Source organism: Stenella coeruleoalba (genome assembly GCF_951394435.1).
Source record: "Stenella coeruleoalba genome assembly, chromosome: 9".
Classification (NCBI taxonomy): Eukaryota; Metazoa; Chordata; class Mammalia; order Artiodactyla; family Delphinidae; genus Stenella; species Stenella coeruleoalba.
The window spans coordinates 99024445-99241306 of record NC_137155.1 but is presented as its reverse complement, the minus strand read 5'-3'; the positions used below and the strand labels follow the sequence as shown (position 1 = coordinate 99241306).

At 59.7% G+C, this 216862-nt stretch overlaps 11 protein-coding genes and 1 long non-coding RNA gene across 37 annotated transcripts; 6 read left to right on the top strand and 6 right to left on the bottom strand.

Moving 5' to 3' along the window:
- The first annotated feature begins 6146 nt into the window (after window positions 1–6146).
- On the top strand, window positions 6147–23915 carry GBX1 (gastrulation brain homeobox 1). Its single transcript, XM_079931776.1, has 2 exons — window positions 6147–6817; window positions 23341–23915. Exons 1-2 carry the CDS (start codon window positions 6292–6294, stop codon window positions 23898–23900), a joined length of 1086 nt encoding a protein of 361 aa, XP_079787902.1. The 5' UTR covers window positions 6147–6291; the 3' UTR covers window positions 23901–23915.
- LOC307191627 lies at window positions 21122–26064 on the bottom strand. Its single transcript, XR_013829810.1, has 3 exons — window positions 25482–26064; window positions 23833–25361; window positions 21122–22647 (listed from the first exon to the last, which is right to left on the bottom strand). It is a non-coding gene; the product is annotated as an uncharacterized lncRNA (long non-coding RNA).
- A 1047-nt stretch (window positions 26065–27111) lies between these two features.
- Window positions 27112–83828, bottom strand: AGAP3 (ArfGAP with GTPase domain, ankyrin repeat and PH domain 3). 8 transcript variants are annotated; one of them, XM_079931229.1, is made up of 18 exons: window positions 55520–56528; window positions 54281–54339; window positions 53934–54021; window positions 53665–53750; window positions 53378–53519; window positions 52835–52969; window positions 52568–52695; window positions 50780–50938; window positions 47225–47317; window positions 42689–42793; window positions 36121–36289; window positions 33052–33171; window positions 31409–31546; window positions 29443–29597; window positions 29269–29359; window positions 28868–29090; window positions 28041–28296; window positions 27112–27886 (listed from the first exon to the last, which is right to left on the bottom strand). In XM_079931229.1, the coding sequence occupies exons 1-18, from the start codon at window positions 56427–56429 to the stop codon at window positions 27680–27682; spliced, it is 3264 nt and encodes a 1087-aa protein (XP_079787355.1). In that variant the 5' UTR covers window positions 56430–56528; the 3' UTR covers window positions 27112–27679. The 8 variants fall into 8 exon arrangements, with proteins under 8 accessions (XP_079787355.1, XP_079787356.1, XP_079787357.1 ...); XM_079931232.1 differs by lacking the exon at window positions 55520–56528 and adding an exon at window positions 83186–83815 and having other exon boundaries at window positions 27113–27886; XM_079931234.1 differs by lacking the exon at window positions 55520–56528 and adding an exon at window positions 54456–54529 and having other exon boundaries at window positions 27114–27886.
- Window positions 83829–86548: 2720 nt separating this feature from the next.
- On the top strand, window positions 86549–89202 carry TMUB1 (transmembrane and ubiquitin like domain containing 1). 2 transcript variants are annotated; one of them, XM_079932294.1, is made up of 3 exons: window positions 86549–86639; window positions 87520–87938; window positions 88236–89202. In XM_079932294.1, exons 2-3 carry the CDS (start codon window positions 87550–87552, stop codon window positions 88585–88587), a joined length of 741 nt encoding a protein of 246 aa, XP_079788420.1. In that variant the 5' UTR covers window positions 86549–86639; window positions 87520–87549; the 3' UTR covers window positions 88588–89202. The 2 variants fall into 2 exon arrangements, with proteins under 2 accessions (XP_079788420.1, XP_079788421.1); XM_079932295.1 differs by lacking the exon at window positions 86549–86639 and adding an exon at window positions 86714–87166.
- A 133-nt stretch (window positions 89203–89335) lies between these two features.
- Window positions 89336–93954, top strand: FASTK (Fas activated serine/threonine kinase). 5 transcript variants are annotated; one of them, XM_079932116.1, is made up of 10 exons: window positions 89336–89489; window positions 90286–90708; window positions 91206–91385; window positions 91505–91644; window positions 92475–92688; window positions 92790–92949; window positions 93168–93259; window positions 93355–93469; window positions 93543–93657; window positions 93750–93954. In XM_079932116.1, the coding sequence occupies exons 1-10, from the start codon at window positions 89408–89410 to the stop codon at window positions 93855–93857; spliced, it is 1629 nt and encodes a 542-aa protein (XP_079788242.1). In that variant the 5' UTR covers window positions 89336–89407; the 3' UTR covers window positions 93858–93954. The 5 variants fall into 5 exon arrangements, with proteins under 5 accessions (XP_079788242.1, XP_079788244.1, XP_079788241.1 ...); XM_079932118.1 differs by having other exon boundaries at window positions 89336–89495; window positions 90226–90708; XM_079932115.1 differs by lacking the exon at window positions 89336–89489 and adding an exon at window positions 89537–89744 and having other exon boundaries at window positions 92790–92943.
- A 107-nt stretch (window positions 93955–94061) lies between these two features.
- Window positions 94062–110237, bottom strand: SLC4A2 (solute carrier family 4 member 2). Its single transcript, XM_079931977.1, has 23 exons — window positions 110098–110237; window positions 107740–107853; window positions 105913–106078; window positions 105513–105751; window positions 105314–105432; window positions 103527–103759; window positions 103285–103427; window positions 101675–101855; window positions 100244–100379; window positions 99982–100147; window positions 99728–99842; window positions 99422–99606; window positions 99113–99338; window positions 98748–98963; window positions 98517–98665; window positions 98191–98385; window positions 96257–96517; window positions 96054–96143; window positions 95686–95852; window positions 95094–95347; window positions 94827–94996; window positions 94387–94560; window positions 94062–94289 (listed from the first exon to the last, which is right to left on the bottom strand). The coding sequence occupies exons 2-23, from the start codon at window positions 107788–107790 to the stop codon at window positions 94209–94211; spliced, it is 3717 nt and encodes a 1238-aa protein (XP_079788103.1). The 5' UTR covers window positions 107791–107853; window positions 110098–110237; the 3' UTR covers window positions 94062–94208.
- Window positions 110238–112013: 1776 nt separating this feature from the next.
- CDK5 (cyclin dependent kinase 5) lies at window positions 112014–115917 on the top strand. 2 transcript variants are annotated; one of them, XM_079931660.1, is made up of 12 exons: window positions 112014–112139; window positions 112737–112825; window positions 112917–112984; window positions 113116–113176; window positions 113275–113331; window positions 113988–114083; window positions 114220–114294; window positions 114429–114525; window positions 114698–114767; window positions 115276–115336; window positions 115448–115528; window positions 115643–115917. In XM_079931660.1, the coding sequence occupies exons 1-12, from the start codon at window positions 112103–112105 to the stop codon at window positions 115727–115729; spliced, it is 879 nt and encodes a 292-aa protein (XP_079787786.1). In that variant the 5' UTR covers window positions 112014–112102; the 3' UTR covers window positions 115730–115917. The 2 variants fall into 2 exon arrangements, with proteins under 2 accessions (XP_079787786.1, XP_079787787.1); XM_079931661.1 differs by lacking the exon at window positions 114220–114294.
- A 1102-nt stretch (window positions 115918–117019) lies between these two features.
- ASIC3 (acid sensing ion channel subunit 3) lies at window positions 117020–120916 on the bottom strand (the record flags this gene model as incomplete). Of its 4 annotated transcripts, none has more annotated exons than XM_079932216.1 (11): window positions 117020–117214; window positions 117310–117368; window positions 117586–117657; window positions 117759–117838; window positions 118045–118136; window positions 118430–118577; window positions 118680–118736; window positions 118831–119032; window positions 119187–119314; window positions 119507–119657; window positions 120383–120916. In XM_079932216.1, 11 exons carry the CDS (start codon window positions 120914–120916, stop codon window positions 117079–117081), a joined length of 1659 nt encoding a protein of 552 aa, XP_079788342.1. In that variant the 3' UTR covers window positions 117020–117078. The 4 variants fall into 4 exon arrangements, with proteins under 4 accessions (XP_079788342.1, XP_079788341.1, XP_079788340.1 ...); XM_079932215.1 differs by having other exon boundaries at window positions 117020–117191; XM_079932214.1 differs by having other exon boundaries at window positions 117020–117191; window positions 117586–117838.
- Window positions 120917–122794: 1878 nt separating this feature from the next.
- Window positions 122795–139158, bottom strand: ABCB8 (ATP binding cassette subfamily B member 8). The gene is made up of 16 exons (XM_079932212.1): window positions 138994–139158; window positions 135076–135388; window positions 134585–134740; window positions 134414–134508; window positions 134159–134264; window positions 133139–133300; window positions 132956–133041; window positions 132733–132830; window positions 132191–132296; window positions 129086–129119; window positions 128732–128868; window positions 128443–128537; window positions 128164–128297; window positions 127314–127461; window positions 125687–125937; window positions 122795–124997 (listed from the first exon to the last, which is right to left on the bottom strand). The coding sequence occupies exons 1-16, from the start codon at window positions 139086–139088 to the stop codon at window positions 124872–124874; spliced, it is 2142 nt and encodes a 713-aa protein (XP_079788338.1). The 5' UTR covers window positions 139089–139158; the 3' UTR covers window positions 122795–124871.
- A 193-nt stretch (window positions 139159–139351) lies between these two features.
- Window positions 139352–149045, top strand: ATG9B (autophagy related 9B; the record flags this gene model as incomplete). Its single annotated transcript, XM_079931969.1, is given in 20 exon segments — window positions 139352–139356; window positions 141463–141731; window positions 141734–141958; window positions 142073–142116; window positions 142119–142126; window positions 142270–142326; window positions 142518–142679; window positions 143192–143196; window positions 143199–143326; window positions 145084–145315; window positions 145318–145364; window positions 145368–145818; window positions 145958–146142; window positions 146323–146532; window positions 147129–147353; window positions 147505–147638; window positions 147819–147884; window positions 147886–147910; window positions 148707–148830; window positions 148917–149045. Coding segments are annotated over 20 exon segments (2730 nt in total). The 3' UTR covers window position 149045.
- Window positions 149046–150538: 1493 nt separating this feature from the next.
- NOS3 (nitric oxide synthase 3) lies at window positions 150539–168552 on the bottom strand (the record flags this gene model as incomplete). The annotated part of the gene is made up of 26 exons (XM_079931148.1): window positions 150539–150717; window positions 150805–150999; window positions 151351–151499; window positions 152316–152437; window positions 153454–153541; window positions 153631–153841; window positions 154493–154665; window positions 155215–155402; window positions 155518–155596; window positions 155724–155856; window positions 157611–157785; window positions 157890–158006; window positions 158597–158664; window positions 161510–161614; window positions 161854–161998; window positions 162175–162248; window positions 162375–162569; window positions 163077–163178; window positions 163671–163845; window positions 163949–164088; window positions 164289–164430; window positions 164523–164614; window positions 166183–166345; window positions 166558–166706; window positions 167006–167123; window positions 168395–168552. The coding sequence occupies 26 exons, from the start codon at window positions 168550–168552 to the stop codon at window positions 150556–150558; spliced, it is 3618 nt and encodes a 1205-aa protein (XP_079787274.1). The 3' UTR covers window positions 150539–150555.
- A 13417-nt stretch (window positions 168553–181969) lies between these two features.
- Window positions 181970–216051, top strand: KCNH2 (potassium voltage-gated channel subfamily H member 2). Of its 10 annotated transcripts, none has more exons than XM_079931218.1 (15): window positions 181970–182416; window positions 185182–185412; window positions 200789–200953; window positions 202306–202749; window positions 203343–203554; window positions 207904–208332; window positions 208845–209232; window positions 209561–209760; window positions 210249–210501; window positions 211496–211689; window positions 211935–212034; window positions 212673–212945; window positions 213022–213208; window positions 213543–213720; window positions 214947–216051. In XM_079931218.1, exons 1-15 carry the CDS (start codon window positions 182341–182343, stop codon window positions 215073–215075), a joined length of 3459 nt encoding a protein of 1152 aa, XP_079787344.1. In that variant the 5' UTR covers window positions 181970–182340; the 3' UTR covers window positions 215076–216051. The 10 variants fall into 10 exon arrangements, with proteins under 10 accessions (XP_079787344.1, XP_079787352.1, XP_079787348.1 ...); XM_079931221.1 differs by having other exon boundaries at window positions 182008–182110; XM_079931220.1 differs by lacking the exon at window positions 181970–182416 and adding an exon at window positions 183690–183732.
- The last annotated feature ends 811 nt before the right edge of the window (window positions 216052–216862 follow it).

The window sequence follows — 216862 nt, the reverse complement described above, 5'->3', positions numbered from 1 at the left end:
CCCCCCTGGCCATTCGTTTGTTTAGCAGAGGTTTGAGTGCCTCCTGTGGCCTGGGCGCCGGCGACACAAAGGCCTGTCTCTCTGGTCCCCACTAGAAAGTTCACTCTAGTGGGGACAGAGACACTAAGCAAACAGATGGGAAAGTAGCAGAGTGATAAGCCCTTCGCAGAGGAATTCCCCGGTGATTGACCAAGAGTGACTGGGAGCTATTTGAGTTCAGGTGACGTGGAAGCCTCCTCTTTGAGTAGGTGACATTTAACCTGAGGCCTGAATGACAAGGAGGAACCAGCCGTGTGAGCGGAGTGGGGAAGAGAGGGGAGTGACATGAACTGATTTCTGTTTTCAAAGATGGCTCTGGCTGCGGAGTGGCTTGGCGGAGGGGAGGGGAAGGGAGGGATGGGGGGGAGGGAGAATCAGAGACCAGTTAGGAGGCTACTGGAGCAGTCCAGGCAAAGATGGGAAACAGTAGGTGAGACTTGGGACTCTTCCTGGAGACTCATTGGGACTTGTTTTTTTGTTTTGTTTTTGTTGTTGTTGTTTTTATTTTTGGCCACACTGCGCGAGAATGAGGGATCTTAGTTCCTGGACCAGGGATGGAACCCGCTGCTGCCTGCAGTGGAAGTGCAGTCTTAACCACTGGACCGCCAGGGAAGTCCCTCAGTGGGACTTGTTGATAGAGTGGATGTGGGGGGCTGAAGGAAAGCATAATGCAGGATGACTCCCCTCCCCTTTTTCTTGGTGGAGCAAAACTGGATGGATGGTGGTGCTAATTACTAAGGCGGGGAAGATGAGAAGAGGGCAGGTGGTGAGGGAATCAGAAGGTCTGTTTGGGAGATGTAAAGTTGGAGCTGCCTGTTAGACGTCTCAAAGAAGCTGTGTTACATGGTCATTTGGATCTATGAATTTGGCATTCAAGGATAAGGACAGGCCTGGGGATATAAATAGGGAGAAAATGCATGTGTTTGCATGTGAAAAATGTTTAAAGCTCTGTCCCAAGAGAATCCTGACTCTCAAGGGGAGGACTTTCCTGAGAAAGTCCTGTTTATGCATTTTGATGGAAATTCTAGTTAATTCCCATCCACGTCATTCATTTTGCGTTTGCTGAGCCCCATGGTTTAGGCACTAGATACACAGCTATGAATGAGACCTGCTCCCACCCTCAGTGAATTTTCCATGTAGTCTGAGAAACAGGTGTGTGAATAACGAGTTCGAATACAAGGGGGCAATGAAGTGAATGCAAAAGACATGTGGTAGCAGGAGCTGAGGGCCTGAGGGGGAAGACAAGGATAGGGGCGGGGGCCTGGGAAGACTTCACAGAAGGTGGGGTGCCTCTCCAAGAGTGATTAGAAGGGGGAAGTGTTTCTGACCATATCTGGAGAGCACTGGTTCCTTGCCAGATGCCTTTTTAAGGAGGGAGGGCGTTAAGAGGAGAGGGGCAATATGGAGTGGTCAATATGAGAGGCTGCTGCCCAACTTCACGCATTCTCCCCTTAGCAAGGCAGTGTTAGGAAGGTCCCTTCTGGGGTTAGACATCCAGACACTCTTACAAGCCAGGGCGCTTCCTCCTCAGCCTCCTGGCTGCGGGTCCCCGCGGGCCCAGAACCTCTCCCCGGTAATTGCTTTCCGTAATGTGTTTGCTCCAAACCAATTTCACGCCTCCGTGAGGACTCCGCCCTGCACTGGAGGCGCGGACCTCCCCAGCACCAACCTACCCGCGTGTATCACGTGCGCACACACAATCGGCACACATTTAACACGATACACACGGTTCAAGTACCTGGATACAACCAACATACATGAACCTACGTGTGTGCATACTAGACTTTAAGACTCTCGTGTACAATCCCCCTGCCCAACCAGTGCACTCACAGTTAAGTCCCCTGCAGCGCCCAGCGCGCTCGCCCTTGGACCGCTCACCTGGTGGTGTTCCTTTGCCCTCGGCGCGTCTCCTAGACTAACGCCAGGGGGCGCTGCAGTACTCCACAGCTCTTTCGAGGTGACGCAGTTGCGCGCTGCTGCCACCAGAGGGTACCCGCGGCAGAGCCCGACGTTCCCCACCGTAAGTGGACACTGTCCCGCCAATGAGTGAGGCGAAGGTATATTTGGATTTGACGTAAGAATACTTCGTTCTTTCTGGGTGCTGGTTTCCAGTCTGTGAAGGGGAGGCCAGATGATGGGGTCGACATAGGCGCAAGCAGAGAGGGTAGATTCAAAATAAAATTCCTCTGTAGGAGCATTTCCCCAACTGGTGGAGTAGTGAGATGGGACAAGCCAGCACGTGGGCAGTTAAAGAAGCACTTGTAGCCTTCCATTTTAGACAGTGAGGGGAGGTGCTTACCTACATGGGCCTGTTCAGGGTTTCAGTAGGAGAACCGCAGAGTTTTCTTCTCAGTAAAGAAAGGAGCCAGCTCTGTTCAGGTTTATGGTGACAGCTTCTGTCCTTGGTACTGATGGGAGAGTAAGAAGCACTGGAGAGCCACTGACTTGGGGAACTTCCATAATTGACCGCCCTGCTGTTCTTTGTCAGTTTAGTGCAGGAAGGACTCATCTGGAAGGTTATTTCCTCATATTCACTTGATCCTTGCACTGGCTGTCTGACAAGGCAGAGTAGATATTAATTGCTGTCTCTCTCATGGATGGAGAAGTTAAGTCAAAAAGGGACCAAGGTCACATGGCCCAGAGAGGGGTTAGAATAGGAACTTAACTTCAGGTCTTTTTACTCCAGCTAAGGCTTTTTTCCTTTTACCATGCAGCCTCAGTTCCACGGTCCATGAAGGGGCAGGGACAGGAAATGGGCTGCTTCAGTTGCCACTCTGTATGTGAGGGTTTTATTCTAGTTTAGCTACTGAATGTCAAGGACTGTGCAGAAGTTACACTTCATGACCCCAGCACGGCAAGGGGACAGATCCAGGACGAAAATGGATTATAAAATACAGTACCTAACAAACACACACCACCAGGGCAATACCAAGTCCCCGAGGTCTCACGTGCCTCATTTCAGAGTTGGTGGCCCACTGAGATTTGTTGGCAACAAGCTTTAAGCCTGTACTCTCTGTGCCAGCTTGCGCAGAGAATTCCACTTTACTGAGTATAGTTCTGGGCAGTAAGCTCTTGGCTTGAACTGGGTGACACACATCTTCAATATCAGAGGGTCTTTAACCTTGAGTCCTTGACAATGCATGATCCATTCTATCCCACCAAAGAGTGACAGGCCTATTAAAGTGGCCTTTTACTGGGGGGGCTAGTGGGAGGGAGGTGTTTCAACATCCTTTTGAGCTTTTGGAATTTTGTACTAGGTGATTTTATTACCTATGCAAAAAGTGAATGCAGTTGCTTTAAAAATGGCTCTTCCTTCAGCTTTATTTGATTGGTGGTGTTACCGCTCATACAGCTTTCATTTCAGTGATTGTGGCCCGAAGTTCCCTTGGTAACTTTTCCAGCCAGTAAGCCTCTATTATGTACCCAACACTGTAAAGCCACCACACCGAGTACCGACCTCTCACTTTTTAAGTAAAGTACACTTTAAAAAAAATTATTTGTTTATTACTATTTTGGCTGTGTTGGGTCTTCGTTGCTGTGCACGGGCTTTCTCTAGTTGTGGTGAGCAGGGTCTACTCTTGGTTGCAGTGTGCGAGCTTCTCACTGCGGTGGCTTCTCTTGTTGCGGAGCACGGGGTCTAGGCACGCAGGCTTCAGTAGTTGTGGCGTGCGGACTTAGTTGCTGCGCAGCATGTGAGATCTTCTCGGACCAGGGCTCAAACCGCAGGGCTCGAACCCATGTCCCCTGCATTGGCAGGCGGATTCTTAACCACTGTGCCACCAGGAGAGTCCCTACAATACACTTTTTTTTTTTTTTTTTTTTCGGTACGCGGGCCTCTCACTGTTGTGGCCTCTCCTGTTGCGGAGCACAGGCTCCGGACGCGCAGGCTCAGTGGCCATGGCTCACGGGCCCAGCCGCTCCACGGCATGTGGGATCCTCCCGGACCGGGGCACGAACCCGCGTCCCCTGCATCGGCAGGCGGACTCTCAACCACTGTGCCACCAGGGAAGCCCTACAATACAGTTCTGAAGTCTGGTCTTCCATACTGGTACCGTGCAATGCTTGGTTAGTTTTACAAAGGGTTCTGAAGAATATCTTTAGGAGGATGGACAAGGGTTACCGTGGTCCTTTAGGATACTGTTCCCAGACCTGAGTTAAGGCACCTCTTCTTTCTCCCTGGAGCCATCTTCCCACCAGACTTGTCTCTCAGAAGTTTCACTGAGTTCAGTGTAGAGCCCAAGATAGATCAGGACTGCATGGAAACCACCCTCTTCTCCCTTTACCTCTCTGATGCACTGTCAGTCAAGCATAACCAAAGAAGGTTTCCTTCTAGGGTCCCACCCTCTTCTGTCCCACTCTGGTGACAGTGTTTTTCAGGGTGCTGACTTCAATATGTCAGCCTGACATGAGTGGTGTTCACAGGCCAACACAACACTCCTGATGTGAACAGAGGTCACCGAGATGCAGAGTTCCTACCTGCCCCGCTCTCTCTTGGAACGCTGAGACTCTGGTGTAGGTTTTCCTCCTCACCTAAACCAAATAACTTCTGTTTAGATTGCCTCTTCCTAAACTTGCCTGGCTATTCATTTCAGCTTGCTTGGCTCTCCCTGGCCCCGCCTGCATAACAGTTTCCCAGTGACCAGATGACCCTCATTTAGCTGGCCAGCTTGCTCTGCGTCCTGAAGCTCCGGTCACCCTTCTTATGTTGACTTGCCTGTCTTAAGTCTTTCTTGCCCACTGACCTGAGGCTGCTATCAAGCAAAAGTGCCCATGACTTTTGCCTCCAGATTGACAAGTCTACTTCTGGGAATCAGGAGGACGGGGAGGGTAAAAGGCGCCGCCATTTCTGTGTCGGAGAATGGGGGAGGTGAGCAGAGTCATCTGCAATTAGCGGCTAATTAGCGCTGCTGACCCTTGGGGCTCATCAGCGCTCCTGGGGCCAGCCCCCAGCAATCAGCCAGGGCAGGTCGAGAGTGTCAGGCCCGGGAATGAATAGGGCTCATCAGCGGCGCTGGAGTCGGGGAGCCAATCAGGGAAATTAATAGCGGAAGAGAGGGAGAGAGAGCGAGGGAGGGCGACCGAGATTGACAGACAGACAGACAGACAGAGATACAGATTTAGGCGAGAAATGAGGGAGTGGGAAATGGGAATCATCAGATAGGAACAGGGATAGAAACGAGGGCAGGAAAGGGAAGGGTGGGAGGAAGATGGAGGGAGAAGGGTGAGAGGAATGGTAAGTACTTGACTTATAGTGAGGGCACTCGAGGAAATTACCCGCAGAGGCCAGAGTGAGGGACTCAGGGAGTGCGCGACGGAGGGGGAGTGAGGAAAGGCCAATGCCAAGAGGCACCAGGGGGAGAGTGTGAATGCGGGCTACCGAGGAGGAAAAGGGTCCGAGCCGAGTGGCCCAGAGCCGCCGCGGCCGCGGAGGAGCGCGCCCCCTGCCGTCCCCGCCTCGCCGCCCCGGGGGGCGCCGAGGTCCCGTCCGCCCGCCGCGCCTTGCTCTCGGGCCCGCCCTGTCGTCCGCCCCAGGGGCCGGGGAGGGGGCGTCGGGGGCGGGGGGCACGCTGGGGGACTGGGCCGGAGTCCGACGGAGGGCGGCGGCCCGGGGCGGGGGTCTCTGTGGTCCGGCCGCGCCGGCCGCCCGCCCGCCGCCGCCGCCGCCGCCCCGCCCTCGCTGCGCTCTCCTCGCTGGCCGCCCCGCGCTCGGTCCACGCCGGGCCCAGCTCCTAGTCCACGCCCAGAGCTGGGTGGGCAGAGTGGGGGGCGGGCCGGCTGGAGGGAGGGGCACCGGCCCAGCAGCTGCCGCTGCCTTCTCGTCGGCCGCAAACTTTCACAAAGCGGCGTGTCCGGCCTCATCAATCTCCATTAATAATAGTTGGTTGGGCTGCGGGGGGCGGGCGGGGGTCCCGGGCCGGCCGGCCGGGCCGCTGGGAACGGCTTCTGCGGAGGGAGCGGGAGCCGGGCGCGGCGGCTGCGGGCGGAGGGAGGAAGTGAAGCGTAATTTGAGGAAGATGGATGAGTCCGGAGGGCGACACCCCCAGCCCTCCCGCTCGCCCGCCCCCTCCCTCCTTATGAGAGAGAGAGGGAGCGCGGCGCCGGAGCCACACTGCGCCGAGCCCGCGCCCCGCCGGCACCTCGGCCCGGGAGCCAGGGAGCGAGCCCTGCGTGTCCGCGTGGGGCGCCCGAGCCGCGGGGCGCACGGCGGCGCTCGGAGGGGAGCGCCCTGGGGCGGCCGCAGCTCCGGGCACGATGCAGAGAGCCGGAGGCGGGGGCGCCCCCGGGGGCAGCGGCGGCGGCGGGGGCCCGGGCGCTGCCTTCTCCATCGACTCCCTGATCGGGCCGCAGCCGCCGCGCTCGGGCCACTTGCTCTACACTGGCTACCCCATGTTCATGCCCTACCGGCCCCTCGTGCTGCCGCAGGCGCTGGCCCCCGCGCCGCTGCCCGCCGGCCTCCCGCCCCTCGCCCCGCTAGCCTCCTTTGCCGGCCGCCTGACCAACACCTTCTGCGCGGGGCTGGGCCAGGCCGTGCCCTCGATGGTGGCGCTGACCACCGCGCTGCCCAGCTTCGCGGAGCCGCCCGACGCCTTCTACGGGCCCCCGGAGCTCGCTGCTGCCGCCGCCGCCGCCACTGCCACGAGAAACAACCCCGAGCCGGGCGGCCGACGCCCGGAGGGCGCGCTGGAAGCCGAAGAGCTGCTGCCCGCCCGGGAGAAAGTGGCAGATCCCGCACCGCCCCCGCCTCTGCACTTCTCAGAGACTTTCCCAAGTCTGCCGGGTAAGTGCCGGGCGACCAGGGCGCCGGGCGGGAGGCTCGTTCACCTGGAAGTCCCAGGCAGCCGCCTGCTCGGAGTCTCGGCACCTGCCTGGAGCCCTGGAATCCCAGACCCCCGGATGGCGGGTTCTGCGGAGCCCCCTCCAATTCCGCTGCCGACGCGGCTCCCATAGACCCCAGCACCGCCGCCCCGCCGCGTCTCCAGAGTGCCTGCAGCCTCACCGGAGACTTAACATCGCTCCCGCCAGAGCAGTGCCTTTCCTCCCAGCAGTCTAGTCCTCCAGCCTCAGCTCCTGCGTCTCCTTTTCAGAATCCCTTCATTTTTCTCCTCTGCTGGGCATAGAGAAGCTGCCAGTGTGGGATTCCTGGGGACACCAGCAAGACCGCTGGGTGAGGGTACAGTGGGGCAGCTGTCAGTTCATTAAGGGCTTCTGAAGAGACGATTGTACTGACCGCAAACGGGCTCTGTGAGCGCAGGGGCAGAGGGAGGGTCTTAGGGTGGTGCTGACGGTGAGGGTGGCTGTCTTTCTCTCACAGTTGTAGAGGTCACTTTTTATTGGCAGATTTAGAGCTAAGCCTTGAGGAACCAAGTAGGGGTCCTAAGGGAACATTAGCTAGCAGGGGGCCTAGCACTGCTGGACCAAGGTTGACTGGGAGGCCAAGAGAGAGGCTACAGGCTGGGCTGAGTTGGGTGTGGCCCAAAGGCCTGGAGTCCAGAATCCAGCTAAGATTCTGGAACCAGTGAGATTCAGCTAAGAGATATTCAGGAATCCTGGACCCTCCATAGGAGGACTCCCTCTCAATAGAGGCAAGGTGTTTCCGAACTGAACCCTGTTGCGAATCAATCTAAACAGGCTTCCCTATTGATCCTTAACCTCCAGAAGCTGGAAAAGCTTTCCGCCACCCAGGAGCAGATGCAGGTGTGCTGAGAGCCAAGGCTTACGCAGTTTGGCGGGTGGCCCCCATTTAAGAAGAAACGGGCTGCCTGCAAGTGTGGCGACCCTGAAGAGCTCAAAGCTCGTTAGCGGCAGGAGGAACCTGCCTCTGCTTAACCCGGTTAGCAGGTGGAAGTGACCCAGGAGGCCTGGGGGCTGACTCTAGTGGAGACAGGGAGGAAAGCCAAGAGCCCTTTTGTCCTTTGCCAGCAGAGAGCAATTCCTGAGGATAGGTTCCTGGGCCCTCTTCCAGACCCCAAGGGCTGCTGTAGAGTCCGCCTTCCTCTTCTTTGCCCCTCTAGCCCTGGGCATTTTGGCTTTGGGGATTCAGCTGTTGGGTTTTTTTGTACCTGGTTGGACCAGGAGGAGCCAGTGACTGACGTCTAAGCAGCATCTCCTGAGGAGGACCCAAAGGAAATGACAGAGCAGCAACTGGAAGGTGGGAGGAGATGCCCACAGGATGAAAGGGGCCAGAGTGGAGGGAAGGAGGGGCAGCTGGCAGGAGGATGGGAAGAGGAAAAGATCAGCGGGATGTTTTGAATAGGGTGGTCCTAAGGCAGAAAGGGAAGCGAGGCAGGCGTCAGAGGGATGGCTTTGGAGGCAGTAGGAGAAGCAGACACCCGAGGAAGAGATGAGCTGAGCAGGAGGAGAGAGGAAGACACCCCAGTGGAGGGGAGCTGGGGGGATTATCCCCAGACCATGGGAGAACAAGCAACGTGTCCTACTCTTTCAGGTTCCCCTCAGTTCTTCTTTTGACCCATTCGTATAATGGGGGCTCTTTTCTGAAGCAGATAGAATATTGGCAGTAAAACCAGACATTGAGAGAGAGAGAGAGAGAAAGGAATAAACAGAGGAAAAGAACAGAAGAGAAATACTGAGGAATAGAATAGAGGAAAGGATGAACAAATGAGCTGTATACCCAGATTATCCAAAGAGCATATGAGAAAGGAGAGGGCCACCTATTGGAAGAGGCATGTGCAAGGGATTTCTAGCGTTGGCGACACGAAAAGGGAACAGTATTTCTGGAACAGAAGTGTGTGTGTATGTGAAAGAGTTCTGTCTTGAGAGGATTAGGAAGGAACTAAATACATATACTAGTAGGAAAGAAGGGAAAGTGTCAGCACTAGGAGTAATTTTTTTAAAAAGGTGTTTCAATACTGGGAGTGAGAAGAAACTGGAAGTTATATATAGAGAATGCTGAAGGAAAGATCTTCATCACTGGAGGGAATATTGGAAGCAGTAAAGAGATTGTACTTCGTCCTTGGAGTAAAGACAAGGAATTTCTTTGCTAAGAACGATGGGAAGGAGGCCTTACAGAGGAAGAGTTCTGAGAGGTGCTGGCGTGAAGGCAATCATTCATTGGGAAGAGATACACATAAAGGGTTTACAGTGGGGCTTGCGGGGCTGAGCAGTGAGGAGAGGTGTCAGAAGGAACATTCGAAGGGGATGATGAGTGGGAGGGCTTCTCTGTGACCGCAGCTTCTTATCCCTCTCAGTGCAGACTCTCAACCCTTCCTCGCCGCTCCCGTCCACCTTCCCAGTCTTGATTTTTCCCTAACGTAGTCAAGAAAAGACATGGCAATTCCAGAAACGTTAGACATCACATCAGTTTGGGGAGTGATGACACATGCATGCTGAAAGTGGTGGGAAAACAAACACTCCATCTGGGGAATTGTATTAGAGTATTTAGCATGAAGTGAGAGAGTTCTCAGATTGAATAAAGGGGTTGAAACCTCAACATAGTAGAGTTTGGAGAAGGAACGACATTTTTAAAATGACAGGGGAAGGATTGCTGTCCTAGTTTGAATGGGTGACATGAGTCTGAAATTATTAATTTACATTTGTCTAGCGTTTTACAATTACTAGCCCTTTTAATGAAATTATAGTGAAGATAGGCCAATTTGGAGAACGGTGAGCAAAGTTCTTTTTGTTGGGAATTAGAAGGACTATTTCTAAAAATTTTTCTGAGAGTTGAGACAGATAGCACCGTACTAGAACTGATGAAGAAGGAAACAGAACTTTATTATGATTAGATGGCAGGGGTAGAAGCTCTATTAGCAGGCAAAAAGAAATACTGTGTACAGAAATAATGGGGTAGAAAAGGTACTGAGAATGGTATATGGAAAATAATTCTAGGTTTGGCGTGGGGAGCAGTGGGGGTAGCTGGGAGAGGTGTCCTAGGAGGAGTGATAACAGAGAATTTTGAATTAGTAGGGAAGATTTAAGAGTATGAATCAACAGAAGCGCCCAAGGTAGTGCTGTCTAGCAAGTCATTTATGTAATTAAAATAATTTTGCTAGCCACATTCAAATAGTAAAATGAAACAGGTGAGACTAACTTCACAGTATGTTTTATTTAACCCAGCGTGTCCAAAATATTATTTCAGCATTAATCAATATAAAAACTTTCATGAGATGTTTTATATCCTGTTTTCATACTAAGTCTGAAACCCAGTGTGTATTTTACACATTCAGCACATCTCAATTCAAACTAGCCCTGTTTCAGGTGGTCCATAGCCGCATGTGGACCATATTCGACGTATCAGATCGAGAGAGTTGTAAGAACAGTCACGTGAAAGTGATGAGGGAAAAGGAGCTTTGAAATGGGTGGATGGTGAAGTCCTTGGTGTATTAGGAATACGGAGAGAAGAGAGCAGTAAGCCCCAAATGACAGGAAAAAAGAGAATTCTGCCTTGAATGGGACAGGGAGAGATGATCTTGTGTGTGAAGGTGTGTGTGAGCTCTGGCAGTTATCAAAGCTAACTTAAGGATGTGGTGTGAATACACACCACAGAGAGGACAGGTGAAGAGGATGCTGTGTGCTGGGGAATGATGAAAAGAGCTGGCCATTTGGAGAAATGCAGGAGAAAACTTTAAATTGCAGGTGTCTAGAGCAGTGACTCATTCAGGGAGAAGAGGGTTGGATTGCCTGAAAACAAATAGTTAAGAGCTGAGGGATGGTGGACACTCCATATGTAATTGTTGGACTGACGGTACAAATCCAGTGAGAGGTTGATATGAAAGATAATGCCAGTACTGAGCATGGTGGAGAAAAGAACATTTGTGGTTGAGATGGTATAGAAAAGAGAACACGATGGGACAAAGCTGGGAGATGGCAGTGTAGTGAACATTATTTTTTAAAACTAAACCGAAAAAGATGTGCTAATTTCTGAAGAGAGATTGGCAATGATAATGGAAATCATGCGAGGAGACTAGGGAAACTTCCTGGGAGCATGATATCTGAATGCTGATTGCTGTAAGTCAAGCACCTGGTTATAGCTAGCGAACATTGTAGATGACCATCAATTTCTGAATAGGTGTCCATTATGACTGTCAAGATATATTTACTGATGAGAGAAAAACAGGAAGGGGTAATGTGACATGGGATCAGAGACTTCTGTTGTTCGAAGCAGGAGGGAGCTTTTTCTTGGGAGTGATGGAGAGCATGTTTTCCTAGAGATTTTGAGGAGGAGTAAACAGGGAGAGCGATTGCTCCATTGACACATATAGAAAGGCAAATATTGCATTAACTTAATGTGATGGAAGGAACGTCTACTTAGAAGTCGTGACACATGGGTCCAGGTCTCAACTTTGTCAATCATTAGCTGTACAACTTTGGCAAGCCACTTAGTTCAATTCAGGGAACGTTTATTGTGTGTCTGTTATGGCCTTAGTATTGTTTAAAACACTACAGGAGATTCAAAGTCTTATAACTTCTCTAGGCTTCAGTTTCCTCACCTGTAACATAAAAGCTTTAGTTCAGATGATTTCTTTTTTTTTTTTTTTTTTTTTTTTTGCGGTACGCGGGCCTCTCACTGTTGTGGCCTCTCCCGTTGCGGAGCACAGGCTCCGGACGCGCAGGCTCAGCGGCCATGGCTCACGGGCCCAGCCGCTCCACGGCATGTGGGATCTTCCTGGACTGGGGCACGAACCCTTGTCCCCTGCATCGGCAGGCGGACTCTCAACCACTGTGCCACCAGGGAAGCCCAGTTCAGATGATTTTTAATGTTCCTTTCACTTTCATAGAATTAAAGCTTATTTCTCTAGACTCAGTGTTTAGTCGGGCTGTTAACACAGACTCCATGGACCTCCTGTGAGGAGATCTGTTAATTATGGGTGGGAAAAAAATTACATCTTTATTTCTACTAACTTCTCACTAAAATTTGGCACCTCCTGTAATTATGAAGGTAGGCCAGAAACCATGGTAGTTTCCCCAGTACCTGAGATTTTTGTCACCAATAGAAATCACAGATATTTTCATAGAAATTTACAATCTTTGGTGACATCTTGTTGTTTAATGATTTAGGAAAGAAACACAAATTATTCTCAAATGCATTTAAAATATTTGATAACTAGATTTTATGTAATTGGCTTCTAACGTAATCCTGTGTGTTTTATGTTATGCACCTAAAAGCATTATTCCAAGAAGGGGTTCACAGGCCTTGTCAGGCTGCCAAAGAGACCCTGGTTGAGAGAGAGAGATCTCAGAAATGACAGCGGAAAACGTTCCTGGAGGTTTGGAATGCGATCCTGAGATGCCTTGTGCCACAGTGAAGGTAGCACTTGGGAGGGTTGGAAGACAGAGGGGTCTCTGCTGTGACAAATGCAGCTATGGAGGTACAGATTCTAGATGGTAGGAGCATAATCCTTAGACTCAGAGTGATGGGCATGAATAGTCGGTACTGGGGATAACGGGAGAGAGGCAGTAATTGGAATAATGGGGGGGAAATGTTTTAATTGGAAAGAACGAGGAACATAATCTAAGCAAAGTGCTTTGCATTGACAGTAATGTTACTCTCAATGCAATACAGTGGGAAGCTACAGGCAAGGATTTTGCCTTGGAAATAATGGGGAAAGAGGATCTTTGCAGTGAAACGGATTGGGGATTAGGAAACAGCAATGAGAGAAGCAGTGGGGTAGATGTACAAAAAGAGAGAAGCTTAAATGGGAACGATGAGAAGGAAAGAGTTGGCTGGGGGAGAACTTTTACCTAGAGGGGATGGGAAATGCCCCAGGCCGGGGCCGGACAGAGGAAACCCCTCATCTGAAACAGTGAGAAGGACAGAGCGCTGTATGCCCGTGGTGGTGCCCACGGCTGTGACGGTGATAAAGGAGGCCTGGATCGGGAGTGGTAGAGAAGAGGTTGGGGTTTTTCACTGGCGATACGATCATGCTGGGAGAAAGTTACAGCTTAGAGTAATGTGGAAGAAGTTTTGATGTGCTGATTGGGAGAGTGCTAGGGAAAAGAGATGCTTGCATTTGGAGTGATAGGAGAGTGACCTTCACGAGTTGAATTAAGTGTTAGTAGGAAGAGACAGCACTGCATGGCAGGTAGTCATGAGGCAGCGCCTTCATCCCCTTCCCATCATGGAAGGGAAAGGAATACTCTTCCAGTGATGAAATGAGAAGTCTGTATTACAAGCAAATGTGGGGGTGGGGGGTGGGGGGGGCGGGGGGTAGGGGGGAGGGCTGGGGGCGGGGCATGGAGTGCGGGGGGGGGGCTGCCGGGACTAACAGAGACTAGGGTTATGAGGAGAAAGCACTGGGGGTAATGGGAGATGGATTTCTTGACTGTGAATTATGGAGGAAGTGGTATTAAAGTAGAAGTATTGGGTAAGCTGGAACTCTGTATTGGAAGCAATGGGAAGAGAAGTGATGCAGCCGTGTACTAGGAGGGAGGAGGATGACACTATCCCAAGAGGGAAGGGAAGAAGCACCTTGTGCTGGAATAGGTGAAAACTATCCTATAAATTATGCGCAGATACTGGGCGTATGGAACTGATTGGTCTTGGCCAAATCACACCTCTGTGTGTCCCAGCTTCCTCATCAGTAAACTTAGGGGTTTGAATTAGGTGATCTCTAAGGTCGCTCCAGCTCTACAATTCTGTTTTTATCTGTAAGGATACTTTTATTAATGAATTGTTCCCTTAAAAAAAAAAAGCCATCCTGAGCAAAGGGATTGGGAGAAGAGATTCTGTACTTCTCAGCGCTGAGTTATCAGGGTCACTGACGAGGAGGCGCCTGGGATGCCTACATCTTGAGATGAATTCAGGGCTGGGCTTTAGGATGGAAAAGGCCTCATCATCTGGGATCCGGATGGTGTTACCTGAGCTCTGGCCGTTTACAGCCATCATACTGAATGAGAGAAACATTTGATAAAGGCGGGGGTAGATCTTATCTAGGCCAAAGAGAGTGGGGATCAATTGTGACGGAGTTGACGTGGTGAGGAAGGAAGCAGTGCCCAAAAAGAAGACTTGTGCTGTGAAATCAGTTCCTGGTCTTCTGTATTATTTCTCCATCTGGTACAGAAGTTATGATAGGGTGACGGTGGGTTCCGGTCTCTTTTTCATTCAGTGATGACAAAGAGATGTGGTGTCGCCCAGAGGAACGAACGCAGGCTTCGGATGCAGATCTAGGCACCACCCTTTTCGTGATCTACAGCAAAATACTAACCTCTGCAGTCTCCGTTCTCTCACCAGTAAAATAAGGGCAACAGTTCTTACCTCACAGAGTTAAGGATTAAATGAGAAGATATTTGTCCAGCATCCTAAAGTAATAGGTGTGCAAGAAATCCTGTGTTGTCCGTGTACTGGAAACGGATGGGAATTAAGCTTTCCTGGGAGTTAAGCTGGGGAAGACCTCTTTACTAGGAGTTGTGATGGGTGGCACTCTCTGTACTGAAAAGGACAGATTAGAAATAGCGCTGTGTTCCGAGGACTGGTTGTATGGGACTTGCCGGGAGAGAACATTGCGTGAACCTAATACGGGTAGAGTTGGAGTTTTGTCTTTAGCTCTTTCTCCCTCTTTTCAGTTTTCCTGTCTCACATTTTGGTGAGACACTCTGTGTAGACACTCTGTGTAGACATTCTGTGTAGACACTCTGTGGACATGGCTGCCCAAAGCCCTTCTGTGTCCCACTGGGGCCTGTACTTCCCTTCTCTCTGTTAAAACAAACATAAAACCCCAAACAAGCAAGAAAACACCCCTCCTTTTTTCTTCCTCAGAATTCCTGTTCCCTCATGTACCTGATCTCAGCTCAGCGTTAGGAGCACAGCTATTGGATTAAAGTAATTCACACTGGATGGATTATGGAGATCTTTTCAAGTCCAGATACATTTCAGACTCGTGAAGTTTTCGGCGGCATTATCATGACTAATTTGAGGGATGACCTGGGTTTCTTTTTGGAAAAATTATTTCCGATGGGATTGGTATGGGAGCGAGGTGGGGAGGCTTACCCTCCCTGGAGTCACGCGAGTACTGTCCCTTCTAGTTAGAGCAGCGTCCGCAGTCAGAACTCTTCGGGTTGCTTGTGACAGTAGCTCAGCTCTAAATTAAGCTAAAATGGGCATTTATTGATTCACGTGGATCCAAAAATGCAAACAGTGTTGTTAGGTCTTTTTTTCTTGCTCTCAGTCTGGCTCCTGTCTCTTGTCTTTGCCTCATTTTCTCCTGATGAGAGGAAGGGGAGGACACAAGCATAAGCAGCGCTAAATTCTTATAATCCCAGATCAGGACCCCAGTGAATTCTAGCACGTGTAGGATCCTAGGACAGCTGACTCACTAGCTCGAGTCCAGTCCCCAGAGAGACCGGATGTGCGGATTGGTCAGCTCCAGGTCACCGTCCTTGTGGTCGTGAAGGTGGAGAAATGCAATTGACAGCCCCCCTCTACTGGGCAGTTGATGGGGAGCAGTGGCCAAAGGAAGGGGATGCCATCAGTGAACAGGCGGGTAAGTGGTGCTGGGCAGGCAAAAACAAACCCTGAACAGATGTCTATCAACCAGAAACAAAGAAAAGAATGTGCCTTTAACTCCCTTTCAGTATTAGGGAGGAAAGCCTTCTCCCTGGCTCGATAAGCAGTGCCAGGAGTGCTGGATACTGGGAGTGAGGCTCTGAGACGGTTCTGTAATGCGGAGGGCAGGCAGAGATGCCGGTGGGAGGAAGATGTCTGTTCCTCAGTGAGGCTGACTCCTGGACAAGGCAGAGCTGTCCTTGAGGGGTGAGAGGCGCTTGTACAGCAGAAGCTAGAGAAGATTGGTATTAAAACTGTTTCCATAAATGGGCAGTATTATTCTTTAAATGAGAAAATACATTTCTAAATAAAAGAAATGGTGATGGGCTTCCCTGGTGGCGCAGTGGTTGAGAGTCCGCCTGCCGATGCAGGGGACACGGGTTCGTGCCCTGGTCCGGGAAGATCCCACATGCCGCGGAGCGGCTGGGCCCGTGAGCCATGGCCGCTGAGCCTGCGCGTCCGGAGCCTGTGCTCCCCAACGGGAGAGGCCGCAGCAGTGAGAGGCCCGCGTACCGCAAAAAAAAAAAAAAAGGTGACTGGTAAGATTACATCATACAAACAAATAATGACAGAAGAAACAGCAGAAAGATTTGAAGGGAATTTTGTCTTGGGAATGATGGGAAAAATAGCCTGTGAAAGGACAAAGGTGGAGTTTGGTGAGTGAGGCCTCTTCTGTGGTGATTTTAAGAATCTCCGCGAAAGGTAAGGGAAGATGTTGATGATTAGGCTGGAGCTCTGGGTGATAAGTGAAAGGGATGCGGTCTAAACTAAAACCGGGTTTGAGAGGAAGCCCACTTGTCTGATGAGGCATCTGGGGAGGGCTTCTACTGCAGGTGGAGGGAAGAGAAGATATTGTACTGGAAAGGATGGGAAGAGCACTGATTGGAGGTTTAGGAGACCAGGATTCCAGACCTGGCTCTGTGCCTAGCTGTGTGCCTGGGAGAAATCATTTCATCTTTGTTCTTTTAATTTTAAAAAATTTTTGGCTGCATCAGGCCTTCGTTGCTGCACGTGGGCTTTCTCTAGTTGAGGCGAGTGGGGGCTACTCTTCGTTGCGGTCCATGGGCGGCTCATTGCAGTGGCTTCTGTTGTTGTGGAGCATGGACTCTAGGTGCGCAGGCTTCAGTAGTTGTGGCTCGCAGGCTCTAGAGCGCAGGCTCAGTAGTTGTGGTGCACAGGCTTAGTTGCTCCAGAGCATGTGGGATCTTCCCAGACTGCGGCTCGAACCCGTGTCCCCTGCATTGGCAGGCAGATTCTTTTTTTATTATTATTTATTTTATTTATTTATTTATTTTTAACTGCATTGGGTCTTCATTGCTATGCACGGGCTTTCTCTAGTTGCGGCGGGTGGGGGCTACTCTTCATTGCAGTGCACGGGCTTCTCATTGTGGTGGCATCTCTTGTTGCAGAGCACGGGCTCTAGGCACGCGGGCTTCAGTAGCTGTGGCATGTGGGCTCAGTAGTTGTGGCACGCGGGCTCTAGAACGCAGGCTCAGTAGTTGTGGCACATGGGCTTAGTTGCTCCGCGGCATGTGGGATCTTCCCGGATCAGGGCTCGAACCCATCTCTCCTGCATTGGCAGGCGGATTCTTAACCACTGTGCCACCAGAGAAGCCCCATTTCATCTTTTTGAAACTCAGTTTTTTCACCTGAAAATAAGGTTACTAACCTCCCATTACTACTACTAATAGGTCAGCTGTACTTCAGTGAGTTGCTCAAAGATGAAGGAATAATTGTGAGAGTGCTTGGGAAAGTTAAAGGTCATACAAGGGTGCTCTTGGCAATGATGATGTTAATATGCCATGAAAGGAGCTCTGAGCTTGGGGCGGTGGGGAAGTCGCCATGAACTTGTCATGAAGGTGGGAGTGATGTAGAGGAAGTTCTCCTGTCCATTTGGAGTAAAGAATGCTGAAGAGTCATGGGGAAATGGGAGAGAGAGAAAGTGAATTTTCCTTCTTGTACCTAAAATTATAGGAAGAAGTAGTAGCATAATGTGGGCATGAAATTAATGAGGATGAATGAAAAGCACATTGAAAGTGGGCTAGTTGCCATCAAGGACGGGAGAAAGGACCGTCTCCAAAGGAAACAAAGAAATAATTACGCACTGGGCGTGTTGACGCAATGAGGGTGGTGGCAGACATGCCTCTTTTTTGAGGGGTGACCTGGGTTTTTTCCCACTTTTTTACCCCACCCAAATTGGTTCTGTATTCAGGAAGTTGGGTAGTTGTCCGGAGAGTGGTTTGGGGTGTGTGAGGGTAGTGGCTCTTTAAATGGAGGGAAGAGAAGTCAGAACTGAGTGTAATGGGGGAGAGGCTTCTCAGTGCGTAATAAAGACTGTGTTTTATGTCAGCTGGACCACAGCAGGCTGCGTGAGGGCCGAATGGCACAGGGGCTCTGTCTAAAGTGGTTCTCCAGTCCTGGGGGTGGTTTCCGCTCCACTACCCAGGCCCAGCATCCTTGGTGACCTCAGCCGCAGACGCCCTCTCTAGATGGTAGGAGTCTGGTGCTACTTGTTCTTTCTACTGGAGAATACCTACCACGGATTCTTTTGCCCTTGATTTCTTCCCCAGTCTGACCTGACTCGTTACCAAGTTAGGGCTTCTTTTCCTCTCGGAAGGAAAGCCCCTTGCAAGGGTGCCCCTGGAGGCTGAGTGCTTCTCTCTGGGGTGGAATGACACCCCTGGAGTGGACTCTATAAGTAATCATGGTTCAAACCCTGCGATTTCTGCTTCTTAGGATAATAGCATCTACCAGGAGAACTCTGCATGTTTCCTAATAACCAGTCTGCTTCAGTGTCATTTCCCCTAGACAGAAGCCAAAGTCTTCACAGACTGTAGACTTACCCACAGGGAACAAGCTGAAAACAATGTACTCTTTTTTTTTTTCTTTTCTTTTATCTTGGGGTATAGTTGATTTACAATGTTGTGTTAGTTTCAGGTGTACAGCAAAGTGATTCAGTTATACGTATACATATATCTATTCTTTTTCAGATTCTTTTCTCATACAGGTTATTACAGAGTACTGAGTAAAGTTCCCTGTGCTATACAGTAGGTCCTTATTGATTATCTATTTTATATATAAAACAATGTACTGTTATATTACCAATAATGTTATTTTCATACCCAAAGGACAGAACCTGTCCGTTTGGCCTACCTACCTACCTAGCACAGTAAAATTGTTTCCAGTTAAACATTTTTCCTTTTGCTAGAATTTTTCTCATCAGGATCATTATTTCCCATTGAAAATTTTCTACGCCTTGTTTTGTTGATCAAGTTTTTTTCTTCACGTCAATCAACTATAGCATCTGCAGTTAGAAATGTACTTTTATGGACATTATATCTACCAGGTCCAATTATTCTAAATCAAAGGTTACAAATAGAAATTTTATCAACAAGATGCGCTTCTGTCAAGTTTTAGCCAAAACCATTTTTCTAGGCGCCATCTTTGTTTTGAGTATATTTACTATTAGTATTCATTATGAATTGGATAAAAGAAAAGAGTTTGCATTTATTTTTTAGCTCATTCATGAGAAAACAGTAAAGCTGTTTCAGGATCGCTGTATTGTAAAGGGTCGACCTGCCGTGCTGCTCGTCGGAGCCCTCACAGTAGCTTCCGTCACTTTGGGCCTTGCATTCTAAAGTGCTCCATCTGTCGGTGGAGCAGAGAACAAACAGCAGGGCTGCAGACGCATCACTGTTCAGGGTGGAAAAATGTAGGGCGTGTTGGGGTTTTTCCGAAAGCTTTTTACTCTCTTCCCCCCGTGCCCCGGTGTTTTTCTGTTTTCTCCCTAAACTTTTCAGCCCTTTCAGGTTCTCTGACTCATCATCTACTTCTTCTGCCGCTGTGTCTGCCCCCCTCGGGCCCAGTCCTCCTCCTGCTGTGCCTTTCCTTCTCCCTCCCGCTCAGCCTCACTGACGGCCCCGGACCCTCTCCTCTGAGAGCGGAGCTGTGTTTTCCCCGTCGGTTGCTTTCTTCTGTTTCCCCGCCCCCACCTCCTTAGAAGAGTTGCTTATCAGAGCCCTCAATGTCATGATTCTAAAGGCTCAGCGGGGCACTCTGCCCCTGCCACTCAGGACCCCACCGGGATCAGGTAACTGAGAGAGGTTGTGGACCTGTGCTTCTTATATGGCTTTAAAAGCGGCAGTGGGGGTGGCGCACTCGTGTGGGCTTGATTTTATGGAATCTGTCTGAGGACAGAGGGATGGATGGTTTGATCTCAGGAGGGCCCTGCCAGATGAGGAACCTGGGAACCTCATCTCGGTCATCATCAGTTTAGATTTATTGGACGCCCCCTGGGTGCTTGGAGCTGTGCTCAATGATTTCATCCTTCAAGCCCTGAAATCCAGTTTCTGCCTTTTTAGCAGCTGTTTAAAGTATTGCAACACTGGGCTGAGTTGTAACAAGCTTTTGTTATTTTTTCTGTTACTATTTACTGAAAACCGTGTTTTAAAAATCAGAAATTAAAAGTTAGAGGATTTAGTAATGATGTTGGGGGTTGTTCTTGATTTCTTTTAGCATAAGATCCTATAGATTCCTACCACATATGGGTTCCTCTACAGCGAATGTGAGATCAGAGGGCACACTGAAAAGTGGGTAGAATAATATTCATGGAGAGAATGTCTTATGCCCAGAGCTGGGGTGAGGGAGCAGGGCTGTAGGGAATATTATAGGAGAGGCTTGAGAAAGGAGGGACAGAAATGGAGAGGGAGAAAGTGCTTGGCAATAGTTTCTTTCATTCAGTCAACAAATATTTATGCAGTGCCTACTCTGTGCGGGTAACTTTCTAGATGCTGGGGATACAGCCATAAATATAAATAAAATAAAAAATGGTTACCTTCATGGAGCTTATGTTCTAATAGGAAGAGACAGCCAATAAAATAAGTTAATAAAGTTAGTGACACATACTACAGCAACAAGTAAAGCAGAGAAGGGAGGTCGGGAGTATTGGGAGTTTTAATTTTAAAAAGGATGATCAGAGAAGGTCTCATTGATAAAGACCTGAAGGACATAGGGAATGAGTCAGTGCAAAAATCTAGGTGAAGAATATAGTGTTTCAAACAGAAGAATAATTGGGGCAGGGGTGGGGGGAGGGGCAGAAGCAGGAGAAAATGTTGATGAACCGGGTAAGAGACGAGGGTGACTCGGGCTAGTTGGACATAGAGGAGGCGGTGAGAAGTCGGGTCGGGCATGGGCGGTGCGAGAGAGTGAAGGTCTGGTTTGAACAACACGGAACACGGAGTTACCATTAACCGAGATGGGAAAGACGGGGGCTCAGATGGGGAAGGACTGGCTCAGGAGAAGTCTCAGGAGTTCAGTTTGGGATACGTTACGCTTGAGTCCTGGGGAAGAGGAAAATGGTGTGGGAAAGAGCCCTTAATGACATGAAAGGGGAACCCAAGGATCTGCATCTTGCAGAAATTAAACAGATTTTGGCTAGATAAGGAAGAAAGCCCGGGGTGGTGGGAGGCGAGCATCATGAGGGGTACGTCACCTGTGGACAGTGGCAGTGGATGTATCTCTTGACAGCTCGCAGAGCTGGGTGCCAGTGGAGCCTGGGTGGGCTGTTAGCGAACGAAGCCCACCTGCCGGTGGCAGCAGCGAGCAGGGACAGCGTGGGAAGTCTGGGTGAGGCTAAACCAGGGTGCGCCACGTGGGTTTTGCAAAGGTCAGATAAAGCATGAAGCCCTCCAAGAAGAGGCAGGGGCTCAGGCATAAAGATACCCCTGGGGTGTGAGATGAGAACACTGACTGAGATGGAGGTGGGTGATCTGGGCAGGGCCTGAACACTGGCCTCTAAGGAAAATAACACAAATGTGGCTCCTGAGGAAAAGGAACAGGTGTGGCTTGCATCCGTGAGGGGAAAGGACAGCTCTGGGGTCCGGGAAGGGAACTGAAGGTGACTGGGCTGGTCCTGGAGGCCCTGAGCAGTTTTTGCAGGGGGGCAGGCAGATGGCAGGGTTTAGAGAGGAGCTCCAGCCAAGCTCTGAGCATTGGGATGCCGTCCAGCCGCGCACACACGTGCACAGCCCCGTTCTCTTATAAAGCATTTCACTGTTGCCCCAAGTCACTTAGCTCTGGGTTATAGTCTCAACCTCAGAGCGTGCTTAGGAGTATACACGTGGCATGTGGTGGTGTGGGTAGATGTACCGCCATGTCTGCAAAGTCCTCCCCCCTTTACACAGCGAAGTCCACTGGTAAGGAGCGGACTGTTCAGTTTACGGATCACCTGTTTTGTTCTCTTTTCTACTGGTTGGTTTTCTTTTGACTTTTTGTTGCTCCACTGTTTATTGGTCCTTTGGGCAGAAAACAAGGGAGTTTGTAAAACTCAAACACTGAAAACCTTCGTAATGCATTATTTGCAGTCCTGACAAAAGTGTCAATAGATAAGATGAAAACCAGTGGCCGAATTAAATTTCGGAATTATGTATGGATGAAAATGTTTATATGCCTGGGATCACAAATGCTCGGCAGTCTGCTGGGTCAAGATTTCTTCCTCCGTCTTCCTCTCTGTACCCCCCTTGCTGAACTTCTGTTTCTCCGTCTTCCTCTCTGTACCCCCCTTGCTGAACTTCTGTTTCTCCGTCTTCCTCTCTGTACCCCCCTTGCTGAACTTCTGTTTCTCCCTCCTCTTTCCATACTTCCTCCAGGTCCCTCGCTGACACCAAGCTCAGGGTCCTCAGGATTCTGAACTTGGGCAGAAAGCAGCTGTTCGTGCTTCTCAGCAACCTTGGCTGGGAAAGAGGGAGGGTGGAAAAGAGATGATGTCTTTTTAAAGTTAAGGAGAAGGACTGAAAGGGTCCTGGAGGGCTAAGTAATTGGAGGAGAAATCCGGCCACTGATAAGGTGGCGTGCAGCGGGGCGGGCTCCCTGCTTGGGCTGGATAGTCTGGTAAAGGAGAATTGGGGAGGTGGGTACAGAAACCTCCTGACTCGCAGGTGCGTGGGCAACACTTCTTGGACCCCGATTGCGGCAGGGGGAGGGACTCAGATGACCCTGAAGTTTCCATCTGGAAATGAGATTCTGAGATTCCAGGACTTCACTGGCGGTCCGGTGGTTAAGACTCTGCACTTCCAATGCAGGGGGCACGGGTTCGATTCCTGGTCGGGGAACTAAGATCCCACATGGCATGCGGCGCCGCGGCCAAAAGGTTAAAAAAAAAAAAAAAAAGATTCCAGATTTAGGGAAGAGGGAAGGGAGGGAGGCGCGGAACAGAGGTGAGCACGTATCCCTTCCCACTAGGCCAGCGAGGAGTCCTAGGAGAATAGCAAAGGCTGCAGCTGTGGTCTCCCCCTCTCTCCTGCAAAAGTGAACTCCCCAACGTTGCTCACTCCTGCCTCTAGCCACTGAAAGGACCCCAAGCCAGGTTCTGCACTGCTTCCCTCTGGCCTGCGGCTGCGCCGTCGGGGTCTGGAGGGGGCGTCAGTGAGTGGCAAGCCCTCGATGTGGGTCTGGAGAGGGCCGGAAGGGAGCGGGTAGGGGAAGCGAGGCCGCAGGGGTGGGGGGTGGCGGTGTCACAGTCCTGGGGACGGTGCTTTTCTGATCCATGCCCGTTGCCGCCCCCACTTTGCGGAGTGAAGTCTGTGCTGGTTAATACCTTTCTTCCCATCTCTTTGTCTTCCCGAACCTCTTCCCACCCCCCACCCCGGATGTCTCCCCTCCCGCCCCGTCTCATCCCCTCCACGTGTGTGTCTCCTCCCGCTGTCGTGCGGTCCACGCCTGGCCACGGTCCCACGTGCCGCCTCCAACCTGTCCGCCTTCTCCTCGCCGCCTCTCCCCCCCCCGCTGGCTCTCACTCCCCCCAGCCGAGGGGAAGGTGTACAGCTCGGATGAGGAGAAGCCGGAGGCGCCGGCGGGAGACCCAGCAGGCAGCGAGCAGGACGAAGGGGGCTCGGGCGGTGACAGCGAGGACGACGGTTTCCTGGACAGCTCTGCAGGGGGCCCCGGGGCCCTCCTGGGACCCAAAGCGAAGCTAACGGGAAGCCTGGGGACTGGAGCTGAGGAGGGGGCGCCGGCGGCGGCGGCGGCGGGAGTCACGGCGCCTGGGGGCAAAAGCCGGCGGCGCCGCACAGCCTTTACCAGCGAGCAGCTTTTGGAGCTGGAGAAGGAGTTTCATTGCAAGAAATACCTGAGCTTGACCGAGCGCTCCCAGATCGCCCACGCCCTCAAGCTCAGTGAGGTGCAGGTCAAGATCTGGTTTCAGAATCGGCGGGCCAAGTGGAAGCGCATCAAAGCTGGCAATGGGGGCAGCCGTTCTGGGGAGCCTGTAAGAAACCCCAAGATTGTCGTGCCCATACCCGTGCACGTCAGCAGGTTCGCGGCGCGGAGCCAGCACCAGCAGATGGAGCAGGGCGCCCGGCCCTGAGGGGCTCCCGGGGACGTCCTGAGTCTGCTCGGAGACTGGGCCAGGGTCCTGGGGACCAGAGGGGCTCCCGCTGTGATTCTGCACTCGGACGGCGCTCAGTCAGCAATTCACGTAGCTCTAGGGGGGCTCTCCTGGCACTTGGCCCTGAGCCACTCCAGAGACCCCCAGGACTGGGGCTTCAGGGCTAAAGGGGCTTTAGGTTCTTCCTGTCGAGGAGCTGCTGGGACTGAGTTGGACCCCTAGGGCTCGGCAGGTTCCTGGCTGACGCCCTGGAATCGCTTCTGACGGGGGTGGGAGGAAGCCGGGGTGAGGCCTAGCCAAGCTGATGGCGGCTCCTTATTTATTTTGTGTGGAGTTTGTATATATGGAGCTGTCTGCCTCTGTCTGTCTGCACCCCTGAGAGGGGCTGGGGAGCTTGTGTGTTTCCTCCATCCTCAGCCAGTTTGGTTCCGTCTCACTGTCCCAGGGTGGGTACCGCCTCGCCTGTCTATAGTACAGGACGCGCAAAGAAGTGAAGTGGAACTGTCACTAGCCCGTTAGAAACCCTTCAGCACCCACCCGTCTTTCCTGTAATCTACCTCCACTAACGTCCTCTCCCGCCGCAGGTGCTGCCCACCGTCCCCGCCTCCAGCTCTCACGCTCCTGACGCGGCACCGCTTTTCTCTTTCCCATTAAACAGGCAAGCTTCTGCATCTCTGTTTTCTGCTCTTTGCAAGAGTTTGCAGACTTCAGGTAGAGGGTTCACTCCCTTTTGTGTTCTGAGGGGAAATGAAGTACTTGACCCTAGCTTAGATGGGGCGTGTCTGGCCGTGTCTAAGTAGGTGGAGGTTATCAGTCGTGTGAGGGACTGGGGCCGGCCGGGGGCTCACCCCCATCACCTGGGAGCCCATTAATAGATCCTCTCCCGTGTAGAGGACATGGCAGCTCAGTCCACCTCTGCTGCTCTTTGATATTCCAGACATCAGGGCCTGGAGTAAAAAGACTCATTTCTAGTGCTCTAACAGCATTAATTGTGGTCTCCCCCCACCCCCGGCCCCACCGTCCATTGCACCGTTTACGAAGCTTGGGATCCCAAGTCCTCTTCTGCTATAAAATGAGTTTGGTTGAGAGGGCCCACTGCGACCTGGACGAGGCAGGAATGTCTGGCGGCTCTGGAAGGGTGTGTGCTGTGGAGGAGGCTTGGGGGTTGGAATTCTGTGAGCAGATTAAGGAACAGCGTTAATGGTGGACGAAGTAAACAGACAGACATGAGGCTTCAGGGGCACTTGCAAGAAACAGAGCAGACCGGGAGGGAGACGAGGCAAGCTGAAGCTGTGTGCCATCCCCCACCTTCACAGACGGGCTACCATCCGGGACCAGCTGTGGAGCCAGGCCGCACAGGCATCGGGGGGACAGAGTTACCACAGAAACCAGCTGAAGTCGGTATCGTGGTTAACGGGGCTTCCTGGGAAGAAACAGGACCTGCATTGAGTTGGGAGGAGAGGTGGAGTAGAACAGAAAAAAAAAATTGGCTGTGAGTGAGGCCAGGTCAGAGAGGGGAGGGAAGTCCAGCTCAGTCCAGCCCCCGGCCAGCTTCCTCACCTGCGTCAGAGGGCACCTTGCTGCGGTTCCCCATTCCTGGTTTGCAAGCCAGCCGCTGTCTAGTTGCTCACGTCTATTGCCTGCCTCTTCCAGTGAGACCGAGACGGCCCTTCCCTGGCAGCTCTTTCCTCCTAGCTGGTTCTGGCAACCAAACGGAACGCAGCCTGGAGCTGTGACTGGTCACGAGCAATGGTGGCACGGCGCCCTGGCTGGGACATACACAGCCGGGTCCTCGCTATCTTTTGGCTAAATTCCAGCAAGGCTGGAGAATCAGGCTGAAAACATGTAGTCCAGACCAGCCCCATTCCTGATCTAGATCAAGGCTGTCTGCTACCTTTGACTCACCCACATGGGGAACCTACAGGGTGAGATTCTTTTTCGGAGAGAAGCCAGGCAGAGGTCGAGGATCCCAGGAGCGGCTGTCTTGATGCCGGGAATCCGGGTGGGTCCGCACGTCTAGCTGGGCTGGAGCCGAGGCCCCCTGGCTCTGCCCCCAGTGAGGGGAAGGGGGGGCGGGGAGAACTAGCAAGACCAAGGCCTCCATCTGCCCGTTTGTCCTGCATTTACCTCTGAAGCCTCCTAAACTATACCAGGCAGCATTCAGCCACCCAAGGGGCTTCTTTTCCTTGGGGAACCTGGAGGTGATTATTGCTAGTATTTTCTGAGCCCAGGAGCCCAGTCTCACACACACCCATGGCCCTGTCTCTATTCTGCCCTCATCCTTGTTTAAGGCTCTTGTCAGCCTGGCGAAAGGACCAAGACAGTAAAATCTGGTTTCCTCTCTGAATAGCTTTACTTGGCTGATTTCCCTACACACAGGCAAGGGCCGTGCAGAGCGCCAGCCCGCCGCACCCAATGTGCAAGGGCCACCAGCAGAGCAGCTCCAGGAAACGGGGGAAGCAACGGGCTCCCTAGGGAGTAGGGACCCTAACTTAGCAGTTCTCACCCTTCAAGAACAGGTACAGAGGGGTTTCTCCCAGGTTTTATTTCTAGAATAACTAAGGGATAGTCCGAGGGAAAAGCAGAAGCTCTGGATTCTGCCTCCAGTTTGGCAAGGGGTTGGTGGAAGCCAAGGGGGCTGTTCTGCTGTCGGTGACCCACCCCCTCCCCTCTCCTCAAACGCAAAGCCTAGGGATGAGTTCCCCAGAGAAGCGCAGCCACTCAACCCATCCCGTCCTCAGGACGCTCCCCCCTGGGCACGGACCCGCGTGGCTCCCTGAACCCCTGGCTGTGGGGCTGGTTCCCAGACACCTAGGAAGGGGGGCTGTGCTCCTGCCCTCTCTGCGGGTGAACCGTGGGCAGCTCAGCTGTGCTGTGAGGTCACTGGACAGAATACTGATGAAAATGAGGAGACCCACAGAAAGCCATTCTGAGGGTGGAGGCGGCAGGGCAGGGGGGCAGCAGCAGGAAGCTTCGAGTGGGGAGCACGGAGCTCGACCCTCCTCCTGGCAGGCTCGACCCTCCTCCCGGTGCTGCTGAGAAACTCAACTACGCCCCTGGCAAGAGAGGGCTGAGAGAAACGCACGTAGGAGGCTGGGGGGGGGCGGTCACCCAGCCTCCAGCCTGCCTCCTGGACGGGGGTGGGGGGGTGGATGGGGTATCCTAAAGTAAAGTACAGCAAAGATGAGAGGACAGGGACAAAGGAGAAGAGAGAGATGAGAGGGGCATTTTCGGAACGGCAGGGAGATGAGAGGGGAGATGAGGGCCCCACACACACAGTCTGGTTTATTGGCACATCTCACACACCCCGAATATGTACACAAACATAAATATTCCAATGTACACATTTACATGGGACTCGCAGGTCACTCCCCCCAGCGTCTGCCCCACCCAGGCTCCGTTTTAGGAGGAGGCTCCCAGGGGGCCGGCACGAGAAGGCAGGAACCTGGAGGAGGGCGAGGTCCTGCCCCCCTCTCCTCACAGCACCGCCAAAGGGTCCCGTCCCTTCTCAGTGGCGCCGGAGGGCAGGGGCCAGACCCCTCCGACCCCTCCGCTGCAGCTCCAAGCCTGGCGTCTCCTCGGACCCTTCTGTGTCTCCCGTTTAGTTCTTCCCTTTGGCTCTTCCCGTCTCCTGCTCCTCCTCCTCTCCGCGTGTCCCTGCTTCTCAGTCTCTGTGTCTTTGTTTCTCCCAGCGCCCGTAGGGAGGTGGGTCCCCATGCCCTGGAGTCCTTGTGGCCCCTCTGCCCTCTTCCTGGGCCTTACAGGAGACTGGGGCTTCGGTGCAGCTCAGCGGAGGTGCTGCTGCCGTTGGCAGGCTCTCTGCTGGGGGTCGGGGCTAAGCTGCAGCCCTCCCCGGGGCAGCCATGCTGGATCAGGATGTCTGCGCACTCCTGGCTGCCGGCCCGGCGAGCATAGGCCAGCGGGGTCAGGCCCCGGGCGTCCCGGCTCCTCACGTCCACCCCGTACTGCAGAAGAAAGCACGGTTGGCACGGTTGGCGGGACACGGCGGGAAAGGTGTGGGTTCCCGGGGAGAAAAGGGAGAGGCGGCTCTCAGAGGGCTGGGGTGAGGAGGACGTCAGGGAGGTCAGGGGCACCTGCGGGGCGGGAGCCCCGACTCACCCAGATGAGCAGCTGCGTGAAGACGACGTTGGCCATGGCGCTGGAGAGATGCAGGGCCGTCCGCCCGTCCCCGTCCCCGTAGGTCTCGTTCACCTCTTCCTTGGACCCGTGGGCCAGGAGCATCACCAGCAGCCGCAGGTCGTCTTCCACCACCGCTCGGAGCAGCTGCTGCCCCAGCGGCACATCCGAGCTGGGCAGCGGGGCCAGGAAGAGCTTCTGCTCGTACTTGGCCCGGATCCAACGCTCCTTCTCCTCTCTGCGAGCACAGGAGGGGCCGGGCCGGGGGTCACGGGGGTGAAGGGGCCGCAGAGGCGAGCCTGAGGGACCCGGGGGCGTCAGGGGGCAGCGGGCGGCACAGAGGGTGTGGAAGAAGTGGAAGAGAGCTCCGGGGGAGGCCCCTGGGGGCCGAGAGGGCAGGAAGATTCCCGGCAGGGCGCGGGTGGCAGCTTATCTGGCCCTGCAGGAACAAAGGAGGCGGGGGCCCACACTGGGGGCCCACGCACGACCCTATCTACCACCCATTCTCCCCATCTCAGAGCTCAGGCCGTGGCCTTCGCGCCACAGAGCGATAGGGCCCTGCGCATGCGCCTCCCGCTGGCCCCCTGACCTGCTGATAACGCTGAGAAAGGGCCCGTTGTTGTGAGGCGCTGAGTGACAGGAGGGGGAGGGGTACCCCAGGGGCCCACTGCCCAGCAGAGCAACGCCGGGCTTTCATTAACCCTTCCAGCCCTGTCACAGCTGCCCGGCCCCACCCCCAGTTCTCCCCACCTGGCACGAGCGCCCACGTCCCCGCCCTTGCCGGCCAGCGCCAGGGCCCCCGCCCTCACCTGCAGGCGTCGGGCCCTGGCTTCGCGTAGCCGTCCAGGGCCCCCTCCCAGACACTGTTGGCCAGGGCATTGCCCATCGCAGTCATGACGGCCAGCAGCTCAGGTGGCCAGTCATCGAGGTCGAGGGAGCGGACCCGGGACAGGTGAGCCCCCAGATGCCGGTGGGTCCCCGAGCACTCGATGCACATCAGGGCGCCCAGGTTCAGGCTGGCCCAGTCTGGATCTAGGTGCGGAGAGGAAGCAAGATGAAGCCCATGGGCAACCAGAGCGAGACCACCAGGAAAGCCCTCCGTGCCGCTGTTCTCGGCCTACGAGAGGCCTCCTGCAGCGCTTCCTCCACAAAGCTGGTCGCGCTTTCTCTAAGCCACCCACAAGCCCGGCCCCGCCGGCCCGGCACTCACTGGGGGCGTCGCAGTCAATACAGAAGCTGTTGCCACGGACGGTGCGCACGGCCTGCACAGCCAGAGCTGCGTCCTGGTTCCCCAGTCGAGTCTGCCTCGGGGGGAGACGCAGGGGTGGCTGGTCAGTCGCGAGGCCAACCTGGGACCCCACCCCACCCGGGCCTCCGGGCCAACCTTGTCCTTGGCGCTGCGGCAGCCCTGCAGGCTGGCGAGGATCTGGGCCTGCACGCTCTGCACCCACAGTTCCCGCTCCTCTGCTGTCGAGGCCTCGAAGTGCCACGTCTGCCCGGTGAGGGACACCACCACGAACTCGAACGGCTCCTCGGCCTCTGCGGGCACAAGGGCGCGCGCCGGCATGAGGGCAGAGGGCCCCTGCCGGCTCGCACGTGCAGGGACACGCCCACCACCACGAACTCCAACGGCTCCTCCCCCTCTGCGGGCACAGGGGCGCGCGCCGGCGTGAGGGCAGAGGGCCCCTGCCGGCTCGCACGTGCAGGGACAAGCCACCCCAGCCTCGAGGACCGCTCTCTCCAGGGCACCTCGCGGGGAGTCGGGGGCAGAGCGCCGTGTGGCGCCCCCAGACCTCCGTCCTAGCCGCCTGCGGAGCCTGGGAGAAAAAGGTGGGCAAGCGAGGCTCTGGCATCCCTGGCACTGCTGGGAATGGGTCTGGAAAGCAGAGGGTGGCTTCCTGGGGAAAGCAGAGCTGAGTATCTGGAGGATGTGATGGGGCGTTAGGAGACGGTGCTGGGGGGGGCGGCGAAGGCGGGGGTGGGCACCATCCGTACATGTCAGCTGCAGCCGCCTCATTTTGCAGCTCATTAAACCCAATATTCCTGACGGCGTCAGCGTGGGGCTCCTGGGAGCCGGGCCCCTCCCCCGCTACCCTGGCACAGGCAGGCAGGGAGGGCAAGGGGATGGGGAGAGGAGGAGAGGTTTCCTCCACAGACTAACTCGGATGTGTGAGCAGATAGGAACCTGAGGACATCTGCAGTGACAGACACTTCCCAAGCAGTGCAGTGAAGCTCTTCCCAGCTCTGCTCCCCCAGGCCCCCCAGGAGACAGTCACGTGGATCTCCCTCCCGCCGGTCACCGCCCCGTGGGTGAACGGTTCCTAACAAGCAGTGCGAGTGTGTCGTGCGGCTGGAGAGACAGGTGCCTGTGAGGAGGCCCAAGTGAGACCACACATCCTGCCAGGGCAGCCTCCCGCCCCAGTGACACTGGCCATGCCCTCCCCGCCCACCCCCACCCCCCGCCAAGGGAAGTCCTCCTGGTGGGCTCCTGCTCTAAGGCGCCCTTAACGGAACTGTCTTCGTAGAGAAACTGGTACCTTTCTTTCCCCAGGCTCCACCATTCCACCTCACCTCACTTCCAACCATCTCTGAACTACGTAACGGTGACAGTCTGTGGGGTTCAGTTCCCTGGTACAGGTGCACCCCGTGCCGTGAGCGCTGAGCACCCCTGTGTCACCGGTTGGCTGGGAAAGGTGGCTCCTTCCCTTAGAGATGATCGCCCCCACCGAGCCACGCCCCTAACCCTGACCATCAGAGTATAAACCAGCAACTGTGCACCCACGTAGGTTAACCTTATTTAGGAGCAAGGACGCTCCAACCACTGAGCAGAGGCACATTCTGAAGATACTCGGGAAGATCAGAGAAGCAGCGCTATGATTAATAAGGGATTACGAGAAAGGACCTGTGGAAAAATAGCTGAGGAGCTGGAATTCCTCAGCCTGAAGACGACTAAGGAGAGGCTCCGCCGAACACGCACGCTTGTGAAGCACCTGTTTCGCGCCCAGCACTGCTTAAACTCAACGGGTGACACGAGAGACACAGAAAACACGGGTCCTGCCCGCACCCCCTGGGAAGAGCTGCGGGGCGAGTAGCGGCCTGCTGTCTTCTACCTTCTGTGAGAATGAAAGAAGTAAGCTCGCGTTTTCACAGGAAGGCGCTAAGTTAGGCAGAAGAAAGAGCTCTTCTAAGATACCAGGTTGGGGTGACCAGAAGCGGTGGAGCTGATTTTACTGGAAATTACTATTAGAGAGTGCTTTCAACCTAATACAGAAAGGGGGACCCTTCAGGTACTATCCCCAAGGCCCGCTGCCCGCCTCCTGTGCCCCGTTTCCCTCGCGGGTCCCCCTAACCTTCAGCAGCACCGCTGGGGCCGTCTGGTCGGGGGGTCCCGGTGCTCTTTTTCCTCCGGTGCTTCTTCCGGTTGGAGTGGGGAGATGGGGGAGGCTCCAGCTTGGGGCTGGAACTGAGCACCTCGGCTGGGCCACTGGCTGGTGAGGGAGAGGTGGAGAAGTGTGGGGGAGGGGAGGGGCCAGCACAGGCCCTGCCCGGGGTGCTGGGGGCTCCACCCTGAACTGCAGCCGGGGCAGGGGGAAGGGGGGCACTCCCGCCCTGTCCGCACCCCGGGAGGGCTCTGCCCACAGGCCCCAAGGCGCCCCCGGCCTTGGAGGAAGGGAGGGTGGAGAGGAGCGTGTGGGAACCGCAGGCAGGGCAGAGTGAAGGTGCGGAGGGAACCGGCTTCTGCAGCCTGGAGGGCGGAAGGCGGCCGGGGGCTGGAGAGCCAGCAGCTCCGCACCAAATTTATCCTCAATCACACTCCCCGCTCCTCACAATTAATAGCAGAATTAGAAACAATCAGGGAGCTGCCTAATTACTGTCAATTAGAGCGCGCTAATCAAGCTCCGTCCCCCACACCCCGCCCGACGCGCACCACTAAATGTCAAACTTCATCAGAGCAGACACGCGCCCGCCCTCCCTGCCTTCCGCCTGCCAGACTCAACAGAGGGGCCCCACCAAGGCCAGCACAGGCCGCAGGACGGTGACCCGGGAAGGGCCCCTGGCTGCCCTCTGGGGCCTCTACATCCCCCGGCCGGAGGCCTGGGCCTGGCCGGGCAGGTGACGCAGGCCCGGGGCCGTGGGCGCCCAGCCGCTTCCTGCTGTCAGAGCTCAGGCCGGGCCGGCGCTTCTGCTGGGATGCGGGCCTGGGCAGGGTCTCTGGGAGGCAAGTCGGGGAGGAGAGCTAACGCGCTGCTGCCCAGCAGGAGGGACGCGGGAGCAGCAGTGTGCCCGGTGCCCAGGGAGTCTCCTCCCTCTCACACCCTCACTTAGGAGAGGAGGGCCGGGCTGCGCCCATTTCCCTCTAGCCTTCAGGACTGCTGAGGGATGTGGGGCTACGGGTGAGTGAGGAGAGCGCGCGGAGGTGCTCGCTGCAGAGGCGGGGGAAGAAGTAAGGGGAAGACGAGGCACAGACGCTGATGAAGGGAAGCAGACCACGAGGCCAGGGAGAGCAGGCGGAGGTGGGAAGGGAGAGTTCTCGACCACCCAGACTGGGTGGGGCCTCAGCCAATGGGGGCAGCGCGGGGAAGAAAGCACCTCTCCGGACAGCTCCCTGATCCTGTCTGCGGGGACCCCTCTCCACGCGGGCTAGCTGCCGCCTTCGGAACGTGTTTCAAGCCCCCAGCCTCCGACCCCCCCCCCCCCCCCCCCCCCCGCGGAGAGGCTGATGAGCTGGCGGCGCAGGGGGCTGATGGGGATGCGACACCGCCGCCAGCGCCGCCTGGGGACAGCGGTGGGCGGGCAGGGAGCTGCAGAGGGAGGGTCTCTAGCACCAACCGCTGGCGCGGGCCTGGGGACAGCACAGGGGCAGCCACCCCAACTCCATGCCCCAGGTGTGGCACTGGCTCTGCCACAAGCCCTGGAGGGCTCCGCCGCGCCCCCTTGCCCATCTCAGCCTCCCCGGCTGCCCTCCGCTGCGGCTTCACCGGGTCCTGCATACCTGGGGGCAGGGCAGCGGCCTCACTCCACTGGTCGGCGCTGGAAACAGAGCAGGAGCGCTGATGCAGCCCCTCTGGGCGCGGGCCGGCCCAGGCTGGGCTGCTGGCCGAGTGGGGGGCACCTGGGGGGGGGGGCGGAAGGGTCAGACTGGGAGGGGAGGCCGGGGGAAGGGCACCCATAGACTTGCCTGAAAGTACAGCTACGGGCAGAGCTTGAGAAATCCCAGCAGGATACTGACCCAGGATGAGGATACTGACCCAGGATGAGGGGCTCCTGGATTCACCAGGCACCGGGCCAGGATCACTGGAGAACTGGAGGCCTCCCATGGGCCCAGACTTCACACCCCCCACCTTGTCTCCATGAACACCAGGGTCCACACCTCTGTCCCCTCCCTGTGATCAGGAGCTAGAAGCTGGGTGAGTGGGACAGTCCCCCCATCACTGCCGAGCTGCTCCCCTGCTATCCCAGCCCCTGCCCCTCCTGGCCAGGCCCCGAACCCCGTTCCAGGCCACGTATGCCATTTGCCGTGCCTCAGCTTTGCTGCCGTTCTGACGAGGAATAAGTGTATCAAATTCAAGTAATTATGTCTAATTAGTATTAGTAATTATCCTCTGGGGCTGGAGAAAATTAATCTTTCGTTTCCCATCGGGGAAGAACAGCAGAGCCAGGGGAACCGAAGGCTCTGGGGCGGCGGGGGCAGCAGTGCGCGCCCTCCCCGGGCCCAAGTCACCCATGGGGAGATGGTGGCAGCGGCCCCCGGGCCTCAGGGCCAGCTGTGGACAGCGACACTGCCCTCTCACCTCAGCCGACCTGAGACAGGGTGGGGCCTGAGGCCAGAAGGCCACGGCCGAGGGAGGTCTGCACTGAGAGCTGGGCAGCTGGCCAGGTGCCCGGCGTTAGTGACAGGCAGAGACGCGCCCTGAAGCTGAACAAGCCGGAGGGAGGGGCGAGCAGCCGACACCAGGCCCCGACCAGCCCCGCAAGCACAGGGGTCAAGTTTCTGGAATCCAAGGGACAGGAAGATGCGCGCGGAAGCCACTAGAAGGTAAAGGAACAGGCTCGCTCCGGGGACAGCATGAGACTGAATGGTGGGGGCAGGTTTTGCGTTTCTCTTGTATCTGTCATAACACCCCAGGCAGGACCAGACACACAGTTAAGTGCTTGTTAACATACGTGTGGTACCCGTGCCAGCTCCTCCCACCCTGCCTAACAGGTCCCTGCAAACTTAGCCTTTCTTGGGGTCCCCCCGCACCGACCCCCATCAGGAAACCTTCCAGGGGAGCAGCCTAGGGTCTTAACTTCTCAGATGCTGTGCTTCTCGCCACCCCTCGCCTGCTTCCATCTCCCCCGGCGCCCCGGGTTCCAGATCTTATGCCCCCCTCCCCCCAGCCCCACCCAAAGACAGCACAGGCCCAAGGTCCTCCTCAAGCCCCCCAACCCAAAACCCCGAGAGAGGGAAAGGGCTTTCCCTTTTCTTTGTTAATTCTCCCCTCATTGCGCCTGCAATCCCACAATCAGTGTGCACTGTAATTGTCGAATTTGATGCTAATGATTAATGAATTAAACATGGAGCCATCAATTAGTCCTCGGAGAATAATTCTGCATAAAGCAGCGGATAATGTAATTACAGTAACAAAGATAATGAGATGTTAACATCGCCCGGTGAGCGGAGACATGTGTGAGTGTGTGCGAGGTCGGTGCGCGGCGGAGGGGACGCGGCTCCGGTGGCGCCTGGCCACGTGTTCCAGGGACGTCGGCGAGCGTTTGCGGGTACTGGCAGTTACGTGGGTGAGTGTGCCGCGCACCCCCTTCTCCACGCACCACTAACGCTCCCCAGGTGAAGGTCTTCAGGGACCGGGAATGTGACAGGACAGAGTGTCTTAGGGCTTCCCTTCCTCTGAGGGAACAGCTAGCTTTCCCCTTGCTGCCTGCCTGCAAGGAAAGGCTCCCCTTCCATGCTCCCTCTGGTGTCATCTGAGAAACCCCAAGCCAGTCCACAGGCAGCTCCGCGAGGTCCCCAGCCCCGCCCTGGCCCTTCCCTTCCCCAGCGGCCCCCCCTGCCCACCCCCCACGCAGAACACCCAGGACCCGCCTCCCCGCCCCCAAGTGCAGCCCCACAGGCCGCTCCTGGCACCCTACCCATCTTTCTTGTCTTTCTGTCCTTAGCTTCCTTCCTTCCTTCCCTCCGTCCACTAGCTCCCTCTCTATTTCAAGGGCTTAGAGGACAGAACATAGCTTCCCAAGTCAGGCACGCGCAGGTTCAAACCCAGCTCCACCACTTCCTGTGGGATTTTACAGACAAGTTATTTAACCTCTCTGAACCTTTGTTTCCTCATCCACACAACATGGGGAGGATAGTCTCGACTTCAGATCCACTGCAGCCAGCACCCCTCCGCCAGCGGGGTCAGTGCCCGCCACCCGCCCCTCGCAGCGCCTCCAGACTGGGAGGCAGTGGTGGCGCACGCAGCAGGGCGGGGTGCCGGCGTCTCAGGGCCCTCACCTCCAACAAGGCGCACACTCAGGAGGCTCCACCTCTCTGGACACGGCGCAGAGTCCGCTCGGCCTCCAGCTTCTCTCTAAACTCAGTCTTCTCTGAGCAAAGACCCCCCCCTACTCCCGCCTCTCACTGCAGACCTAAGGACGGTTACCAGGTTCGCCCCAGGCAGCTCTGTCCCCTCCCGCCTCCCTCCCTGCCCGTCCGGCAAACTCGACTGAGATGTGGCCCTGGTGCCAGAGGGCCCCGGTGTCCCCACCATCACCTGCCTCGGCTCGACGCTGATGCCACCTGTCAGCACGAGGCTATCTGTCCCCATTCTGACCTGCCAGGCGGTCCACCGGCCGCCACCTCTACTAACCGCACGAGGGCAGCGTTGTGGCAACTGCGCTGGCTGAGCGGACCCCGAAGCAAGACACTGGGTGGCCGGCGTGTGTGGAGCCCTGAGGACCTGGCTGGGGAGGGGTGCAGCCCCACACGCCTCCCTTCCGGGCCCCGTCGCGGCGCGCCCCACCCGCCCAGACAGACGGGGCCACGGCAGCCACACGCCCCCTCCCACCTCAGCAGCCCCCTCACCTGTTCCGCCACCCAGCTGCGCGCTACTCCGCTCCAGGGCCAGCCCGTTGGCCCGGGGGCTGGCGCCGGGGGCCGTGGCCGGCGTGGCTCGGGGCAGACGCTTCCCTGGCACCTTGACCGTGGTCCGCAGCAGGTCAATCTCCTTGCCGTGGATGTTCTGCATGTAGTCCTAGGGCCACGTGGACGAGACAGAGGAAGACTCGTTAGGACGGGTCACTCTTAGGCAGCACCTCATCTCTGACCCTCCCAACTCCGGGGTCTCTCCCCCGCGCTGCTGGGGGGGGAGGGGGACAGCCCGAGTTCTGTGGTGCGCACAGCACACCTCCAAGGCTGCCCACGTGCGGCTCGGTGCGGGGCGCGGGGGCGACAGAGGGTGGAGAGCCGAGATCTGAGGCTCGGGGCTCCTTTAGGGAAGACGGCTCAGGAGGCAACGAAAAGGAGGCCACGTACTGAATGAACCAAGATGGGATTTAGGGAGAGACGGCACGTGGCCGAGGAGAGGAACCGACAGGCTCCGTGGGATGTGGACGACTGGGTTGCCCCGGGCCCCGGGTGGCTGGTCACCAAGGACTTCAGCCCTACTTTCAGAAGCTCCCACCACCACTTGGGACTTTGAGAACTTATAAAGCCTAGAGCAGCCCCCAGTCCTTAGAACGGCACCTGACGATAAATATCTGTTGAACAGTCAAAGGGAAGCCTTTGATTCTTTCCGCTGTTCTTAGGGGTACCGAGACAAGTCCGCGGTTCCACAGATACCAGTGAGTATCCCAACGGCAGGAACAGTAACAACCACTGACAACATCACATCGCCCACCCAGCCACGTGCCAGGCGTCCACTGAGCCACAGCTGTATATCGCGTCTACATTTCTTACACCGCCTCACGGGATCGTCACGACAGCTAGGAGGATGGTGTTACGATGCCCACTTTGCGGGTGGAGAAACTGAGACTTACAAAGGTTAACCTGCCCCAGGTCACACAATCAGCGGGTGACAGCCAGATTCAAGCCCAGGCTTTCTGGGCTCCCAAGGCTCTGCACGGAAGGCAAACTTCCTCCTCGGCCCAGGAGCAAACCCTGCCTTCAAGTCAGTACTGATAGGGCCCTGGAAGTGGATGAGTGGGGAGGGACCCTGAGGGTGGGAGCCACTGGGTGCCGAGCCCCACCATCTGCTGTCTCGACCTCGGCCTGGGACCGCCCCACCCCACCCCAGGGAGTGGCACCTGGAGGGGCCGGGGGGCGCGGGAGGTGGGTGACGCAGAGCACAGCCCTGCCTGCCCTCTGGCTGGCTGCCTGCCGTAAGGCCCGCCTGGCCTGGGCCCCGCTCTCCCTGCTGCTCTGATCTGTCCTTCCAGGCTGCCGACTCCTGCCTCCCTGCCCCTGGCACCAGCGAGTTCCGGGGCAGTTCCCAGCAAACGTCCTCTGTAAAATGTGGCAAAAGCTCCTTCCAGGGGCAGAAGCTGGGCCAGTGGTACCAATTTAACTTCGGACGGAATTCCACCGATCAGACTCGGGATGGGCGCCTCTGGGATGTTCTGCACCCAGGGCGCTTCCCTGAGCGTCTAGGCTCGATGGAGTCTTCGTGTCCTTCCAGGCCCCACCCCTCTCACCCTACCCACTTGCAGCATCACTCCTGGTCACCCAGGTGTTCTCCTACCTTCTCAACGTTTAGCTTCAGGGAAGAGGGACAATGTCCTCTGCTCAAAAGAGCCGATGGGGAGTGCTGCCTGTTGGGAAGCAGGGCCCGGGCGGGCTGGCAAGGGGCTCAGGGGCTGCCCTCACCCTGTGAATGAGCAAGAGGACATCAAGGAGAAAGGGTCGCCTGGTCCTGAGGAGCCAAGAGAACGTGGGAGCTTCCCGTTAGGAAGAGAAGTGAGAACAAGGAAACAGAGCACCCAGCGCCAGCCCTGCTCCTGCACTTCTGCGTCGGGCTGGACTTCACCACAGGGCGGGTCATCAGGGGACCAGCGCGAGGGCCTGTGGCAGGACTATGGCAGGAGGGCCGTGGGGAGGCCGGGGCACCGCCGATACTAGCATGCTGGCCTCACCAGTCAAGCCCGGCTCCTGGAGGCCTGGCCAGGCCTGTACTCACTCTTTACTCTCCAAGCAGCTCTGACACCTTCACAGGCAGATGGCCCTCCAGAAAGACAACAAGGGCACAGCTAGCCGGAGGGGAGGAGCTCCTTTCCCTGCAGCTTTGCACTGCGTCCGTGCCCTCCGGCCACCACCTAGTCCTGCGTGAGGGACAGTGCCGGGTGCCTGGCCTCAGGCACCCTCCGCTCCGAGGGGGTCTGCTTCATGTCTCAGAAGCACAGAACAACATCACTGAGAAGTTGGTGAGGGTGGGCTCCACCCACAGGAGGACCCCCTCTCCTCCAACGACCTCTCACCCCCGCTCTGCCGAGCGCCGCCAGAGCTCCGTCCCCCTGGTCCCTTCTCCAGCAAACTTGGCCCACCCCCCCCGGTGGCCGCTGGCCCTTTGGTCCTGCTCTCGGCCCAGCATCCACCGTGTGACGCCACCCTCCTGGCCCTCCTCACTCCAGGCCCGACGGCCCACCGACTCGGCTTCCGCACGCACCCAGGACCCTGCACACGGTCACATCTTAGCTCAGCGGCTCCAGACGACTGTCAACAGCTGGCTGGGCCGAAGGCACAGCTGCAGTTCCTTTCCTGGGGGAGGGGCTTGGGCTGCTCTAGTTCACAAGGAGGTCACAGCAGCTGCAGCAGTTTTCAGGCCCCACGACGGCCCTGGGATAACCAGGCTGGGACACGGCGGGAAAAGCTGACCCCAGGCCAAGAAAAAGAGCCACACGGAGGGGCTCTGTTCAGGGCCAAGGAGCCAGCAACCAACGTAAGGGGAAAGCACCGGCCTCTGCATCTCCGACCACCTCGGACGGGCACTGGTTGCTCGGGGGGTGTGGGGAGCAGGCCAGCACCCGGCCAGCTGCAGGCCCGGGCCCAGAGGCGGAGCCCGGCCCCAAGGAGAGTGCGGCAGGAGCTCAAAAGGCAGCAGCAGGGACGGGGCGTCCGGGGCAGAGCAACGGCGTTTCCCTCCGTCAGCAGAACGGGGGCTCGGCAGTGGCGGTGGGAGAGCGGTCACCACGGCTGCCTTTATTACCCACCATCAAACAGCAATTTCTTCCCCAGCCTCCTCGCTAATTACCCAGCCAGCGTTCTCATCTCGTTTTATTACTGGAATTAACAACGAGTTCAGAGTGTGGAAAGCTATTAAGATGTGTGATTAAGCCACATTCAATTAGTTTCTACAAACAATTTAATTGATGTTGCAGATAGAATTAACAGAAGGTGATTGTGTGAATGGCTTCGCTGGCTGCAAAACGGGAGAGGCTGTGGCGGGCTCTCTGGGGCTAGGCAGGGGCTGGGCGTGAGGCTCGAGGCCTGCCCACCAGCCCTTCCTCTGCAGCCCGGCCCGTCCCGCCAGCCCCCGTCGGGAGGCGGGTCCCCAGCACCACTGCCCTCGGGTCTCCTGGGCAAGGCCGGGCTAGGCCAGGAGTTCCCGGCCAAGCCTTCCTCTCTGGCTCCCTTGGCGCCTCCAAGGGAAGCGGGCAGCTCCGGGGACGGAGGGTCCCTGCTCACTGCTGGCAGCTGGGAAGCTTGCTCAGGTTGGAAAACACGGCAAAGGGGGGACGGAGGTGGGAGAGCTATAGCAACAGGAGGGTGGCGGCCACCAAGGACGGAAACCGAGAGGCCAGCGGCCTCTGTTGGGAGGGAACTCAGGCCCCCGGGGCCGCGCACGTGCTTTCACTGTCACCACGGTTTCGAATCTGATTCGTGTCTCCTGAATGAGAAGCGTCTACAGGGCAGGGAGGCCGCCATCTGCGCGTGCTGGTTGCTCGGGGCATCCAGCAGGTGGTGAGTTGGGAAAGGACGTGCACTTTGACCCCGGAGCCAGAGGGCAGCCAGTGAGGGGCTGATGGATGGGGAGGCCATGCTCTCAACCTCCTCACCGTGTCCTGCGGCCCCGGGGGGGGGGTGGGGGTGGGGGTGGGGGGGGCAGCAGAGGCGGCAGCCTCTTCGATTCACCTCGCAAGACAGCAGCAGCAGCCTGGAAGTGCCTGCCGCCAGACCCTGTCCCGGGCCCGACACACTGAGCCACACTCAGCTCACGGGCAGCACAGCGCTGGACAGGACTCCGAGAGCGTCTGCCGCCCAGCCGTGCCGGGCGCGCGGGCTGCCGGCTGCCCCAGCCACCCTACTTGCCCCAGTGGTAACTCTCCAGTGACTCGCAGGCAGCCCCGAAGGCAGGCGCTCCTGGCACTACAGAAAACTCTGGGCAACGCTCAAAGTCATGGGCCAAGTCATAGCCCAGCCACTGGCTGGGTGACTGATGATCCGGCAAACCCCACCGAGCCTCTGCTCTCCAGTTTGTTAAGTTGTTGTAAAAACAGCAATCCCTCAGGCCTTCACCTTCCCTTCTGAAACCACAACCGAACACAACGCCGGGCACTCTCCTCCCTGTGCCGAGACCCCGCTCCCATCCCTCTCCCTCCTCTGGGGGGGCATGGGACCAGCAGGGGGCACAGTGCGCCCAGCCGGGGGCAGCGTGAAGCAGGAGAAACGGGTAAGGATGCAGCAGAGAGGAGGGTGAAGGCCACTGCCACACAGGTGGGGAAACGGAGGCCTCAGACAGGCCAGCTCCCAGCCCAGCAGCCAGGAGGTGCCTGGTCAGGGCCACGTGCGTCCTGCCAGGGCTGTGGACGCTGGAAGCCAGGAGGGCCCAGACCCTCTCTGCTGGGAAACACTGTGGTCCACCCGCAGATGCTCCCCGCTCCCTAAGACACGGACGGCGCCTCTCGTCAGGGCTCTGCCAGTAGCCTTGCTGCCTCTTGTCCTGCGTGGACTCAGCAGCGGGATCAGGTCCTGGGCGAGGAAGAGGCCAGAACCGGGGAGAGGACGGCACCCAGGAGCCTTTGTGCTGAGTCCCCAAGGGCCCCCAGCCGTGGCCCCTCGTCTGTAACCCCCTCAGCCCCAGCATCATGGTACCAGCTCCCGCCCTGTGGAGTAAGAGGCCCTGAGCTGAGGGGAAGGGCCAGGTCCAGAGACACCCGGAGGGCCAGGCTGGGCTCTGGCCTCACTGGAAGGCCCAAACCAGGCCTGGGAGCTTTCTCAGCCGTCCTGGGCGGTGCTCTCAGGAGGGAGCTATGGCCGAACCGTGGACCCCAGCACGTCTCAGGTCGGGGACCCCTGACACCTTGTGCAGATTCAAAGGCCGGCGAGGGACCCTCGGAGGCAGGCCTGGGGCCTCCGGGCCGGGGGTGGAGCCAGCCCACGTGCTGCGCTTCAGGGGCTTCACGGGAGAACTCATCAGCCCCACAGCAGGGTGGTGACAGAGATGGATGCTGGGGACAGCTGTGCGCTGGAGCCACGCAGCGAGGGGAGGGGAGGGAGGAAGGGTGGGGGAGCGGCCACGGGGGCCACGCTACCGTCACCGTGCCCCAGCCCCTCCCCGGGCATCGGCCACACCCTTCCAGACCCCTCTGCCCTACCAACAGTACCCCCGACACTCCTCTTCCCAAGGGGGCCTGTGCAGGCCCGCCACCCCAGCAGCCCTGGCCTAACTGCCCTTTCGCTCCGCATCATCCCAGGAGCCCAGGCGTAACCCCAACGGTGCAGCTCCCAGAGACACAACTGTTGGCACCACCGACCCCCCCAGCTTGAGCAATTCCATGTGAACGGGCCCAATCCAGCTCTTAAAACAACTAGAGTATAGGATGTAGCACCTGACTCGCACACCAGCCTAGCCCAGAGGTGACCGTCCCCAGGGGTGAGTTTACTCCAAAGAGCTCGGCCGGGACTTCCCTGGTGGCACAGTGGTTGAGAGTCCGCCTGCCAATGCAGGGGGCACGGGTTCGTGTCCCGGTCCAGGAGGATCCCACAAGCTGCGGGGCGGCTGCGCCCGGAGGCCATGGCCGCTGGGCCTGCACGTCCGGAGCCTGTGCTCCGCGGTGGGAGAGGCCACAGCAGTGAGAGGCCCGCATACCGCCAAAAAAAAAAAAAAAAAAAAAAAAAAAAAAAAAAAGAATCCACCTGCCAATGCAGGGGACACGGGTTCGAGCCCCGGTCTGGGAAGATCCCACATGACGCGGAGCAACTAAGCCCGTGCGCCACAACTACTGAGCCTGCGCTCTACAGCCCGCAAGCCACAACTACTGAGGCTGCGTGCCACAACTATGGAAGCCCGTGCACCTAGAGCCCGTGCTCTGCAACCAGAGAAGCCACTGCAGTGAGAAGCCCGCGCAATGCAACCAAGAGTAGCCCCCGCTCGCCGCAACTAGAGAAAACCCGCGCGCAGCAACGAAGACCCAACGCAGCCAAAAATAAATAAATATTAAAAAAAAAAAATGAAAGGGAGTGAGCTTTCATGCAGTGTTCAGCCTGGGCCTGGGTCTCAGGGTCTGTGCAACTCCCAAGCCACCAAAGCGAGGCCCTTTCTCGAGGAAAGGTCTTTCCGAGCTAAGGTCGCTTCCCTCTGGACCTGGAGTCAGCCCTTCCACGTCCGCTTCTCATCCTCCGCGCCCAGCCTTCCCCAGGCACGGCCCCCCGGACTCACGTGCAGGCTGGGATGGTAGGTAAGCAGCCCATTGTCACACAGGGTCACGTACTTCTTCTTCCATTCCTTGTTCAGGGACTTGCCACTGCGCTTGAGCAGGATACCCTGAAGACAGAGGCCGGATCAGAGACAGAAGCCAGGCCCACACGTCACAGCTATGAAGAAGGTCTCAGTGTCCACAGGTCACAGCATCCTCCGCCCCCCGTCCTCCCGGGTCACTGTGCTTATCTGCATGGAGAGGCCACACGGGACTAAAACTGAACCAGGGAGAGCCAGGCGGATGAACCCATCTATGGAACTCGGCTGCCCCTGACCGTCCTCAGGAAGCAGCCTGGAGCCCACCTCTCTAGTTACCATGGACACCGTCCCATGGCAGGGGGGTGTCCTCTCCCCCAGGTTGGGGAACTACGTCAGCAACGGGAGGCAGGGGTTTAGATGGCCTCCCAGCAGTGCTGCTCCCACCCACCGTCTCCAGGGATGGGGTGGAACACAGCACAGAGACCTCAGGAGGGCCCGGGCCTCCTACCCTCTGTGGCAGCCCCAAATAGAGCAGAAAAGCCCCTAACTGTCCCCAGAATGGCCCGGTCTCCCCCAAGGCAGGCAGTGGGAAGACCCAGCCATACAGCCCAGCACCCAAATCTCCCGTGTGAGCTGATAAGACACTGGGCGTGGAGGTTAGATGGGCACCAGGATGAACAAGGGCTCCCCAGGGGCAGGGATTTGGGCGTGTTGTTCCTCGACCCCCTCAGCACTGCGACACTCCTGGGATGCAGCAGACGCTTGGGGAACAGCTGGTGGACAGGGCGGGGGAAGAGCCAGCCGAGACCGTGCGGTGTCGGAGGTGCTGCGAGTGGGGGGTAGACCTCACCGAGGCAGACGAGGCGTCCACCCACACCCCAGACGGCCTCTGCTGCCCTCCCCTGATGACAATCCCCGACGGTCCCTCACCCACTGGCTTTCGCCTGGAAACAGCAGACAGCACGGGAGAACGGCCAAAGATGGAGCTCAGGTCGGGACGGGACACGGACGTGCACAGGCGGCAGGTGCCCCAGGACCGGCATCACCCCTGTGGGGCCCCCTCCCCAAACTCGGGAGGGCTGAGAAGAGGCAGTGCTCCCTGGACATTCCTAGACAGAACTCCTGGGGGGCAGCCCCCCCTCACAGCGGGACTGCCCCGGCTGGGCGAGAGCGGGCAGCATGCCAAGTCCCAGCAGGTCGCAGAGGAGCTGCCAGAGCCCCTGTGCCAACCTCTCCTACAGGAGGGGAGGGCCGGGCCCTCAGACAAGCCGGAAATGGGGGTCAAGAGATTCACTGTGAGAGAGGGCGGGGGGTGAACCCCGGATCCATGGCCCCCTACCCCGCTAAGGCTTCCTACTGGAAGGCTCGGCCCTTAGGGGGATGAGGTTAACAAACAGGTGGGCTGGGATGCCCGCCCCCTCTCTCCCCACAACAGGGACTGCGGTGGTGATAACATCACAGGTGTTTCACATCCTTGCTCCCCCACTCCCTTCCCCTATCCTCATCCTCCTGCCCTCAAAGACAGGTGCAGTTGCGGGAAGTCAGGCCACTGAGTCGTAGGCCACCTAAGGACACTGCTGCTACTATCTGGCCCCCTTTTCCTCACAAAGAGCTTCTGAAGACCAAGGGTGTGAACCGGACCTTCAGCAGACGACAGGTCGGCTGGAACGGCCCAGGCCACCGCGGCCCCTGCTTCGTGGTCCGCGAAGGAGCCTTGGCGACCAGCCTCTGGGCGTGGCAGCCATCCCCTCACAGGCCAGGAACGTGGAAACAGTTCAGCCGCCGCCTCTCCCCTGACTGTGGACCACGGCCCTGAGGACTGCCGGCCAGACTCTGGAGAGGACGGCCCAGGCCCACCCCGCTCCCCTGGGAGTGGCCGCCACGGCTGGTTCGCCTGCGCCCCATCTCACTCCCTCCTTTCCCACCTGCTCCCCAAGGGCCTCTGTTCTCAAACCTTTCACACCTGAGCCCGCCCTCCCTCCTCTGTCCCTTCATCTTCACCAGGTTCCCTCCTGGTCAAGGGAAAGGAAAACCTGACTCCGTGCCCCGTTCTGCCACCAACTAGCTCTTAACATCAAGCAAGTCGTGTCACTGTCTGGGCCTCAGTCTCCTCGGAAGCGCGGACCCACCTACAGGGCCCGCTCCCCGCCCCCCCCCGCCCCCCCCCGCCCCCAGCAGGAAATCAGGAGCCAGGATGCAGAAGAGGCCGGCGTAAGCGGGAAGCGCTTTTCTACCCAGAACTCTTCCTCCTCCGTCACCTGGGCCCCTCTCGGGAGGAGACCCCGGCGCCGCGGACGACGGTAATGACGCTCCGACGCTGCTCTGACGCTCGTTAGCAGGGGGCGTGGGAGGAGCGCCGGGAGGGGGCGTGGGAGGAGCGCCGGGAGGGGGCGGGGGAGGAGGGATCTCGGCCGCTGGGGTTTGACCCGCGCCCACAGGCTCAGCCCGCCTCTCACCGGCCGGGCCCGCTCCGCCCTGCCCTACCGGCGCCTCCGTCCGGGTCACAGCCCGTTCCGAGGGAGGAGAGCGAGCTCTAGGGGTTCCTGCTCCCCTCCCTGGCCGGCCGGCTGCGCACGGCGGAGCAGGAAGCAATCTGGGGCGGAATGGGAGCGGTGCGGAGGCGACAGCCCCCAGAGGACCCGTTCCCGCCGCCGCCTCCCTCCCAGCTCCGCCAGCCGGCTTAATTGCGGAGTCCGGATTGATTGGGAATGCAAATGGCAACTGAAATGCAATCTCCACTCCCAGCAGGAGCAGAGGGGGGGAGAGGAGAGGAACGGAATGGGGAGAAGAACGGGACAGGAGAGCGGGAAAGGGGTTAGCCCGGCCCTGGGGGCGGGGGGGGGGAGGGGAGCGCGCAAGGAATGGCCACTGGCCCGGAGAGGGGAGAGTGGTGGAAGGACGCGCGGTCCCAACGGCAGGCACGCCCCCAGCCCCCGTGAGGTCGGCGCGGCTAGGCACCTGCCTCCAGCGGGCAGCTTCCTGGCTGTGTGCCGCCTCCTCCGGAGTGTCCCTGAGGTTCGGGGCCTGTGACACTCCAGTAGCCTAGCTGACCCCTTTGACCGGGTTTCACCCCCCACCTCACAGCCCCGCCTTCCCGTCCACGTGGGGGACTCAGGGAGCAGATAAATCAGACCGACCCCAGACAGGAAAGGGGGCGTCTGGGGCTAACTTATTTCAGAACACGGGCGGGGGGGTGGGGATAAGCGTTGTCTGTTAAATGTTTACATGCGCATGTGTGTGTACTCAGAGCACACGCCCCAAAGCGGGGAGTGACAGTCCCCTGCCTGGCCTGGCGAGGGCCCCGTGGGAGGCCTCGGTCAGCACGGCCCCAGAGACACTCGATCACACCATCAACAGGTTTATGGACCAGTTCTGTGCCCAAACACACACAGGGACGGGGAGGAGAGTGCCCACTGCCATTCTCCCAGGCCCTCCACGCGCCCCCGGGCAGGCTGACCCACCTAGAGCAGTGCCTGCTGGGCGTCACTGTGGTGACACTTCAGGGGAGGGCTGAAGCACAGAGGGCGCGGGGCGACACAGGGCTCCTCACTGTGTCCTCTGGGCCCCGAAACCCTTCCTGAAACGCAGTGGAAACCCCCATCCCTAACACCAGGATTCTGGTCACACTACCTACAGGCTCCAGGAGCCCCAGCCTGGAGAGCCAAACCTGACCACAGGGCCCTGGCCAGGCTGACCTCAGGTGCTCCAGCCACACCAGTCTCCTCTGTGGTCAAAAACTGACATCACAGCCCTCGTGGACACAGCATCTCTAACCACCGGCTCCCAAGAAGATCTGGGCCAAGCGCAGCATCCTGTGGGTACAGCGGACTGACCACCAGGCCGGCTCAGCAGTTCTAGAGCCCTGCCTGCCCAGCACACCAGCAACTCTGCACAAAGACCCCTCCATCACTCAACGTCTTTTTCCAGCAGAGAGACCCACGACAGGAGGTCTGGGAGGATCCAACACCGGGTGGCCCAGCCCTGCCAGGCAGTGACTCAGGAAGGAGGTGAGGGAGAGGCCCTACCAGGACGTGGCCCCTCCACTAAGTTTCGTCTTTACAAACAAACAGAGGCTCACACGGTAAGACTGGGCCAGTGAACCCAGGGTAGGAAGAGGCCTCGGTAAGCCCTTCAACGCGTACTCCTCAGGGTACTCTTTTGAGAATTCTCTTTTCTGGGAGGAGGGGAGGGAGGCCAGAGAGACCATACCCTCCTCCAGGGCCGCCCACCTCCAGAACCACCACCAGCGAAGTGCTGCTGAGGATGGCAGGCGGCTCTCTGCTGCCTCCCTGTGGTGGTGAGGAGGAACTGGCAGCGTAAGGGTTCCGGCCACCCTTCCCCGCTGTGCTGTGAGTTCTTCTCTGCAGGAGAACTCTCCTTGTTAAGGATTCAGGCCTGGCAGGGGCAGGGCGCTGGCCTCTCTCACCATCTTCCAGAGGCCCCGAAAAGAACCATCATCTAACATTTCCTGGGCTTCATCTCAGCTCCTCTCCAGCCCCAGGGGAAGGGAGTGCTGACCTGTTTAATGGGGATGGCCCGACCACTCCCGATGCTGTCCACCTTGCACTCGGCGGCTTTTTTCTCCCGGTCCAAGTCGGCACCCTTTCGAGACTGGAAGAGAACAGAAGAGGCGTGTTAAAGGGGCCCAGGGTCTGCGGGGTCAGCAGCCCACCTGGAATCCCCAGCCAGCCCTCCCGTCCTCCCTCCTCCTGGGCGGGCCCTAGCAGTGGGGCGGGGCCGGGGCGGCGGGACCGGGAAGGAACTGAGACCACGAGTATTCCAACGGGTTTATTCTTACACACGGCACCATACAGAGCAGCACAGGTCACTGGGCCGGGCCCGCCCCTTACAAAAGAGCAAGGACACGAGATACCGAGGGCGTGAGGAGCGCGCAGCCCAGGGGGCTGGGGCGTAAGAGACGGGAAGGGGCGAGGAGAGGTGGACGGTGGGGCTGAGGGACGTGGCCGGGAGCACAGGGCATGACCACCAGGGAGAGCAAAGTCCAGAAGTGAGCGGGTAGCGGCCCGTCTGCGGCACAGACACCACATGGCACGTTACGCCGAGCACGGCGGCGTAGCCCGAGGGGCACAGTGGATGGAGAGAGAGAGGAGAGAGGCCAGAAGAGGCCCTGCGCCCCTGCCGGGCTCCTGGGGCAGAGCCCGCCCGAATGCGGATCCTAGGAAATGGGAGGCCAAGAGAGGGGAAGGCAAGCGCGGCGTGGCTGCGGCGTCCGGAGCGGAGCAGGAACGGCAGAAGTCCATGCAGGAAGGAGCAGAGGAGGGGAGGGGCGGGGGAGCTCCCCCAGGAGCAGCTGGACCGCCGGCCGGCCGGGCGCTCGGACGCCCCGGCCTCTGGGCCTCGTCGCTGGCCGGCGCCGGGCGTGGGCCGAGCTCCCTTCTTCTCCATGCAGCGAGCCTGGCGCAGCGCGTCCAGCAGGGCTGGTCCCTGGCAGCCCCCAGCCGCGGGCTCCGGCGTTCCTAGCCTTCCCTGGGGGTGGGGGTTAGTTACAAAGGTTCCTGTGGGTCTCTGGAGTGGGGAGCACGGCGGCCGCTTCTCATCTGAGAGCAGTCCCAGGGCCCGGCCCGCCTCCGGCCCCGCACAGGGGAGAATGTCCAGAGGTGCTGTGTGTCACCACCTGGTCTTCTAATTTGGAAGGAGTTGGAAAGGCCTTTTTGTTGATGAAAAGTTGGAAACAGTGGCACATATCTGCAAATATCGAAAGAATAAAGATTTTGGCAAGTTATACTCAAGCCCCGCACAGTCGGTCAGCACTGGTGAGGGCAGAGACCCAGGCGGCTGGGGAGAGGCGGCGGCGGCGGGATGAAGAGGAGGGGGAGAGGGTGCGGGGGGCGGGCAGGCGGCGGCAGCGGTGGCGCCGGGCAGTCCATGTCAGCGGGGAGTGTTCTCCACTCCGGGCCCTACACCCTCCTGCTCACCCGGGCTGCCAGGAGCCAAGGGCACAAGGAAGAGGCAAAGGACCGCAGCCGCAGCGCGGGGGCAGCACAGCCAAAGGAGCGGGAAGAGGCAGGCCAAGGGCCACCGCCCGCGGCTCCACCGTCCGTCAGCACCCGCCCCGGGCCTCTCCTGGGTGCCACGGCCTCTGCCCCTTCGGCCCAGGGGGAGGAAGGTGGATGGGCCGCTGCCACCGGGTCCCCAGACAGAAGAGCCGGTCGTGGGGAGCGGGGCGCAGGCTGTCCCAGCCAGGCTGGTGAGCAGAGAGGCCCCAACCAGCAGAGGATCCCTGGGAGCCCAGAGGGGGCCCCCCCAGGACGGGAAGCCAGGCAAGAGTGGCAACAAAACGAGTAACATGAAGTCATGGGGGAGACGGGGGACGCCAGCGGCCACGTCCAGCGGGAGAGTCACGGGGGCGCCAGCCACAGAACAGGCGTGGCCCTGCTGGGGAGGACGAGGAGGGCAAGGGGGTGGCCCCGGCGGCGATGATGAGAAGGGGAGGTCCCGAGATGCACCTCTAGAGACGGACACGTCTTGAGGCTGCCTTGGGGACAATGGCGCAAGTGAGGTCACCATGGAAACAATGGAAAGAAAAAATAAGGTTGCCACGGTGAAGATGGAGAGAATGAAAGGGCCCGGGGCCGGCTGTGCCCAGGACGCGCGCGGCGAGGCGGGCTCTGCTCCGCAGAGCAGGCAGCAGAGCGCGGGGAGCGCCAAGGCGCTGGCGAGGGGGCCCTGGGCCCGGGCGGGTGGCAGAGGGAAGAGCGCGTGCCCTGGGGTGGTGCAGGACCAGCGGCAGAGGAAGGCGAGAGGTGAAGAATGGTGTGGAGGGAGCAGGTGACTGAGGCTGGATGTCAGGGAGCAGGTGCCGAGGGCGTGGATAGCAGTCACTGCAAACACAGGTCGCCCACGGGCTCTACGGCGGCGGCGGCGGCAGCAGCGGCAGCAGCAGGAGGCGTGGGCGTGAGCAGGCAGCCCAAGGCGCTGTGCGTCTCAATGGGCGTGCACGGGAGACAGGGAGCTGCGAGTCCAGGCAGGGTTGGGGCTGGGGGCTGGGGGCGGGACGGCTGTGACGCACGGTAGCAACTGGCAGCAGGGAGGGGGTCAGTCAGCATGGCCGGGGAGGGCGCGAGGCAGGCACGGGGCGGACAGAGGCAGGCAGACTGGGCAGAAGTGCGCCAGGCAGGCGGAGGCGAGGATGAATGGGCGAGGCCTGGGGAGCACTGGCTCTGTGTGGACGGGGTTCCTGAGAGCCTGGCCGGGGCCTGACCTGGTGGGCTGGACTGACAGCCACGCCCTGATGCTCAGAAAGAGGCAGGTGGAGTGACGCAGAAGGACAGGGCGATCTCCTGAGAGTCCACACGGGCAGCTCACCCACCTGTGTCTGACCCAAGACTCCCGGAATGGTCCAGCCAAGTCCCAGCTGGACGGTGAGTTTGGGGATGGGCACTGCGTGTCAGATGCAGGCTCAGGACACCTAAGAGCTGACGGGCTGGGCCCCTACGGCGGAAGGCACACGGGACCCTGGGGCTGGGGTCTGCGGGGAGGGGGAGAGGAAGAGCTTGTGGGGGGACCGAGGCAGGGAATCAGGAGACGGAGGCCTGGGGAAAGACAGCTAAGCCTTCGTTAGGCTGATGGCGCAGCGGGTGGGAAGCGTGGGAGAATGAAAAGAGCGGGCAGGTGGACTCGAGGCCTGGGCCCTGTTCATTCTAGCTCTGCCAGCAAACGCTTCCTGTAGCCTCAGGCAAACAATCTCGGGGCCTCAGTCCACAACTGCGGAATCACGGGTGCCTCAGAGTTAGAGCAGACGCGTCCAGAGATCCCTCAAGCTGGCCAGGAAGCCCTACGAGGTCGGGGAGAGGGAGGGTGTGTGTGTGCGGCCGGGAGGAGGGTCTGTGTGCATGTGCTGAGGGCGGCCCCGTGGGCTCGGAGGAAGAGTCTGGAAGAGTCGGGTGTGGACGGGGGGCACCGGTAAGGAGCCGACGGAAGAGGCGCGCGTCAGTGGGGATGGAGGTCGGCAGGTGGCATCGTCCTGCCTGCTCCCTCCTGGCCGGGGGCTGGGGGCTCGGCCCTGCCCGTTTGGTGAAGGCGGCCGGGCAGGCGGGAGGGGCGGGCACGTACCGTGAAGATGTTGGAGCGCCGCTTGGACTGCTTGCGGATGGGTGTGGGGGTGGAGGAGGCAGCGATGGTCTCGATGCGCAGCTCCCGCTGGCTGATGCTGGGGGTGGAGGGGACTGAGGATGAGTAGTCGCTGAAAGCGCTGCTGCCGCCATTCGTGGCCTAAGGACAGAGAGGGCTGCTGAGGGCGGCTCCGGGAGGGGCGCAGGGGCGGGTGGCAGGCAGGAGCTGGGAAGCCTGCGGTGCAGAGACCTGGCCGGGGGCTCGTGGGGCAGCAGAGGGGCCACTAGCTCCTACAGGTGGTACCAAGCACGGCCTGGAGGCCAGCAGGACCCGGTGGTCACCACACTGGGCTGCCCCACTAGGGCCCCAGCAGGGGCCATTCGGGGTCAGCCCGGGAGCTGAATCGGAGGCAAAGGCTAGCAGGTTGGAGTCAGTGACAGAGGCCAGAAGAGAACGAACTGTGGAGTCTTGGCTCACAGGTGGGTGTGACGCGAGGTGGCAGGTCACCCTGGATGAGCTCCCCAAGTCAGTGACAAAGAGCAAGGCTGCAGGAGGCCAGGGCGGGCCTCAGAGTGCAAGGGGAGGATGAGGTTTGCTTCTAGGCAGTGTGGGTGACAGGGTACAGGATACAGGAGGGCCGGGGCAGAGAGCGGAACAGCTAAGCTAAGACTGCTTCAGAGGAAGCAGCAGGTAAGGGAGCGGCGGCAGAGGATCTCCGCAGAGAGACAGCAGGTGCTCGGCAGTGTCCACTCCAGGACTCGGGAAACGCAGTTTGACAAGGCCACCCGCTAACAGCCCATCGGATGATCACTAAATAGAGAACGTGTCCTGCCCTGGCAGCCTCCTCGAATCCTAACCCGTACAAAGGGAGCAAGACACCTGAGCTGCTGCCCCCCGGTGGGCAGGGCCCCCGTGCACAGCTGGTTCTGCAGCCGAGGCAGCGCCGCTCAGAGACAGTGAAGAAAGACCTTCCGTGCCTCCTTTCTTCCACGGGGGAGTGCTTACAGGGGAAGCCCTGACGCCGTCTAAAGTGCTAAAGGGAGGGCTCTCTGGAAAAGTCATCAGGCTGTCATCAGGACACTGGTGGGCCAGGGGGCCTCAGAAAGACGATGGCCCTTGGCAGAAGTAAAGGAGTGGCTGTCGGCTTGACCACTCAGCGCGCACACCTGTGATGGCCCAGGGCTTTCCGCCGAGCAGGGACTGAGCGGGGAGATGCAAGTACTGGCCTGCCTGCCAAGGGCCAAAAAACAACCAGGCAGTAGGCCCAGGAAGTGGGCGGGTGTCCAAGTGGTAATACAGGAGAAACCCTGGCAGGACCCGGCTCAGAACACCCCCACTACCCCACACGTCACAAATGCCACTGGCCCTTGCGGGTAAGTGCTGCCCTTCTAAACGCAAACACCGAGAGAAGGGCCAGCAGGTGAGGGCCAGCAGGGACGAGCTCAGCTCAGAGCCTCCTGAGAACGGCTGCACGGGAAGCGGGCACTGAGATAGCGCTAACGTGGGTGACCAGAGCAAATGCTTAGGCGGCCTCAGCTGCTGCAGAGCTGCGGGGCAAGGAGAGTGTCGAGCAGGGACGGGAACTAGCGGGAAGGCAGTCACCACGGGGTACAGAGGAGGCCAGGCCAGTCGTGCAGGCTAAGGGAACTCGAGCCAGTGCTTTCAAACCATCTGCAAGGCGGCAAGACCAGACGAGGTGGGGACAGGCAGGCAGACAGACAGAATGGGAGGCAGGGCCGCGGCGGGCGGGGCGTGCAGTGGCGGGGGGCGGGGGGAGGCTGCCCGCACCTGGTTGATATGCACGGACGGGATGGAGGCAGCGGACACGGCCGAGTGGCTGGGAGAGTTGGGCAGTGACTTGCAGGGCCCGATGGCCAGCTGCTGCTTCTTCCGCAAGGCCACTACCTTCTGGGCCACTGCAGGGGACAGCACAGTCAATTACCCATGTGGGGAGGAGCGAGGAGCCCAGCTTAGAGCCGCCACCCCCCCACCCCACCCCACCCCACCCCCGCCTGCCTGACCCCCTCTGGGGGAGCGTCCCTGGCGCCGAGTTACCGTCCTGGAAGACGCGCTCCACGTTGAGTCCGTAGGTGGCGCACGTCTCGTAGTAGGTGCAGCGCTTCAAGTCTGTGGACAGCTTGCGGGCCCTGCTGTCGTCGATGACCCGCGGGTTCGCGGCACTGATGGCGTCTGTTGGAGACGGGAGAGTGGGGTCTGACTCAGCCTGCTGAGAAGCTGAGGCTGCTGGCCGGTGGGCCGTTCGGTCAGAGGGTGGCTGGGCAAAGAGCCCGGGCAGCGGACGACACGGAGCACGAGAATACGGGTGTCTGGGCCTCGTTCCAGCTCTGCCACCGACTCACTGAGTGGGAACGAGCCAGACACTCTGTTTATGCATCTCAAAATGTGGACACGACCACCACACGGATGGCAGGATCTTAGCTGGGGAAGACCCAGTGCGTACGGGGCAAAGAGGAGGCGCCCGCTCTAGGGCAACACGAAAGGGCTGGTCCAGCGCCAGGAGGACGGGGCAGCCAGGCTTTCTCGTGCCTGCCACCTGGGGGCCCAGAGCCCCCGCCTCACCCCTGCTGGCCCGCTCACCCTGCGTGCCCACCAGCACCATGGGCACCTCGCTGGCGTTGCGGAAGCTGCAGAGCCGCAGGAAGTAGTTGTACACCGTCTGGAAGCTGATTTCATCCTCCAGGCTGAACACAAACACCACCGCGTCCACCCAGGCAGCAAACTAGGGGGGACCGAGCACAATTACCACCCTCACCTGGGCACGGGCGAACTGCGTACCCCTCTCCCCACACGCAACCTTGCCCAGTCCCAACTGGGAACCTCAAGAAAGGGGCACCAAAGGCCAGGGCTGGGGGCAGGGGCATCACCTGGAGCTCAGGGGGGCCTCCTTCATCTCGGATCAGCAGCAGGTAACTCTGGCCATCCACCACAATCTCCTTCTTAAACCGACCCCCTAGGACAGAGTTCACGGTCAGGCCCAAAACCAGAAGAGCGAGCCCACGGGGGCCTAGCAGAAAAGAAGTCCACAGCTTCCAACAGAGAAGACGGGAGCGCTGAGACAGCCAAGGGCTGCAGCCCCCGCACAGACAACCGGAAGGAGGGACGGCGGCCATTAAGGCCGGCCCGTAACGCTCACCTTCTGGGGACTCCTCCTGGACATAGGTCCCCGTCAGATAGCGGTGCACCAGGGCCGACTTGCCACTAGACAGGTTCCCCACAATGCCCTGCGGGACAGGAAGGCGGGAGAGCTGCGGTCAGAGGGCAGGACGGAGGACACGGGGCAGGAAAGGCTGATACGTTAGCAAGGAGAGGGGCCAGTGCTGCGGATGGGTGAGCAAAGAGAAACAGGGAAGAGAGGGGTGACGGGAGAGACCAAGCCTAGAGACGGAGGGGACTGGAAGCGGGGGAAGCAACGCCGGCCCACCACTCCAGCCCGCACCCCCAGCCCCTGGGCTGCCTGGGCCTCCCATGGGCCTCACTCACCACTTTAAGCTCCGGCACCGAACGGCTCAGGGTCCACTCCTGGCTGTTCACAAAGGAGTCTGCGGGAGAGAAGGCCGCCTGTCAGGACTGGGGTGGGACACACACCTTTGCTATCCACCACCTGCTGCCTCTGACGCTGCCCCTTCACAGGCCAAGGCCAGAAAACAGCACTCACGCCCTGGTCTCCTGGGAAGCAGCAGGAACGTTTTGCGCAGCTGGGACAGAGCGATGCCAGCCCCCACTTCCACTGGCCTGGCCCCGATCCCTCCTCTTACTGCTACAGCAAGGTGCGTAGTTGCTACCTCGAGCCACGCTCGGCCTGCCGCCCCCCACCTGGTGAGAGGCCTCCAGTGGGTCTCAGCCAGACCCAAGCTGGGCGGCAAGGCTGCAGCTTCTGCTGCGAGTAGGAACAGCTCACCCTTGCAGGGTGCGGCCACCTACCGCATTCCTGGAGGCTGAAGAGGGAGGAGCCCTTACCTGGCCCTGTTCTGTGAGAGGCAGGTCCAATGGGGAGCGGCCCTCATCCCCAAGCTCCTCCTGGGCAGGAGGCCACCACCCTCTGTGTCCCAGAGACCCACCTCCGGGGCTCCTCCTCTCCAGTCCATCCTCAGCTCCTGCCGGGCTCCAGCCACGCAGAGCCCCCCTCTCCTTTATCCTCTAGGTTGTAATGGACATCCTGCGATCGGCTCCGGGCAGCTTGGGCCTGGGCCAGCCTCTCTGGCTGGGCTTGCTCCCCCTCCCCAGGCTGTCTCAAACAGTGCTTATGACGGTCGGGTCCACAAGCATTCCCCAAACTCATCTGCACAGGCAGCTAGAGGTGAGGGCTCGAGCCTCGCCTGGGAGCTAGAAATGCTGCTGTTCTAGGCTCCCACCCAGAGCCCGCTGGCTCCGAGTGCGTCTCCATCCCTCCCCTCCCGGGCCCCAACTCCTCAGGCACCCAAATTGATAAGGGGCCCTTCCGACCCGCTCTCATTCCACCACGCTAGGGCCACGGGCGGGAGGTCCTGCCCCGACCCACCTGGAAGGCCACCTCTGCCACAGACACCTTCTCCAGACCCACCGGCGACCCCAGAGCCTTGCCTGCCCGGCGCCGATCCCACTCGGCCAGCCCCGGCTAGCCCCCAGGCCCACAAGGCACAGGCCCGCTTCTCCCAGGTAGGTTTCCGGTTTGTTTCACACCCGCCCTCAACCCCGGACTCCAACTAGGGAGGCCACGCAGGCCGGGGCTCTCCCCCTTACCGCTTGGCGCGCCCAGAAGCCCAGGGGCCGCGGCCGCCCGGCGGCTCCACAGCGGCTCGGGGGGCGCGGGCGCGGGCGCGGGCTCCCTCCGGCGGAAGCGGCTGGTGAGCAGCCTCCAGAGGCCGGCGGCAGTGTGGGGCCGGCCCGGCTCTGGCGCGGTGCTCGGGGCCGCGGCGCCCAGCAGCAGGTCGCGGCGGCTGGAGAAGGCACCCAGAGAGCTGGCGTCGCCGTCGCTGCGGGTGCGCGCCCGGGGCAGCAGCCCCGACTCTGCGCGCCGGATCTCCTGGCCGCGGCGCAGACGGAAGCTGAAGCTCTTCCTCAGCGCCGACAGGCCGCGCCGGGGGCCCGGGGAGCTGCGCCCGCCGCCGCCGCGTAGCACCTGCCAGCGCTGGCTGCTCCACAGCGAGGCGCCCCGCAGGAAACCCGCGCTGCCCGCGCGGCCCAGCCCCGCGCCAGCGCCCTCGGCCTCGGCCGCCAGCTCCAGGCGGTTCACCTCCAGGAACGTCATGCTGGTGGGCCGCGGCGCCTGGGTCCGCCGGGGGCGGCTGCGCCGGGCCGGCGCGGGGCTGGGCGCGGGGCTGGGCGACGGGCTAGGCGCGGCCGAGCCGGGGCGTCCCGAGGACGCGGGCCGGGGAGCCGGCGGGAGGCCGTCGGGCGGGCCGCGGCGGCCGAGACGCGGGCGCAGGAGGCCGAGCAGCAGGCCGCGGACGCCAGCGGCCGGTGGCCCCGGGCCGCCCGAGCACACGCTCTGCGGCCGCGCCGGCTGCTCGCGCACGGCGCACAGGGCGGAGGCAGCGCGGCCGGCCGGGGCGCCGTGCAGGTCCAGCGAGTCGCAGACGCTGAGGGCGCGGCGGCAGGCGGCGGGCCGCTCCCGGCTGCGGCTGTCCCCTGGCGGCCAGCCCCGCTCCATGCTCAGGGCCCGCGGGCGAGGGCCAGGCCCATGGTGAGGGGCGCGGGGCTGGGCCCGGGCCGGGGCCGCGGCCGAGGCGCACTGACCTCCGGCCTCTGGGCACCTGGTGTCGGCCGACTGAGTCCCTCAACGCCTCCACCTCGCAGCCGGCAAGCCCAGACCTGGAGAGGCCGGGAGCCAGCCCAACACCGAGAGAGACGTGGCAAGCCTGGCCTGGAACACCCAGGAACGGCGGCCGCAGGGGAGCCAGCCTGCTGGGGCAGCCCCCGAGCCCTGAGAAAACAGGAAATTCCAGCCCAGGGCTCCTCCTCGGTTGGGGCAGGCAGGTGAGGAGATGTCATTAAGAGCAGGCCAAATAAGTAACAGTCCTCGGCACACCACACACTGAGTTCGGTTTTGGAGAGAAGCAGGCCATTTGCTCTTTCTCCAGGGAAGAACCAGAAGGCGACCCACCAGGGTGGGAGTCAGTGAAAGCCTAAATTATGAGTCAGGAGTTATGCCGACTTCGGGCCTCAGTCTCCTTATCTGGAAAGTAGGGAGCCTCTACGAGGCAATCCTGTCTTAGCTTGGGAAACTCGCAAATCCGAGTTGCTGTATGTTTTAGTCAGCTCTTCTGTTAATGACCGAGGCTGTCTTCTTCCCCGGAGATTATAAAATCATCTGTAGTAGGTTAAGTGTTGTCCTGCCCAAGGGCAGCAGAAAATCGAAAGAGAACCTCTGGACCTGGACCATACAGTTCTGGACGAGAGACTCACTTCTGAGCCCCTGAAGTCTCCAGCCTCCACCCGCTGGCTGGTTCTCACCTCCTGTCCAGAGGCTGTGCAGAGGTGAAGCTTCAGACTGCAGTACTGGTTGGAGCCTGACGCTCAGCACCGATGCCCTGTGAATTTCACGTGTGTGGGCTGCAGCAGACAGTCAGTAAATGCAGGGATGACTTCAGGACGGGGGCAGGGGGCAGGCAGTTGCCGTGCTGTGCTCTCCACTGCAGTGTATACATCAGTCCCCTCCAAGGCGCTGGAGATGAGCCAGTTTACCATAATCCACAAGGACCCCAAGCAGATCAGGAGAAACCAGTTGAGGCAGGTGGCAAGGATGAGTGGGGCTTGCCTTTCCTTTAAAGACGTGATACACCCCGGTTTCCTCCACCCCCAGTCCAACCCAACTCCCAACGTTCCTGTCCCTCTCAGCTTTAGAATTCCAGGGTCCTGGTCAGAAGCAAAGTACGAGATAAAAGTGGCACATTCCTGAGGGGGCTGGGGTGGGGGAATGCCTGAGAAAGGCAGGGCCTCTCCATCCTAGGTGCTCCTGGGGAACCCAGAGCTGGAAACTCCCAAGTCCTGGGCTGGATCTCCCAGGCCTGGAGAGGCCCCCGGGGCTGATTGCGTATTTTCCTGGGACTAGTTATTAACAACAACGAGGATGACTTCTTCCTCTCCGGGATGCACACCCCCACGTAAGAGTCGCTCCTGCACAAGAGCCTTTCCCAGGCTCCTTCAGGCGTGGAGACAGGAATGCAACCCAGGAATCCTGACTCACGTTCCCAAGTTTAAGTCTCCTACGCTGAACTTCCCTATCTTCGTATCTGTCTCTCTGTCCTCTCTCACACGTAGGGGATTACCCCTCCCCCAGAGAAGAAGCCTGCTCATTCCAAACCCTCCCCCCAAGCCAATGAAAATGCAAGCACAGGACAGCAGCTATCAGAGACAAGTGGGGACTGAGGGGGGACGGGGGACAAGGTGCCGAACAGGGGATGGGCTGCTTCAGAACCCAACTGGCTAGCCTCAGGGGGCGAGAAGCAGGCTGGGATAGGAGAGTAAAAGGCCCCCAGTTACACACACACACACACACACACACACACACACACACAGGCTACAGGACATGCAGCAGTGCCCAGTCCAGGAAGTGAAAAAACATGCCACATTCTCAGAGGACACACCAGCGCCTGACTCCCCTTGTACCTGCAGAATCGGTCCAGGCGAAATGCTCAGACTGGGTCAATCCCAAACCTGGGACAGCTTCCTCTTCCTCATGGGGCTGCCTCCTTCCTATTCCTGCTTCCTAGAAACCTTTCCTGACTCAGGGAAACTAGACAGAGAAGGGCACCTGCCTGCACATAAATGTCCCAGGACATCAGCCAAAGACCCCAGAAAGGAGATCGGTGCAGACACACACCTGTCTCCTTGTTGGTGTCACACACACACACACCCCCGCCCGGGTCAGGGACAAGGTCTCTGTGTTCCATCTGCAAGATTCTACTCCAGAGACATGTGACAAACAGCTTACTACTCAACACAGCCCAAAGGAAACTAGGACAATCCTAAAAAGCATCGGGCTGGGGCCACGTAAACCGTACAGAAATCCCATAAAACTAGCCCTAGTGTCATTTCTCTGACTCTTAAGGTCATCAGAAACACCAGGCTGAACCTGTCGTGTAGGGGCGAGACCCCACAGAAGCTTCTGGGGGAATTAAAGACGCACTCTCTCGCAATGCCTGCAGCGTGCATCCTGGGTGAGGATGGACACGCTTCCCTGGAGGCTGAGCGCACAGAGGCTGAGCACTGAGCACCCCCTTCTGTTCTGAGCGCAGGCAAATCAGAAGGAGAAGGGCAGTCTCTAGAGCTGGCTGAGCTGGACTGGCTGCTCGGACCTGAGAGAGGAGGGCGCCTGCGTGTGCAGCTGTGGCCTGGGGCAGCAGGGGTGCACCGCTGAACCCAGGGTGTCTAGGGAGAAAGAGAAAGACCCCTGCATAAAAAAGGCATGAGCTGTGAGGCACTGCACAGAAGCGGTGCACTGGTGGGGGGAAAAAGAAGGGCGGCCTCTGGCGCAGGAATCCCACAGAACCTTGTACCTAGTCTCCCTCAAATATTTGCTGGGTGATCCATTGATAAGTGTCGAGGCGCGCCCTGGTGAGGCCGCAGCAGCCGCAGAGAGCCTGTGGAGGTCCTTCTCAGAGCCCAGGAGGGGCTGGCTTTCTGCTGGAAGCCAAAGGCTGCGGCTTCCTCCCGCCGCCAGAGTGGTCCCAAGAGCCTCAGGGCCCTCCGACGCCGGTCGGCATCTTCTTGCCCACAAGGTGGCAGCAACACATCTTCCTGCAGCCAGGTGGCCTCCGGCTGTGCGGCGAGCAACGCGGTAAGGACCCCAGCAGTGGCCCGGCGGTGAGTGGCCACGCGGGTTGGCCAAGCCCTTCCATCACTGAGCTGAGGGAGGCGACGAGTGTCACACCCGGAGGATCGCAAGGCCCGCAGGTCTCTAGCAAGCTCTGTCCTCTCTGCAGGTCACCGGGTTGGGGATTAGGGAGTCCGCAGAGACCCTGGGCCGCCCCCGCCAACAACCCACCACTCACACGGGCGGCCTGCAGGACCGGCCTCCTTGCAAGTTTCAGGAGTTGTCCGCAGCCGTCACAACATTCGTCTAACACTCATCCCTCTGGGATATTTTTCTGGTGTGTTTAATGCTCCCCCGCTAGAACTCGGCAGGGCACGCAGGTGGTGTGCAATGATTCTGTGAATGAACGAGTGAATGAATGAATGAACGTGCATCTTTGCTGAGCATGAACTGTGCGCCCCACCTAGTGGTAGCTCACGAGCTCTAGAGCACAGGCTCAGTAGTTGTGGCGCACGGGCTTAGTTGCTCTGCGGCATGTGGGATCTTCCCGGACCAGGGCTCGAACCCACATCCCCTGCATTGGCAGGCGGATTCTTAACTACTGCGCCACCAGGGAAGCCCTCATCCGTCTTTAAAGGTTGTTCTCTACCTTCAAAACTGAGCAACGGTCCAGCCAAATCCCATGAGCTAAAAATCTGCCTCTTCCAGTCCAACAGGCTTTGAAAATGCCTTCAGTCCATATCAGCAGCATCAACAGGCTAATGAACGTTTGCTTCATCTTTCTTACAGAAGTCAAATAGTTTCATAAAGGGACGACAACACAGTATTCAAATAATTGTGCCGTTTCTGCTGTAAGACGGAGGAGCTGTGCCCCCATCTGGGAACCCCAGTACAGATGCACAAGCTCTGGGTCTCAGGGCAAGGGGGACTGAGGGTCAGTGTACACTACTAAGAATAAAGACAGGTAGTTTGAGAGTCTAACGGACAAAAGTTTAAAAGCATCTGAATTCCAGGTGGGTGAGGGATGGATTGGGAGTTTGGGATTAGCAGATGCACACTATTATATAGAACAGGTAAACAACGAGGTCCTACTGTAGAGCACAGGGAACTATATTCAATCTCCTGTGATAAACAATTGTAAAAGGAGGGACTTCCCTGGCGGTCCAGTGGTTAAGACTCCGCGCTTCCACTGCAGGGGGTGCGGGTTGAATCCTTGGTCGGGGAACTAAGATCCCACACGCTGCTCAGTGTGACCAAAATAATAATAATGTAAAAGAACATGCAAAAGAATATATGTACGTATGTAACTGAATCACCTTGCTGTACACCAGGAATCTACACAACATTGTAAATCAACTATACTTCAATAAAATAAAGTTTCAAATTAATAAAAGCATCTGATTTCCCATCATCAATTTTGAAAGTAGGGCCTACACTGAGGCCCAGGGCTCTGCCCCACTGGCAAGGCCAAGCCTGCCCATTGCCCCGAGCATCCAACACACGTGCCCAGACCCCGGGAGGCCTCTGGATGGGCTCCCCATCAAAGGAAGCCACAGACCTCTCAGGCCAGACCCAGGTTGACACCAGCAGGGCCTGGACGTGGAGGCTACCTCCCTCCCCGCCGCCAGCCCAGCGGGAGTCGTCGGTGAGCACTCAGCTCAGGCCCGCTGCCACCACGAGCCCTCCTGGACGTCCCGGCCTCCTCTCACTGTCCCCAGTTCACCTCGTGTCTTCTGTAGATGCTAACATCTAATCGGCTCTCACCTCATGGGGGCCTGAGCTCCTGGGCACAGAAAGGTCACAGATACCTGCCCCTGTGGCTCAGAGCCAGACTTGGCCAGTCCTGGGGGCGGCAGAGCCATTTTGGTGCCCTATACACCCAAGGCAGCAGCCACAGGGGACGGCACTGGTCACCCGATAATAATGGCCACTTCCTGAACATGAGAGGCTCTGCTCGGAGCACTTCACACACACAAAACCACTTAACCCCTCTGAGAAAGGTACTGGTCTTCTTTTTTAAAGAAATATTTATTTATTGGCCACGCCTCGCGGCATGCGGGATCTTAGTTCCCCAACCAGGGATCAAACCCGTGCCCCCTGAAGTGGACGCTTGGAGTCCTAACCACTGGACCGCCAGAGAAGTCCTGAAAGGTACTGTTTTGTTTGTTTGGTTGGTTGGTTTTTTGGGGGCTGCGTTGGGTCTTCATTGCTGCGCGTGGGCTTTCTCCAGTGGTGGCGAGCGGGGGCTTCTCTTCTTTGCGGTGCGCAGGCTTCTCATTGCTGCGGAGCACGGGCTCTAGGCGCGCGGGCTTCAGTAGTTGTGGTACGTGAGCTCAGTAGTTGTGGCGCACGAGCTTAGTTGCTCCGTGGCACGTGCGATCTTCCCGGACCAGGGCTCGAACCTGTGTCCCTTGCATTGGCAGGCGGATTCTTAACCACTGTGCCACCAGGGAAGCCTGAAAGGTACTGTTAATCTCCCCGTTTTACAGATGAGGACTCTGAGGCACAGCGGCCAAGTAACGTGCCTAAGGTGAGGGCTGGTAGGTGGCTGAAGCTGACCTTCCAACCTAGGCCACCTGTCTGGCCCCGAGCCCTGAGGCCTGCTGAGCCCTGGTACCCACATCGGGGCGGCCCAGCCTTGCCCTTCCCAGCAAGGGAACCTCCTTCCCAAAAGACTCCCCAAGGTTCCTCGTCACCCACCTTCCAAACAAACTCCTGCCCCCAAATCCCACTCTCCCAGCCCTGAATCAGTACGAGGGGCTGACACTGGTTCATGAGCCAGCCCTGCTAGGTACGCATGGCATTCACAAAGGAGAAGCCACCTCGACAGGCCAAAGGGGCGCTGTCTGGGGCTGAGGGGCCCTCGGCACACCTCACGTTCACGCCATTAGACAGAGCCCAGAGCAGCCAGCCCGGGCCCGAGGTCAGACCACCCTCCCGAAGCGAAGACACTTCCCTGGGCGACTGCCATCTTCCTGAGCCCTTCAGGTACCCAGCAACATGTGACAGTTAATTTCCTACTGTGAGACACACCTTTCCCACCTCCCCCCGCAGGGGGTCCCCTGCCCAGCGCTGCCTGGGCCACACAAGGACTGGAGTGGGGTGGGGACAACCCGATGAGGCCCCTGGGGGCACAGGGCTACCCCCGTCCCATGCAGCAGGTCCACCTGCACACTCTTCTGCTCAACACCAGCAAGCATTCCCAGTCCCACCAGCCCTCCCGCGTCACAGAGCGACTGGGAGTGGCAATCAGAGCTTTGGCGCCTGGCGGTTGGGTTTCAGACTTTCCTCTTTTTTTTTGAATGTAAAAAGGGTTTTATTTGGAATTCCCGGTGGTCCAGTGGCTAGGACTCCGCTCTTTCACTGCCGAGGGCCCGGGGGCCCGGGTTTGATCCCTGGTCAGGGAACTAAGATCCCGCAAGCCACGTGGCACAGCCAGAAAAAAAAAAGGTGGGGGAGGGTGCTTGTATTTGCAGGGGAGCAGGACTCTAGTGGCACAAGCCAAATGCCACGTCATCGTCTGACTCCTCGGCCTCCTCCCCCTTCTCATCTTTCTGCAGATCCTGGGGCAGTGGAGATGGCCACAGCCCCGGCAGCGGGAGCGCCGGCCAACATGCCAATACCCTGGGCAATGACGCCCTCAATTGTTCTTTCCGTTCAGCTCACAGATGACCTTGTTGAGCCGGTCATCGTCCGCCTCAGTGCCGCGCTGTCCAGGATCTTCTTGATGTCCTTGGCGCTGGGGGAGGTGCTGTCCCCGAGGGCGGCCGGCAGGTAGGAGGCGACGCAGCGCATCTCTGCGGCGGCGAGAGACCTTGCACGGGCGACCTCAGAGGCATCAGGGACCCAGGCTTTCCTCTTAATTCTACTCTCATCTGTCTTCAGCCTGAGGACTCACCACCCCACCGGCCCGTCAGCTCTCAGGCCTGGGCCCCCGGGCCACACCATCGCTGTGAAACGGCGTCAGGGAACCCTGGTGACCGCATGGGCGCTCAAGGGAGGCCACCCAGGAGGGAGCCCCGGAGGCCACGTGGCCGACTGCAGCCTCCCCACAGCCCTCGGCTGCGAGATGAGACGGGCGCAGAGGTCAAGGCCGTGTGCAGAGCTGCCGTGCTTCGAACTTACGCCACAGGCAGAGCCGACCAGGAGCCCCCAGCAGAACCCCTGCGCAGAGAGCAAGGGTCCCCGGCCCGTCAGCAACAACTGGGCAGTGGGGACGACACGCAGGGCAGAGGTGGAGAGGTCCCTGCAAACCATCTTCACAAACGCCCGTCCACAGCCTGTAGACCCCACGTGGGCGGGTCTTCTCCACCTCCCCTCCCGGCACCTTCACCTGTGCTCCTCTGTGCAACGGCCTCACTCAGCCCACCTCCTCCCCGAGGCCTCAGACCTCAGCCACCAGCCCTCGCCCCAACCTCGCCGAGCCCTGCACAGCTTGGCCGGGCAGCCGGGGAAGCCCACTGGCCATGGAGTCTGCAAGGAGCTACGGCCGAGCCGCAGGGGAAGCTGTGCTGGACCCCGGGAGAGGGGGAGGCAGGACACAGTTTGCAACAAGGTTCCTGGATTTAAAGGATAGAGAAGATCGATAGATTCACTGCATAAAAATAAGGTCCTGAATGATTTTTTAAAAAATTGTAAAAAAAAAAACCCACAAAAAAACCTAAGAGAAATATAACTAAAGGGAAATCAACACGTGGACAAAAATGGGACTATGCTGATGGGTTAATATCACTAATACATGCAAAGCACACAGATGTCGCTAAAAAAAATAAATAAAATCTTGACAAAGTAAAGAAAGTACAAACAGCCAATTCACGTGGAAATCACTCGCTCTCACTTGGGACTCAAAGAAACAGAAATTAGAAATGAAGTTCCAGGGCTCTCCTGGTGGCGCAGTGGTTAAGAATCCGCCTGCCAATGCAGGGGACATGGGTTCGAGCCCTGGTCCAGGAAGATCCCACATGCCGCAGAGCAACTAAGCCCGTGCGCCGGAACGACTGAGCCTGTGCTCTAGAGCCTTCGAGCCACAACTACTGAAGCCTGTGCCCTCTAGAGCCCACATGCCACAACTACTGAGCCCACGTGCTGCAACTATTGAAGCCCACGCGCCTAGAGCCCGTGCTCCGCAACAAGAGAAGCCACCGCAATAAGAAGCCCATGCACTGCAATGAAGAATAGCCCCCGCTCGCCACAACTAGGAATGAAGACCCAACGCAGCCAAAAATAAAAAAAAATAAAATAAAATAAAAATGAAGTTCCACTTCTCACCTACCAAAGCCTTAACATGACTTTTGTGTCCGTGAGGCCCAGTGCTGGCAAGCGTGCATGTGCCCAACCCCCCTCCCCAGCAGCTCAGCCCTTTGCCCCTCGTACTAAATTAGCCACAGGGACTCCAACAGAGACCGTCTGACATGGACACAAAGGTTTAGGCCCAAAGAAGTCCAGCTTCCAAAAAAGTGAAATCAACCAGAGTGTCCACCAATACGGAAACAAGGGAGTAAGCGACAGTGTCTCCAGATGGTGGGACATCATGCAGCCACTTAAAACAACATCTGCAGGGGCTTCCCTGGCCGTCCAGTGGTGAAGCCTCCACCTCCCACTGCAGGGGGCACGGGTTCCATCCCCGGTCGGGGAACTAAGATCCCACATGCTGCACAGCACAGCCATAAATGAACAAATAAATAAGTAAATAATAAAATAACATCTGTAGAGACTTTTTTACCCAGCACAGCAGCAATACTTGTGATCATTTTTTTTAAAAAGCAAGATACAAAACTGTACGTAACATGGACCCAGGTAAATAAACGCAGGGAAAAAGGAACATATCAAAAAAATAAATAAATTAATTAAATAAATAAATAAAAAAGGAAAAAGGAACATATCAAAATGAGGACAGAGGCCAACGTGGCGGTTAGGACCTGCAGTGATTTTTTTCTGCCTCTATTTTTCTGCAAAATGTACATTTCACCCTGTTTCCTAAAATGTTTATAGAGGATACACTACAAAGAAAACAGAAGAAACAGAAGAGTGTTTCACCTAGGGATGAGGGCTGGGTGAGGGAAGAAATGGCGCGCCAGAAAAACGCGTGGGTTTGCGCTCTCCCGGCTGAATCCGGGCCCCCAAAGGCCCCCGAGCCTCCACACCTGCAGCGGCTCTGGGTCACCACACAGCCTGACTGGGGTTCACAACAGCTTTCCAACTCCAGCTCTGCGCGGGACACAAAAGAAGAAAGTGGGCTGGGACTCGTCTAATAAACACGCACTTTGCCCTTCTTTTTAGAATTATATTTGACAGTATAAAAGCACATTCACAACATGCTGGGAAAGCTGCTTTTGATCCTCTGCCCCCTTCCCTTTCCTTCACATGGAAGCTTCCAGAATGAGTGTCCCCTCCCGTCCCCAAAGCCCCAATGCTAGGACTTGGACTTAGCGTTTCACCACAATGCCTGGCCTGGGAGCAAGGAGCCGCTGCTAACACAATACGCTGGCAGGCCTCCCCAATCCCTGGGTACAGGCCTCACTCATCCGTCATCCAGCCGTTGCCCTACTGAGGGCCATTCAAGCTGCTTCCTTTTTTGTCTTTAAACCTCTACAAGCAAGGCTGTAATCAACACCTGTGTACCTATGTGTTTTCTTTCTTTTTCTTTTTTCATAAATTTATTTATTTTTGGCTGCGTTGGGTCTTTGTTGCTACGCGTGGGCTTCTCATTGTGGTGGCTTCTCTTGTTGCGGAGCACGGGCTCTAGGCGCGTGGGCTTCAGTAGTTGTGGCTCTCGGACCCTAGAGCGCAGGCTCAGTAGTTGTGGCGCATGGGCTTAGCTGCTCCGCGGCATATGGGATCTTCCCGGACCAGGGCTCGAACCCGTGTCCCCTGCATTGGCAGGCGGATTCTTAACCACTGCGCCACCAGGGAAGTCCCACCTATGTGTTTTCTTTCCACGGGTTACATGCCCCAAAGTAGAAAAGTTGGGTTCAAAGAAAAATATGAATTTTTCATGTTCATGGATAATGCCTGATTACTTTTCCAAATAGGAGGCAGCAATTCACTGCCCCCCCATTCCCCCACCAGCAACATATGGGAACACCCACTGCGCCACTCTCACCAGCATCGAGTCATCAGCTCACTTTCTGCTACTGAACGAGGAACCCAGTACCTTGCTCTTCAGATCTGTGTTTCCCTGATGACTCTGAGGCTAAGCATCTTTTCATGGTCATCAACAATTTCCATTTCCTCTTCTCTGAATTGTCTGCCTGGTCCTATTCTTTGTCCACTTGTCTTTGGGTTTTTTTGTTTTGTTTTGTTTTTTGCTTGCACCGGGTCTTAGTTGCGGCACACGGACTTCTTAGTTGCAGCATGCTAACTCTTCGTTGCGGCATGCATGCGGGATCTAGTTCCCCGACATCGAACCCAGGCCCTCTGCATTGGGAGCATGGAGTCTTACCCACTGGACCATCAGGGAAGTCCCTGTCTTTGGGGTTTTAAAAACCTTTTTCTTAACAGTTTAGAGGAATTCTTTGATAATAGGCATCTTAACCATTTATCTGGCATATGTACATGGCAAGCAAATTCTCCTACTCTATTCTACAAAAGTGTAATTAAATCTGTTAATTTTATAATTGATTATAACATCTGAACAATAAGAACCACAACAAAAATCCATGAAACAAGAGTGTTCCTAAAAAAAGGCAAAGGGGGTGGGGGCGGCCTTCTTGACAGAAGAGTACCAGCTAAGACTTGCGGAAGGAATGTCCAGATGAGAAAATCACCACGTGGCAGCCCCAACAGAACAGATTCAGGCACGATCACTGAGGCACTGAAAACCACGGACTGAAAGTTGTGGGGAGCAGTTTCCTTCCAAGGCGCAAAAGTCTCACCCTACAGATTACTGATGAATTACAAAGGGGGAGGCAATGGGCCTTCAGGATTAGGACATCTGGTAATTATGTCCTTAACATCACTAACAGCAGGGCCTGATGTGACACAATAGGAGGTATTCCTGTCAAAAGGGTTTAACCTGGATCTCATCAAGCCCCTGAGCTCGCTTCAGGTCATAGGCAGCAGGCGGGATACAGGCACAAGTTAAATAACACCAAGCAGCCTCAGCGCCCGAATCAGAGCGCAACCTTCTACAGGAAAACTGCCCCCAGACGCTTCAACAGTCTGTGTGATAAACCGGTCAGAATGGCCGTCATTAAAAAGTCTACAGGGCTTCCCTGGTGGCATAGTGGTTGAGAATCCACCTGCCAACGCAGGGGACACGGGTTCGAGCCCTGGTCCGGGAGGATCCCACGTGCTGCGGAGCAACTAAGCCCGTGCGCCACAACTACTGAGCCCGTGCTCTAGAGCCGGTGAGCCACAACTACCGAGCCCACGTGCCACAACTACTGAAGCCCACGCGCCTAGAGCCCGTGCTCCCCCACAAGAGAAGCCACCGCAATGAGAAGCTCGCGCACCGCAACAAAAAGTAGGCCCCGCTCGCTGCAACTAGAGAAAGCCTGCGTGCAGCACCAAAGACCCAACACAGCCAAAAATAAATAAATAAATAAATTTATATTAAAAAAGAGAAGTCTACAAATAATAAATGCTGGAGAGGGTGTTGAGAAAAGGGAACCCTCCTACACCGTTGGTGGGAATGTAAGTTGGTGCAGCCACTATGGAAGACAGTATGGAGGTTCCTTAAAAAACTACAGATAGGGCTACCATGTGACCCAGCAATCCCACTACTGGGCATGTACCCTGAGAAAACCATAATTCGAAAAGATACACGCACCCCTATGTTCACAGCAGCACTATTCACAATAGCCAAGACATGGAAGCAACCTAAGTGTCCATCAACAGATGAATGGATAAAGATGTGGTATATATATACAATGGGATACTACTCAGCCATAAAAAAGAATGCTGGGGCGAAGTGAGAGTAGCATTGACAGATATACACGACCAAATGTAAAAGAGCTAGAGGGAAGCAGCTGCACAGCACAGGGAGACCAGCTCGGTGCTCTGCGATGACCTAGAGGGGTGGGATAGGGAGGGTGGGAGGGAGGCTCAAGAGGGAGGGGATATGGGGATATATGTATGCATATGGCTAATTCACTTTGTTGTACAGCAGAAACTAACACAGCATTGTGAAGCAATTATACTCCAATAAAGATGTACTAAAAAAAAAAAAAAAAGAGGGGCTTCCCTGGTGGCGCAGTAGTTAAGAATCTGCCTGACATTGCAGGGGACACTGGTTCGAGCCCTGGTCCAGGAAGATCCCACATGCCACGGAGCAACTAAGCCCGTGCGCCACAGCTGCTGAGCCCATGTGCCACAAGTACTAGAGCCCACGCGCCTAGAGCCCGTGCTCCGCAACAAGAGAAGCCACCGCAATGAGAAGCCCACACACCGCAACGAAGAGCAGCCCCCGCTCACCACAACTAGAGAAAGCCTGCGTGCAGCAACGAAGACCCAACACAGCCAAAAATAAATAAAATAAAATAAAATAATTTATATAAAAAAAGGAATAAAATAATGCCATCGGCAGCAACATGGATGGACCTAGAGATGATCATACTAAGTGAAGTAAGTCAGAAAGAGAAGACAAATGCCATATGATATCACTTATATGTGGAATCTAAAACATGACACAAACAAACTTATCTACGCAACAGAAACAGACTCACACGTAGAGAACAGACTTGTGATTGCCAAGGAGGTGTGGGTGGGGGAGGGAGGGTTGGGAGTTTGGGATTAGTAGATGCAAACCATTATATATAGGATGGATAAACAACTCCTATTGTAAAGCACAGGGAACTATATTCATTATCCTGTGATAAACCGTAATGGAAAAGAATAAGAAAAAGAATATATTTATATATAACTGAGTCACTTTGCTGCAGAGCAGAAATTAACACAACATTGTAAATAAACTATACTTCAATACATTTTTTTTAAATATTAAAAAAAGAGTCTGTGTGATGGGGAAAAGCATCACGATGGATCCTGTGCCGTCCTGATCCCATCCTGATTTGGAAAAACAAAGAGGTTATTATATAAGGCACGTGGGGGTTACTTGAGGACATCTGGTTATGGATGAGCCAGTCGACGATGGTTGAGAGTCCTCACTCATCCTTTTAGGTGTGACACTGGTACTACCTTATGTAGAAGGACTGTCTGTTCGTCGGAAATGCCTGCTGGAGTGCTTGGGGGGAAGCATCCACAACTACTGACCATCACCTCCACCAAAATATGTGTGTGTGAGAAACAGAGGGAAAGCAAATGGGGTAAATGTTAACTAAGAATCATTCAAGGTGGTCATTTTTCAAAACGAAAGGCTTGGGGAGGGCTTCCCTGGTGGCGCAGTGGTTGGGAGTCCGCCTGCCGATGCAGGAGACGTGGGTTCGTGTCCCGGTCCGGGAAGATCCCACATGCCGCGGAGCGGCTGGGCCCGTGGGCCATGGCCGCTGGGCCTGCGCGTCCGGAGCCTGTGCTCCGCGGCGAGAGGGGCCACGGCAGTGAGAGGCCCGCGTACCGCAAAAAAAAAAAAAAAACAAAAGGCTTGGGGAAAAATCTCTCTGTCTTTCCCTGTATAAATTCTGGGTTTCCTGTCTGGCTTAAGGGGATACCTCTTATCCCAAGATTAGACAATACACTTTTAACTTTCTTCTGTATTTTTAAGAGCTGTATCTTTTCCGTGGTGCAGCAGCGCATGCCGGCTCGGAACACAGAATCTGAGAAGGGACTCCCCGGGTCCGGGTCCTGCCTCTGCCCTTGTGAGGCGAGCAACCTCGGGCAAATTCCTCTACATCGCGGTGCGTCAGTCTCCTCATCTTCAAGACGGGGATGATAACACCCCAGGAACGTCTCGAGAATGACAAGCAAGCACGGAGGGCAGAGCCTGGCACACAAGCACTAACAGAAAGCTACTCTTTCGAGTTCTTCCTGAGATGCCAGATGCGATGCAGCCAGCCTTCGCTCAGAACCCTGCGGCTCCCTGGCACCTGAGGCACGAGCTGTCAATCTCGCGATGTCTGCAGCACAAACAAAGTGCTGGAGTGTGGGGTGGCGCATTTGAATAGTTTAAAAACACGCCACGCCAGCAATTTTCATAATAAAATCACGACTCTGGTAAAACAGCGCCTCGCGGTGCCTATCAAAGCAGCCAGGTACGCCACGGGGCTCCCCCCACGTCCCTCCGCGCTGGGTCACTGGGTAGAAACCCCATCGAGGCCCTGGCGTGCGGCGCGCTCTTTCGGAAATACAATTTTTCTTCGGTGCCAACTCAGCATCGCCCAGCCCATCCCCTCCTGCTTGGAGCAGAGGGACACCCCACTCAGCCCACTCCCAGCGGGGCCGCACCAGGCAGCACTGGGACCTGTACCCCCGCGTGCCGCAGAAATCAATGTTCCCCTTGATCGAGTTCAGGGGGCACCCTGGAAGGAAAGGCAGTGGCAATGCCCAAGGCACCCAGTTCAGAATTCCGAAGGGCCTCCCCCCTCCTCCCCCCACCCCACGGCTGCACACAGCTCCCTCCGCCTGGACCACCCAGCCCTCACTCTCCAGGACGGATTTTCTCTTGCAGACAGAGGGGAAGGACTCTCTCCCGTGCCCCCCGGGGGCCCTGCCCCCTCAGTGGGTCTGTGTTAAGCTGTTTGGACTTGGGTCAGGGTCTCCGTATCTATGCCATTGGTGCCCCCAGCGTGGACACAACTGACTGCCCTGAACCTGCATGGGGCCTGTTCCCCCTGCACCCATGGGAGAGACCCAGGTGGTGGCCGGTGTCCCTCCCTTGGCCTCACACCCACTGTCGCCAGGCGAGGGTCACACAGTTGGGGCAGAACGTGGCCGCCTCCCGGGGCCGCAACCCAGGGCAGCTTTCTCCCCGGGCAGGTCGCGGGCTTTAGGGCGACCAGTCAGAAGCACATGCCGGAAAGCAAGACATCTTGCTCTCGGGGACCTAGCAGCTCTGGCCCAGCTCTGAGCCCTGGAGGAAGAGGCCAGAGAACTCCACGCACCGCCCCTCCTCCTGGTCACCCCGGCGAGGCACAGGCTGGTGGCCCAGACTCCGCGGGGAGGCACAGGCCTCAGAGAGAGAAGTTAGGTCCCTCCACAGACAGCCCCCGCCCCACCCTGCTCTGGGGGCTGCAAAGCTCCACCTCAGGGGCCTCACAGCCCACAGGCCCCCTGTCCTTGGCTGCTCGGGGCCAGCAGGCTGGGAGGGGACCCCACGGGCAGCACCGTGGCCCTGGAGGGGACGGAGCAGTGTGATACAGGCGAGGGCTCCCTGAGCCACCTCCAGGTCCAACAGGGCCCCTGCGCTGGGTACAGAGCAGGGAGGGCCCTTGGTCCCTGGTACCTGCCAGGCTGGTACTGGGCTGGGGGCCCGAGGCCCACTGGCCATGGGCTCAGTGTCCAGGAGGAAAGCAGCAGATGAGGCCGACACCAGCTTGGGGCCAGTGGGGGGAGAGCACCCACTGCTCCAGGCCCCACGAGGGACCAGGCCAGGGGCGACTAGGGGCTGGGGAGGGACACCCAACAGACCAGAGCCTCGAACGGGAAAGGTGGGCGATGGAGCTGGACAGAGGCAGGTTTAGGTCCCAGCTCTTCTCGCAGGTAAAGGGAAGTAATGGCCCTGGAGGGACTGCCGTGCACTCAGGGCCCACTGAGAGAAGCGAGGCCCAAGGGCCACAGCCGGCAGGGGATGGGGGATACCCAGGAAGGGAGGTGAGAGCCTGTTAACACAGTTGCAGGATGGCGTGTCTGCCCCCCGCCCCCACCCCCACCCGAGAGTGACAGCCTGGGAGAGAATGAGAGCTCTGCAGGGTGACAGGCTCTGTCTTCTCTGGGTTGGCTGGAGGGGCCTCAGGACATCCCATCCAAGATGTCAGTCACCAAGGCCCTGCTAAAGGCAGAGAGCTGCCCAGCCCAGCCCACTGGCAGGTTCCCTGCTGGCTCCCCGGACACAGGTTAACCAGAGGGAGTTGGTGAACGCAGCACCACAGGATGCTCCTTCCTGGGCGGCTCCACAAACATCTCATCTCCAAGCAGAGCGGGGAGGGGAAGGTCTCCTTACTTCAGGGCCCGGAAGTGGACTGAGAGACAGAGCAAGGAGGCCAACCCAGGCTGCTGGCTGAGAGCGGCCTTATTCTGTGCCTTGTGTTTTCAGAGAGCACGTGTACGTTTACGAAATTTTCGCTATTATATACACGTCACTCAGCGTAAAGACAAAACACAAACCAAAAAAAAAAAAAAAGCTTACAAAAAACAGCTCCTGCCTAAGACACCAGGATGGGGTGAGGGGAATATTGTGACTTTGCTGGTGACACATCCTGGCACAACTGCTGTGGGTCACGGCTGAAGGGGACATGGCCGGGATCACCCGGCCCACCTCTCCTGTGAGCTGGAAGGAGAGTACCACGGTGAAGTGCAAAGGCCCGGGGCCTCACCGCCCTGCTGCTCAGCAGTGACCTTGAATCCCTGGTAGGTGGCTTCCACCGTCTCTGGTCCACAGAGCGAGGGCTGGGCTTACAGTCTGCACGGCTGGCCGGCCTACATAATCGGCACCCTATTCCCTAGTGGTCTGCACTTCACAATCCAGCACTTTAGTCCATCAAGCGTCAGGATACGCAGAGGCCAGCCAGTCCACAGACTGTGCTGTTCACACGAGCTCTGCCCAGCAACAGGCTCGCTGTCCGGCACGTCCACTCCAGGTCGGGCCCACCGGCCCTTGCCCCCAAGCAGATGGAAGAGCCTTTCCCTGCCACGTCCCTTCCCCTCACCCTAATTCAGGATTATCCTCGGGCTGTGATGCAGAGGGGGCGGGCGGGGACGTAAGCAGGGCAGAGCGGCAGCCACGTGGGATGAAACCGCCAAACCCAAGTGACGCGAGCCACGCTGGGGCCCGTGGGCAACCCATTCTCAACCAAGACACTGACTAACAAGAGCCTGGACGTGATCCACGCTGAGGCCCGTGGGCAACCCATTCTCAACCAAGACGCTGACTAACAAGAGCCTGGACGTGATCCACGCTGGGGCCCGTGGACAACCCATTCTCAACCAAGACGCTGACTAACAAGAGCCTGGACGTGATCCCCCCAACAGACACGCGCCCTCTCCTCCAGCTTCTTGCAAAAGAGCGGGGTCTGGGCTCACTCCCCACCTTCCGCCTTGAGCAAAACCGTGTGAACCTCGGTTCCAGAACTTGAGAACCCCTGGACGGGAACACGTTTCGGGGCTGAGCCCCCTCAGCAGTAGTTGTGCTTCCGGGTTTGAAGAAAATCCACGGCGACAGAAAACTACTGTGACTTCAGTAACCCTTCTAAATAGATTTATCTGCTACCCATCACCACGGCCTGAGCAGGTACTCAGGAGTGTTTGTTGAATGACTGAGTGAAAACGGCAGGATATACGTGAAAGGCACGTTACTTAAAAAATTTTAATATGATACTTTAGAAAGATGAATCCAAAAGGATATACTTCTGTATTCAATTTTTCCAACAAACAGGAATTCTTTTCTTACCTTATAGGCTAAAATTAGAGCTGTTTTTCCAATACCAGAGACACTGGCCACGCACAGCTCTTGAGCGCTTGAAATGCGGCCAGTCCAAATGGAGAGGCACTGAGCGGGTGAAACAAAGTTTGAAAACTTAGTTGAGAAAAGAATGTAAGATGTCTCATTAAAAATTGTTATATTAATTAATTTATTTATTTATCTTATTTAATTTTTGGCTGTGTTGGGTCTTCGTTGCTGCGCGCAGGCTTTCTCTAGTTGCTGTGAGCGGGGGCCACTCTTCATTTGCAGTGCACAGGCTTCTCACTGCGGTGGCTTCTCTTGTTACAGAGCACGGGCTCTAGGCGCGCGGGCTTCGGAAGTTGTGGCTTGCGGGCTCCAGAGCGCAGGCTCAGTAGTTGTGGCGCACGAGCTTAGTTGCTCCGCGGCATGTGGGATCTTCCCGGACCAGGGATCGAACCAGGCGGATTCTTAACCACTGCGCCACCAGGGAAGCCCCGTTATATTAATTTGTTAATTGTGCATTGAAATGATAATATTTCAGATACAATGGGTTAAATAAAACGCATTATTAAAGATAATTTTTTTTTGCTTTCTTAATATGGCTACTTGAAAATTTAAATTTACACATGACTCACATGTGTAATTGGTGCTGAATTAGAGGAAATACTTTAATCGACGGGCAAGCAATCCGATGAAAGCGATGCTGGGTGCCTGTGTGACACACTCCTTGTGACCAGCTGTGGGCCGGGGTCTGCTCCAATCAGCTGGAACGTCAGACAAGTCCGGACCTGGCACCCCTCCTTGGGGCCTGCCAGGCTAAACCAACTTACCCCAAACTCTGCCCTGCCAGGTTCTCCCGTTCGCCCGCTCGGGTTCAGGGAGCATGACTGGGGAGCCACCGCTGCAGGTGCCACGAGGGACGCTCCCTCCCTGAGTCCTCTCCGCAGCCCTGCAAAGGCTGGAGCTACTGTGAACACTTCCGAGGGGCCAGGGCTGGTCTAAAAGCTTTGCACGCGTTAATATACTTCACTGTCCCACCTACACAATGAGACGGGTGCTTGTTAAACTCATATTAGCAACAAGGAAGCCAAGACACAGAAAGGTTACGGAACTCACCCAACAAGGAAGCCAAGACACAGAAAGGTTACACCACTACTAAGTGTTAGGAATGTACATCTAGGCAGCCTGGCTCCAGAGCCGATGTACCCACTACCCTGTACAGACTGTGACAGAGAAGGAATGACACCAGGCTCCATCCTACCACATCATCCAGCCTAAAACAGTCTAGAAGAGTCTAGAAGCAATAACCAAGACGAGTGGGGCTTCAGAGGGACTGAAAGCCACCAAATCATCACAGTGCTTCTTAGCAAAGGGCCTTCATCTAGGGTCTGTTTAACCAAAAAAGTTCTCTGGGCAGGGAAGTGCATCTGCCCCTCCCTGGAAGAGACCACACACAGAGGAGGGGCCGGGAGCTCCCATCAGGAGCAGAGCGGGAGCCCCGAGTGGGGTCCAGCTCTCCCGGCCTCCCAGCCCTGCCGCACACACAGACCCACAGACACACACGGAGAGGCCATGACTGGGCTCGAATCCCACTCTACCAGCTTGGGCTCCAGGTTCGCAAGCCAGCAAAGCAACAAATTAAAAGGCAAAAGAGAAACTGCTGTGAGCGGGTGCACCAACAGTGGCAAGGAGGGGTGCTGACAAACAAGAAAGAGAAAGAAAATACACACTATAAACAGGCACGACAACAGCAGAGGCATCGACATCCCTCTGGGACCATGTGCTGTGGGCTCACTCACCTCGGTGCCCAGGGCCCCGGGAGGGCCAGAGTGCCGCCAGAGAGATCAAGACCCCAGCTCCCCTCCAGCAATCGGCAATGTATGCCTGATATATGTTTGCATATTAAAACTGTCCTACACAGGGGCTTCCCTGGCAGTCCAGTGGTCAAGACGCTGCGCTTCCACTGTAGGGGGTGTGGGTTCAATCCCTGGTGGGGGAAGTAAGATCCCACATGCCGCAGAGCCAAAAAAAAAACAAAAACAAAAACAAAACTATCTTACACATATTAAGAAAAAGAGTAACAAACCACGAGGAAGATGAATAAAGGATATGACGGGAATTCAACAAAACACAACAACCAAAAACATTATGCTTCATGTTGACTCTCACTAGTAATCAGATACACACAAGATAAAACAACAACAAAAATCATTTCTCTTCACCTTTCAAGTGGACAGGGTGGGCAGGGAAAAGACAATCTCTGCCCCAGGGAAACGGGAAGGGCCTTCCTGCAGGGCAGTGTGGCGCACAGAGAAAGTCCCCAAAAGGTCGTGCGTGCCCGATGGCCTCACTGTTTTCTCCCACTTGGGAATTTGTCCAAAGGAAATAATCAGACAAGTGTGAAAAGATCTAGGTACCAGGAGACTTGGATCAACTGCACGCAGCCCCTCAGCTCACCACGAGCACGCACTGGGCGCTCGCTCTGTACCACGCACCGCTGTCGGCACCCACCGCGCCTAACTCCATCACACTGTCACTACCCCTCCTCCTTACCTGAGGAAACTCAGGAACAGAGGCGATGGCCAGCTCCTGGAGGGCTCCCAGGCAGCGCGTGTCATATGCTGCGCACAAGAAGGCAGCCTCAGAACCTCCCACCGAATGGAGTCTGCCCTCCCTGGACCAGGGACCCAAGACTGAGATGGTCCAAATGCTCGAAGGCGGGGTCACAGAGAGCTGTGCAGATGAAACCAGAACTGGGTTCTAGGAGAACCGGCCGGGGGGATTGGGGGTGCCTTTATGACTTGCCCGAGTTCTCACAGCCAGTCGGCGGCAGAACAGGAATGAGAACCCAGGTATCCCAACTGCCCCGCAGGGAGCTGCCAGACGGGTGCATGAACGCAGATGTCTTTCTTGAAACTGAGACTCTGGTTCCCCTTCTCCCAGTGGAGTATTTCCCACAGAAGTCCCACTTTCGCTGTAAAACTCCAAGAGTATCATCAATCATAGCGCAGTAGACAGTAGATATATATAGGAGAGAAAGCAGATGGGAAAGACACCCATCAGACAGACAGACAACAGCAGGTACCTTGGAGAGGGGTGGGGGGCACACACATTTCTTCGACTTCCTTTCCACATTTGAATGTGTTATAACCAGCATGCATAATTTTTGTCATTTAAACATATATTTAGGGGCTTCCCTGGTGGCGCAGTGGTTAAGAATCCACCGGCCAATGCAGGGGACACGGGTTCAAGCCCTGGTCCGGGAAGATCCCACATGCCGCGGAGCAACTAAGCCCGTGTGCCACAACTACTGAGCCTGCGCTCTAGAGCCCGCGAGCCACAACTACTGAAGTCCGTGCACCTAGAGCCTGTGCTCCATAAGAGAAGCCACCGCAATGAGAAGCCCGCGCACCACAACAAAGAGTAGCCCCCGCTCACCGCAACTAGAGAAAGCCCACGCGCAGCAATGAAGACCCAACGTAGCCAAAAATTAATTAATTTTAAAAATAGTAAATTATTAAAAAAAATAAAATAAACATATACTTAAATTTTTTAAATGTTCAAATATTTTGGAGTGTTTCTTGACCAAGCATCTTTCTCCTACACACAACAGCCATGCTGCTCATAGAAGGGAGAGCCCCCCTCCAAGAGCCAGTTGGGGATTCAAGACACTCAGAAGAAAACCATGGCAGGAAAGAAGAGCTCGGGGTCACCCTTAAGTGATACTCTAAAAGCTTCCAAAAGTTCAACTCGAGGTCAAAACCTTGCCTGAGAGGCACCCAGAAGGGCTGACTGGGTGTCCAGCCTGGCCCAGCAAAGCTCAGTCGGCCCATCCATGTGAGGGGAGGAGCACGAGGCCTGGAGGTGGAAAACCAGGCAGAGTCCCCGGCTGTGCCGCTCCTGTGCGGCCTTGGGAAGTGACTCCGTCTCAGTCCTAGGAGATCTCATTTGCAAAATGGAGATGATACCTGCAAACCGGAGAAGACTGCAAAGGATTGCAGAGGCCTCGTGACCATCTCCAGCAGGCAGGTGAGGAATGTTAACTGGTGGAACACTGCGCAGCCCATGGTCCCCATCCTCAAAGCAGGAGATCCCGGTCCCCTCCCCTTCCCGCTTCCATAACCCTAGAGCTCAGCTCCATGCACCAAAGTTAGCTGCCCCTCACCCCTGGCCTGCGTGGTGGACGTTGGCTAGGCGTCAGGAGGAATGCTCTCTGGTTCAACTAATCTCGAGTTACCTGCATATTAAGAAGAGAATGGGGGCAAGCCAAAGGGACCTAAGTGGGTGTTCAGGAGATGCTGGGCGGAGACACAGGAGTTCTCAGGGCCCCGGGCCTGCCTCCCCCAAGCTAGGGCCTCCTTCCCCCTCCATTCCTGAGGTTCTGAGGCCAGAGGCCCGCTGACAGCTGCTAGGGAGGGCTCACAGTCAAATGTACGGCGTGGACACTAAGAGCTCATTAATCCACCTCTCCTGCCTGCTCTCCCCGTGGCCTTCTCCCTCTGATCCAGCCGGCACTGCACAGAGAGTAAGTTCTCAAATGCAACCGGCTCTCAAATACGACCTGCCGGTTGGCTTCTACTTCAACCCTCTCGTGACAGCCCATCTCCTGCAGGCTTAAGGGTCACCCTCGTATGGTCTTCCGGAACAAGGTGAGGTGTAAGTGAATTAATACAGGATAAAGCATTCAAAACTCCCGAACCAGGGTCCTCCCGCCTGTCCCCCGTGGACTCAACGCTCCAGGCACGCAGACCAGCCTGCTGTTCCTCGAACCCCGACCCTTGCCGCCTTTGCCAACCTGTTCCCTCTGCACGGAGCACCTCTCAGACCCTGCACCTGGCACACATTCAGTTAAAGAAATAACTGGTAGAGGAAAGTTAGGGTATGTGCCAGCCACAGGGTGTTGACGAGCGAGGACCGTCTTATCTATACAGTGCCTTCCACCTGGCAGAGAGCTGGAGCGCAGTGAAGGAGGACTGAGTGGGGGGTGGGGAGGCTGCATCTCGAGGCTGCCCGAGTTCCCGCAGGCTTGGGGTCCTGACAAGGCTTCCCCAGTCTCTCATCTCCGCCCTGCTTTTCTTAAAACCCGGCCTTTATTCCTGCCACTCCCAATCCCCCCTCTGGCACCTCCTACACGCTGATCCATTCACCTCCAGGGTCTAGAGCGCTGGCTCAGCCCCCTCTCTCCCCTCCTGCTCTCCACTGCGCTAGATGCGACTGGACCACACAGTAGGCGCTAAATAAATGTATCTGGAACAAACGCAGCTTTCCCAGGCCACTGGCACCCACACTGATATCCTCTTTTTCAGAACTCCTAGAGCTCTTCTGTGCAAAGTCCTAAATAACCAGTCCCCCACCAGGCACTCATTCTCCAAACCAGCTAATTCCCAGAAGGGGCCGGGGAAGTTACAAATGCAGATCCCTGGGCCCCCATCCCGAACCCACGGGAGGGAGCCTCAGAAACGCAGACTTGAGCAAGTCCCACAGGCGAGAATTAGCAGCAGGCTGGGGGACGCCCACCCCGAGGAGCAGGCAGAAGGGAATCAGCTCAGGAGAGGGCTTCTCTGTCTCCAAAACGCACACCACTCTGCTCTCTGCATCAGAGCGCTGTTGCTGGGATCTAGTCGCAGCACACAGACGAAACAGGGGACAAACTCTAGAGCCCTGGGCAGGCCTGCAGGGAAGCCTGCAGATGCTGAGGCTGCCCCCTCCGACTGCCCTGCCCACAGGTCCGGACCCCCTTCTCTCTTCAGCCTAATTTTGAACCAGACAGGAAAACCCGCACCTCTTTTTACCTGAGTCCTTTCAGAATGTTACCAAGCCCGGAGCCCACAGGGGCAGGCAGACGGTGCCTCTCCGAGGAATTTCACTGCTTAAAAACCCCTGGGGGAAAACCAAGGGCCAAGGGAACAAGTCACCCAGTTGACAAAGCCGGGTTCCTGCCGCAGCAGTAGCCTCCCGGGGCCACAGTCCGCTTCCAGGCCCTCCATGCGGGCCTCCCCTTGGGCAGACCTCCCCGGGCTCACATCGACTCAGGGACAAGCCTGCCTTTCCAGGCCACCTGCTGGGACCCCAAGGGCTGCTTCTCCCAACACCTCATCCTGGCTTCCGGCTCACTTGGCCCAGCACCCCTGCGTTCTGTATGCCCAGACTGTCCCCCATCTGGACCAAGGCCTGGTTCCTTCGTGTCCTCTTTCTAGGACACAGCCAGGACACCCGAGCAAGCCCCGGGAGCACCCCTCGCTGCAGGTCCCTCGCTCCTCTGAGCCTCGGTGTACCCACCAGGGAGGTGAGAGTGGCTCAAGGGCTCCGCACGCAGTAGGCTGTCTATGCCTCCGTCCCAGCTCCTGGTGACATTCCGCTCGTTCCTTAAGACCGTAGGGTGGACAGGTTTTCTCTTTCCTTGGACTTTGGTGGGAAAAGGAACTCCCTCCCTCCAGATCCTGTCCTGAAACACAGGAAAGCTCAAAGTTCCTCTGCTTCTTCCTGCCCTGGCCACGGGGTGAGAGGGGCTGACAGAAGCAGACAGAGAGAATACAGGAGGGCAAGGTGCCACCACGCTTCCTCAGTCCCAAATGCATCCTGACCGCATCTCCGCAGTCACCTTCAAAGCTCAAACGCACCCTTCGCTAAAGTATTACTGAATGAGGCTTCTTACACACTAGGAAAATGTCATCCCTTTCCCCTAAGAGGCTCACCCCTAGTAAACATAGGATCAGCCTCCCAGGCGATGAATGTGTTTATGTAACAGTCTCGACCCAAGTCCGCTGGGCCCTGGCAGGGGCCTCGGTCAGGCTCAGAGAGTGAGCAGGGAAACGCCCGCCAGAGAAGCTGCTGCCCTCCCTCCACAGAGAGAGAAGGTGCCGACGCCGCTTTGCAGGACGGCGGCAATATGGTTTGGCAGATGGGGAGAGGAAGGATATACGGCAGAAATCGGAGAAGGAGTTTTCTGGGTTTTTTTTTTTTTTTTTTTTGATGCCTGCCTACAGCAGAAAAGCTGGGGCGACAGGAGTGGGAAAGCAAGGGTGAGGTGGGTAATAAAGATGGGTTCCAAGAGAGAGGCTGGAAAAAAAAAGGGGAGAAGAAGAAAGAGGTGGGAGGTCTTGCCAAGAAAGAGCAGGGAAGTAGGGACCAGGAGAGCTGGGAACGGATGTGTGAGGAGCAGCTGGGCCCTGGTGACAATGAAACACTGGGTCCCAGGATCCGCAATGGTGATACCAAGCTTCCAGGCTAAGCAGACGGAATGTGGGGTACTTCCAAACCGCAATGGGGAAGCTGGTCACGGGGGAGGGCTCTAAGGGGAAATTCCGCCTATCGTGTTGAATTCAAGATGGGGGTGAAAACCCAAGTGTGTCCCAGGAACTCTGGCCTCCACATCACGGAAGATGCCGGGCCAGAGACCTCCTGAGCTCGGGGGGCGGGGGTACTGTTAAGGAAGCGGGAGTTAGACGTGGAATCCGGCCAATTCTGCCTCTCCCTGCTCTGGACGCCATCCCTCACCCCTCCTGGGGCTGTCCCAGCCCCTCCAAAAGGGGCTGTGAGGGGTGGGGGAGGCATCTTGGTGCTGGTCAGGAACTTACTTCCTCTGGGGAAACAGGGAAGCTGCAGGGAATGGCATTTCTTCCCCCCACCCCCCACCCCTTCAGATCTAGGAGGAAATATTGGTCATCTCCTCTCTTTGGGGCCCCTGGCTCACACAAATGCCATCTCCTGGTCCCCAGCCACACCGATGATTCAGGCCATTTACTCAGATCCATGCTAATGAGGTTTTTTTCTGCCACCTAATTAGTTCACAGTGAACTCAGCCTTCAGAGGAAAGAGATGCGATGCGAGAGAGCTGGGAAAAGGACAGAAAGAAGGCAGACGGGAATGCTACACGAAAAGAGCAGGACCCCAGCTCTAAACTGCGTTCCCCTACCCCCAAAAGACCAACTATGCCTTCCTCAGCCACGGGGACCTCTGAAAGCAGAAACGGGCTGTTCAGGTGAAGGACACCCCCAAGAGCCTCACACAATGAGAGAAAGATGGGAGTGTGGCCCTAACTCTGAGGCCCAAGTACTGGACAGGGCCCTGCCCACAACTCCAAGTCATCAGCAAAAGGCCTTGCACTCTGCCTGCATTTCCGAACCCACCACCTGCTGGTGGGCGTCCCCCTGCAAATGGAGCCGGAGGAGGAAGCAGATGGCCCAGGGCCAGGCCCATCTGCCCCACATGCGTTCAAAGGTCACCACGCCGCTGGGATGCCTGCCGGTGCTGCCCGTCCCCACCACACCCGGGGTCGTGGTACATCTGCCAGCAGCGTGCACCCACTTCCTCTGCCCCTCAGTAGCCGAAGTCCAGGGCCCGAGAGCCTAGAGAAAGGAGCGCTGGGCAGCTCAGTGGCCCGGGGTTCTAGTCTCCGGCGCCTGGCGCTGTGTCCCTGGAGGTCGGTCAGCGCCCACCAGCCCCGAGCCCGCCTCTCGAGCGGCTCCCTGGAGAGCAGCGGCGGGTGCCCGGCGCGCGGGGGACCCAGCGAAGGCGCCGCTGGCCCGGCCGGGGCTTCCCACGCGGCCCCGGCGCGCAAGCCCCGCGCCAGGCCTGGCCCGTGCCCGCCGGGCCGCGGCAGCGTGGAGGGTGTGCGTCGGAAGAGCGAGCCTCGGCGAGCGCCACCCTCCGGGACCCGCGGGCGCTGGGCCCGGGAATGCTGCCATCCACTAACCGGAGGCTCCGATCCACCGCTCCGCTGCGGGCAGGGCCGGGACAGCGGCTGAGACGCCTCTCCGGCAGCGGCCCCACCTCCCGGCCCGCCGAGGCCCTCCGCCGCGCCCACCCTACCCGGCCATGCCTGACCAGACCTGGCCTCTGGACCCCAGAACCTCTGTGGTTCAGAGCGCACCCGTCCCCGGAGCGACACCACCCTCACGCCCTGGAGCACTAAGATCAGAAAACCTGTCCCCTGGCACGGGACCTGCCCCCAGCCCCAAAGTGTTCCCGGACGAGAAATGGCGAAGCCTGGCCGCCGGCTATGCAGCGCCAGCGATCAGCAAACCGCGTGGCCCCGACCTCAGGCGCGCAAGGACCCCCAACGGGGAGAGCGTGGCCGGAACGGGCCAGCAAAGGCCCCGGCCGGCGCCGAAGAAGCCACCGCGCCCCAGCTCCCGCAGCCCCCGGCTCAGCTCACCCTCGATGGAAATGACGTGCTCCCGGATCTGGTTCTGCAGCGCCAGGTCCTCGATGCGCTCGATCAGGTCGTAGATGGCGTAGATATTGGGATGCACGGACTCGAAGCGCTGGATCTCGGCCCGGATGGCCGCCGAGTTGGAGAGCGCGAACTGCTGGGGAGGCCCGCCGGCCAGCTGCTGCGAGGGGCCGCCGCCGCCCCCGGCCCCCGGCCCTGCGCCGCCGAACTGCCCGCCGCCCCCCGCGCCGCCGCCGCCGCCGCCCCCCGGCGCCGCCAGGCTCGGCTGCTGCTGCGGGCTCTGCCCCCCGCCCGCCTGGAAGTTCATGGTTCCGGAGCCGCGGGGCCCGAGGCGGGCCCGGCCGGATCCCTGGGCGGCGCGGCGGCAGCGGCAGCGGCGGCGGGCGGGCGGGCGCGCGGGGCTGGCGGGGCCGGGACTAAGGAGCCGGCGGCGCGGGGCTAGTGCATGGGGCCGGGGGCCGGGGGCCGAGGCCGGGAGGCGCCGCCGCGCACGCTGTGGCCACCGCTGCCGGGCGCTTCCCGGCGCCGCGATCCCGCTGCCTGGGAGCAGCCTCCAGCGGCAACAACAACGGGACCGGGAGCGCGCGGCCCGGGCCCTCCCCCCGCGTCATGCGCACGCACCGCCGCCCCCGCCGGCTCCAGCACACGCAGCCCGAGCCCCCCTCCCCGCCGCCCCCGCCCCCGCCCCTCCTGCGCGCGGGCCCCAGCGCCCCCGCCCCTCGCTTTGCTCGCTGGCTCTGCAGCCTCCACCCCCGAGCCGCGCGCTCCAGCCCCAGCGGCCGGGCCCCTCCCACCCAGCTTCGGCCCTTCCGCCTCCTCTCCAGGCCCCACCTACACCCGCCGCGAGGGCCCCTAGCTTCGAGAGGACAGCTGCACTGCCCCCCTCCCGGCCCCGGCTGTCGCTTTTGCCTCCCTGCGCTGGTCTGGGTGGGGTGTCCGATCTCTGGGCAGCGCCCGCACAGTGCCCTGCGCCCGAGGGTACTGATGAACGCGGCTGATTGGCCGAGGAGGGTCGCCAGGCCAGGCCCAGTTGCGCCTCCCTTATATCGCCCTGCCTTCAGTGCGGCACAGGCTCCCCTGTCCCAGGGCCCTGAGGTCAACCCTAGAGACCACGCCGACCCAGGGTTCTCTCTCGGGCCCTGCCTGGACTCTCCATTGCCGGCTGCAGCACCTAGGCTGGAAATCTGGATTCCCAGATTCTATTTCCAGTTCTTCCTGAGGAGAGCTTCATCTGCGGGGCCCTTGGAAATGACACTTTAAACAACAACGTCCCCACACTTATCTTCCAGCCTCTCCAAGAAGACACCCACTGCCGGACCGGGAGAGGACCAGTGAACACAGCTGGACCCCACTGAAAGGGGGAAGGAAGAAGAGAAAGGAATCAAATATTATGCCTTCTTTCCCACTCACCCCATTCAAGACACGCACCAGAGTCCACATGACTGTCTCAATTTTCTTTGTCCTCTCTCCCTTGTCTATACCGTGTTCCTGTCCACTCCTGGGGCCAGGGAGTTCCCTCAACGTCCTAGTTCCTCTGCATCCCCATTGCTAAAGCTGTATGCAGTTCTGCTAGGCCCCCCCCCCAACTTTTCTTAACCCCATAAGAGGGGGCATTTGCAGAGCACTGGTCCCAGCCAATCAGCCTGCCAGGGCTACACCCCAATGTCCTCTGGCACAGTCATCCTTTTTACATATCCTTCCACTTCCCAGGCCAAGCTGGGTCTTTTCCCAGCAGGAAGTTGCCCAGCATTCAGCTACCTACACAACTCTACCCCAGTACCAACCCAGTCACCATTCCTAAGTTTCTTGTACCTTCCAAAGAAGCTGCTGCGAGCTAATCAACACCGGGGGCCTCCCAAACTCCTGAGGGATGTGGGTTCTACGTACCTGCTTGACCTTCAGAATGTCTTGCACCCTCTCTGGGCTTCATCTGCAAAATATAGTGGTTGAACAAATCACCTACCCTATGTTCTGTAAGTCTAAGAGCAATATCTAACATATCTTTTAGAAGCTTAGTTAGAATTGACAGCAAGCAGTTGCACCAGGTACCTCCCAGTAGAGCTGTTGAGGGTAAAGAGTCCCTCAGAAATGTTGCCCCGGCAGCCAGCACATACCTGTTTTAGCACTGGTGGGCTACTTGTCTCCTTTATTAGTATATGAGCGACAAGAGGGCAGGGATAGAGTCTGATTCACTGTACTCCCAGCATGTCAGCCAGTGCCCAGCACATAGTATACCTTTAAAAAATATTTCTAGAATAAATGAATAAATGGGAAGGAAGGAACTAGAAATAAGTTAGTTCTTTATATTATAAATCTAAACTGACTGTCCCAAGGCAACATTTGGAGTGCTTGCTCCCACAAGTAACCATTTGCTATCAGAACACTAGGGTGCATTACTTTTAATCAAGACTGGTCTATACAATCTAGGATCTAAGATCTCTGTGCCTCTCTGTGGCTATAGAAGCCCAGAGGGAGGGAAAACCCATGGAAATTAACTGGCCCGGGCCAGGCCGAGGCTCAACAACCCCTGTACAGCAATACTCTAGAAATACCTAATTTCTGAGGCCAGATTTGGGTGGAGGAAGTGTTCTAATACCAAGTGAACAAATACCTGCTGTGTGACAGATCCCCTACATAGTTTTCACACTTGTTTAATGAAACACCTAATTTTTTCCTTACAATTGTCTTACGAGGTATGTTTTAGGAACGAAGAAATTTAGGTTCAAAGAGATTCAATAGCGCACACAAGGTCATATAGTTGATAAGCACGGGATAAGGGATCAGCATTTGTGCCAGGTTCCAAAGTCCATGCTTCTTGCACAGTCTTACAGGGGCAAAGTGGAGGAGGGGACCAGGTAAATAAGGCAGCCCAAGCTGCGGTGGCCAGCCCTGAAGATGGATATCCTCAGCCAGCCTGGTGGGGCAGCCCAAGGCTACTGGGCTCTGGGCTGAAGAGTCAATTTGGAGGGTCCAGGATGCCTTCCGGCGTCCACTCTGACTTAAGAGTAGGCCGGGGTAGGGTCCACCTGAGCTCCCCAAAGGCTGCATCTCGAAACACCGGTGCTCTGACACGCTCCAGCTGACGTTAGTTTCTGGAGTGATACATGCCCTGGCTGCCCGAGGGGTAGGGGGAGGATGCTGCTGCCGCCCAAAACCTCTGCGGACTGGAACAGCCCCCAGACACGCCCCCACCAGCCCCTCAGCGATTTGCGGGCACCGAGACCGGGTAGTCGAGCCCGCACGTGGGTCCGCAGGGCGGAGGGCGGGGACTGCTCACCGCGCCGGACTACAAGACCCACAATACTCCGGGCTGCGGCGGCGGCGCAGCGGCAGCGGGGAAGGCGGGGGGGGGGGGGTGCCTTCAGGTGTCTGCGACCTCGCCACCTCCCGCCCGGAAGTGCCTGAGGGTCCGCTATGGGGCTGGCGGAGCCAGGCGGTGAGTCCCTGCGCCTTGACCGCACCCACCCCGCCGCCACCTCAGCTGGCCCCCGCTCGCCCCGCCCCGGGATCGCCCTCCCGCCACTCGGGGGTGGGTGTGGGGGGCGGGAAGATGGGAGGGGTGATAGAGGATCAGGGTGGGGAGGGCGAAGTCTCGGATTCCCGGCCGAGATCTGGGGTCCTGCAGCAGGCTGAGTTTGGAGAGGCTTCCAGAGGAGGCGCGGGGTCGGGCCGCCTCGGGGTGGGGTTTGAGTGCACCAGGAGGGGCCGAGTTGGGTGGGGGGTGGCAGCCCTCGGAGGTTCCAGTTTGCCAAAGGGCGCAGTTTGACTTTTGGCGTGGGGAAGCCTTGGGAAGCGGTCCCGTGCCGCGGGTCGGGGTTTGGGTAAATGGTAACCGGGAGGTGTGTGTGTGGAGAGACCTTTTTCCCCCTTGGAGAAACTTCAGCGACGGAAGAGTAGATAAGCTTGGGGTGAAATAGACGAAGGAGTAGATAAACTTTGGGATGACCTAGACGGGAAGAATAGGTAAGCTTTGGGGTGAAGTTTGGTGGAGGTTGAATTTAGGGGAGAGTCGCTTAGAAGGTCAAGGCCCTGACCTCGGAATAGGGTTTGGGTGAATTGGGCAGCTGGTTGAAGACCTGATCTCAGGTTACAAAAAATTAGGACTAGGGATTTGGTGATGGGAAGGGGTACGTGGGGCAAGTTTGGGGTAACTGGGTGTCAGAGCGGTCCGTGTCCCACGGTGGGGCTCGGGTATGTGGGCAGAGGTCTGAGGACTGTGGGAGAGTTGTGGTGGGGTGGGGTCAGGAGCCCCCCCGAAGTTCAGAGGGCTCCTGGCGGGTGAGCCAGCCCCTCATGGGTTCTTTGTGCCTCTCCAGCTCGGTAGCGCAGCGGGCAAGGCAGGTGCCATGGCCCTGATCGAAGGGGTGGGTGATGAGGTGACCATCCTTTTCGCGGTGCTTGCCTGCCTTCTGGTGCTGGCTCTCGCCTGGGTCTCAACACACACTGCCGAGGGCGCTGATCCACTGCCCCAGCCGTCAGGGACCCCAGCACCGACACAGCCCAGCGAAGCCATGGCGGTCACCGACAGCATCAGAGGGGAGGCCCCAGGAGCTGAGACCCCCAGCCTGAGACACAGAGGTCAGGCTGCACAGCCAGAACCTGGCGTGGGGCTCCCAGCAACACCGCCACCTCCAGACTCCCCCCAGGAGCCCCTAGTACTTCGGCTGAAATTCCTCAACGATTCAGAGCAGGTGGCCAGGGCCTGGCCCCATGACACCATTGGCTCCCTGAAAAGGTAAGGCGGGAAGAGAGGACAGGAATAAAGTGCTAAAGAGTGGGGTGGGAATGATCACAGACCTAGAAGGGCCACTGAGTATATCAATATCTGAGACTTATCCCTCCGTTTATAGATGAGGGAACTGAGGCCCCCAAATCACACACCGTATTGTTCCCCTGAAGCAGGAGGGGCCCCCTTAGAGGCCCTGACTTGGGTGGTAGGTGGAGGACAGAGGTGAGGGTGGGAGAGTTATTCCGGGCAAGGGGCCAGGATTGCCTGAGACCTGCTCTATTACCCAGGTCGCTCTCTCCTCAGGACCCAATTTCCTGGCCGGGAACAGCACGTGCGACTCATCTACCAAGGGCAACTGTTAGGAGACGACACCCAGACCCTGGGCAGCCTTCACCTCCCTCCCAACTGTGTTCTCCACTGCCACGTGTCCACTCGGGTGGGTCCCTCACACCCACCGTGCCCACCGGGGTCAGAGCCAGGCCCCTCCGGGCTGGAAGTAGGCAGCCTGCTGCTGCCCCTGCTGCTTCTGCTGCTGCTGCTGCTCTGGTACTGCCAGATCCAGTACCGGCCCTTCTTTCCCCTGACCGCCACTCTGGGTCTGGCCGGCTTCACCCTGCTCCTCAGTCTCCTGGCCTTTGCCATGTACCGCCCGTAGTGCCTCCACGGGCTCTTGGCAGTGTTGCTGGCCCCTCCGGACCTTGCTCCCCACGACACGGTGGGAGTTGCTGTCTGCCCAGGCCTGCCTCTCCGACCTGCCTCTTCCCACTACCCTGGAGCCCAGCCCTGCGCCGCAGAGCACTCCGGGGGCCAGCGGAGGCCCCTCCCTGCGACCTCCACGGCTCTGGGCCGCCCCCCGGGGCAGCTGGCCCTCAGCGCCCACCAACAGTCGGCTCCTCCGGGTCAGACAGCTGCTGTCGCTGCCTGGGCCCTAGGCACAGCCGGGCCACGCCCCTGGGCCCTTCTTAGTGTTCTGCCTGAGAATCCAGCCACCTCTAGTCCCTGACAGCTCCTTGGGCTGATTTAGGGACTCAAAGACTGAGGGGCCGGAGAAGGGGAGCTGGGAGGGGTGGAGGGGGTTCTCTGGAACATGTGCAGATTAAATAACTGTGAAGTTTTCACCCTTGGTGTATGTCTGCGTGTGCGGGCCCGGGGGCCGGGGAGCTCTTGCCCACTGGGAGACAAGGCATGAAGGGCGCCGACCGGGCACTTCGCTCTGCCCAACCCGCCCAGCCCGGCCGCTGACTCCCCGTCACCTTTTCATCCCAGCCTCAGCCCCCTAGCCCTTTGGCCCCGCCCCGGCCCCGCCCCATCGCCGCGCGCGCAGCTTCCCGGAAGCAGGGGGCGGGGCGCGCGGCGACCTGGCGCGCGGGGACTGACGGGAGCCACGTCTTTGCTGGCCGAGGACTGTGCCGCGGTTGGCGTCTGGGCGGCGATCCGGGGGCTGCTGGGAAGATGGCGGACTCGGTGGCCCCCTGATGAGGAGGCCGCGGGGGGAGCTCGGCCCCCGGGCCCCGAGACCGACCGAGGGAGCGATCTGCGCGGGGCCTGGGGAGCCATGTAGGGGTGGTGCCTGCGGGGCGGGCCGCGGGAGGGCGGCGGGAGTTGGTGTTGGCGACCGTGCCCACGGTCTCCTGGCATCCCCGGGCCGGGTGGGCGTTGGGGGAGGGCCCTGACACCGCCGACTCCGCGCCATGGCAAAGCTGAGCCCTCGGGCTCCACGGGCGCCCTCCAAGGTGGGCCCTGCGTTCTCGTTTCACGGGCGAGGAGACTTGGGCAGAGAGACGAAGCCACTTGTCCAAGGTCACGCAGCTGGTAAGTGGGAGCACCCAGCATGGAACCCAGGACCGTCCGGCTGCGGAGCCCGCGCTCCACCCTCTGTGCCGCCGCCGCCTCCTGCGGGAGGGGGAGGTGGTCGGGAGGGCGTATCGTCGCGGCGAGCTGGGCTCCAGGCTGGGCGCGACCACTAACCAGATTCGTGACCTCGGGCTTAACGTAACCCCCTCGCCTCTCTGGGCCTTGGTTTCTCCACCTGTGAAATCGAGGTAATGCCAGCCCTGCCTCTCTCCTCATAGGCCTGTAAGGAGGACGAGAGGGGATAATGCATGTGGAATTGCTTTGTAAATATCCCTACGCTGAGCACACTGAAGGATTACGATTGCTGTTTCAGAGGATGGAAGAAGGCAGAGAGGGGCGGGTTGGGAAGTGGAGCAGAGCAGTCGCAAAGAAGGGTGAACATGAGTCAGGGTTGCTCTGACCCCAGGCTCCACCGGATGGGGAGCGAGGTGAGGAGTAGATAGCTGGTCTTTCTCACCGTTGGAGAATACCTCACCCCCTTTTCTGGGCCACCCCTCAGGGTCTCCATCACCCAACTCCATGCTTCGAGTCCTGCTATCTGCCCAGGCCTCCAGTGCTCGGCTGTCTGGCCTGCTGCTGCTCCCACCAGTACAGCCCTACTGTCTGGGGCCCAACAAATGGGGAGACCGGCCTCCTGGAGGAGCCCCCCATGCAGGCCCTGTGCAGGGGTTGCAGCGGCTTCTGGAACAGGCGAGGAGCCCTGGGGAGCTGCTGCGCTGGCTGGGCCAGAACCCCACCAAGGTGCGCGCCCACCACTACCCTGTGGCACTCCGTCGCCTGGGCCAGCTCTTGGGGTCTCAGCCACGACCCCCTCCTGTGGAGCAGGCCACACTTCAGGACTTGAGTCAGCTCATCATCCGAAACTGCCCCTCCTTTGACATTCACACCATCCACGTGTGTCTGCACCTTGCAGTCTTACTTGGTGAGGACGGTGTCTGGGGGGGAGGGGTGGGCGTTAACGGAAGAATAGAGAAACAGCAGAGGACCCGAGATCGCTGACAGAACGCACCCCTCGGGCTTGCCAGGAACGGCACATACGCCGCCACACTTGCTGCTGCTCCCCTGTATCCGTGGCAGACATCACGAGTCAAGCAGCAGGTGTTGCAGCTTAGCTAGGGTGCCACCCCAGGTCCCTTCTAATACAGCGCTCTAGGAAGCCCCTGCAATTTGTTACCACTGGCAAGAGATGAGAACTCACTTGCCTTCTTTGTATAAGGCCTTCCCCACAGACTGTTCTGATACCTTAGTGCACGTGATATCTCACATTTCTCTAGTGTTTCCACGTGCTCTGTAGCAAACCTTCCAGCCCAGAAAACAGAGATGAGAAGGATTGGGGATTCATTAACTAAACCAGGACTGGAGCAGAGCAGAGCAACTCCCGGTTGCTAGGACTGCCTCCTCTGACCCTCTCCTCCTCAGGCTTCCCATCAGATGGGCCCCTGGTGTGTGCCCTGGAGCAGGAGCAAAGGTTCCGCCTCCCTCCGAAGCCACCTCCCCCTCTGCAGCCTGTCCTTCGCGGTGGGCTAAGGTTGGAAGCTGCTCTCAGCTGCCCCCGCTTCCAGCGGCATCCACAGCATCACCTCATCCGCAGCCTGGCAGGTGCTGGAGGGGGTTAAGTTTCATGGGAGGAGGGGAGCTGAGGCGGAGGCAGGTGGTGTCTGGTGGAATCTAGTTGAGGTCTGACCTGAGGGTCCGGTGTGATGAGCTGTTCTTCGCAGAGGCCAGGCCAGAGGAACTGACGCCCCACGTGATGGTGCTCCTGGCCCAGCACTTGGCCCGCCACCGGTTGCGGGAGCCCCAGCTTCTGGAAGCCATTGCCCACTTCCTGGTGGCCCAGGAAGCCCAGCTCAACAGCAAGGTGGGATTACCTCCCACCTTCCCATGCTCCTCTCCTACTCATCCCATCCTAAGACACCTGGCAGGCCTAACCCCCACCCAGCCTGATTGGCTGCTTCTATCTGTAGCAGACAACCCAGTTAGGCTCTCTGCTCTTTCCCGTGGGGTTCCACCTTTGCTCACACCCTCGCTGGCTTGTCCAGCTCCCCAGCATGTATGCCTGGGTTGTCTACACTTCTCCAAACACTCTTTTTTATTTTTTCTTAAAGAAGATGTTGGGGGTAGGAGTTTATTAAGTTATTTAATTATTTTTGGCTGTGTTGGGTCTTCGTTTCTGTGCGAGGGCTTTCTCTAGTTGTGGCAAGTGGGGGCCACTCTTCATCGCGGTGCGTGGGCCCCTCACTATGGCGGCCTCTCGTTGCGGAGCACAAGCTCCAGACGCGCAGCCTCAGTAGTTGTGGCTCACGGGCCTCGTTGCTCCGCGGCATGTGGGATCCTCCCAGACCAGGGCTCGAACCCGTGTTCCCTGCATCGGCAGGCAGATTCTCAACCACTGTGCCACCAGGGAAGCCCTGCAAACACTCTCAGCCCCTGTCTTAACTTGGTTGATCCCACTCTGCTAAGTCTTCAGGGACAGAACCCACAGCCACGTCTCCTCTGCTTGTTTGAAGACTAATCGCATGGAGCTCAAGCAATGCTTACACTGTTGAGCTTCTGGTGTGTGTGTAGAGGGATTGTCCTGCCTTTATGGTGATGCTGTGAGCTTGCAGGCCAAGCCTCCCTGAGGTCCAGCTTGTAAAGGATACTGGAGAACCGCTTCGCGCTGGGTGATGGGCTGCCCTTGCTCCGCAGGTGGTACAGAAGTTGGTCCTGCCCTTTGGGCGACTGAACTACCTGCCTCTGGAAGAGCAGTTCATGCCCTGCCTTGAGAGGATCCTGGCTCGGGAAGCAGGGGTGGCCCCCCTGGCAACTGTCAACATCTTGATGTCACTGTGCCAGCTGCGGTGCCTGCCCTTCCGAGCCCTGCACTTTGTTTTTTCCCCAGGTTTCATCAGCCACATCAGTGGTGCGCAGACTGGAGGGCTGGCTGGGTCCCGGGGAGCCAGTGGGCAGGGGAAGCAGGGTGGGGGTCTGCAACCCAGTTAGCCTTGTCCTGCTTTCCTGCAGGCACCCCTCACGCCCTGATTGTGCGGCGCTACCTCTCCCTGCTAGACACGGCCGTGGAGCTGGAGCTCCCAGGATATCGGGGTCCCCGCCTTCCCCGAAGGCAACAAGTGCCCATCTTCCCCCAGCCACTCATCACCGACCGTGCCCGTTGCAAGTACAGGTGGATGGGGCAGCTTTGGGGAGGGGAGGGGAGCGGCCCGCAAGCAGCACGGGGTAGGCCAACCCGGGGGACCATGCTCTGTGTGTGCGGCTGCGCCCTAGGCAGTCAGAAAGAGCGGAGCAGCAAAGGCATTTCCCAGGGCCGTGGAACTAGGCAGGAGGGAGCTAGAACCAGTGTCTTGGGGGCTTTCCTGATACCGGTGTTCCTCTCCCCCTCAGTCACAAGGATATAGTAGCCGAGGGGCTGCGCCAGCTGCTGGGGGAGGAGAAGTATCGGCAGGACCTGACCGTGCCTCCAGGCTACTGCACAGGTGAGCTCCGGGTGGGCCAGCGGGTGGGCCAGCGGCTCGCCAGGACACGGAGCCTCCGCTGAAGGCCAGCAGCTCTCTCTCTCCATGCCCTGCAGACTTCCTGCTCTGTGTCAGCAGCTCTGGTGCTGTGCTCCCCGTGAGAACCCAGGACCCCTTCCTACCGTATCCTCCCCGGTCCTGTCCCTACACAACCCGTGACCCTGCCCAAAGGTAAGGGAAGAGGGTGGGAGAGCCTTGCCTGCCTTCATAGACAGCAGCTCTGAGCCAGTCACTTCTCCTCCAGGGTGGTACTGATGCTGCGGGAACGGTGGCATTTCTGCCGGGATGGCAGAGTGCTGCTGGGCTCACGGGCTCTGCGGGAGCGGCATCTGGGCCTGATGGGCTACCAGCTCCTACCGGTGAGAGCCCTCCCCACGCCCACACACTCAGCTAGTACCCCTCCCCTGGCCGGCCAGGCCCTGGGGTAACCTGCGACCCTCTCCCCCTGCAGCTACCCTTCGAGGAACTGGAGTCACAGAGAGGCCTGCCCCAGCTCAAGAGCTACCTGAGGCAGAAGCTTCAGGCCCTGGGCCTCCGCTGGGGGCCTGAAGGGGGGTGAGGGCGTGCACATGGGTTCAGGATGGCCCCCCCATTGGGGGATGGACAGTTTGCACTTTGGCTCCCTCTGCTTTGATTTGTCATTAAAGTCCCTTTCCTTCCCCATCGCACATCTCGTTTCTGGGACAGAGCGGGCTGGAATCCGTCACCTCTCTTCCATTCATACCCGGCTCACACACACACACGCGGCCGGGGATAGGTGGGGGCCGAAGCACTTTATTGCGGGGGCGCTGGTAAGGGGACTTTAAATTATTCACTTAAATAAAAATGAGGAGGGAGGAGGACGGGGCGAGCACCCCCAGCCCCTGTTCCCTCTGTCCATCTGTCCCTCGGCTGTCCATCCAGGTAGCAGCTACACAGGCATGGGCATCTCGTTGTACTCGTCCACGCCCTCCCGCTCATCAAACACCGGCTCTGCCTCGTTAGCGTCCAGCTGTGGTGGGGCAGAGTCGGAAGTTGGTGCTGAGCGCGACCCCTTGGCAAGACCGAGGTGGGGGCCGGTGGGGTGGGGAGGGGCGCGGGAGCCTTACGCATTTCATCTCTCGCTCGGTGAAGATGCGGGTGAGCACCAGCATGCGGAGCGGCACCGTGAGGATGAGGATGAAGGGGAAGGCCAGGGAGGCAGCCGTGGACATGACGGCCCAGAGCACGGCCAGGCAGAGCAGCTGCAGGGCTGTGAACAGGTGCATACGGAGGGTCCGAACCTGGGGGGGCGGGGTGCAGGGCAAGACAGGTGAGCCCAGGCTTCTCTCCAGCCTCGGAGCGCCCCGGTCCCCGGAGGGCCATCAGGCCTGCCACATCCAGAGGACGACGACCCCTCTCCCCTCCACAGGGGTGGGACGGAAGCGCCTCCTTGGGTCTGCACGGGCTGAATGGGGGCTGGCCAGGGTGGGCAGATGGGGGGCTGGAGGGTGACCCACACAGACCAGGAGGGGGCAGAGGCACAGGGCCCTTCCGAGCCAGGTCTCACCTTCTTGACATAGGTGACGTCTGGGTGGTGTTTGGGTGGCATGAGAAGCAGGTGCAGCCGCTCATAGAACTGGATCCCGTTAAGGGAGGTAACTCCCATGTACAGGAAAATCCCGAAGAGCACAGCCAGGGGGATCTGCCGGAGCAGATCCCCGATGACCAAGGAGAGGCCTGGGGGAGGAGGAGAAGAAACAGCTGGCCCCAGGGCTCTCTACCCCAGTGGCCCCAAGACCCCTCCGGGAAGGCTGGGCGCAAGAGGGGAACGTACCCACAAGCAGGGCAACCAGCAGCCCCGTCACCCGCTGCTCCTTGACCTCCTGGATCTTGGGCTTGTCCCCGGGCGCCACAGCCTTGCTCATGACAGTAAGCGCGTTGGCATGCGTGACGGAGCGGACGGTGGCAGCAGCCAACCAGGGCAAGCCAAAGAGGGCACAGATGCCGCCCATGGCCACGATGAGCAGCAGGTCCAGGTGGAAGCCGGAGCCCTTCTGCAGCATGCGCTCCTTCTTGGAGATGATCAGCCTGGGCGGAGACAGGCACGCACTGAGCCCCGGGCCCAGCCTGGCAGATAACCGTGTCTTTCCAGAGTGCCCAGTCACCTCTGTCTGTTTCTGGAACCTGATGGTCCCTGCCTCTTCCGTCAGGGCGAGGGTCCCATCACGGAACTGAGTCCTATCTGGCCCTCCCCACCCTCCTGGACAGCTCCCAGCCCGTACTGTGCCCACCTGAGCAAACGTCAGTGGGATTTTCTGCTGCCTACAAAGTCAGCTCCAGCAGCCAGCCTGCCGGGGGCTCCAGCCCCTCCACGCAGCAGGCGGTCGCCGTCTGCACGGCACCCCGCCTATGCCAGGACCACTCACGTGGTGATCTGTGTCTCCATGAAGATAAGGATGAAGACCAAGATGGCAGGCAGCAGGCTGGCGACCATCATCCACACGGGGAAGGAGCTGCGCTCCCCCAGGGGGTTGATGACCCAGCCCCGCTTCTCTGGGGCTGTCACTGAGATTCCGCTGGGCACGCTCAGCTTCTGCGGGGCAGAGGGTGGGGCCGGGGGCGGGTGAACCTTGGAGGGAGTGCCCTGAGCTGCACTGGGCAGGGTGGACGCCGAAGGCGTGCTGTGGGAAAGGCCTGGTGTCTGCCCAGTTTAGAGGCAGCTCTGGACTTGGGGGCCTGGGGGGGAACGTCCAGAGTCCAGCACCGCCTCACTGCTGCGCGCGCTCCGCCGTACCTGGGTGTAGGTGTCCTCGATACTGTAATCCACAAGCACCATGATGAGGATGGCGATGGGTACCCCAAAGTCCCCGATCACTCGCCGCACCTGTGGGCGAGCACCATGCTCAGAGGCCCCACACCTCGCTGCAGCCCCGACTCCGAGTCGCCCCCCTTCCTGCCCCCAGATCTCGCCTCCCTCGGGCCCGCCAGCCCACACACCCGGCCAGGGAAGAACCGGCTATTCTTGAATTTGCGCAGGAAGAAGGCGATGAAGAAGGTGCCAGCCATGAGCACCAGCGACAACAGGGCGGTGTTGGGCTGGCCCCGGGGCCTCCCCTGCCTGGACGGCCCGGCTGAGCTCTCATTCCTCGGCCCCAGCGTGGCTGCTTCTGCTGCCCCAGCCCACGTGGCGTTCTCGCTACTGTCTGCCTCGGAGCTGTTGGAGACTGAACAGCCGTGGAGGGGATGTTCCTGGAAGATCTGGGGAGAGGACAAAGGATTCTATCAGCTTAACTGGTGAGACATCCGGGACTCAGCTATATGCTAAGTGGGACAGGTAGGGCTGGGGGTGGCTGGCCTGCCCTCAAAGAGCTTGTCTTGATTAAGAAAATGACCGAGGTGACCAGATGTGAGCACAAGACAACTAGGAATTAAGAGAGGGGCTGGTCTGGGACTTCCCTGGCGGTCCAGTGGTTAAGACTGAGCTTCCAATGCAGGGGGTGTGTGGGTTTGATCCCTGGTCAGGGAACTAAGATCCCACATGACACCCGGCGTGGCCAAAAAATTAAAAAAAAAAAAAAAAAGAGGGGTTGATCTAATTCGGGAAAGCAACTGCAAACGAGGCTCCAGCCAGGCCTGGAGGAGCAACACAGGGAGCGTGGTGGACCTCGGGGGCACATCTTCTCCTGATCCTGACACAGACACAGACGTGGGTCTGATGCCCAGACCGTGACCCTGTCTGTCACCTTGGGGGCCTTTCCCTTTGACATTCTGGATTGTTCGCCGCTTTAACAAAAGCACAGGGGCTTCCCTGGTGGCACGGTGGTTAAGAATCCGCCTGCCAGTGCAGGGGACACGGGTTCAAGCCCTGGTCCAGGAAGATCCCACGTCGTGGAGCAACTAAGCCCGTGAGCCACAACTACTGAGCCTGCGCTCTAGAGCCCACGAGCCACAACTACTGAGCCCGTTCACCTAGAGCCGGTGCTCTGCAACAAGAGAAGCCACCGCAATGAGAAGCCCGCACAACACAACGAAGAGTAGCTCCCCGCCCCCCACACAAAAAAAGAGTAGCCCCCACTTGCCGCAACTAGAGAAAGCCCGCATGCAGCAACAAAGACCCAATGCAGCCAAATAAATAAATATATTAAAAAGAAAAAAAAAGAATCCACCTGCCAATGCAGGGGACATGGGTTCAAGCCCTGATCTGGGAAGATCCCACATGCCGCAGAGCAACTAAGCCCATGTGCCACAACTACTGAGCCTGCACTCTAGAGCCCGCGAGCCACAACTACTGAAGCCCGCGCACCTAGAGCCTGTGCTCCACAACAAGAGAAGCCACCACAATGAGAAGCCTGCGCACCACAACGAAGAATAGCCCCCGCTCGCCGCAACTAGAGAAAGCCCGCGCGCAGCAACAAAGACCCAACGCGGCCATAAATAAATAAATAAATAAATAAAGTTATTAAGAAAAAAACAAAAGCACATGTTACCTTCGTTATTAAAGATATGTGAGTCACCCACCTAGATATTCAGCCTCACAGGTAATGAAATAATTGCAGAGTAAGCTCATAAGGATCCCCCTTTTCACATCTTAAATTTTTGAAAATTTATTTCACAAAAGATACTGTGAAATATATGTCTTATATGCTGTGAAGCACGCATACTACTTTTGCAAGAATGTATTTGCAAGTTTAAAAAAAAAACAAAAAAGTGAGTCTTTAAGACTGATCTGAAGCTCTGGTGTATATGTTGGTGACAGGGAGGCAGGGTGGGCGGGGAAGGGGTGGGGGCAGCAGGAAGGACCAGCCTAGGTTCTGTGGCTCCATGGGGCAGCCCGGCCTCACGCTCAGAGAACAAACGGGCAGGACGCCCCCGGCTCCCTCCAGTCCCAAAGCCCGGCCCCTCCTGGGCCAGGTTCCGTCAGGCCCACCCACCTTAACCAGCTTGTAGAAGGTCTCGTAGATGAAGATGAGAGAGATGAGGAAGGCGAAGATCTCCTGGGTGAAGCGGGAGACGAAGCGCACCAGGAAGCTCCCCTCCAGGGCCACCATGAGCAGGGCCAGCAGCACCAGCCAGAAGCCAATCCACACGCGGCCCACCAGGTACTCCAGATCGTTGCTGCTGCAGAACTGGGGCACGGTGGGCAGTCAGGCTCGGAGCCTGGGGCAGGCTAACGGGGCGGGAGTGCTCGGGGAAGAGGACGGGGAGCTGAGCTGAGCTGGGCAGGAAGGACCAGCCCGGGTAGCCCGTGGCCCCTCACCGAGAAGAAGGCTTCCTCGAAGACCAGCAGGGGCCCCGAGAAACCGATCACCAGCAGCGGCTGGGCCCCCAGCAGGCAGAAGATCACGCCCTGCACTGCCGTGGACATGATCAGCTCCGATACTCCAATCAGGTCATGCGTCTTCTCTCCTAGGGCAGCAAGAGCCAGCTCAGCGGCTGGCGGCCGGGGGGACCCGTGCGCTCCCCACCACGACCTGAAGCCTCTCCTTACCCAGCAGCCCCCCGAAGGTGATGGCAGGAGACAGGGCCGCGAAGTAGATGAAGATGACGGCGGCCAGGCACTGGGGGTTGAGCGCGTCTCGGAAGTCGCTCAGGTAGTGGGGATAGCGGCGCCGCACATCTCGGATCAAGCCCCCAAAAGGCCGGCCTGTCCGCCGAAGGGGATCGTCTTCCACCACACCTGCCACCTCTACCATCTGCAGGAGCGCTGCAACCCGGGCCTCCGTCAGGGCGCCCGTCACAGCCCTCTTCCTCCCGTCCCGCTCTCCTCCGTGTACAACAGACCACCCTCCGGCCTAACCCCCAAGCCCCCAGCCGGCAGCCCAGACCCGGCCCCCGGCCTGCACTGGCCCGTACCCTTATCTTGGGCTGACTTGGGCTCCAGCCCAGCCCCCGGGGGCAACAGCCGGACCTGCTCCTCTCGCTTCTTGAGCATCTGCCGCTGGAAGTGAGCGACGGATCGCAGCAGCTCCTCGCCCTGCACCTCCGAGGGCGGCAGCACCACGCTGCAGTCCAGGAAGGCGTTGATGGCCGTCAGCAGGTCCTCCCGTTCGTCTGCCAGGTAGGCGGCCTCGTGGAATTGCTGCCGAGGTGGGACGGGGCTAGTGAGGACGCGGGACGAGGGCCGGGCCGGGGCCAGGCTGGGCGGGCTGGGCGGCGGCTGACCTTGTCGGACATGAGGGTGGAGATGGAGCGGCCAATCTCGTGGTAGTCCATGTTGGCACTGCTCGGGCCCAGCAGCAGGAAGAGGAAGCGCACAGGCACCGGCACCTCCAGCACCGCGTCCAGCTCCGCGGCCTCCCGCAGCCGCACGAAGGCCATGGTGGGGCGGGAGAGGAACTCCACGCAGCCTGGGGGCGTGCAGCCGGCATGGGCGCGGGAGCAGCAGTCGCCTCCCGGCCCTCAGTGCAGGGGCGCCCCCGAGGCAGGCCCGGCCACCCGCACCCTGCCCCCCGAGCTCGCCCCACATACCCACAAGGACCACCGTAGCCTCGGCGTTCTCAGGGATCTTCTCCAGAAGCTTCAGCTCATGCTTGGACTTGGAGCGGGTGATCCCAGCTGGAGGCGCTGCAGGAGGCAGCTCACGCTGGGGATGCAGGAGAGCAGAGCTCAGCCTGGCTACCCCCCACCCCCGGCCCCGCCCGTTCCCGCCCGACTCGCTCCGCGGTCCCGCAGCCGCAGTGGCGGCCGGACCTGACCCAGGCAGGGTCACTTTCTCCCCTCACCTCTCGCTCCACCTCCAGCCGGGTCTCGGGAACACCTCCAATGAGAGGCTCGGTGACGTGGGGGTCGCTCTCGGCCCCCTGGCCGTGGTGATGCCCCAGCAGGGAGCCCAGGGAGCCGGCCGAGATGTTGCGGGGAAAGGAGAAGTCCTTCTCATCACTCGGGTGGCTGGTGGGGCAGCAGGCAGGAGGTGAGGAGGGCCGGCGGCCGGCACTGGGCATGGGCGGGCGCTGGGCACAGGCGGGTGGGCGGGCGGTGCCTCACCTGTGTTTCAGCAGCAGGGCCCTCAGCACGTTGGCTCTGTCCTCGGCCTTGATCTGGTCAGAGATGACCATCTGCTCCACCACCTGGTGGGCCACGCCAGGCAGGGTCTGCTGGTCCAGGTCCAAGAGCACAGCCCCTGGAATAAGGACCACCGCGAGAGGCCCTCATCCCCAGGCAAGATGCAAGGGCGGGGATGGGAGGGAGGGAGAGCGGGAGCGAGGGCAGTCAAGTAAGTGCGGCCAGGGATCGGTGAGCAGGGCCCAGCGCTGCCCGAGGCCCAAGTCCCACGGCCTCTCTGACCCATTTCTTCCAGCCCCCCTCTCCCCGCAGGAATGCTGTGGGGCTCAGCAGAGGCCAGGGAACCCCTGCCATCAGAGAGGCCACCGGGGCCGGGTCCTGCCCAGATGCCCCTTCCGGGAAGCACACAGCAGGAAGCGCCCCGGGCCACCCCCTCGGCCTAGACTGCTCTTCACTGCCAGCAAGTGCATCCTCTGACTTCACTCTAGGGTCCTAGTTCCGCCCTCTGGAGCGCGAGACAGCCGGTCTGCGGCCTCGTCCCCATGGCAGCCCTGGAGCCACCTGAAGACGTCCCCCTCCAAGTCCAGCAGCTGCTCAAGGACAGTTTCTAGGTCTCTGCACCCCGTCACTGCTCTGAGCTGCCATTTCATATAGAAATGAAGGTCCTTTCAAAAGTCACCAGGTCATTTTTCCATCAAGGTCAACTCACAGGAACACAGAACTAAAGACCCAACAGAACCAAAGGCCCCCCGAGCAGCCGAAACCAAGATGGCAAAGCCCGGCGACAAAGCACCCGCACTTTGGCGCCTTACCCCAAGCCCTCAAGCCTCACTCAGAGCCGAGTTAGTTTCTGCTAGTTTGGAAATAATTCTGACAGCAGGTTTCTGAGTCCTCAGCTGCTTAGAAGCAGGCCTGCTGACAGCAGCTGGGAGCGATTCCCCAACAGGAAGGAGGAAACGAGCAAACAGCAGAACGTCAGGCACAGCGCTCGCGAATCCTGCATCCGCGCTCATGCAGTCGTTCACACAGCCCTGCTACAGGTTAGGTCACGTTCCCCAGAGTCTCTAGAATTTCCCAAAGCGTTCCACTAAAACTGTCTGACAACACTGTAGCATCCAAAACATACCAGCTTCCGTTATCTGAAAATATCACTTAGAGAAGCTGCTTGCTGAGGATGCCAGGCAAGAGGAGAGGGTCAGTCCTGCCGTGCGTCACCCAATGACAGAGCCCGAGGAACGGCAGGCATCGTGACAGGTGATATCATGACAGGAGATGCTCCCTCCTGGGCTCTGGTGACATTACACACCCTGCTGCTCAAGACAAATGTGGGACCGTGTGGTCCTCAGAGAACAGGCTTGGCGGGCGAAGGGAACTCCTGGGGCGATGATGGGCAGGGGGTGGGGCGTGGGTTACCGTGGGCCAGGGTCCGGCGCAGCTCCAGGAGGCTGCGGAACGAGAGGGAGGCCACGTGGGGCTTCCCCCAGCGCTCCGTCTCTTCCTCTACGTCCTCCTCGAATTTGATCCAGCGCGCCGTCTCCCGCCACTGAGGCTCCTGGTTTTTGTCCAGCAGCAACTCATTCAGTTCCACAAACACCTTGGGGTGAGATGAGAGGGCATGGCAGGACGGAGGGCACAGGCATGGAGCCTGGGCAAGTTATTAACCCATCTGAGACTGTCCCTCGTCCGTGAAATGGGAGTAATACCACCCCCGTTACTAGAGTACAGCACAGGGACCTAGTGTATAGCACAGGGATCTATACTCAATATTTTATAATAACCTATGAGGAAAAAGAATCTGAAAAAAATAGATACATATGTACGTATAACTGAATCACTTTGCTGTACATCTGAAACTAACACATTGTAAATCAACTGTACTAACGATAATAATAAAGGGTTCTAGTGGGGGCTAAAAGAAAAAGTATACAAAACATTTAGCACAGTATATGACTCTTAGTAACCGTCTGATGAATGGTCACTACACACGCACACACACACACACACACAAACTGGAATTTTTTTTTTTTTTTTTGCCTCGCCACGCAGCATGCGGAACTTCCCTGACCAGGGATCGAACCGATGGGAAGTGAGGAGTACTAACCACTGGACCACCTGGGAAGTCCTACATTGGAATTCTGTAGGATTCATTTATATGCATTCAAGAACTGACAAAACTAATTGAGAGTGACCGCAGAGCGGTCACCTCTGAGGGTGGTGACTAGGCAGAGGCCCGAGGGAACTCCCTGAGTGTGGGAAATGTCCTATATCTAGGTAGGGTTGGCCAGGTATTTACACGTGCAGAGTGTCACAGAGCTGTCTGCTTAACCCGAGTGTGCTTTACGGTGTCTGTTCGACCGCAATAAAAAGGTTACCAAAAATAGCCACTGGGAGGGTCAGGGTTCAGGACCAGAGCCCTGAGGTCTAAGGTGGGCAACATCGCTACGTAACTGAGTGGCCTTGACCAGTCACTGCCCCCGATGTATGGCTGATGCCGCCTGGGCCATCATCCTCACAGGTTACGGGAGGACTGGATGAGCACAGAGGTGACTGGATTCTGAAAAATGAAACGTGCTGCTCCACGGAGCTGCCTCTGGCCCAAACGGTCTTCAAACACCTCGCTGCCAGCTGCCAGAAAACGGGCATAAAAGGGAAGCCGACCTGTCTAAGATGTGAACCAGAACCGTAAGGCCCACACCAGCAACAGCAGGTAATACCGTAATAACTGTCTGGGGACAGACGGCTACTAGACTTACCGTGGTACACACGTCGTAATATGCTTAAATGTTGAATCGTTATGTTGTACACCTGAGGCTAACATAATATTGTGTATCGACTATATTTCAATTAAAAAAAAATCAATGCTGTTTGAAGATGTGTATATTGTACTCTTGTGCAGTGTACAACCTTCAAACCATACATGGCAACCCTGGTGCTCGAGATAACCGCAGGTCCGAGGAGGGACGGGGGCTGTGGTGAGAAGACGGATGGGGAGACGCTGCCAGGCCGTGAAGCGGAGAAATTACCTCGTGGGGCTTGTGGGGGGCCCGGGGCCGAGCCCGAGGGGTGGGGCCAGGCTCTCGCCCTTCCCGGCCACTCTGCACAGATGCTTTGGCATTCTTCCGCACCAAATGTCGCCGTACCCCAGGAACGTCCTCAAACCGGTGACCTGTGGGCGGGAGGTGGAGGGACAGGGTCAAGCGCCCCTTCCTCTTACCCCCACCCTCGTTCGCAGCAGCTCCGGGCTTGGCCCAGGCCCAGCACTCACTCTTCATGAGGTCTAGGTCGGCCGTGGCCAGCGTCTGGGCCTCGCTCTCGTCCGTCGGGACCCGGGGCAGCAGTGCCTGCTCAGCCCCAGTCATGCTGCCGATGCGTCTCCTCTCCTGCAGATTGTAGCTGCGGTGCCCAGGCTGCACTTTGGCCAGGGGGCGCCCAGAGGCACCCCCGTCATCACCTCCCGCTGTGACACTGGCCACAGCCGCCACCTCTTCCACCAGGGCTCTGGACAGACAAAGCAGCCGTGAGCCTGAGAAGGCTGGCCCCTCTCCCTCGGCCGGGAGCCACACAGGAGGGACCCAGGAAGGGGACCCCGCTGGACCTCACCCCTCCTCGCTCCCCACTCTCGGTAGGTGCGGATGTGAAAGAGTGAGGATTCTGGAAGCAGACTGCCGCATCTAAATCCGGCTCGACCATTTACTGGCTGTGCCCCCCCAAGCGATTACACAAGCCACCCGGAACATCAGCTCAGCAGCACGATGGAGCTGAGGGCAGCCTTCCCAGGTGTGGGGAGAGTGAAGTCCGTAAAAGTACCCAGAGTACCCTGCTTCCCCTCCCAGGCACACCCCTAACAATGGACTCGAGGTTCACAGGGTCCCGTGTTTCTAACCAAATGTAGTAAAGTACATGGAAATGGGCCTTTGAAACTGTAGACACCCCACCCCTACCCAACAGTCAAGGAGGATATGAACCCCTGTCCCTTACAGATTCCAGCTTCTGCTCCCGTCCCCCAAGCTGCGATGCCTCCTTTCTCTCTGCCACTGCCAGTGGGTCCCTGTCCCTGCCGCACCATTCCAAACCGTTCTCCCGGCATCTCACCTCCCACAGCTCCAAGCCCCCATCCCCTGCCCATGACCAGTCCCTCCTCTGCCAGGCTTTCTCCACCTACACCTACCTTCCATGCCCTCGCTTCTGCTCGCACCCCTGCCCACAAATCTGACCCACTTTTCCAGCGCAACGCTGTGCTCTCTCTGGGGCTCCGCCACCTCCTCCTGGCCGTCCAGCCACCTGCAGGCCTGCACCCCCAGTGCAGATGGCCAACGCGGACCCAGCTCCATCCACATTGTCCTATCTCCCCAGCGAGCCTGTGCCGCCCTGGAGGGGCAATCCGCCCTTCACTTCCCCGGGTCCTTCGCACTGCCTGGCACCCAGAAACCAACAGGGAGGTGACAGTAGTGACCTTGAGACCCAGTTCAAAGTGATTTCTTCCAAGAAAGCTTCTCTGGCTAACAACCCCAAACTCCAATCACCTACTGGTACCGACACTACACCTGAACCAGGTCGTCTGGCACAGTAACTTGTTCTGATACCATTTCATGAGACCACAAGCAGGGTAGACTGGCAGCTAGCTCCCCAAGAGCAAGAGGGGGTCTCCTGTTGCTCTCACACCCTTGGGGTCCCAGGGGTGCGTGGAGGTCACCCGTCCAGTCCCTGATCCGGGGTTTGACGCTGCTCTACCTGAAGCCACGGGCGGGGGGATGGCAGGGGGTGGGAGAAGACGGCTTAGACCACACATCTCTTCCGTGCCGGGCGCACCCGTACTTAAACTTCCGTTCACACCACCCTTTAACCCCTACCACCACCTTGCGAGAAAAGTTCTATTATTCTTGGTTTATCGATGGGAAAACAGGCTCACAGACACTGTGACTCGTGCAAAGTCAAGTCGCAGCGGCAGGACTGGGATTTCTGAACCTGTCTGAGGACCTCAAGGCTCCTGCTTTGTTCCCCACCTCAACTCGCTGGTGCCGGCCCGGGAGGTCCCTGTTTGGGGACACTTACCCAGTCTGGGCCCCTTTGGTGGCCTGGGGAGCTGCCTCGTGGTGGGGCAGCATTGGAGGGGGAGACGGACTGGTTGTTTCCGCCTTCCGGTCCGCACCTTCATCCTCCTGGAGAAAGAACTAGAACAGGGACCCGTGTGAGCAGGTGAGGCCAGGCCAGGGGTACCGCAGACATCCCCAGGAGCCCCGCCCCCGCTCACCTGCACGGAAGAGGGTGTGGACGCAGGGGGCTGGCTGAGTGCCCGGGCCCCCTCGGCCTCACTGGCCTCATCCTCCTCTTCCTCGCCCTCCTCGATGGTGGGGGTCTCCCCGGTCGGGGAGGCTGCAGGGCGCCTGCGCGGCTTCCGTCCTGAGCCCTGGGGTACCTTTCGGCGCCTGGCGTCGGGAGGCAGGTGGGTGGACAGCGGGTGGTGGATGTGGTGGGAGGACTGCCGGTGGTCTGCAGGGAGGAGGGCGCTTAGCTGCCGGCGGGCACGGCTCCCCGCTCAGCTGGTCGGCCCCCAGCGCCGCCCCCCCAGGCCCCCGGCTCCATCCTGGCTCCATCCTGGCAGCCAGAGCACCCCTGCCCCCCGCTCGCTCCGCCTCCCCGAGCTCCCTCACATTCAAAGTCTGCCTCCCCGTAGCTTCGGCCCGGCTCCTCCCCTCCTCGGGACCCGGCCTCCTGCAGGATCTCCTCAAACCGCTCCACGCCCAGGGTGCGGTGAAGTTCATCCTCGTCCTGCTCAGGGAAGCCTGGCGTCACAGGGCCCAGGCTCTCTGGCTCCGGCTGTGAAAAAGAAGGGGCGGTGAGAACGCACGCACGCACGCACGCACGCACGGGAGACGCTCCTCGAAACCCCACCCCGCCTAGCGGCAGAGTCCAGTACCACCCCCAGCCCCGGCTGCCCTCCCCTCGAGTGCCAGGGACTCGGGACTCAGCACCCACCGCCCAGCGGCCCGTCCCCCGGGTTCCGGGCTCTCAGGACACTGGCTGGGAGCATTCCAGTCAGTTCTAGGGCATGTGGAAAGCGTCTGCCCTGGAAGCCTCAGCAGAAATCCTGTGTGTCCAGCCCGCAGGTCAAGGTCGGGTGTGTGATCTGGGCCGTTCACACGGCTGATAGTACTGAACGCAGCCCCTGTGCTCAGGGATGGCGACTGAGCCTGAAAAGTAACTTCTGCAGGCGGCTGCGCTACCTGACCCGGGCTTGGTCTGAATCGAACTAGAGCCCAGCTCCTGGACAGGGATGCGGCGCTTCCCCTTGGGAGTCCGGAGCCCGGGACCTCAGCCGCTGCGGGGCCCCGCCCTGCCCCCACCCTCACTCCCCCCACCTGAGTCATACTGCAGGAGCTGCGGGACTGCGGTGGCCTGGCGCTTTGGAGAGCTCAGCGTAGCTGAGCAGCCGGCCGCCCAGCCCACGGCCTTGGTCCAACCCCCCCCACACACACACCCTCCCCCTCCCCCTCCCCCCGCCGGGCGTCTCAGCTCCAGGCACCGCTAAATATTTGCTCGAGAGCTTCTGGACTTGAAGGGCATCGAGATCTCCAAGGGCAGGGGTACCAGAGCAAGGAAGAGCAAGGGGGAGGTAGGCTGGGAAGAAGGGCGGGCCTTGGAGAGTCTCGGAGGTGGGGTCACGAGCAGCTGGGGGTGGCAGGGATACTGGGCAGGAAAAGATGCAGGGGTGAGGAGTCTGTTTCTCCCCAGCCCACCTCCGCAGCTCTAGCCCGGCTCCCCCCGCACTGGGCCTCACTCTCACCAGAATTAGCACGCGGGCTAGCCCGGGGTGGGGGGAGGAGGGTCAAGAACCCCTTGCACCTGAGGCTGAAGGAGGAAGTCCATGGCCGGCAGGGGTGAACTCGGGAGGGAGGGGGAGGGGACCAGCCGGCGCCTCTTCCTGGTCACGTGCCCCGCTGGGCCAAGGTGACCAATAACGGGCTGATTATGGCACTGGGGTTAATCATTAGCCTTCCCAGGAAGATGGGAGGGGGACACGTGGGGCGGTGGCCACGTGGGGGCCAGGAGGGGCGGGGCTGAGTGGCACGTGGGGCTGGGGGTGCAGCGGTCTGCCCAGAGCTACCTTGCAGCAGACCGGCGCCGCCTCTGAGACCCAGTCAGAGGTGGGGGTCGCTGGCTTAGAGACCCAGGCTTCCCAAAGTTCCTCTCTCGCTGAGGCTAAACAACAACCCGGGTCTTCAGGACACAGAGCCTCAACTCCCTCCCTAGGACCAGAAGCTGTCTGACACCCACCCCCCCAACGGATACCTGTCCCAGACCCAGTGCCCCAGGCAAGGCCCGGAGCGGGGATGGCGGTGCCCCTCCCAAGTCCCTCACAGGCTCCCCTCCCAGGCCTCTCCGGACACACACGCCCCTGTCTGACACAGACCCGCACCCTGGCCAGAGCCCCGGGGGTAATGGTGGAGAGGGACAGAGGGGCAGCGGGCAATACTCACAGCGCGGAAGGAATCTGCGCCCGAGGCGGGGCGCCGGGGGGCGCTGCTCATGGCCAAATCCTAGCCCTTCTCGCTGTAGCTGCGGCTTTCAGGGCAACAAGGCGGCGGCATAACCTGGGGGGGGGGCGGGGGAGGAGCAATCACTGCATGAGAGAGGTGCCAGGCCTGCAGGGGCACCCCAACATTGCACAGCCAGGGGAGGGCAGGGCACAGGGCTTCACGGAAGCCCGCCGGCCACGAGGGGTCTCCTGGTTGCACAGGATCCTCCCAGACTATGAATGGCCTTAGAGTGGCCCTTGGAGGGTGGGGGGAGCAAAGAGAGTTATTTATGGGAAGAAAAGAGAGGAACAAAGAGACAGAGGCAAGGACTGAGGCAGGAGGCCACAGAGGGCCAAGGGACTAAGCAGAGTGAGGAGGAGAGAGCCGGGGATGGGAGATGCTGGGGGGAAAAAAAGGCAGACAGGAGTCAAGGCCCAGACCAGGAGAGAAAGCAGCGATCAGGGAGGGGAGACAGAGGAAGCAGGGAGGAGAGGCCGAGCCAGAAACGGGAGCGGTGGGAGCGGTGGCCCAGCGGTGGCACGGCACACTGAGGCGGGCTGAGACCAGAGAGGGCTGTGCTGGGGGGAGTGAGACACCCCTTGAGGCAGAGACGACGGGCGGATGAAGGAAGGGAGAAAGAGAGCTCTGGAGAGAGCCCAAAACAGCAAGCAACGGGGCTGTTCATGGGCCCCCTCCTCTGAAAAAAGCCCAGCCCCGAAGTGGGGGGGGAGGCTCCCTGGGGGAGGGGCAGGAGCCCAACTCCACTCACTCAGTGGGAGGGAGGAAGGGAGGCTGGCAGGCACAGGCCGGGCACGACTTTATAATGGGGGAGGGGCACGTGACGACCAGAAGGAGGGTGGGCACAGAAACTCCGAGGTTCTGCCCTCAGGAGCCGTCCAATCCCTCCCCTCCCCAAGCCTGGGGCCAGGAAAATCTGAGTGGCAGGGCTGACGCCCTCCTGACCGTGACTGTAGGGGTGTCTGGGGAGGACACCGTGCGGGGGGAGGGCAGCGAAAGAGCTGCGGTTAGGGAACCCGACCAGTGCCAACTGGGGTACCTATTCCTAGTGAGGGCAGTGCTGGGGACACCCAAGGCTCTGCGACGGCAAAAGTACCGAAGCTCCCCAGTGTGTCACTGGGGGGTCAGGGTTACCGGATTTAGGGCCAACTCGGGGGTAAGACAGGTCAGTGCAGGGTCAAACAATGTAGGTCTGGGGGTCAGTCCGGGGTGGGGAGCCCGGAGCGACACATTCCTGGCCGGCCTTCCAACTCAGCTGACTGCCCTCTTCACCTCCCCCTAGCAGGCCCTCCGCCAGGGCAAGTCTGTGCGGGGGAGAGGGGTGCTGGGGGAGGAAACCCGGTCTGGGAAGGAGTGCCGGCACCTGCCGGCGCCACACGCCCCGCTCCAGGCTGTGCCCTCAGTGCGCTCCTCCATCCTCCCCTCCTCCCTTTACCTCCGCCCCCCCTTCGCCCCCGCCCCCACCATCCCAGAACACAAAGCAGCCTCTGTCCAGAGCATCGATGCCGATAATCCGGGCTGGGGGCACATTCCGGGGACCAGCCCCGACCGGCCCGGAGGATTAGCAACTCTCCCCTGCCCAAGGGATTAGCACTCCGGACCCCCTTGGGGGGCATTAACCACCCCCCAGGTGAATTCGCACATTCCACAGCTCTTCGATGTGGGCCTGGCGGGAGTGGGGAGCGAAGGGAGGAGGGAAAAGTGGACCCTGGATTTCAGGCGGCGCCGCCCCCCACACCCAGCACAGAGCTCCCCACCCAGCCAGCCCCCCAGGAGCTAGGTCGAACTCTCCGCGCTCGCCTTTCCCATCCCCACCCAGCTGCTCCCTCTTCTGCCTGACCCCTTGTCCTGACCTGACCCGCCAACCCCTTCCCGGCTCCGCCTCCCAACCCCGAGATCGGGGGCAGAGGCTTGGGGCAACACCTAGGCAGGGCACCCTGGACGGGCATGAAGGATAGAGTAGGGGACCAAAGGGGAGGGGTGTCGTCTTGGAGTCCGTCCAGGAGTTGGGAGGGCCGGCGGCGCCTCCCAGAGAGTACCCCCTCCTGGTGGCAGGGGGCGCGGCACCCTCGCTTTAGGGAACTCTAAGAAGCGGACCCTGGATCCCGCTTCCTACCAGCAATCACTCCTCTCGCCTCCCCATCCTTCTCCCCAAGACCTCGCTTCCCCGCGCCCCAGTCTCCGCCCTTTCCTGCACTTCCACTCCCTCCCAGCTCCGAGTGCCGAGTTCCCCCCTTTCCTTTCCCCTCCCTTCCTCCCTCCGCGGCCCTGGCCCTCCCCCTCCGCCACCTCTCCGCTTACCCGCTTCCTCTGGACTTCGTGCTGCAGGGGTCTCGGGGTCTCTCCCCCTTCTCTGGAGCCCTCGCGCGCTCCCGACGACTCCCCCGTGCCCACCTTGGGGCGCGCCCCCGTCGCTCCCAACTTCTCCCAACTCAACTTTCCCCCGCGCCACAGGCAGGCCAGCCCCCTGCGTGCGCGCCCCCTGGCGCACCGTGCGCGGCCCCGCCGCAGCGGGTTGGGAGGCGCAGAGAGGGGGCCGAGACCCGGGGGCGGAGGCGCGCTCCCAGGCAAGGCCCGGCACTGGGAGCCCAGCGCCGAGGAGGCCGCCCCGGCTGTCCCTCGGCGCTGCCCAGCGAGGTTGCCGCCCCAGGCTTCCCCGCACGGACGCCCCGGGGACGTCGTTTCTTGGCCCCATTAGGCACCTCTGGGCGGAAAGGGGCCCGCCTCATGCTGGGGATCCCAGGCAGGAAAAAGGAGGCACAAAGATGATCAGGAAATTCGAAGCGGAGGAAGTTGAAATATAAATGCATCGGGGTCAAGCTTCTTTCGCGGCCGCGGGCGTCCCCCGCCTCCCACCCGCAGTTTCCCCAGTGCCTCCAAGAAAGCCCCTGTCTTTGCCTGGAGGACAGGGACAGGAGCGGGGGGGAGCGCGAGAGGGGTGATGGCGGGGATGGATGCCCATTACCCTGAACTGACTTAGACTTTACGAACCGGGGAAATTCTGCCTCCGAGAGATTCCCTGCGGTGACCTTCCTTCTCGAACCCTATTCATAGTCATCACCTGTCATTTAAAGATCTCTGTGTGTACTTCTGGTTTTCTAATAAATTATAACTTGTTCCAGATAAGGAATATACGTTTCGCTTCTTTAGTCTGCCACCGGCTGAAGCACCGCAATGTGTATGCAGAAAACGTTCAGATATAAACGAGTTAATTAACCAATGTTTAGCACCAACTTTGGTTCCGGCGCTGAGGAGTGCTGTTTGGGGCAGTTATCATCCAGGTCACGTCCCTCAAGAATGCAGTCATGAGACAGAGAGAAGCCGCAAGAAAAATCTATAATCAACTCCTTAAGGGATGAGGTCAAGGCTGCTTCAAGTGTAGCTTCTGTCTGTCCTTCTGTCTGTTGAGGGCAGTAACCAACCTGCCAGCCCTCGGCCACACCCTGGCCGACTCCAGTGGGCCCGGGCTCTGCCAGGGGTGGGGACACCCTCCCAGTGTCCAGCCAGCTTGCCTCGGGATATCAGAGTGTAGCGAAAGGCTGGAGTTGGGTGGGCTCCGAGACGACAAACGGGTCTCACAGGAGAGAGGAGTCTCTGGCGTTTGGTGAATTCAGTCTCCACTGGGGCACACCTGCCTCTCTTTCCAGCCCTGCGGTCAGCTGGTCCCTGTGAAGTCATCGTCAGCAAGATATGGCTCAGAGCCATTCCCCAATCAATCCTGAGGTCACCAGATGGCCTAGGGAGAGGTGGAAACCCGTGCTGAGATTGTCAGGGAGTCGATGGAACCTCAATATCATCAACCGGGGCAGAGCAGGGCCACCTGGGCTCAGGATGCAGGCCGCAAAAACCCAAACCTTAGAAAGCGCCCTACCCCCACCCCTGCTGCCTTCTGGAATGTGTAGTCCCGGAGAGGTCCTTCTCAAAAGAAGGTTGTAAGCGCTGAAAAGGAATAACACTAGCAGGGCACACTGGGAGCCGCGCGCGACGGCGGGGAGCCGGGAAAACGGACACGCGATGCTTCCTGGGACTTGAAGTCCAAGGGTTGACTCCGCGGTCGAACAGGAGTCCCGGGAGGCAAGTGCTGCAGAGAGCCTGAGCGCAGCCTGCTGGGGGTTGTAGTCTTCTTGTTGTCTAAGGCCCCGGACATTACTGGGAAATCTGGCGCCCTAGGACTACAAGCCCGAGAAGCCCATGCGCAGGCAGTGGGGCGGGGCAGGACCGGAGGCTGGGGTGCCGCCTCCTCTGCAACGCCGGGCCCGGAGTCTTAGAACCCAGGGCCCGCAAGGGTCCTCGCGCGGCTGCCGCGATGCAGAAATACGAGAAGCTGGAGAAGATTGGGGAAGGTAATGGGACCACGAGATGTTCCTGCAAGATCTCTTTCTGCAGACCCTTTAGCATTCCTTGCATCCCGGGCTGCTGTACCGTCAGCAATACCCACAGACTCCAGCCTCAGCACTGGCTGCAGCCCTGGCCCTGAGCTCAACACTCCTTGCAAACACCAATCCTCCCCCGTTAGCATTTCCCATAGACGCCCCCCTCCCAACCTTAGCACCCCTGTAGACCCACCTCCGACCTCTGCACGTGCTGCATTTCCCACCCCTGTCCTCAGCGCCACTTGCAGAACCTCACCCACAGTTCTCGCAGCAGACCTCCAACCTCAGCGTTCCTGCCGGCCCTCATTCCTCTCCCAGACCCCTGCTCCCTATTTTCAGACCCTCCAGAAGCTCGGCCTTTATTGTAGACCTCCTCACCCAGCAGCTGCAGCCTCTCCCTGTTGCAGACACCCTTGAGCCATCTGCAGGCTCCTCCCTGCCACATCCCCCACTTCTCCAGGCATCAGAAGTAACACACCCCCACGCTGCTTGCTCTCCCGGCCGGGACCGCCTGGGTTGGGGAAGGGTGCCCCATCCTTTCCCTCAGCCCTGACCTCCTTCCTCTAGGCACCTACGGAACAGTGTTCAAGGCCAAAAACCGGGAGACTCATGAGATCGTGGCTCTGAAACGGGTGAGGCTGGATGATGATGATGAGGTAGGACTGGGGTATTGGGGCCAGGGAGGGGTTGAGGGCCTAGGCTGGGTGGGACGTGACTGTGGCCCACCTGGCCCCCTCCAATGTGTAGGGAGTGCCGAGTTCTGCCCTTCGGGAAATCTGCCTACTCAAGGAGCTGAAGCACAAAAACATCGTCAGGTGTGTAGATGGGTGGGGTCCTCCTTGCCTGTGTGGTCCGGGGGGGGGGCTTCAGAGATGGGCTGGGCTGACACTGGGATAGTAGGTGCAGACCTGCGGCGCTGCCTGGCTGAGTACTCGCTTCTCCCTAGGCTCCACGACGTCCTGCACAGCGACAAGAAGCTGACTTTGGTTTTTGAGTTCTGTGACCAGGTGAAAGGGGGACTTGAGGGACAGTAGCCTTGGGAGGATATAGGGACCCAGACTGAGGTTAAACTCTGTCTCATCCCCCACCCCCATCCCGTTTTTAGGACCTTAAGAAGTATTTCGACAGCTGCAATGGTGACCTAGATCCTGAAATTGTGAAGGTGAGGGTACTGGTTTCCTGGGAGCTCACTGGGGCTGGGGTTGGCGTCCGGATTCAGTGGACATGCTCTCAGGCCCTGCACGGGGACACTCGGGGCACGAGGGGAGGAGAAAACCCTGGTTCTGTCTCCGAGAGCTTCCATCTTAGCAAAAGCACTTTCACGTGATCACTCTGACCTGAAGGGAACACTCTGATGTCAGTGATAGGATTTACATTTGAGAGGCAGGAAAATGAGGTTCAGAGAGATTCATTCATTGAACAAATACGTACTGAATGCTTTGCGGTGTGCCAAGCACTGTTCTAGGCCCAGGTTCCAGGGCAAAGAAGTGCTGAATGATAATACAGCGCAGCATATACGTTGTTGGTTATGATGTTCGTGCTCAAATGAGGCCAGGTAGGGGAGAGATCAGTGTGGGCTGGAAAGGTAGGAGGGCCCACCAAGTTGTCAGTTCTGGAAAGGTGGGGACCGGGGCCCCCGTTCACCTTTCGAGTACCCAGCAAAGAACGAAGTAGGTCCTCGATAATGAAGGGGTGATGCTGGGCCGAGCTTGGCGCTGAAAGACTGCTGGGGTTTCAAGGCAAAGCAGAGGGGAGCGTGACCCATCGTTGGGCCCGCTTCCAGACGGTTCGATGAACTCCTCCCTGCCCCTCCCCCAGTCGTTCCTCTTCCAGCTGCTAAAAGGCCTGGGATTCTGTCACAGCCGAAACGTGCTACACAGGGACCTGAAGCCTCAGAACCTGCTCATAAACAGGGTACCTCTGGGCGAGAGGACGGGACCTCAGGGAGGCTGGCGTGGGATGAGGGGAGCTGGACGGGAAGGCGGGAGCGGGGGGGCTGCCCTCAGACTGTGGAAGAGCCCCTCTCCGTGCCCCTCCCCCTCCCCCTCAGAATGGGGAGCTGAAATTGGCTGATTTCGGCTTGGCTCGCGCCTTTGGGATCCCTGTTCGCTGTTACTCAGCTGAGGTGAGCTGCGGGGCGGGAAGTGGGGGTGAGGGAGGGAGTCCCCAGCCAGCATCTCTCAGCTCCTCCGGGACTCCTCTGAGCGCTCTCCTCCCCAGCCCTCAAACTGGGGGTCCCTGTGGTGGGGTCCTTTCCAGGTGGTCACGCTGTGGTACCGCCCACCGGATGTCCTCTTTGGGGCCAAGCTGTACTCCACGTCCATTGACATGTGGTCGGCGGGCTGCATCTTCGCAGGTGACACGCCGGGGTCTGCGGGGGCAACTCCGTCTCCCGTTTGAGTGAACAAAGAGGGTCTGGAGGGTCCCCCCTGGGGAAGGGAGTGGGGCCCCTGGGTGGGGAGGAGGCAGGGCAGGGCTGTGGGGGGGGCTTCTTCGCCTGTCACCCCCGCCCCCCGCCTCTCTCCCAGAGCTGGCCAACGCGGGGCGGCCCCTGTTTCCTGGCAACGACGTAGATGACCAGCTGAAGAGGATCTTCCGATATTCTTCCATCTCCCTTCACCTCAGGCCCTCTGGGAGGGGATCTGGAAGCCCCTGGAGCTCAGCGTGCAGGCAGGGAGGGCGGCGGTGGGCTGGGCTAGGCCTGGTCAGGCTTCTCCTGAGGGCAGAGGGTGCCCGCCGCCAGCTGGAGAGCCTGCAGCCTGTAGGCAAGGAGGGCTCACTCCTCCAACTGAGAGCCGAATCCTTAGGCTGCAGGAGCCAAAAGGAGCAGGGGGACGATTAGTGTGGACCGCTGACCGCTTCATCAGGACCATGGACCTCAGGGTTTAGGTCAAAGTCGTTAACGGCTATACAGAACCTGGCCTGCAGAAAACGGCACGCAGCTGGGACTGCGTCTGAGGGTCGCGTGGGCCGGGGGCCGCCTTCTGTCGTGAGCTGGGGGATAAAGTGAGGGGGGCAGGGGTGGGTATGAGGAATCCCCCTTCCCCAGGGGAAGAGCCCCTCACCTGCCCTTTTCCACCTGAGTGATCCTTGACCCCGTGGACACGCTGCTGGGGACACCGACCGAGGAGCAGTGGCCCGCCATGACCAAGCTGCCGGACTATAAGGTGTGACGGGTAATGGGCTCATGCGTGGTTCGTCAGTGGCGCCCCTTAGGTCCTGGCCCTAGCAGCCTCCAGGCCCCCGCACCCCCGGCTGACTCACCCTGCCCCCCACAGCCCTACCCGATGTACCCAGCCACAACGTCCCTGGTGAACGTCGTGCCCAAGCTCAGTGCCACAGGGAGGGACCTGCTGCAGGTGACCAAGGGCAGGGTGCGGGGGCGGGGCTGGGGCCGGGGCACTTGTCGGGAGGGACCCGGGGAGCGCAGGGCTCTGGGCGTGAACCTGCCTCACCTTCTTCTGTGCGTCCAGAACCTCCTGAAGTGTAACCCGGTCCAGCGCATCTCAGCAGAAGAGGCCCTGCAGCACCCCTACTTCTCCGACTTCTGCCCCCCCTAGGCTCCAGGCCCCCGGCGGCCAGGCTGGGGCCTGGCCTATTTAAGCCCCCTCTGGGGAGGGGAGGAAAGGCAGGGATGCACGGTGTGCCAAGCTCCAGCTGTGCTGGGCCCAACCAGGGTGGAGGTGCCCTAACCCGTGTTCTTCACTCCCTCCGTGGACTTTATTTAATTTCATAAATTGGCTCGTTTCCCACAGTCTGGCTGATGTGCTGGAAAAGTGGCTCTGGGCGGGGGGGCGGGGGGGACGTAGTGCTGGGGGGGCCTGAGGCTCTGTTTCGCTTCCCCACCCTCTGCAACCCTGCTTCCAGCTCCAACACAACCCAGCTGTCCGGCCCTGGCTCTGCTACTCTGAGTGGCTGGAGGCTGGGGGTTGGAGGCTATGACCCTTACCCTTAGGTCTGCACCAGACCCTTACCCTTAGGCACTGCCACCACACGTGTGCGTATGTGCTCATGCCCTTCCCTTTCTCTGCCCAGGAGGCGTTAGGCTCCCAGTGTCTGAGAGCAAGGATGGGCTTCCACCAGAATGCGGAGAAAAGAGCCGGGCCTTTCTTTATGGTTCTTGTCCCACGTGTACCCGCCCTGCCACTTCCCTCTTCATGCCCCCCCACACCCAGGCCCTCAGGCTGGGACAGGAGGCACCCAAAGCGGTGGTTGGGAGCACCCCCTCCCCGGCTCCCTTATTTGTCATTTTCCAGTATTTAGGGTGCCGAGAAGGAGCTGAGAAAGCGGGCCTGGGCGTGTGCTTACTGGCAGGGGTGGGAAGGGAGGGCCTGGGCTCCCCCCCCAAGCTGGGGCCTGCAATTCTTGTGCAAAGGCTGCGGAAGCAGGAGCGGTTCCTGTGCGGGGCGGGCAGGCTGACACTCGGTCGCAAGTGTGAGAAAGTCGCGAATGCCTAAGACAGGACAGCAGCTTGTGTTCTTGGAAGCGGGCTAGCCACGCCAGCTTCTCCCCACCGGCTCCGCCGCTGCTTGCCGGGCTCTGGGTCGGAGCCTTCCGCCAGCCCTTCCCTGATCGGACCCCAAGGGCGGCTGTCCTAGCACCGCCGCCTCTGCCTTCACACCCGGCTTTGGGCTCCGTTCACTGAGATGTCGGTTTGACAAACTCATTCACACTGAGGTTCAAGTGACCCATGCCCGCTTACTATTCTTCTCTCGTCGAGAGATTTCTGGAGGTTAACGTTTCAGACATCACGTCTGCTGGGTGATGGCTGGCAGAGGTCTTGTGCCAGAGTAGGGCTGACTGTGGCCTGGCTGGTCTGCCTGTAAGTGGAACAGCTGAGGCTGAGGCACTAGAACTTTATTTGGGGTGAAGGTGGAAAGACACGTGCGGGCTGGCCACGGCCAGGATGTCAGGGTGCGGCCCTGAAGACGCAGACGCCCCATCTAGAGCTGGGTGACGAGGTAGCAGGTGCGTTGAGAGGAAGAGAGCGTCTTGGTGACGGCACAGGGAGGGGTGGGAGGCCTGGGGAGACACGGACCACGGCCCTGGGATGGGAGGCCTCTCACCCACTGCCCTGCCCCTGCCCTCCGGACTGGAACTGCCCCATCTCCCTTGACCTTAGGGGGCCATTTCTTGTTACCTGGAGCCCAGGCTGAGGTGGGGAACTGGGGTTCGTTGGCTGCCCAGCCCTTCCTGAAGCTGTGGGAGGAGGGTCAGAGATTGGGGGTGGTGGCGGCGGGGATGCTCCCTCCCAGAGACCAGCCAAGGTCACTGCACGCCCCTCCCCCATCACTTTTTCTCAGCTGGGTGGGGGGGTGTTCTACACTTAGGGGGAGCAGCACCCACACCCACTCCACAGCACCCACTCCACAGCACCCACAGTGGAGACGGCGGGGGAGGAGGGGGGGGCTATTACCAGGTTGGCGCTGGAGTGCCTTTGGGAGCGCTTTCGGTTCCAGAAGTATCCCAGGACTCTGTCCCGGAACACCTGGGGGAAGCAGTGCTGGAGGTGGCCAGCGCATACCTGACCCCTGGATCCTGCGGCGTGACTCTGCCCGCCTCCCACAGCTGGAGGCCAGGCCCACCCACCTCACAGAGGTAGTCCAGGATCTCAAGGACAGTGAGCAGGCTGGCGCCGATGAACAGCCCCATCTGGCCCCCAATGTCACCTGTGGAGACCGGGTCACCTGTCAGCTCACTGCTACCTGCTCTGCCCACACCTCCCCAGGCCGCAGGTTGCCTGCACGCGCACACACACACACATGCACGCACACACGCACAGACACGCACACACGCACGCGCACACAACGCACGCACACACAGACACGCACGCGCATGCACAGACGCGCGCGCACACGCACGCGCACGCACGCACCGAGCAGCTCCGACATTTCGTAGGCCTTCTTCTGCTCCACCGTCTCGTAGTTGAGGGCCTCAAAGAAGATGTCCAGCATCAGCACGTTCTCCCTGGAGGAAGAGAGGCCAAGTGTTCGCTGGACGCCCCCAGTGCCAGCTGCTGGCAGGAACAGGTGCCCCATTCTCTGGTCTCTGAGTCCTTTCGTGAGCCCTGGGGAGGGGTGTCACTGTCCCCATTTTCGGAAGAGCTGGCGTCAGAAAGGTTAAGCAGCTTGCCCAGAGTCCCCGAGCCCGGTAATGATGTGTAGCTTGGTGTCCCATCCCTGGGCGCTGCGCACGGAGGCTTGGCCCGGAGGCTCGGTGCTCGCCTTAACCCCGGGCCCCCGGCCCCCTGCGCGGCTCACGCGATGTAGGCCTCGCTGCGGTTGTGCTTCCGGGCCAGGTAGCGGGCGGCGGCGCGGCTCGGCATCCGCACCATGGAGAGCTCCTTGGCGTAGCGCGTGCTGGCGCATGGGTTGGGACAGGTGCACGCGTCCTTCTGCAGCATGGCGTCTGCGGGCCACAGGCGCCTGGGTCAGGGCCGCCCGCCCCGCGGGGTCGGGGTCGCGGGTAGAGCGGGGTGGGGACGGGATGCGGAAGAGGCTTGCCCCTTACCCAGCGCCGGGTGGGCACAGTCCTTGTACTGCTGGGGGCTGCACACCGGCGCGCCGCCTGCACGGGGGCAGAGGAGACAGCTTCAGGCGCGGCGCCCTCCGGGCCTCCCCGCCTCCCCGGACCCCCTCCTCCGCTGCCCCCAGCCCCTTACCTGGCATATGCATCATTCGGCAGCCGCACTTCCGAGCCACGTAGCGGCTCTCGCAGGCCAGGCGACACCCTATTAGACTATAGGGAGGGCTGGGGCCTAGGCTGGGCCTGGGGGGGTCCAGAGGACCAGAGGGTTCCGGCTCAAAGTCGGGGTCCAGAGAGACAGAGCTGCAGTCACCCCAGGGCGGCGGCAGGAAGCTCAGCTGCAGGCGGACAAGTTAAGGAGGCTCTGGGAGAAGTGGGGGCCGCGTAGAACGCGAGATCGCTGGGACGGTTCTGAGGAGCTGGGGCTGGGGTCTGAGGTGGCGCGGGCTCAGGAGGGGGCGGGGCCCGGTTTCGCAGGCACAGAGAGGATACTTGCTGCTTCTGGCAGGACACAAAGGTCTGGTAGCCAGGGGCCGCCCCGAAGCCCAGCTGGTCAACGAGCGGCGGCTCCTCCTGGCTGTGGATCTGCACTCGGATCCCCACCTCAAACGGCGTCTCCTCTGCAGGGAAGGGGGGACCCTGAGTCCCAAGAGGCCCCCTCCTGCAGCCCCCTCTCCCCAGGGCTGTGACCAACTAAACCCACCCACTTCCCACGGGAAAGGACAGGCCTGGGCCCCCCCGCACCTCCACTTCTCCCCAGGGCCTTCTGCACCCCACCTGCCACTCCCCGGCCTCGCCCGTGCGCCCCGCACCCGTGTCCCTCCACACGGGCAGGTACTCATCCTGCTGCACGTCCAGCAGCACCTCCAGCCCGTTGCCCATGCCGCCCTTGGGAGTGGTGAGCAGCTCTGCGCCTTCGGCGCCGGAGTTGAAGCTGTAGCACTGCCCCATGCGGGTGAAGACCTGGGGCAGGGCAGGCACGTGGCAGACCTCGCCAGGGGACCAGGCGCTCAGTGCGAGCACCGTGGGACCCCTCCCGCCCCATCCTCTATCTGGGTCTCTTCTTTGAACACTGAAGCCCACATCTTAATGCCCCGAGACCCTCCCTCAATCGGCACATGTAGCTGGACCCTCGCTGCACTGTGACCGGCTAACCCTGCCCCTTTCCCACAGGAAAGGACAGGCTTGGACCCAGTTGCTCGCTCCCACCTCCGCCCCCAGCCCAGGGCACAGCCTGCAGGGCAAGTGTTTCTTTGGAGACTGGCATGAGGAAGAGGGGCCCAGCTGCCCCCTTCAGGTCTGGCAGCATGTGGAAGAGGCAGCGGGGAAACCAGCACCCTCCCCCTGGCAGAGAGGAGGGTCTCCTGCCCTAGAACACCAGATCCCCCCACCCCCCAGGAGCAGGCTCTCCACAGACCAGACCTTGGGCCCAGAGCCAGCCGGGGTGAGTGCCCCTGGCTGGGAGGCGTGACCTTGCATGCTGCAGTCCAGCTGAGCAGCAGGGAGGGGCCCGAGGAGGACAGCTTCCTGGCTGAACAGAAAGGCACTGGTGGGGTGGGGAAGGAAAGGATCCCCCAGCATGGCTGTTAAGGTTCCCTGGCTCTGGGGGAGTGTGGGTCGGCAAGGCCCGGCAGGGACCGCCTGGCGCTCCCGGGCCCCTGGCTGGACGGATCGGGCGGCCGGCTCACCGTGGTGAAGTTCTCGGGCCCACACAGCCAGCCTCGGTAGCGGCAAGCCAGCAGCATGTCCTCGAGGGCGTGCCCGGCCCGGGCGTAGAGCCGGGCCACGTCGAAGGTGGGGCTGGGCATGAAGCCGGGTGGCGCGGGGGGCCGGCCCAGGGCACGCAGGTAGGCGGCGTGCTCGGTGGGCTCCAGGCCCAGCAGTGCGGGCCCGGCCCAGTGCAGGTCATTGGGCGTGAGGCGTGAGCGGCGCAGCGGGTTGATGTTGCACAGGGTGACGGCCGGGAAGGTGAGCCGGCGGCTCTCGCGCTCCTCCAGGGCCGTCTCGTGGTGGAACTCCCCGTAGTAGCGCACCCTCCCAGCCACCTGGTAGAGGAGGGTGGCCAGTGCCAGGAGCACGGCTGTGGTCCACAGCCCCCGGCGCACCATCGGGCCCCCCGGGCCGAAGACGTGGCCCAGGCCGTGCATCGAGCAGCTGCTGGCAAACACGCGGATGTCTGAGGCCGGCGACTGGGCCTCCTCCAGCCCTGAGGGGCGCTTCATGGCCGGAGCCCAGGGCGCGGGGGGAACCAAGCTACAGAGGCTTAGGACCTGGAGGAGAGAGGGTTGGTCCGAGGACTGGAGGGGCTGAGAGGGGGGTTCGGAGGGTCAGGCAGGGGTCACGCGGGTGTCGGGCCAGGAGAGGAGAGGAGAGGGTGGGGAGGTACTGGCCTGGCCGGTCCAGCGCGGCCTCCTCCAGGACCTGGCTGTGGCTCTGCTGGGCGCGGTGCTGGGCCGGGGGCTCCGAGGCAGAGAGCAGGTAGGGTGCGGCCGACGAGGCAAGCAGGGCGGCTCTGCTGGAGGCGGTTCTGCTGAGCCGGAGCTGCAGCAGAGGATTGGGTTTCAGCGGCGAGGGGGCAAGGGGGCTGGCAGAGCAGCCTGGGGGGCGGGGAGGTCCCTGGGGCCCCAGGCGGAGCCATTAGCGCAGCGTCGGGGGGGAGGCCTGGCTGTGGAGACCAGAGGCGCCAGCAGGAAGCCGCAGCGATCCCGGGTAGGCTTGAGGGGAGCCGAGAGAGAACTTGGGGCCGGGGGTGCCCTCGGGGCCCTCTAGGTCCCCAGCTGCAGCCCCCGTATGTCGGGCCTGAGGGTCAGTCGCTGACCCTTGGCCCCGTCCCCGTCCTCTGCCCTCTCCGCCCGTCCCCCTAACCTCTCGCGAGATCATCTGCTCTTCCGCAGAGCGGAGCTGGCTCCTGACCAGGCTGGAAAGTGGTGGGAAGTTGGCATCAGCAGACTCTTCTGAGCCCCCAGCGGCCCGGCCTACTCTGGGTGCCAGGGTCTCCTCCGGCCCCACGTGCAGAGGTGGTCTGTCCCCAGTGACCCTCTCTCCCACCTCCCCATGCTCAGGCCCTCGTGTCTGGGGGGCTGGCCTGTGCCACAATGACTGTGGGCTCACCTGTCGTCCTTCAAGTATAACACGGGTGCCCGTGTGACGCCCTCCCAGGTAACATGGATGCCCTATGATGTCACATCTTTTTTCACTTGACAACATTCTGGAGACCATGTGGTATCCAGTACCTGGAAAACGTCCTCATTTTTTAAGTGGCTGCGTAGCATTTCATTTATGTGGATGTACCATCATTTATATAACCACACCCCTGTTGATGGACACTGGGGGTTTCCAGTCTTCCATTACAAACAGTGGTGCTCTCAGTAACATCGTACAGACATAAACTCCTAGAAATAGAACTGCTGGGTCAAGAAGAGGCAACTGCATGGGTAATTTGATAGCAGAAAGTTCCCCACCGTAGGCATTACACCGCTGTGCGCTCCCATCATAACATGGAGCGTGCCTGTTTTGCATGGGGGCTTTTCTAAAGGAGGAGAGACGCTGCCCCCAAACCGGCTGGAGTGCCCTGGGCCACAGTGCCTAGCACAGCATGGCGACACTGGCCTTGAGGGGGCGGAGCCGGGGCATTTGACTGAGATGCCGAGGAGACGCTGGGGCGGGCTGGGGCGGACTCCCAGGGGCTAGAGAGGACATCTCCGAAAGGCAGAGCTGCAGCGCGCAAGGCCTCAAGCGGGACTCGGGGTTCCTGCTAATCCAAGGTACGAGGGACGGGAGGCAGCTGCAGAGCGCTGCCGCTGCCGCGGAGGACTGTCAGGGCTGCTCCTCACTGGCGTCAAGCCCTGCGTTTGCTTAAACGCTCACCCGCCCCCGTGGAGCTGGGAGTTGCACTGCAGGCCTGAGACAAAGCAGATTTATCTCCGCTAATTTATTTACTGCAGTTTATTTCTACTCCGTGCCCCTCCACAAAGCATTAGAGGCGAGGGTCCACGGGCTCTCGGCAGTGAGTGGAACGTAGTTCGCCAACTGAACATGATCACGTCGCGCTGTGATCGCCTGGCCTCCTGTCCGTCCTCCTGATGAGACCGCCGCAGGTCTCACGGGGGCAGGGATGTCCTCACCGCCCCCACCCCGGCAGACAGGGCGGCACACAGCAGGTGCTTAATGAACACACACCTTGAAGGAGTGAATAACAGGGTTTATTGCACAGATGTAACCAGCTTCTGAGGCTAAGTACTTTACCACAGATTATTCTAATTAAACTCTTAAAAGAAGCTCACGAAATTAAGTGCAGCTAGGTTTACGGTCTGCGTGGAATAGCTGCAGGAGCCAAGGCTGAGGTTAAGGCTACACAGCAAGTGTGCAGCTGACCGCAGGGCCTTCCAGCTCAGGGCTCGCCATGGATCTCACCACTTCCCTCAAGAGGGGATGCGGGGGTGGGGGGGCAGGATTTGGAGAGGCCACCCTGCAGGGGTAAGGAGAGACCTAGAATCTGGTGTCAGAAGACGTCTGGGTGGCTGGAGGCCGCGGCTGCTGCTGGTAGAGCACGAGCTGGCCTCGGCCGGGAGGGGCCAGGCAGGCCAGCGTGGACTCGGCCGGGGAGTTGAGGCCTGCCCTTGGCTGCCCTCACTAGGGAGGCGTTTAGTGGCAAAGCGACCTGGAGCTAGCCCGTGCTCTGCTTCCCGGGCCAGGCCTGCCCTGGGGTGCGACCTCTCATCATTAAGAAAGCAGCGCATGAAACCAGGGTGGCTTTGGCCCTGGGATATTTCCCTAAAGTAGCACCTGGTCCTAAACCACACCCAGAAGAGGCTGTGGGCACTCTCAGCTGAGCCGCTGCAGCCTCCTCCAGGCTGGCCTCCAGCCACAGCTGCCCCTGCTGCCAACCCCTGAAACATGGCATCGTCCTTCTATGCCACGGGATAAATCCAAAAGGTCTGGCTGGCCTTGAAGGTCCAGCATGGACGGCCCCTCTTTCTCAAGCCAGGGTGCAGGACTCATGATGGAGTCTTCAGCCCAGACGTGGCTGTGAAGGGGGAAGGTTTCCTGGTGGGATGTGACACGAGCAGAACCAAGGCAGGAGGGGTGCCCGGTTCTAGGAGCTGACCAGGGCTGGGGGCAAACCCTGGCTGCTCTTAGGTCCCCAGAAGCGGACAAGAGTCCAGCCCCACCCCATTCACAGCTTTGGGGTCACAGGGCTTGTGCCACCTGGGCAGCTGGCCTATCCTCTTTCAAAGTGAGGCTCTGGTCCCACCTGCTCCAGGGACCCCGTCTGACCACGCCAGGGAGGCCGGTCGGGCAGGGACCGCTCCTTGCCGGACGGATTTTGTATTCTGTCAGCCCAAGGGGCTTAGCATCAGCTGCTCCTCAGTGCTGTGGTGACTGTTAGCACTGGACGTCCCCCGTGGCTGGAGTTTGGGGTGCATGTCCTCTTCTGTCCCTTTCAGAGGTAAGTGTCCTCACATAGAGGGTGGCGGTCCACAATCTCACCGGATGACGGGCTCAAGGCGCACGGGGCTGGGGCAGAACCTCTTGTGGATCAGACCACAGCTGCCCGCCCCTCCTCGCCCTCCCCAAGAGCCAGGGGGCCTGTTAGGCCCCCGTCCTGTTTAGATGGGGGGAGGGCACAATCTAGAGAAAGGACTGTGTAAAGGCACAAGGAGAAGGAAGGGAAGTTGTTCCCAAGATGTGGGCTGCGGGTTTGAAGGGCTGGCTCAGTGGGTGGGCGCCTTCTCGCAGGGCCCTGAGAGGCCTGTCGGGATTCCGCAGAGGAGGCCGAGGTCCTGGTACTGGTGTGGGACGAATCCTGGGGCGAGTCCCTACTCCCACCCCCGGTGCTGACTTGTGAAAATTCCCTGCAGCTGCAGCCTGCACACCTTTAGCCTGTCGGGTACAGGGGGAGGCTCGGCAGGGCTGGGAGAGGGGTCGGGGAGGGCTTGGCAAAGGGAGGGGACAGAGCAGGGGCCCGCCGTGCAGCCAGGGGCTCTCAGCTCTGGCAGGAGGAGTGCGCCCAACCTCGCCCAGCCCGGCGCCTGGCCCGGGTTTCGCTGCGAGCAGGGGAGCGATGGCAGTAGGCCCCACCCCAGCATGCTGGCCCACCTGGGGGCTCGGTGCCCGGGATCCCCCCTGAGCTGAGCCCTGGCCCTGGGCACGGATGCACGGCGGTGACCAGACCTCTCAGGACTTGGGGTGCTGCTTCCCGTGGCCCCTGGGCGTCTCAAGAGGCGGGGCATCTAGGGCCTGTCTCCGGATGAGCTCCGAATAGAGCCTGCCCTTCTTTAGGAGCTCCTCATGGGTCCCCACCTGGAGAGAGGAAGAGGGGCAGACGGTCACCCCAACCCAGCTCAGAGTTCAGAGCCCTTGGAGGGCCAGCTTCTCGTGAGCCGTTGGGCACGGCTTCACCTAAGCCAGCGTCAGTCCTGAGGCGAGTATGAAACCAAAGCACAGCTGATTACGGATTGCCACTGGCGCATCTGTATTTGTCAGCTGAGCTAGATCGTGGAAGAGCATCTGGGTCCCCCTGTCTTTCTTACAAGGCCCAGTGCCCCTCGCCCAGCGCGAGTGGCCAGGGGGCTGTGAGCCGGGCCCCATACAGCCCCCAAGCCCTGCTGCAGACACAGCCTCTGGGCTGCTCCTGCCTGGGCCCTGATCAGGGTCCCTGGTGCGGCCTCTTCTGTGCCTCAGCCCCTGGGCCCCTCCCCCAGCAGCGAACACTTCTCTGAGAACTTTCGCCTTTGATCCTGGGAGCCACGCTGCAGCTCTACTCACTGCCCCACCCCAGGGGACAGAGGAAGAAGCTGGGGCCCCGAGAGGCCAGGGCTTATCAAAGGGCAGGAACTCCTGAATCCACACGGGTGCTGCTTTCAGACTATGAGCCCAAGGCCCCAGGGCCAGGCCAGACCCTCACACAGCTCAGCTGAGCCGCCCGTCCCACTGTGTCCGTGGCTGAAGCCGTGCCAGCCCCCTGACCTGCTCCCCGGGCCCCAGCTGACCTCGCAGACCCGGCCGTGGGCCATGACGACGATCTGGTGGGCCCCACGCACGGTGCTGAGCCGGTGGGCGATGACCAGCACGGTGCGGCCAGCGCTGGCGCGGTCCAGGGCCTCCTGCACCAGCCTCTCAGACTCCGAGTCCAGTGCGCTGGTCGCCTCATCCAAGATCAGCACTAAGGGCTGCTTGACGAGGGCTCGGGCGATGGCCAGGCGCTGCTTCTGGCCACCAGACAGGGTTGCGCCCCGCTCGCCTGGGGAGGGAGGGGATAGGGCGGGGCCTGGAGTGGCGCTCAGCTCTGCACTCGGGGGCGGCCCTGCAGATGGTCACCGGGGCCGTCTGGCGCTTCCCGCCTGGCCCCTCAGGGCCCTGCCCTGGCCCTGTGCGCATTCGTCCTGCCTCTGAGGGCAGGGTGATGCCTGGCGGCACCACGATCCCACGTCCCCGTGCAAACGTGCACAGGCACTCACACGACGACGGGTCGTGAACGCAGCGGGGCTCAGGGATGCTCAGAGGTGTCGCTGAGCTCCACCCACACACCAGGGCAGGGGCTCGGAGCCATGACGGGCCTGGGTCCCACCCCCTGCCCTGGCCCTGCAGCGCTAGCCGCCTTCTCCTGGCCTCCTGGCTCTCTGCTGCTGTGGGGACATCTAGGATCCAGACGTGACTCCTGCGGTGGGGTAGGGGGTGGCAGAACAGTGGGATTCAAAACCCACCTGGGCATTCTGGGAAGACCATATGGGGGTCCAAAATGCCCACAGAGAACAGCAGAGGTGGCAGCCTGGTTGCCAAAGAGAGCTCCAGGTGACTCTGCAGTCACAGAGCAGGGGGGCAGGCTGCAGCCCCGGGCAGCCCGCGAGTGCACGGGGTCAGGGGTACAATGCGCGCGCACAGAGAGGAGTGGGCCCGGCTCCTCCCGTCAGGGCGGGGTCCGCAGGAATCCGAGCAGTGAGTAACACGGAACACGAAGGACGGCTACCCACAGAGGGGGCGCCACTCGGAAGGCTAAGCTCAGCCAGGCTCAGGACTAGGTTTCGAGAGGAGTTGAGAACCTTGGATATGCCTGTGCCGTGAGATATGCTGGAACATTCTGCAACAGAGCCAAGAGACCCTGGACGATAAACATGAGCCCAAAGGCTGAAAAAAAGGCCTCTGAGAGGAGCACACGAAGTGCAGGCCGAAGACTCCAGTGCGGGGCCGCAACGCTGCAACGCTCCAGAACCACCAGAGCCCTCTTCTGGGTAAGTCAGAAGACAGACTGGCTCAACCAAACCCGCCCCTACGGAGAGCCAGGGGGAGCACCTTTCGTTGAAGGATAAACAATTACAAGGAGGTAACACCCCCTTGCTTCTGGTCAGGTCTTGGGTGCTGACGTGGCGAGCTCTGAAGAGTCCCCACGTCACGGATCACTTGTGCCCCTGCCCTCCGTCACGCTCCTGTCCCTGCAGGCTGCCTGTGCCTGAACTGCATGGGCCTCGTCTCCCCTGTCCCCACAGAGTCGCCTCTGTCCCACTCGGCCATGGTTGTTGTCTGGTCTTCCCCGATGCTGTGACTGTGTTCCTGCCCCCCGGATCCCAGCCTCGCACGTGGGCCCCGCGGACCCCAGCAGGATGCTGTCTCTGAACTCACCCACGACGGTGTTGTATCCCTCGGGGAAGCTGGTGATGAACTCATGTGCATTGGCTTCCCGGGCAGCTGCGTAAACCTCTTCGTCGGAGGCGTCCAGCTTCCCGAAACGGATGTTCTCCATGATTGTTGTTCCGAACAGGACTGGCTCCTGGGGGTGGGAGGTGGAGGGTCCACCGGAAACATTCTGATTTTGCCCTGAACCTCTGAGGGGCGCATCAGCAGAAGCTGTTTCGGCCAGAACAGGACCACTTGGAGGGCAGGTAGGGGCAGTTCAAAGTTACAGGTCAAACACAGAGAGGTCCATCAAAGGGGGAAGAAGCCGAGCTCCTGCATGGCATGGAGCCCCTTGAGAAAGGGAGCGGGAAGGCGGCTGGGAGAGCAAGGCCAGCTGGCCCGGCAGGGTCCCCCGTCTCTGGGGAGATGGGCAGGGAAGGGTTTTACAATTTGGCTTTCTCCTGCCAAAAGGGCGCCCTCTATCCACACATGGGGGGTGGGGGGAGGTGGACGCTCGCTGGGAAAGCAGTGGGGCTGAGAGCTTCAGAGCGGGGCTGCGGGGCCTTGGTTGGTGGGTGAGCCACCAGCAGTGCCCGGCAACACCGTGTGGGTGTCCAGACCTTCTGGACACCACAGAACCCAGGGATCCTAAAACGGCCACCCCATTTCCACCTGCTTGGACCTTTTACATCGAGGAACAGGGTTCCAAGGGCAGAGCTGCAGTCGCTGGGACCCCAGTGAACGCTGGGGACTGGTGAAGAGAGCCAGCTCACCCCCGTGCCCCCAGGAGAGCAGCAGGTGACGGGGCTGGGAAGGGGGAGGGGCCCAGGCCGCAGGGACTGAGAGAAGCAGGCACCTGGCTGATGAAGCCGATGACCTGACCCCGGAGCCAGGAGGGGTCGAGGGTGCGCAGGTCCTGCCCATCCAGCGTCACCATGCCCGCCGTGGGGTCGTAGAAGCGCTCAAGCAGGGAAGCCACGGTGGTCTTTCCTGGGGGTTCGGGAGGGGGGCATGGGTTTCTGGAGCATGTCCGGGACAGGGACGCCCCCGGTGGCAGTGGAGGGGCCCCTCCTTCCACACTGAGTGGCTCCCACAGGGAGAAGTCACAGGTGGGAGGGTGGCGGGCTCCTCTTACCTCCCCCGGACTGGCCCACCAGGGCCACAATCTTGCCCGGGGGCAGCGTGAGGGTGAAGTCTCTGAGCACCTGGAAGCCGGGACGGCAGGGGTAACTGGGAGGAACCAAGAGACCCTCAGTCAGACTGGGTTCCTGGCCCCTTGTTGCCCGGGTCCCTCCCAAAGTCTCCCTGCACCCCCAAGGGGGGCTTACTTAGAGGGAGACATTGACCCACAGGTCCCCAGACAGGCTCCCTCTCCTGCCCTCAACCCGCAGAGAAATACCCCTGCGCCCAGCACTGACGCTAACCTGAAGCAGACGTTGTGAAAGGTGATGGAGCCGCGCAGGTGCTCCCTGGGGATGCAGTGGCCGCCGGACAGTGGGATGCGCGGGCTCAGCGTCATGTACTCGAAGACCCGGCTGCCTGCACTGAGCCCCCGCACCACCTGGGGAGGGGGGTTAAAGTCTGCGTGAGGGAGGCATGGGGTCCCAGGGAATGGGCAGCACCTCCTGGACTCCCACTTGGCGGCGGGGGAGGGGCTTGTCGTATCCCCTCCGCCGGACACCCAATTCCCACGGCACACAAGTGACATCAGTGGCTGACGGGATTCCAGCCCAGGCACCGCATCCACATCCTTGGACCCACCCAGCTCTGCCACTCACCTGGCCAAACAGGACAGAGAGGTTGGCCATGGACCTGCGAGTAAAAGAGGAGGGTTGAAAGAGGGGGATGAGGAGGGCCTGAGAGAAGGCGGGCCAGCGCCAGAGAGGCAGGTCTGGGTCTCAGCTGCGTGGGGGACGTGTTGGGTGAGGCGAGGAAACAGGCGGCCGGAAGCCAAACGCAGAGGTAGTTCCCGAAAACTGGGGCCCTAGGCGCCCTGGAATCCGGCACCACCGGGGAGGTCTCCTGGCAAGTAACTTCTCCTTTCAGGGCCACGCTCCCTCCTGGCCCGGATGGGCTGACAGTCATCAGTACCTGAGGGCCGGGCTCCAGGGAGGAAACAGGGAAGGCAGGCGCAGGGCGCGGCGGGGCCGGACTCCACGCTGCCCGCAGCCTGCAGGGAGGGGCTGTGAGGCCCACCAAGAGGGTCAGACCTAGCGCTGTCCACTCCCGGGGGAAGCAAGGGCTAAGGAAGGTGGAAAAAAGCATGCTACTCCTTCTAGAGAAAGAAGGAAACAGAAGACATTGGACCACAGAGGGAACTCAAAATTCCCTGAGGATATGTCATCACGGGCTCCGCCCTGTGTGAGTAGAGGGGCAAGTGTCCATCTGTCCAGACGGTGGGTCACCTCCTCATCGTCGTGCGGGGCTGCCGTGCTAGGAGGAAGGTGAGTCACTACTCCTGAGTCACCGGCCCCCCGCTTAGTCACGGGCCAGGCCAGCCCGTGACTGTGCGTCTCCGATTGTGCATGCGGGTTCTTCTCGAAGAGAAGAGGAGGCAAGACTGACTCCCTAGGATCTCACTTCTCCCAGCACCGGGGGTGGGGGAGGGGGGGAGCCCGCAAGGAAACGCCCGGAGAACTTCCCGAGAAGAGCCAGGACAGCAAGTTAGTCTGCGCCTGAGGCCTGTGGCTGGGGAAGCCGCCCCACCTAGCACCTAGCAGCCTGCGAGACAGGCTCTCTGAAGTCTGTGACACGGCTCTGCCAACGGGCTAGGCAGTGCAGCGGGGAGGAAAGGAAAGGGTCTGGACGCAGGCCATGAAGGGGAGGGGCCCAGGGCAAGGCGAGTCTGAGGGAGCGGGGCCAGGCCTGGGACGGGGGGCTGCCGTCCGCCGGGGGAGACTTTCTGCCCCTGCCCCTGCCCCGTTGAGCACGGTAGGGTGACCGTGAAGGGAGCCAGTGGTGCTCGTCTGGGTCAGCACCGGGGGAGGGGCAGCAGGGGGCCGCCCAAGTTCCACCTCGGAACAGCCAGACCTTCTTAGTCCCAAGGCCACCAGGGATCAGTTCCTGGGCCTGCGGGAAGGAGGGGTGAGGCTGCCCAGGACAAGAGAGGGTCTGAATGGGCCCAGATTAGGAAGCACTGAGCAGAAATGGGTGGTATCTGGTCTTTGTGGAATGCTGGGTCTGGGGCTGAGAAAGGGAGTCTTTTCTACCTGCCTGCCTCCAGCTTAGCTCCATTCTGCCCAGGACAATATTAATAAGGCTGATGGTGAGGGATTCTGGAAGAAACGGCGGACACTCGCACAGGTGGTAAGCCACGGGGCAGAGCCATGACACAAGGACCGTCGGCGTCGGGAATAACGAGGAAGGGACCCAGAGGGGCGTCTGAGCTGATGTTCTATCTTCTGGACGTGGCTGGTTGCTAACACAGGTCTTCACTCTTCAATTATTTATTCTACCATATTTACGGTAATTGCTTATCTAACTTGTATTTCTTTCTTTCTTTCTTTTTCTTTTTTTTTGCGGTACGCGGGCCTCTCACTGTCGTGGCCTCTCCCGTTGCGGAGCACAGGCTCCGGACGTGCAGGCCCAGCGGCCAAGGCTCACGGGCCCAGCCGTTCCGCGGCATGTGGGATCTTCCCGGAACGGGGCACGAACCCGTGTCCCCTGCATTGGCAGGCAGACTCTCAACCACTGCGCCACCAGGGGAGCCCCCCCACTCTTCAATTATTTATTCTACCATATTTACTGTAATTGTTTATCTAACACATATTTATGTTTTATGTGTTTTGGTATACATGGTATATGGCGGGGAAACAGTGAGGAGAAACAGCAGAAGGAGCTGCTAGGAACTTAGCTTGGAAGGGACAGGGGAGGGGAGCAGGCCCACCCTGGGCACTCTTGTGGCAGAGCCAGCGGGGAGCTCTGGTGCCTGCGGGCAGATGGGATCCAGTGAGCCAGCAGGGTGGGACCTGCAGGGGAAGGTCAGGCAGAGGGTGGGAGGCCAGCTCTTAAAAAGCGTGTCGGGCTTCCCTGGTGGCGCAGTGGTTGAGAGTCTGCCTGCCGATGCAGGGAGCACGGGTTTGTGCCCCGGTCTGGGAGGATCCCACGTGCCGCGGAACGGCTGGGCCTGTGAGCCATGGCCGCTGAGCCTGCGTGTCCGGAGCCTGTGCTCCGCAATGGGAGAGGCCACAACAGTGAGAGGCCTGCATACAGCAAAAAAAAAAAAAAAAAAGAATCTGCCTGCCAATGCAGGGGACATGGGTTCGAGCCCTGGTCTGGGAAGATCCCACATGCCACGGAGCAACTAAGCCCGTGCGCCACAACTACTGAGTCTGCGCTCTAGAGCTCGCGAGCCACAACTACTGAAGCCTGTGTGCCTAGAGCCCGTGCTCTGCAACGAGAAGCCACCACAATGAGAAGCCTGTGCACTGCAACTAAAAGTAGCTCCCACTCAGCAACGAAAACCCAACGCAGCCACGAAAAAAGAAAGAAAAAGAAAAAGGCTTGGGACTTCCCCGGTGGTCCAGTGGTTAAGACTCCATGCTTCCACCGCAGGGAGCATGGGTTCGATCCCTGGTCGGGGGACTAGGATCTCACATGTCACGTGGTGTGGCCAAAGAAAAAGAAAAAAGGACCAAAAAAAAGGCTCATCGAAGAATTGTCTGGAAGGCGAAGATGGCAACTGCGTTTCCGAGTGTACGGTCAGCGAGTTAGGCTGCAGGGGCTGCTGGGAGCCCCGAGCGGGCTCTGGACGAAGGCAGGGGCTCCCCATCCCCAGCCCGGAGCTTCGCCAGGGGACCTGGTAGCTGTTCCCGCAGCAGACTGGCACCCCCGGCCCCTGGCCCAGCTGGGCCCCTTAGGAAAGGGAACGGCCCCACACTCACCTCTGCACTGTCTGGGAGGCCACCAGGAAGGACATGAGGTCTCCCCCCGTCAGCTGCTGTCCGGCCACGAGGGAGCCCCCAATAAACAGGGTGCCCAAGACCATGCCTGAGTGGGGCAAGGACAGGGGTTCAAGGAGGAAGCAGCGGAGGGCAGAGGACAGAGCCTGGCCCACGTGCTGGTCCCCAGTGCCAGTCCCTGCTGTACTCCCCACTGACTGGACTTCAGGTAAGTCACTTGAGTGGTCTCTGCCTCTGTCTCGTCATCTGGCAACGAGTGGGTTGGGGGCACCTCCACGGCTCCCTCGGGGGCGGCCCAGCAGCGCGCTGTACACGGCTCGGCTGTGACACTGGGTCTCCCTGCCCACTGCCTGCCGGCGGCAGCAGCTTCCAGAGGCCGGCTGACTGGCCCTCGAGACACATGTGAAGGACCTCGAGCAGGTGGAGAGCCGCCCGTCGCCCGCCCTGCTGGGACCCGTCCTTCGCTCCTCCGAGCTCAGCCCAAGCCACAGCCCAGGTCCCCCGGTAGGGCCTCGCTCACTCACAGTTGAAGGCGATACTGGAGAGCCCCTGGAACAAGGCGATGCCTCTGCCCAGCTCCTCTGCCTTAGAGCGGGACCCCCCCAGCTCCGCTCCATAGCGTCTGCGACAGAAGCCGAGCCCAGCCCTCAGGAAGCAGGCAGGCTGCGACGCGGGGTGGGGGGAGGTGCATCTGGGGAGGCCGCCCCCCTGCCACCGCTTTGGGCTCCACCCCCACCCGGCACTCACTCCTCTTCCCGCTGCTCCATGGCGAAGGCTCGCACGGTCCGTACGTTGCCCAGGGCCTCATCTGCCACACCCGTTGCCCTGGCGACCTGTGGGGAGTCCAGGAGTCAGGGTGCCGGGATGGAGACACGGAGGGGTGACAGAGGAGTACAGGGCAGAGAAGAGGACGGGCGGGAATGCTGGTACCTGCTCCTGACACTGGCGAGACAATTTTCTGAGAGCTGAGCCCATGAGGGTGCCAGCGCCCATCAGGGCAGGCGTGGCCACCATCAGCAGCAGGGTGAGGCGCGTGGAGAGCATGGACAGGGACACCAGGCAGCCGGCCACCTGCGTGAAGCTGCGCAGCCCCTGGGGAGCGGACAGGAGGGCGTCTGGCATCAGCAACATGATGTGGGGAACTCGGCAAGAGTCAGCTGGCTACAGCTAGCTCTCCACTCACAAGGCCAAGGCCATAGGTCTGACCCCCGGGAGGCCAACCGACAGTCCACTGGTCACAGAGCGTAACCCCTTCCTGATGCGCAGGCGTGAGGAGAATGCCTGCGGACCGAGGCATCCTCCCCCGGGACAAATCCCACTTTTATTCTCTTCTGCTCTAGAAACTGAACAGAAAGAGAATCGCCTGGGGAATTCCCTGGCCGTCCAGTGGTCGGGACTTGGTGCTTTCACTGCGGGGCCCGGGTTCAATCCCTGGTCGGGGAACTAAGATCCCACAAGCTATGAGGCGCGGCCAAAAAATAAAAAAAGAGAGAATTGCCTGGTGATGCCACCCAGGGACGGCTAGGGGTCAGTGACAACGCGGGGGGAAGAGGAGAGGACATCAGGAACAGAGCAGAAAGCCATCGCGCCCTCTCCTGCCGGCGTGCCCGGCATTCCGGGGGCAAGGTGGTGATTCTGCTCTGGGCAAGCTGGGCCAGGACAGGCTCATCTGAGCCTTCCTTCTTGGGATGGTTTTCCGGGGACGTAGGATTTCAGAACGGGAGAGAAACAGCCTGTCTCGACCCCGGACGCTGCCGTGGCACCTCCTGCTGGGAACGTCCCTCTTCCCTCACCCGCACCCTCACCAGACAGCAGGCTTCTCGCTTCGGCATGAGCCTGGGCGCAGGGCCCAAGGGTGGGGCGGGGGGTGGGGCGGGCAGGACTGGCCTGCTGCATCCGCACTAGGGAGCATGCGCGTGTGAGTGAGCGTGGGGGGCCCTGGGCGCTGACCTGGGAGATGACGAGTTTGAAGGATGATTTAAACTCCTGCACGTCAGTCGTCAATCGGCTTACCAGCTGCCCTGTCTTTTTAGCATCGAAGAAAGCAATGTCTTGTCTGGCAGTGGGACACGGGGGCAGCGGGTGGGGGAGAAGAGGGAGACACGACCTCAGTATGAGGCCCCGCCCCTAGGCATTCACCAGTCCCCCCCGAGGGCCGCTTGGTCCCCGCCACCACTGCACCCCACATCCCGAGGCTGGCAGTACCGGAGCAGGTTGCTGAAGAGGGCCCTCCGCATGTCCGCAGCCATGCGCTCGCCGATGCGGGACAGAAGCACCAGGTACCCGAAGGTCAGCAGGCCCTGGGAGAGAGGCCAGGATCTCAGGGGCGCCCGCGCGGTTCCGCTGGCGGCCCCCGGGCCCTCCCTTCTGCTGTACCTGGAGGCCGTAAAGGATGAGCAGGTGGGTGCTGAGGTTCCGGGACTCAGTCAGGAAGCTGCCCACGTGGTCCCTCGTGTACTTGGCCACGATCTCCACCAGCTGACCCAGAAGCAGGGGGATCTGCACATTCACCAGTGCTGCGCCCAGTGCCAGCTTGGGGGGTGGGAGACAGACGTTTACAGGGGGACCACGCTCTTCCCTAACCGGGGCCCTTCCTCTCCCACTATTGCCCACGCTTTGGGGGCTCCTGTGTCTCTCGGAGAGTTAAAGCCCAGCTGCCAGCCCCAGGGGACCCCTGGACCCTGTTCACCCAGCTGCCCTGTGCAGGTCCTCCTGGTGACCCCCAGCCCCACTGCTTCCCGAGGTCTCCTCTGAGATTCGGCCAGGCAGGAAAGCTGTCCCTAGGCGGCTCTGGCTGGGGCTTCCGCGAACCCCTGGCTGGGTTCTTCCCTGTCCCTGGCGTGGGGCGGGGCGGGAGAAAACCTCACCATGATGGCTGCCCCCAGGACCAGCAGATGGGGGCGTAGAAACTGCCAGAAGAGCTTCCAGTTGAAGCGGGGCTCCACGACACGGGGTCCGGAGCGGGCCGGAGGGGCCGCTTCTGCCTCACAGAGTGCCACAAGGCCGCGGCGGGGGCACTTACTCAGGATCACGGGGCCCAGGAGGACTCCCCCAACCCAGAGCCAGGCAGAGGGGCTGCGGCTGGGAGCTGGGGGGGCTCGAGGGAGGCAGGCCCGGAGCTGGGGCTGCAGCCGGGCCACGGCCCCGAGGAGGCAGGAGCTGGGGCGGCCATCGCGGGACCTGCAGGGAGAGAAGGGCACTGAGGGCTCGAGGGCCCAGCTGGCCCCCAGCTGAACAACAAAGCGGCCGAGCTCTCGGCTCAGCCCTCTGGAGAGCAGCAGCTCCTCTCGCAACGGCCCACCCTGCCCTTCTCAGGGCGGCTCTGAAGCATCTTGGTTTCTGAGACGAACACGCCCAGTGGAGAGCAATCGAGCGGTAAAGGTGTTCTCACTGCTCGCCTCTCAGACGGCGGGCCCCAGCCAGTGAGTGGCTCCAAGCCCTGCTCTCTCAGAATCACGGGACATCAGAGCTGGACGGCGCTCGCCTTACAGTGGAGAACACAGAAGTTCCCAGTGAATGCAGCTCGGAGAGGGACAGTGCCCCCCCACCTCACCAAGTCATCAGTCCACTCTGTTTGATCCTCACATCCCTGGGAGGGAGAGGCCAGTATTCTCACTTGATAGATGACAAAATCCTGCAGGGCTGAGAGCTGAAATCATTTGTCCCCAGGCAGCAGAACTAGGACAAGAGAGGAGCCCTGCTGTCTGACTCCAGAATCCAGGCTCATCCTATGCTGCCATGTGTGATGAGCCCAAGGTTATGTGTGGCAGGGCCAGGCCTGGACCCAAGTCTCTGACCACTGGTCGGAAGCTTATTATATATCCCATCGCCCTGTCTCCTTCCTGGCCTTGAGCGCTTACGTGACAGGGCAAGGAAGGAAAGGGTGACAGACGCCCTCTCTGTCAGCTGAAGGAAGAAAAAGAAATAAAATCCAAATAACGTATCTTGTCATCTTGGGATAGGCCAAGATCACCCCTTTCCTGCAGTTCCGGTACCTGCAGATGGCAACATAGGGCCGCAGCCTACTGTGCGTCAGTGCCCTGCTCTGTGGAACAGGAAGAGGGGGTGAACGGTACAGACCGAGTAACTACACTGCGGTAGTTAAGCTTTAGTGTGCGTGTGGGTACAAATGACTAACGACAAAGCTTGCCGAGGCTGGAGGCTGGGGGTGGGGTGGGGGGAGCCATTACCATCCTTTTAAAACACCTGGACTTGAGAGGGCAACGAGGACCATAATCATAACTGCATTTTTTTAATAAAAAATTTTTTTAAAAAATTTATTTATTTTTGGCTGTGTTGGGTCTTCACTGCTGCAAGTGGGGGCTACTCTTCCTTGCAGTGCACAGGCTTCTCATTGCAGTGGCTTCTCTTGTTGCAGAACACGGGCTCTAGGTGCGCGGGCTTCAGTAGTTGTGGCTCGCAGGCTCAGTAGTTGTGGCTCGCGGGCTTAGCTGCTCCGCAGCATGTGGGATCTTCCCAGACCAGGGACTGAACCCGTGTCCCCTGCATTGGTAGGCGGATTCTTAACCATTGCGCCACCAGGGAAGTCCCCATAATTGCATTTTAAAGATCACTGCAGAGGGGAGTGAGCTGGAGAATGACAGGAGTGGCTATAGGGAGGCCTGTTAGAAGCATAAGTTATCTGGCCAAGAGTATATGGTAGGACGATCAAAGATCCAAATGAGATTATTGATGAGGAGAGGCTTTTAAAAAACAAATAGATGAAAGGTTTCTTCTTTACTATGATGGCCTTTCATATTTCCAGACCCTCCTAACTACACACTCCATCTCATCCTTCCCTTGTTTCAGGGAGGCCTGGGCTTCTTGCCAACTCTATATTACACCTCCCCCGACCCCATCCACCTGCCTGTCTTCCACTGTGTTCTTTATAGCTATCCAAAATATAAACGGAGAAGCTCAATGTCCTTCTGCCCTGTGTAAATGCCCCTCTTCCTCATTAGACCATATATTCCTTGATGGCGGGAAGCCCTATCTTATTCACCACCGTATCCCCAGCACTTAGCAGAGCTCTGGTACATAACAGTGTTCAGCAAATGGTTATGTTTCTTGAGCACATGCTCTCATTAGAAATGCAGAACAAGCTGCCCTGACTCGCTGCTGCAGCGTTTGCAAAGCTTTAGACTTACTGTGGGTAACGGTAACAAATATGTTTTGCTTTGCGATCCGGCACAATGTCACAGAAAACTGAAATGCTTCACAAAACAGTACTCCCCCTCATTTTTTTTGGCTGTCCTGTGCGGCTCGCAGGTTCTTAGTTTCCCCACCAAGGATTAAACCCGGGCCCCGGCAGTGAAAGCACCAAGTCCTAACCACTGGACCACCAAGGAATTCCCTCCCTAATTTTTAAAATTAATTAATTAATATATTTATTTTTGGCTGCATTGGGTCTTCATTGCTGCGCGTGAGCTTTCTCTAGTTGTGGCGAGCGGGGGCTACTCTTGGTTGCGGTGCGCAGGCTTCTCATTGCGGTGGCTTCTCTTGTTGTGGAGCACGGGCTCTAGGCATGCGGGCTTTAGGACTTGTGGCATGTGGGCTCAGTAGTTGTAGCTCATGGGTTCTAGAGCGCAGGCTCAGTAGTTGTGGTGCAGGGGCTTAGCTGCTCCGCGGCATGTAGGATCATTCCGGACCAGAGATCGAACCCATATCCCCTGCATTGGCAGGCGGATTCTTAACCACTGCGCCACCAGAGAAGTCCCCCTACTTTGTTTTTAACACATATTCCATTATATTCACTTTTAAATGATTCAGACTCACTAAATTCACTTTATGAACTATTGTGTTGTGACCTGACGTTTTAAAAACACTACACTATGAACACACAAATAGTAAAACGTTGTTTGATGTCTTTTCTGGAGTTTCGCTCTGGTTAAAAAACATCGACACCCTTACTCTTTTCCTAAGGACTGTTTTCAAGCCTTTTAATAATTTACCATGGCCACTTTCCAGCTTTTCTCATCTTCTCCAAACTAAGGTCTAAGCAGTGCTTGGTCACTGCCAAGAACTGGCAGATTACTTCCCAGCACCGGTACTTCTAGCTGCAGCTCCGCCCATCTCGCCCTCCATCAGTCAGACGGGCTTTCCAAAGGACACAAGCCCACATCCACCCGCCCCTACGAATCTGCTGCCTGCCTGGCTCTCGGGTTCTTCACTCCAGGATTAGAAAGGCATCAGTCGCTTCTCATAAAGCATTTACAGCGGAGTGGCAGTTTCAGGGTACATGTTCGTTTCCCACCTGTGTCTTTGTCTCTTGAGACGAACGTGTAGAGAGCATACAAGAACACATACATACGCGTTACCAAATTGACTATCTCTGCTGAAACTATCCCGATTTAGTAACCATTTTTGTTCAGTTCACACTGAATTTTTGGAACAACAGCAATACTAAATGTCTCCGGACACTAATAATTTTTGTCCACATCGCCAGACCAATTCCAAGAACGAGGACTGGGGCCGGAAACGGGGGCCCGACACCTGTGCAGCACGGCGCCCGCTGGTGGGAAGAGACCTAGCGTGGTCACCAGCCAGAACGCCCCCTCCGTCCAGCACACATGCAGATACAGACGCGCCGAGCCTCCTGCTGGCACCTAGGTCTTGCTCTAAATAATTGAGGCCAATCCCCGGGGGAGTGACATTCAACCCCGGGCCGGGCCGGCCTATAACTCCCAGCAGGCGTTGCGCGAGCCTGGGACTCCATCTCCCGGCGGTCCCCACGCCCTGCCGGCCGGTCAATGGCCCGCGCTCCCAGTAGGTTTGTCCCTTTTTACCTGACGGCCGAGAATGTCTGGAAGCGGAGGGATAGTGGTGGCTTGCCTGCGACGGGGCTACCCCGAATCCCGACCCGAAATAAGTGCACCAACATGGTGGGGGTAGAAAAGGAGCAGCCGGCAACGGCAGCTTCACCCTTACTCCACTGAGGGCTCCATGTTGGCTCCGGCCCCCATCCCGACAACCCCCTCGCGACTCGGCGATGATTGGTGGAAAGAAGCATCAATTTCATTGCAAGCTGTGATTGGAGAAAACCTTGTTAGCCCCCCCTTCTGGGACTGTGATTGCAGAGAGTCACCTGCCTCCCGCCCCCACTTCCGGGCGGGCCCTGCCCTGTGCACGCCGTCCGAGTCGGCTATGGGGTGACGTTTTGAGGGTGTGCAGAGTGCGTCCCCCCGCCCTGGGGTATCCATAGTAACGCGTCAGCTGCTGACCTCCGGGCCATTCTCTTATGGGCGCTCCTGGCGGACTCTAGATGTTCCGGAGTCTCCAGGGAGTGTAGACCGCTGATTCTGGGAGACTAAGGGACAAAAACCGTTTGGAGTTTTTTCAAAACATGTGCACGTGCTTTGCCACCCACCCCGCTCTCCTAGGCGAGTCAGAGCTCAGGGGACGGCAGCCACATATATTTGGGAGAAAAAAACCCCTGGTGATTCTGATAAGCTGCCCCTACTCAATGGTTTAGAACCGCTGGCGCGACCCTAAATCCATCTCCCCCACAGATGCCTTCCTACCGCAGTTAGGCTGACTGTGCCTGAAGCTGCCACCGCACAGCTCTTACACCTCTGTTTCACTCTTAGTTATTTCTTCTGTGTAATTACTTGTTTGCATAGCTGCCTCCCCTCTGGGCTGTGACTTCTTTTTGGGTAGTGGCTCTGTCTCATTCATCCGTCCCCTCCTTCCCCTCCAAATGCCTGGCAGGGAAGAGTGTCCTTAATAATAAATTGACGTGAATTGGGGCCGGTGGTAGGGAGGCTGTTCATCGATGAATCTGGAGTGAAACTGGGTAGGAAAACGTGTCAGGATTAGTCTGAGGTTGGGCTGGGTGAGGAGGCTGTATGGGAGGGTCCTAAAGTGAGTATGGTGGAATATCAGGGTGAGTGAGGCTGGGGAGAGACCAGAGGAAACCCCACATATCTGATTTTGACAGGTGTCTCAGAGAGATCATGGGAATTTCCTAGCCCCTCTGCAGTGTGGGATTCCATTTTGGGCACCAGGAGTCTTGTTTTCATAGCTCTGCCTCCTGCTCGGGGATAAAACTATGCAAGTCCTGAGCTACCATGACAATTCCCCTCCCAGGAAGGAAGCACAGGTTCCTCCTCTAAGTTCCTCCAGTGGGCAATCTGGGATGTACTCTGTTCCTCTGTTTCCATGTCTTGGATACTGGTCCCTACATCAGCGCTTGGGCTTAAGCCCTGGAGGCCCTGACACATGGGTGGCTGAGTCAGCACCTCAGGAATGGACTTCAGTAGGAAACCTGATGATTCAGGGCCTCAAGAATGGCCTTGGACAAGCTACCATACCAGCTGCCTGGGCCTCCGCCTCTTCCTTGAGGTGGCAACAAGGAACTCAACTCAGTCAGCTCATCCCTGGGGCACCCAAATTACCTGCCCTTCCAAATGCCTGACCTTCAGCTGCCCTCTGCTGGGTCAGCCCTGATGCATCTCAGGGGGCTCCCAAAACTGGATCAGAACTTGGTAGAGGGGGTTTCAAGAGGATAAATAAGCAAACATACTGGAGCTTCCAAGGAACCCCACTTTCCTACTGTAAAATCTCCGAGAACCACCTCTCGTCCCAAATAACTGCCTCTCCTCCCTTCACTTGCTCCCTCTCAGTCTCCCCCACCCTGGCTGCAGAGTCAGACGGTCTCCCCTTTTCCATTCCTTAGCACTGTCCTACAAGCAAAACATGCAGCCGTTCTCGTTTCCTTTTTTTCTTTTTGTGTTTGGTCTTCAAGTGTTTCTCTGTGGATCACTCTGTGTGTGTGTATATAGGGAGGGGAGATAAGTTGTTTTGTTTTATTCTGAGATAAGGTTTTAAGAAACTAAAGATGTATATCTTGGCCCCATAGCCCTATAATCCTAACTAGATTCTTTCTGTCTTTGTTCTCGGCTTCTGCTCTCTGGCCTCCCGTTTTAAGTCCGCTGGGGGTCTGAAGGTGGGACTGGGGGGATCTCCTTCCATCTGCCGCTAGTCTGCTCCTGCCTCTCCAGGTATTGCCCTGCCAGGCATGGAGGCGGGGCCCTAAGAGGTTTGGCCGCGGGTTGCCCTGGAAGGGGTGTGGGTGGTCGGGCTGGTGACTGCGAGTTGGGGCGCCTGAGGCCTGCCCCAACTGGGTCACCGGGCTGTTGTTGTCACCGTCCTGGTTGCTGAAGTCCCCGCTCAGCAACGCAGACCTCTTCGGAAACAGCAGCAGCTCCCATCTTTCCAAGCTTTCAGGAGATGCCGCTGGCCTGATGGTGAGGCAGATGGGCGGGGGGTGGGGACCGGGGGCAGCTGGGGCGTGGATCCGTGCCCCTCCTCCCCGTGCCACTGCCTCCTCTTTCTCCTCCTCCGGGTCGGGGACCTGGGGGAGGGAGGGTCTCTATCTCCTCTCTGGCCCCTGCACCTCACACAAAAAGCACGCCTTCCTCAGCTCCTCCTTCAGCCCCGGGGCCCCCCTACCCAGCGGTGCAGGCCCCAGGGGCTTCTCAGCCTCGCTATAGTACCCTCCCCACTCCCGCTACCCCCGCCACGCAGCCCGGCCCGCGATGATGCCCATCTCTGCTCCCCATTCCTGGGGTTCCCACCCTGCCCCTGCCCCATGCCGATGCCCCCAGGACCCTCCTGGGCTGCGGAGAGGCCCTCTGATCCCTGAGCAGGATTCTGAGAGGCTGGAGGACTGTGACCCTGAGGGGTCCCAAGATTCAGCCCTCCATGGGGAGGGGCAGCAGCCCCTGCTTCACGTGCCTGAAGGGCTCCGAGGTGAGGGGCTGGGGAGGGCCTCAGGGCTCCAGAGTGTCCCCTGGACTGGGCCTCTGGCAGAGGCTTGAGGGCACGGAGGCAGGTGAGTCCCAACGCTCTCCCCTCTGTGCCCAGGCTCCTGGCACCACGTCCAGAACCTGGACAGCTTCTTCACCAAGATATCCTTTTGTGCTCTGCCTGGCAGAAGGGGCACGGGAGACAGGGAGACAGGGAGGCAGTGGGCTGGGGACTTGGGGGCTGAGGAGTCGGCGTCCTCAGGAAAGGCCCATCATGCCTCAGGCTTAATTCTTGACGCCCTGCCACATGTACAGCTACCACCAGAGGAGTGGCTTTGCCTGTATCCTGCTGGAGGATGTCTTCCAGCTGGGGTGAGATGCTTGTCCCAGACTCCAAGCTCTTCCCCTTGCTTCCTCAGTAGTGCCTGCTGCTTCCGGGCCTCCAGTGCCTTCCCAGGCAACCTAGGGGCTCAGCAGGATGGGTTAATCCGGGCGGGCCCGGAGGCTGGGGCAGGAGCCCTCCCAGCCCGCAGGCCTCATCACTGCACTCCCTCCTGTCCCAGACGATTCATTTTCATTGTCACCTTCACAACCTTCCTTCTTCGCTGCGTGGATTACAGCGTTCTCTTTGCCAACCAACCAAAAAACCGAACAAGACCTGGGTCGCTCCACAGCAAAGTGACCTTGTCAGATGCTAACCTACCCTCATCCCAGTGTGCCCAGCGGTGAGTGACAGCTGGTGGGGGAGGTGATGGGGGAGAGCAACTGACAAAGACAAAAGCCTCCCCTCCTTTTGTTCCTTGGTTTAGATCAGCCATTCTCCAAGTATTTAGTCTCAGGCCACCTTTGATACACTTAAAATTGATTGAGAACCCAACTCCCGAGACCTTTTGTTGATGAGAATCCTATCTAGATCCACCTTGTTAGAGATTAAAGCTGTCCCTAAGAACGGACAAACATACATTCCATCGACTGACCGTGATGTCACGTAGCCGCTGGAAAAGGCCACTGCGTACTCTTGGGAGAAGGAGAATGAAAATGGCAGAAAACCTTAATATTATATGAAAAGTTTTGACTTTGCAGACACTCACAAGGGTCTGGGGACCCCTAGGGCCCACACTTTGAGAACCACCGGTCTGGCTGGGTCCCCTCTCCAGGACCCCCTTGCTCCCCAAGCCAGGTCTCCCTTGCTATGGGGCCGCTGCTTTCTCTCTTCCGTCTGTCCCGCCTGGCACAGGATCCGCTCCTGCTTGTCTTCCTGCTGATCCTGGCGGCTGCCGTCTGGCTCTTCCAGCTGCTTCGCGCGGTCTGCAAACTCTTCAGCTACTGGGACATCCAGGTGTTTTCCAGGGAGGCCCTGCACATCCCCCCAGTGAGTTGGGTGAGCGTGTCTGTGGAGGCGTGCCATGTCAGGGGGCGGAGGGTGGGAAGGAGTAGGGAGCTGTACTGACAGAAGGATCCACTGGGAAGAGGGCAGAAGCCCTTAGAGACACCTACCCTTGGCCCCGAATAATGTTAGGAGGTGGGGTACCGCCGCTTAGAACACAAGGTTCTTCCTGTTGTGGAGCTTAGTTGATGTAGATGGTTATGGAAGATGATGCACAGTCACGTGCTTGTGGTCCAAACAATGGGTCTTTAGAGGAAGGGCAGTCACCTGACTTTCCAGAGCAGGAGGAACTGGGCTTGGGCTGGGGAGGATAGGAGGCGGGGAGGCATTCCAAACCCCAGGCAGGAAGGGGGCAGGGGAAGCAATGCGCATCTTTGGGCAGCAGTAAGGAGACTGACCCACCAGCCTGCAACTGAGTGTTCAGGCCCCCGTCAGTGAGCCCACCCCCCTTTCTGGCCCCTGTTTGCAGGAAGCTACTTCGTCGGCCCCTTCACTGTCCCTGGTCATGCTTTGCTCTTTCCTCCCCATCTCGCTCATGCTCCTTCTGGCTCTGTACCCACGTTCTTTCTTTCTTTCTTTTTTTTTTTTCGCGGTACGCGGGCCTCTCACTGTTGTGGCCTCTCCCGCTGTGGAGCACAGACTCCGGACGCGCAGGCTCAGTGGCCATGGCTCATGGGCCCAGCCGCTCCGCGGCATGTGGGATCTTCCCGGACCGGGGCACGAACCCGCGTCCCCTGCACCGGCAGGCGGACTCCCAACCACTGCGCCACCAGGGAAGCCCCCCAAGTTCTTTCTTTAAGGCACGGCGCAAAGGCTACTTCCAGCAGCCAGCTTTCTCTGCTCCTCTCAGAAGTGCAGAGACTTTGACACAGCCCTCCTGTGCAGCAAAGGGGAGAGGTTCTCGAAAGCCCACCTGAGTATGGAAGCACAAGCCATAGCACAGGAAAGAGTCGCGAGGGCTGGGGATGGAGGCAGGGAAGCTGAGGAGCTGGACCACTGCTCCTCCAGGAGGTGCCTGACCCCTCTTTCTCCTTCCTTCTTTCCCCTCTTCCTTCCAGGGGAAAGGGAGACCCTGGGATGGACTGCAGAGGCTGGCCTGGAGGGACTTGACTAAGCTGGACTGGGGAGGCTGGGTGAAACTGGGCTAAAATGAGGTTTGCAGATGAGCTCCAAGTGAGATCTGACAGCCTCCACCCCGACGGGGACAAGGCCACTGTCTTAGGAAGGTTAATCTGTTCGAGTGGGATGGGGCGGGGTGTGTGTGTGTGTCTCAAAGCATGCTGAGGTAAAAGTTTGGGGGCTTCCGGGCCCAGCGGGCTGGTACCCCAGGAACGGGAAAGAGACTGCCTTGTTACCTGCAGCTCTGAGGTACCTTGTATGTGTAGGGCTGCGGGCACGGGTGGGCGAGCGGTGGCCAGGAAAACCTGCTCTTACGGAGCTGAGCTCAGATACATGTAGAGTTGGTTTATGAGCTCTTCCTGGGAAGCACATGACTCACGGCCTCAGGAGGCGCAGGGGCCCGAGGAACACAGTTCAGAAGAGGGTGAGGGGAACTAAGAGGTGCCCCTTGTTGGTGGCAAGGCGAAAGGAGGGCGAGGGGGCAGAAAGCGAAAGGTGGCAGCTTTCGTGCCCGAGAGACACTGGGTGAGGACGGCGGGGATACATCTCTGGTCACGGGGAGTTTGGGCATCGCCGTGGAGAGGAATCCAGGTGGCTGGCGCTCAGGCGTCCCCTCTCCGCAGGAGGAGCTCAGCTCGGTGCCCTGGGCCGAGGTGCAGTCCCGCCTCCTGGCGCTGCAGAGGAGCGGAGGGTTGTGCGGGCAGCCGAGGCCGCTGACGGAGCTGGACGCCCACCACCGCATCCTGCGCTACACCAACTACCAGGTGGCGCTGGCCAGCAAGGGCCTGCTGCCGGCCCGCCGCGCCGTGCCCCGGGGAGGCAGGGCGGCCTTCCTCAGCTGCGGCCTGGCGCCCAACTCGATCTGCTCCTCTCCCGCGGGCCCTTCTCGTTCTTCCGCGGCGGCTAGGAGCTGCCCGACGCCTACAAGCGCAGCGACCGGCAGGCCGCCCTGGCCGCGCGCTGGCGGCGCACGGTGCTGCTGCTGGCGGCCGTAAACCTGGCGCTGAGCCCGCTGGTGCTGGCCTGGCAAGTGCTGCACGCCCTCTACAGCCGCGCTGAGCTGCTGCGGCGCGAGCCCGGCGCGCTGGCGACGCGCCGCTGGTCCCGCCTGGCCCGCCAGCAGCTGCGCCACTTCAACGAGCTGCCGCACGAGCTGCGCGCGCGCCTGGCCCGCGCCTCGCGCCCCGCCGCCGCCTTCCTGCGCGCCCCCGCGCCCGTGCTCGCGCTGCTGGCCCGCCAGCTCGTCTTCTTCGCCGGCGCGCTCTTCGCCGCGCTGCTCGTGCTCACCGTCTACGACAAGGATGTGCTCTACGTGGAGCACGTGCTCACCGCCATGACCGCGCTCGGGATAGTGGCCAGTGGCCAGGTGCGATGGGGGAGATGTCCGGGGAGGGGCATTCTTCTGTCCTGGGGCTGAGCCTCCCGCGCATCCCTACCCCTTCCACCGCTAGTGGCCCCCCAGCCCTGCATCCTAGCCGCACATCCTCTAAACGGCAGGCCCCTTTTCCATCCCCATCCCGCCCTCTAGGTCTTTCATTCCGGGCGGGCAGGGCCAAGGTCGTTCGCCGCAAATCCTGCTGCCGGCGGCCTTGGCGCACACGCACTACCTCCCGGAGGAGACCGGCCCTGCCGGCAGGACCAGCTCTTACCGGCAGATGGCGCGGCTGCTGCAACACCGAGCGGTGAGGGTCACGCCCGTAGCGGGGCTGCGGAGGAGGCTTGGCTGCCCGCGGTGTCTGGGGACAGAGGGGCTCAGGGCTGGCCCTCCCGGGCGTCGGGGAATGACTGCGTTGGAGGTTTCCTGCTTGGCGAGTTTGGTTGCCCTCAGCAACCCCTTCTTAGCCTCAGCCCTGCTTCCCCAGGTCTCCCTCACGGAGGAGCTCCTGTCCCCTGTCCTCGCCCCACTGTTTCTGCTCTTCTGGTTTCGCCCTGGCGCCTTGGAGATCATTGACTTTTTTCGTCACTTCGCTGTAGATGTGGCCGCGGTTGGGGACATCTGTTCTTTTGCCCTTATGGATGTGAAGCGCCATGGCCACCCTCAGGTAAGAGCCTGTCCCTGGCTGTGCGGGGCTGTGGTTTGGTAGGAGTTTGCTTGCCTCGCTCAAAGCAGAGCTGGGTTCCACCCCCAGCTTCATTGCCTGCCACCTGTGACCTCGAGTTAGTCACTTCACTTCCCCTTAGGGCCCTCATTTGTCAAATGAGGACAGTGCGTGGGACTCTTATGAGGATTACGTGAGATGACACCTACCAGAGTTCCCAGCACGTCATAACACCTGTAAATGGGAACGTCTCCGTCAGTGGACGGGGCTGGAGTCAGGCCAGCCCTGGTATCCAGTGTGAACAGGTTTGGCAAAACACTGAGGTCCCGCCGTATCCTAGTGCTGAGTCTGCACCCGGGTCCAGTTCTGCGGCTGTGTTTCTGCGTGTTCTTGAGCTAGTCCCCATTCTTTCCAGTTCACCTGGAAAGAAGGAATGGGGGGCTAGTGTTTCCTGTCCTGCCTCCCCCAGGTGGCACCCACTACAGCTATAAAAGTGGTGTTCACGGGAGTTCCCCAGTGGCCTAGTGGTTAGGATTTGGTGCTTTTTTCACTGCCAGGGCCTGGGTTCCATTCCTGGTAGGGGAACTGAGATCCCGCAAGCCACGTGGCACGGCCAAAAAAAAAAAGAGGGACAGACAGAGGCCTCACTGTCTGAGCGGGCTGAGGACGGGAAGACTGAGCTCTCATTGATGAGGTTCTCCCTGGTTCATCCACAACGGTGCCCTCCAAGCCACAGCTCCAAGTTCCTGGGGCACCTTCGAGGCCGGGTGCAACAAGATGCAGCCGCCTGGGGCGCCAGCTCGGTTCGCAGCCCCCCCAGCCCTGGGATCCTCAGCAGCTCTTCCTCCCCTCTGGTGAGTCGAAGCCTGCCTGCCCTGCTGCCTCCCCCCTCTGCCTCACCTCTTGTATTAACCCACTCACTAGCTCAGCCTGCTCTCCTGCCTTCCTTAGACCTCCGCCTCCCCTCCTGTCCTCTCTTCTGACCCTCTCTTCTCTTGCGCCCAGCTGGAGGCCTTCCCGGCCAACCTCTCGATGCAGCCCCTCGTGCCCCCCCAGGACCTGAGCCCCGTAGTCCCCTGCCCAGCTGCAGCCACGGCCAGCCTCCTGGCCTCCATTTCCCGAATGACCCAGGACTCAAGGTGAGGGGTGGGGGCCTGAGACGCAGGGAGCAGGGCTGGTGGGGCTGATCCTCCAGGAGAAGGGTGCAGGGGCATGGGGGCGGGGGTGACCAGAAAGGAGAGGTGAAGCCTGGCCCTCCCTGGGGCATGTGGGGATGGGGGGACCTGTCTTTTTTTCATCCACTGTGCCCTCTGTTCTAGCTGTGTGTCCCCAGGAGGCAGTGGGGGCCAGAAGCTGGCCCAGCTCCCAGAGCTTGTGTCTGCTGAGTCTCCACACCATTTACCTGCACCAGGTGAGTAGAGGGGTGCCAGAAAGAGAAATGCGGGGAGAAAGCAGCTGAACAAAATGGAGAGTGTGGAGGGGCTGGAGTGTAAGGAATTTACCCAACAGGAAAGAACACAGTTCAGAAGAGGGTGAGGGGAACTAAGAGGTGGCCCTTGTTGGTGACAAGGCGAAGGGAGGGCGAGGGGGCAGAAAGGGGAAGAAAGGTGCAGGTTTCGTGCCGAGGGACACTGGGCGAGGATGCGAGGACATGTGGGTGTTCGCACTCCCCTCCTGGGATCCTCTCAACAGCCCCGCCCACTGGCTAGTCACTGCTCTTTTTTTTTTTTTTTTTGTGCGGTACGCGGGCCTCTCACTGTTGTGGCCTCTCCCGTTGCGGAGCACAGGCTCCGGACGCGCAGGCTCAGCGGCCATGGCTCACGGGCCCAGCCGCTCCGCGGCATGTGGGATCTTCCCGGACCGGGGCACGAACCCATGTCCCCTGCGTCGGCAGGCGGAATCTCGACCACTGTGCCACCAGGGAAGCCCCATTGTCCTCATCTGACAAATGAGGGCCCTAAGGCTAGGGGAAGTGAAGTGACTAGCTCGAGGTCGCAGATGGCAAGCAGTGGAGCTGGGGGTGGAACGCAGCTCTGCTTTGAGTGAGGCAGGCAAACTCCTACCAAACCACAGCCCCGCACAGCCAGGGACAGGCTCCAAGCTGAGGGTGGGGGAGGAGATTTCAGCACCCTCTGCACCGAGCCCAGGGGCTGGGCCTCAGGCTGCAGGGCCGGAGGGAGCCCTTCATCCTTCTTCTCTCCATTTAGCTCCATCGGCAGCAGCAGCAGGAACTGTGGGGCGAGGCTTCAGCCTTCTCCCTGTCCAGGCCCTGGGCCAGCCCGCCGCAGACACTCTCGCCGGACGAGGAGAAGCCATCCTGGTCCAGTGATGGTGAGGCGGTCAGGGTGTGTGGGGGACAGACCCTGGGTGAACTGCAGGTATCATGGCACTGCCCAGCTGATGGCTTTTCTCACCAGGCTCCAGTCCTGCTTCCAGCCCCAGACAGCAGTGGAGAACCCAGAGGACCCAGAATCTGTTCCCTGGAGGGTTTCAGGAGCCCACAGACACCCAGAAGGAGGCTGGCCAGGCCACTAGCACTGACTGAGAGGGCTGCTCACGGCCAGTATTGTCTAACTGGGGTGGAGGCAGGGCAACGAGTAGGACACTGGGTGGACTCAGACTCAGAGGTATGGGAACGGTGATGGGGATGGTCATCTCTGGAACCTAAACCCCTGGACTGCTTGTCAAGTGTTTTTCCTCCCCCAGGTTCCCTGGCTTCTTCTCCAGCCACAGGAGATCGGATGAGGTAGAGTGGAAGGGCACGCCGAGCCCTCTTTAAAGACCCCCATGGATGCTTTAGCTGGGCGGAACTTGGGAGTCAATTAGGAACTCGCCCCGGAGAAGAGAGAAAGGGTAGGAGAGGAGATGCCCAAGGCATCGGGAAACATGTCTTAGAGACAGTCCTCACACGGAGGGGCTAAGAGACAACTATCTGTCCTGGAGTGGTCGCCTGGGAAGAAGTACCCAAGTGACCTCACGTTGGAGGGCAGAGCCAAGATGGAGGCCAAGCTGCACATAAGGGAGCCATGAGGGGCTGGACCCGAAAGGCAGTAGGTTCTTTTTTTTTTTTTGCGGTACGTGGGCCTCTCACTGTTGTGGCCTCTCCCGTTGCGGAGCACAGCCTCCGGACGCGCAGGCTCAGCGGCCATGGCTCACGGGCGCAGCCGCTCCGCGGCACGTGGGATCCTCCCGGACCGGGGCACGAACCCGCGTCCCCTGCATCGGCAGGCGGACTCTCAACCACTGCGCCACCAGGGAAGCCCCAGTAGGTTCTTTGGACACATCTGGACTTTAGGTTCCCATGGGACTTGCGGAAGGGCATGGGGACTGGGGGTGGGAAGACTAGAGAGGCCTGACGTTTTCGGAGTTCACGTTGGCGTGACATCTGAGGAAGCGGGTCTGGCCCCTTGTCCTGTCCGAAACAAGCAGTAAAGTTTGCTCACGGCTGTGCTGCACAGCTTTGCGACCTTAGTCCTGGAATCCCCACTCCTGCCAGCTGACGACTGCACCTGCTTCTCAGTCCAGATCAGGGAGCAACACAGAAGAACTGCCCGTGATTGGCTGGAGGCCACCACTGTTCTCCAGGACTCCCTGTCAAAGAATTACCACCTCCACACTGTCTGCACGGGTTCAAAGACAAAGCTTGTCATTCATTCTGTAACTGTGATTGACAGCGCTGGGTTAGGCATCTTAGTAGCTCTCATAACTTCTGATCTGGTCTCTTATGGTGAATCGTCAGTAATAAATATTTCAATGATTTAGAGATCAGGCTTCAAGATAAGATACTTCCGAGAGAGGTGAGGGGAATCTAAAATTCACCTAAATAACACAAAAGGGCTCTGGAATACCACTGCTGGGAGACGGCCTTCCAGATTTACTCAGACCTAGGGTAGGGAAACAGACCTAGACAAAGAAAGAGATATTCCCGGGGAATCAGGCCAGTCTCTGCAGACTCTGGACAGAGGTGGGACGGCACCTCGGAGGGGAGGGAGAGGTGGCTGGTTCCGGTCTGACGGCCCCTCTCTCCGCGAACTGAAGCGGAAAGCAAGAGGGCTCTCAGGGACCAGGGGTGTCTGGGCCGGGCGGGTCGAACGCCCAGGGCACTGCGCCCCGCATATGCCGCTCCTGCAAGGAAAAGCTCTGGGTGCGTATGCGGCTTGTCACTTCCTGGGTGCGCAGCGTGAGCCCGAAAATGTCCTCGTGATAGCGTTGCTGATCCTGGAGGGGAAAGAGGGCGGGAGATCAAAACCCAAGTCGGAGTTGCCAGCGGGAGTGGGGGCGGCCCCCGGCCCCGCCCCTCCGCACCCGCAGCACGCCGATGACGTCGCCGGCCTCATCCAGCTCCATGTCGCCCTCTGTCGCCAAGATGCGCTGCACCGTCTGCAGGACGCTGGTTGCCATGGTGACATCGCCGCAGACAAACATGTGGCCCCGCTCGAGGCACAGCACGCGGTGCACCTCCGCAGCCAGCTCCGACCGCAGGATGTCCTGCACGTAGGTCTGAGGGGAGGCGGGGTCAGGGGCAGACCCCGGCGGGGCACCAGGCGGGGAAGGGCGGGCCCCGGGGGGAGCGGGCAGGGCGGGTCTTGGGTGCGGGAAAGATACCCAGCGCACCCGGTGGGGCCTTGGTGCGCTGGGGTGGGGTCTCAAGGGACGGAGACAAGTAAGGGGCGGGGCATGGGTGAGGGTGGGTGAGACCCAAAGGGGCCTTGGCACGAGGGTGGAGCCGAGTGGGGGCGGGCGTCTGAGCGCCACTGGGTCGAGCGGAGGGTGCGCACTGCAGGGGGCGGGGCCGGCCTGGGCCTGGGCCTAGGCGCCCCGGGTTACCCCTGCTCCCTCAGGGTCTCGCACCTTAGGGCTGTTGGGTTCCCGGGAGAAGGCGGTGAGGACGCGGCCGAACACCCCGCGCTGCTGGGCATCCTGCACCTCCTCGCGGTAGAGATGGTCGAGCTGGGAGCACCGGCAGCCGAACACCAAGGTCATGGGGGCAGGCTGCAGCCCTGCAAGCATGACTGCGGCTTGGGAGAGCCCCCCAACCCCCTCCTGGGGACACAGCCCTAGCTGGCCCTCCCACTGGCTACCCTCACCCAGGCTGAGGGGCCCACCCTTTACGGCAGAAACAACCACTCAGCTGTTTGGCCTCTAGGAGGGTTGGGATGCTTTCACAGAGATCCTGCCTGACGCTGATTTACAGAGAAGCCGAAGGTCACAGGAGATGGTGACTTCCCTCTGGTGGCATGGCCAGTAGTGACGCTGTGCTACGCTTGGGGCTTCTGACTCCATGCCCTTTGTGCCATCCAACACTGCAGTCTGAGACTGTCTGGCCCCTTCCCTGCTCTAAGTCCATATTCTCCCACACCTTCAGTTCCTGCCCTCTACACCTTCCTCTTAGTCACAAGCTCCCTTCTTTTGATTTACCAGCTCCCCTGGGCACCCCATGCCCAAACTGAACACCCTGTAGCTTCCTTGGGTCTCAGACACACCTAAGTGACCTCTGACACAGTCCAGAGTCCACCTGGGGCATATCTGTCTTCTGAGTCCCAGCCCCATCTTCTCCAGACATCCGGGTTCCCTTTGTTGTTAATCCAATCCAACACTACTTTGTGCTGGGCACCAGGAAGCCAGACCAACAGGGCACTGCCCTTGCCTCTAGGCCTCCGACCCCCTGGTCTAATAAAATTCTTTTCACCTTTGTGGCCCTGTTCCTTGCCCTCTTTCCTACCTGGTTCCTGCCTTCTAGCCCCTTGCTCTTTTGTGCCCCTAAGTTGTGTGACTCCCTCCTGCCTTCCAGTCATTCCCTTGGGCCCCAGCCTCACCTTTGCTCTCGATGTCGTGTAGCCGCTCCTGCCAAAATCCCCGGAAGGGGGCGATGCCAGTGCCCGGGCCCACGAGGATGCAGGGCAAGCTGGGATCAGGCGGCAGCCGGAAGGAGGGAGCCCTAGCCAAGAGACCCTCCATCAGGCCCACTTTGTTTCCCCATATCCCCCATTCTTATCAGCCTCAGCAGGGTTGGGAGAGGAGAACTCAACTTCCGCTGAAAATGAGTTAATGCTTGTGTCTAGCTCACAGTAAACGCAAAGTGTTTAATAAAAGAACTCTGCTGATTGGCAGAAACTTCCTGGACCTGTGGTTTCTGGAGGTTGGGTCAAAGGAAATAAAGCTTAAATTTGAATTGAAGAATGTTTTGGTGTTTCAGTTCAGGAGATATAGAAAGTATGGGGGAGGGAAGGACAGACAGCCTTTTAGTTCATCATGGGTTCGCTGAGTGTCTTTGTTTTAAACCATAGCCTCGACATTGGCATTTGGTTTGTACTCACTAGATTGGCAGTTTATCTGTAATTTAGCCTGCTGGATGGGTTTGGGCCACTAGGCCTAGCTGGTACCATCCTGGGAACACTTCTTTGTCCCACCTGAGACTTCCAGCTCCTGGGTGCTGGATGGGGCAATTCTGAACACAGCAGGAGGGAGGGGTACCCTGAGATCCTTCCCTTTCCTCCAGTGCTCAGTGTTACTGTGGGAACCTAACCAGTTCTCCCCGGACTAAATGCGGATGGGGCCCAGTTCCCAAGCACCCTGCCTGCCAACATCAGACTGACCCCAGAGATGTAGGGAGGGACACCGTACACCGTCTAAAAGCAACAGGGCCTGCTGGATCGAATCCCAGCCCCGTCTCTGGGAACTGCAGTTTCAAGATAGGACCCTAAGTCCAAATTAATGAAAGGCCCCAAACTTAGCCAGAGTTGTGAAATGGGTGCCCCGTCCTGGATATGCTAAGTGGGGCGTCCCTGCTCCCAATCACACCTTCACCAAAGCTTCTACCCTCACCCTGTGCGACTGCCTGCCGATCCCTCCACCTGTCCTCGGCCATCCGTGATGCACTCTGCCACCCCTGCTTGGACAGACACTCTCTTCCTGGTGCCCCGCCGGCCCCCCTCCCCCGCAGTGCTCACTTACCCCCTGATGAAGCAGGGTACGGGGTCTCCAGCCTTGAGTTGGCTCAGCCACGTGGAGCAGACTCCATAGTGCAGGGGACCCAGCCCATCTAGGGGGTTGGGGAGGGAGGGGGCCAGTGAGGGGTCCATCCCGGGGTCACGGTGTGCTCCTGGCCCTGCCCCTGCTTCCCAGCCTCACCTTGAGTCCTGTATGCCAGCACAGCTACTGTGAGGTGGATCTCTCCTGGATGGGTGCTGGGTGCTGAGCTGACCGAGTAGTACCGGGGCTGGAGCAGGGGCAGCTGGGTGAGAAGCAGTGGGGCAGGCAGTGCCACGGATGGAAACTGCTCGAGCACCTCCAGCAGGGTGGGGCAGCGGAACCACTTCCACTCCTCGTAGCGCCGGGGGTCCTGGTGGGGGCAGGGGGCAGTGAGCTTGGAACCAGCTAGCCCTGCGTGATGACCTCCCTTCTTGACCCCTCCGGAGCTGAGCCTCCTGGGGTTTCTCCCCGCTCAGTAGTTCAGGCCAACAAACATTTCTTGAGCACCTTCTCCATGCTTTTTTTTTTTTTTTTTTTTTTTTGCGGTACGCGGGCCTCTCACTGTTGTGGCCCCTCCTGTTGCGGAGCACAGGCTCCGGACGCGCAGGCCCAGCGGCCTTGGCTCACGGGCCCAGCCGCTCCGCGGTATGTGGGATCCTCCCGGACCGGGGCACGAACCCGTGTCCCCTGCATCGGCAGGTGGACTCTCAACCACTGCGCCACCAGGGAAGCCCTCCGTGCTTTTTTTTTTTTTTCCATCCTTTTGGCTGTGCTATGTGGCATGCGGGACCTTAGTTCCCCAACCAGGGATTGAACCCACGCCCCCTGCTGTGGAAGCGCAGAGTCTTAACCACTGGGCCGCCAGGGAAGTCCCCTCCGTGCTTCTTTAAGGCGAGAGAATTCAGAGATGAGTAGGAACTCCAGAGCTGGGTCTTAAAGCCCCAGCACGATAGCCAGGTGGGCTCCCATCCTGGCTCGTCCTGCCTCACCGGCCCCTGCTCCCCACTGGGGTGGCCCCCACCTGGCTGAGGGTCTCGAGCTCTTGCTGTTCACTGGGCTCTTCAGCCAGGGTGCTGAGCAGACGAAGAAGTTGAGGGCTGGGCGGGGAGGTGATGTCCAGGAAAAAGGTGAGAGCCTGGCGCAGCGTACACGGGGGCAGCCGGGGGTCCCGCACCCAGCCGGGAGGAGGGCCACCTGGGGGGGGCACAGGGTGCTCTGAGGAAGGGGCCAAGCCGGAATTGCATTGCCTGGGGAGTACAGGGGGACTAACCACCTCACGGTGTCTTATCAGAGGCCTGGCCCTCGAACAGTGGTGGTGGGCCTGTATGGGCAGCCCCTGTGAGCGTGAGTGTGTGTGTGTGTGTGTGTGTGTGCGTGTGTGTGTGTTTGAGGGCCCCTGCTGGACTGGGGTGGTCTGGGCTCCTGCCTTTCCCCACCCAGCTTGTTTGAACTCCAGGAACTGGTGCAGCGTGAGGTAGACCTGATGCCAGCTACAGAGCGGGCTAGGCTGTCGGGGGTGGGTGGAGTGGGGAAGCCTTTGAAAGGAGCCCAGAGGGAGGGGTGGCCTTCTGCGGGGGGGGGGGTGTCAGGGAGTTCTGAGAAGGGAGCCGCCCTCAGTGGACCTTCCAGCAACAAGGCCAGCCCGTCAGGAGGTGGCACAGCGCCTGTGAGTGGAGATGGCCACCTTCCACCAGACCCTGAACCTGAGGGGACCCTGGGGACCAGAGGGATGGAGCCCCTCACCTGGGCTGCCCTTCTCCAGTTGCTCCACTGCCACAGACTCGGTGGGCGGCGGCGGGTCCTCCACGCGGCTCATCAGCGCCTCCACGAGCCCCGGCCGGTTGGGCGGGCAGATGCCTATGTGGTCCCCCGGCTGGTACTGGAGCCCCTCCTGGCTTCCAGTGTCCAGGCGCACCAGGATCGTGGCCCGGCTGGGGGTGGGGAGAGGGGGCAGTTATAGGAGGGCTGGGCAGGAGGGGGGCGGAGCCAGGGTCTGGGGCGCGAGGGGCGGGGGCCGGCGTGGTGGGGCCAATTGGTCCTCCTCACGTGGACTTGCTGCTTTGTAGGTTTTCCACCAAGAGGACTGTGGCCTGGAACATCTTCCGCCTGTGCACGTGGATCAGGCCTGCGGGGCGGGGGACAGATGAGACAGAGCCGGAGCCGGGGACCCTGGCCTGGCCCCTGAGTGAGTCGGTCCCGGGCCCAGGGGGAGCTGGGGGTCCAGCAGAGTCAGGGTGAAATCAGGGCCGCACCTGGCAGCAGCTGGAGGCCCTCGGCCTGGGCGCTCAGCCGGTACCTCTGGCGTTTCCAGCTCCGTTTGGGGCTGAAGATGTCCTGGGCCGCGGCCTGGGCATCCTCCCCCACGCAGAACGTCTCACAGGAGGCCTGGGGGGTGAGGAGGTGAGGGCTGAGGCCCTCTGGCCACCAGGGAGGGCCTGGCGGCGAGCAGCTCAGGGGCGCTGATGCGGGAGATGGAGCTGGGCCTGCTGGGGCCCCAGTCGCCACCTCCCATTCCTGGGGCTGCCGGAGCAGAGGCGCCCGTCTCAGGCTTGCACCTGTGGGACAGGCAGCCCCGGGGGCAGGAGGGAGAGTGGAACCGAAACGGAGGCTGAGACTGATGGCATCGTGTCCTTCAGCCCATTTCGTGTCTTGGCCGCTGTGTTAGCTATTCCTTTGCATGTATTTTTGTCACGTCCGCTCGTTGGTTAACCTGGTGAATGTTAATCTTGTGCCCCAAGGAGCACAGAGCTTGGCACCGGAAGCTTCAGCGAACGCATCTACGCGTTCAGACCTGTGTTCACATTCTCACTCCTAGACTTAACAGCTTGCAGGCCTCCTTCTCCCTGTCTTTACACCTCCTTAGGGTCTGCTGAAGATAAGTACATGCTTCTATAAAGCCCTTAGGTGCTCCTGGAGTGGGCACAGAATTCCGGTGGCCTTGGGAGGGGTCTCCGACTGGTCTGTCTTCCCCCGCACTGCACACCAGGGGCTAGAGGGGGCCCCTGGGGCAGGACCCCTGGGAGGGTGTGTATCCTATTTGTTTCTGCTCAGGTGCAAGCCTGGCGAGCCGCTCGGCCGGCCGTCAGCTTGAAATCTAGGGCTCACCCATGACGGGCTGCTCCCACCCGTATCACCAGTGCTGTTAATCTTTCTTTTGTGTGTGTAAAGTATTATATCTCTTCCTTCCTTCCCTGGCCCCCTCCCTTCCTTCCTACCCCCACTGCTCCCACCCTGCTTAGCTCAGAGCCTTTCTGCTCTGGCTGGATGCTCCTCCTGTTGGCCCTGTGTCTCTAAAGTGGTGTCCCCAGGCCTCATGCCCTCTCCTCCCTTCTCCTGTCCCACTCCCAGCTTCCTGCCGAGTCCCTTGTCTGGATTCTTTAGTCTTGTTTCCCATTCCCTCTTCTTCTCCCCAGCAAACACTGCACCTGTGCTGGCCGGCCCTCCTGCTGGGATGCCCGCCTCCTTCCCATCAGTCCAGACCTGCTGAGCTCAAGCCTGGGGACCTTGGCGGGGCCAGCGCTGCCCTGGAGCAGTGTTAGGACTGCGAGAAGGAGGCCCGTTCAGCTCCAGGCGTGATCCCCAGACCAGGCAGAGCTGCTCTGGAGGAAGCCCAGGCTTGGGAATTCATGGCCCTGGGCTGGCCCCTCCTGTACTCCCCTAGCCTAGGACCCCCTCCAGTCCAGGCGCGGCCCCAAACCTGCCTAGCCTCTGACTTCCTGTAGTTCCTCAGCTTCAGCCCTCGCCTCTGACTAACCCTCTCTTGATCCTTCCCTTCTCCCTCCATCCTGCCCTGCACCCCTCCCTCTGTGCCCATGGGGGAGGGGGCGGGCAGCCCGTGCCTGCCTGAGGCTGCGGCCTGCGCCTGCAGAGGCCCTAGCAGCTCCACCCGTGCTGTCAGGGCCGTGTCGTCCCTCACCACTCGGGACTCAGCCAGAAGGGCTGGCTGTGCAGTGGCAAAACAAGGGTGGATTTTGGAGGAACAGGACGGGGCCAGAGAACCCAACGAGTACGGGCATCGGGGAGGGCCCCGCCTCCGTAGGTACGGCAGGTCTCGGGAGCAGATGTCCAGGCTGGAGTGACTCAGAATTCGGGGGGCAGGGTGGCAGGAGCGAGATGTCGGGAAGGGCCCGGGGGCTCACCTGGAAGGCAGCCTGGGCCCAGCCACGGAAGGCCTCCTCCTGGCCGCACAGCTCATCGCCCTGGCCCAGCTGAAGCAGCCGCTCCCCTCCCAGCTCTTCCAGCCGCGTGTCCACCGCACGAGCAAAGGCGCAGAAATGGGGGTACGCCCGGGAGCCCAGCCCAAACACACAGAACCTGGGGTGCAGGGAGCCGTCAGCGGAGGCCACCTCGTCCCCCGCTCCCCGGGGGCCCAGGCAGCTCCCCTCCCCCGCGGCTCCCCTAGCCGAGCCTCCCCGGACCTGAGGGTCCCCAGCGCCCCTGCGCTGTCGGTGTTACTGGACTCCTTCCTCTTCCGCCGCCAGGAGGACACCAGCGGGTCTGAGCAGGAGACGCTGTTGAAGCGGATTTTGTAACTCCTGCAAGAGAGGAGGGAGACGGGGTGTCACAGGGGACTGGAGACCAGGCGGGGCCCAGACGCGGCCAGGGGACGGCCTCAGGGTCTCCGGAACAGGCTTGGGATCGGGGCTGCGGCCCCAGGGGGTCTCTGAGCCTCCAGGCCCTGCCTCCCCTCCTGTCTCTGAAGGAGACCTCAGGACTGACGGCCCCGGGGCCTGGAGTTGGGGGGTCGCAAGGAAGAGGGTGTCCTGAGGCCCTGCTCAGCTGTCCTCCAGCTCGTTGGGAAAATGAGTGTGGAGCCGTGGGAGAACTCTTTAGACCTCCTTTCCTTTCCTTGTTTTTTTTTTTTTGCGGTACGCGGGCCTCTCACTGTTGTGGCCTCTCCCGTTGCGGAGCACAGGCTCCGGACGCGCAGGCTCAGCGGCCATGGCTCACGGGCCCAGCCGCTCCGCGGCATGTGGTATCTTCCCGGACCGGGGCACGAACCCGCGTCCCCTGCATCGGCAGGCGGACTCTCAACCACTGCGCTACCAGGGAAGCCCCCTCCTTTCCTTTTGTGTCTCCAGATGTCTCCCTGTCCCCCCGCCCCCAAAACTCCCATCCTACTCACTTGTGTTGCTCTGGCCGAGGGGAGCTGTTGTAGGGGCCCGACATCTCCATCAGGGCTGCCGCAAAGCTCTGGCGAGGGCAAACGTTGGCATCACGATTAGTTTTGTTTTATTTCAAACTATACAAAATTTCATTCTACACTGGACTGGCCCTTGTTATTATTATTTATGACCTTAAATTTTAATTTGTTTTGAACATTTCAAAAGAGAGGTATTGGCTTTTTGAAAACATTACAGAAGCGTGTAAAGTAATAAAAGAGAAACTCTACCCTTCCCTTCCCTCCAGTCTCATCCCCCAAGGCATGTGTACCATGGACAGATGTTAAACTTTCTATAGTTTATTTTTTAAAGTAAAAATGAGATCATATTATGTTTACCTGCTTTTTGTCAATAACCTATCATGGATATCCTTCCAGGTCAACACACCAAGATTGACCTCATTCTTTTTTTTTTTTTGGCCGTACTATGCGGCTTGTGGGATCTTAGTTTCCTGGCCAGGGATCAAACCCGGGTCCCCTGCAGTGGAAGCACAGAGTCCTAACCACTGGACTGCCAGGGAAGTCCCAGACCTCATTCTTTCGAATGATTACACAGCATCCCATCATTTGTAGGTACCATGGAGACTTCCCCCTGCCTGGGGATATCTGGATGGTCTAGGCACAATGCTGGAACACTCATATACGCCTGTTTCCTCCTTTGCGTATTTCAGTAGGGTAGTCCTTAGAAGTGGAACCGCTGAGTCAGAGGGTTTAAAAGCTTGGTGGCGTGGTCAGATGGTCCTGTAGCATCAGGATAGAGGAATGCTCTTTCCTCAGTCCTGTCCACACTGGATGTGACCAGTCCAATCTGATAGGTGGGAAATGGCTCTCAGTCTCCCTGCATTGCCTTGATCCCTAGTGGCACTGATATCTTCTAGAAAGCTGGGCTGTATCATATGCTGCCACGGACAGAGCTTAGAACCACACACGACAATCTTCACACAGGAAAAACCAAAACGCGGCAAGGCCGTAATATCCTAGGGTTAACCGTAGACGCATTTAGACGGTGAGCCTACAGGTTCACCGTAATCAGCACGGACGACCTTAAGTTTATTTCTTGAACATTTTCTTGAAGTAATGTACATAAGGAAAAGCACCCACCTTATAAATGCAAAGCTTTACAGATTTGCGTAAACGGAACCTACCTGTGTCATCAGCATCCCATCAAGAAACGTCACCAGCGTCCTAGAAGTCACCTTGGTGTCACCCCACCCCAGTCACTCCCCACCCCCTCTCTGGGGTAACCACCCGGTCTCCTGATTAAAAGCCCAGGGAATTGTTCTGCCTCTTCCTGAAGCTGATACAAAGTGAGTCCCACGGTCTGATTCTTTCGTGTCTGGCTTCTTTCCCTCTGCGTGATGTTTGAGATTCATCTGTTTTGTTGGGTGTGGTTGTATTTTGTCGTGTGTGGTTGTATTATTTTGTTCACCCTCATGGCTGCACGGCATTTCAATAGACCACGATGTATTTATCCGTTCTACGGCTGAGAGTCATTTGAACTGTTTCCAGCGCGGGGATATCATGAACAGTGCTGCTCTAAATATTCTTGTTTGTGTTGTTCGTAAATATATACCATTTTCTGTAGGGCAAATTCCTAGGTTTGCTCCCTTTAGAAACATTTGAGGTAGAATGTACACACATTGAAACGCACGGAACTTAAGGGTGCAGTTCAATCGGTTTGGCTGTACGGTAGTTTCATTAAAAAAAAAAAAAAAAAGTTAAACATAACATCTACCCACTGACCTAGCAGTCCCACTCCTAGGTATTTATCCAAGAGAAATGAAAACATAAGGCCACAAAAGCCTTGTACAGAAATGTTCATAACAGCTTTAATCACAATAGCCAAGCGCTGGAAACGGCCCAGGTGTCCGTCAACAGAGAAGGAGAGAAATAAACTGTTCACGCCATGGGCGTGGCTCAGCCATGGAGAGGAACGAGCCACTGAGTCACTCAGCAGCGAGGTGAACCTCCAAAGCGGGGGGGGGGGGGGAGTGAAAGAAGCCAGAATACCGTGCTCCCCTCTCTATGATGTTCTAGACCAGGCGACAGGAATCGGGACGGTGGTCGCCTTTGGTGGGGAGATTGAGAGGTGGATTGACTTGGGGAGTTGACAAGGGGGACTTTCTAAGTGATGGAAGTGTTCTCTGGCTTGATGGGGTTGTGGGTCACATGGAGGTAACTATTACTTTTATACTAAAAAAAACGTAGTGACTCTAGTTTCTTTAAAAAGCAGATCAGAAGCAGGGCTGAATGGGCAGCGAGGCAGGGGAGAAGGCTTCCATGAGCATTCTGCTCTAGGGGACTTGAGGAGGTACTTAGCGCTAAGAAGGCATTTAGAAACAGAAGCAGATAGGGGCTCCAGAAATGAATGTTCCTGGGGACGGCCAGAGACAGAGCAGCAGGAAGGACAGTGATTAACAGTAAAGGATTCAGTGGTGGGACTCCAGTTTATTCCTTTCAAGATTTGTTCAGAAAGTGAAGTTTCCTCATCTCTGTTGGCATCTGAGCAGGGCTCTTTTCTTTTGTTAAGAGAAGAAGAAATGACAAAGCTGAGATCTCGCTTTAAGTGCCGTCTTTCCCATTTGTCAGTGCCTGGCCAGCCAGGAGGTGCCTTCCGTGTATTAAACACTTGCTCTGATAATGGAAATGACTTGGGGACCCAGCTAAGCAGGTGTGTCTGTGTCTGTGTGTGTGTGTGGCAGCCGCAAGGGTGGGCCTGGAGTGTGGCTTGTGTAGGCCCTTGGGTCCCAGTGGACTGTCCATGCTCCTACTCTCACGGCATCTCCGCTTTCCATCATGGGGTTGGGGGTCCCGCCCAGCCATTCCAATTCTGAGTCTCCCTTCGTTCCCAGCGGCCCCTTTCCTGGCAGGCCTCACCTCTCCATTCTCTGGGGGATCACCGTTCCCAAAGGTGCTGGTCACCACCAACACCAGCGTCTCGTGCTCCAGGGACACCACGTCATACTCATCCATGCACAGGACCTGTGGGCAAGGAGAAGACCATGTCCTGGGGAGCTGTGCTGCGCTGCTCTGGTTTTTTTTATTCTAGTCCTCCCGGCAGGGCAAGGTTCAGGTCCCGACTCGATCTCTGAACCCCTGAGGATCCCGGGGTTCCTCGTGGGCCCTGCCTTATGACCCTCTCCTGTTCTCCAGGCTGTGTCTGAAGGTGGGGGCAGAACCCCCCTTCTTTTCAGATCCCTGCCCTCTGGGCTCAGTCCTACCCGAGGGTCGAAGGCCTTCCGGAAGAGCCTCCCCAGCTGCTGTGCATAGCTCTGGGCCCGGCCGGTCTCGGAGGCGTACAGAATCGTCGCCTTCACTCGCTTCGCCATCACGGTGCCCATGAGGGAGGCAGAGATCTTCACCGCACTGTGGGCAAGGGTGGGGTGAAGGGGTCCCGGGCGCACAGAGACGGGGCCTCCCCAGGTGCGTGACCCAAGCAAGGTCTTGGTGGGTGTGGAGGGGTGGAGTGCCCAGACCACTGCTGGCGATGGGGGGAGGGTCTGGGTATGTGGGAGGGAGGGCAGCACTCCCAGGGAACCTACTTGGCCACTTCCTTAAAGGTCTTCTTCCTGGTGATGCCGGTGCCCTTGGCTGTGCTCCCCTTCCAGGGGTCTGGCTACAGGGAAGCGATGGGGGGGGAGGGAGTGGAGGGAGAGGTAAGGAGAGAGAACAGAAGGTTGGAGGCCCCTGGGGCTGCTCAGTCAGAGCTGGCATGGTGGGCAAGAGCCAGTGGGGTGGGCACCTGGTAGCGGAAAGCAGGGGACAGGACATAGTTGACCATCTCCTGATGGAAGACTGGGGTGAGGCTGCCCGAGATGGGGGGCACGATCCAGGCCCAGTCGGCAGGGCAGCCCCCCCTGGCCTTCTGCTCGTTCTCCAGGTGCTTCATGAAGGAGGCCGTGGCAGCGTGGTGGTCCACAATGGTCACTTTGGCAAGCTGGGGTGAGGGATGGGCTTAGACTCAGCCCACGGACCCTGCGCTTCCGTCACCCCAAACCTAACATCTCCCGTCTTCCCTGAACCAGTGTCGCCCCTAACTGTGGCACGCGTGGTCAGCAGGCAAAAGGAACTCCAATCTGTGTTCTCGGTATGCCTCCCACACCCAAATAGCCCAAACTCTCGAGACCACATAGAAGTACTCAGCAGGCACTAGTTTCCTCCAATGACAATGCTCAGCGTGCCCTCGTCCTGGAATTAGAGTTTCCGGAATCCAGTGGGTCCCACCAACTGCAGTACGCAGTATACCCTGGGGGCCAGAATCACCGAGCACTAATCAGCTAGGTTCCCATAATTACAGTGCTGGGACTACAGGCCCGGCGCGCCCCGTGGCGCTCAGACTCGGGAACTCCTTCCAGCTTTCTCTGACCCCCGGCCCAGTCTCTGAGTGCCTCCCTCTCTTCCAGCCCCGATCCCCTGTGCTCCTGGCCAGTCGGGGCCTGTGTACCTGGTAACTGTGCAGCACAGCCAAGTTGATTTCCACGGCTGCCTTATCTTTCCACAGGGATGAGGTGGTCCGGGTATCCAGGTCCATGCAGACGGCCACGTCCTGAGAGCAGGGGTGCGCGGCAGTGGTTGGCAGGGGGCGGGGGAGGGTGGGTGGAGAACATCTTTGTTTCCAGCTCGTGAGTGGAAGGGGTGAGGGCGGGTGGGTAGCCAGCAGGAGGCCTGAGTGCTTCACTTGGGGCTGATTCAGGTTCCTGCCTGCAAAGGCACCACAGGGCAGAGAGGGACCCTGGGGCCGGCCACATCTCAGCCCCGGGCCTTCATTTCTCATCTCTAAAACGGGTTTTACCATGTTTTGAGTCAAAATATGCTTTGAGAAACGGACGAAAGTTACAGTTACAGCTCCTGTCCCCGGAAAAACCACTGCATCTTCGCACGCAGGTACATACCCCCCTTTGCCCTGACCTTGGTGGTTCCAGAGCCCTCCTCTGCAGTTCTAGGTCAGGAGGCCGACCGGACCTGACCTTGTTCAGATTCTCCATGCTGCCGACATCCTATACGTGTCCCCAAGGCCCCCTGCCCCACAGGTCCTCACCTCCAGGATGTTGTAGCGGTGGGGATCACACAGGTCCCGCATGCCAATCTCCGTGCTCATGTACCAGCCGCTGAAGGGGGCTGCAGGGAACTCCAGGCCCCCAATTTCCAGCAGCATGTTGGACACTGCTGGGAGGGCGTACCAGCGCAGGCCCAGGGCCGAGAACCACTCCAGCCTGGGGGCGTGAGGGCGTGGGATCAGCCCTGTGGAGCCTTGCCTACTGGGCCAGCCCCTGGGCAGCCCTCTCCTCCACCCGTCCCGGCCCCTCTCGTGCTCACGTGGGGTGCTCCAGGGGGACCTCGAGGACCAGTTCGGGGGGCAGAACAAAGAGCTCTGGAGCCTCATCTGGGGTCTGGAGCAGCAGGGGCAGCACATCAAAGCGGCCGTTTCCTGGGGTCCAGCCGTGCTGGATGCAGAGCTGCGGGCAGAGGGGCCGGAGATGGGAATGAGGGGCCCAACCTTGTGCCCTCCTCAGGGACCTGCTTCTTTGGCATCTCCCATCCTTCGTCTCAGTGAGGTCTCCTCTCCCTGCTGCGCTGACCGCTCTTTGACTGGACCCTTTGGTCTCCTCCCAGAGCCCTCGGGCTGGCCTCCCCGTTTCCACCTGCCCACGCCCACCTCGGTGATCTCCACGTTGGCTGGGTCCCCCCTCACGGAGCCGTCCTGCTGCCTGTAGCCCGCGTAGCGCACCAGTTGGCTGTTCCAGATGCGGAAGTCTCCGCGGCCCGGAGCGCGCTGGGGGAACACCGTGATGGCCGAACTGACGTGGGGACGAGAGCTGGTCAGAGCCCAAGTTCACTGCCTGTGCCTGGGGGAGGGGGTGGGGTCTCGAGCAGGGCGGGGGGCACTCACCGGAGGTTGCCCCGGTTGGTGGCGTACTTGACGTGGTTGCAGATGTAGGTGAACATCTCCTGTGCAGAGCTGCAATCCCGCGCGTCAAACACCTGAGCCATCCGAGGCAGGGAGACAGGAGGGAGACAGGGGTCTTGAGTATCAGCCCCAGGAGAAGGCAAGGACGCGGGGCAGGGACTAGTGACCTTGTCTGCAGCCTTCGAAGGCTGCGGGGGGCGGGTCACAGGCTGTGAACCATGGTTCTTTCTCCTCTCGGGAGCCTCCCTGACCATTTGCACCCACACTGACCCTTCCTGCCCTGCACCCCACACACCCGGCGTAGTCTGGCCTGTTCCTTATCTGCTCTCCGGGGCAAGTGTCTCCCCATCCCTACGGAAGCTGACTCGGCACCTGGTACAGAGGAGGGACCCAGTCACTGTCAAACTGATGATCGGGCCAGGGCACCAAATGATGGGGATGCCGCCTGGGGGTGTGGGTGGCGAGCTCCCCATTTCTCATGGTGCTCAAGCAAAAGCAGGTGGCCCCCGCCAGTCTTCTGACTCTCCTTGAGCACACTGATGATGGGAAGGGGGGTGGCTGCAGTAGGGGGCCCCCGGGGACTCTGCCCATCCTGACATTCCGAAGCAATCAGGAGTCATCCTGACTGGGGGGGTGGAGGTCCCAGCAAGGGGCTGGGAGGTCCCTTTCCTGCTTCAGGGAGGAGGGGACTCGTGTTGGTGATAGGGGCAGCGGTGACAGTGGCTGGCCTGGGGCCAACAGCGGGGTCAAATACGGAACCTCTGGTGGGTTCAGAGTCGAGCTGGAGCTTTGAACAACTTAAAGCGTTTTGTTAAGTGTCAGGCAGGATTGTTCTGATTTTATTTGCGCCTCCTTTGGGATTTACTCCGCACATGGCTTTCTTCCAAATTCTCTGGTGTCCGGTTACAACTAAGGAGGCCAAGGTCACGGATCCAGTTCCCCTGTGGGTCAGCTCGCTTCTGGTAGAGCCGGGCCACAGGCTGTTCCAGTAGCCCACGGGAGCTTGAGTCATATAGCGGGGTGTGTGAAGGAGGGTGTGAGGCCCAGGCTCCGGGGGACTGGGAGGGAGCAGTGTGTTTGGGGTGAGGACGCTGGGCTGGGCAAGCAGGGGCCTTTTTTTTTTTTTTTTTTTTGCGGTACGCGGGCCTCTCACTGTTGTGGCCTCTCTCGCCGCGGAGCACAGTCTCCGGACGCTCAGGCTCAGCGGCCATGGCTCATGGGCTCAGCCGCTCCGCGGCATGTGGGATCCTCCCGGACCGGGGCACGAACTCGTGTCCCCTGCATCAGCAGGCGGACTCCCAGCCACTGCGCCACTAGGGAAGCCCGGGGGCCTTTTTTGGAAGACTGCTCTTGTTGCTCTGACCGTACCCCCCCGGGATCACCGCTCAGCTGTCCTCACCTACTCAGTGCGTCCCTCTGTCCATCTGGGTGATTCTCCCCCCGAGACAGCCAAGGCGCTGCTATGGGGCTTAACGACCAGGTGGTAGCTGCTGGGCTGTGGGCTCCCCTGGGGTAGAGGGAATGGGCGGGGTCTCCCCACTGCTCGGGAACCCCCCGGGAAGCCTCAGGAGCCGTCGCACCCCCTGTTTTCCTCTCCTGTGTCCCCCTGTCCCCACACTGGGTGCTGGCTAGCCAGCCACACCTGCAGCTTCCCCCACTGGATCCGGCCCACGCAGCGGGGGGCGTTGCGCCAGGCCTGCTTGGCCCCGAACACCAGCTCGCTCTCACGAAGCTGGTAGGTGCCTGTGGCCGCCACCTCGGCTTCCACTTCCTGAAGCCGCTCCTTGTGAGCCTGGGAGCCGCTCCTGGGGAGGAGAGGGGAGCAAGAGGAAGCCGTGGGCGGGGGAGGGCCCCCCGGCTTGGTGAGGGTTTGGCGAGGGTGGCGGTGTTGAGCTCCGGCCCCACGTGGTACCGGGATGGGGGGAATGCGAGGGGCCCCGGGGGAAGGGCCACCGGCCTCTAGGTCTCAGCAGGACCAGGGCCGAGGGTGGGCTGCGGGTCTCGGGGGAGGGCTTACCTCTTGATGGAGCTGTAGTACTGGTTGATGAAGTCCCTGGCCTGGCTCAGCAGCTGCTCAGGGGGCGGAGGGCCCTGGGAGGGTCGGCTCTGCAGTTTCCGTGGAAACACCAGGGAGCCCAGGCAGCGTCTGGGGGTGCAGGGCCCGTCCTGGGTCGGGGTGGGGGGTGGTGGCCGAGAGAGCAGGGAGCATCAGATCAGGACCAGATCGGGGCTGGGGGCAGGGCCTGGAGGCAGAGTCTGGGGCAGAGGGAGGGAGGGTCCCGGGAGGTGTGCGTTGGGCCCCCCCCCCCAAGACTGGAAATAGCCGGGAGGTCGGGCTGGGCTAGGGAGGCTGAGAGCGCACGTTCCTTAGCTGGTCAGGCTCTTCCCGGTCTCCTCTCCCTTTGAGGGGACGGGCCTCAGCCATGTTGACCTTGACTTGGGAGATGGGGGGCTCCAGGCCTTACCTGCTGTGACTGCGCGCACAGAGTGTCGTAGGTGATGCTCCCCGCCTCCCAGTTCTTCACGCGAGGGAACTTGGGCCCCTCTGGAGGCCGGGTTAGCTGGGGGCTGTTGGGAGCCGGGCTGGGGTCATGGGAGAGAAGTGTGTGACCCTTTGGACGTGCCCCAGAGACCCCTCCGCCAGCACTGAGCGTCCAGTGATTGCCTGCTCGCTTGCCACGTGCTGGCTCACCCTTCCTCCCAGCCCTTGCCACAGCCTTGGAAGGTAAGCAATGTTGCACCCCGTTTACAGGTGAGAGATCTGAGGCTCAGCGAAGTGAAGGATCTCGCCAAGGGCCGCACGGGCAGAGCTGCCGCTTCTCCACCCAGGCCCGCCGCACTCCTCTGGACGCTCAGCCAGACCCTGGGCTCCCGGGGCTGCGGCGCTGGGATCCTGAGGCCCTGGCCCGAGGCCGGGTCCTCATCCCCGCTGCCTCCTCTGGACGTGGGGTGTCCAGCCCCCTGAGGTTGAGGTGAGCCCGGCCTGGAGGGGACGGAGCCCCAGGAAGCCCCGGCAGGGATTCCTCAGCCCAGATTTCCCTCCGGCCTCAGAGGCCTTATCACTTCCTCCCAGGGCTGCCAGCCCAGCCTCGGGGAGGAAGGGAGGGACGCAGGCCACCCGCGCGCCTGTGCGGCCAGGCCCCCGGCCCCTTCGCCCTTCCGCGCAGAGCTGCCTGCAGCCCGGCCACCCCGGCTGGCCTGTCACCCCACCTGGCCTCGGGCTGCGTCCTTACTCTCTCCAGGGACCTCTGCCCTAGGGGCGCCCCTGCTGGGGTCTGGGGCTGCAGGGTCCGTTTGGGGGTTGATGGCCAGTGGGAGGAGGGGTCTGGAGCAGGGGAAAAGGGCCTAGCAGCTCTCTCTTCACAGTTCCTCCCGAGGGCCTCAGTCTCTCCCCCGTCCTCTCAGTCCCTTGTACCTACCTCTCCCCAGCTCCTTTCCACTCCTGTTAAATAATCATGGCTGTCTGTCGGTCTTGCCGTGAACTAGAAACTTAACAGCAACTCCATGGGGTCAAGTACTGCTATCTCCATATTTTGCATAAACGGAGGCTCAGAGAGGTTAGGTAACTTGCTCAAAGTCGAACAGCTCTTGGCAGCAGAGCAGCATTCAAACCCTGGCCATTCGCACCTGGTGAGCTGGCACCCTCACCCCCGACCTTCACCTGTCGCCTGCCGGCCTGGATCCCGGCCTCTTGTCTGAGCCTCCCTGACCACCTTGTTCTGTCCACGCTGACAGCCGTTTGGGTGGGTGACCTGGCCCTCCTGCCTGGGCTGCAGGCTCCAGCCCTTCCAAGCTGGGCCTTTAGGCCTTGACCTGCCCCTCTGCCGCCTGTTCCCAGCCTCCGCAGCCCTCACCTGTGGTCTGGCGCGGGCGGGGGTGCGGGTGCCGGTGCCCGGCTGGGCTCGGGCGCTGGGGAGGCCGCGCCCTGTTTGCTGCACAGCCCGAGGCCCAGCCCTAGCCCCAGGCCGCAGGGTGGCCCGGGCTCCTGGCCCACGCTCTTCAAGTTGCCCATGTCGGCTTCGGCCGCGTCTGCTCTGTGGCTCCCGGCACAGCCTCAGCCTTTTCCTTAGGAAGGGGAGGGGGCAGTGGGAGGGGGCTCTCCACTGCTGGCCCTCGCCCCGCCCCTGTCCCACACACAATGGGACAGGAACAAGCCCGGCTGGGAGGCTCGAAAGCCTCGGCTCCATGCCCGCAGGCCCGGAGGGTGGAGGGCCGGACGCCTGGGTTCCGCTCTGAGGACGAGGGAAGATAAGTGGGAACCCAGGTGCTGGCAGACCCCTGGGGCCCGAGTGCAGGAGCTGGGGTGCAGGGGGACGGTGGGGTGGGCTAGCCAGAGCGCCAGCAAGACCCTTCTGTGGTATCTGACCAGAGGGCAGGTCTTCCACCTCACCCTTGCTGGCCTTGCCCTGAGGGGTCAGACAGAAGGGGGGCACTGGGGCAGTGGCTGGCGATGAGTCCCTGCTCTTAGTGACCACAGGGACCTCTAGGGTCACCCCGGTGCCCTCCTTCACCACCTTCCCTACATCTAAGGGCTCCTGGACCCCTACCTTTGAGTCTTTGGGGGTTCTTGGGGGTATAGGCTCAGCAAGGATACCGTGACCCTTTGTCCTTGGGTCTGGCATTAGGGTATCCCTTTCCATCCCAGCCCCAATTTCCTGGAACCCCCGCCCCCTGTGACTCAAGTGGGGGACACAAAAGGGCAGGAAGCTACCACCCAGGGCCTCCACGCCCACCCTGTCATACCGTGACGCATGCTTCCCTGGGGGAGGTCGGTCAGCAGGCAGACCCAGCAGTCAGGGCTGGGGCAGAGACTGACCACTGGGGAAATCTTGGGGCCCTAGCAAGAGCGGGGTGGGGGTGGTGGGGGTGAAGGGAAACTAAATTCCCAGAATGCAAGTGGTACACATGGGCACTCTTCAGGCACCTCAAGGAGTAGTGCATGCTGGGGTTTGTAGTTCTAAGCCATCTAGGGGCTGGAGAAAGGCCATGAGCTGGGGTTCCTGGGTCTACAGGGATCCAAGCCTGGCGGATTTGAGACCACAGAGACTAAGAGAAACTGTGAGAAAGAAACGGAAGTTGAGAGACTGGGATAGGCAGAGACAGGGAGAGGCAGACCGGCAGACAAACAAACATGTAGATTTGTGTTGGCTGGACTACTTTGAAAAGCAGTGGAGGATATGATTGGTGTGGGCCTGGGTGGGGGGCGGGCAGGCGGACCAGCCGGAAGGAACGGGCTGTGCTGGGAGCTCTGGGATCACACCAAGAAGGTGGGGTCTGCCAGTTTGGAGGCAGGAGGGTGAGGGGGCTTTGTAGACACGGACAAGCCTGAGCTCCTGGGCTTCCAGAAAACTTGGCTGCCCCTCCATCAGCCAAGGGGCAGGTGAAATGTGGAAGCACAGGGCCTGTGCTCATCCCGGCTTTTGCCCGCCATGGCCCTGGAGCCCAAGGCCCCACCCCGCTCGCCTTCCTTTCTCAGGGAGGCAGGAGATGGGAGCCAGGCGCCTAGCTCTCAGGTACTCTTCCCCGCCATGCCTGAGGCGCTGAGGCAGACAGACCCCACTTCTGGCTCCCATTCAGCCACCACCTAACACGCACGTGACTGAGAATGACTCCTTTTTCCGGATTCCAGTTCATGGAGCTGTGGCTGGCCTCCCCTGGGACAAGGTGGCAACAAGCATCAGGTGCTGAAGTCTTCACGACCTCTCGCCTGCAGCACTGACCATAGCCCTTCCCTGTGGACTCCGGACCTTGGGGTCTCCCCTCCCATCCGCGCTCCACACTACGGCCAGATTCATCTCGAAATCAGGGCTAACGTCATGCTTTGGCTCCCCCGAGACCTTCAAATCAAGGTCAACACACTGGCCCAGCCCTCAATTTCCCAGATGTGCTACTCATACCCTCTGTTCTAGACAAATGGGCTTCCTCACAGGTTCTCAAACTGCCCTTGTATTTTCCTGCCCCTGGGCCCTTGCTTATGCTGCCCCCTCCTCCTCTCCCTTAGCCTTCTGACTAAAGGAGATCTTTCTTTTCCTTCCTCATGGCCCAGCCTTGGCAGCCCAGGAGGACCTGCTGCAGGAGATGCAGGTATAATGCCCTCAGACTCTGCCCAGCAGCCAACCCAAGACCACATGCTCCCCCAAGACTTCAGAAAGTCCCTGAGTCCCCGAGGTACGTGGGCTCACGTCGCTGCCCGCCAGGGGCCTCTCCAGGTGGTCTTCCTGCGGCGTTCCTGTGGGCCTGATGAGACCATCTCAGGGCTCCCTGTGGTCTGAGGCTGTTCCCATCCGGTCCTCCCCCCACCTCTCCTTTCACAGGTGTCAGACCTGCATCCTGTTCCAGAGGCGTTCCCTCCCTCCCCGTTATCTTTCGCAGGCATGAATCTCCTATGCTTCCAATTCCTTCTTGGTGTACTTCCTGGAGGATCCGACCAGCACACGGCCCCGCTATGTTTCCTCTGTGAGGCCTTCCTCCAGCCCCCTTCTCCAGGCTCCCCGGGCCACGGGAATATCTCTTGCTCTGGTTCCTCCCAGCGGCGGTTCTCGGGCAGCTTGCCCTGTCCGATTTCTCTTCCAGATGAACTTGTGTGCTCTGGAAGCACAGGGCAAGTTCTGCTCATTTGCTCTCCTCGGGCCTGCACCTCCTGCCCCAAGCAGGTGTTTTGTGAACATCGGCTTGTTCAGCTGCAGAAGTGTGCAGCCCCCCGGGGGCCCGCAACTGTGTTCCGGGGCAGTGGGAGAGGGGCCGCTGAGAAGGGAGTCAGCGAGGCTGGCGGGTCGCGGTGGGCAGAAGGCACGGGGTGGGCTGGTGAAGGAGGCAAGAGGGGCCCTTCTCTGGCCACAGAGAGGCTGGGGACAGTTCAGTGCAGCTGCACTGATGGCGGGGACCAGGGGGCCCTGAAATTTTGGTGGGGATCTGGGTAGAGGGAGCCACAGCAGGGGTTTTAGGAAGACAGGGAGAGGAAGTAGAGCTAGAGAATCAGAGGTGAGGCTCTTACCACAAGGAGGTTTCCCTTTGGCCGCTTTTCCTGGAGTTTTGGCGGGCGCTGCCCCGCGTGTCTTAACTTTCATCAAAACGGACTCTGGCATGCCAGACGGTTTTTGACGCTTCCACTTCTGGGATGGGGCCTTTCCCATCCTTCCCCAGGCCCTGCCTTTCTCTTTGCCAGCCATCCCCACTGGGCATTAAGGCTCAGCGGCTGACTACTCTTCTTAGCTATTGCATTTTAAAGAATAACTGCTGGACTTCCCTGTCGGTCCAGTGGTTAAGACTCCGCCCTTCCACTGCAGGGGGTGCGGGGTTCTATCCGTGGTCAGGGAACTGAGGGGAACTAAGATCCCACATGCCGCATGGCCAGAAAAAAAAAAAAAAGTAATTGCTGAAAAAACAATAATTTCAAAACCCGCAGAGTTGAAGTTTCCACCGGTAGGAAAGAATTTTAAATTTATTAATTAACTTTTTCTTAGCCACGCTGCACGGCTTTCAGGATCTTAGTTCCCCGACCAGGAATCAAACCTGGGCCCCCGCAGTGAAAGCACCGGGTCCTAACCACTGGACTGCCAGGGAATTCCCAAGAATTTTAATTTCAAATTATGGTATTTCAAGCTGGAATCTGTTGAAAGGAATCCAGCAGAGGATCTGTTTGGGAATTCAGCCTTTCGGTCTCTGACAGTGGCAGTGTTTTCTGCCACTGCGGGGGCGGGGGGCAGCCCAGCCCCCAGCCCCAGCCCCATCAGTCCTGGTCCGGGAGGGTGACAGACGTTCTGTGGGTGAGTAGCCAGGCCCTTGGCCCTTCCTGCCCCCTCAGAAGGCAACAAGCCTTGCTCCTGACTTCCCTCTTGGAACAGGAAGCTGCGCAGGGCTTGGGGGATGCGCTGACCTTGGGGGAGGGAAGGGCCTGGCTCCTGGGGTGTGTGCAGGGGCTGTGGAAGGTGGCGGGTGGAGGGGGAAGGAGCGGAAGGCCCTTGCTCTTTATAGCCCAAACCGGGGTTGTTCAGTGTGAGCTGGAAGTGCCCCACCCTCCCCACTATGAACAGCTTCCTTCCTGCCTGCTGGCAAGCCTGGGTGGGAAGCCGAGGGAAGGGAGGCCGGGAAGCAGGCAGAGGGGAGTGGGGTAGCCCTCTGTGGCCCAGGGAGGCCCCTGTCCTCCTCAGGATGTAACTCCTGTTGGGAGCAGAGAGGTTTGCTGAGCTTCCAGATTGCAAGGCGGAGGCTGGGTGTTTGGGGAGGGGCTTTGGACAGGGTCTGGGGTGTTCAGGGCTCAGGCTTCGGAAGACGTTGCTTGTCAGAAAGGGGCTCCTGGCTGGCACTGGGGCAGCGTCAATCAGCCCGGCCTTTCTTGAGGAAGCCACATGGGGGCAGCAGAGAGCTGGAGACAAGAGATTGGAGCAGAGGCCTGAGCTCAGACACCCAGACCCTCAGACAATGAGACCCAGCGTGCTGGAGGGACAGTGGTGTGTGCCTCTGGCCCAGCTCGGGTGGTGGGTCCGCACTACCCCTCTGGGACCCAGAAGTGGTTCGTTTGCATAAGCCTGAAGTTCCTGATGATGACTCCAACCAGCCCACCCCCAGACCTTCCCTTGGGATCCCCCCTGCTCTGCACAGACCCCAGGGGTGTGGTGAGTTGAAAGCGCGGGGAGCACGTCCAAAGGGGCCCGGGGTGTGGGCAGCAGGTGCCCCCTGGCTCCCGTGAGAGGACGCAGTTCTGGCAGCTGCTGGGGAGTCGTGGTTAGGGTTAGGGTGCTTGTAGATGCCACCCCATCCCACAGGTGGGCTCCCTAGGGCACAAGGGCCCTGTTCTGGAGACTTCTGCTTCCTGGCTCTCAGACTGGTAAGAAAGTCATGGGAGAATCCCAACGCCTTGCCCTGGGAGTGACAGTGACCGTCGACCTCTGGGAGCTCCTGGGGGGAGGGCACTAACTTCCGGAAGGAAACCTGGGTGTCTCCAGGCCTTGATTCTCCTTGAGGTCTAGACTCTTGCTTCTGAACTGTGGCCCTGAGTGCATTCTGTGTGTGTGTGTGTGTGTGTGTGTGTGTGTAAGTATGAGTATTCGTGATTGTGCATGGATGTGTGTGTGTATCTGAGGGTGTCTGTACATGTGTCTGTGTGTCTGCGTGTGCATGTACCCTTGGGCAGCGTGACCTGGGGCTCAGTCCGTGACCTGCCTCTCCTTCTGGTCCCTGACCTTCCAAAGCTAATTTGGACCGAGAACATCAGGGTGGATATAAATGTTTTCACATCCTTGGGGACTTGAAAATGTCCTTTGTTCCTGGGATCCAGAGTGAAAGCGAGGAGTCTTTGGGGCCAGGCTGAGGCTTCTCGGTTGATGAACATGGAGTCCCCTATGTCAGGCCATGGGGGCCCTATGTAGAAGGCCACGGGGGCCCTATGTCAGGCCATGGGGGCCCTATGTAGAAGGCAATGGGGGTCCTATGTCAGGCCATGGGGGCCCTATGTCAGCCCATGGGGGCCCTATGTAGAAGGCCATGGGGGCCCTATGTGAGGCCATGGAGGCCCTATGTAGAAGGCAATGGGGGTCCTATGTCAGCCCATGGGGGCCCTATGTAGAAGGCCATGGGGGCCCTATATAGAAGGCCATGGGGGCCCTATGTCAGGCCATGGGGGCCCTGTGTAGAAGGCCATGGGGGCCCTATGTCAGGCCATGGGGGCTCTATGTAGAAGGCCATGGGGGTCCTATGTCAGGCCATGGGGGCCCTATGTCAGGCCATGGGGGCCCGATGTAGAAGGCCATGGGGGCCCTGTGTAGAAGGCCATGGATGTCAGGGCTCAGTCTGACGGGCCCTACCCCCTTCCCCTCTCCTCCTCTCCTTCAGTCCCTCAGTCTGGCCCAGTTTGCTGGTGTGGTTTGCTGTGGTGCTTGGTCTCTCGGGAACTAGGGCTGTGAGCAAAAATTGTGCCCAGCATGGAAATTCTGTAGCAACCATCACTGGGGATTGGCTGGGCAGAATCCCTTCCCCCTGCCTCTCAGGTGCCCGGGGCGGGGGCAGGCACTCTCTCCAAACCAGTGGGGGAGGAGAAGACTTTATATCACTGCTACTGATTTGTGAGATAGAGAGACCCTGATTCCAAACCCCGATACACCTTCAGCCATTGTGTTGTCTTTTTTCCTATCCTCGCAACCAAATTATAAGCCCCCCGATGCCCAATGACCAGCAAGCGAGCCATTCCTGGTATATTTGCTGTCGACGGTGATCTGGGACTCTCCTGGGTCCTCATTCTGTTGTCTGGCTTCCTTAATTCTAGTCTAGGCTGCTGCAGGAATTGGTCCACCTCTGATTTAGAGGAGCCTGATTTAGATGGTGTTCTGCCCCTTCCCCAGAAGGGGAAGCGCTCCAAGCCCTTCTTTTTTCTTCCCCAGGGGAGGAAGACAGAATCCTGGCTTCCTGGACATTCTGGGCCCCTGCCCCATGACTGGCCTCTGCTGTCACTTTCACACCCTCACCAGCTTTTTCTTCCTATAAGAAGGCCCCACGCTGGACTGATATCCTTCAGAGGGACAGAGATGAAGTGTCCCGACCGCTGTTCTCAGCTCAGCCATGTCCTTCTCAAGCCCTGCTCCTCTGTGAAGACTTTCCTTCCCTTTCCAGCCTGAAAATGATCTCAACCTGTTCTGAAGTCAAAGCGTTCATTGTCTGAACCATTACCTGGCGCTTGGGGTCTAGGACCATGTGACTCATCGTATTGGCTGCCGTTCTTTGTATTTGGTTGCTGTAATATTGTCTATTCACGTGTAAGCATCTTTTCTTCCCAACTAATTGCAAACTTTTTAAGGCCCGGGGGCTGGATTGTATGCCATGTATTTCTCTAGGGGTCCCTTACAGCATGGGACACATAGAAAGTGGTGGATGACTGATTGTGAGTAGATTGGGGAGATGATGGCGTGAGAGACCTGGTTGGATGTGAGTTCTCTTCTCTGGTCCTTCATGTTGGCTGATGGTTCATGGGGTGGAATGGATACCCTTCAGGATATGGAGCTAGTGTTGGGTTAGCATTCCCAAACTCATCTCTCCCACCCAAGCTGGGGTAGGCTCTAAATTCTGCCTGACGAGTTTAGCAGAATGAACAAGGAATACTTCTGGAGAGCTGACATAGCCACCTCTGTATCTAGAGGTCTCTGGGTCTTGTATCTTCTCTCTCTCCCTCTCTCTCTCTCTCTCTCTCTCTCTCTCTCTCTCTCTCTCTCACACACACACACACACACACACACACACACAATCTTGAATTCTCAATTTCTTTTAGCTCTTGTTATATGTGGCATATGATCCCTGACCGGGCCTGGTGTACGTGATGGGGAAACCGCTTGACTGAGAACTGGGGGACCTGCTTCTGTTTCTCACTTGTAGCACAACCTTGAGGAAGGGCCTGTACTGGTCCGAATCTGTTTTCTCATCTAAAATATGAAAGTGTTTCTTTCTGGCTCTAATATTTCATAAAGCAACAGAAGCCTTCAAGGGAGAGAGGTGCAGGCGTAAAGGTCAGAGGAGGATTCATATCTTTTCCTTGATGACTTGTGTGGAGGTGAGGAAGGGAGGCACCTTCTGGACGTTTGGAAGAGAGACTTGAGGCTTCCCAGCACCGACTGGCAAAGCCAGCTCTTGCTTCACCAGATGCTTCCTCCTGGAGCTGCTGTCCAGTTCCAGAAGCATTTCCATGGTTTGGGGTGACTGTCTAATTCACTGTGTCTGGAGGAGAGCCCCAGTCTTGGTCACCTGAGCTGCCCTCCCTCGTTCCCTGCTGAGCCTGGCATGAAGGGCTTTCAGCACCTCGGACAGAGACAGAGCTCCTGGGCAGCCAAGAGCGCTTGGGATCGCCTGCCGGGCCAGCTTCCCTGGCGGAGTGGCACCAAAGCGTGGTTTACTCCTTAATTTTTTTCAGCCTCTCAAAGACATTCTAAAATAACCCCCCAATCTACGTCAAAAGAGTGCACTTGTGCTGCAAACTGAGGGCATTATTTAACAACCACCACCCACCACAACTATATCCTACAACAGTGTCAGGTACATAGTAGGTGCTTTGTAAATACTTATTTTTAAAGAATATATGAAAAATTCAGCCTCCAGACGAGTGTCCTAGTCTCCCTCCCCCCCCGACCCCCCGCTTTTAATCAGGTTGTCCCTCCCCATCAGTACCTATATAATAATTCTGGAGCTTCTGCTACTTGCCGCGTTTTGGAGCCTCGCTTAAGTCCCTTCCTGTGTCTGAGAAGGCTGAGCCCCACCCTTAATTCAAAGGGACAGATGGCTGTTAAGCTCTCAGGCAGAGTAAACTTAAGCTGGCCCCTCCTCTTTGTCATTTGGGGGTAAGTAGATGGATGTGAGAACTCAACACCTGACTCCTATGGGATCTCGTTTTATGAAGATGTTCACTCCTTTCCTCTGTGCCTGAGAAAACTCTTACAATCCAGGAGGGCCCAGTATTCCCAGGAAGCCCTCCTGGCTTCCCCCGCCCACTCAGAGCCCTCCCTCCTCTGGACTCCCTTGCACATACTGTCAACAGCACAGTGTCATACCAGATCGTTTTCATGACACTTCATGCCCATTGGTTCTCTCTCCCCAGTTAGATTGTGGTGGAGTCCGTGCTGTATGTCTGTCTGTTCTCAAGAGACCCTCCAGTGAGGAGCACACGGCAGGGTGGAGTGGAAGATGGATGGGTCTGTTGGTCTTCTCACCTGCCCTTAAGGTGTCTCCCACTCCACTTATTTTTAGTCTGAAATAAACAGGTAGGATGGACCAGGGTCCTATCTGTGGAGTAACCACTGGCCTCAAGGGCACCTCGATCAGAGAACAAAGGTAGGAGGTGGAGGTGGAGGCGGGTATTGAGGGAAAATGGAGAGTCGGCTGATGGGTGGAGGATGTGGTTGTGTAGCATTAAAGAATCACTCACTGTTGGGGCTGGAAGGGATCTCAGAGATCAGCTTGTTTGGTCTCCTCATTTTACAGGTAAGGAAAGTGAGATTGAGCGATCCTCCTACAATGACCCAACAAACGGGCCCTTTTCCATCACCTCTGACCTCGTTCACGTCTCCCGCATCTCTCCCTGGACTACTGCACAGCTTCACGTAGCCGATTATATTTTTCCAAGATGCTCACGCCAGTAGATCACATTGCACATGCTTTTCTTACGTCAGTGACACTCTTCCATTGAGAAGTAGGAGTCTATGTTCCTCTCGTTGAATCTGATGGGCCATGATTACGGCAGAAGTTATTTTGTGTGACTTTGTAGGTTGTTATTAAAGGTGGTACAGCTGCTGCCTGGACCTCTCTTGGGACACTTGCCCTTGGAACCCAGCCACCACGCTGTGAGGAAGCCAGGCAGCCACGAGGAGAGGCTTCATGTAGGCATTCTGGCCCCGGTCCTGAGAGCCCAGCTGACAGCCAGCATCAGACACCAAATGTGAGTGAATGAGCCTTTCAGTCCCAAGCTGAGTGGAGCAGACACAAGTGAGGTCCTGGTGGAGCCGGCCCAAATGGCAGACTCATGGGCAAAATAAATGCTGTCATTGATTTAAGTCGTTGAGGGTTGGGATGATTGAAACACCTTATATCTGCCTCAGTCTCTCCAAACCATCATGCACATTTCATTCATTCAACAGACCTTTATTAGACACTGACCATATGCTAGGATCTGTACAAAGACAGACATGACTTCTATATTCAAGGACAATACACGTCAGCTGCCGCCACTGCTCCTTCGCACACAGAAGAAAACCCGCACTCCTCAGCCCTCTGCTCACGGCTCCAGCCTGTCACCCACCGACACCACACCAAACTGTTTTGTCCCCAGATCTGATCTCCATCCTCTGCTCTCTATGCCTTTGTTCATGTTGTCCCCACCCCTGCAGTGCTTCTGCCCTGTCCCACCTCAACCTTCAAGGACCTTCGCTCTGAAACCTTGTCCCCTCACAAGGCCGCCCCCCGCCCCGACTCCTCCAGCGGAAACTAATCAACGCCTCCTCGCACTCCCACGGCGCTTACCTCAGATGGCACAGCTTCTGTCTGCACACCACCTCTCCCGAGCTTCAGTGTTCTGTGAACCCCTGGAGGAGGGGCCCTGGCTCGTCCCTCCTGTCCCTCACAGCATCTCGCAGAGGGCCCAGTACCTATGAGGCCCCCAGTAAACATCTGTAGATGCGACTAGTAGCAGAACCAGAATTTAAAGTTAGGTGTTCTCCGGTGCCTTACTTCCTTCTTTGGATATTACCACGGCAGGGGAAAAGCCCCGTCAGTGGAGGGTATCAGGTGGGTGGGAGAAGCCCTTGCCTGTGGCCGGGAGTTGACACGATCGATCACTGCACGTGGAGCTGCAGGTGGCCACGAATGGACAGAGCTCTGGCTCCTGGCCAGGGCTTTGTGGTGGGTCCCCCCCCCCTCCGTCCCTTCTCTTCTTCTCAGCAAGCCCTGAGCACCCACTTCTGTTTCTTTGACCTTCCTCTCCTCCAACCCCGGTTCATTTCTGAGAACATCTTCCTTCTCACAGGCCCCGCTGTCCTGGCTAAGCCTCCCCTGGCACAGCGAGGGGCGGTCCCGCGTTCTTCCCCATGGGGTTTCTGAGGAGCCATTCCATGAGCTGCCTTTCCTGCGCCCACCTGCCCGGGACTGCTTCCTGGTCCCCTGTGATTGTCACTTGCTCTCTTGGGTCCCATTCTGGCTGCATCTTGCCTGGCCCGTCCCTCGGGGGTACACCGGCAGGGTCAGGCTTCAATCCCTTTTCACTTCCCAGGACAGGATACCTCACACTGAACGGGAGTGGAGAGTGGGGTGGGCAGGATGTTTTCCAAAGGCTTTTCTCCCCAAACTGTCTCTTTCTAGGAGCTGGGAAGTGCCTCTGGGTCTCACAGTTGGTACAGCCTCCCGCTGCCTCAGCACAGTCACATCACAGGCCACAGTCACATCACAGGCCGGGTGGGGGTAGCTCTTCCTAGGACTGATTCCTGCAAATGGCTCACTGAGCCCCAGCGGGCCGGGGTGGGTTCTGGCGGCTCGGGTATTAAGGTTGAGCACTTTCCTCTCTCTGAGGGATCTGAGGTTAGTGGAGGTGGGGAGGGGGTGGCAGCGAGGCTTCTCTATCAGCTCCTCTGTTGCCCGTTACCTCTTGGGGGCTGGTACCTGTGGCCCCACGAAGGATGCCTTTGGGGGAGCTCATCCCCATCTCACAGTCTCTCTTGCTTGTCCCAGGCTGGCTGTGGGAGGGGCTCCGTGAGGCTTCCTTCAGGCTCTCTCCTCAGCCTCCAGGAAGGCGGAGATCTGCATTCAGCTCTGACTTCTGAGGTGTGTGTGTGTGTGTGTGTGTGTGTGTGTGTGTGTGAGAGAGAGAGAGAGAGAGAGAGAGAGAGAGAGAGAGAGAGAGAGAGGGAGGGAATACACAGGACGAGGGCTACTCTGTGTCCAGTCTCCTCTCTGTTGGGAGGATCAGTGGTCCCTCTGATTCCTTCATCCCCCCGAGGGATAAGAGCAGAGGCCTGTCCTGGGAACATGGGAACCTCAGTGTGGACAGCTGGCCAGGCTAGATGAGATGCCCCTCTCTACTGCCTCTCTTCCCATGCCCATTCTCACTGCAGGCCCCTTCTCACTCTCTCAATCCCTTGACCTGGAGGGGAAGACACCCCAGTCGTAGGTTAATCACGCTGGACTTAGTGCAGTCAAAGCAGCATCCAGGGGTGGTCCCGGGGCGGGGGAGGAGCTGGACCAGTCATCAGCTAGGTTCCTCGCAGTACCCAGACGGGTGATGTGCCTGGTGCCAGGTCACAGGGGAAGGGGAGTCTGTGCCACAGAAGGCCTGGGGCGTCTTGAAGTGTGAGTGAGGAAGCTGCCGGAGGTGGAGCGGCCCGAGGGGATGACTGTACAGATAAGAGCCTCTGGTCTTTTTTAGCATCAGCTGGTGGAACCACCCCCTTCTCTCCCACTGGCTGCCTCCCTGAGTCACTGCCCACCCACCAGCAAATTAAAAAGGGGTGTCATCTGCTGGCCAGTCGCCCCATCTGGCCCCAGGGTTTGGCTCTTTTTGCTCCTGGGTGGAAGGTGAAAGTCTGGGTAGGGTGGTCTCACCAAGACCTGTTCCCCTGGGCCTTTCTCTTGCCAGACTCTGCTTCCTTCTCTGCCCTTTGTTCCTCCCCTCCCCCCCACCCTGCATCCCAGGATGGTTCTCCCCGGTGACAAGACCCACCCCCTTGCTCCAAGGACAGAGGCAGCTGCAAACCCTCAGGGGCCCCCACATGGCCCCATCCATCTGGCCCGTCTCTGATCTGGGCTGCAGGGGAGGGGACCCGCGGGGGGCAGCTCAGTTGCCGACTACGCCCCACCGGCCAGCTCAGCTGTCAACACTCGCCTGCCGGCCCTGGCCGTCCTGAGGCCCCGCCTGGCTGCTCAGGCCGGGGACACTGCGCCCCGGAGACCCTCAGTCAGACCCAGGCAGGCGGTGGGCAGGCGGCAGGCAGACACCCTGCCTGCCCTTGAGCATCCTCAGGCCTCCTTGCCTAAATAAGGGAGCTGTAGCTGGAGTGAGCCAGCCGGCCGCGGGGAGGGGCCTGCGGCTAGGCCAGGGTTTTCCGAGGGGCTGGGCCGCCGCAGCGCCGCAGGGCCCCGAGTCTGCCGATTGGGCCTGCACCGCTGGCCCCGCGCAGCAGAGGGAGGGCGGGCCGTTCGCACAAGGGGATCCCCAGGCTGGAACCTCGCGTTCAGAGGCCTCTCTTTGATCCCGAGGCTAGGAGGCTGAAACTCCTGTCACAATGTCCCGCTCTGGGCAGAAGGGCCTGGAGTAACCCCAGGGAGGGCTCTGTGTGCGTGTGCGCGCGCGTTGGGTGGCGGGCGCCCCTGCTCTGGATGCGTGCCCCTCCTAAATCTCACCCACCCTTATTTCAAATCTCGGTGGCCTTAGGCCCCCAGATTGTCTTGCCCTTCACATTTCTCGGGTCTCCCCTGACCCTGGGCTCGTCTTCCCAGGGCCCAGGCCTCGCCCGTGTCACCTGCAGCGGGCACTGAGCGCAAGCTGTGTGTAGGAGCCCGTGCTCGGCGCGGTGGGGGACCAGGGCATAACGGACCGGCCCTCTCCCTTCAAGTCAGGTCCCTCGGTCCTTCCAGCGGGGAGGGGGGGGAGGCGGGGCGGGGGCGGAATCCCCAGGCTCCTCCTTGGCCGCCTCAAAGCCGGCCGTCGCACCTGTCCTCACGGTTCCCCTACCTAAGGGCCCCTTCCCCCTCTTGGGGCGCGCGAGTCCCGGGGGCTCCTGGGCTGAGCGAGGGGCTGGGGTCGGGGGAGCCCTCGGCTCGGCTCAGCCAATGGGAAGGGCGGGCGCGCGGCTCGTGTGGGGGGAGAGGGCGGCGCTGCGGGCGCGCGGCGGGCGGGAGGGAGCCGGGAGGCGGGGGCCGGAGCCCGAGGGGCGCGCGCCGCGTTAACCCTTGCGCGGCCGGGCCGAGCAGCAGGCGCAGCCCCAGCCGCTGGCGCCGGAGCGGCTGTCGGCGCAGCGGGCGGGAGCCGGGAGCCCGGCGCTCGGGCAGGCGGAGCGCAGCGCGGAGACGCGGCGGAGGGGGCCCGCGGCTCGGCTGGGGCCGGCAGACAGGTGTGCGGGCGGCCGGGCGGCCCGAGCTCAGGCAGCTCCAGGCCGGGCCCACGGTCCGGAGCCGGCGCCGAGCGGAGACCCCGCGCCCGCACCCCAGTCCGGGCCCCGCCCGTGCTCTGCCTGGCCGCGGGGTGCGGGGACCACGGCCGGGCCGGGCCACCGGAAGCCTGTGTTGGGCCGGGCCGGGCCGGGGTGAGTGGGGGTCCGCCCGGCCCGCCCATGGGCTCAGGATGCCGGTGCGGAGGGGCCACGTCGCGCCGCAGAACACCTTCCTGGACACCATCATCCGCAAGTTTGAGGGCCAGAGTGAGTGGGGGAGGGGGCCGGCGGGGAGGGGGCTCTGGGGGCGGGCCGAGCTCTCCAGAGTGTGAATGGGGGGGCGTGCCCGGGCCGTGTGCGTCCTGCTAGTGAGTCTACGGGGGCTGGTGACCCCAAGGCGCTGGCCAGGGGTCGCGGGGTCAAGGCTTGGTGCTGGGTGCCGTGGGCTTGGGGCCAAGGGGCCTGGTGTTGGGGAGCGCAGCAGGAAGCTCAGTTTAGGTTTCCGGGACCGGGGAGTGTGTGTATGTGACAACCTGAGTGTGCAGGGAAGGGAGGTGGGATGGGAGTGTGCAGGTATCCTTAACTCTGGGTGCTTGGATGTGTGAATGGGGCTGTGTGGACGCAAGAAGGGGAGAATGTATATGGCCCAAACTGTGGGCCCCGAAGAGTACCGTGCATGTGCCCGTCCAGACTGTGTTGCCGGAGACTGAAAGCCAAGTATGTAGGGTCAGTGCCTAACACGCTCTTGGGTGTGTGTGGGGTGTCCGTGTGTCATCCATGCCTTTGACCCTGCACGGGCGATGGGGAGGTATCTTTGACAAGGCTGGGAACTGTGGGCCCTGGGGTGAGAGGGAGCCAGGGCTGAAGCTGGGCTTTAGGGGCCTAACAGTCTCCAGGCGATGACCCTATGTTGTTGCTTTTCCTGTCCTGAGCCCCTTTATGGGGACTACAGCAGCCCTAATGCTGGCCTGGTAGGGGAGCCTTCCAGAAGTGTCCCAGGCTAGGTGAATGTTCTGTGTGTGGGTATTTGCACCCTCCTGGCATGCGTGTGTTTGTCCCCAAGGCTGTATGTGCCCTGGTGGGTGTGACTGCCAAGGGCTCTGGGAGGGGGTGACATTCCTTGCCCATGACCCTGTGAGCACAGGACAACGTGTGCTTGTGACCGTGGTGGGGGAAGGGAGGGGTCAGTGCGCTGGGCAGCATTGTCTGAAGCAGAGGAACAGGGTGATCCTGAGGGGGAGGAGACTGCGGTGGTGGAGGGCAGTGAGGCCGGGGCTTTCACTCCCACAGGCTCGGGGAGGCTCTGTAGGCTGGAGGCTGGGGGCCTGCCTCTGGCCCCACCTTGCCACTGACTGCTGCGTGACCTTGAGTGACTCTCTTCCGAATCTGGGAAGGAGGGGGCGGCCAGAGGGGCCTTTCAGGTCCCTTCTGTCTCGCTTATTCTAGGAGCTCAGGGAAGGAGGCGGGGTGGTGGGGGGGTGGCAGGGGTGGGGCCTGCCTTCGAAGAAACTCACTCTCCTCTCCAGGCCTGGGAGCGGGGCCCAGGTGGTTTTTCCTCTCTGAAGATGGTGCGTACATGGCTGGTATGTGGCTGCTACGAGGGACCGCCTCCGGCCCAGTCAGGAGTCTTTTCCTGTGACAGGGAGCCCTGCCTGTGGGGCTGATGGCTGCCCGAGAGTTCTGGGGGGCCTGGGGAACTGACCTAAAGATGACCCAACTTCAAAAAAGTAATTTCCTGGAGGCCAGGGTAAGGGAGGGGAAGGCAGGACGAGGCCAGATCCTGGTGCAGCAGCCTGGGCCTTGCACATGTGATTGCCCAGGGCTGCAGCCTGAGGGCTATGCCCACTAGGAAGGGGGAGGGCAGCGTTCCGACTGCTACCCAAAGCCCCAGCATGAAAGGCCAAAGTGGCCGGAAACTTCTGTGTTTATAAAAACCTCTATCCTCAGAGCATCTCTCCTGGCACAAGCTGGGGCTGCCGCCCGCCTGCTGCTCACCCACCAGCCTGGCTCTTGGGGCATGTGTGGAGGGAACGAGCCAAGTCTAGCTGCAGTGGGTCCACTGGGGCCTCCCCTTGATGGGGCCGAACTGAGGAAGGCCTCACATCCCTGGAGAGCCGCTTTCATGGGTCTGTTTACAAGTGGGCCCCTCTCTCAGGCCAGGCTGGGCTCCAGGTGTTGCCAGGGTTTGGAGCTGCAGGTCCGTCTCCTTGCTCCCTATGACCTTGGGCCTCCGCCAGTGCCCCGCTTATTCCTCACCAGCTGCCAGGCCTAGGTTGGAAAGCGGGCTCTATCTTTTACAAGCTGCAAGATGAGGGCAAGAACTTCTTCTGAGTCTCAGTTTCTTCATCTACAAAACGAGGATAACGATGGGGTTGTCAGAGTATTAAACGAGAGAAAGGATCGTAGGTGCTCACGTGGTACTTCTTCCCTCATCCTCTTTGACGCGCCCACTCCCCAGCTCCTGACTGCCCTTGGAGGGGTCGCAGAAGTCCCAGGAAGTACTGACCTGGCAGGGTCCACAGATACTTGGGGGAGTGATTTCCTAGGGGTCCCCGGGGTAAGGAGTGCCCAGGGAGCGCCCCCCAGTCTAGAGAGCGGGGGTCAGGAAGAGAAGCCGGAGCGGTGCAAAGGGAATGCTGGCCGCCATCTCTGGCCCTTCTCAGGCTCTCCAGGCCCAGTGTTTATCCCTCCGCCGCGGCTGCTGACACGCGTTGCTGACACCCGCCCAAGGCTGGCCTCGGCCTCGGGCGCGGAGGGGGCGGCGGGCCGCTGGCGGTCCGCCCGGGGGAAGCCACGCAGCCAGCCCGCGGGCCGGGCGGGGGAGGGGGCGCGCCGCCGGGCCGGGCCGGCCAAAGCACCTGTGTCGGGGCACAGCTGCGTTCGTCCCCTGCTGGGGACCCCAGGCCCGCTGTGCTTCCTGGGGCGGGGAGTCCCCGGGCGGGCAACTGTGTAGGACAAGAGAAGGCGGGGAAGGGCTGGGAACCCTGGGGGCAGGGGTCCCGCTCACGTGCCTGCTTATCCCCGCCCCCCAGGCCGCAAGTTCATCATCGCCAACGCTCGGGTGGAGAACTGCGCTGTCATCTACTGCAACGACGGCTTCTGCGAGCTGTGCGGCTACTCGCGGGCCGAGGTGATGCAGCGACCGTGCACCTGCGACTTCCTGCACGGGCCGCGCACGCAGCGCCGTGCCGCCGCGCAGATCGCGCAGGCCCTGCTGGGCGCGGAGGAGCGCAAAGTGGAGATCGCCTTCTACCGGAAAGATGGTAGGCGCGGGCTGGGGCGGGGCGGGGCGGGGCCGGGCCGAAAGGCCGGGGGTGGGGGTCGGGGTCGGTGGGGTGGGGGCGGCCGGCGATTGGCCGGAGCTCCGGCCTGTTGCAGGGGGGCGTGACCTCAGCAGGGACCTATGGGGTGCGCCAGGTGGGAGGCGCGGGCTGGGTATTGGCTCTCTTTACCCCGAGCACTCCGGTGGGGTGGTTTACGGGGTCCCCAAGGGGCTGCTTGGTTGTGGTCTGGAGTCTCTGGTTCCTTCCTCCCTGGGCAGATGTGGGCACGTTGAGCTAGGTGGGTTGGAGTTTGACGGCAGCACCGGGATGGCAGGTGCGTGCATGGATGGAGGTAATGGAAGTCCAGGCCGGTGGCTGGGCGCCGACCTCCGCCCACAAGGCCTCTAGCTACCCTCGCCTCTGCCAGGTGACTGACTGGTCTGGGGAGTCGTCGCTGAGGGCGAGGCGGGGAAGGGCTGCAGGACTCTGGCTGGCTCTCTGCCGCCCCTCTCCTGCCCCCTCTCTCTTCTGCTCTTCAGCTGCACCTGGCGGGAGGTGTGTGCCTCTCCCCACAACTTCAGTTCCCTTTGTCCCATCTTTTGAGCGCCCCGCCCGCCACCCCTTCCTGCGCCAGGTGTCTGCTCAGCCACCGCCTCCCCGCCCAGCTGCGCTGTCTTCCGGCGAGCGGATAAACAGAGCCATGGGCGGGGCTGCTCCCACACCGCCCCTGCCCTGGTGGGGTGGCCTTTGCTCAGGGAGGGCAGTACCGCAGGGCTTGGGGGGACCTGCAGGTATCAGAAGGCTGGGGAGGGGGCTCTGGAAGGTGCCGCAGGGCTGCCCATCGGTGCCCAAACCCTGTCGCTCACCACTGTGTATCTGATGAGCATTTACCGAACCCCGTGAGCCAGGTGCAGCAAGGTCTTGGAGATGGAGCAGTGCTCAAGACAGAGGAGGTTCCTGCCCACAGCAAGCTTACCTTATGTAGACAGCGCTCTCTGTCTCTTCCTGGGGGCAGTGAGCCAGCAGCCCCCGTATGCCTCTGGCCCTGTCCCTTGGAACCTCCCCTGTATGCTGTGCTCAGGGTTGGCTGCGAAGGATCACATGCCCTGATGACCCTGCTTTTGCAGGGGTGCCCAGCTGTGAGATCCCTGGACAGAATCAGAGTTGGGGACAGTCACTGGGGACCTGTGGAAGAGGGTTTGCTCACGGCAAATGGGCCTCTGGCTGGGAGATTAGATGCAAACTCTGAAGGCAGGGCCTCCTTTCTGGTTCTTCACTGATATCCCCCCAGAACCTTCATCAGAGCAGATGTGCTTTTATATCTGCCTGGCTATCTAGTACTAGCTAATATCAGTGGGCGCCTTCTATGCGCTGGACACTGGGCCGAATGTTTCAGTTGCATCATCTCATGGAATCTTCACAACAACCCTGGGAGGTAGATACTACTTTTTCTGCATTTTGTGGTTGAGGAAACTGAAGTTCAGGAAAACTAAGAAACTTCCGTAGAGAGTGCAGAGCTGGGAATGGAACCCTGTCTGTCCGATCAGAGCCCTGTCCAGTCTGCTCTGCTGTCATGTATTAAAAAGGAGGCAGAATGGTTGCAGGTACGTCTCTAAACTGCACGTTACTCTACGCGCACTTTTATTTTGAAAGTTCGCAAACCATTGGTGTCATGAGAAGAATGTGAATACACACGTCCTGGGTTCAGGTCTAACACCAGAAATTCTGTGATGCGGATCAAGTTGGTTACTGCCTTGAGCCCGTTTCTACTTCTGGGATAGTGTGCCCACCGGACCCCTCGGCGGCAGGGGCCTGGGTGATTCTGTCTTCCCTGTAGTGTGTGTGAGGAGCTGCCCTCCCTCCTTCCTGCCCCAGGCTGGCTCCTTTGGGAGAGGATGGCCGTGGGACCCCTTCCGCAGAGGTGCTCTCATGGAATCTTGGTGACATTGAGGATCACCTAATCCAGCCCACTCAAATTACACATGGAAACACTGAGAAGCAGAGGTCAAGTTACCAGCGAATCAGTGGAGGGAGTGTGGGACTAGAATCCAGGCCTCCCACCCAAGTTCAAGCTCTTTCCCCACCCCAGGTTACTGCTTCAAATGGTGCTGTGACCCAGAAGGTCCTATGCCAGCCATCTCGGCCTGCCCCCTTCTCTGCTCTCACCTAGTTTCCATGGGGATCAGGTGTCTCCTGGTGGCCAGCAGGCTGGCCTTGGCCCTCAGGTTATGTGGGCCGCTACTTGTCCTGGCACTTGAGGCCTCGGGTGCAGACAGATTTCCTCTGCCTCCCTTCCCTCTCCCTCTGCTCAGTCCCTTGGGCAGATCTCTGTGCCTGACCCGGGCGGGGGGTGTGTGTGTGTGTGTGTGTGTGTGTGAGTGTGTGTGTGTGAGTGTGAGTGTGTGTGTGTGAGTGTGAGTGTGTGTGTGGGTGTAGATGTGAGGAAGCCCAATGCCACCTCTTGTTTCTGTCCAGGCCTTTCTCAGGGTCTTTGCCTGGGCCGGCCACGGCAGAGCAGGTCCCTGGGCTTTAGCCCCAGGGAGGTGGGTGGCTGGGAAGGAGGCGGGGCCTTTTGCTGGCAGGCACCACCGTGGACAGCTGTGCTGTGTCGGTGCCTCTAGCCTAGCTCTGTGCAGCCTCAGGGCCTGGAGCCAGACAGCCCCATTATTTAGCTGCTGGGACTGCTGGGAGGTGGGGAGGCCAGACTGGGGGGTGTGGGCTGGAGGGAGAGACGCGAGGTGCCGGGCCCTCACTGGCCCCGTGTCCGTGCTCCTTCAGGTCAGGCCTGGGGTTAAGGTGCAGCTGGGATCAGGGCCCCGCAGCCTGGGGCTGGCAGTGGCGGCATCCCCTGGGGCTCTGGGCTGTGCCTCGGCGGCAAGAGATGCTGGTGCACACCTGCGTTCCCACGTTGCCCCGGGGAGGCTTCGGGCCCTTCCACCATGGCTTCTCCTCACACGCTCCCCTCCTCTTCCAGGCCTCGGGAGGTCCCCTGCCCTCTGGCCCTCGTGTTCTCTCTGCTCTTTGTTCCCACCTCTCTGCCCCGCCCCTGCCACGCTCAGCGGCCGCCTGTGCCCGTGGTCTCTGCTTCAAGCCTCCCTGCCGGCTCTGTCCCCCGCGGTCTGCATCTCCCTCTCCCTGCAGCTGTCTTCTTCCCCCCCTTCAGTACCCCCGAGGCTTCCTCCCTGCCTCTCTCCCTCTGCCCCGGTGGCCCCCGCCTCTCTGGGCTCCATCTCCAAGTCTCTGTCTGGCTCCCCGTACCTCTGCCTGTCCTGGCCTGGTCTCCATGTCCCTGTGTCCCTGGGAGGCTGTGCGTGGGTGGGGATGGGGGTGTCTCTAGAGAAGAGTCTGTTGGCTTCTCCACTCCAGCTGCAGGCCGGTTGTCATGGTAACAGGGTCAGAGGGCCCCCCGCTGCAACAGCTGAGCTGTGGGCTGGGGGAGGGGTGGGGACAGAGGGCCAGCGTGCTCCCCAGAGCCCATGGGGAGCCAGAGCCCCAGAGGTGACCCCACACCCACTGGTCTGTGGTCCCCAGACTCGGACCTCAGCCTCCCAGGTGCTTGCGCAGGTACTCCTGGCGCCAGTGACGCTCCGCACACCCCAGGCCATTTCACTGCCTCCTCCCTGGTCGCTGAAACCTGACTCTGCACTGTGACCCTCCCACACCACCCCCTTCTCCATCACGGCCCCAAGCTCAGACATCCACTCGTCCCCTCCCAGCCCTGTCCCCTGCAAGCTGTGATCCTCAGGTCCCCAGGCCCCCAGCAGGCAGGGTGGCTGCTGCAGGAGCCCTTGGGTATTTTGAGGCTGGCAGGCAGGTCAAATGGAGGCTGGTGCCTGCGTGTGCTCTGTGTCCTGAGGTGGAGCAGGCCGGGGTGAGCCCGGAGGAATGAGGCTAGACACAGGCAGCACTTTACTCAGGGGCGGGGGGGAAGCCATCGAGGGGCCCCTCCACCTCGGGCCTCCTGGTCAGGAGTCCGGCAGGTGCGCACACCTGCACCATGGTGGCCGGGAGCAGGGCTTGGGGGCTGCGTCCGAGCCCAGCCTCGCCTTCGCCCCGTGGCTCCAGGGAGGGCAGCTGAGCCGGAGCAGGGTGCCCTGGCCTGCATGGGGGCTTCCTGTCCCAGCCCCACCCTGGGGGCCGGGCGGGCCTGCCAGGACCGAGGGTGTGGGCCGCTCCTGGCCTTCTCTGGGGTCTGGAGAGTGTCGGGCGGGTGGCTCCTCTGTGTTGTGTCTGCCGTAGCCCCTGAGAGGAGCTATGTAAATATTTGTGCAGAGGCATCTGGGATGGGAGCAGATTTTGACAGTGGCCTCGGGCTTGGGGAGGGGGGCCGTGGGCAGCAGGAGGGCCAGCATGGGGGTGTGAGACCGGGTGAGCCTCAGCCTCTTTTCTGCCCAGTGGTGGCTTCCAGGGTGGTGGGACTTCAAGGGGTCCAGGAAAGTCCTTTCACGATTAAACATCTTCCCCGAGGGTGCTTGAAATGCCTCTATTTGGGAACCTTTAGCTTGGGTGGAGAACGAACCTTTTTCTTTAAAAAGACATTCTCAAAAAAAAAAAAAAAAAAAAAAGACATTCTCTTCTCATCACTCCTCCCCTGTAAGCAGGGAGGAGTGTGGAAATAGCTCGCCCTCAGTGTGAAGGAGTTTCACAGAATCATTCCTCCCTGACATGGGGAGGGGCCCATGGGGTCAGGGCCAGAAGAGGGGGCACAGAGGGACACTTGGGACAGGTGATGAGTGTGGGAGAGGCTCTGGATGAACCGCTGTCCCCCTAAAATCCCTTCCTGTCCTTAGTCCAGGGGCCCATAAAGATCTCCACGCTGTGCACTGTGGTTGGCCTTGAACGGACTTCTTTCCGTTTTGGTCGCGTGTCTACTGGAGTAGAAGCACCTTGAGGGCTGGGCAGCGTCTTCTCTTTAACCCACCATCTCCCTCACGTACAGTTCTGGGCAAGGCTGCCGTGTCTGACTCCCCCACTAGATTGGAAGCTCTGGGAGGGTAGACAGCGGCCTGCTTTGTTCTCTGTTGTATCTCTGTGTCTGTTGCATAGTGGGAGCTCAGTTCATGCTCCCACTGAATGAAGGACTGAATGAATGTGGTGGGCAGTGTGCTGTGTTGCAGAAACCCTATACCAGGAGTCAGAGCCTTGGGAGCAATTTCTGGTTTAGTTATAGACTTGCTGTGTGACCTTGGACAAATCACTTCCCATCTCTGGGCCTCGGTCTCTCCCTCTGTGAACAGCCTTAGAATAATAGAATGCCGGGGCTGGGAGGGGTCTTAGAGGATGGGGAGGCTATTGGGGCCAGAGGAAGGTGGCCTGAGGTGGCCACTGAGAGAGCTGCAAGTCTTCCACCCCTGCCGTGTGGGGGACATTGTGGGGTACAGGGAAGGCATCTGGGGATTCTCAGCCTTCCTGCCTCATAGATGGACGGAGGAGGGCTGGATGGGGGAGCAGAGCTGGAGGAGGGGGTGGTGGCAGCTGCACTCATTGGCACCCTCACTGTTGTGACTGCACTTTTTTTGTGTGTGTGTGCGGTACGCGGGCCTCTCACTGCTGTGGCCTCTCCCGTTGCGGAGCACAGGCTCCGGATGCGCAGGCTCAGTGGCCATGGCTCACGGGCCCAGCTGCTCTGCGGCATGTGGGATCCTCCCGGACCGGGGCACGAACCCGGGTCCCCTGCATCGGCAAGCGGACTCTCAACCACTGCGCCACCAGGGAAGCCCTTTTTTTTTTTTTTTTTTTTTCCCCGCTGTGTTGGGTCTTTTTCGCTTTGCGCGGGCTTCTCATTGTGGTGGCTTCTCTTTGTTGCGGAGCTCGGGCTCCAGGTGCTCCGCCTTCAGTAATTGTAGCGCATGGGCTCGGTATTTGCGGCATGAGGGCTCAGTAGTTGTGGCTCGCGGGCTGAAGAGCGCAGGCTCAGTAGTTGTGACGCACGGGCTTAGTTGCTCCGCGGCATGTGGGATCTTCCCAGGGCTTGAACCCGTGTCCCCTGCATTGGCAGGCGGATTCTTAACTACTGTGCCACCAGGGAAGTCCCTGTGACTGCACTTATAGTTTGCAAGCTGGGACGCATGCTTTGTGGCAGGTGGTCCTTAGATGGGGCCTCGTCGCCATCATTTTACAGGTGCCGAACTCACTTAGAAAGGCTAAGGGGTCTTAGCCAGCTGGCAGGTATCTGAGAGGGAACTCCAGTCCAGTTTTCCTCTTTCCACTCGAGTCCTGCCCAACACGGAACACCACTGCACAGGCTGTCTTGCCCCAGAGGGCCCGTTGGGGTCATGATGGGCTCAGAGCCCCAGGAAATTTGGCTTTTAGCTTGGGTTCCCAGAGCTGCAGTTCCTCATTTGCTAAGTGGGATCAAAACACCTGTCCTCCCGCGTACTGCTGGGAGAGGTTCGGCAGATAAGAGGGTAGGTGCAAAGCAGTGTCGGGTGCCGAGGCTCTTGGCATTCTACTCGCCATCAGGCAGGGCGTCACCCATGTGGCCGCAGGTTCTAGTCAACCAAGGAAGTGAGTTGACCAAGGGTCTCAGCATCCCTGTTCCCTACGGCCACCACCCTGTGCCCTGCTCCGCCCCGGCCTGCCTCTCTGCCTCTCTCCACGGGCTTCTGCTGGGCCAGCTCCCGCTTCTTCCACAAATCATAGAAACCAGGGGTGTTTGTGTTACGGGTTTCTTCTTTCTCTCTCATTGGTTTTTCTCCTTTTCCTTTTTTCTCACTCCCCAGTCCCGTTACCCTCCCCTTAGGCAGCCATTCAAATGTACTTCCTGTGAATGTGTTGCTTGCATATGGTCTTGCAAAACGTGTGTTTTGTCTGACTGCATATGGGTTTAATTTATGTAAATGATATGTGCTATATATTGTATTTTGGTGTTCACTTTTGTTGCACAGGAGTCCGCCTTTAAGTCCAGCCAGCTTGTTCCTTGATCTTGAGCCTATGGCTCCGTGTTCTCTGGTGTGCTCCCCCGTCGTTTTCCCTGTCCACTCTCCTGGGGAGGGCCCTCCAGGTTGTCTCTATAAATGATGCTGCAGTGAACATCTTCATGCCTGGCCCCTTTGGGACTCATGTGAGGATGTCTTTGGGATTTCCCCCCAGGGGTGGAACTGCTGGATCCCAGGGTATGTGGACACTTAATTCAACTAAGTACTGTCCGGCTGTGCCTGAGCAGGGCTGCATCTGTTGCCACCCTCCTGAGCAGAGCACGGGATTCCCCTGCAATCCTGCCACACGTGGCGTTACCCACCTTTCTAATTTTTGCAAGTTTAATAGGTGGAAGTGATATCTTTCTGCTTTAATCTGCATTTCTTTGATTTCATGCGAGTCCGAACATCGTGTAGGCAGCCGTTCAGGTTTCTTTCCCGTGAATTCCGTGCTCATATCCTTTGCTCACTTTTCCATGAAGCTGCTGTCTTTCGTTCTTGTTGATCTGCAAGAGTGGCTTATTGATTCTAGAAACACAAATGCATACAGTTAAATATCCACTGTGTATGCTGGATACTAATCCCCGTTGAATCAAGAGTTCGTAAGTATCTGCCCCCCTTCAGTCGTCTGTCAAATTTATCCAACAAAAATTCTTAACTTTGATACAAACAAATACATGGATTTTTAGCTTTCTTCATGCTTTTGAAGTTTTGTTTAAGGAATCCTTCACTGTCCTGAGGTTGCAGAGGTCTACACTTTCTTCTGTTACCTTAATTGTTTTACCTTTCTCAGTTGGGTCTTTAATCCATCCTGACCCTACCTTTGTCTGTGGTGTCAAACAGGGATCAAGGTGTGTTTTTTTCTGTTTACTGAGCCGATTTTCCCAACACATCTAGTAAACAGCCTGTTCTTCTCCGTTGACTTGTGGGGCTACCTGTGCCACTGGTTAATTTGCCGTATATCCATGCGTCTGTCTTGGAGCTCTCTGTTCTGTTCCAACGGTTTGTCTGTTCCTGCATCGAAACCATATTAAAAATATACGGCAGTTAGTATGTCTTGGTATCTGGAAAGGCAAATCTTCCCTCTCTGCTCTTCTTTTGAAAGGTTGACATACATATTTGTGGACCTCTCTTCTCCTTTGCAAACTCTAGAGAAGGTTTATCAAGTTCCTGGGAAGAAAAACCCCACCAGAATCTTGACTGGAACTAGATTGGTTTTATGGGTTAATTTGGGGAGAATTGACATCTTTCTAAGATTTGTCCCATCTGAGAGTCTGTAGCGTCTCTCCATTTATCAGATGGTTTCTGCATCCTTTATTAGTTTAAGGTTTTCTTTTTTCTCCCCCATAGAGACCTTGTGCATTCTTGGTCACTTCCTAGACACTTCATAGTTTTGTGTTTTTATTTTGGCCATACCATGAGGCATGTGGGATCTTAGTTTCCCGACCAGGGACTGAACCCGTGCCCCCTGCATTGGGAGTATGGAGTCTTAACCACTGGACCACCAGGGAAGTCCCCACTTCATAGTGTTTGTTGCTATTATGAAAGAGATCTTATTTATTTATTTTATTTTATTTTATTTTTTTGCGGTACGCAGGCCTTTGTTGTGGCCTCTCCCGTTGCGGAGCACAGGCTCCGGACGCGCAGGCTCAGCGGGCACGGCTCACGGGCTCAGCTGCTCCGCGGCATGTGGGATCTTCCCGGACCGGGGCACGAACCCACGTCCCCTGCATCGGCAGGCGGACTCTCAACCACTGCGCCACCAGGGAAGCCCGAAGGAGATCTTATTTCTGACTACCTACTCTAATAGCCTTCTGCTGGTGGAGAGGGGGCTGATCTTGTATCTGGCAGCCTCACTGGATGAAGTCTCTCATGAGCTAGTTCTAATTGTTTATCTGTTGATTTTATTGGTTCTCTAGGGAGATGATCCTATCATCTGCGAATAACGCTGGTTTTCTCTGTGTATGTTTGGGTCATTGCCATATGCGTTGACGTTGGAACGTTCCATCTGCCTTTTCAGCAGGCTTTCACATGCACTTGTATTTATTTGCTGGAGTCCTGTGAGGTGGGTGAGTCAGGGAGGGATTGCAAGTTTCGGATTAATGATTGAGAAGCTGCGGCCGACTGGGTGACCGATGGGACAGGCCCTCTGGGGTATGCCGGGAGCCAAGGTGGGAGCGGCACCCTAGAAGCTTGCGGGGCCCTGGAGGAGGGCAGGGATCCCCACTGTCCCCTAGCGGACCTCGGCCCTTTGTGCCCTTGCTGCCCGTGGCCGGCTGTGTGAGGGTCACAGAGAAGAGGGCTGGTAGGGGTCTGAGGCTCAGAGATACCCCAGCCCCCTTGCCCGGATTCCTGGGCCGTCAGCCTCCGTGTTCCGTGCTGTTGACTAGATTGAATAGTGCTTCAGCAGAAGACGCCACCTCATTCCTCTGAGGGTTCTGACTGCTGTGCAGACTCAGGGTGGGTTTGAAATGGGCCAATCCTGTCCTGAAAGGGTAGTCAGTCAGTGCCCCTGGATCTAAAGGGAGCTTAAAGAGTGGGGAGATGGCCCTGTCCCCATCTGCCATCCGGGCAGGTCCCTGCCCCAGTCCATGATCGACTGGACACCTGTTCACCCAGTTTGTCCCATGAAGCCAGCCCGACGCTGGCCTCAGGCCTCCGGCTCTGGGCAGAGGGAGGAAGCTCCCCCAGAAGCCAGTGTACAGTTAGCTCTCTCATTAGGAGCCAGTGTTGGAGGAGTTTTCAGCGAGAGACATCCCTGTGGCCAGATGGAGCTGCCGAGAACATCTTTGTAGAGGGGGTCCTTCGGGGGCCTAGAGGGATGGGAGGAGTTGGAAGGAAGCGGGGTGGGGCCGTGGGGAGTGGGAGGGCCTGTGAAGCTGGGGTGCACTGGAGGGGGCACTGGGGCCAGCCTGCGTGTCCGGGGATGGGAGGCTAAGTGTGGAGGCCTCAGGGAGGTGGGGAGTGTGACGGTGCCGTAAGGGAAGCTTTCCCCGAATAAACATGGCCTCGTTTCACCTTCCCGGGGCTGCTTCGGAACGGGGCAGGGCTGTGACTCCCAGTGTACAGACTGTGAGGCTGCAGCCCCGAAGGAGGTCGAGTAGGGCTGAGCTCCAGAGCTTTTCTAGAAAGAGCTCTTCTCCCGAGGCCATCACAGTGGCCCCTGGGAAAGGTAGCACAGACAGGCCACATGCAATGGGTTTGGGCGGGCACCTGGATGACCCACAGAGGCCCTGAGGCCCTCCGTATGGCCCCATAAATCTCTGGGAAGGTGTTAGGCTGGAGGGGCTCATGGAGGGTCTGTCTGGAGATGCTCCTTCTGTGTGAGCTGGGGTCTGGATCGTGGTTCCCCAGCCCCAGCCCTGAAGTGAGTATTCCTGGGGAAGTCTGTCCCACTCAGCTCCTGGAGCCATGGGGATAGGATTGGCCTCTCTTTCTCTCTCACACACGGACACACACACGAACATACACGCGCACACTCATTCACTGGCTGGCCTCTCAGGCTCCCCCGCTCTGTCCCCTGGGCCTGTAGTGTCCCTGGCCTTCCTTAGGTCCCCACTGCCCGAGAGAGCGACGTTAGCGACACGGTGGCCCCTGGCCAGGAGCAGCTCCTGCTGCATCTTCCTGTCGCCGCCACCAGGCTAAATATAACCTGACACTGCACAGCCCTGGGCCGCAGCCGTCGGAGACAGCCTCTGCCTGGGGGCGGACAGGCCGACTGGAGCCCCAGCCTCCTGCCCCAGCAGGGCAGGACAGCGACGGGGGCGAGGATGGCTGCTTCCCCGAGGTCACCTTCCCTGCAAGGACCCAGCACCCTGCCTCGTTACAGCTCTGAATGCTTCCACAAGGCCATCTGTCATCTCATCTGGTACCCAGAGCACGAGTCACTTGTCCCTGCAGTACCCACAGGGAGTCTGAAGCTGAGAGGTGGCTGACCTGCCCACAGTCACACAGCGATCGCCCAGGTCTCCTGAGGGTCGGGGCAGATCAGCTCGGCTCAGCTCCCCAGGACCCCTCTCTCTGCCAACTCATCCCGGACTCCAAACTGGGGGTCCTGTTGACTCCCCGGCTCCGTGAGGGTGGGTGCCACGCCTGTCTTGTTCATGAGGCCCTGAACGCTTCACGTGCGCGTGCTCAGTGAATACTCCAGGGGGATGAAGAGCCCCCTGCAAAGGAGCTCGATGACACCTAGTGTGCAGACGAGCCACTAGAGATTCTGACCTGGGGAGCTTGTCCAAGGACACTCAGGTCACCCGCAGGCCTCCCTCTCCCCACCTGCCCGGTGCCGCCCCAAGAGTTAAGGCCCCCGCGAAAGCCGACGGCGGCTCCTGCCTGGCGACGAGCCAGGGGTTCCCAGAGGTGGGCAGCTGGGTTTGGGACCATGGGTGGGTTGGGGTGCAGGGCAGGGACGGTGCCCCAGGTGCACTGTCGGGTGTAGGTTGGCACCAGGTGAAAGCAAGCCAGCGTTGCGTTCTGATGAAGATGCTCCCTTCCCCCGGGTCAGGAGGAACTGGATCTGCTGCACCTGGAAGGCAGCCAGACCTGGTCCCCTGGGGCCCTCCCACTGCCCCCCTGCCCCTTCCTCAGTGGCCTGTGGTGAGCTGCATGACCTCTGCGGCCCTTAGGATCCGAGGCGCAGAGGAGCCTGTCCTTGTGTGGGGCTGTCAATCCATGACCACCTCTCCTCTCCCGGTCTTCATTCTCACAGGGCCCAGGGTGCCCCAAGCCCAGGAGGCAGGCCGAGGCTGGGTGCCCGGATGTCTTCAGCTGGGGCTGGGGTGGGGGGTGGGGGGGGTGGGGGGTGTGTGAGTCGGGTGTTCTTCAGCAGCAGCCACGTGAGCCAGGCTGGCCCAACGGCCCTCTCCCTCTCCTCCTTCTCCAGTTACCAAGATGTCCCTTGGGGGACTTCCCTGGCGGTCCAGTGGTTAAGACTCCGCGCTTCCATTGCAGGGAGCGCAGGTTCAGTCCCTGGTCGGGGAAACTAAGATCCCGAAAGCTGCGCAGCGTGGCAAAAAAAAAAAAAACCCGCAAATAAACAGAAGCAAAAACAAACAAAAAAACCTCCCTTGGGCCCTCCGGCTTCACAGTGTTCTGTCATTCATCCTTCCAGCCCAGTGGGGCGTGGTCATCGTCCCGTATTGCAGAGGAGCTCCCTGGGGCTGGAGGAGGGCAGGTGGCTCGCCCAAAGTCATTCTGATGCAATGAGCAAAGGCCACTTAACTCCATAGCCTGTGCCCCGCCCTTTCGCGCCCGGGAGCCCCACAGCCGTTCTGCGGGCCGGGCAGGGGCCCTCCGCTCCCCGTTCCCTCCTTCCCCGGGCGCTCCAGACTCCGGCTGTCTCGGGAGCGCGGGCCGCTCCTGCCACAGAGCGGCTCTCGGCGGAACTGCAGCCTCCGCCAGCTCTGGGCTCAAGTCAGCCTCTGCTCCGCGGAGCTGCTCTGCGGGGGTGGGGCGGGGCGGAGGCAGGAGAGGAACAGAATCATGGATGAGCGGGGTCTGGGGTACGTAGGAGCAGGGCTCATGGGGGGCGAGGCACTGGTCCCGGCGTGCGGTGCCAGCCCAGGGCTCCGGGGAGGCGGCCCAGACACTGACTCTGAACATTTCTTCTCTGCTGAGTTGTGTGAAGGTCACAGCCCCGGTGCCTGCAGGCCGCGATGTGCCACTGCTCAGTTCTGGCTGTCCCTGTGCCCCACCCCTGGCCTGCTGACCTCCAGCTGCCCTCAGGGACCCCCCCCCGCCAGAATTCCAGCCAGTGATGGGATGGGGTCCCCTGGCAGGTCTGGCTGAAGAGCTAGGGGTGGGTGATACGGCAGCTCACGGAAGACCCAGCCAGCCAGGCAGGATGGGCGGGAGGCAGAGCCTCTCGGAGCCCTGGCTGACCTGGGGCTACCCGCTTTCCTTCCTTTCGTGGCCACTCGAAAATAGTAGCTGGAGCCTAACACCCCGCCTCCCCCCAGCCATCAGGCAGGGCTCCAGTTCACATTTTCGGTATAACAAGGGCTTTTACAGGGTTATTTGAAAGGGAAAATTCCTTGAATGTCCACCAAGGGAGAGGACCAAGGGGGCTCCGTGTGTGAGTGTGTGTCTGTGTCCAAGGGCCGGGAGTGGGCCTGTGCCGTAAGGGGGCTTATATCTGGAGTTTCTGCGGCCTGGCGTGAAGGGGGGCACAATTTGGGATGTCAGGGTCCTGGGCTGTCCAGGCTGCAGAATGCAGTTCTGGCCTCTCTTGCTGAGAAGCTGGAACTGAAGTGGGCACGGGGTGTTGAGGCCTCCAGTTCAGAATCCTGAGGCCGTGCCCTGGGGGCAGGATCCCCAGGCCATCCTGCAGGGTGGGGCTCATCAGGGTTCCAGACTCTGGACTCACGTGAGACGAGTTTCCCAGCGAGGAACCAAGACCAGGGGCCTGGATCGCTGGGCTCCCAGGGGGTGGGTGTTGGGGGGGGTCTCCAGGGCTACGGTTTCCTGGTCTCTGGCCTCTCCTTAGTCCCTATGAGGGCCGGTCCCTGTTCAGGCTGCTGCCGGCCATCACCATATTAGGGCATAAACTCTAGGCGGGCTGTCTAGGTGCCAGACGGTCTCCAGCTGGGCCCGGCCTCCTGCAGCTCCCAACACCACGGCAGTGTTTCAGCCGGGCCATGTCAGAGGCTGGAGGTCAGGGGACAGGAGCAGCTACTGGAAAGAGACCCTGAAAGAGCCCCCCAGCTCCGGTCCCGTGGGCCAAGCCGTGAGGGCCTGGGACGCGGTGAGTGGAAGGGCGTTGGGGTAGGGCAGAGAATTCTTGGCCAGCCCCTGCCCTGGCCCAGCTCCCCTCATCCCAGTGCCATCCTGTTTCCGTTGGTTTCAGAGGATCTCCTTCCACCAGATTAATCCCACAGCAGTTAGAATTGCTCCCCTGCCGCTCCCTCTCGGCCCTGTCCCTATAGCAATCGCCACGGAGCCCGGCCAGCATCTCCTAGGAATCAGGCCCTTTACGCCTGGCCTTCTCAGGTCTGTGGAGGACCTGCGGCTGCACTTCCCAGGGCTGGCCCACAGGGCTCATTGGCCGTCGGCCCCTCCAGCTGGTTGGCCTTGACTCAGTTCACCCCAGCCATGTCCTCTCCATCAGCCCTGGTCCTTGACTCCTCCCCCGCCGTTAGCCCCACCCCATCACCAACACCACTGGCCAGCGCCTGCTCCCTGGTGCGTTGTTCTGGGTGCTAGGCCCTTCAGAGGGGACACAGACGCTGGTGAGTTAGGACCCGGCAGTTCAGAGAAGACAGATGAGCACCAGGAAAGAAGTCTCTGCCCTGGGAAGAGAAGATGAGGAACATGCTTGGTCCCCATCAGGTCCATGGAGGAACAGAATGTTAATGCGCCTTCTTGTTGCATCAAGGAGGGCTTCCTGGAGGCGGGGGTTCTGAGCTGGGCCTTAGGCAGAGCCTGAGAGCGCACCAGGGTCTCTTTCAGAAATCAGCAGAGAGGAGGGTGTGGGGGCCGTGCGCTGGTCAAAGGCAGAGGTGGAACAGGTACATTGGCCTGGTGAACTGACAGCAGCTGGAATGGGGGCCTGGTGGCCAGAGAGAGACATTGGGAGGGAAAAAAAAATCAGAAACAGAGAAAAAGACGAGAGACAGATGAAAGATCTAGAAGCAGTGCCTCTCAACTCTGGTAAAGGATCAGTTTTGTTTCTAACGTGTCACAGACCAATACTTGTGTGAAGTACAAAACTCACATGCTTGGGTCTTGCGGCAATGCCCAGTTGCTGTAAAGGTTTTGAAGCTCTTGCTCTCAAGTTCTGAACTTATCTTCTTGTGGATGACACAACAGTTGGGTACGAACGAAGAGGAGCAAAGACAGAGAGACAGAGGGTGATGGCTAACCTGTCTCTAGTGTTCGGCGCACGCCAGGCACTGCCCTAGGTAGCTGGCACGTGTTGACTTATTTAATCTTTACAACTCATGAGGAACGAATTATCATCGTTCCCATTTTATAGATGAGGAAAATGAAGCACAGGGAGGTTAAAAACGTAAGAAAAATGCATCAATGACAAGGCAGCAGAGCTGGGATCTGAACCCTGAGATCCTGGGCTTAAAGTCTGTGGGCTTAACCTCCAGGCTGCACTGCCTTGCATGAGGAAAAGCAAAGATAGAGTGCGAGAGGATAGGGAAAAAGTGAGACAACCCAGGAAGAAAGGAGCAGAAGGCAGTGTGAGGAGAATGCACATCGGGAGAGAGGGCTGGAGAACCAAGGCAAGCAGAGAGGGAAAGGGAGAGCTTTGAAAGCGGAAAGCTGGAGCAGCCAGATTAGGGAAGCAGCTCTGGCCGGCAGGTGGCAGGAGGAGGGGGTGGGGCAGGAGGCAATGGTGAGAAGGGGCAGGACTGTGTGTGGGAGCCGTGGGGGAGGCAGAAGTGGACAGGCCCCTTCAGGTTTTGGGGGCCCATTCCGCCTGGTAGCACAGTGGCCGTGTCTCCGCTTTGCAGGGAGCTGCTTCCTGTGCCTGGTCGATGTGGTGCCCGTGAAGAACGAAGATGGGGCTGTCATCATGTTCATCCTTAACTTTGAGGTGGTGATGGAGAAGGACATGGTGGGGTCCCCAGACCGTGACACCAATCACCGTGCCCCTCCCACTAGCTGGCTGGCCCCCGGTAAGTGCAGCTGTGTTCTTGGGCTGGCGCAGGAATACACGGTTTCCCCTCCCTGGGGCCGTGAGGCTGCCCAAAGGCAATGCTCTGTAGGAGGGGATGCGGAGGGGATCCCTTCAGGGATGGGGGAGAGAACATGGGGGACACGGCCGGTCCCCTCCAGCTCAGCATGGACAGGTGCGGTGGAGTGACTGAGCCCAGATTCACCGGTCCCTGGGGCAGGAGCATGGCTGGTTTCATAGCCTTACCCGCTTGGGGTCCCACCACAGCATCCCCTGGGAGTGATCCTCTCTCCAGCCCCAGGGATGGGGGATTCACCCTTCCCAGATGGCCCTGGCCACTGCGGGGCAGCCCCCTCTGCTCATGGGAAGGCCCCGTCTCTCATGGACTCAACTCTGTGAAGTTTCTCTCTCTGGTCCTTGTTCCCGGACGGGTCAGCTCCCTGCCGTGGCCTTGGCTACTTGAGAAGAGGATGTGAGGGGACTCCTCCCTGTGGCTGGAGGCGTGGAGGCCTCGCCTCATCCCCCCATGACTCAAAGGCTCAGACACCTCCTCCTCCCCCTGCGTGGCCTTTTTGGGTTTAATTTTTTTTTTTTTTTTTTTTTTTTTTTGCGGTATGCGGGCCTCTCACTGTTGTGGCCTTTCCTGTTGCGGAGCACAGGCTCCGGACGCGCAGGCTCAGCGTCCATGGCTCACGGGCCCAGGCGCTCCGCGGCACGTGGGATCCTCCCGGACCGGGGCACGAACCCGTGTCCCCTGCGTCGGCAGGCGGACTCTCAACCACTGCGCCACCAGGGAAGCCCCACTTGGGTTTAATTTTAAATGTTCCCTCAGAGTCATGGCAAAAGAAACCACCTCTTGGTTTCTCAAGCTCTAAAGGGGCAGCATTAGTGACACTGGCCCCACCTGTTCCATGGGTACCACCTCCAAGGTGGCAGGGTACGGCGGGAACCCGTGGCATCACTCCTCCATGTGGATGCAGGCCCTGCCATTTACTGTGTGACCTCCAGCAAATCACATAACTCACTGACGCCTAACTTTCCTCAAGTCTAAAATGGAGGTAATGATACCCGATGGGTGCAGTGGTGAGAGCCACAGGTGGTTTATGCAGAGACTGCCGGTGATGTGAGGCTCAAGAAATGGTGGTTTATTATTGGCGGAGTCTTAGATACGACGGCACTCTAGACTTTTTCTGGAGACTTGAGTTCTGTGCAGTAGGAGTGGGGGTGGAGGGGTGCCGGCGGCTCTCGGGGCTCCCACTTTCCCTCCTCCCTCCCCTTGGTGACTGGGCTGCAGCTGCTAGGCCTGGCCCTCTCCCGGGCTGCTGACGCCATGCACCTCCCCTCTCCCCGCAGGCCGCGCCAAGACCTTCCGCTTGAAGCTGCCCGCGCTGCTGGCCTTGACCGCCCGGGATTCGTCGGTGCGGCCGGGTAGCGCAGGCGGCGCCGGTGCCCCGGGGGCCGTGGTGGTGGACATGGACCTGACGCCCGCGGCGCCCAGCAGCGAGTCGCTGGCCCTGGACGAGGTGACGGCCATGGACAACCACGTGGCGGGGCTCGGGCCGGTGGAGGAGCGGCGCGCTCTGGTGGGCCCGGGCTCGCCGCCCGCCTGCGCGCCCGGCCCGCACCCGTCGCCCCGGGCGCACAGCCTCAACCCTGACGCCTCGGGCTCCAGCTGCAGCCTGGCCCGGACGCGCTCCCGAGAGAGCTGCGCCAGCGTGCGCCGCGCCTCCTCGGCCGACGACATCGAGGCCATGCGCGCTGGGGCACTGCCCCCGCCGCCGCGCCACGCCAGCACCGGTGAGGGTCGGCCCCACCCCTGCAGGAACTGCCCGGCTGCGTCCTCAGCCGCGGGCCTGTCCATTCCAGGCCCTCAGCTTCCTCCCTCTCCGCCCTGTCCTGTGTGCCTGGGAGATGGAAATCCTATTAAGCGCTTACTTAATCCCATTAAGTAGCCTTTTATTCCATTAAACGTGCATTCATCCCGTTGCATTCTTCCACTCTCAGAGCAGGTGCTGGCCCCGAGGAGCTGGCTCTCCCAGGCTGGCCTGGAGCGGGGATGCCCACGGGAGTCGGGAAGGCGGGAGAGGCATCTGGGTCCCTGCCACCACCTGGGCCTCTGGCAGGCTCCCAGTGCCTGCTGAACAGACCCGTATAGAGGCTCTTTCCCCTTCGTCATCTCATAGCTGCGTCAGGCGCGCTTCCTTACGGTGGGGAGGGGCCTGCCCTCACTTGTTTCTCAGGGACTCCACTCCTGTTTCCTGAGCTGCCCTCAGTGAACCCCACGGCCTGGCTCCTGCAGGGCCCGTCTCCACCTCAGCTCTGTGTCGTCGACCTGACGGCCTTTGCCCCTGCCTGCCTGCCACCCTGACCCCCTTTCCCCTCCACCCCAGGGGCCATGCACCCCCTGCGCAGCGGCCTGCTTAACTCCACATCAGATTCGGACCTCGTGCGCTACCGCACCATTAGCAAGATTCCCCAAATCACCCTCAACTTTGTGGACCTCAAGGGCGACCCCTTCCTGGCTTCGCCCACCAGCGACCGGGAGATCATAGCCCCCAAGATAAAGGAGCGGACCCATAATGTCACTGAGAAGGTCACCCAGGTAGGTGTCCAGCTCGCTGGCTCTCTGCTCACGTGGGAGGAGCTTGGAGGGAGTGGAGTGGGAGTGGACTGTGGTCAAAAGGGGGGTGGAGGGATGCAGTCAGTGAGGGCCTCCTGAAGGTGGCGGACGTGCCGGCTGGGGGTGAGGGTGGCGTTTCAGAGCTGGGACGAGAGAGATCCTGGAGCAAGGGAGACTGGAGGGGGCGCCCACGGGAGGGGCAGATACAGAGGACAGGTGGATGGGGCTCAGGGAGGACAGGGCAGTTGAGGCCGGGCACCTGGCAGGGTGAGGGTGGGTGGGAGAAGGTGGCCACGGGGCACAACAGAGTCCTGGGCGCAAACCAACGGGAGGTTTCCCGTTAGAAGGGGCCACAGAGGTCAAGGTTGGGGGTCCTGATTCTTCTAGGCCAGTGTGATGAGCCAGGCAGAGGGTGGGAACCCGGTGCTAGGACCAGGGTGGCCTAGAGGTGCCCACCCCTGTCTCCAGACCATGGGAGAGGAGAGTTTTCCTTCCCAAGTCGGGAGGGGAGGGTATGGAGTTGGGCGCACAGATACAAGAGGGGTCGAGTCCCCGAATTCCAGACCAGAGAAGATTGCCAGCCCGGGGGGGGGCACTGCCCAACACTGCCCAGTGGCAGGGCCAGCCTGGTCTCCTGCCCCCTCTTGGCAGCAAGCCAGCCCCACTGCCCAGTCCATCCCAGCTCCTTCCCGTCCTGGCCTGGGGGTGGGGTGGGGGAAGGTCAGGACTGAGAAGCCGGGGACGGAGGGGGCTCCCGGGCCACGCCTGGCTCGCCTCAGTCCCACCGCCCCCTCCAGCTCCTTGGGGCTCCCTGAGCCGCCCGAGTGAGGGAGCTGTCCGCGCGCTGCCGTGGGCCTCCTCAGCCCTCCTCCTGGCCCCGCTCCGCTGCCGCCTTGGCTCTCTGGGTCCCTGCCAGGTCTCCGGCCCCTTGGCCTTGACTCCAGAACGTTCCCCCCCACCCTAGGCCCCATATCTGGCTGCCTCGGCCTCACCCCCTCCCACCTCTGCCTCTCTCGTCCTCACCTGGAGCCCTGCCGGCTGCCCTGCCCCTGTGCCCACAGCGTGTGCTGTCGTGTTGTGGTCTGTGCGCGACAGCGTGAGCCTGTGCTCCTGGCTCTTTGGTGGCCGGCCGGTCGCTCCATCTCTGGGTGTCTGTCTGACTCTGGCTGGCTGGGCACTGGACCGGCGGGGCGGGGGTGTCGGGGAGACCATTAATCTGCGGTGACAGGCCGGGCTGCCGGGGGGAGGGGGAGGGGCACGGGCCGCGGGAGTGGCTGCAGCGGGAGCCCGGAGCAGCGGGCCGCGGGGGAGGGGGCCTCTGGCCGGCGGGCGGGGCGCGGGAGCCCGGTGCCGGCGGGGCGGGGGTGGGGACCTGGGAGGAGGAGGGGCCGGCTGGAGGAGCCGAGGTTCCTACCGCGGTGCCCTGCCGCTGCTGGGCTGGCAGCGGGCAGAGCGCAGCACCCTGGCAGCGCGGCCGGCACCAGGGGGCCATGGGCGGCCTGAGCCAGGCGGGCTGCTGTCCGCGCTCACTGCCAGGGTGACCCCAGCCCCGAGGCCCAGCCCCAGTGACCCTGGCTTCGTGCCAGAGGCTGCCCTGGGAGCCAGGCCGCCAGCGGCTGGGGCGCAGCCTGGGCCGAGGCTGCTGTTGAGGTGCAGGTGAGGCGCTGGCTGGGCCCTTGGGCCCCGGGCAGGCAAGCTGGGGGGAGCCAAGTCCTCCATGGCGGCCCCAGCGGGGAAGGCGAGCAGGACAGGGGCTCTGCAGCCCAGGGCCCAGAAAGGCCGGGTGAGGCGGGCCGTGCGCATCTCCAGCCTGGTGGCCCAGGAGGTAGGTGACCGCCCCAGCCCCTCCCCTCCCTCCGGGGCGGGGGCACCGAGTTGGATGCGGCCCGGAGGGCTCTGGCTCCAGGCCGGGAGAGGGCTTCTGAGATGCAGGATGGTTTGGGAGCCCTGGGATCTGTGGCCCCGCTCGTCCCACTCCTGGCTCCGGCTTGCTTGCTCTGCTCCAGACCCGCTGGGCCTAGGTGGACAGTGTTTTTCTTGCCAGCGCTTCCCTTCTCCTTGGGCTTCCGTGGCCCAGCCTTCTAGCTCGAAATGCACAAGGAGGAGAGGGGAGAACAGGAGCGAAGTGGGTGCACGGAGGGGATGGCGGGGAGACGGGGGAGGAGAGGATGGCTTCCACCCCCACCCCACCTCCCCCAGCCAGCGGGCAGCAGCCTGGCCTGGCACAGAGGCGCAGGGGCTCCACCCCTCCAGCGCTCTGTGTGTCGTGAGCGGACCCTGCGGCGGGCGAGGGAGGCGTGGGCTGCTTCGGGGGTCTAGGTTGGGGGGCTGGGACCCGAGGAGGCTGGGGTCAGAGGCCACTGGTTGAGTGGTGAGGGCAGGCTGAGCCGGGCACCGGGTCCACCTCTTCTGGGGCAGCCTGAGGTGCTGGTGGCTACGCTGTGGTCCCCCAGGCTGCCGACTCTATGGGCACCTCCTGGGAGCCACGTCTCCAGCCCCTGGGGGGCTTCTGGCAGAGAGCCAGAAGCCAGCTCAGGGAGGATGGCCCGGGGAGTTGGAAGCGGCTCACGGGTGGGTCTGAGAATCCCACCCCTGTCGCCACCACCAGCACCTAAACTCTCTGCCGTGGCTCCTGTGACCCTCCCAGCTGGGGGACAGGTGTGGGAGGGGATTCTTCGCAGCCACAGGTGAGGCCCGGGGTTTGGCTTAAATGAGCTTCAGTATTCTGTGTGACAACAGGTTATGTAACAGGGGAGGTTAGATACCGGCAAGGCCGTGTGGCGAGCTGGTGGTTGCAGAGCTGAGCAGCCCGGCCGGCCCCCACAAGAGGAGGGCTGCGGGGCCGGGCCTCGTGCCCTGGCCTTGCCCCCGGCATGTGTGCTTGTGTCCTGGGCGGTGCTGGTCCTGCTGTGGGCGGACTCAGGTAGGGGGCAGGATCCCATTTGTCAGGTGTGGTTCAGCACCGCCTCCGGGGGCCTGGCCTCTCAGGTGTGGTGAGGAGCCCCATCCGGGAACCTTCTCCTGCCTCCTTGTCTCTGAGGGCCCTTTGCAGTCCCCACTTGACCCCTGAAAGTTCACCGCCCATGTTTTCTGCCTTAAGGAGCAAGGGGCTCGGGCTGAAGGCAGGGCAGAAGCGGGGGCCTAGAAGCCACGTGCCCCTTCTCCTGCCCCAGGCGCCAGCTGCCCACCCCACCCATCCTGTGCCTCTGGAGCCCCTGTGGCCAAACCCCTAACTATGGTCCATCTTAACTTCCGGTTACTTCCACTAATGAGGGTCTCCACACAGTCCATCTGGTGAGGGTGGTTCCAGGGGGTCCCCAGCTTGAATATGAATGGGAGTCTGCGGCTCCACCCACCATGGCCCTTCCCAGCACAGAGGCCTGAGGATGCGGGGCCCTGGCGCTTAGCGCTGCTCCCGCAGGGCCGGCAACCTTGGCTCTCAAGGGGGCGGGTGAGGCCTTGGGTTTGGCTGCCCAGGGATGGCAGGGCCAGGCTGGGAGAGTTTGGGGATTCTGAGGGGCAGGAGGAGGCCGCAGGGGGACAGACAGAGGCTCCTGGGACAGCGCGAGAAAGCTGGTCTCGGCTCTCCTAGTTTGGCTTGGGGGGAAAGAGGGGTGTGACTTGCTGCCACCTGGTCTGGATGGCGAGCCTGCCTCTGCCTGGGTGATGAAGGGGCAGGACAGGAGGTGAGCCGGTGCGGGGCTGGGTGGTCACTTCTGAATGGCTGCCCTGGGCCAGGGTGAGTAGGGAGGCGGAGTGAGTGTCATGGTCTCTCTTTCCGGGATGCCAAAGGGCCTGAGGCTGGGTGGCTGGTATCCTTGGGCCAGAGGCATGAAGGGACATTTAGGCCCTCAGTGCCTGGGCCACCAGCAATGGGACTTGTAAGGAGCTGCAGTGACCACCACCATTTACATCGCCCAGGCCGGAAGCTGTAGTCCTTAGAGCATTATCTGGACAGAGACTGTAGTTATGTGGGACGTGTGTGTGTGTGTGTGGTGTTTGGGGGGGTGGGTAAGATCTCACGGTGGGAGTTATATCCATAGCTATCGGTCTGTACTGCTGGTGGGGAGCAGTACTTGTGGGTGTTACTGCTCGGTGCCCTGGACTCAGCCAGCCAGGAGGTCCCGTGCCACGTGGGGAAGGAACTCTGGTGAGTGGCCGTGTCCGCTTGTCTGAGGTGGGCTTCCCCGCCTACTCTGCGTGGCCTCTGCTCTGGAGGGCCCAGCAGAGATGCTAGCTGCTCCTGCCCTGGAGGGCCCCACGGTCCGTCCTCCCTGCCCAGACCCCGGCTGGACATCATGCCCTCACCTGCACCTTCCCCGCCGGCTCAGGTCCTGTCGCTGGGGGCCGACGTGCTGCCGGAGTACAAGCTGCAGGCGCCGCGCATCCACCGCTGGACCATCCTGCACTACAGCCCCTTCAAGGCCGTGTGGGACTGGCTCATCCTGCTGCTGGTCATCTACACGGCGGTCTTCACGCCCTACTCGGCCGCCTTCCTGCTGAAGGAGACGGAAGAGGGTCCCCCGGCCCCCGACTGCGGCTATGCCTGCCAGCCGCTGGCTGTGGTGGACCTCATCGTGGACATCATGTTCATCGTGGACATCCTCATCAACTTCCGCACCACCTACGTCAACGCCAACGAGGAGGTGGTCAGCCACCCCGGCCGCATCGCCGTGCACTACTTCAAGGGCTGGTTCCTCATCGACATGGTGGCCGCCATCCCCTTTGACTTGCTTATCTTCGGCTCTGGCTCTGAAGAGGTGGGTTGGCAAGGAGGCAGGGGCCAGGGGAGGGCAGCGGGGGGTGGGGTGAAGGGGTGGGTGGGGACAGAGGGAGGGTGGCAGACGCACGGCAGAGCCCCAGCTAACCCGCACCTGCTCCCCTTCCCATGTGAGCCACTCCCCAGCTGGAGCGGTCCAGAGGGCTCACCTTTTCCTAATGTGTCTGTGTCCAAAGTGGCCACTGTCTTTTACTTCACATGGAAGTGCCCTGGAAGCTAGTGGGAGCTCTGGCCGGGCACCTGAGGGGGGTGCACCTTTCCGAGCCCCACTTTCCTCATTCTGGCCCTGGGAACCGTGAGCCCTTTGTCACAGAGCTGGCACGAAGGTGAATGGGCTCCGTGCTGCGCCCAGTGAGTGGGAGGCGCTTTTATTTTGAGGAGGTCCCGGGGAGAGCTCCTCGGGGATCTCGCCTCCGATGTCCCGCGAGAACTGCAGCGCCCCCGCTCCTCGTTTGCCCCCCTCCCCCACTGAATATCCGCCGACCCCCATAGCTGATCGGGCTGCTGAAGACGGCACGGCTGCTGCGGCTGGTGCGCGTGGCACGGAAGCTGGACCGCTACTCCGAGTACGGGGCGGCCGTGCTTTTCCTGCTCATGTGCACCTTTGCGCTCATCGCGCACTGGCTGGCCTGCATCTGGTACGCCATCGGCAACATGGAGCAGCCGCACATGGACTCCCGCATCGGCTGGCTCCACAACCTGGGCGATCAGATCGGCAAGCCCTACAACAGCAGCGGCCTGGGCGGGCCCTCGATCAAGGACAAGTACGTCACCGCCCTCTACTTCACCTTCAGCAGCCTCACCAGCGTGGGCTTCGGCAACGTCTCGCCCAACACCAACTCGGAGAAGATCTTCTCCATCTGTGTCATGCTCATTGGCTGTGAGTGCACCCCTGGGGCGGGCGCGGGGGCCAGCCAGGGGCCCGGGGTCTGGGAAGGGCCCGAGACAGAGGAGAGGGTGGGTGTTAGAGGAGCCAGAGCGGGGCCCTGGGCCTTAGAGACCCCAGGGGCCTCCACATGGCATGTCTGGGGCTGGGACACCAGGGCAGAGGCGCAGGGCAGAGCCGAGGGGTGTGTGTGCCTGGGCTTTTGTGTTTGTGCATCTCGCGTGTGTGCTTACAATGAGACGTGACGGCATGTGCTGCTGACCCGGTACAGGGGTGGGCGGGGCCCCTCACACGCTGACGGCCCCACTCACCCCGCCCCCAGCCCTCATGTACGCCAGCATCTTCGGCAACGTGTCGGCCATCATCCAGCGGCTGTACTCGGGCACGGCCCGCTACCACACGCAGATGCTCCGGGTGCGTGAGTTCATCCGCTTCCACCAGATCCCCAACCCGCTGCGCCAGCGCCTCGAGGAGTATTTCCAGCACGCCTGGTCCTACACCAATGGCATCGACATGAATGCGGTGAGGCCGCTGGGCTTGGCCTCTGGTTGATGGTGGGCTGGAGGGAGCCGCGTGATGGTAGGGACTCCTCCTGATGTAGCGGGCACGTCTCAGACCGCCAGAGTCACCCTCCCCCGTGGTTCAGGTGGTCCCAGTTAGCGCCAGGCGGGACCCTGAGAGGAACGTTACCCTCCTTTTGCCCATGGAGCTCGTTTACTGGGTGAGCGGTCGCTTTGGGGCAGGTGCTAGACCAGGCTGTGGGTGATCGTGTTTAATCCTTACGACAGCCCCAGGCAGGAGCTGATCTCCGAGCCTCACGCGTTAGAACGTGGAGGTTAGAGCAGTGAGGCGTCGTCCCCAAGGGTGCACGGCTGGAAGGGGTGGAGCTGGAGTGGGCACCCAGGTCCTTCTCCTGATACCGGACGCCCTGGTGCTCCCCGCTGGATCTCCGGGTGGGGGTGGGAGTGGGGTCCCGGGAGAGGGCATGCTGAGCTGCCCCCTGCCTGCAGGTGCTGAAGGGCTTCCCCGAGTGCCTACAGGCCGACATCTGCCTGCACCTGAATCGCTCGCTGCTGCAGCACTGCAAGCCCTTCCGAGGGGCCACCAAGGGCTGCCTGCGGGCCCTGGCCATGAAGTTCAAGACGACGCACGCGCCGCCAGGGGACACGCTGGTGCACGCCGGGGACCTGCTCACCGCCCTCTACTTCATCTCCCGGGGCTCCATCGAGATCCTGCGGGGCGACATTGTCGTGGCCATCCTGGGTACGGCAGGGACCGAGGCCTGGAGGGGTCCCACCCAGCCCGTTAAGGACACAGCCCTAGGGGCTGTGGCCCCGGGACTACCCACAGGGACCTTGGGCTCCTTTAACTCACTCAAGCTCAGGCCTTCCAAGGGGTCGGTGGAAAGGACTCTAGGGGTTTCCAGATTCTGCTTCCCTTCAGGGTCTCCTCACGGGCAGTGACACTCTTGTTCCTTAAAACAGGACCACATCCAGATGCTCCAGGGTAGACAGTGGAGGGAGGTTATACAGCCTCAGGCAGTACAGCCAAGCCTTCGCCTCCAAAGCAAAGGGAGTCCTGCCCCTCTTCCCCTCACGCTCCTTCTTCTCTGCCCTACCTGTGCACGTGGGCAGGTGTACCTGGGCACTGGGACTCCCTGCCCTCTGCCTGTCCTTCCTTTGGCCCTGGACACCTCAGGGCAGATGTGCCAATGGGGGGGGGGTCTTTATAGATTTTTTATTTCTCGGTTCGGCATAAATACGTGCTTATGCCACAAACACCCCCAAACACAACTGAAACCAAAGTTTTGCTAAACAACGGTCGCCTTAACTACATCCTGGTGTTTCCTGTTCTATGCTGTGCTAAGCTGTGCTATCCTGTTTTCTTTCAGTAAACAGAACGCTGGTCTTGATTCACTACTGTGTTTGATCTGTAGTTTGAAGAACATTGTTTATGGGGGTGCAGTGTTTGGCCAGGAGGGTGTTTGGGACGCGGGCTTTGGGGGGTACCAGAGGAGTTAGAACCCAAGGAGGAAGCCAGGGCCGCGGGCAGCTGCTGGCTGGCCCGCACGCCCTGCCTTTGCGAGCTGGGGGAGGATGGGCTGGTTGATGCTTCCCTGGCCCTGGGGGCTGGGGCCTGGCAGTTGGTGACCAGACTGAGGGGAGGCGCCCGGCCAGGGTGAGAATGCCTGGAAGTCAGGTGCCCGCTGCCTCTGCTGCAGCCCCAGGGGCTGAGCCCCCCTCTCGGTGGCCTCCAGGGAAGAATGACATCTTCGGAGAGCCTCTGAACCTGTATGCGCGCCCTGGGAAGTCCAACGGGGACGTGCGGGCCCTCACCTACTGTGACCTGCACAAGATCCACCGGGATGACCTGCTGGAGGTGCTGGACATGTACCCCGAGTTCTCCGACCACTTCTGGTCCAGCCTGGAGATCACCTTCAACCTGCGGGATGTGAGTGGGCCGCGCTGCATGCTGGGTGGCTGCCCCTTTGCCGTGTGACCTTCTCTCTGGGCTTGTTTCCCTGTCTGTCGAATGGTATCTGGGTCAGACCAGGTTGTGAACGTCCCAGCCTCAGCCCCGGTCCCGGGGCAGAGCTCACACCCGCAACCCCACCTTCTCTGTTCGGCAGGGGGTCTGGCCGGGACCGGGCAGGCTGGGTGGGCGCGGAAGGGCCCTGACACCGTTCTTGGTTCCAGACCAACATGATCCCCGGCTCTCCCGGCAGCGCGGAGCTGGAGGGCGGCTTCCACCGGCAACGCAAACGCAAGCTGTCCTTCCGCAGGCGCACTGACAGGGGTGAGGCGGGGGGAGGGGAGGGGGCGGGGTCCAGGTGAGCCGGGAGGCGGGTGGGGGCGGGGTCTAGAGGAGGCGGGGCTGAGGGCGGAGCGCGGGGTCCGGCGGGTCTGCTCCCCGCAGGCTACACAGACCTTCCGGTCCTACCTTCAGTGTCCCGCCCCCCACCCCATCACCCCATCCTTTCAGGCCCACTGGAAATGTCGCCTCCTCCAGGAAGCCCTCTTCCACCCTCCAAGGCAGGGCCGTGCCTAAGTTTCTTTGGTCCTCACAGGGCTGGTGTCCTGGTGGGCACTGCTTTGAACTGATGAGGGGAGGAAAGACAGGACAAAGGAGGGCAAGGAGGCCAGCACGGGGGCTGTGGGCCCGGGGTCCCAGAGAGCCCCTCCCAGCAGTGCCACTGCCCGTGCTTGGGCAGCCAGTGGTCACAGACGACCTGGTCCCGCCCTCGAGTTCTCAGTCCTCTTGAAAGTGGGGGAAAGAGAGCAGAAGAAACAACTGGGGACAAACCAGGGCGTCCAGCCATAGTCGTCTCCCAGACCTGCTCCAGTCCCCTCCCCTCTACTCCCCTCCCCTCCCCTCCCTTCCCCTCCCTTCTGTGCCTCCTGCCTGCTCTGAGGCCCCTTCTCTGTTTCCCACAGACCCGGAACAGCCAGGGGAGGTGTCGGCCTTGGGGCCGAGCCGGGCGGGGGCAGGGCTGAGTGGCCGGGGCCGGCAGGGGGGGCCGTGGGGGGAGAGCCTGTCCAGCGGCCCCTCCAGCCCTGAGAGCAGTGAGGATGAGGGCCCAGGCCGCAGCTCCAGCCCCCTCCGCCTGGTGCCCTTCTCCAGCCCCAGGCCCCCCGGAGAGCCGCCGGGTGGGGACCCCCTGACTGAGGATGGAGAGAAGAGCAGCGACACTTGTAACCCACTGTCAGGTAGGGCGAGGGCCCCCTGGGCAGGCGGGCGGGGCGTGGCCTCTGTCCCAGCCTCAACCCAGCTCTCTGGCTCCAGGTGCCTTCTCAGGAGTGTCCAACATCTTCAGCTTCTGGGGGGACAGCCGGGGCCACCAGTACCAGGAGCTGCCTCGCTGCCCCGCCCCCGCCCCCAGCCTCCTCAACATCCCTCTTTCCAGCCCTGGCCGCCGGCCCCGGGGCGATGTGCAGAGCAGGCTGGATGCCCTCCAGAGGCAGCTCAACAGGTGAGGGTGGTCCCTGGGATCAGCCTGGGCCCGGCTGTGTGTGTCCAGGGACGCGGGCTAGTAGGGGTGGGGCATGGGCATACTGCAGTGTGGCCTGTGGGTTTCGGGCAGTGTCGTAGGGTGAAGTGGGTGTCTGCTCTGTCTAGGCCTGTCCACGTGTCCAGCAGCTTGACCCTCTCCTTGTGTTCAGAGCCGAGCCAGGGGCTGCCACACCTAGAATGAAGAGTGGACCTGGGGTTGACCAGTTGGCTGTCCAGAGGGTGGTCCTGAAGTTGCAGTCACTGGTGTCTCCACTTCCCTGAGACCCAGGGCGTCCTCCTCCTTCTCGCCCCAGGCTGGAGACCCGGCTGAGTGCAGACATGGCCACTGTCCTGCAGCTGCTGCAGAGGCAGGTGACGCTGGTCCCGCCTGCCTACAGTGCTGTGACCACCCCGGGGCCCGGCCCCACCTCCACCTCCCCTCTGCTGCCCGTCAGCCCCATCCCCACCCTCGCCCTGGACTCGCTTTCTCAGGTAAGTTCCAAGCACCCCAGCCCTGCCTCTTCTGCACCGATTCCACCCCAGACCGGCTTTGCTGCCCTTTCTGCTTGGCCTTGGGCCCCAGCCGCCTCCCACCCTGTTCCTGCCCTCATCCCAGGCTGTACTCCTGGAGGAGGGCTGCCCTAGGAGCTGCGAGCACAGAGCACAGCAGGAGAGCCCCCAACTAAGCCCCCAGACAGCTGGGCAGGCCGAGTGGCATTCGCTCCCCTAGCGTCACCTGAATGGCCATATCTACTCAGGGTGCTTGTGTCATGGCTGTGGGTGGAGGGACTGTTGAGCCAGGGGCCTGGTGGTGGTGCTGGGTGCCAGCGTGCCCTTGGGATAGGGTCCCAAGCCCCTGCTGCGACTGATACCCGCTGGGTCAGGTTCTGCTGCCAACCGTTGACTCTCATGCTCAGTGCTTTGCGGGGTTGTCCTGAAGGCTCTGGCTAAGCCCCAGGGTAGCACTTCCGGCCCGCATCTCTCCCCTCCTGCCAGAGATGGGCCTCTGTTGCCCTTTGTCCTCTCCCAAGTGGACACGTGTGTTCCTGGCCTCCTGACGGGACAGCTGTGTCTGGGTCTCAAGAATGGGGCTCCTCTGGCGACAAGAGGTGGCCTGGGATCTGCTCCCCCCTCCCTCTGGCATCTGCTCTCCCCTCCCTCTGGCATCTGCTCCTGTTTGCAGACACCAGGGCCCACGTCAGCCAATGTGCCAGTCTCCCTTCACAGCCTCCTCCGCAGGGATCTCACAGCAGACTCGTCAGCACCCACAAAGCCCCCCCTGCCGGCCCTGGTACTCTGCCTGGCCTTCCGAGGCCTGGCCGCCCGCCTGCCTCTGTTTCTAGGTCCCTGAGTTCTAGATTGGAGGAAAGAACCCTGTCTCTCTCTCTGTACAGCTTCTGTGCCAGCTCAGGGCCCCTTATTCTGGATTGGGTTTGAATCCAGCAGCCATGTTCCCTGGGGAGGGGAGCGGCTGTGGCCTCAGGCTCTCCCTGAGTCAGGCAGAAGCTCCCGAGGCCCCCAGATGCCCGGTCTGGCTCTTGCCCACCCAGAGCGCGTTTCTCCCAGAGCCGGTGGGAGTCGTGCTCTGTCTGCCTTGGCCCTTCTCCTGTGCCCTCCAGGCCTCTTCTGTCTGTCGCCAGGGTCTCCTGACCCTCTCTATCCTCTGACCCTCCCCTGCCCCTTGGCTTCTAGCTTCTCACACTCCGGTTTCTTTGCAGGTTTCCCAGTTCATGGCGTGCGAGGAGCTACCCCAAGACGGCCCTGCTCGACGCCTCTCCCTGCCGGGCCAGCTGGGGGCCCTCACCTCCCAGCCCCTGCACAGACACGGCTCAGACCCGGGAAGTTAGTGGGGCTGACCAGTGTGGACACATGGCTCACCCAGGGTTCAGTGCGCTGCCTGGGCCCCTCCTGTGGAGGCCCTGCCCGGGAGGCCCTGGCCGCTGACGGGAGAGGAATAGGAAGGCACAGCTCCTCCTCCAGCCCTTGGGACCATCTCCTCCTGCGGTCCCCTGGGCCCCGTTGTGGGGGGGAGGGGCAGGGACAGGGCCGGGCAGTGGATGGGGGTCTGTGGTCCCCTCACTGCCCTGGGGGCAGTAGCCGGTCTAACTGCCGGAGGCACCCGGCCCTGGGCCTCAGGCACCTCAAGGACTTTTCTGCTATTTACTGCTCTTATTGTTAAGGATAATAATTAAGGATCATATGAATAATTAATGAAGATGCTGATGACTATGAATAATAAATCATTATCCTGAGGAGACTCCAGGGGTGCTGGGAGGGTGCCGCCATCAGCACGCTGTACCCCACGTTCACGTTCATAGTGTCCGGTGCACTGGCCTCTCTGAGGGAATCCAGGCCGATCTGTCTGTGTGCACAGGGCCTGCAGGGGCAGCTCCGACGTCTGGGTGTGGAGTCTGTGCCGTCGGGGTGCTCCCTCGGGGCTGCCACAAGTCACCTCCAGGACCTCTGGCCTCCGGAGCGCCCTGCTTCCATGTGGTCCTGGATTCAGGATGGCAGAGAGCCACCTGGACTCTTTCACATGTAGAGATTGTCCTAATGGGATGCCAGGCCTGGGGTCCCGCCCCTCGGGGTCACGGTGGCTTGCTGGGTGGCGCACTGGCCCCCAGAGCTGGCCCCAGGCTGACTGCTGGCGGCTGTACTCTTCCCTCACACAGCTCGTGAGCCCAGCCCGTACTGATTTTAACCTGGGGCTGTATTTGGCCAAGCCCCCAACTTGGCCTTCTCTTGACCTTGACTCAGACTCACGCGGATCCTATATAATTGGCCCCCCACAGCAAACCAACTCGGGGCACGCTGGTTTTCTCAACCCTGACCAGAGCCCCCGCCCCCTGGTGTCTGGCTCCAGACGGGCCTCACCTCCGTCACCTCCGTCACTTGGTCACCTGTGATCCCCGACCAGCGGAGCTGCCTGAAGAGGGTGGAAGTTTCAGGCGGTTCATTCCCAGTATCGGAGGGGCAAGTCAGAACAGATGTCCTGGGGCCAGTGAAGGGCGGTGGCTGTGTGCGTCCATGTGCTCGTGAGTGTGCGCGTGTGCACGTGCCATTCTGGTCTTGCGCGAACACCCAGCGTCTCAGAGGAGCTGCCGTGCAGTGGCCGTGGTAGGGCGGCTGCCAGCCAGCAGGAGGGGCCGATGGGCAACAGTGCCGCCCAAGCCCTCCAGGGTCGCTTAGTCCTGTAATCCCTGACCCTCCGAGGTGGGTGTGTTAGCCTTGCTTTGAACAGAGCCCATTACTGCCCGTGCCCGGGATGGGGAGACCCTGGTCTCTGAGCCACCTGGAGGGTGCTCTGTTTCCAGAGCGGGTAGGAGAGAAGTTCCTGGTGGTTCTGCAGCAGGGCCTTGGCTCCCCTACCAGAGGGTGGGACCAGGGAGGGGTCCCTGTGAGTTCAGCGTGCCCTGGGGGACAGGGCACGGGGAATAGAGGTGGGGGAATAGACCCGGGTGGTGGGGAGGGCTGACCCAGAGAGGTGGGCCAGGCAGAAAGGGCAGCTCTGTGCAACGGAATCTGGCACGTGTGTACGCGGTGTACACGTGGACGTGAGCGTGCACCTCTTCATGGTTTGGGAGCGCACACGCAGGCCTCCCTGGTGGATTGATGTGTGTGGGCGTGGGGTGGG

Bases quoted from the DNA above. Each gene is read 5' to 3' on its own strand.
- GBX1 (XM_079931776.1), top strand. From the start codon at position 6,292: ATGCAGAGAGCCGGAGGCGGGGGCGCCCCCGGGGGCAGCGGCGGCGGC. The intron at 6,818-23,340 runs GTAAGTGCCGGG...CACTCCCCCCAG, and splicing joins GACTTTCCCAAGTCTGCCGG to CCGAGGGGAAGGTGTACAGC.
- AGAP3 (XM_079931229.1), bottom strand. From the start codon at position 56,429: ATGGAGCGGGGCTGGCCGCCAGGGGACAGCCGCAGCCGGGAGCGGCCC. The intron at 54,022-54,280 runs GTGAGTGAGGCC...CCTGTCCCGCAG, and splicing joins CGGTGCCGGAGCTTAAAGTG to GGCATTGTGGGGAACCTGTC. The intron at 52,696-52,834 runs GTAACTCGGCGC...TGTCCCCTGCAG, and splicing joins GGAGCGCGTCTTCCAGGACG to TGGCCCAGAAGGTAGTGGCC.
- TMUB1 (XM_079932294.1), top strand. From the start codon at position 87,550: ATGGCCCTGATCGAAGGGGTGGGTGATGAGGTGACCATCCTTTTCGCG. The intron at 87,939-88,235 runs GTAAGGCGGGAA...CTCTCTCCTCAG, and splicing joins ACCATTGGCTCCCTGAAAAG to GACCCAATTTCCTGGCCGGG.
- FASTK (XM_079932118.1), top strand. From the start codon at position 89,408: ATGAGGAGGCCGCGGGGGGAGCTCGGCCCCCGGGCCCCGAGACCGACC. The intron at 89,496-90,225 runs GTGGTGCCTGCG...GGTGAGGAGTAG, and splicing joins GCCTGGGGAGCCATGTAGGG to ATAGCTGGTCTTTCTCACCG. The intron at 92,950-93,167 runs GTGGATGGGGCA...TCTCCCCCTCAG, and splicing joins CGTGCCCGTTGCAAGTACAG to TCACAAGGATATAGTAGCCG.
- SLC4A2 (XM_079931977.1), bottom strand. From the start codon at position 107,790: ATGAGCAGCGCCCCCCGGCGCCCCGCCTCGGGCGCAGATTCCTTCCGC. The intron at 94,561-94,826 runs GTGAGACCTGGC...CCGCCCCCCCAG, and splicing joins ACGTCACCTATGTCAAGAAG to GTTCGGACCCTCCGTATGCA. The intron at 94,290-94,386 runs GTAAGGCTCCCG...GCCCCACCACAG, and splicing joins CCGAGCGAGAGATGAAATGC to CTGGACGCTAACGAGGCAGA.
- CDK5 (XM_079931660.1), top strand. From the start codon at position 112,103: ATGCAGAAATACGAGAAGCTGGAGAAGATTGGGGAAG. The intron at 114,295-114,428 runs GTGAGCTGCGGG...GGTCCTTTCCAG, and splicing joins TTCGCTGTTACTCAGCTGAG to GTGGTCACGCTGTGGTACCG. The intron at 115,337-115,447 runs GTGTGACGGGTA...TGCCCCCCACAG, and splicing joins CCAAGCTGCCGGACTATAAG to CCCTACCCGATGTACCCAGC.
- ABCB8 (XM_079932212.1), bottom strand. From the start codon at position 139,088: ATGTTGGTGCACTTATTTCGGGTCGGGATTCGGGGTAGCCCCGTCGCA. The intron at 135,389-138,993 runs GTAAAAAGGGAC...CTCTCCCTGCAG, and splicing joins CAGACATTCTCGGCCGTCAG to GTCCCGCGATGGCCGCCCCA. The intron at 134,509-134,584 runs GTACAGCAGAAG...CCTCTCTCCCAG, and splicing joins TCATCCTTTACGGCCTCCAG to GGCCTGCTGACCTTCGGGTA.
- KCNH2 (XM_079931218.1), top strand. From the start codon at position 182,341: ATGCCGGTGCGGAGGGGCCACGTCGCGCCGCAGAACACCTTCCTGGAC. The intron at 185,413-200,788 runs GTAGGCGCGGGC...TCCGCTTTGCAG, and splicing joins CGCCTTCTACCGGAAAGATG to GGAGCTGCTTCCTGTGCCTG. The intron at 208,333-208,844 runs GTGGGTTGGCAA...CGACCCCCATAG, and splicing joins TCGGCTCTGGCTCTGAAGAG to CTGATCGGGCTGCTGAAGAC.